Below are 251,375 nucleotides of genomic sequence, written 5' to 3'. Positions count from 1 at the left end.
TTGTGCAAGTCACTTTAACCCCATTGTCCCACCAAAAAAAAAGAAAAAAAGCAAATACTTGGAAAGCTAAATACTTAGGGCAAGCTGATCTGGAAATACTCAAGGACAGGTAAAAGAAGAAGGGAATTGAGAATTGACTAGCTTTCTAAGGAAATAGAAGAAGAAATTTATACAGAGCTAGGAACTGTTGCCACATCTTAAGAAATAGAAATATTTAAATATAAGGATAATAATCTTTTTTTCTTTTGGAGTATTAAGAGTAATGGGACTTGGAATTTGAAATGTTACCATTAGCTATTATAAATCTAGATTTGATTTTAAATTTATTATCTGTGAGACCTTATGTCTCTTTATCTCAATTTTTTATTCTGTAAGAGGACAATAATGGCATTTACCTCTCAGGGTTTTTGTGAGGATCATATGATTATAAAATTCTTGACACAAGGCAGATGTTATATAAATTTTAATTGTTTTTGCTATTATTTCTTTATTAGATGAAATTGCTTTATAACTTTACCTGCTTTTTATTAACAAATACAATGTTCTTGAGACAATTTTCTGAATAAAGTAATCCATAAGTGAATTTCCCTGAATTGAGGTCACCTAATTGGGTAATTAATGAGTTTTGTTTAAACAACAAATATACTTTGGTAAAAGTCTTTAGTATGATTTGTAGGAGACCTCTAAATTTTCTTCTGTAAGATCATTTATTGCAATAATAATCTGATAAAGAAACCCTACTGACCAACTGTAATTAAGGAAACTCAATATTTCTTTTTGAATTATATTCTTAGATTTGCTATGCTCTTGAACCACCCTTAAATGGGTGATTTTGTTTTTGTTTTTTTTTTGCAAGGCAAATGGGGTTAAATGACTTGCCCAAGGGCACACAGCTAGGTAATTATTAAGTGTCTGAGTCTGGATTTGAACTCAGGTACTCCTGACTCCAGGGATGGTGCTCTGTCCTCTGTGCCACCTAGCTGCCTCATAAGGCAACTTTTAAAAAAAAAATTGAAAGTGATAGTCTTTGTTCTTGTTTAAACTCCACAATTCTTTCTTTGGATACATGTGGTATTCTCTGTTGCAGATACCCTAAAATTATCCCTGATTATTGTGCTGATGAAATGAGCAAGTCCATTAAAGTTGATCATCACCCCTATTTTGCTGTTAGGGTGTCCATTGTTCTTCTAGTTCTGCTCATCTGCTCAGCATCAGTTCATGCAAGTCTTTTCAGACTAGAAATGTTGTATTTATATATCCCAAGTTTTTGTTGTTTGTTTTTAAACATATGAAAGAAAAGTCATTTGTGCAATATTAACAAAAGAAATTGTGATATTTCTGTGGATCTCTTGCTGATATTAATATGATATTATAGTCACCATCTGGGATATTTTGATCCTTGTGAACTGAATTCACTTGAATGAGAACTTGTCATTGACAGACCTTATGGGACTGTTAACTGATAGTATTCTGAGTCTAACTCCAGATATGATCATCAAAGAGTACTGTTGGGTCAATGATCAGTGATGTCAGCAACTCTATAGGGTTTTACTTGACTAAACTGCAGGTGGAGTTCTCATGGGAAACACTTAGGAGAATAACCATTATGATATTGCTGAGGTAGGTTTCTCTTGAATTAATTTTTCCAATATAACATATACAATGCCCCACTTGACTGACTTTAAGCCTGGCTCAATGCAATTGACCATCAACATGACTTTTGCCTGTAATTGTCTTCTGAATAAATGAAGGAACATTTTCCCTTATGTCCTTGTTCTTTATAGCACATTTTTATTATTATGTCAGATAATCAGTATAAACACAATAGTAAATCCTTATCCTATAGGCTTATACTGAAGCAACCTGAATTACTATAGTAAGGTACAGGTATAAAATTTAAGCCATTGGTCTATAATACTCTAAATTTTAACAGCTAGCTAAGAAAGTGCTTAGTTTTGGCAATTGTTAAAAGCTACATATTCCCATGATAATCAAAATCCTTTAATGCCCCATAGTGATATAGGAATATTTAGGTAAAAGATCAAGATTTGGGATATCATGATTTGATTCTTTATCATGACAGTCTTGGTTTCTGTTCTATAGAAAGGAATATCAACCTAAGTTAGTTATATTAGAAGGATAGCCTGTGGTCTATCTTGAAAATATCTTAGAGATCCATTTTTTGGCTAGAAGTTTTATTCATTTAAACATGGCTAAAGGTTGAAAGTGTTTTATTGTGAACAACTTACTTGATATGCTGTACTTAAAATTTATTTATTATTATTGTTATTATTTATATACCAATTCTGAACCTTTTGTTTCAACTGAAGTTAATCTGGCAACTTTTAATGAATTTACTTCTGTATCAGAGTTCATATTCTTATAAAAATGTCTGTTATTAATTTTTTTTGTAGAATCTTGCTCTCCATATGGGTTTTGAATAATACCAGTTATAAAAAAAGGTTTTTATCTAAGTTTTCTGTTTATCAGTATGACAATTGACCTATCACAATTATAAATCCCCTAATCTAAAAGGTTCCAAATTTCATTTTCTAATAAAGTTTGACCTGGTTATTCACAAGGAAAAAAATGATGCTAAAATGTTCTTTTAGCAGAGAAAAATCTCTCCAAGTGATGAGGAGACCTTCTTTAAGAAGTATACCTGAACAATATTGCATATGATGTTTTCAGAGGAACAGATTCGAATTTGCTTCACTGTCACATCTATTCCCTTGTGTGCTTTTTATTTCTAAATTCCATTAACCAAAGAGCACTGCCCGTCTATTCTATCAAAGTATCATCCATCATTTCCTTTTACGTCTTTTGATATTTGGCCTGAATCTGATCACTAGGATTGTATCCTCTCGGCTGGAGTCCATTAAACTCCAGATGATCTCAAAAGATGGCTCCACCCCAATAGCTGGTGTAGCATTCCTCACACATTCTTTCTAAACCATCTTGCTCTTAGAGGAAGGAACCCACGGAGGCAGGGGCATCTCTAAGACCCTTGTCAGTCTGAAGCAGTTACATAAGATGAGACTATCTGTGTTTCTCAAATAAATTTGGGTTTCTGCGCCTTGAGGGGAGAAATGATGAGATCATTGAATCTCAGTAAAGGACCTAAACCCTCTTGGCAAGGAATCAAAAATCCCTGCTCCCAGGCACAAGACAGACCCCCTTGGGTTTTACACTAACCTGATAAATCATGTCCCCAGTTACCTCATCTTCCTACATCTTTGCATTTGCCCTAATAAATAGCTCATTATCTCCTCAGTTGAGTTGTTATTTCTCTATGGAAGACCAGCCCACTCCTGGGGAGCATGATCCTTCAAATAAATGACTTCACTTAAATTGGAAAAAGACTGAGTCTGAATTTTTTTTTCAAAAGTCAACCAGTGTCCTGAATCTCAACATTTTTGAACCTCAACAAGAGGCTGACTGGTATCTCTCCTTCTCAGGTTTCTAGGGGTACCCTTGAGAGGTAGTGAGGTAATAGTACTAGCTAGACCCCCTAATCTCTAATATCAACCACCCAGTGCCTGTTATATCTCTTCAGTATTAATACCAGTGGTTGATACCCCTTATCAATTTAACTAGTTTTTCTCCTTAATATCAATTAACCTTAATACAAATTAGACTTTATAAATGGATATTTACTGAAAAGATATAGCAAGTCTCACAGTATCAAAATGTCCCTTCTTACTGGGACATACTTTGCTTTTTATACTTAAGTTTCTGGGAATAAAGGACTCAAAGTGGCAACTACAAACATGTTCACTATTGTGTCTGGTATACCTGATAGAAGAATTGTTCCTTTACTTGTAACATACCAAATTGAGCTGCCAGCTGATTCATTTTTTTTTTTTTTTGCAAGGCAATGGGGTTAAGTGGCTTGCCAAGGCCACACAGCTAGGTAATTATTAAGTGTCTGAGGCTGGATTTGAACTCAGGTCCTCCTGACTCCAGGGTCGGTGCTCTATCCACTGCGCCACCTAGCTGCCCCCTGCCAGCTGATTCTTACCTGTACTGGGTCAAGAAGGTTAATCCTTAGGATTGCCTTCTTTCTGATATTAGCTGCTAAACTTCTGAACTTTCAAATTTCATATCACAGCCTCATCTATTCCTTCCCTTAAAAGCTAGAAAAAACAAAATTAAAGGAGCAAAGAGACATGAGTCTACAGCCATGCGTGAGCTTGGAAGACCCAAGGCTGCTCCCACCACTTGGAGGCTTACAACATTTCTTTCCCTTATTGCCATCAGGAAATAACAGGATTTGATTGTTTGCATCTTTTGTTTGGACACTCAATTCCAGTTTAATAGCCAAATAAAAGGCTTTTCTTCACCATGTAGGATGCAGGAAACGTGAATAGAGTAGGGTTGCGTAGTTTGAATCTTATGTGTCATCATACACCTCCAGAAGCAGGTTCTCCAAGCCCTTGTGTGGGTTGTAAGCAGAGAATATTCCACATGATCTGAGGATTTGGTTCCCATTGGGCAGTCTCTCATTACAATTATTATCCTTATTTGGTAGATGAGGAAATTAAGGCTTGGAGAGATCAAATGATTTGCCCGAGTTTTCCTCTCTGTCTAAAAACATTAGGAAATTTCTTGATCTGAAGTCTGAGTCAAATGAGTTTGATTTTTTAAAAAATAACTTTTATTGGTTTTTAAATATTAGAAGTAGATGTGCTACATATAATAGAAAAAATGAAATTTAATTCAACATTTGATCAATTGGGAAGCAAATTACTTATGAAAAACTTCCTATTTGACATAATTACTGGGAAAATAGTAAAGTAGTATAGCAGAAATTAGGCTTAAAGGTCTAATTCTACAATAAACAATATTTAAGATCATGCAATAGGGAGTGGCTAGGTGGCACAGTGGATAAAGCACCGACCCTGGAGTCAGGAGGACCTGAGTTCAAATCCAGCCTCAGACACTTAGTAATTACCTAGCTGTGTGGCCTTGGGCAAGCCACTTAACCCCATTTGCCTTGCAAAAAACTTAAAAAAAAATCAAACCATGACTGGCTGCTGTCTTTAGTTTACAGACAAATTCTGTTTTATTCTTTTCTAATAAAAAAATTACTTTAATCTTTGTTCCCAGGAGAATACCTAAAATTTCCAAGGTGACTCAATCATTTCTCCCTATTTTAACAAAGACTTAATAAACTCTTCATTAAATTCCTAAAACTTTTTCCAGAAAAAAAATTTGGAAGTCACATGTACTGTTATTTAGAAATAAGGCTTAATTCTCTCTCTTTATGACATATGATAGCATAAAATTCCAAAATACTTTGTGTAGACCTTATGTTTTATAGGAGTTCAGAGTAAGAGAGATCATTATGAACTGGAAAGACAAATGAAGGCTTCTTCTTATTTCCTACTGCCACCCTAATTCAGGCCCTCATAATCTTTTATCTGGACTATTTTCAAAGTTATCTAGAAAAGACCACCTACAGGAAAGATAGACAGATGTATTGAGAAGACACAATATTTGGATATTGATCTATAGCTGTTAATAAGCCCTTGAATTCTTTTTTATTGATATTTTATTTTATTTTCCCAGTTACATGTTATGAAAGTTTTTCAACATTCGTCCACATGCATATGCATATTTTTAAGTTATATAATTTCCTTTCATCTTCCCTTCCCACCTATATCCCCTCAGCAGTGAATGGTCAAGTGAATATTGTGCATACACATTTGTGTTAAACATGTTTACAGATTGGTCATTTTTGGTATGAGGAACTAGAATTAAGGGAAAAGAAAATCATGAGATAGGAAAGACTTACATAAGAGAAAAATTTTTTAAAAGTGAATATAGTGTTCATTCAGATTCTGAAGGAGTTTTTGTTTGTTTTTGTTTTCCTTTGATTTTCTTCTAGATGAGATAGCATTATCAATAGCTGGTCTAATACAGTCGTCCAAGCTCTCTGAACTGCTGAGAGGAGCTGCTTCCATCAAGGATGATCAACTCACAATATTGTTATTAATATGTAGAATGTTCTCTTGGTTCTGTTCCCTTTGCTCAGCATCAGATCCTGTAATTCATTCTATGCTTCTCTAGAATCCAACCATTTATGGTATTCCATAACATTCATGTACCATAACTTGTTCAGCCATTCTCCAATTGATGGGATCCCCTCAATATCCAATTTTTTACTACTTCAAAAAAGAGCTGCTATGAATATTTTGGAACACGTAGGACTTTTCCCATTTTTAATGAGTTTTTCTGGGTATAGACCTAATATTGGAATTGCTGGGTCAAAGAGTATGATTATGATCAGCTTTATTGCTCTTTGGGCATAGGTCCAATTGCTCACAAGAATGGTGGGATCAGTTCACAGCTCCACCATCAATGCATCAATGCCCCAATCCTCTCACAACCTCTCCAACACTGACCATTTTCACTTTTTTCTCATCTTAGTCACTCTGATAGGTGTTCAGTAATGATTTAAACCTTTGGATTATTTTTTTAATTACAGATTTTATTTATTTTTGAGTTTTACAATTTTCCCCCCAATCTTACTTCCCTCACCCAACCCCCCACAGAAGGCAATTTGGAAGTCTTTACATTGATACAAATTGAACATGATGAGAGAGAAATCATATCCTTAAAGAAGAAACAAAGTATAAGAGATAGCAAGATCAGACAATAAGACAGCAGTTTTTTTCTAAATTAAAGGGAATAGTCCTTGAACTTTGTTCAAACTCCATGGTTTTTTATCTGGTATTCTCCATTGCAGACAGCCCCAAATTGTCCCTGATTGTTGCACTGATGAAATAAACATGTCCATCAAGGTTGAACATCACTCCCATGTTGCTGTAAGGGTGTACAGTGTTTTTCTGGTTTTGCTCATCTCACTCAGCATCAGTTTATGCAAATCCCTCCAGGCTTCCCTGAATTCCCGTCCCTCCTGGTTTCTAATAGAACAATAGTATTCCACGACATATATATATATATATATATATATATATATATATATATATATATATAGAACATATATATATACCACAGTTTTCTAAGCCCCCAATTGAAGGGAATTTATTTGATTTCCAATTCTTTGCCACCACAAACAGGGCTGCTATGAATATTTTTGTACAATTGATGTTTTTACCCCTTTTCACCATCTCTTCATGGTGATGTAATTGAAATCATCTAGTTTGTTTTTAGTGATGTTCTCCATCTCTTCCTTAGTCATAAACTGCTCCCCTTTCCAAAGATCTGACAGATAAACTAGTCCTTGATCTTCTAATTTGCTTATAATATTGTTTTTTATGTCTAAATCCTGTATCCATTTGGATCTTATCTTGGAATAGGGTGTGAGGTGTTGGTCTAATCTAAATTTCTTCCATACTAACTTCCAATTTTCCCAGCAGTTTTTTTATTAGAGAGTTTTTATACCAATAACTGGACTCCTTGTGTTTATCAAACAGCAGATTACTATAACCATTTCCTGCTATTGCACCTAGTCTATTCCACTGGTTCACCACTCTATTTCTTAGCCAAAACCAGACAGTTTTGATGACTGATGCTTTGTAATATAATTTTTAGATTGGGTAGGGCTAAGCCCCCTTCTTTTGCACTTTTTTTCATTAAATCTATGGAAATTCTTGACTTTTTATTTCTCCATATGAATTTACTTACAACTTTTTCTAACTCACTAAAGTTATTTTTTGGAATTTTGATTGGTAGGGCACTAAACAGGTAGTTTAGTTTTGGTAAAATTGTCATTTTTATATTAGCTCTACCTATCCATGAGCAGTTGATATTTGCCCAGTTATTTAAATTTGATTTAATTTGTGCGAGAAATGTTTTATAATTGTATTCAAAACATTTCTGAATCTGCCTTGGCAAATAGACTCCCAATTATTTTATACTGTCTGCGGTTACTTTGAATGGGATTTTTCCTTCTAGCTCTTCCTGTTGTATCTTGCTAGTCATATATAGAAAAGTTGAGGATTTATGAGGGTTTATTTTATATCCTGCAACTTTGCTAAAATTGCTAATTGTTTCCAGTAGGTTTTTGGATGATTTCTTGGAATTCTCTAGGTATACCATTGTGTCATCTGCAAAGTGTGAGAATTTCGTGTCTTCCTTCCCAATTCTAATTCCTTCAATTTCCTTTTCTTCTCTAATTGCTGAAGCTAACATTTCTAATATGATATTGAATCATAGTGGTGATAATGGGCATCCTTGTTTCACCCCTGATCTTATTGGGAATGCCCCTTAGCTCTGCCCGTTGAACATAATGCTTGTTGATGGTTTCAGATAGATACTGTTTATTATTCTAAGGAACAATCCATTTATTCTTATGCTCTCTAGTGTTTTTAGTAGGGATGGGTACTGTATTTTGTCAAAATCTTTTTCAGCATCTATTGATATGATCATACAATTTCTGATAGTATAATCAATTATATCAATAACAAACCTATCAGAAATTGTAACAGTTTTCCTAATATTGAACGAACCCTGCATTCCTGGGATAAATCCCACTTGATCATAATGTATTATCCCAGTGATAACCTCTTGTAATCATTTTGCTATGATTTTATTTAAGATTTTTGCAACTATATTCATTAGGGAGATAGGTCTATAATTTTCTTTCTCTGTTTTTACTCTTCCTGGTTTAGGTATCAGCACCATATTGGTTTCATAGACAGAGTTAGGCAGAGTTGCATCTTCTCCTATTTTCCCCAAGAGTTTATAGAGAATTGGAACCAATTGTTCTTTAATGTTTGGTAGAATTCACTTGTGAATCCATCAGGCCCTGGAGATATTTTCTTAGGGTGCTCAATGATGGCTTGTTGAATTTCTTTTTCTGAGAAATGGTTATTTAGGTAATTAATCTCCTCTTCATTTAACCTGGGCAACTTATATTTTTGTAAATATTCATCCATTTCACTTAGATTGTCAAATTTATTGACATAGAGTTGTGCAAAATAATTTTGAATTATTACTTTAATTTCCTCCTCATTGGTGGTGAGTTCACATTTTTCAGTTACAGTACTAGCAATTTGGTTTTCTTCTTTCTTTTTTTAAATCAAATTAACCAGAGGTTTATCAATTTTATTGTCTTTTTAATTCATTTTTTATTAAAGATATAATTTGAGTTTTACAATTTTGCCCCAATCTTGCTTCCCCCCCAGAAAGCACTCTGTCAGTCTTTACTTTGTTTCCATGTTGTACTTTGATCCAAATTGGGTGTGATGAGAGAGAAATCATATCCTTAAAGAGAAGAGAAGTCTAAGAGGTAACAGGATCAGACAATAAGCTATCTGTTTTTTTCCTAAATTAAAGGGAATAGTCCTTGCACTTTGTTCAAACTCCACAGCTCCTTATCTGGATACAGATGGTACTCTCCTTTGCAGACAGCCCAAAATTGTTCCCAATTGTTGCCCTGATGGAATGAGCAAGTCCTTCAAGGTTGAACATCACTCTCATGTTGCTGTTAGGGTGTACAGTGTTTTTCTGGTTCTGCTCATCTCACTCAGCATCAGTTCATGCAAATCCCTCCAGGTTTCCCTGAAATCCCGTCCCTCCTGGTTTCTAATAGAACAATAGTATTCCATCACATACATATACCACAGTTTGCTAAGCCATTCCCCAATTGAAGGACATTTACTGCATTTCCAATTCTTTGCCACCACAAACAGGGCTGCTATAAATATTTTCGTACAAGTAATGTTTTTACCCTTTTTCATCATCTCTTCAGGGTATAGACCCAGTAGTGGTATTGCTGGGTCAAAGGGTATGCACATTTTTGTTGCCCTTTGGGCATAGCTCCAAATAGCTCTCCAGAAAGGTTGGATGAGTTCACAGCTCCACCAACAGTATAATAGTGTCCCAGATTTCCCACATCTCTTCCAACAGTGATCATTATCTTTCCTGGTAATTTTATTGTTTTTTTACTAAAAGGAACTATTGGTTTTATTTATTCAATAGTTTTTTTTTGCTTTTGCAATTAATAATTTCTCCTTTAATTTTTAGAATTCTAATTTGGTATTTAATTGGGGATTTTTAATTTGTTCTTTCTCCAATTTTTTTAGTTGCATATTTGGTTCATTTATTTCCTCTTTCTCTAATTTATTCATGTAAGTATTTAAAGATATAATATATCCCCTGACAGCCACTTTCAGTGAATCCCATAGGTTTTGGTATGTTGTTTCATTATTGTCATTATCTAGGATAAAATAAGTAATTTTTTCTATTTGTTTTTTGATCCACTCATTCTTTAAAATTAGGTTATTCAATTTCCAGTTTGTTCTGGGTTTATATCTCCCTGACCCAATATTGCATATGACTTTTATATCGTGATCTGAGAAAGATGTATTCACTATTGCTGCCTTTCTGCAGTTGATCATTAGGTTTTTATGTCCTAGTACATGGTCAATTTTTGTATAAGTGCCATGTACTACAGAGAAAAAGGTATATTCCTTTCTATCCCCATTCAGTTTCCTCCATAAGTCTACCATATCTAGTTTGTCTAACAATCTATTTACCTCCTTAACTTATTTCTTGTTTATGTTTATGATTCGATTTATCTAGATCTGAGAGTGGGAGGTTGAGGTCTCCCACTAGTAGAGTTTTGCTGTCTATGTCTTCATGTAGTTCTTTCAGTTTCTCCTCTAAGAATTTGGATGCTATCCAACTGGGTGCATATCTATTCAGTACTGAAATAACTTTATTGTCTATGGTACCTTTTAGGAGATTATAGTTTCCTTCCTTATCTCTTTTAATGCTATCTATTTTTGCAGCTGCTTTGTCTGAGATAAGGATTGCTGCCCCTGATTTTTTCACTTCAGCTGAAGCAAAATATATTTTGCCAACCTTTTACCTTTACTCTATATGTATCTCTCTGCTTCAAATGATAAACCCTTGGATTATTAAAGATAATCTTGAATCAATTGATTTGGTAAGAGTTAGGCAGAGGCATACTAAAGCCAGAGTACAAGAATACACCTCAGAAATTGAAAAAAATCTACAGCTCACTGCTTGGGATATTATTTTTATTGGTTATATATACTTGAAAAAAGTGATGAAGAAAATGTTAATGACCTGGATTAAACTTTTAAATATTATACATTCATTTTTTTTCCTCTGGAAAGCTAGTTTCAAAAAATTTACCAATATTTACCCAGGAATAGACCACTGGGTGATTTGTGTTTTGGGAATGGAAATACAGGAATTATAGAATGAGTAAAGAAAAAAATTAAAATTAAACTGTATTAAACAATTATTGAGTGTGTGCAGAGCATAAAATATTGGGGAATGAATGTGAGGGAGGAGAGACATCTGAGTAAAAATTCTTCAGAAACTAGCTTTCAACTGTAAACAGTAGAGCTAATGAGGGAAGGAGGGAGTATTACGTAGAGGGAGAGAATTCTAGAAGGTCTCAATCAGGGTAATTGACCAGGAGGGATTGTGCAGTGAGTTCTAAGTTTCTTGGACTGATTTGTGCATAGAATGATAACAGTGCATTAGATGATAGAAATATGCCTATTTAAAATATGCCTGATTGCTATATTCTGAACCCTCTTTAAAATGTCTAACCAGGAAGAAAATCTTGATCATTAGGTTTTTATGTCCTAGTACATGGTCAATTTTTGCATAAGTGCTATGTACTGCAGAGAAAAAGGTATATTCCTTTCTATCCCCATTCAGTTTCCTCCATAAGTCTACCATATCTAGTTTATCTAACAATCTATTTACTTCCTTAACTTCTTTCTTGTTTATTTTATGATTCGATTTATTTAGATCCAAAAGCAGGAGGTTGAGGTCTCCCACTAGTAGAGTTTTGCTGTCTATGATAGTTCATGATAGTATAATCAGCTATAACTGATAAAGTGGTTGTGAGAGGGGCTCTTGGAAATAACTTCCCTATTATTTTCTCTGTAGCCATTCTTTCCCCTTCCCAGTCCTTCTTTCGCTTAGCTAACAAAAGAATCTTTCTTATACACAGAATGAATAAGAGAGAAAGACAGATTGTGGGTTGACCCTAGGAGTAGGAGACCTGGTTGAGATCCCAGGACTACAATTTGTCTATCCTTGGGTATATTGACTGCCATGACACATTGTGGATTTTATAGTGAACCTTTAATGAACTAAAATTTTAAGATTTTTCTGATTAACTATTGTCTAGGCATGATTTTTCCCCTTTTATACTTATGCAGATTTCTCTTTTAAAACCAGGTATAGAATTTCTTACTTGGTTTTAGATGTCATCTAGTTAGAGCTTATATTGATGTTGAAGCCAGGAAAAACTGGGCAGAGAGAGAAATATTGTCATATTTTTCTTTTTCTGTATTAGAGACAAATATTGTAATTCTGACAAAAATTATAATCCTTTTCTTTATTGTTATAATACTTTCTTTTCTGTATAGGCCTTGTTTTGACAAGGCAAACCCTGTATTAGTAAGGAGTTTAACTAACAAAGCCCCCTCCTCAATAAACAAATCCTATGCACTTTGATTTAAACAGTTAATCTTTAAAACTGTTAATCCTTCCCCATACTACATAATGCTAACAAAGACTGACTCCCAGCTAAACTGGAGCCTCTGAGTTAGGGTACCATATATTCCTTAAAGCCAAAATACAGTTCTGAACTAAAACTACGCCCCCTCCCCACCAGCTGGAACACCACCTTCCATTATGTGTTGTCACTCCTCAGTACCACCATGGTACTACTCTGACCCTTTCTTTTTTTTTTTTTTAGTTTTTTTTTGCAAGGCAAATGGGGTTAAGTGGCTTGCCCAAGGCCACCCAACTAGGCAATTATTAAGTATCTGAGACCGGATTTGAACCCAGGTACTCTTGACTCCAAGGCCGGTGCTTTATCCACTACACCACCTAGCCACCCCATATTCTAACCCTTTCTTAACTCCACCCTAACCTTACTCGGCCAAGGTATATGCCTGACCTCACGGTCCTTCCCTTGATTCCTCCCCTTATGGATGGTGGACCAGACTCTCTTAAAAACTCTGATCACTCTACTGTCCTCCCTAACCCAACAGTGAATGTACAATTGTCCTGTCTTTCCTTAACTTCATGATGTTCTTTTAAAAACTCACTTCTTGGGGGGTGGCTAGGTGGCGCAGTGGATATAGCAACGGCCCTGGAGTCAGGAGTACCCTGAGTTCAAATCCAGCCTCAGACACTTAAGTACCTAGCGTGTGGCTTTGAGAAAGCCACTTAATCCCATTGCCTTGCAAAAACCTAAAAAAAAAAACCAAAAGAAACAAAAAAAATTCACCTCTGGGACAGCTAAGTGGTGCAGTGGATAGAGCACTTGTCCTGCAGTCAGTATGACCTGAGTTGAAATCTAGCCTCAGATATTTAATAATTACCTAGCTGTGTGACCTTGGGTAAGTCATTTAATCCCATTGCTTTGCCAAAAAGAAAAATCAAACTCACTTTCTCTGTCTTGCTGCCCCCTTAAAGAACCTTGTAAATTAACTTGTACCTTTTTTGCAGTAACCTATGAATTAAAATTTATGACCTTTCTTATATTTGTGGATCAGAGAAACTTGTGATTTCTTCACTATACTTGAATCCCCCACAGTCTTTGCAAGTCCCCTCCCCTGGTAGTGCCCACCTTCTAGGCACCCATCAACCATATTAGACTACCAGTATCCCTTTGGATGCTGCTTCTTTAAGCCAACATGTTCCTATGCTCATTAGCTTTGTATCACCTGTAAATTAGACTAGTATGTCATTTATCTTTAATGCAAATAATTGACAAAAGCATTAAATAGCATGGTGCTAATCATAGATTATTAGATCCTTGGGACATTCCATTAGACACCTTCAAAGTTTAGCTAGAATCTAGTCTAGCTCCAAATTACCCTATTTGTACTATTCTACATCTGTCAGTCTTATTTACAAGAATTATAGGTGAGATTTTACTTAGCTTTTTGCAAAGCATTTGATAAGGGCAAGAGAACAATTTCCCTCAAATATTTTCTCAAGTATTACCAACAGCATAGAATAGCAAAAAGCATTGAGTCTGGAATCTGGGAATCTGGTTTTAAATTGTTGTTCTGATATTAGCTGCATGATTTTGACCAATTCTCTTAAACTCTTTTGTTTAGGTTTGGTTTTTTTTTTTTTTTGCAAGGCAATGGGTTTAAGTGACTTGCCCAAGGCCACACAGCTAGGTAATTATTAAGTGTCTGAGGCCAAATTTGAACCTCTTGACTCCAGGGCTGGTGCTCTATCTACTGCGCCACCTAGCCTCCCCTCTTAAACTTTTTTTGGTCTCAGCTTCCTCATTTGTAAAAAGAGAGAAATGCATTCTATGACTACTTTAAAATATTATTTAATATTTTATTTTTTCTTCAATTGTATGTAAAATAATTTTAACGTTCTTTTTAAAAAAATTTTTAAATTCCAAGTCCTCACCCTCCTTCCCCTCCCCTCCTCATTGAGAAGGCAATTTGACATAGGTAATACATGTGGAAGACTACTTTACAGTTTATACATGTGGATGACTATTTTTATATTTTAAAAATGTAATGTTTTTATTCAGAACTTTATTAACACCAAAAAATTTGAACTTTCCCGTGTAAAAATGTTAACAGGGGAATGACTATGAAGTCCTAGTTCTGGATAAATAAATTTGGTGAACTTAGAGTTCTGAAAGTTAACTAATGACAGCTCCCTGGCTATTCTAAGAATAAGACATTCCCTTTCTCCAATCCCAAAATTTTCTCTTGCTGATCCTCATGCTTGGAACACACTTCCTCTTTCACTGCACTTAGACTACTGACCTTACTGGGTCCCTTTAACTCTTTCCATGTAGGAGCATGTTATGTTGAAAAAATACAAATTTTCTGCAAGTTTTATTTGTTATTTAGTTATTTTAGGTCCATCTATAGGGTAGTTAGGAAGAAACTAAAAACAACTGCAACAATTATTGATTCCTTAGGAAATTTGTATTTTTGGTCCAAATTTGGCACAAAATATTCAGCACTGGGACTAAAGGAAAAAAAAATTCCAGTACCAAGAGAGAGTTAAATCCCAATTAAAAACCCATTTTCTACAGAACTGGTGGGGAACCTCCAGTCCTTGGGCTGAATTGGTTTAGCAACTGCTAAGGCATCAGCAGGCAGGACTTAAAATTCAATAAATCTAGGACCTTTTCAGGATGAATTAATTAAATGCTTGACCAAATATAACCTTAGAATTATAAGTATTGAAATGACCCTTGGGAGAAAAAAGTTCCCATCCCTGTTCTACAGGAAGCCATGGTCAATCCTTCCAGTGTTAATCCTCGGTTAATTATCTCCAATATATCCTCTATACAGTTTACTTTGTAAACATTTGTTTGCATGTTGTCCCTCCATTAACTGTAAGCTCCTTGAGGACAAGGATTGGTTTTTTTTTTTTGTCACTTTTTATAATCCCAGGGTTTAGCAAAGTGCTTGTCACATTGTAGGCTCTCATAGGAGTGCTGTATATAAATGATCAGTTTGATCCAACCAAGCAACTAGGGAGCTTATCTAGTGGCTTGGGTTTGGTGAGATAAATGCTTTGTAATAATGGCTTTAAGTTTGAATGCCTTCTCTGGGACCAAGGTAGGAGAGGAAATAGTGTGTTCCATTTTCGTTGGTGGGGCGAGATGTTTTTGTGCTCCTTTTCTTGCTATATCTTTTCAGTAAATAAGTCTCTGTTAAGGCTAATTGATACTAACTAGTTAAATAGATTCTAAAGTGCTAATCAGTGGGCTAATCGAATATATGGGAGAAATACCAGCTATAACTAGCGATTGATGTAGGTGGGGGAAAGCACATCAAATGGAGCTTCAAGCTGATAGTATTGGAAGACACCTTACAGCTCCTCATAGTTGCTCCTAGAAGCCCAGAGGGAGGTGTAGCCAGACACTTTCTGTGGATCTGTTTGTTCAGTACAAGAATGAGTTGGGATAAGAGTCCCTTAAGGCTATAGGGTTGTATGAAGAACAGAGGAAAAAAACTTATATGTGAAACTACCTGTCTTAAGTATGTATAGCTTATTTCTTTTTTTTGTTTTTCCAAGGCAATGGAATTAAATGATTTGCCCAAGGTCACACAGCTAGGTAATTATTAAGTTTTTGAGTTCACATTTGAACTCAGGTCCTCCTGACTCCAGGGCCAGTGCTTTATCCACTGCACCACCTAGCTGCACCTGTTATAGCTTATTTCTTGTTAAAATAATATAAATATTTTATTTTTTTCCAATTATATACAATAGTAGTTTCTACCTATCATTTTTTGTATTGTTTTGAATTTTACAATTTTTTCTCCACCCTCTCTTCCCTTCCCCCATCCACTCACAGAAGGCAGTCTGATAATCTTTACATTGTTTCCATGCTATATGTTGATCAAAACTGAATGTGTTGAAAGAAAAATCATATCCTTGAGGAAAAAATAAAATACAAGAGATAGCAAAATTATGTAGTACATGAGGCAACTTTTTTTTTTAAATTGAAGGTAATAGTCTTTGGTCTTTGTTTAAACTCCACAGATCTTTCTTTGGATACAGGTGGTATTCCCCATCGCAGTGTATAGCTTATTTCTTAAAAATATATGTAATAAATTGAAATTATTAGTTTAAAAGTTATCCTGCTTTTTTGTGTGTGTGCCTCCCTTTGAATTCCATCTGTTGTCTTCTATGCCTTGAAAATGTTTCAGGTACCCTCTTCTTTTTTTTCTTCCTTTTTTTTTTTTTCAAGGTAATGGAGTTGTGATTTGCTCATGGTCACATAGCTAAGTAAATATTAAGTGTCTGATTTGAAGTCATGTCCTCCTGATTCTGGGACCGGTGCTCTATTCACTGCTTCACCTAGCTGCCTCTTTCCCTTTTCTTTAGTGGTATCACTTTCATTAGCCTCCTTGAAAATATCAATGGACCAAAGAATATCTACCATCTTGTGACTTTTTAGAGTAGTTCCAAATGATTTCCATGACGGCTGAACCATTTCACAGGTCTAACCAAAAGTATGCCTGTCTTCCCAGAGTGTTTCCAATAATTGTCTTTTTTGTTAAGTACTTAATAAATATTATGCTAATTGAATAGTGGGTCTTAAAACTGTATAGGTAGGACAAAGACAAATAGTGGAGATATAAGACTGAGGAATATAGACTGTGTACTGTAAACAGTGAGACAATTTTGAAAATTTTTTGAGCAAGGGACTAATGAAAAAACTGGTGTTTTAAGAAAATTTGAAAATATGTAGCATAGTTTGGAGAAGTAAGAAACTGGAGGCAAGAAATTCAGTTGGATAATTAAAAAATCAAGGTATGAGATAATGAGGGTTTGATTAAGACAAATGATTAATTAATAAATTAAGACAAAAGATTAATAACAATAGCAATGAACCAGAAAGGTTGAATGCAAGAGACATTTTGGGTAATAGAACCAATAGGATTTGGGATGAAGGAAATCGAAGCAGTAGATGTTGGTTTTGAACTTGGCATGATGTTACTATAAAAAAATAGGAAAATCAGGAAGGGAAATTCCTTCAAAAGACATTATTTTTCTTATGGGTATTTTGGATTAAATAAGGTGAGAACCTAGACCAAGCCTCACTCATTTTTGTATCTACCTTCTCCCCTAGGACAGGATCTTGTGGTAAGGGGTGTAACAGATTGATGCCTGTTGAACTGCTATTATCTTCCAAGTGCTGAAATCCTTAAGGCCTTATCTAGATTGAAAATGACAGCTCTACCATAGTGAGTGGAATATTCTCAATAAAACCATTTTAGGGTTAATATTCCTAGTGAAGTCCTCTCAGGGTTAAGAAATATTAAAGAAAGAACAAACTATTATTCTTAAACCATTTCTAGAAGAAAGCCCCTTGTATTCCAAACAGGTGGCTCACTCTCCTAACTTTTGATATGACTACTTTTACTGACTTCTAGAAGGATAATAGACTTTTTCCTGTGAGAAAAACCGTGCATTCCAAAGAAGCTCATAATTCTCTTCTTGTTTGATGATATGTAAACTGTTCCTAGACAAGTTACATTATTTCAGTAAGATAAGTCATAATTCTGAAAGTTATTTTCACCAGCTGGATGGTGAAGTAATATTTTATGAAAACCTTTCAACCTTTGTTGTTAGGGTTGATTTTCACAAGTAGAATGTAACTCTGAAGACTCACCAATGAGTCAACAGAGAGGGAGGATAGGGAGGAGGAGGGGATAGCTGTTAGGCCATATAATCTTGCTTGACTGTCAATTCGGGACAGCTCTTTGATCTTCACTACCTTCGTGAGTCTTGGAGTGTGTGTGCTTTTCTTGAAAAAAAAAGCCAAAATAAACTTTTTCTTTTTGCTCAGAGGAGTCTCTATATTTTTAAGTGAATTTTTATCCCACAAGATGGTCATAAAAGTAACTCTGTATCATCATGCATCATTCTGTATCATTCTGTATCATTAATGCAACTCCTCCTCCCCACTTGTCAATAATTTCTGAATGAAACTTTACTCAAGCTTATTTGCACAGGTAAATAAATATTCTGATAATTGTGCTTCTGCCTATGTTTGTGTTCTTCTTGCCTTCACTGTTCTCCAAGGAACTTGCTTATTTTGCCCTGTTCATAATAACTGTATAAGAATAAGATGATGATGTCCTTCATTCTCCAAGAGGATCATGACATTGGGGAGGTGATGCCATCATATGCACATGAATTGGATTTGAGTGAGGGGTTGCTGTGCTAAGCCTCCAGACTCACTTTCTCCTTGTCATCTGAGTCCAGGGGCTGGGTATAAGTCAGTACGACTGGATTCAACCCTGGATGTGAGGTGATTGGGGTTAAGTGACTTACCCAAGGTCACACAGCTAGTAAGAATCAAGTGTCTGAGGTCATATTTGAACACAGGTCCTCCTGACTCCACAGTGCCTTTATTAAGAGTGTATCAGATATACAATATTTTGTATACTTTATATATTAACGAATATATAAATGAATTATTTGACTTAGAAGACATATGGTATCTGTATGATTACATTTGTAGCTACAATTCTCTGCAGTTCAGTTTTCTCATTTACAAAAGGATGAGGATATCCCCCTGAGTCCCTTTCTCCTCTTGATCTAATTTTCATAAGTGCCAATTGACTGGGGCAGCTAGGTGGCGCAGTGGGTAGAGCACCGACCCTGGAGTCAGGAGTACCTGAGTTCAAATCCAGCCCTAGACACTTAATAATTATCCAGCTGTGTGGCCTTGGGCAAGCCACTTAATCCCAATTGCCTTGCAAAAACCTTAAAAAAAAAAAAAGAGCCAATGGGCTGAATGAGGAGACACGTGATTGGCCAACCTGGATAATGACATTCATGCACCAGAGTGGTGATCAAGTAATCAAAGCTATCCAACAGTTACTTCCATATTTTTCCAGCGTTGCCATTGCTGATCGCAACTCCCTCCATTCATACTTCCCCACTACCACGTACTATATTTTCTCTCTCCTTTCACTCTGACTCTGCTGTAGGGTCGCTGAGTGGCGCAGCAGACAGATGGCCCTGGGGCCAAGAAGCCCTGAGCCCCCCTACCAGTGCCCAAGCCAGTGCCATCTGCGGGAGCCTGGGATCCTAGAAGCCCAGGAACGCCTTGGGGCAGCAGGCGCTTAGCAACGGAAGGCGTGAAGCCCAAGGCGGGTCTCGGAGTGGGTGGGGCCACGGTGAGGTCGGGCCTGGACGGCTTAGCCGGTGGGAAACCGCGAGGAAGGGCTCGGGGGCGGGGAAGCTTGTGTGCGCGTGCGCGGCTGCCCTTCCACCCTCGCGCGGGTCTAGGGACGCTGGGGGCCTCGATGGTTGCCAGGGTGACAGCGATACAACATGGCGGCCGGACCCTGAGGCTCGCTACCAAGTGGGCTTAAGGGGAGAACCCGCATCTGGGGACTCCGCCTCAGGGAACTCCGGGAGTGGAAAAGTCATCCTCCCCTCCCCGCCTCCCCTTCTCTTCCTCCGCCTCCGCCGCATAGCGGCTGGTGGTCTCTGGGCCAGCCCGGTCCTGCCCGGCCCAGCCCGGTCCTGCCCGGCCCAGCCCGGCCCAGCCCAGCCCGGCCCGGCCTGATTCGGAGCTGAGGATGAAGAGTGAGTCAACGGAGCCTGGCGAGTCGGGGAGTGGGGCTGGCCGGGCCGCAGAAGGGGGCCGACCGGGAGCATGGGGTGGGGGCGCGGACAGTCTCCACCCGCGCGCGGCCCCGGCCGAGAGGGGAGACCCGCGGCGGCGGGGGGAGGCGCCGGGGCGAAAAGGGGGTGAGGAGCGGTGAGGAGGGGCAGGGGCGGGAGGGCGCCCCCCGGAGAAGCGGCCTCCATGCAACCTTGAACCCGCACCGGAAATTTATCTCTGCGGGGCTGCTGAGGTCACCTTGATCCCTGCGTGGGATCGTGAGGTAATAGATGAGGACACTGAGGCCGGGGCAGACGGGGGGTGACCCGCCGGAGGGCGCCAGAGCCCGGGCCGGCCCGAGCCCCCGAGCCGGCCCACCCGGGAAGCCACTCGCCTTCCCCCCGCAGCTCGCCTTTTTTAAGGCCTGCCATAGGCAGGTAGAGAAAGAAATCCCATAGAGCCTCCGTCTCCCGGAAGTTGCCAAGCTACCAGTGCTTCTTAAAGATTCCTTTAAGAGAATCTTCTCCTAAAACAATTAGGACTTTTTTTTTCCTTCTTCTGTTGGTGATGGGCACAGGAAAGGTTCAGTTGTGGGAGGGGGCGCTTAAGGGTGACTTTGGATAGGAGCTCCTGTTTTGACCAAGTTGAGGGGATAAGATGGAGAAGTTTAGGATGGTTTTTGACTTGGTTTTTGTTTGGCTTTTAGAACGGAAAGCTAACTTACAAAACATCTTTCCACTAGGCCACAAAGCTTCATTTCTTCCCACTGTGAGGGGCATACACAATGACCCCTTCTGCTATTCACAAGTGAGAACAAACTCCGTGTACTTGAAAGAGCACCGGACCAAATTATACATCTTAAACAGAACTGTCAGTAGCTTTAAAATGATACCAATTTATACAGAATGCTCTTGGAACATACACAAGTGTTAGTCATGAACATTTAATAAAGTAAAATCTCACATTGAATTTTAATATATGTGAGTGGTTTACTTCTGCTTACCCGGAAACCAAACAGTCCAGAAAGCTTGACTAGGCAAAATATGAAGATCCTTTTGTATCATCAAAATAAGGCTAAATTGTTGTGTGATTATAGCATCTACATTTTGAGAAAAAAAAACCCGATTCTTTGAAAATTTGTCATTGTATATGATATAAGCTGAGTATTAAGTCAGACCATTCCATTTAATCACAAAGGGGAAATGACTGTAGTTTTTTTCTTTTGTTGTATATTGTTTACATCTTTTCTTTTTAATGCAGTGAAATATTATAATTTATGAATCGAGTATTGAAACAGTATTGCAATAGTAAATCTAAAAATAATACTAATAATAACTGACATTTATATAATGTTTTGTCATTTACAAATTGTTTTATATATATATTAAAAGTCATCCTATGGGTAGCATAATAAACATGGTACTTTAAGGTTTATAAACTTCTTTATGTACTTTACCTAATTTTAGCTTTACAACAACATTGTGAGGTAGGCCTTGTTGTCCTCTTTTTACAGATGAGGAAACTGACTCCCACAGACAATCACAGAATCACAGAATTTTAGAGTTGGAAAGGCCCTCAGTGGCTATCATATTCCAAGAGTCCCTACTATATATGGCATAAGGGATAAGTGTTCCTCCAGTCTCTGCTTAAAGACCTCTGCTGAAGGTGTACCTATTAACTCTCAAAGCAGCTATTCCACTTTGAGATAATTGTAAACTTTAGGACTTTTTTCTTATTTTTTTATTGTTTATTTTTTTATTTAATATTCTCATTTTGTACAATTAATGTTATTTTTACATTAGTAAAATATTCTTGTTTAAGAGTAAACGAAATACCCCCTCCCCCCCCATAAATATAGACTTGCTTCAGCGATAAAATAAAGGGGAGAGAAAAAAAATTAAAATTAAAAAAATAATAGTAATAATTGTAGGTATGGCCAGGTGGCACAATGGACGGAGCACCAGCCCTGGACCCATGAGCACCTGAGCCCACATCTGGCCCTATACACCCAACAATCACCCAACTGTGTGATATGCAAGCCACCTGAATCCCACTGCCCTGCAAAAACCAAAAAAAAGGAAAAAAAGACCCAAAATAAAATAAAATAGTAATAATAGTAGGTATGGCTGGGTGGTGGACAGAGCATTGGACCTTGAGCCAGGAACACCCAGGTCCAAATCCAGCCTCAGACACCCAAGGATCCCCCTGCTATGCGGCCCCAGGCAGGCCACCCAGTCCCATTTGTCCTGCCCCCCCCAAAATAATAATAATAAAAAATATGCTTGAGTCTTTGTTCCAAAACCAACAACTCTGTCATGGGTGGATCACATTCTTTAGGATAAGTCCATGGCAAAAGTTACTTCCATATTTTTCCATTGTTGCCATTGCTGATCACAACTCCCTCCTTTGGTATTTCTTCACTACCATGTACTATATTTTCTCTCTCCTTTCACTCTGACTCTGCTGTAGGGTAGCTGAGTGGGGCAGCAGACAGATCCTGGCCCTGGGGCCAAGAGGCCCCGAGCCCACATACTACCCCTTAGGCCCAGCATCCACCTGGCCCTGTGGTCCCAGACAGGCCATCCAATCCCAGCCCCTTGCAATAAGTAAAAAAGAAAATGTGTTATATCTGACCACTCTCCCCCCCATGGTCCATGCTCTCCTCCATCATTCACATCCCCACCCCTTCCCCCTGTCCTCCCCCTCCTTCTTACTCCAGATGCCTATACCCCATTGAGTATATATGCTGTTTCCTCTCCTAGCCACCTCTGATGAGAGGGAAGTTTCCCTCACTCCCCCTTGCCTTCCCCCCTTCCATATCATTGCAATAGCTCATTATAGTAAAGAAAAATATTATTATATGAAATATCTTGGCCTATTCCCCCTCTCCTTTTTCTTTCTCCCATTACATTTCCCTATTTTTTCTATTGACTCCATTTTTTTACACCATAGTTTATCTTCGAATTCAGCTTTCTCCTGTGCTTCAACTATAAAAGTTCCCTCTACCTGCTCTATTAACTGAGAAGGTTCATATGAGTATTATCAGTGTCATTTTTCTATACAGGAATACATGCAGTTCATCATCATTAAGTCCCTCATATTTTCCCCTTCTCCTCCAATCTCTATGCTTCACCGAGTCCTGTATCTGAAGATCAAACCTTCTGTTCAGCTCTGGCCATTCCAAAAGGAACCTTTGAAATTCCCCTGGTTCATTGAAAGTCCATCTTTTTCCCTGGAAGAGGACATTCAGCCTTGCTGGGTAGTTGATTCTCGGTTGCACTCTAAGCTCTTTTGCCTTCCGGTATATTATATTCCAAGCCCTATGAGCTTCCAATGTAGTTGCTGCTAAGTCCTGTGTGATCCTGACTGTAGCTCCGCAGTATTTGAACTGTGTCCTTCTGGCTGCTTGTAATATTTTCTCTTTGACTTGGGAGTTCTGGAACTTGGCTATGATATTCCTAGGGGTTGGTTTTTTGGCTTCTCTTTCTGGGGGGGGGGTGGAATTGGTGGATTCTCTCCATTTCTATTTTGCCCTCTTCTTCCAGAATATCAGGGCAATTTTCCTGTAGTAATTCTTTGAAAATGATGTCAAGGCTCTTTTCCAGATCATGACTTTCAGGTATTCCAATAATTTTAAAATTATCTTTCCTAAGTCTGTTTTCCATATCAGTTGTTTTTTCAATGAGATATTTCACATTTTCTAATTTTTCATTTTTTTGGTCTTGAAGTATTGATCCCTGATTTCTGGTAAATTCCTCAATCTCCCCTGAATTCTATTCTTTGTCTGAAGGATTTGTTCTCCTCAGAGAGTTTTCTTATCTCTTTTTCCATCTGGCTCATTCTGCTTTTTAAAGCATTCTTCTCCTCCATAACTTTTTGAACTGTTTTATCCATTTGACCTAAGCCAATTTTTAGCATGCTATTTTCTTCTTCGTTTTTTTGGATTTCCTTGACTAAGCTGCTGACTTCATTTTCATGTTTTTCCTGCATATCTCTCATTTCTTTTCCCAGTTTTTCTTCTAACTCCCTCATTTGATTTTCAAAGTCTTTTTTGAGCTCTGTCATAGCCTGAGCCCAATTTCTGTTTTTCTTGGAGTCTTTAGATGTAAGAGCTTGTACTTCCTCATCTTCAGACTGAGTATTTTGATCCCTCTTGGGCTCATTTGCAAAATATTTCTCAATTGTTTTCCTCTTTTTTCCTCTGCTTGCTCATTTTTCCCAGCCTGCGCCTGTTTTGGTGGTGCTTCTTGAGTTTTTGGGACACTCCTACAAGGGTCTCAGTGTGTGAGGCTCTGTCCTCCCTCCTGGTCTGTGAATGACCATAAATACCCCCCTCTGCCATGGGGCTGAGGTGGGGGGGGGGCTGCTGCTCTTCGGGGGGGGGGCTAGACTGGGATCAGGATCTGAATGTGGTCAGAGCCCCAGATTCCTGTTCCAGGGGCAGAGGACAGAGCTCTGCAGTCTCTCTCTCTTCACTCCCCTCCCTAGGTTCAATGGGCTCATGCCCTGGGGGCTCCTGCTTACCGGCTCCACCTGCTTCTGTTCCTGGATCTGGGCTGTGGAAAGACCAGGTTGCTGGCTGTGTGCCCTGAGAGCTGGGCCCCTCGTGCTTGCTCTGGCAGAGGTCCCCCCACTGTTCCCCCACTTTGTGCCCGGTGCTCCCCAGGGTGCAGCTCAGGAGACTCCCCCGCTGCTGTGAGCTGAGGCTCCCAGCGCCCTGGGGCTGCCTCCGGGAGGCTGAAGTTCTTTCGCTCTAGCAGGCCACCCCTCCAGTGGGCCGCCCCTCTGACCCCAGGGAGCAGAGCCTTTCTGCTCTTTCCCAGGTTACCTTGAGTAGGAGAACTGCCTCACTGGGTCCCTTTGTGGGTTCTGTCTCTGGAAAGTTTAGTTAGAGTCCTTAGCTTATGAGTTTTATCAGAGAGCGCCTAAGACTCAATCCTTTCTTGTCACCATCTTGGCTCCGCCCCCCCCCCCCGGACTTTTTTCTTATAAGAAACTTGAATTTGTTTCTTTGTAGCTTCTCCCCATTATTCCTCAGTCTGCCCTTTGGGACCAGATAGAACATGTCTAATCCCCTTTACAGATGCTAGCCCTTCAAAAACTTGATCACAGCTATCTTGTGCTCTATGAGTCTCTTTCTCTAGGCTATATATCTATAACCCTTTCAAGCAAAGCTCTTTTATAGCATAAACTTCGTCCTTCATCATCCTGATAGGCCAGTTTAGCAAGATCTTTATAAAATTGTACTGCCTCAAGCTGATCATAATACTTCAGATAAGGTTAGAGCAAGGCAGAGTACAGAGGGACTTATTCCTGGAAGTAGTAGTGGGGAATTTTCTTAATTGAGAAGAAGAATCTTTTGGAATGGTGGTATAATGGTTGTTAATAAAAGGAAGTCATAGTGAAAGCAAAGAAATTTATTAGTATGCTAAGGAAGACTAATCTCACTGAATGGCAGCTTCAACTTCCTACAGATTTAATTTTTTTAAAGTAAAATTTTTTTGAATTTCAAGATGTTTCCCTCCCTCCCCTCTCAATCCTGAACTAGAAAAGACCAACATTTGATACAGATATACATGTAAAACTATACAGTACATAGTCCCATTTAGCAATTCTTCCTTCACAGGTCTTTTATAGTAAATTTGAAGATTCATAAAATTTAGAATAGTTATTCATTCACATTTACTCTTCAAAAAATATTGCGGTTATTATATGAAATGTTCTCTTGGTTCTGCTCATTTCATGCTTCTTTTTTTCTTGCAAAGTCTTTCCATTTTCCCCTAAAATCCACCTGTTGATCATTTCTTATGGCTCATTAGTATTCTATCCCAATTATATAACACAACTTATTCAGCCATGCCCTCACTTTCTAATTCTTTGCCCCCATAAAGAGAGCTACTATAAATATTATAGAAAACAGAACTTTCCCCTTTTTTTTCTCTGATCACCCTGGGAAACTGATCTTTTAGTTGTATTGCTAAATCCAAGTTTTATAATCCTTTGGGCATGATTCCAGATTGTTTTCCAAAATGATTGGATCATTTTACATTTCTACTAACAGTATAATAATGTCCCAATTTTTCCATATCTCCTCTAACATGTGTAGTATTTCTGAGTGGAATATTCCCTCTTAAGAGTTAATATTCTTAAAAAATCAAATAAATAACTTATTATCTGATCTTGTTACCTCTTAGACTTCTCTTTAAGGATATGATTTCTCTCTCATCACACCCAATTTGGATCAAGGTACAACATGGAAACAAAATAAAGACTGACAGAGTGCTTTCTGTGGGCGGGAGGGGGAGGGAAGCAAGATTGGGGGAAAATTGTAAAACTCAAATAATATCTTTAATAAAAATAAATTAAAAAAAGAGTTAATATTCTTAGTGAAGTCCTCTCAGGGTTAAAAATCATTTAAACAAAGACAGACTATTACTCTTAGACTATTCTTAGAAGAGGGAGAGAGGCCTTGCATTTCCCAGTCACACACCCTCCCAATTCTACTAGGGAGTGAAACAGTGGACTATTTCCAGAAAGACCTTGCATTGATTCTGTTAGGGAGGGAAATAGTGGAATACTTCCAGAAAAGAGACCTTGCAGTCTTAGTTAGCCTCCTGTTTGATAATGGACTATGAGAACAGTGGCCTGTCTTTTCTTATTTGATAAGTGCTAGTAGAGTCCCTTAGAAGACCTTGCATACTCAGACATTAACAGAAGGTCATTAGAAATCTTCTGATACCCCTGCCATCTGGATGGTGAGATAATATTTTATGAAAACCTTTCTGTTGCTGGGTAGATTTTTCATGTAAAGATTGTAACTCTGAAATTCTTAACCAATCAGGTTGGAAGAGAGGGGGCTAGGGAGGGGGGAATCATGCTAGGCCATTTAATCTTGCCTAATTGTCACCTTGGGCAGCTCCTTGATCTTCACTACCTTTGTGAAACTTGGGGGTGCCCTTCTTAGGTTTTTTTTTTTTTGCAAGGCAAACGGGGTTAAGTGGCTTGCCCAAGGCCACACAGCTAGGTAATTATTAAGGGTCTGAGTCCGGATTTGAACCCAGGTACTCCTGACTCCAGAGCCCGTGCTTTATCCACTATGCCACCTAGCTGCCCCTCCACTACGCCACCCAGCTGCCCCAGGGGTGCCCTTTTCTTGAGAAAAGCCAAAATAAACTTTCCTTTTTTGCTCAGAGGAGTCTCTATATTTTTTTAAGTGAATTTTTATCCCACACATTTCCCTTCTATCATTTTAAACATTCTGATAGGTAGGAGATGGTATCTCAAAGTTGTCTTAATTTGCATTTCTGTAATCAATAATGATTTAGAGCATTTTTTTCATTTTTTCAAAGCTAGATAGAAATAGCTTTGATTTCTTCATCCAGAAACTGCCTGTTCATATCCTTGATCCTTAATCAATGGGGGTAATGACTTATATTCTAATAAATTTGAGATATGAGACTTTTATTTGAGAAACTATAAATTTTTCCCTCAATTTTCTGCTTTCCTTCTAATCTTGGCTACATTGTTTTATTTGTCTAAAACCTTTTTAATTTAATGTAATTAAAATTATACATTTTATATCTCAGTGTTTTGATTTATTCATAAATTTTCTCCTTTCCCTAAACCTGATAGTTAATAAGTTTCACATTTTTCCAATTTACTTATATCATCTCTCTTTATGTCTAGGTTGTATATATATATATATATATATATATATATATATATATATATATATACATATATATATATTTTACTTTATATTGTAAACAGTGTAAAATATTGTTCTGTATTTAGTTTCTGTGATATTGCTTTCCAGTTTTCTCAATAATTTTTACAAAACAGTGAATAATTATATAGATTTAAACTTTAGGTATAAGAATTCATTGTTTGTGTCTCCTTTTCCATTTGCTAAATTCTGCTTTCTTCAAGGCATTCTTCTCTTTGTTAGATTTTTTTGTACCTCTATTACCATTTGGCCTATTCCATTTTTTAAGGTGTTTCTTAATTTGGTACTTTTTGTGCCTCCTTTACCAAGTTGTTGACTCTTTTTTTTTTTTTTTCATGACTTTCTTGCATTACTCTCATTTCTCTTTCCAATTTTTCCTTTACCTCTCTTACTTGATTTAAAGAATCCTTTTTAAGCTCCTCCATGGCCTGGTGCCAATTCATATTTTTCTTTATGGCTTTAGATGTAGGAGTTTTGACTTTGTTGTCTTCTTCTGAGTTTGTGTTTTCAGCTTCCATTTCACTATAGAAACTTTCTTTAGGCAGGATCTTTTTCTTTTGTTTACTGATTTTTCAGCCAATTTTTTGACTTTTAACTCTATGCTAAAGTAGGGTTCTGCTTCCAGAGTAGAGTGGGCATCTGCCATATTTTTTGGTGCAACTCAGAGGTAATCCTGGGAACTGTAAGTTTTTGGTTTTTCAAGTCAGTATGATATAGGGAGAGTAGTATACTGCGGTATGTGAATTACCACAAACACTATTTTTCCACCCTGGAACTGACCATGTCCCCATCCTTTTGTGGCCGAAAGCTCTAGTGATCCTCCTTGCTTTGAGACTGAAACTCAGGACTGTAATTTAGATCCAAGGAAGTGCAATGCAGCAGCCCTATCCCTGGTACCAGCAAAGAGACTCCTGTAATCTCCTTCTGACAAGTTGTTCGATCCCCTTTGTGGACAAACAGTTCTTGAAACAGACACTGCCAGAACTGATTCAGTCTTCCTCTATGTCTGTTCCTGGTTTGCTTGGGGCCCCATTCTGTGCTTGTGCAGCCAGTCCTAGATTGTTCCACTTACTCTATGTAATTCCTATATGCCTTCTAAGTTGGATTGAAAAATTGTTTCATTTTGTCCTTTTGAGGGTTCTGCTGTTCTAGATTTTATTTGAGGCATTGTTTAAAGGTATTTGGAGGAGAGAGCTCAGGCAAATCCCTACCTTTTCTCTGCTATCTTGATTGTGCCTCTAGTTCCTTTGATTTTTTTTGACCATTTGTTCTTCCAAATGAATTTCGCTGTTATTTTTCTAGCTTAATAAAATATTTTTTTGGTAATTTAACTGGAATGATACTGAATAAGTAGATTAATTTAGATACAATTGTCATTTTTTTTGTTATAATGGCTTTGCCTGCTCATGAATGATTAAAATTTCCTCCAGTTATTTAAGTATAACTATTTGTATAAAAAAGTATTTTATAATTAATCAAGTAGCTCCTGGGTTGTTTTGGGAGGTATAGTCCCAGGTATTTTATATATTGCTAATGGTTATTTTATAATTTCATTATTTATTTTTCTGATTTGTTTTTAATATTTTATTTTTTCCTCATTACACGTCAAGACAATTTTTAACATTCCTTTTTTTACAAGATTTTGAATTCCAAATTTTTCTCCCTCTTTCCCTTCCCCTTCTGCCTAAAATGGTAAGCAATTTGATAGAGGTTACATTTGTGTTATGTGAAACATTTCTGTCCCAAGAAAAGGTACTTAAAAGGTAAAAAAAAAAAACAAAACCGTGAAAAACAGTAAAGAAAATGGGAAAAAGTATGTTTCAATCTATATTCAGAATCCATCAGTTTTTTCTCTGGATGTGGATAGCATTTTCCTTCCTAAGTTCTTTGTGCTTGTCTTGGATCATTGTATTGCTGAGAAGAGTTAAGTCACAGTTGATATCACACATTGTTGCTGTGCGATGTTTTCCTGATTCTGTTCATTTTACTTTGTATTAGTTTGTACAAGTCTTTGAAGATTTTTCTGAAATCTGCCTGTTCATCATTTCTTTTTGCACAATAATATTCTATTATATTCATATACCACAGCTTATTCAGCCATTTCCCAATTAATGGGCATTTACTCCATTTCCAATATTTTGCCACCACAAAAAAAAGCTGCTATAAATATTTTTATACATGGAGATCCTTTTCCTTTTATTTATGATCTCCTTGGGATATAGACATAGTAGTGGTATTACTGAGTCAAGTGATAGGCACAGTTTGCTTACCCTTTGAGCAGAGTTCCAAATAGCTCTCTAGAATACTTGAAACAGTTCATAACTTCATCAACAGTGCATTAGTGTCCCTATTTTTCTACATCCTCTTCAACATTTATCATTTTTCTTTTTTTATCATAATTAGCCAATCGTATAGGTGAGAGGTGTTAGCTCAGAGTTGTTTAAATTTGAATTTCTGTAATAAAAAATGATTTAGAGGGGGTGGCTAGGTGGCATAGTAGATAAAGCACCCTCCCTGGAGTCAGGAGTACCTGGGTTCAAATCTGGTCTCAGACACTTCATAATTACCTAACTGTGTGGCCTTGGGCAAGCCACTTAACCCCGTTTACCTTGCAAAAACATAAAAAAAAATGATTTAGAGTATTTTTTTTCATATGACTATAGATAGACTTGATTTCTCTATCTGAAGCTGCCTTTTCAAATCCTTTGACCATTTATCAATTAGGGAATGACTTATATTCATTTTTCTCTATAGACTTGAGAAATGAGAACTTTATCAGAGATACTTGCTATAAAGATTGTTTCCCAACTCTCTACTTTCCTTCTAATCTTGATTGCATTGGTTTTGTTTGCAGAAAGACTTTTTCATTTAATATAATCAAAATTATTTATTTTACATTTCATAATGCTCTCTTTTCCGTTGCTTGATCTTAGGAGGTAGACTATTCCTCGATCTTCTAATTTTGCTTGTGATGTCATTCTTTATGTCTAAATCTTGGATCCATTTTGACCTTATTTTGGTATATGGTGTGAGACCTTGATCTTTATCTAGTTTTGCCCTATTGTTTTCTAGTTTTCCCAGCAGTTTTTGTTAAATAGTGAGTTCTTATCATAGGCTTGGGTTTGGGGGTTTATCTAACATTAAAGTTACTGTGGTCATTTATTACCATATCTTGTATACCTAATATATTCCACTTATCCACCATTTTATTTCTGTGCCAGTACCAGTTAGTTTTGATGGTTCTTTATATTATAATTTGAGAGCTCTTATTGCTAGGCCCACCTTCATTTGTATTTTTTTATTAATTTCCTTGAAATTCTTATCATTTTTGTTCTTTCAGGTGCATTTCATTAATTACTTTTTCTAGCACTATAAAATAAAATTTTTGGTAGTTTGATTAGCATGGCATTGAATTGAATAATTAAATTAATTTAGGTTGAATTGTCATTTTTATTATATTGGATCAGCCTACCCACAATCAATTATTTTATTCATTTTTAATTTATTTATTTTTACTTTTTTTCATCTATATGCATATGTATATTTTTAAGTTATAAAATTTCTTTCCACTCTCCCTTCCCACCCCCTCCCTACCCCCCTTCCCCAGCAGCAATCAGGTTAACATTGTACTTACATATTTTTGATAAACATGTTTATAGATTAGTCATTTTTGGCATGAGGAATTAAGATTAAAGGAAAGAGATACATAAGGAATAATTTTTTATAAAGTGTTCATCAGATTCTGAAGGGTTGGTTTTTTGTTTTTGTTTTTGTTTTGTTTTTCTTCCTCTGGATGGGGATAACATTGTCCAAAGCTGGTCTAATACAGTTTGTCCTACCAATCTGAACTGCTAAGAGGAGCTGCTTCCATGGAGGTTTGATCATCTGTTGTTGTTAATGTGTACTTTGTTTTCTTGGTCCTGCTCCCTTCTCTCAGCATCAGATCCTGTAAGTCATTCCAAGCATCTCTAGAGTCCAACCATTTATGTTTTCTTATAGTATTCCATAGTATTCATATGCCATAGTCATTCCCCAATTTTCCAGTTGTTTAGATTTGTGTTTCTTATGGTTTCTGGGTTTGTCTTGGCAGGTAGATTCCCAAGTATTTTATATTGTTTACTGTTATTTTAAATGGAATTTCTCTTTCTAGCTCTTGCTGATGGATTTTGCTGGTCATATAAAAAAGTATTGATGATTTATTCAGGAACTTTGCTGAAGTTGTTAATTCTTTCAATTAGGTTTTTAGCTGATTCTCTAGGGTTCTCTAAATATATAATCATAATATTAGTGATAACTTTGTTTCCTCTTTTGCCTAATCCAATTCCTTCAGATTCTTTTTCTTTTATTGCTATAGCTAACCTTTCTAGTGCTGTGCTGACTAATATATACTTTCTTCATTCCTGATCTCAGTGGGAAGGCTTCTAACTTATCTCTATTACAAAATATTGCTTGCTCTTAGGTTTAGATAGATTACTGCTTATCATTTTAAGGAATGCTCCCTTTATTCTTGTATCCTCTAGTGTTTTTTTAAATAGGAATGGGTACTATATTTGGTCAAGATTTTTCAACATCTGTTGAGATAATCAAATGATTTCTTTTGATTTTGCAATCGATTTAGTCAGTTATGTTATCTGATAGTTTTCCTAACATTGAACCAATCCTGCATTCCCGATTATATACTATGGCCTCATCTGGTCATGGAGTATAGTGCTTGTGATTTATTGCTGTTATTGCCTTGCTCGTATTTTGTTTAAAATTTTAGCATCAGTATTCAATAGGAAAATTAATCCTCAATCTTTATTTTAGCTCTTCTTAGATTAGGTATCAGCACCATATTTGTGTTAGAAAAGGAATTTATTAGGACTGACTATTTTTCCAAATAGTATGTAGTATGGGAATGAATTATTCATTAAATGGTTGGTAGAATTCACTTGTGAACCCTACTGATCCTGGGGATTTTTTCCTAGGGAGTTCTTTAATGACTTATTCAATTTCTTTTCCCTAAGGTGGGGTTATTTAGGCATTCTATTTTCTGATCTGATAATCTCTCAGATTGTCAGATTTATTGGCATATAATTAGTCAAAAAATTTTTCTGATTGCTTTAATTTCTTGTTTATTGGTGGGGATTCCACCTTTTCATTTTTAAAATAGGATATTTGTTTTTCTTTTTTTCTTTGTTTAAATCAAAGTAACCAAAGAATTATTTTATCTTATCTTACTGTTTTTTTTAAACAAAACCAACTCCTTGATTTAGTGGGTTTTTTTAGCTCTCAGTTTTATTAATCTCATCTTTTGATTTTAAGGTTTTCTAATTTGGTGCTCAATTGGAGAATTTTAATTTATTCTTTTTTCTATTTTTTTCAATTGCATGCTCAATTCATTGACTTGCTCTTTCTCTTTTTGTTGATGTAAGAATTTAGAGAAATAAAATTTTCCCTATGCTTTGTTCTTTTTTTTTAAGTCTTTTTTTTTTTTTTGGCAAGGCAATGGGATTAAGTGGTTTGCCCAAGACTACACAGCTAGGTAATTATTAAGTTTCTGAGGTTGAATTTGAACTCAAGTCCTCCTGACTCCAGGGATGGTGCTCCATCCATTGCACTATCTAGCTGCTCTCCAGTAATTGAATTTTTAACCAATTAAATAACTCTTAGAAAACCAGCATATATAGGTTTTAATACAAGTATTGATGTGCCTCCCTTTAAGAATAATCAATGCAGGGCAGCTAGGTGGCGTAGTGGATAAAGCATCGGCCTTGGAGTCAGGAGTACCTGGGTTCAAATTCCGTCTCAGACACTTAATAATTACCTAGCCGTGTGGCCTTGGGCAAGCCACTTAACCCCATTTGCCTTGTGAAAAACCTAAAAAAAAAAAAAAGAATAATCAATGCAATGAAGTCAACCTTTTAAAAGACAACATAAATGAGAAAGAAGTTACTTATATTTAGAAGGGATTCGGTAAAAAATTTTATGATTATTTTACCCAAGAGCTTGGGGGTTTTATCTGGAACATCATACAGCAATGGAAAAAAGCATTGGTTCTAGAATTTGAAGATATGAGTCCAGATCTTGCCATGGATACTTATAAATTGTGTGTCTTTTGATAAATTTTTCCTTTAATTTCAATTTCTTTAATTTGTAAAATGAGAAGTTTGGACTTGATGGCCTCTTTAGATAAGAGATAGAAGATTTTGAAGAGCAGGAATTGACAAAACTTGTTGAGTGATTGCATGTGGGGGGGCCAATGAGCAAGAATGAAGAATTGCTATCCCTTGGGGAATGGCTGAACAAGTTGCTACTCAACTATAAAAAATGATGAGCAAGATATTCTCAGTAAAACCTGAAAAAACTTAAATGAGAAGATTCAATGCGAAATTTATTGTATACAAAGCAACAGCAGTATTGTAGAATGATCAGCTGTGCTTAGCATTCTCTGAATCAAGACTTTTCTGAAGGACTGAAAAATGCTTTCCAACCCCAGAGAAAGAAGTGATGGTATCTGAATACCCAGCGATTATAATGGATTTAGCTCCTCCCAACAGTTCAGTGATTAAGGACAATTCTAAAAGACTAGAGATTGAAAATGCCATTCACATCCAGATTAAAAACTATGGAGTCAAAGCATGCTATTTCTCATATTTTTCCCCATTAATTCTGATTCTTCTTTCACAACTTGAGTAATATGAAAATATGTTAAAAATGATTATGCATTTATAACCTTTATCAGATTATTTGCTGTTATGTGGAGTGGAGAGGGAAGGCATGGAGGTAGAAAAATGTGAAACTCAAAAGTTTGCATAAAGATGAATGTTGAAAGCTATCTTTACATGTAATTAAAAAATAAAATAACATTAAAAAAATGAAGAGTTGAGAAATGATTCTGGGATTGCAAACCTGACTTGAAGAATAGTGGTACCCTTAAGAGAAAGAGGGAAGATGAGAGGAGAGGTAGGTTTAAAGATAATGAACTCCTTTTTGTATATGTTGAATTTGAGAATCCAATGGCATGTTCACATTGAGATGTTCAATTTGGATTTGGAAATTTGGAATTGGAGCTAGGAAAAAAAATGAGGTCTGAATGTGTAGTAAAAGCATTACTTTCATTTCTCCACTACTCAGGATCCATGGAGGCAAGTGCTGCTAATGCTGTGGAAAATGAAGTGCTACTACTGCTTCCATAGCCTTGGTTTCTTAATGGGATTGTGTTGAAAAGGGACAACTCAGTGAAGTGGCTACATGCCGCTTGGAACAAAAGATTACTTCATTCTATAATTTTCTTGTCCACCATGACTTTTGTTTTTCCCAGCATCTTTCTAAGATTGTGATGAAGAGTGATGGATGAGGGGAAACTTAGCATGCTCTTGCCCAGTATTTTTACCACTTGGATCCTACTCTTCTGAACAACTAGAAAAATAATGAACTGATGTTTTATTTCCTATGATTAACAAATCTTTACTCCCTTAATATTTATGAGTAATGATTCAGTTTTGCCATCTGCTGAAGTGAAAATCCTTTTTCCCTTCTCCCTCTCTTCAACCTTTTATCTTTGTCCCTCCCTTATTCCTATCCTCCTCATTCCTCACTTTTCTTTGTGTCCTCTGAAATACCTGCTCTGTTGTTAACAAATTCCCCTGCCTCCTTGATCTCATTTCAAGTTCTTCCCATTAATAGAAATATGACTTTCTTTGGATGATACCTCATCTCCTCTAGTATCTGGTCATTTATTCCCTTATGCCCCATGACATTTCTGTCTAGGCCGAGGAATTAGCATTCTATTGCTTTTTTCCACTGTCACCTTTCTTATCACTCAGAAATCTTTGCTCCTTTGAGATTCACTCTTTCTGTGTAGTAGAATAAGTCCCAAATAAGTGCTAGATTTGACTTGAACATAAATCTGATCTCCAACATTTACTAGTTAAATGATGGGAAACTAACTTCTCTGCATTTTCCTTTGTGAGATAGGGATAATAGTTGTGTCTTCATCATAGTAGATGAGAATCAAAAGAGATAATGAATATTTATTAGGTAATTACTGTGTCAAATTAACAGGGACTACAAAAACAAAAAATGAAAAATACCTCCCTTCAAAGAACTTATTTATGCATAAGAAATTTTTTGTAAACCTTAAATGGTTATATATTATCTTTAGATCATGCTTTCTAGATCTTTGTTGTTTTCCTCCACTAATTCTTTCTTATTGCTCTAAGACTTAAGTGTTTCTGTCTTTCTCCCCCAGCCCTTATCCTCATACTTAGAATCTTCATTATTCTTATAGATATAACCTTTGAATCCTTGGCTTCCCAGATTATAATTCTCCCTAATTCCCAAGACAAGTTTCTCTTACCCTCAACCAATTACAGGGGTGGTCACATCTCAGACTGTTTTGTCAAATTGTACCACTTTTATGATCTTGAATTCTGATCTCTTGATCATAAGATTTTGTACTTTCATCCCTCTCTTTTCACAAACCTATTCTTTCTTTCTTTTTCTTTTTTTTTTTTTTTGGTTTGACCAAATGCAGGTTACTTCTGTCTCTGCATTTTGTTGTCTTAGAAAGTTTTTTGGGTCCCAGTCAGTGGTAGCCAACAACACCTGTAGTCTACTTTGGATATTCCCCCTTATCTCTGCTCCCTTCCCTCCTCCCTTACTCTAATTTCTCTAAGTAGAACAGTGCACAGCCTCAGATTAAAAAAAAGGGAAGGAAAATTTACTGTTTTGTCATTGACAATCGCTCTGGCATCTGTAAAGTTGGATTTGTTGGGATGATGCTTCTTGGAATGTGTTCCCCTCCATTGTTGGATGCCCAGGACACCAGGGAGTCATGGTAGAACATGTTACTTTGGTGGTGATACCCAGATCAAGAGGGGTATCCTGACTCTGCAATATCTAGTATACCAATAGGAATAATATAGAAAAAAAAATCTAGCATTTTACCTTCTACTGTGAATTTCATATAACCCATTAGGAACAACCTGTTCTGCTTACAGAAGTTCCCCTAAATCCCAAGACCAACAGAGAGAAGATAACACATCATGTTTGACAACTCTAATACTTCAGCCATATATGTTGCTATTCAGACTGAGTATGCCTCAAATTGTACTCTGTAGTGATGGTATCACCCATATTATGCCTATCTGTGTGGATTATGCCCTTCCCCATCTGTATTAATCCCTCATCTAGACTTGGTTGACCATAATCTGACATTACCTTATGAAGATACTAAAAGAAGATACTGGCTGTGCTACTACAGTTTAAAGGGAAATTCTTCATGATATCAAAGAGAAGCTATACTATGTGGCCTTGGACTTTGAGTGGAAGATGATTGTCTTCTTTTGTGAAATGCTATCAGTTTCCTTATCATTGGCAATAAGAAGTTCAGATGTCCAGTCATCTTTCCTGGATATGAAATCCTGTGCTACTAATGAAACAATTTTCAATTCTATTATGATACATGATGTTGATATTAAAAAAAGAAAGATTAGTATGCCAACACAGTATTGTCTGGAGGTACTGGAGGTACTGTCATCTCCCCTGGGATTGCTAACATAAATACAAAGAAAATCACAGCCCTAGTTCTTGGCACATGAAAATTAAGATCATTGCTTCCCTTAGAGCAATTCTATCAGGATTAGTAGTTTTATTCTGTCTCCTCTCTCCATCTTACAATAGATATGTGACAGCAAGCCAGGAATATGATGAATTTGGTTTATTCATTGCCCATTGCAAAATGCTTCTAAATGGACTGCTAGCAAATGTGTAGCCTTTACTCCATGAGTATTCACAAAGTATAAGTATAACCTCTAATTTGCCCCATGAACCTGGAATAAATTGTCTTTGAAAAGAAAGCATTGTCCTTGGGGAAGTTTATATATGATACTAGAAAATTTCAATATGTTTTAGAGTGTTGAACTGTTTTAATCTTGTATTCAAGTTAACAGTTGTACCCTTGGTATTCATTTTACCCTATTTTGTTGGTATCTTGAATCCAAATCCTTATATAGTTCACTTTGTGTGATAGTAAGACTAAAAGTTAATTTCTAAGAGAATTGACCTGATAATATGGCAATATAGTATCTATATAGCTGGTTGACACTCATAAACTGTTTAGTTTTATAAAGCATCACATGTCTGTGGATCATCTAAAGGTCACATTTCTCCTAAGGCTGACAAGAAAGAGCTAATTAAAGAATAACATCTTGCCAGCATCCTAGTAACATATATTAAAACCAGTTTGTTTTTTTCCCTTATGGTTTTCCTTCAGTGTCATGGGGCTAAGCTTCTCATTTTTTGTAAAACGTTTGCATTTGTAATCTGAAAATTATTACATTCAGTTAATTTATGTAAGAGTTTTGTTTGTTCCCTTAATGTTCTCATTCTCATCTAATAGTAGAAAGCCAAAATTTGTAGGTTATATTAAGCATTGAGAATTGTAATGCCCAACATGACATTGAGTAAGGAAAAAAAAAAAACTAGGTAGTGTAGATAAACTTTAAGGAAAAAAAGGTTGTTTGGAGCACTGAGAGGTTAAGTGACTTGTACAGGGTCACACAGACAGGATGCATCAGAAGCAGGTCTTGAGGTGTTCCTGACTCTTAAGTTAACACTCTGTCCACTACTGTCCACTTCCTCCTTATATGATCCTCTTACTCTCTTCCATTTTTACTTATTTTCTCAGACCAGTACTTCCCTGGATGCATTACCCACCTTTCAATCTTGATTTTATAATTAATAAAATCTACTTTGCCAGCCTGCCTTGATTCCCTAATCTCAATGTGATTCTATCATTCATACACATTTCTATCCTCAGTCTCAGGGCATTCTGATCTTTCATTGTGTTAGCTCCTACTCCTGAGCTATTAATTGGTCCTCAAGGATGTTCTATAACCATGGTTTCTAACTTCACCACAGATTCTTAGTATATTATCTAAGTTGGATCATAAGGCAATCCTTTTTAGTCCCTGTTTCAAACTCACTTTCTTCTCAATCCTTTTTTGTTATGCTCTGACTTCTTTCTTTCACTCAGGAGATGATCTTTCCTCCTCATTTGAGAAAATCAAGGCCTTCAATAATGACCTACTTCAACAACTCTATTTCAAATTTAAACTATTTTTTTTCTCTTCCTCTTTTTAATTCATGAAGAAGCAGCCTTTCTCTTTGCTAAGGTTAAGTAGCCTAAATTTTTGTAACTTTGATCCCATACCATCTGGTCTCCTTTGGGAATTTGCCCTATCAGTCATTTTCTTCAATCTCTATCTATTCTTTCTTTCCTCTCTACTTATAACAAGCTCAGGTGTCCCTCTTAAAAATAAACAATTTTACTTAACCCTGCTCATCTCTTCAAACTGTTGTCTTGTGTCTCTCTTACCTTTTACTACTAAATTTCTAAAAAGTTGTCTTTATTTACTGCTTATTTCTTTTTATCATCCAATTTTTTTCACCCATTTACTTTTTTTCTCTCTTTTATTTAAAGTTTTTTTTGCAAGGCAAATGGGGTTAAGTGACTTGCCCAAGGCCACACAGCTGGGTAATTAAGTGTCTGAGGTTGGATTTGAACTCAGGTACTCCCTGACTCCAGGGCCGGTGCTCTATCCTCTGTGCCACCTAGCCACCCCATAAGGCAACTTTTTAATTTGTTGCAATCTGACTATTGATCCAACCATTCGATTGAAACTGCATCGGCTCTCTAATGGCTTTTTCTTAGTTGTTAATCCTCTATGATCTGCTGTTTCTTGTGTGACTGACCATCTCTTCCTGGATAGTTTTTTTTTTTAATTGCCTTCTGTGACACTGTTTTTTTTCCTGCTTTTACTGATCGTGGTCTTTTCAGCCTCTTGCTCCTAAGTCAATGCCTTTAAACTTTCTTTTATCTTGTTGAAGATATTGCCCTTAGTTACTCAGATGCTTATCTTCAGAGTCACAGGATCATAGATTTAGAGCTGGAAGGGGACCTTATGAGTTATCTTGACTAACTCTTTGATTTTATAGATGAACAAACTGTGGCCCAAAGAGGTTGACTAATTTGTTCAAGGTCATATAGGGTTTAAATGGAAGTATGAGGGGCTGATCTCAGGTCCTCTGAATCTACCTATTATTGTCTTTTTTCATTGTACTGCATTTCACTTTGTATTTGTTTTTCCTTTTCCCAAATCCATTTGGTTATCAAACCTCCATATCTTCTCTTTAATTTCTCCTCTTCTCTTTAGATACATATCATTACCCTAGTTCCTTTCTACTTACATCTTTCTCCCTATCATGTACTCTTCAGTCTAGTGACACTAGCTTCCCAGATGCCCTTTATACAAGATGCCCCATCTCTTGGCTCCCCTCTCCCCATACTTGGAATGCTTCCCTCTCCTCCTCTCTCAACAACCTAAGAGGTTATTTTGAGTGCCAATTAAAACCCATCTTCTAGAGGAAGTTTTTCCCAACCCCTCTTCATTCTAAGACCCTCCCTCTTTTAATTATTCTTTATTTTTCCTGTATAAAGCTTTTTTTTTTTTTGCTACATATTTGTTTTCTTGTCACCATTAGATGTTAAGCTCCTTGAAGGCAAGGACTGACTTTGCCCTGTTTTTGCGTCTCTAGCTCTTAACTTAGTGCTTGGTATATGATTGGTGCTTAATAAATGCTTATTGTCTGACCCTAGTCAAGGCCTCAACAATTCTTGTCTGAACTATTGTAAAAACCTTTTAATTGATTTCCTTTCTTCCATCTGCTCCTGATCCAGCCCATCTTCCACATGACTTTCCAAGGCAGAGACCTGACAAGCAGATTCACCTATTCATAGTGGCTTCCTCTTGACTACCAGGATAAAGTATAATTATTTAGCTTACTTTAGCATTTAAGGTGCTATACAAGCTGATTGTTACCTGCCTGTCCATTTTTTTAGGCATTACTCTGCTTAACATTTTACATTCCAGATAAATTGAACAATTAGCTATTCTTCAAACTCAGCATTTCATCCCCTACCACTGTTTTTGGTTCCTTTAATGAGCTGGCTTCAACATTATTTCTGCCATTTTCCTTCATGATTCAGCTCAGGTGTAATCTCATCTGTGAAACCTTCTCTGATTCCACTCCTTACTTCCCAATTTGTTACGTCTTTCTTTCTCTAAATGATCTTGTGCACTTTCCTGTGTACATATTTTCCACAGCAGAAATGAAACACTATTGGGGCTAGGACTTTCTCATTTTTGGTTTTATATTCTTAGCACTTGGAAGAATTATAGGCCCTCAGTGAATGCTGTTGAATTCAATTTGAAGAAAAAAAACCTAATTGTCCTCTTTCCTTCATACCACTCATCACACTGAATTTTCAATAGTTATTTGTATGTGTATTTTACTAGATTGAGCTTGTAGAAGCAAGGGACTATCTGATTTATCTTTGTATACCCCCACTGTGACTAATACAAATACTTGCACATAGTAGCTTCTTAGTAAAGTTTATTAAATAAATTTCTTAAGTTTTTCTTCTAGGGGATTTTCTATATGCCTACTACTTTATTCCTTAAGAATTGGTTTTTAGGAAAAAAGTATATGGTGGCTATCAATCATAGGTTCCAATTTTCTCCTTTTAAAAAATTATTTTTCCAGTTATACATTATGAAAGTTTTTCAACATTCATCCACTTGCATATTTATGAATTACACATTTTTCTACCACCCTCCCTAACCAATCTCCTCCTCTCAGCAGTGAACAGTTGTAAAACAATTTTCTCCTTCTAAATATAACAATTTGGTCCTATATGTCACTGTGAGATGTCAGTTTGGGAAAGAAGCAGTATGATGTAGAGCAAAAAATCATTGGACTTAGAGGCCAGGCTTTGAGACTTTGTGACTGTGGACAGGTTATATAACCTCTCAGAACTTCATTTTCTTCATCTGTAAAATATGGGGAGTGATATTAAAACAAGATTTTTTTTTGGCAAAGCAGTGGGGGTGTCAGTATTTAGTCTGAGGTTGACTTTGAACTCAGATCCTCCTGACTTGAGGGTTAGTGCTCTATCCACTACACTACCTAGCTGCCCCATATTAAGGTCCGAGAAATGTCCCCAATTACAGAACAGAGGCACTCGACACGATGGAGATGCAATAGCAAGGGTTTATTAAATTAGTTTGAGCTAGGGTTCCATCCTAGGTCAGGGCTAGGATCCTGGAACCCAGAGTAAAGTGAGGAGAGACCTTATATATGGTTTGGTAGGGGAGTTTCAAGCATCTGCCTGCAGATTGTCTTGAGATGGTGTGGCATGGTCTTATTGGATGCAGGTCCTCGGCGAAGCCCCCTTGCTGCATGGTCCGAGGGCTGACCAGGCAGAATCCTCAGGAGCTGATCTGGCAGAAATCCAGCTAGTTGACCAAGCAGAGACTTTCGTCACATTTGTGACTCCAGGGTCTGATCGCTTAAGAGCCTCATATGCAGTAATCATCATTTCCCAAAGGGGATCAGCGGCGGTGGTCATTGTGGGGAGGGTGTCTACAAGTGGGGGCATAGGTCGGGTGCCTCTGATAGTTGGAGAGGTAGTCCTGGGTGGTGCTCTTGGGGTGATGGCACTGACAGGTCTGGTCATTTCCTTAATCACTGAATTGGGACCCACAGCTTGCACAATTGGAGTTGCTCTAAGTTTAAGCTGTATAAGGTTCTCAAACAAGGGTTTCTGGTAGATATTTAGTCCCCAGGTGAGTCCTGAGACCCATCGCTTATCCTCTTTTCCTTTTTCTGTGAATTTGATTTTGATAAGATTGCAATCCTGCCAATGCCAAGTCCGGGTACATGGTCTTATATATGTCATTTCATTGAAAAGGGGCTGGGTAGTCCATTTCCGTTCCCCATCATTAGTAGTTATGCAACTCCAGGTTGCACAGTACAGAGACTCCACACCCCCACAGGTCTTCCTATCTTGTCCTGTCCTAAACCCTGGACATGCATAGAACCCATTTCTACTCATAGACACCCTCCGTGCTCGCCTTCTCCATTCTCCTCCCTCTATGTCATCCAAGGGGTTTACTTGCTCTAGGTTAAAGTACAAATCAGGCCACCAGGTAAACAGCGGGGCTTCTCTGGTTGTTTGGTTATAGGTTTCATGAGTCTCTGGGTTAGATATTTCCCAGACTAGTCTGAAGGGAGTATGAGGGTTACTCTCTCTGTTTGCCAGCTGCCAGAGTTTCATCATCCCGCTGCTAGAGTATCATCATCCTGGTTAGATAGAGGAACAGGTTCCCTCTTTTGGTTGTCATATACGTTAGTTTTTTTCCTTAAGGGGTTGACTGGATCCGCTGTAGCTTGCCACTGGGCTTCCTGTTCTTGACCTTCCTTGGGGCTGGCTGTCTGGATGTGCGAGTGATATATCCACATGGGGATTCCGTCAACCTTAACAGCAGTAGGAGTGGTGAGAATTATTTGGTAAGGGCCCTTCCACCTGGGTTCTAAAGTTTTACAGTTATTACCTTTTAACCCAGACCCACATCCCTGGGGAATATTCAATTGGGGGGGGGGGGTCCTCTTGCCCTAGAAGATTGTATAGAGCCCTAAGGCCAGGCCAAATCTCTCTCTGGGTTTGCTATAAGGCTTTTTTTTCACTATTAAAGCTTTATTTTAATGTACATACATGTTTCAAAAAATAAACATACGTAATTTAGAATACATTAATTCAGAATTGTTTAGTGTGTACATTGGCTACAAAATACATATATAAGGGTTTGTTATACACCTGGAGGTTTCTGAAAGTTGTGTTCATTTTTAAAATTCTGATACTATTATAATCATGAAGTTAAACCTAATTTAAGAATTAAACTTTTCCTTCAATAAATCTCTCTAAGCCAACCTGAGGGCCATGTGTCCTTTCCCATTTTCTCCAAAGTAGTTCTGTTTAATTCTTCTACAGAAATTAAGGAGGTTGCTGTAATTTTTCACCTTTTCACGGAGTTCATCATTGGTCAACTGAGTGGTAAGGATTGTGAAAAGATGGCCAAAGACCAGGGCATCAAGTTCAGTTGACTGCTTATTGAAGAAATAAGGTTGTGTTCCTAGTCTTTGAGAAAGAGCTTGACAGCACTGGTCTACATCTTCTAAAACCTGATCCAGAGTCTTGTTCCCCATCCAATGGCTTTCATCTTGCGTTTGATTTCCCATTGTTTTTGATAAGCCAAGATGTGGTTCAGAGGCCAAGGATAAGGAAATCCATATCGAGAGTGAGTGATCTCCCCTACTGTAGCACCACTGAAGATACAACTCTGCTGTCAACAACATATTATTGACTAACTCATGTAGGCTTTCATTTCTGCTTTTTGGACTTCATGCAACCCATCACTAAGAGAACGGCCCTTGGCTTTTACAAATTGGACTATTGGACCAAGTTCTGATACCACTTGATTTCCCACATGAATAAAAGGTACTTTACCAGATGGAGACATGTATTCGGCATTTGCTCTACAAACCACTTTGATGGGGAGCTCACACATTTGCAAAAAGGCCTGAACGGCAAGAGAAGAAGCATTATCAGAAAGCAAAATTTGTTCCCCTTACAGCTGCTGATAAAGTGTAGCATCCTTAGGCCAGGGTTCTGTAGCTGTGACCTGGGAGACCAGGGCTTCGGCCACCAGGGACATGGTGGCGGTGCGGCCCGTGCAAGCCTGGCCTCACCCGGCGCCCTGCTCCTGGGCCGCAGGCCGCGCACTCCCGGGACGTGCTCTCTCCCTTCCTCCGCCCCGGCCCACCCCTGCTGTAAGGCTTTTAACGCAGTCCGAAAGCTGGGAAGGGTATTTTCAAGGGAGTGGGTTGGGAAGGAAGGAATGACAGGAGGAGGAGTCCGGTACATTATTTCAAAGGGGGTTAAGCCTAGGTGATAAGGGGGTGTTCTGGGAGCGGAACAGGGCAAAGGGAAGGAGGGTCACCCAGTCTCCGCCAGTCTCTAGAGCCAATTTGGTTAGAGTTTTAAAAACTCTGTTCATTCTTTCTACTTGACCTGAACTCTGGGGATTATAAGCACAATGTAGTTTCCAATCTATCCCCATTACCCTAGTGATTCCTTGGCTAATGTTACTAATAAAAGCAGGCCCGTTGTCAGAACCCATGGCTTTTGGCACCCCATACCTCGGAACTATTTCTTCCAAAATCTTTTTAGCTACTACTTCTGCTGTTTCCCTTTTAGTAGGAAAAGCCTCAACCCATCCTGAGAAGGTGTCCACCAAGACTAGTAGATATCTGTACCTATATTTCCCCGGTTTAACTTCTGTGAAGTCTATTTCCCAATTCCTCCCTGGCAGTTGTCCCCTAGTTCTATGCCCCAAGTGGTGTCCTGTCATTTTTCCTGGCTTCATAACCTGGCAGGCTTGGCAAGTCCTAGTAAGCGCCTCAGCGTGTGCAGCTTGAGATTGAAACTTGAAGCGTGCTGTGCCTAGGAGTTGTATCATCTTTTTTTTGCTTAGATGAGTTGAACGATGAAGCTGATTCAGGAAGTGTTTCCCTAGAGATTCTGGGAGCAAGGGTTGGCGGTCGGCTGTATAATACCAGCCGTGGGTGTCTGTTTCAGTGTCTTTCATAGATTGGATCCAAGTTAAGGCAGAATCTGAATGGGATGGTTGAGGTGGTAGGTCCCCCATACCAGGAGGAGGTATGGACAACTGGAGGATACTAATTTCCTGACTGTTGGAGCCCTTTTCTGCCACTTCCTTGGCTGCCCTGTCTGCAAGACAATTTCCTCAGGCTGTCAATGTGTCCCCCTTCTGGTGTTCTGGGACATGGATCACAGCTACTTTGGCGGGGAGGAGGACAGCCTGAAGTAAATCTAAAATTTCCTGTTTATGTTTAATCTCTTTGCCTTCTGAGGTGATAAATCCCTGTTCCCAGTATAGAGCCCCATGCACATGGAGCATACTGAAAGAATATCTGCTGTCAGTGTAGATGGTAACCTTTTTTCCTTCTGCCAGTTGCAAGGCTTTGGTGAGGGCAATCAGTTCAGCTTTCTAGGCAGACGTATCTCTGGGCAGGCTCTTGGTCCAGACAATCTCACTGGTGTCAGTCACAACTGTTGCTCCTGCCAGCTGTTGTCCATTCTTCATGAAGCTACTCCCATCCGTGAACCATACCAGATCGGGGTGGGGCAAGGGAATATCTTTCAGATCTGGAGGAACTGCCTGGGTTTTGGCTAGGATGTCTGGGCAATAGTGTCGTAGAGGTTCTAGTTCAGGGTCTGGCATGAGTGGCCAAATTCAAAGAGGCTGGAACCCTGAACTGTATATGGGGTGCATCAAGGAGGAGTCCTTGATAATGTGTAAGCCGGGCATTGGAGATCCATCTTCCAGGAGGTTGTTTCAGAACTCCCTCAACAGCATGGGGGGTGGTGACTAACAGCTTCTGTCCAAAAATCAGCTTGTCAGCATCTCTGACCAGTAGAGCTGTGGCTGCGATGATATGCAGACACGATGGCCATCCTGAGGCCACCGGGTCTAATTTCTTAGAGAGGTAAGCTACTGGTCATTTGGACTAGGACCCCTTTGGCTATCCCCTTTCGCTCATCTACATAGAGCTGAAAGCTCTTAGAGGGGTCAGGAAGAGCTAGGGCTGGGGGAGATAGCAGGTCCTTCCTTAACTGCTGAAATGCCTCATCCATAGCTTTTGTTCATTCCCATGGTTTCCCGCTGCCACTAGACTCGCAGAGAGGTCTGGCCTTTTCTGCAAACCCCGGTATCCAGAGACGACAGTAGCCCACTGACCCCAGGAATTCATGCAATTCTCGGCTCGTTGTTGGGGTAGGGAGGCTAAGTACTGTTTGCTTCATGGCATTTGTCAGCCATCTTTGCCTCCCGTTTATTTTATATCCTAAATAGGTGACCTCTTTTTGGCACAGTTGGGCCTTCTTTGCACTGGCTCAGTATCCCTATTTCCCCAGGGACTCTAGCAAGGCCTCTGTGGCCCTTTGCCAGTCTTGAAGTGTCCAGGCTGCCAGGAGGAGGTCATCTACATATTGGAGGAGTGTGACCCCCAGATGTTCAGTCCTATAATTCCCCAGGTCTTTATGAAGGGCCTCATTGAAAATGGTAGGAGAATTCTTGAACCCTTGGGGAAGTCTGGTCCATGTAAGCTGTCCCATGATCCCCTTTTCCTCATCTTGCCATTCAAATGCAAAGATTTCTTGGCTTTTAGGAACAACTCCCAGACTAAAGAATGCATCTTTTAAGTCCAATACGGTATACCAAATTTGGTCTGGTGGTAGGGCACTAAGGAGGGTGTATGGGTTAGAGATGGTAGGGTGTATATCCATGACATGGGCATTGACCTCCTGTAGGTCGTGGACAGATCTGTAATCCTCCCCTCCTGGTTTTTTTCACTGGAAGGAGGGGAGTATTCCATGACAAGTGGCATTGCCTCAGGATCCCTGCCTCCAACCATCTCCTGCCGTTTCCCCCCAAGCCTGAGGGTATTGTTTCAGCCAGGGCTCAATGTCCTCTTTATTTGCTGGGGTTTCAAATTGGAACAGACGATACTCATCTTCCTGCCGCAGTGTGAGGGTCTGGATTGCTATCCTGCCAGGTTCCCTAGCCACTTTCATTGCCCCTAATGGTTGCCCGTTTCTGTCTAATACATAGATTCCCTCATTTTCAAAATATACATGAGCCCCAACCTTAGTGAGGATATCCCTCCCGAGTAGCGGGGTGGGACATTCTGGGATCACCATGAAGGAATGACTGACTTGCCCCGTGCTTAGGTCCAATTTTCTCATGGTGGTTCACTGGTCTGGCTTAGTTCCCGTGGCCCCCTGGACCCAGCTGACCTTGTCAGACAGTCTACCCCTGGTGGAAGTGAGTACAGAATGCTCTGCTCCAGTATCCACCAGGAATCCTACATCAGTCCCTTCCACCTTCAAAGTTACCCTGGGCTTAGGGAAGGGGGCCGAGCCCTGACATACTCAGTCACTGTCCTCTACGATGGTTGTCAAAATCTGTTTAGATCTGGTTTCCCTATTTTTTCCTTCCTTTTTCTTTTTCCTAGGGCATTCTCTCGCCCAGTGCCCCCTCTCCTAGCAGAATGCATATCGATCTCTTCCTCGTCTTCCTTTGTGTGAGTGTTTATCAGTCCCAGAGCTCCCCCCCCAGTCGCTGCTAGCAGAATTTTAGCCATTTCCCTATTGTTTCTTCTAGTTCCCCCTCCTGATATCTGTGGTCCTCTGCTCTTATCCTTTCCACCCTTTCTTCTGGGGTTTCTCTATTATTGAAAACTCTTTCTGCTACTTCTATCAAATCTTGTAGTGACTTCCCCTAATCTTTCCACCCTTTGCAATTTCCTTTGTATGTCTGGGGCTTCTTGGTTTACAAAAGCCATGACCACAGCAGCCCTCCCACCCTCGGCAGAGGGGTCAACTGGGGTATATTGCTTAAAAGCTTCCATCAGCCTCTCTAGGAAGGCTGCCAGGCTCTCATCTGACCCCTGCCTCATGTCCCCTACCTTGGCCAAATTGGTTGGCTTCCCAGCCGCAGCACGGAGACCAGCCATCAGAGTCTGGCGGTACATGGGAAGACGCTCCCTACCTTCAGCCTCATTGTAGTCCCATGCAGGGCGGTCAAGCAGAAAGAAGCGGTCAATATGCCAGGATTTGTGGTGGGTCTGCCATCATCCCCTGGTATGAGTTTCCAGGCTTCTCCTTGTATTCTTTCCTTCTCTTCCATAGTGAAGAGAACCCGGAGGAGCTGCTGACAGTCATCCCAGGTTGGCTGATGGGTGAATAAAACTGAATCTAACAAATTTATAAGGTCTTTCGGTTTCTCAGAAAACTGGGCATTCTGGGACTTCCAATTGTACAGGTCACTAGTAGAGAAGGGCCAATATTGTAACGCTTGTTCCCCATCTGGTCTAGGGGGGCCTATGGGCCACAATGGCAGGGTTTGCACTACCTCTGGCTCTGGGGTCTTTGTAACTCTCTGTCTAGTCCTGTACGCTGGTCCCTCATGTTGAGCCGATGGGGTTGGGACCCTCGGGAAAGAGGGTGCTGGATCTGGGTTGTATGGTGGGGGAAGAGGTGGAGGCGGGGGAGGGGGATTTGGGTTAGGGTTAGGGGGAGTGGGGGAAGTAGGTTCCCAGTCCGAGTCTAGCTAGATTAAGACTGGGTCTGATTCAGGTAGCACGGGTGGAGCATTTGACTCCACCTTTCTTTTTGCTATTAATACCTTTTTCTTAGGTTCTGGCAGGGTAGGAACAATATTTTTTAGCCATAGAGGTGGGTTTCGGACTAAATCCTGCCAAACAAGGATGTAGGGTATTTGGTCGGGGTGTCCTTGTGGTTTTTCTGCAAAGACCAACCTTTTTACTTCTAGGATAATATCCATCCTGAAAGTTCCACCCCGGGGCCACCCCACCCCGAGTGTTGGCCATTCCTGATTGCAGAAGGTGATAAAATTTCCTTTCTTAACATCAACGGACAGATCATGGGCCCTTTCCTTGACCTCCTTAAAGTGGTCCAGGAGAAGGCTTAGAGGAGTCGTCTGGGTCTGTCCCATCTCAGCTGGAATTTTTATTAAATGATTAAGAGCGATAAGCAAAGCAGAAGCAAAGCAAAAGAAGCAAAAGTGATAGCCAGTCAGCATTCGTCCCTTCCAGCGGGACCAAGTATTGCTTGCCAGGTCCTAAAAGAAAAATCATGTTAACCTTATCTCATTCCCATACATCAGTCATTCCTGACCTGCAGAAGGGTTCCCTTATCTCATTTCCAAACATCAGTCCTTCCAGGACAACCTCCCAGGGGTTGGGGAACGTCTTCCTTCACAACCCTGCTGGTGACCGTAGCAGTGCGTCTGCCTAGGCCCCTTGCCAGCTTAGTCCAAATACAGAGCCGCGGGCTTCGTTACTTTAAATACTCCTCCACGTACGTCTTGTGGCCTCTGCTGGGGATCCCGAAAGAGCCCCCAAATGTTAAGGTCCGAGAAATGTCCCCAATCACAGAACAGAGGCACTCGACATGATGGAGATGCAATAGCAAGGGTTTATTAAACTAGCTTGAGCTAGGTTTCCTTCCTAGGTCAGGGCTAGGATCCTGGAACCCCGAGTAAAGTGAGGAGAGACCTTATATATGGTTTGGTAGGGGAGTTTCAAGCATCTGCCTGCAGATTGTCTTGAGATGGTGTGGCATGGTCTTATTGGATGCAGGTCCTCGGCGAAGCCCCCTTGCTGCATGGTCCGAGGGCTGACCAGGCAGAATCCTCAGGAGCTGATCAGGCAGAAATCCAGCTAGCTGACCAAGCAGGGACTTGGGCAATAGTTCATAGGTTTCGACATTTAGGGTCTTACAGGCATTCAGGCTATTGTTCACAGGTTTCGACACTCAGGCTAAAGTTCACAGATTTCAAGACTCAGGGTCTTAGACCCAAAACAATATTGTTTTAAAGAAAGTACATTAGCATAAAATCTATAGAAATGTGAGTTATTACTCTTTTGTAAATAAAGATTTTGATTTATTTTGAGTTTTATAATTTTTCTCCTGATCTTACTTCCCTCCCCCCACCCCCCACAGAAGGCAATTTGTCAGTCTTTACATTGTTTCCATGGTATACATCGATCCAAGTTGAATGTGATGAGAGAGAAATCATATCCTTAAGGAAGAAACATAAAGTATAAGAGATAAACAAGATCAGACAATAAGATAGTTTTTCCCTCCTAAATTAAAGGTAGTAGTCCTTGGTCTTTGTTCAAACTCTACAGTTGTTTCTTTGGATACAGATGGTATTCTCCATTGCAGAGAGCCCCAAATTGCCCCAAATTGTTCCTGATTGTTGCACTGATGGAATGAGTGAGTCCATCAGGGTTGATCATCACCCCCATGTTGCTGTTAGGGTATACAATGTTTTTCTGGTTCTGCTCATCTCACTCAGCATCAGTTCATGCAAATCCCTCCAGGTTTCCCAGAATTCCCATCCTTCCTGGTTTCTAATAGAACAATGACATACACATACCACAGTTTGCTAAGCCATTCCCCAATAGGACATTTACTTGATTTCCAATTCTTTGCCACCACAAACAGGGCTGCTATGAATATTTTTGTATGTGTGATGTTTTTACCTTTTTTCATCATTTCTTCAGGGTATATAGACCCAGTAGTGGTATTGCTGGATCAAAGGGTATGCACATTTTTGTTGCCCTGTGGGCATAGTTCCAAATTTCTCTCTAGAAAGGTTGGATGAGTTCACAGTTAGCTATTACTCTTAGGAAACAGGACTTTATTTAAAATAGACCTGTGGAAAATCCTTTGGTAAATGGCCATCTGCTTCTTTCCTCCAATTTATAATTAATATTGCTTTCAAAATAATATTTCTAATGCATAATCTGGCTATGTATGTTACTTTGTTCAAAAAGTTTAAATAGATCTCTACTGCTTATGGAGTCAAGTGCAAACTTGTCTGCCTCCCAAAGCTCTCCATAATTTCTACAGTTATCTTATTACTTTATTATTTACTCTATTTTAAACCTGTTTTGACTATTCTCTGTCCCTTTGCCTCCCTCACATTTTTTGTTGTAATTTTACATTGTCCTATCTCTGTTAGAATCTGATACAATTTGGGATTCAGATGATGAGCTAGGATTTGAATAGTGACAGTTATAAGGGACAGATAAGCTTTATTATACGAGTGCAAGGTTATTGCATGTGGGCTCTATTCTTAGAGAATAAGCAGCAGGGGGGGAAATGCCAGGGCTTATATGGGGAGCAGGACATGGTGTATGTGCTGGGAAAGGGATTGGGATTGGAGCAGGCAGAGTGAAAAGGATTATGTCAGGAGGTTCAAGGACAACAAAGATTTATTTTGGGGAACAAAAAGACAACAGTTTGCTGTCTCAATATACTTTGTTGGCTCTAGCTTCTATCTCCTTGCCGTTGAAGAATTTTCCCAGTGGTATGACTGGGGTGGTCATATCTAGATGGCAGGACACAGGATACCCAAAATGACTGTTATCTCCCTGGTACAGGAGGGAGGACTATTCACAGGAAGATTGTGAGGGACATTACAAAAACATTATTTCTCAGCATATACAAAGTCAGCTTAGCAAGGCACAAGATTTAGCTATTTGTATTTCCATGGCATCAGAATCCTTATATAACTTCAGCCTGTTTATTATGGGATTTATCCACATGACATGCTTATTTGATATATGTGTGTGTGGTTCATAACTAGATGTATCCTTTGTTAGAAGAAAATGTGTTTTAATACCCAGTTGTTGAAGCATTCTGATCTTAGGTCAGTTCAGTGTTCCACTTTACTTACAAATTAAAAGAATATACAAAAACAAGAGAAATGATTCTGTATGAAATGATTTGTGCAAAGTAGAAAAGGAACTGGGATTATATCATACACACTACCTGTAGCCATGGAAACAGTATGCTTCAAGGACATGCAATTTCAACTCCCATTGATCACCTAGATTTAGACAGTGTAGTACAATGCAAAGAGCAATGGATTTGTAAATGACCTGAGTTCAAATAATCTATATCGTGACTTTAGACAAATCTCTCTGGTTTTCAATTTTTCTCATCTGTAAAAAGGAGTGAGTTGTCCCCTATAAGCTATGAATTTTTAGATTAGACTGTTTTTTGTGTATGTGAAGCAATTGGGGTTAAATGCCTTACCCAGGGTTGCACAGCTAATAAGTGTCAAGTGTCTGAGTTTGGATTTGAACTCAGATCCTGACTCCAGGCCTGATGCTTTATCCATTGTGCCATCTAGATGCCCCTAATAGGACTACTTTGAAAAAAAAACAGAGTATTCCACCCTCATTGGAGTCTTTAATCAAAAGCTTTTAAGATCACTAGTCCAGATACATTGCTAAGATTCTTTTAAAATATGGATTCAACTAGATGCCCTTGTAAATCCCTTTTAACTCTGAGATTATATGGTTCTGAGATTATATTAGAAGTCTTTCTAGATTGGGAAACCCTGCCAGAGTTTGGATTCCTCTCTTAGAGCTTTTGAGAACTCAGGGTCACTTCTGTAAGCACAATGAGACAACCACTGGTGTAGGACTTTAGTGGAAGATGGATAGATCTGTATAGATGTGAATGGTAAAATGTGTGTGTGTGTTGTTAAATATATACACACATGAGTAAATATATACACATACACTTGTACATGCATACACATTTGTGTTTATGAATATATATTATTTGTATGCAATCACAAACACACATAGATAGATGATCAGAAAAGGTTATTTTTGTGTTATTTTGCTACTGACATCCACATGCTTAAGTTGATTAAACTGCTTCAAGGAGATGTGACTTCATCTCCTTGGGCTTTCCTTCCATCAACACAGATTACAGTCTTACTCCACAACTTAATAGAAGGCTGTATGAATGTTGAACTTGAAGTCAAGAGCACCTGAACTCAAATCTCTTCTCTTATACTTACTAGCTGTGAAATTTGGCAAATCATTTAACTTCTTTAAGTCTTAGTTTCCTTACCTATAAAATGGGAATAGTAATACAGATTTCAAAAGACTGTTATTAATACGGTTCAAATCAGATTGTTTGCAAAGAACTTTGAAACTTTATATAAATATAATATAAATGTCAGTATTGTTATTAGGTTAAGAAGTAGGCATGTGATTTCATTGGTACAGAACTCCCTGGTAAAGAGACTCCTTCACCCAAGCTAGGTTGGCCCCTTCTGCAGAGTCTGATAGTTGCCCAGAGTCTCACAGTCAGGATGTGCCAGAGGCTGGAGATTTTCTTGTCTTCAAGGCTGGTTTTCTATCTGCTGGGTGATGCTGCCTTGCTGTGGTCAAAACTTAATCCCATTTGCCTCAGTTTCCTCATCTGCAAAATGAGCTAGAGTATCTGGCAAACAATGCCAGTATCTTTGCTAAGAAAACCCCAAATAGGGAAGAGTAGGACTTGACTTAACAATAGTGGACACATACACGATTCCCATGCTAGCATGCAAGACCTTCCAGTTTGGAATGATTGTGCCTGAACTTTTACTTTAATGACACAGTCTCAGGAATCTAGGGTTACTCCCATTCCATGATGATGCTCCTGTATTAGACTGTGACTCTGAGCAAGTCACTTAATCTCCCAGGGCTATGGGCAACTTTAATTATAGAGATGTCTCCTTGCATTGGTAGATGGAACTTTCTTTTGGAGAAGTGGGGAGTTCATTAATACCATAAAATTATAGGTCCAGTCCCTATAGTATGCTTCATGAGGGCAGGAACAGATTTAATTGTTTCTGTCTTCACAGCCTCTCTCTCTTTTGTTCATTTTATTCTACCAACAGACCTTTTCCACCTCTTACTTAAACTATTGTGATAGTCTTCTAATCATTCTTCCACCACATCTCTCTCCACTCCAATCCATCTCAACTTGGCTGTTACTTAGGTCTAAACCAGGGTGGGAGTAGGGTGGTGGTGTAATCTTTTTTTCTACTAAGGGCCTTTATTTAACATCATTTGAGGGTCAGTCATTCAAAATTATCACCTTAAAAATCAGCATGCTAGGGGTGGCTAGGTGGCGTAGCTAGGTAATTATTAAATGTCTGAGACCGGATACCCAGGTACTCCTGACTCCAGGGCTGGTGCTTTATCCACTACACCACCTAGCCACCCCTCTTTTCTAGTCTTTTAACAACGAACTCTTCTCCAGTTGCTCCAAGATCTATCTGCATTGGCCTTCTTGCTTTTCCTTGCTTACAACATCCATCTAAAGTCTCCTTGAGTTCAGTGACTGTTCATTTATATCCTATGGCATTATCTATTAAAGTATTCTTTAGATTAAAAATCAAGCCTATTTGAATCCATTTTCATGTTTATGTTGGTAAGTATGAGTATAAAATTAGTCTTTCAATAACAGTTTACATATCAACTTTTGTTTATAGAATATAAAGCGATTGGTAAAATAGGAGAAGGAACATTTTCTGAAGTTATAAAGATGCAGAACCTAAAAGATGGAAATTATTACGCATGTAAGCAGATGAAACAGCATTTTGAAAGGTAAGCAAAAAAAATCAGAAAATTCAAATAAATAACTATAAAACAATGTGCTATAGCATTTTCTTTTAACAAAGCAAATATTTATATTTGGCAATCTATAAACTTGATTCTTCAGGCAATGTAGATGGAATAATTTTTTAAATAATATATTAGATTTGTTATCTAGTTGGAATATAATAACTATAATTAAAGATGATAAATTCTTTAGAACACAAGGTATTCCTTAGTTCCTTAATAGATATCTTCCTGAAAAGTTTTGTGTAAATTGTATATTTGCAAATCAAATTCTGTCTGAAATACTTTAGTGATGTTTCCATTTGAAAAGAATCCTTTTGTGATATAAGGCTTTGAAGAATCACAATAGGAATGGGGAACTGCTTGTTTGTGGACCTGTTCTAGGATGTCTTACTGTTATTTAGTTTTTAGCTAAGTGGGAGACATAAGCTGTATCCAGGGAATAAAATTATTATTATAAGTATTACCATTATACCTCAATTAGATTAAAACACTGATTTTGATTGGGAAGGGGAAAAAATGACTGTTAGAGAAAAAAAAACGTTTTCCATGGAAACTTTTAAACATTTGTGAGATGAGAAAATAATAATTTCATAACAAAGATAAGGAAACTTTGATGCCTTTTTAATATTAGAAGAACTTTTAGGTCTAGGTAATAAATTGAATGTCCCTCTAATTTCTAAAACCTAAGTCATGTCTTTATATTCTGTGTAAAGAAAACTTCAAAAACTGGTGTAATTTTTAAACCATGAAGCTTAAATATAAAAGGAGAAAAGCAATTTCTCAGTTCATAAGGAAGATACTGAATGGACAAATGGACATTTCAAAGCATAGTGATAACTAACTGTTCATATTCCAAATAAAGCACCAGAAGTTTACCTAATACTAATAAATGTAAATACTTGAATTTCTCTGTAATTCTCCTCATCTCCCCATTATATCTTTTCTTCTTTGAATGTCTGTCTTTTCAGTTCCTTTAACTGATCTGTACCTGAATTACAGTAATGTTTTGTAGTCCACAAGAGATTGGCTCTTTGAAATGTCAGCTATCAAGGATTCAGCTCCAAGGAAGAAAAAATAAAAAGAAAAGAAAAAGAAAAAGAAACTGTTGCAAAAAATCTTAAGTTTTTTTGCACTTTGGAGAAGTCCAGGGTCAGCAGTCCTGAGACCCTTACTCTATTATTGATTTAGAATTATATATAAGAGTGCAGAATGAAAGCAGGGCGATACAGACTGTAGTAAGTAGTGACATCAGAAGACAATTATAAAAACAGACAAAAGAACTAAAAAAGCACTCTGAGACCATTTCATAGACTCTAAATAGCCTTATATATATCTCAATTTTACCTTTAGGATATTACAGCATAGTTCAATGTTTGATATTCACGATAATAAAGCATCAAGAAGAGTATTTTATAATAATTCAGGCAAGCATACAGCACATTTAGAAAGACTTATACCAAAGTACCCAGATAGTTATTTGAACTCATTGATTTCCATATTACCTCTAATGGTTCAGATCTCAATCAACCCTTTCATGCTTTCTGTCCAACCTGTGTGATTTGTCTATGTGCTCCCATAAATTCATCTCAGCTATTCCTCATTTTCAACCCCATGAATTTTTTGCCAAAAATGTTTAATAATTAAAAAAAAATTCTAATGCTTAAACAGGTAAGCCTCATTTATTTAGAAAATTTTCTTTTGAAGAAAACCTTCATTCCTGATGATGCTATGTGAATGAAGTTTTTATATAAATATATTTTAAAAAGTTATTAACTAGTCTTTCATTTTTTTCTTAATTTAAAATGCTAATAAATTTAACATTTTATCTTAATTCTCTGATAAAGTGACAAAAGCAAAGATCTGTTTGTGGTTTTTAAACATTTTTTTCTCTTCTGGCTTACTGAACTTTATAGAAACACGATTCATTAGTTTCTCTTATTTTTTTGTAAATCAGAAATTTAATGTTTCTTAAAGTGTGCTCCACTTGAATTTCTTCTCCCTGCACACTTAGTGGTAGATCCTATATTACATTTTGACAAAGATCTTTAATATGTCTTCATAAAAAATTAGTGATTAGCTTGCCGGCAATCTTTTAACACAAGAAAAAAATAGCTCTTGGGGCTCAAGGTTTATTAATTTAATTTAAAAATATAAAACTTAATTCTGATATCCTGGTCAAAACAATGAAAGGAGAGGGCAGCTAGGTGGCACAGTGGATAAAGTACCAGCCCTGGAATTAGGAGGACCTGAGTTCAAATACAGCCTCGTGACCTTGGGCAAGTCAACCCCATTGCCTTAAATAAATAAAATTTAAAAACAAAACAATGAAAGGAATGGAATTATACATTTTGCTTTTCAACTGTTTCCATTGATTTAATCATTGGCACATTGTTATTTTGTGTATAAGAATAAATTGTTTTCACTTGCTTGGGAAAGAAATGCTTTTAAAGGACTCAAGGAAGGCAATCTTGAAGAATCTGTTAGATATTTTCTTGAGTCCTAATGGCACTAGATTTATTGTGCTTCAATTTTGTTTTAAAGAGTGCAAGTCATTTTTTTCCAAATTTTATTTTGAATCCTGATAAACAAACTCATCATTTTTATTATATATATGTGTATCTATATAATATATGTAATTATATATTTATAATGGGCTATTTTACCCTCAAGAATCTTTCTTTTATCAATGTACATTCAACCCTCTTTATATTTGCCTCTATTTTATTTTATTTTTCAATTACATGTAAAGATAATTTTCAGCATCCATTTGTAAGTTTATGACTTCCACATTTTTATACTGCCCTCTCTTCCTCCCCCCCACCCTGTTGTACAATTGTGACTTCATATATTATATGTCTCTGGACAATTTTTCTGAGTTGCTGTGGTCAAAATAATTCATCATCTGGTGATGATCCTGCAGTGATGAGCCTCTTAGCAACTTAGCTGGGCTTCTTCTTGAACAAAAGAAACAAACAGGTCCTTGTTGTATTTGCTTAGAGCCTTTCTGGATTTTGAAGACCTAAGGGTACCTCCATATCTGGATGAAAGTTATGAATAGTATTTTAGTTAATACATTAAAAAATATTCCTATGAGGTAGTATTAAATGCCTTTGTTTCCTTTTACAAATATTTTGTTACATTTAAAGTTTTATGAATTATTCCTTGTGTTCTAAAAAAGAGCACTGAACAGGAAATTAAAGGATTTATGTTCTTATTCTATTCTGTTACTTATTCCCTATGTGATCTTGGGGAATCTTTTCTTGGCCTTAGTTTCCTCATCAGGGAATTGTACCAGATAATTTCTAAGATCGATCCCAAAGAGTTCCAAATCCTGTTTTTTCACTGTAACATACTGTGTATTAGGTCATTATTGTCACACTTGATTTACAAATGAAGAAATTGAAACTTTGGAAAGAATGGTCCTTTGGAGCCTGGGCCACAGCTGAGATTGGAAATACAGTTCCCAGTTTCGGATTGTGCTGCTACTACTGTCATACTTTTCCTTTTTTGTTATTGATATTATTAGTTGGTTTTAAATGGATTTTTTGATCATTGTCAATTAAAATCCACGCAATTCAGTCTATGTATTTAGATACAGTAGATTATAGGATTATGCTGTTTGGGAAATTATGAATTAGTCTTTTGGAAGCTCATCTCACTGTAGAATTTTATTCAGAGGGTTGGTTTGGGATAGCACAATTAGTCACACTTACCTCAGATCCTATAACATTGCCTCCATTTGGTGTTTTGTCTATTTGGTGTTTTTTTTTTTAGGCTTTTTTTTTAATGGGATTTCTCTTTCTAGCTCTTCCTGTAGTATCTTGCTAGACATATATAGAAAAGTTGAGGATTTATGAGGGTTTATTTTATAACCTGCAACTTTGCTAAAATTGCTAATTGTTTCCAGTAGGTTTTTGGATGACGTCTTGGGATTCTCTAGGTAGACCATCATATCATCTGCAAAGAGTGAGAGTTTTTGTCTCTTCCTTCCCAATTCTAATTCCTTCAATTTCTTTTTCTTCTCTAATTGCTGAAGCTAACATTTCTAATACAATATTGAATAGTAGTGGTGATAATGGGCACCCTTGTTTCACCCCTGATCTTATTGGGAATGCCTTTAGCCTCTCCCCATTGAATATAATGCTTGTTGATGGTTTCAGATAGATACTACTAATTATTCTAAGGAACAGTCCATTTATTCCTACACTCTCTAGTGTTTTTAATAGGAATGGATGCTGTATTTTGTGAAAAGCTTTTTCAGTATCTATTGATATGATTATATGATTTCTGATAGGTTTGTTGTTGATATAATTGAGTGTACTAACAGTTTTCCTAATATTGAACTGCATTCCTGGAATAAATCCTACTTGATCATAATGCATTATCCTAGTGATAACTTGTTGTGATCATTTTGCTAAGATTTTATTTAAGATTTTTGCATCTATATTCATCAGGGAAATAGTCTATAATTTTCTTTCTCTGTTTTAACTCTTCCTGGTTTAGGTAACAGCACCATATTGATTTCATAGAAAGAGTTAGGCAGAGTTCCATCTTTCCCTATTTTTCCAAAGAGTTTATATAGAATTGGAACCAATTGTTCCTTAAATGTTTGGTAGAATTCACTTGTGAATCCATCAGGCCCTGGAGATTTTTTTTTAGGGAGTTTAATGATGGCTTGTTGAATTTCTTTTTCTGAGATAGGGTTGTTTAGGTATTTAATCTCTTCTTCATTTAACCTGGGCAACTTATATTTTTATAAATATTCATCCATTTCACTTAGATTATCAAATTTATTGGCATAGAGTTGGGCAAAATAATTTCAAATTATTACTTTAATTTCCTCCTCATTGGTGGTGAGTTCACCTATTTCATTTATGATACTAGCAATTTGGTTTTCTTCTTTTTTTTTAATCAATTTGACCAGAGGTTGATCAATTTTATTGTTTTTTTCATAATACCAACTTTTGGTTTTATTTATTAATTCAGTAGTTTTTTGCTTTCAATTTTATTAATTTCTCCTTTAATTTTTAGAATTTCTAATTTGGTATTTAATGGAGGACTTTTGATTTGTTCTTTCTCTAATTTTTTTAGTTGCATGTTTAGTTCATTGATTTCCTCTTTCTACAATTTATTCATGTAAGCATTTAGAGCTATAATATATCCCCTGAGAGTCGTTTTGAATGAATCCCATAGGTTTTGGTATGTTGTTTCATTATTATCATTATCTAGAATAAAATGGTTAATTCTTTCTGTAATTTGTTTTTTGGTTCACTCATTTTTTTAAAATAAGGTTATTTAGTTTCCAATTTGTTCTGGGTCTATATCTCCTTGGCCCAGTATTGCATATGACTTTTATTGCATTGTGATCTGAGAAAAATGTATTCACTATTTCTGCCTTTCTGCAGTTGATCATCAGGTTTTTATGTCCTAGTACATGGTCAATTTTTGTATAAATTTCATGTACTGCAGAGAAAAAAGTATATTCCTTTATATCCCCGAGGTTTTTTGTTTTTTGTTTTTGCAAGGCAAACGGGGTTGTGGCTTGCCCAGAGCCACACAGCTAGGTAATTATTGTGTCTCAGACTGAATTTGAACCCAGGTAATCCTGACTCCAGTGCCGGTGCTTTATCCACTATGCCACCTAGCCGCCCCTTATTTGGTGTTTTGTCATTTCTTTGCTTTTCTCCAGAGTGAGATGCCTTTAGAAGATCATATTTGATGGGAAGACTTTTTTTTTAACCAAGAAAGCACTAAAAAGTCTACATTATTATAATAATAATGTTGCCCCCAAAATGACAATCTTTTGTCCTGTGTCCTGAAATTTGAAATATGGCTCCCATAGGTTTCCAAACAAGAAGACTATTGAAAATTGTCTATATTGACCTCTGCTTTGGCTAGCTAATTTGCCTTATAAATGATAGTAAGGAGGAGTAGGTAAAGCATTGTGTAGAAAGGTTTTGGTGCACCATTGACCTTTTCTTAAGTCACATTGACATTTTGTGGCCCCCAAATAGCCTTTACAGAAATAAAAAGTGGAGTTTATCAGGTTATAAATAAGAACAAAGGCAAAATAAATGAGTCATCCTGGAAATTCTCTGACTTTTAGTTTCTCATATACTTACCTTGGAGAAGAATTATTTATGTGACAGAGAGAGGAAGGATGAAGGAGGATATTCAGATAACTTTCTGAAAAGTAACTGCTTAAGAATGGCATCCTAATGACTTGAAAAAGTGCTCTTTGCTTAGAATGATTCTTGAATTTTAATTTCATGTGTAATCCAATGTAAATAATGTCTATGCCCTAAAAATCTGTATCAGAATAGATTCAGATTTTGGTAAATGCTAGTTCACTTATTTAAAGACATCATATGATGAACTATGTTTAAAGGAAATAATTCTTTTGTAAAGCAGATAATGTTTTATTTGACATTTGGATTTCTATATGTTAGGTTAATGTATAGAGAGATTTAAATGAAAATTTAGCTAAGGACTTTTCTTTGACATTTACTGAATTGGGCAAGTAAATTTACTTTCCTCAAGATCTTGTATGAATTTTGAAATTTACTCTTGATCTACCAGATAACTTTTAAAAGTAGTTGCTGATTTCTTTTTGAATTTTCAAACATACTATTTTTCCCTCTCCTGAAAAATGTAGTATTCATTACATATTTAAGATATAAGTAAAATACTATATGTTGGGGGAGATGATAATATTCAACTTAGTATGGCCCTTGGAACTCACAGCATCTAGAACTGGAATGAATTGTAGAATTCTTATGGAATTTATAAATAGGGAAGACAACATAACCAAATAAATAAATAGAAAATGATACATAATAAGTATCTAAGAGAAATGTGTGAACTAAGGAGAAATAACAGTAAGGTTAGTTATATTTGAGTTTTCTTTTATCTTCTTTTCTTTTTAGATTTTCATATTCAAATATCTTTTGTTTTTACATTACCTTTTTTTCCTGAATCTACTTCTTCCCCCTACCCAGTGAGCCATTCCTTGTAACACAGAATAAAAAAAAAAACAAATCAAAACACAGTATACCTTAGATTTTACTATCTCCTATAATTGTGCTACCCCTGTGATTTTGAATTTTTAAATCCCCATGATGAACATAATCTTCCATCCTTCAATCTCTTCCTTTGCTTTCTTCTAAACTTGGTCATTCTCAATAAAACAACTATTCTCTTTCTTCTTCCCTATTATCCCAATGCTATGGCCTCACTTTCTTCTTTTCTTAGTTTTTCTTTTCACTTTTATAGCTATCCAATTCAGCGACATACTATATTTGATTCTTGTTCCTTGATCATGTTGTAGTTATGTTCCTTGCCAAACCCTAATGATAGATTAAAACCCCACCATTTGCTTTCTTTATTCCTATTGACCAGCTGTTGAATCTTAAATGAAAGAATGAAAAATGAATTAAATAAAGTATTTTCAAATACTTAAAAAGTGTTGTACTAAGTGTTGGAGATACAAATAGAATAAAGTAATTATAGTGCTTTTAAGTAGTTCTTAATTTAAAGGGAGAGAAAAATGCATATAGGATATGCATTTGACTATATCTCAGATGGAGTGGCTCTTTAGGCCTTAGGGTATAGTGGCAAAGCATTTGGTAATGTATCTTTTTTTTTAGAAAGGTTTTATTTATTTTGAGTTTTACAATTTTTCCCCCTAATCTTGCTTCCCTCCCCCCACCCAGAAGGCAGTTTTTTAGTCTTTACATCATTTCCATAGTATGCATTGATCTAAGTTGGATGTGATGAGAGAGAAATCATATCATTAAGGAAGAAACATAGTATGTGACACAGCAGAATTATATAATAAGATAACATTTTTTAAAAATTAAAGGTACTAGTCTTTGGTCTTTGTTCAGACTCCACAATTCTTTCTCTGGATACAGATGGTATTCTGCATTGCAGATATCCCAGAATTGTGCCTGATTGTTGCCCTGTTAACGAGTAAGTCCATTAAGGTTGATCACCCTCCCCTGTTGCTGTTAGGATATACATTATTTTTCTGGTTCTGCTCATCTTGCTCAGCATCTGTTCATGCAAATCCCTCCAGGCTTCCCTGAATTCCCATCCCTCCTGGTTTCTAATAGAACAATAGTGTTCCATGACATACATATACCATAGTTTGTTAAGCCATACCCCAATTGATGGATATTCCCTCAGTTTCTATTTCTTTGCCACCACAAACAGGTCTGCTATGAACATTTTTATACAAGTGATGTTTTTACCCTTTTTTTCATCATCTCTTCAGGGTACAGACCCAGTAGTGGTATTGCTGGATCAATGGGTATGCACATTTTTATTGCCCTTTGGGCATAAATTCCAAATCGCTCTCCAGAAAGATTGGATGAGTTCACAGCTCCACCAACAATGTATTAGTGTTGCGGATTTCCCAAATCCCTTCCAACGTTGATCATTGTCTTTTCTGATCATATTGGCCAGTCTGAGAGGTATGAGGTGGTATCTCAGAGGTGCTTTAATTTGCATTTCTCTAATTAGTGATTTAGAGCAGTTTTTCATATGACCATGGATTGCTTTGATTTCCTCATCTGTAAATTGCCTTTGCATATCCTTTGACCATTTTGTTCATTGGGGAATGGCTTAATGTATCTTGTTTAATATCATTTCTTGGGCATTTCTTGGGCAATATCATTGGGGGCAGCTGGGTGGTGCAGTGAATTAGAGCACTGATCCTGGAGTCAGGAGGACCTGAGTTCAAATCCTACCTCAGACACTTAATAATTACCTACCTGTGAGACCTTGGGTAAGTCACTTAACCCCGTTGCCTTACCAAAAAAATATCATTTTTGTTTATAAAACTATATCAGAGATGGGGAGAATTGTTACAAACTAGAAGGATGAGGTTAGGTTTTATAGAGGAGATAGAACCTGAGCTTGGATTTAAAAGGATTGCTAGAGTTTGAGCAAGTAGATATGATTGTGGGGGTAGAAAGGAGGGGCATTCCAGGTGAAGAAGGAAGTTTTATGCAAAAGTTGACTGTTAGCATTTGCTTTTGTCACCACTGTGACTGCTGGCTTTGAATAGACCTCATTCTCTTAAATCCAATTTATTTGCAAGGCAAAGTATCACTTTCTTCAAGTGATACTCTTTAGGGGCGACTGGGTGGCACAGTGGATAGAGCACCGGTCCTGGAGTCAGGAGGGAACTGAGTTCAAATCTGGCCTCAGACACTTAATAATTACCTAGCTGTGTGGCCTTGGGCAAGCCACTTAACCCCACTGCCTTGCAAAAACTAAAAAAAAAAAAAAATTGCCTAGCTGTGTGACCTTGGGTGAGTCACTTAACCCCATTGCCTTACAAGAAAAAAAACCCAAATAAAAGAAAAGATATGGTCCTCTTTGTAAATGAAGAACACGCAATATCAACCATGTGCCATTGTACCTACAGTATAGCCAGCAGAAGCAAGGATCAATGTATGCCCTTTCCAAGAGTCTTGTTTGTAAACCTAGGAGAGCCCAAATGACTGGGCTGAGGACTTGTTCCTTGCTAAAAACTTCTAGTGAGCCTAATTTCTAATAATTGAGAGATGAGACCCTTGTCCTTCATTCTCTCCAAGAAGACCATGACATCAGGGTGGTGATAATATAAATTGGATTTGAGTGAGGGGGGTGTTGTGCTGAGTGCTGACTCATTTTTTTCCTCCATAGTCATCTGGGTCCAGTGGTCAAATATGAATCAAGGTGACTGGAGATGGGGACAGCTAGGTGGTGTGGTAGATAGAGCATTGGCCCTGGAGTTAGGAGGACCTGAGTTTAAATTTTGCCTCAGACACTTAATTATTGTCTAGCTGTGTGACCCTGGGCAAAAATCACTTAACCCTGTGTCCTTAAATAAAAATTAAAAAAAAAAAAGATTGACTGGAGATGGTTTGGGATTTGAGGCAATTGGGATTAAGTGATTTGTCCATGGTCACACAACTTGTATCATGTGTCTGAGACCAAATTTGAACTTCCATCCTCTTGATTCCAAGGCCATTGCTCTATCCACTATGCCACTTGATATAGTGGAAGAAGAAGGACTGGTTCTGGAGTTGAGACCTGGGTTCAAACTCTTCCTCTGATACTACATGTGTAACCTTAAACAAGTCACTTAAAAACTTGCTGCTCATTATCAGGGACAATTTTAGGGTATACATGATAGAGAATACCATCTGTATCCAGAGAAAGAATTGTGGAGTTAAAACAAAGGCTTTTTAACTTAAAAAAAGTTGTCTTATGATTACATAATTTTGCTATCTCCCGTATTTTATTTTTTCTCAAGGATATGTTTTTTTCTCTTAACATTCATTTTGATCAGTGTATAGCATGGAAACAAGTAAAGATTATCAAACTGCTTTCTGTAGTGGGGGGAAGGAAGGGTGTGGGGGGGGAATTGTAAAATTCAAAACCTTACAAAAAATGATAGGTGTAAACTACTATTAGAGGCTTTTTTTTTTAGGTTTTTGCAAGGCAAATGGGGTTAAGTGGCTTGCCCAAGGCCACACAGCTATGTAATTATTAAGTGTCTGAGGCCAGATTTGAACTCAGGAACTCCTGACTCCAGAGCCGGTGCTCTATCCACTGTACAACATAGCCACCCCGGTGGAAACTACTATTATATATAATTGGAAAACAAATACAATATTAAAAAAAAAACTTCCTGCTCCTCAGGTTCCTTGGGTATAAAATACAGGGGGTTAGACTAGGTGACCTCTCAGATTCTTTTGTTCTTCAGATTGATGAGCATAGAAAACTGGAGGAGAGATAGATTAAGGGAGGGATTAGTTTTCTGCAAATTAAACTATAATTTGAATAACTAAGGAAATAAAAATATTTTTAACTCCTTTTAAGTTAATAAAGAATAGGAATCTGGGGGGTGGCTAGATGGTACAGTGGATAGAGCACCGGCTCTGGAGTCAGGAGTACCTGAGTTCAAATCAGGCCTCAGACACTTAATAATTAACTTGCTGTGTGGCCTTGGGCAAGCCACTTAACCCCAATGCCTTGCAAAAAACCTAAAAAAAATAGGAATATGAAAGGGTGTTGGTCTATTACGATATGACTGAACAAGTTATGACAAAAAATATGATGGAATACCATTGTGCTCTAGGAAATTATAAAGGGAATGGCTTCTAAGAAGCCAGGGAAGATTTAAATGAATTAATGCTGAATAAAGTAAACAGAACCAAACTAATTTCTAAAATTATAGAAATATTATAAAGACAAACTTTCTTTTTTCCAATATTTTTAAATTATATAAATATTTTATTTGTTTTCCAATTACATATATTAGTAGTTTCTACGAATCTTTTTTTTGCAAGGTTTTGAATCTTACAATTTTTTTCTCCCTCCCTCCTTTCCCTCCCCCTAACAGAATGCTCTCTGATATAATCTTTACATTTACTTCCGTGATATGCACAGATACAATTGAATGTGTTGAGAGAAGAAACAGATCTAAAAGGAAGAAAGAAAACATTAGAGAGAGCAAAATTATGGTAACTTAAAAATTGAAGACAATAATCTTTGGCCTTCTTTTAAACTCCATGGTTCCTTCTCTGGATACAGATGGTAACATTGTCCCTGATTATTGCACTGATGGAGTACAGAGATGGAGAGAAGAGTCCATTGAGGTTACTCATCATCCCTTGAAGACACAATTTTCATAGACTTAGGAACTCTGATCAGCATAATGACCAATTTCAATTCCAGAAAATAGTATAAAATAAGATATAATCTACATGTAAAGATAGATAAGGCTAATGTTCTAGTGGGCATTGCAATTCCTGGGACTCTTGAGATTTATCTGTAGGGAATAATATGTTTCTACTAAACAATTATGTTATTTTAGTGAAAGTCTGGACTTACTCTACATGTTTCCAGCTGGCAAAGAGCTTGGCTGTCAGCTTGTCTCCATTAGGACTATAGGATTACCTCTGAATGGCATTGAGGTTCTCTAATGCTTTTTAACTCAGACCCCCAATTCAATTCAATGTTCTACCTATAGCAGTGATCAGTAGTTAGTTTGGTTCATCTAATTATATCTAATTAGTTAATATCATCTAATTAGTTAATATAACTTACTTTTACAAATGAATATTTACTGAAAAGAGATAGTAAGAACAATAAAATCTCAAATCCTCCAAGGCATCTCCCCTCTACCACCTCAGATGTAAAGTAAATGCTACAAACATTTCATCCCATCTGGGTCACTTTCAGTTGTGTCAGAGCCATTGGGCCAACTCTTTTCTTGCTGCAGGACATAAAGGGGTGGCTCCTGGGCTGGATCCTGGCATTTTGCTCCTTGGTGTAAGAGGAGCTTATACTCATTGGATTGCTATCAATGACAATAGGAGCTCCATAACTTTCAAACTTTTAAGGTCATCAGTTGTTGGAGGAAGGTAGTAGGGGAGAAAAAACTTAGTCATCTTTTTTACCCCACTCCTGCCAAGGGCAGTTCCCTTCCAGTAGTCCTTCATTCTTGACTAACCACAACTTGACTGAACTACTACTGGAATCTATGATTATGAACTGACCTGACATTCTGGGTTCCATAGCTTTGTCATCTATATGGCATCATCTACTTCCATCCAGTGACCTTTTCAAATTGAAAAAAAATTGAAAATGGAAAATTTGAGATTGAAATATAAATTTAAAAAAATTTATCTACACCTAATTTATTTTTTATTGATTCAGTCAAGATATCTGGACCTTCTGGTGATTGAATAGAAACTTAACCTTATACTTTCTAATCCAAAGGTTATTATGCTTGAAAAAACAATTAAAACTGGAGTTGAACATTTCAACTTATTTACCATCATTTTTCATCATATATTAGCATCAAATCTTTGGAGATTGTTTTTCTCTGATAAATAGTAGGCTATGGGATCATATTCATTCTTTTCCTGAAATCTTCTTTCTTTTAAAATCCAGAGTATATATCAGATAGTTCCTGGTGTTCCTCTCCTTCCATTCTCTTTTCATAAATTCCATGATCATGTGGTTATTTGTACTTCAAATTACCATCATTTCTTCTCCAACAAGCACTTCCTACCAGACAGATTTAGAAGTTGGAATGATCTTAAAGGTCATTTACAGATAAAAGGAACTTGAGACCCAGAGAGGTTGATTGGCTTGTTCAAAGTATTACGCATGACAAAATCAATTTGAACCCAGATGTCCAGATTCCAAATCACATCATTCTTTCTACTATTGGAATGTTTAGAGAACTATCTTTTTTTTTTCCTTTTCCTATTAGGGATTGAATTAGATTAGTTTTGAAATCCTATTCAGTTCTAAGCTTCTATGATTACAACATCAAAACAGGTTGCAACCCCTGGGGGAGTTACTGTAACCAAAAAATTCATCAGTCTGGTGTACCTGGTGATGAATCAAACAACTAGTTTGGTCCTCAGACAGCAGATTTATTGCCCATCACTGAGGCCACACTCAATCCTGGTTTTCCATTTTGTTTTGTTTGCTGACATTTATACAAGGCTGGCAGAGGCTTTGAGAAGCCATGGCCATATTTTCACTAGGATTTTAGTTGAAGCAGAATATTTTTTTAGGTTTTTTTGCAAGGCAATGGGATTAAGTGGCTTGCCCAAAGCCACACAGCTAGGTAATTATTAAGTGTCTGAGGCTGGCTTTGAACTCAGGTACTCCTGACTCCAGGGCCAGTGTTCTATCCATGAAGCAGAATATTATTGTAAAAAAAAGATGGACTTTTGTGCCAAGGAGTAAATTTCCTTGTGTTTATTTTTGCATACACTTACGTATATTACATGATGTTTCTTTCAAAAATAATGTATAATGTAAGCTCCTTGAGGACAGGGATTATTTCATATTTTTAATGTGTACTCTCAGTGACACAGAGTAGGCATTTAATACTTGTTTGTTTTAAGCTTCTTCATTAATTTATTTTATAGTTTCTTTTACCCCTTTTCTATTCCTATTCAGTTAAACAAGGGTTCAGAAATTTTCTCTCCCCACTTCCTCTTAGCCTCTTAGTTTTTTTGGCTGTTTTCTTTTCCAAGGAGCTTTTCTTTGCATTATTCTTATTATTTCTCTTCATGTCTACTTTATTTTGAATTGTTTTCTGATTCATGGCCTTTACCATTATTTGTTTCTTTTTTATTTTCTGTTTTTGTTATGAAATTAAAATCTCTAAAGCAGAGGTAAGGAATGAACTTAATTAAAAAAAAGAATTCTTGCAGAATTAAAAAAACCCACAAATAGAAGCATATAAAAATTAGATGTATGACACAGAACCTTTTCAAAGAATCAGAAGATAGAAGAGAGAAGATTGCAGATATGAAAGTACTAAAATGGAGGAAAATTTGACAGAAGCGAAGAAAAAGGCAGCATTATTAATAAGATTATGTGAATTCCATGCAAGTCAAAACAACTTATCTTAAAAACATGTTCAGGGTTAACTTAAGGATCATAAGTCTCTCAGAACATGACATATTAAAAAATTTGATTAGAAAACAATCTAAGAAAACTGTTTAGAACTGCAGAATACTGACAGTAGAACCTTAACTGATCAAAACAATACATCATCAACTGAAACAGAAATTTCAACTCATGCTTCATTTTTCTTGACTTGTAGTGATTAAATTTTACAGTTTAAATGACAAATTTGACAAACATGAAAAAAGATAAATTTGAATAGCAGTGAATTATTCTGCATTTGTGAGAAATTGCAGGAAAGAACAGAATAATACAGTCCAAAAAAGAAAGCAAAAGATGTAACTCAAAATGATGCTTTTTGAAAACATGGAACAAATTATTAAAGAAAAAGACGGATTGTCAATAAAAGAGAGACTTTTATGCATTTCTCTAAAAATTGTTGAATAACTTATTTAACTTTTAGACATCTAAACAACAGAAATATGAGAAAGTAAATACAGTTACCTTGAAATCAAACCAGTTCTCTTCCAATTATAGGTTGTTGTTTGTTTTAAAGGAAATTGAGGAGCAACTAGGTAGCATAGTAGGTACAGCACTATCCTTGGAGTCAGGAGTACCTGAGTTCAAAGCCTCAGACTCTTAATAATTACCTAGCTATGTGACCTTGAGCAAGTCACTTAAATCTGATGCCTTGCAAAAAAAAAAAGGTGGAGCTGTCGGATAAGAGGAACTACAAAGGGAGATCATGAAGGGGAAAAAAGGACCTATGGGTTTAAAGATTTAAGGAGAATTTTAAAAATCAAGAGAAGGAATGGTGGAAGAATTGAATTACTTATCTTTGGACTAAGTCCTCTGATTCCTCCTTCATCTGAGAATTGTGATCTTTTTTGGAGGAGGAAATATTAGAATAGAAAAATGCATGAATGGGAGGAGGTACAGTAATATATCTCTACCAAGTCCTTAGGAAAACAGACATTGAATGGTCTCAATAAGTGGGAGAGGGGAATTCTGGTGGAGAATAAGATAAAGTATGGGAGAGACTGAGATATGGAAGGGCAAAGGTAAAGGGAAAAAGTGCCACTATAGGACATTCCTATGGTATATTTCTGCAATAATGAGAGGGACCTTACAAAGATTTTGTTTGGAAGATCAGCTTGCATATTAACAGCCATGTTACCCTAGGAGAGAGATTGTATAAATTTTCAAGGGTAGCCAGCAATCAAAGTAGTGGTGGTAGAAGGACATTCAAGTGTGGTAACATGGCTTTATTTAGCAAAAGCTTAATCATGGCAAAGGTAGAGGGCAGGGATTAGGTGTGCTCCTCAAAATGTGGAACTCCCACTTTATCAAACACAGTTTACTTAGTATTTCTAAGAGTGAGGTATATTAGAGTTTGGGATGATTAGGTAAGATCTACAATGGCAATAACAGAATTGAAGGGATAGGTCACAGTTCATACTTCTGAGACTTTTTTCTCATGAGGGACATAAAGAGAATAAACAAGTAACCCATGGATCAGAACACAAAATTCAGAATTGATTGAAAGAGAAGAGAATTATCAAGTAGTTCAAAATAAAGAGAACCTTCTTAGAAACTGGAACAACAAAATAAAGGTGCTTAAAGATTTGGAGGGAAGGCAAAGAGGAAGGATTTTGAATTTTTAACTGGTCAGAGGAGAAGAATAGCCAAAAGAGAGAGAGAAATTGATTTTATTTATCCTTCAGTAAACATTTTTTTTAGGTTTTTGCAAGGCAAATGGGGTTAAGTGACTTGCCCAAGGCCACACAGCTAGGTAATTATTAAGTGTCTGAGACCAGATTTGAACCCAGGTACTCCTGACTCCAGGGCTGGTGCTTTATCCACTACACCACCTAGCCACCCCTCAGTAAACATTTTTTAAAGCATCTCCTATGTGCCCATCACTCTGTTAGCTTCTGGTGCAGTAAAAAGATGGAAATGAAATAGTCCTCTTAAGGATTTTGTAATCTGGGGGAGACAACATATATTACAGGATAGTTTTTGTGGGGAAGGTACTTGTAATTGGCTCACTAAAGAAAGGATTCATGTAGATTTTGTTTCATTTGACTCTGGAAGAGATATGAGGGATTCTAAGGGGCAAAGGTCAGGAAGGTTCTAGTCAGTGAAAAGGCATGAAGATGAGAGATGGAGATGTGAAGAACAAGAAGACCAATTTGGGTGGATTGTAACATGCATGAAGGAGAGTAATATGTCGAAACACCTGACTGTATATTGGGCTAGTTTGTGAGGAGTTTTTAATATCCAACTGAGATTGATTCTCAGGAGTCATTTGAGCTGTTTGAGGACTTTAGGAATATTAATTTTGCAACTGAGTAGAAGATGGTTTGGAAAGTAGAGAAATTTGAGGCACCATACTAATTAAGAGGTGCTGAAATAGTATAAGTGAAAGGTCAGTTTATCTGCCAGTATACATTTATTAAGCACCTATTGTTTTCTAGGTACTATGCAGATATTTCCAGCTTTCCAGGAATTCACAGTCTAAAGGGGGAGATAAGATGCAAACAGCTATGTACAAATAAGCTACATGCAGAATAAATTGAAAATAATCAACAGATTATAATCAACAGGCTTTCTTTAGAATGTGAGCTTTTACTTGGACTTGAAGAAATTCAAGGAGTTGGGAATCTGAGAGGAGAAGGGAGAGAATTCCAGGTATTCAAACTGAGTAAAAACACCCAGGTGAGATATGGAGTGTTTTGTTCAAGAAACAGGAAGTGTTAACTTGATTGAAGATTCTTTTGTGGGGAATATGGCATAAAATGATTGGAAAGGGGTTGGAGGAAGTAATGAAGGACTTTGAGCACCAAATAGAGGATTTTATATTTGATTCTGGAGGTGATAGGGAGCCATTGGAATTTATTGAAAAGGGGTGGAGGAGTGACATGGTCAAGACCTACACTTTAGGAAGATCACTTTTGGTAGAGAGGCCAACAGGCAGGTGACTGCAATAGTCCAAGTATGAAGTGGTGAGGGTTGAATTAGGGTGAAAGTTATGTTCTATTGTTATTAATGTTGTAGAGGTCCAATTAATAAGATTGTAAAAGATCAGTTATATAAGTTGAAGGAGACTGAGGAATTGAGAGTGAAAGAAAGAGAAATGGGATAAGGTTGGGTGTTGGAGGGAGTCTTAGGAAGAACATCTGTATACTAACATCAAAATATAGTATAGCAGAAGAAATGGAGCCTAACAAAAGCATTACCTTCCCCCCCTTTATTTTTTCCAATTATATGCAAATATGTTTTCAACATTCATCTTTTTGCAAGCTTTTGAGTTCCATATTTTTTCTGCCACCCTCTCCTCCCTTCCCCTCCTCATTGTAGTAAACAACCTGATAAAGGTTGTTCACCTACAATTGTGTTTAACATATTTCCATATTAGTCATTGTGTGAAAGAATTAGAACTGAAGGGGAAAAAATCAAGAAAGAAAATACATAAAAGTTTTAAAAAGTGAACATAGTAGGCTTTGCTCTACATTCAGAAGTCATAGTTTTTTCCTCTGGATGAAGATGGCATTTTCCTTAACAGGTTATCAGGATTGTCCTTGAACACTGAACTACTGAGATGAGCTGCATCCATCACAGTGAATCATTCTTAACAGTGTTTCTCTTAATAGATCATTCTCATAGTGTTTTCTCTTAAGCTGTACAATGTTATCCTGGTTTTGTTCAGTTAATTCAGCATCAGTTCATGCAAGGCTTTCCACGCTTCCTTAGAGTTCTCAGTATACTTTGTTCTTGATCACTGAACTTCTGAGCGTTGTGTCAATCATAGTTGATCATCTCACATTGTTGCTGTTAGTGTATACAGTGTTCTCCTGGTTCTGCTTACTTCATGCAAGTCTTTACATGCTTTCCATGCTTTTCTGAGACCCCTCAGATTTCTTTCAGAACAAAATTCATATACCTTAGGTTGTTCAGCCATTCTCCAATTGATGGGAATCTCTTCAATTTTCAATCTTTGCCACTACAAAAACAGCTGCTATAAATATTTTTGTACATGTGGATCTTCCCCTCCCCCTTTTTTATGATTTCTTTGGAATACATACCTAATTGTAGTATTACTGGATCAAATGGTATGCACAGTTTTTTGTTTGTTTGTTTTGACCTTTAGGCATAGTTCTAAATTGCCCTCCAGCATGGTTGGATCAGTTCACAACTCCACCAAAAGTGCATTAGTGTGCCAGTTTTCCATATGCTCTCTAACATTGATCATTTTCTTTTTTTGTCATTATAGCCAATCTAATAGATATGAGGTGGTACCTCAGAATTGTTTTAATTTATGTTTCTCTCATCAATGAGTTGGAATATTTTTTCATATGACTATAGAAAGATTTAATTTCTTTATCTGAAAACTGCCTGTTCATATATTTTGACCATTTATTGGAGAATAAATTGGAATGGAGAATTGGAATTGGAGAATGACTTCTATGCTTATAAATTTGACTCAGTTCTCTATATATTTTAGAAATGAGTCCTTTATCAGAAACACTAGCTATGAAAATTCTGATTAGTTTTATTTGTACAAACCTTTTTTAATTTAATATTGTCAAAATTACCATTTTGCAATTTATTTTGTTTTTTATATCTTCTTTGATCACAAACTTCTCCCTATTCCACTGATCTGACAGACTATTCCTTGTTCTCCTAGTTGGTTTATGGTTTCACCTTTTTGTGTCTAAATCCTATACCCATTTTGACCTTATCTTGGTATAGAGTGTTAGTTGTTGGTCTATGCCTAGTTTTTGCCCTACTATTTTCCAGTTTTCCCAGCAGTTTTTGTCAAATAGTGAATTCTTATCCCAGAAGCTCGAATATTTGGGTTTATCAAATAGTAGATCACTATGGTCATTTACTATTATTTCTTTTGTCCATAATCTATTCTTCTGATCCACCACTCTATTTCATAGCCAGTATCAGATAGTTGTTTTTTGTGGGTTTTTGTCTTTATTTAGTTTTTATTTATTTACACATTACTAAAATATTCTTCTTGTAAGAGTAGACATAATATCCTCTTCCCTCCACAAAAATATAAAACTTCATGAGAAATAAAGTGAAAGAAAGAAGAAAAAAATGTGCTTCAGTCTGTTTTGTGATACCATCAGCTCTGTCCCTGGGGTGGATCTTATTCTTTATTATAAGTCCATCAGAGAAGTTACTTCCATATTTTTCCACAGCTGCTGCTGCTGATTGTAATTTCCTCTATTCATTCCTCCCCAATACCATTTATTATATTTTCTCTCTCCTTTCACTCTGTCCCTCTTCAAAAATATGCTGTGGGGCATCCAAGTGGCTCAGCATACAGAGCACCAGCCCTGTGGTCAGGAGGCCTCAAGCCTATATCCCACCCCAGAGATCCAGCAACCACCTGGCCTCTTGGTCCAGACAGGCCACCCAATCCCACTACCTAACAAAATGCAAAAAAGAAAATGTGTTATATCTGACTATCCTCTTTCATGAGCTACCCTCTTCTCTATCACCTGCAGCCCCCCTCCCCTCCCCCTGTCCCCTTTCTCTCCTTTTTGTTCTAGATTTCTATACCCTATTGAGTATGTATGCTGTTTCTTCTCTGAGCCATTTTTTACAAGGCATTGGGGTTAAGTGACTTGCCCAAGGTCACACATCTAGGTAATTATTATGTGTCTGAGACCAGATTTAAACTCAGGTCCTCCTGAATCCAGGGCCTGTGCTCTTTCCCACTGCTCCACCTAGCTTCTCTGAATGACTTGAGGGTTCCTTCATTCCCCCTCACCTTCCCCCCTTTCCATACCATTGCAAAAGCTATTTCTTGACTCTTTTACATGAAATATATTAGCCTATTATACCTCTCCTTTCTTTTTCTCCCAGTACATTTCCCTTTCACCCATTGACTCCATTTTTACACTATATTATGCCATCATATTCAGCTCTTTCCTATGCCTTGTCTACATATGCTTTTTCTAAACTGCTCTAATAAATGAGAAGGTTCATATGAGCATTATCAGTATCATCTTCCCATTCAGGAATATACATAGTTGAGCATCACTAAGTCCCTCATAATTTACCCTTCTCATCCACTCTATGCTTCACTTGAGTCCTGTACTTGAAGATCAAACTTTCTGTTCAGCTCTGGTTGTTTCAGCAGGAACATTTGAAATTCCCGTTTCATTGAAAGTCCATCTTTTCCCCCGGAAGAAGATGTTCAGTTTTGCTGGGTAGTTGCTTCTCAGTTGCATTCCAAGCTCTTTTGCCTTCTGGCATATTATTATTCCAAGTCCTATGAGCCCTTAATGTAGATGCTGCTAAGTCCTGTGTGATCCTGACTGTAATGCTGTGATATTTGAATTGTGACCTTCTGGCTGATTTTAATATTTTCTCTTTGACTTGTGAGTTCTGGAACTTAGCTATAATATTCCTGGGGGTTATTTTTTTTGGATCTCTTTAAGGAGGAGGTTGGTAGATTCTCTCAATTTCTATTTTGCCCTCTGCTACTAGGATCTCAGGGCAGTTTTCCTGTAGGATTTCTTTAAAAATGAAGTCAAGGCTCTTTTCCTGGTCATGACTTTCAGGTAGTCCAATAATTTTTAAATAAATATAAATTTAAATCTCTTGTATCTGTTTTCCAGATCAGTTGTTTTTTATTCTTTTGGTGTTGAATTATTGTGTTTTTATTGCTTGCAAAGTCATCAGCTTCCTTTAGCTCTGATCCTACATATGAAGAAATTGTTTTCCTGAGAGAGCTTTCTTATCTCTTTTTCCATCTGGCCAATTCTGTTATTTAAGGAATTCTTTCTCCTCATTAACTTTTTTGGATTGGTTTATCCATTTGACCTAAACTGGTTTTTAACATGTTGTTTTCTTCAGCATTTTTTTGGATCTCCTTGACTAAACTGCTGACTTGGTTTTCATGTTTTTCCTGCATCTCCTTCATTTCTTTTCTCAATTTTTCCTTTATCTCCCTTACTTCATTTTCAAAATTTTTTTATTTTTATTTTTTTCAATATTTAGAGATTTTATTTGAATTTTGAGTTTTACAGTTTTTCTCCCAATCATACTCCCCCCCACAGGAAGCAATCTGTCAGTCTTTATTTTGTTTCCATGTTGTACATTGATCTAAATTGAGTGTGATGAGAGAGAAATCACATCCTTAAGGAAGAAACAAAAAATATAAGAGATAAGATCAGACAATAAGATATCTGTTTTTTTTCTAAATTAAAGGAAATAGTCCTTGAAATTTCTTCAAACTCCATGGCTCTTTATCTGGATACAGATGGTATTCTCCATTGCAGATAGCTTAAAATTGTCCCTGGTTGTTGCACTGATAGAATGAGCGAGTCCATCAAAGTTGATCATCACCTCCATGTTGCTATTAGGGTGTACGGTGTTTTTCTATTTCTGCTCATCTCACTCAGCATCAGTTTATGCAAATCCCTCCAGGCTTCCCTGAAATCCCATCCCTCCTGGTTTCTAATAGAACAATAGTGTTCCATGACATATACATATACCACAGTTTGCTAAGCCATTCCCCAATTGAAGCACATTTACTTGATTTCCAATTCTTTGCCACCACAAACAGGGCTGCTATGAATATTTTTGTACAAGTGATGTTTTTACCTTTTTTCATCATTGGGTATAGATCCAGTAGTGGTATTGCTGGATCACAGGGTATGCTCATTTTTGTTGCCTTTTGGATGTAGTTCCACATTTCTCTCCAGAAAGGTTGAATGAGCTCACAGCTAACAGTGTAATAGTGTCCCAGATTTTCCACAACCCTTCTAATGATCATTATCCTTTCTGGTCATATTGGCCAGTCTGAGAGGTGTGAGGTGGTACCTCAGAGAAGCTTTGATTTCCATTTCTCTAATAAGTAATGATTTAGAGCAATTTTTCATATGACTATGGATTGCTTTGATCTCCTCATCTATAAATTGCCTTTGCATATCCTTTGACCTTTTGTCATTTGGGGAAATAGCTTTTTTTTAAAATATGACTCAGTTCTCTGTATATTTTAGAATTGAGTCCTTTATCAGAATCATTAGTTGTAAAGATTGTTTGCCAATTTACTACATTTCTTTTGATCTTGGTTACAGTGGTTTTATCTGTGCCAAAGCTTTTTAATTTAATGTAATCAAAATCATCTAGATTGTTTCCATCTCTTCCTTAGTCATAAACTGCTCCCCTTTCCATAAATCTGACAGGCAAACTAGTCTTTCATCTTCTAATTTGCTTATAGTATTGTTTTTTTATGTCTAAATCCTGTAGCCATTTGGATCTTATCTTGGTAAAGGGTGTTAGGTGTTGGTCTAATCTAAGTTTCTTCCATACTAACTTCCAATTTTCCCAGCAATTCTTATCAAAGAAAGAGTTTTTTAACTAATAGCTGGACTCTTTGGGTTTATCAAACAGCAGATTACTATAATCCTCTCCTGCTTTTGTGTTGTGTCATATGTGTTCCAGGCTAAGAGCTATGAAGGGTTAACACAGAAATAGTTATGTGCTTTAACGAGCAAGATGTACTTCAGAGCTTAGATAAGGGAGTAGCTGCATGTCTGAGCTAACAAGGTGTATTCCCAGGCTCAAATAGATAGCGCATTCTGAGATAATTACCTTCTTCACTCTGTTTGTCAAAACACTGTTTGGTTCTCAATCACCTAAGACATACACAAGGTATGCAGTGAAAAAAAATGCTTGCTAAAACGCTTATGTAATTGGTTACATAAATGTAGAGTATAAAAGTATGTATCCTGTGATCAATAAACTAACCAGCTTATGCATCATATTGGTGTTGGCCTGAGTTCCCTCCGCCGGACTCAACACTTTTGCACCTAGTCTATTCCACTGGTCCACCACTCTATTTCTTAGCCAGTACCAAACAGTTTTCATAACTGATGCTTTATAATATAATTTCAGATCAGGTAGGGCTAAGCCCCCTCCTTTTGCACTTTTTTTCATTAAATTATTGGAAATTCTTGACTTTTTATTTCTCCATGTGAATTTACTTAGAATTTTTTCTAATTCATTAAAGTAATTTTTTTGGAATTTTGCTTGGTAGGGCACTAAACAGGTAGTTTAGTTTTGGTAGAATTGTCATTTTTATTATATTAGCTCTACCTATCCATGAGCAGTTGATATTTGCCCAGTTATTTAAATCTGATTTAATTTGTGTGACAAGTGTTTTATAATTGTTTTAAAAAGTTTCTGAGTCTGCCTTGGGAAATAGACTCCCAGGTATTTTATATTGTCTGAGGTTACTTTGAATGGGATTTCTCTTTCTAGTTCTTCCTGCTGTATCTTTCTAGACATATATAGAAAAGTTGAGGATTTATGAGGGTTTATTTTATATCCTGCAACTTTGCTAAAATTGCTAATTGTTTCCAGTAGTTTTTTGGATGATTTCTTGGGATGCTCTAGGTAGACCATCATGTCATCTACAAAGAGTGAGAGTTTTATCTTTTCCTTCCCAATTCTAATTACTTCAATTTCTTTTTTCTTCTCTAATTGCTGAAGCTAACATTTCTAATATGATATTAAATAGTAGTGGTGATAGTGAGCATCCTTGTTTCACCCCTGATCTTATTGGGAATGCCTCTAGCTTCTCCCCATTGAATATAATGCTTTTTGATGGTTTCAGATAGATACTGCTAATTATTCTAAGGAACAGTCCATTTATTCCTACACTCTCTATGTTTTTAGTAGGAATGGATGCTATATGTTGTCAAAAGCTTTTTCAGCATCTTTTGATATGATCATATAATTTCTGACAGGTTTGTTGTTGATATAATTGAGTGTACTAACAGTTTTCCTAATATTGAAGCAACCCTGCATTCCTGGGATAAATCCTACTTGATCATAATGTATTATCCCAGTGATAACTTGTAATCGTTTTGCTAAGATTTTTATTTAAGATTTTTGCATCTATATTCATCAGGGAGCTAGGTCTATAATTTTCTTTCTCTGTTTTAACACTCCCTGGTTTAGGTATCAGCACCATATTGGTTTCATAGACAGAGTAGGCAGAGTTCCATCTTCCCCTATTTTCCCCAAGAGTTTATATAGAATTGGAACCAATTGTTCCTTAAATGTTTGGTAGAATTCACTTGTGAATACATCAGGTCCTGGAGATTTTTTCTTAGGGAGTTCAATGATGGCTTGTTGAATTTCTTTTTTTGAGATAGGGTTGTTTAGGTATTTAATCTCTTCATTTAACCTGAGCAATTTATATTTTTGTAAATATTCATCCATTTCACTTAGATCATCAAATTTATTGGTATAGAGTTGTGCAAAATAATTTCAAATTATTACTTTACTTTCCTCCTCATTGGTGGTGAGTTCACCTTTTTCCTTTATGATACTATCAATTTGGTTTTCTTCTTTTTTTTATATCAAATTGACCAGGGGTTTATCAATTTTATTTGTTTTATTTATTAATTAAATTAATTAAAACCAACCAAAAGTTGTTTTTATTTATTAATTCAATAGTTTTTTTGCTTTTCATTTTATTAATTTCTCCTTTAATTTTCAGAATTTCTAATTTGGTATTTAATTGGGGATTTTTAATTTGTTCTTTCTCTAATTTTTTTAGTTGCATGCTTAGTTCATTGATTTCCTCTTTCTCTTAATTTATTCATGTAAGCATTTAAAGATATAATATATCCTGTGATAGCTACTTTGAGTGAATTCCATAGATTTTGGTATGTTGTTTCATTATTGTCATTATCTAGGGTAAAATGGTTAATTCTTTCCATAATTTCTTTTTTGGTCCACTCATTCTTTAAAATGAGGTTATTCAGTTTCCAATTGGTTCTGGGTCTATATCTCCTTGGCCCAATATTGAATATTACTTTTATTGCATTGTGATCTGAGAAAGATGCATTCACTATTTATGCCTTTCTGCAGTTGATCATTAGGTTTTTATGTCCTAGTACATGGTTAGTTTTTGTATAAGTGCCATGTACTGCAAAGAAAAAGGTATATTCCTTTCTATCCCCACTCAAGTTCCTCCATAAGTCTACCATATCTAGTTTTTCCAACAATCTAATTTACCTCCTTAACTTCTTTCTTGTTTATTTTATGATTCGATTTATCTAGATTTGAGAGTGGGAGGTTGAGGTCTCCCACTAGTAAGAGTTTTGCTGTCTATGTCTTCTCAGCTTCTCCTCTAAGAATTTGGATGCTATCCCACTGGGTGCATATATATTCAGTATTGAAATAACTTTATTGTCTATGATATCTTTTAGGAGGATAAACTTTCCTTCCTTATGTCTCTTAATGCTATCTATTTTTTGCTGTTGCTTTGTCTGAGATAAGGATTGCTACCCCTGCTTTTTTTACTTCAGCTGAAGCAAAATATATTTTGCTCCAACCTTTTACCTTTACTCTATATGTATCTCTCTGCTTCAAATGAGTTTCTTGTAAGCAGCATATTGTAGGATTCTGCTATGTGCTTACGTTTTAAGAGAGTTCATCCCATTCACATTCAAAATTATGATTACTAATTCTTTTTTGCCCTCCATGCTTTCTTCCCTCTGTTTGTATTTTCCCCTTTCCCCCGCTTTATCCGTAGTCCCCAGTATTTTGTTTCTGAATATCACCCCTTCAGTGTGTTTGCCCTCCTATATCACCCCTCCCTTTTCTTTCCCCTTTCCCTTTTCCCTTCCCTTCCTTTTGTTAGTTCTCCTTCCCCCCCACTTTCTCCATCCCTACTCCCCTTTTCCCATTTTAATACTTGAAAGGTTAGATGTTTTTTAAGTTAACTCAGTATGTGTAAATTGACTTTAAGACAAGTCTGATGAGAAGATGATTCAGGTGTTTCTCATCTCCTCCCTTCTTCCCCTCTATTACCATAGGTATTTTGTACCTCTTAGTGTAATGAGATTTATCCCATTCAATCCCCTCCCTCTTCCCATCTCCTTCCTGTCCCCTATTTAAGGGGGTAGTGTTTTTTAGATCATTCTATCTGAGTCATAGAAAATTCTGAGTATCCGTCATTTCTAGCTAAGTTCATTTTATCTAATAGAATTAAAAATCTTGAGAGTTATTAGAGTCTTTTTCCCAAGTGGAGTCAAAGCCAGTTACATCCCATTGGATAGTAGTCTCATGGATAGGTCATGAATGTCCATCACTTCTGCCTAGGTATATTCTCTCTGTTAGAGTTACAATTCTCAAGATTTTTGCGTATCTTTTTTCCCATGTTGGGATCAGTTTCAACTTATTGGATAGCAGTTTTTTTTCTTTTACCGCCCCCCCCCTTTTTACCTTTTCATGTGTCTCTTGAACCTCCTGTTTTATGTCCAAATTTTCTATTTCGCTCTGGTCTTTTCATCAGGAATTTCCGGATTTCTTCCATTTTGTTAAATGTCCATCTTTTTCCTTGGAAGAGAAGGCTCAGCTATGTGGGATAGTGGATTGTTGGCTGCATTCCAAGCTCCCTTGCTCTTCAAAATATCTCATTCCAGGCCCTTGGATCCCTTAATGCTGATGCAGCCTGGTCCTACATAATCCTTACTGTGGCTCCTTGATATTTAAATTGTTTCTTTCTGGCTGCTTGCAGGATTTTGTCTTTTATCTGATAGTTCTGGAATTCGGTGACAACATTCCTTGGTGTTTTCATTTTAGGATCTTTTCTAGAGGGGATCAATGTATTCTTTCAATAACTACTTTGTCCTCTGGTTCCATGATATCAGGGCAGTTTTCCATTGCTAGATCCTGTAATATTAAGTCCAGGCTTTTTTTTTCTCTTCAATGTTTACAGGAAGTCTCTTGGGTTTCTTTTTCCAAATTTTTCAGTTGATTTTTAAACTTCCTTATTTCTTCAAGGAAGTTTTTCTGTGCTGAAGACCAGATCATATTCTCCTCAGAGGTTCTAGGTCTCTCTGAGTTAGGGTCTTTTCCTTCCAAGAATTTTTCTATGAATCCGCCTTTCCATTGACCTTTCTTCATTTTGCTAAGACCTTGCATTGGGGATGGACTGGTTCACAGGGGTTTGGGATCTCTAGAGGCTTTACTCAGAGTGCAATTTCTTGGGCTGGTCAGTAGGAGGTGCCGGTTGCTTTCTCTGGAGTGTCTGTGAACTTGATTGAGGCTTTCTCCCTTAGCTTGAAGGGCGTGGTTGAAGCTATTCAATCTTTTTGCCTTCAGTCAATGGTGGGCTTTACCCTGGGGTGAGGTAATTCCTCTCCCTTTTGTCAGCTGGGCTGGTTCTTCTACTCACACAGCTGTGCCTGAGGCAGAAGTAGTCTGCTATTGTTTGTTCTGGGAAGAGGCCTCAGCAGCAGTGGAGGTGTAGACTCAAGAGTTCCCCAGACCAGAGGAGCCCAGGGATGGTGTCTTCAGCTCTCCTGCACCGGAACTCTTCCCCCCAGCCCTTTTGGCAAGCTCCAGAGGGTCATCACTGACACCAGTGCCTCTGCTCCCTAGTTGACTCAAGCCCCCATGGTCTAGCCCCACCTTTGATCCAGCAGGTCAGTCTTTCAGGCCCTCAGACTCCCTAGCTCCAATTCAGCTAATCTGAGGCTGATCCGCCCTCTGAGGCCAGACTCACCCACCCAGATTCGCCAAAGGCTGCTGAGGTAGACAAATTCTGAGGTAGATGTTCTTTCTTCTGGCTTTTCTTTCTGGGTTTTGTGGGTCGGATTTCTGTTAAGAGGTTTGTTTCATTTGATAGATGGGGAAAGATCAGGAGACTTTAGAACTGTGCCTGTCTTCTCTCCGCCATATTGGCTGGAAGTCTGATCTTTTTTTTTTTTTAACAATGCAATGGGGTTAAGTGACTTGCCCAAGGCCACACAGCTAGGTAATTATAAGTATCTGAGGCCAGATTTGAACTCAGGTACTCTTGACTCCAGGGCTGGTACTCTATCCACTGCACCACCTAGCTGCCCCCTCACAATCTTTTTTGAGCTCTATCATAGCCTGAGCCCAACTTCTATCTTGGGGATTTTAGTTGCAGAAACTTGGACTTTCTCATCTTCTTAGTGTGTGTTTTCATTCTCTGTGGGACCAAAGTAATTGTCTGTGGTCAGGTTCCTTTATTTTTTTTCTGTTTACTCATTTTCCTAGTCTGTGTCCTGGTTTTGGGGTGCTTCCTGAGCTGTGCTCTGGTCTGTGGATGACCAGAAGCACACTCTTCTGCCCTGGAGCTGTGAGGAGGGTCCCTGCTCTGCTAGGGCAGTAGGGGGTCCAAGACTGTGACCAGGGTCTGATTATGAACAAAGCGCCAGAGTCCTGTCCCAGGGACAGAGGAGAGATCTCGACTGTCTCCCCCCCCCCTTACCTTCTATGGGCTGAGTGTGCTAAAAGCAGCTGCCAGCAGCTCCCTGCTGAGCCACTCTGTGGGCCTGCTTCTGTTTCCTGGGGTCTGGGCTTCTCTGAGGGCCATGGCCATGCTGAGTAGGGCCACACTGGCCTGGTCTTTGCGCTCACTCTGGCAGAGGTTTCCTGGCTAATCTTCCAAGTTGTGCTTGCTGCTCCCTGTGGCAAGTCAGGAAACTGCTTTTGCTGCCAGGAGATGGAGCTCTCAGGGACCCAGGGAACCCTGTAGGAGTGGCTCCTGGAAGGCTAGAGCTCCTTTGCTCCATCTGCTGCCCCCTCCAACAATGTGGAACAGAGCCTTCCCATGATTTTCCAGGTTACTTTGAGCTGGAGAATTGCCTCCCTGGTTATTTCTGTGTTTCTGTGTCTCCAAAATTTAGTTAGAGTCATAATTTTAAGGTTTTTGAAATATTTTGGAGAAAGCTCCTAGGAAAGGCTATTCTGCTGCCATCTTGGCTCTGCCCCTCTCCCCCCACTCCCAGTACCAAATAGTTTTGATGATTGTTGCTTTATAATATGGTTCTTAAATCTGGTCCAGGTAGGCTACTTCCCCTGTATTTTTTCATTAATTCTTTTGATATTCTTAACTTTTTGTTTCTCCAGATGAATTTCATTACTTTTTTTTCCTAGCTCTATAAAATAGTTTTTTGGTAATTTGATTGGTATGGCATTGAAAAAGTAATTTATTTTAGTCATTTATATTATTTGGCTCAGTATACCCATTATTATTGACATTTTTCCAATTGGATAGGTCTGACTTAATTTCTGTTAAAAGTGTTTTGCAATTGTGTTAGTATAGTTTCTGGATTCATTTTGGGAAGTAAGATTCTCAAGTATTTTATGTTTTTTACAGTTACTTTATTTTCTTTTTTGCAAGGCAATGGCACTAAATGACTTGTCCAAGGTCACACAGCTAGGTAATTATTAAGTGTCTGAATTCGGATTTGAACTCAGGTACTCCTGACTTAAGGGCTCTATCCACTACGCTACCTTAGCTGCCCCTACAGTTACTTAAAATGGAATTTCTCTTTCTATTTCTTGCTGTTGGACTTTTTATTTAAAATTAGAAAAAAGTGTAACCCTTACAACTCAAAATGGAATTAATGAATACTAGGGTGAAATGAAAAAAATGTGCAGAATGGATAAGAAAAATAAACCACAGTGGTAATTCCCAGTCTATAGTGGATAAAGTGTAACAGAATAGATAGTTTTCAAAGGAGGAAACACATTTTTAATAATCAATTGAAAAAATACTCAACATTACTAATAGTAGGAGATACAAATTAAAACAATTGGCAAAAATAAAAAAAGGAATAAAATAAAATATTTATATTGTTGTAGAGAAACAGATTCATTCACTGCTGGTGAAATAGGATATTTGTGGTATTGTACACTTAGAGAATGTTTCTGAATGACAGCCTTGTATGCAATAAACATTACAAGCATAAACATACATTCCAATAATTTCATTGTTGAGAAATGCAAATAAAAACAGAGAAGTTCCTTGAATATTTTTCAAATAAGTGTGCCATGCAAATGCAAAAAAAAGACAAACAACCTAAATGGAGGAATAGTTATATAAACTATGTTAGAAATTTTTAATATAATTGAAATAAACTAGTTTGAGAATTATGAGGAAATCTGGACCAGCCTTTCTGTAATCATTAAAAATGAACAGAACCAGAAGAATATAGTAAATACTAATAGTAAATGAGAAAGGACAAAGAATTCTGAATAGGATTTAGAGATTGATATTTTAAATAGTGTTATGATATTTTATGCATTGAATTTAATTTTAATATAAATAAAAAGTTAAGTTTAATTTATTCTGATGTTCAGTATTTTATTCTAAAGTAAACCAAAGAGTTGATGGATCCTCAGATATTGTTTCTTTCTCTGTCTCTGTCTCATTTGTACAAAAAAATTCAAAAAAATTTTCTGGGAATGTAACCAAGGACAAGCTTAGTGTTTATCCAAATTTATATAAGCCCTTATTTTCACAGATTAATGGTGAAAAGAGGTACATTTAACCATTTTTTAACTAAAGCTTTTATAGCAGAATTTAGAATATAGTTTTTGAGCCATAAGTAACTATTTCTAATAAATTATCCTGTATGTTACATTTAGACCTTAAAAATTCTCATTTAAAAAATCTGTTTTAAATTATAATTTTAGTATTTTAATCTATAAAATAGCATTGAGCAAGTGAACAATCTACGAGAAATACAAGCACTGAGGCGCCTGAATCCACATCCAAATATTCTTACATTACATGAAGTTGTCTTGTAAGTATAATTGATTTTATTTTTTTTCAGTGTTCCATATTTTGATGTTTGCGATTTTATCTTTCTTTAACAGAAAAAATCAATGTTGGTTTTTTTTTAATTTTTTGCAAGGCAATGGGGTTAAATGATTTGCCTAAGATCACACTAAGACCAGATTTGAACTCAGGACCTCCTGACTCCAGGGCCAGTGATCTTATCCAGTCTTCCACCTAGTTGTCCCCTATTGGATTCCTTTCAAGGATTTTTTTAAAATTTATTTTTTTAAGCTCAAATGCCCCTAAAATGGGTTTGAGATAATGAAGAAAAAATTTTTGAGCATCATCATCCATTGTAGAATTGGAATTAAGATGAAGCCATGCATGTTCTGAATAGTTGTTGTCTTCATCATAATTTTATTGATTCCATTCTTTCCTCACTTCTCTAAGTAGTTTTATTAGACAAGTTTTCAAAGATAAGCCATAATAAATAAGAATGAATACAGTAATGATAACAGCTTATATTAACTTAGTGCCTTAGAGTTCATGAAGTGTCTTCCTCTCCCTGTGGGGGCAGTCAGGCAAGCAAACTGGGTAATTGAATAGTAATATTGTCAATGAGATTCAGAGAGAGGTACTGACAGGTTAGTCAGTGGCAGCGTTGTGGCATTTCAACCCAGGATTTTTCTTTTACAAGTCGAGTGCTCTATTCACTTAATGCTGTTCAGTGACTAGTGTTTTGAATTGGAATTTTTAAAATCTTTTGTTTTCCTCACTTAGCAGACCTCTCCTATTGGAGCTTTCTTTTTATTCTACATCTTGTTAATTTTATTTTTGCAAAGCATAGCCTAGCTATCTGTCTCTTAGTTGTCCTTGAGATAATGTTATTTTTATGATAGTAGACTTTTAGAATTCTGCTGTGAACTAAACTCCTATAATTTCAACTTAATTTTGTCTATTTATAAATATCTATTTAAAACAAAAACTTTCCCTTTTAATCACTAAGCTGTTGTCTTTGTACAATGTGTAGGAGTACCTTATGTTTACAAACTATGTTTAGAAATGAAATGAAGATTTGATTATTCTTCCTGATGAGGAGAAAACAGAATAAAAAATGCTTTTTTCTTCAGTGACAGAAAAACTGGTTCTCTTGCACTAATATGTGAACTTATGGACATGAATATTTATGAGCTTATACGAGGTATGTTGAATAACTTGAAAGCCAATCTAAAGTCCTATTTTAAAATATAGAGTTTTAAGACCTATTTACATATGTTGAAATGCTTTAATTTCTGATAATTTTTATTTTGGTATAGTAGTGATAACTAATGCATAGTGCAGTGACATTGCCCTCACTCACCAGAGATTTCTTATTCAGCAAGTTGAGATGCTGTGACTTGGATTGATTTCAAAATAAAAGAAAGTAGATAAAGTATCAGAGGATACAAAACAGATATTAATAAGACCATGACATTCTAGGCATTCAGATCAGACCCTTCTTCAGTGTATATTTACTCTAATTTTAGCAAGTCTGGTTTTCTGAGTTTTTTGGGGAAGATTAGAATCAGGGAGGGGAGAGTATGCCTAGAGCCAGGCATAGGCTCAGGAAGTGACAACTGTCTAATAATAAGACTGTAAATATTAAATTTAAAAAGCACATCAGTCCAGAACTATATAACAAGGAACAAATGACCTTATATGAGCTCAATTGCCTTTGAGAGTACCACTGTATTACTATAAAATATAATAATAATTATTATTATTATTATTATCATAAAAATTATATTCTGCATACACTAAGAAGGTGAGGAAAACAAGGTAAAGATTTAAGAAGATTTTCATTTATAATGATTAAAATTCTAAAATGTTTTATGCTTAAAGATGTAATCTTCTTTTATCTTTTATCCACTTAATTGGGACTTCTTATTCCTTAGAAGTATCAGAAAAATGAGAGATTATAGTAAATTGTATTTGAATTTGTCACATATGCTATATAAGTAATCTAGAATATTTTTGTGTAATTGTGTCCAATATAAAATTTGAAAAAACATAGTTTAAAAATACGTTCATTCACTTATTTTGCAATATCTTTTTATTGTTAACCTACTTATTGATAGTCTGCATTTCTAAAGCATTCACTTTTATAGTTAATTCTCAAAACTCAGGTGCAAGGAAGGATTTTTGAGATAATATATATGCACAGAAATTCAAAGCAATTTAATTTAAGGAATTAAAATTCTTTAACTCCCAAAGGTAAGGGAATGTATGTAATTGGAGAAATCTATTCTGAGACATATTTTCATCTAGACATTGTAGAAAATGAATAATTTTGTAGTTTGACACAGGCATCTTCCTCTCTGCTTGCCTAAGTCCAACCCCTCCTTCAAGTTCGAATTCCAGTCTTCTCTTCCATGAAGCCTTTCTAGACCTCTCTAGCCCTTGGTGATTATTCCTTTCTTTGAACTCCCATAGCACTTACTGACTCAGTCACTCGTTGATCGCATACATGACTCTGCATTATTATTTATCTTTTTAAATATATATATATGTATATATACATATATATATATATATATATCCTATCTCCCTAACTAGATTACTAGTACTTTTAGGGCATTGCACTATTCCTAATACCTCTTTTTTTTGTAACTGACACATAACAAGCATTCATATTTATTTATCATGATGACATCAAATTGTAACTAAAGTCAGTTCTTGCTGTTTTACTAAGAATAGTTACTCTCTTGTGTTTACTGGATTGTTAGATTATTAGATATATTGGAAATTAAAGGATGAATTAGTACTGAAATAGGGGAACAGTCACTTAATATGTAAAGAACCTAGCAATGTGTTTAGTAGTGTGCAGGATTTTAAAGAAAGTTTTAAGGATTCTTATCCTTAACACTTTTTGAATCTACTACAAATCTAAAGGTTGTCAAATAGTGAACAGTTGGATTTGTGATGTAGAGGAAAGAGCACTTGATTCAATCAGGAGTCCTGAATTACAAAACCAGTTCTGCCCCTGATTTGCTATACTTGGAAAAGATCACTACTTCTTTCTGGGCCTCAATTTCTCCAGTTACAAAATGAAAGAATTCTGTTAGATGATTTATAGGACCCTTCCAGCCCTAACATGATTCTAATTGCTAAGCCTTATGATTGTAGCTATTTATATAATGGAAATTCAGAGAAGTAAGAGATCATTGTGAGACATAATAGTTGGAGAAATCTTCCTAGAGGAGCAGGGAACTTGAGCTTGGATCTTGAAAGGTTTAATTTGGTAAGGAAAAAGGAAGGATGATATTCTAAAAGGTAGGAGAAAAGCAATTACTTTGGTAAGAAGTCTGAGCTTTCCAAATTTTTCTAGAAAATTGAGAATGTAAAATATATTTTCTTAAAATGTTAAATATAGCTTTCTGTGTTTTGGTTTCTAATATCTTTGTTGTATTTGTAATGCCATTTCATTGTCAGTTTTCAGTTAATTGTTCTCTTCTTTTATGTAATATTTCTTCCACACTTAGGTCCCTATAGAATTATATTAACTACATATTTGTGTTTGCCTGGTTTCTTGCCTTTTGCACTGATTCCTACATTTGAAATCCCTCTTTCGGGGGAATAGTCCAAGATATTTCACATAAGATTTTTTTTTATTACAATGAGCTATTGCAATGATATGGAAGGGGGGAGGCAAGGGGGAATGAGGGAAACTTTGCTCTCATCAGAGATGGCTAGGAGAGGAAACAGCAAATATACTCAATGGGGTATAGACATCTGGAGTAAGAAGGAGGGGGAGCAGGGGGAAGGGGTGGGGATGTGAATAAAGGAGGAGAGGATGGACCATGGGGGGAGAGTGGTCAGATATAACACATTTTCTTTCTTCTTGCAAGGGGCTGGGAATGGAAGGCCTGCCCAGGACCACAGGGCCAGGTGGATTCTGGGCCTAAGGGGTGATATGGGGGCTCAGGGCTTCTTGGCCCCAGGACCAGGGATCTGTCTGCTGTGCCACTCAGCGACCCTACAGCAGAGTCATAGTGAAAGGAGAGAGAAAATAGAGTACATGGTAGTGGAAAAAATAAGAAAGGAGGGAGTTGCGATCAGCAATGGCAACGGTGGAAAAATATGGAAATAACTTTTGTGATGGACTTATCATAAAGAATGAGATCCACCCATGACAGAGTTGTTGGTGTTGGAACAAAGACTCAAGCACATTTTTTTGTTATTATTATTTGGGGGAGGGTGCAGGGCAAGTAGGGCTGGATGGCCTGCCTGGGGCCACATAGTAGGGTGATCTTTGGGTGTCTGGGGCTGGATTTGGACCCAGGTGCTCCTGGCTCAAGGGCCAATGCTCTATCTGCCACCCACCCACCCCTACTATTATTACTATTTTATTTTATTTTGGGTCTTTTTTTTCCTTTCTTTTTTTTTGGTTTTTGCAGGGCAGTGGGGATCAGGTGGCTTGCATGTCACACGGCTGGGTGATTGTTGGGTTTATGAGGCTGGATATGGACTCGGGTGCTTGTGGCTCTAGGGCTGGTGCTTCGTCCATTGCACCACCTGGCCATACCTACAATTATTACTATTATTATTTTTTATTTTAATTTTTTTCTTTCCCCTTTACTTTTTTCGCCCAAACAAGTCTATCTATATTCATGGGGGAGGAGGGGTATTTTGTTTACTTGTAAACAAGAATATTTTATTAATGTAAAAAAAATTTGTATAAAATGAGAATAAAAAAAGAAATTAAAAAAAAAGAAATCCCTCTTTCCTTTTTCCCCTCTCCAACATCTCTATAATCAGATATCTCTAAAAATGAATAGGTTGGCTTGTCGAGCTGAGCCTTCCATCACTGGAGGTATTTCAAGTAGAGGTTTGTTTGATGGGGATGTTATAGAGAATACCTTGGGTAGAGGTCAGTCTGGGTCACCTCTGAATTTCTTTATATCTGTCTGTGACTTTAGGCTTTCTAGCTTAACCTGACTCACAAACCCAAAGAATTGATTGTTGGTGATCTACAATCTGACATTATTCAAGACTATAAAGATCAACATCAGATATCTTGTCCTAGCTCATTTAGAACTGACTCCTGTCAGGAATTCTCAGTTCTACTTTACTGATTAATATTTACTCTTTGAAGAATTTAGGAAGTAACAAATTTGTCCACAAAATTAGTATAAGTAAATCAGGGAGGCTGGTGATCATAGATTCTGTCATTAATGTAATGAATAACTCAGAACTTTTTAGTACTTTATGTTTACAAAACACTTTTTCCACAACATCCCTATGGGATAGGTAATGAACGAGTTGCTTTTTGGCTCTTAGAAGTCAAAGATTTTGTGTATTATCTCCAGTTTAAGGAAATTAAGCCTCATCCACGTGTGTGACATGTTCAATATCACAGTTTCTACATCTTTTGCTTCTTACTATAACTGCTTTCTCCATTTATCGGTTATTTTCTAAATGGACTTTGATTGCAGTTGAGCAGCCTTTTCTCCTTGATATTCTCTTTAGATTTTCATGACACTTCTCCCTCCTGGTTCTCATCTATGAACATAACTTCTCCTTCGTATCTTTTGCTCAGGCTTCAAGTCATGCCTACTCACTGTGGGGATCCATTAAGTCTCTTTCCTGGTCTTTGCTTTCTTCTCTCTCTCTAATGCTATTTCACTTGAAGATCTCATCAGCTCCCATGGAATCCATTATTTTTATGTAGATGATTCTCAGATCTTACATTGTTCAGTCTTTTTAGTTGTGACTCCCTTTGAGGTTTTCTTGGCAAAGGTAATAAAGTGGTTTGCTATTTGCTTTTTTTTTTTTTTTATGTTTTTGCTAGGCAATGGGGTTAAGTGGCTTGCCCAAGGCTACACAGCTAGGTAATTATTAAGTGTCTGAGGCTGGATTTGAACTCAGGTACTCCTGACTCCAGGGCTGGTTCTCTGTCCACTGTGCCACCTAGCTGCCCCTGCGATTTCCTTTTGTAGTTCTTTTTAAAGATGAGGAAAATGAGGCAAACAGGATTAGGTGACTATCTCACACAGATAGTAAAAGTGTCAGATTTGAATTCAGGTCCTTCTGAGCTCTATCCACTGTGCCATCTAGCTTCCCCAAGAGCTATATATCCAACTCTGATGTCTTTCCCAAACTCAGAAGTATCCAACTGTCTGGATTTTGTACAGACATTTATACAAAATTAGGCTGTGAAATTGCTTCCCAGAAATTTTTGTCTAATGGTGAATCTTTACCTCAGTAGGTGATATCTTTGGATTTATCAATCACTAATCTACTAGATACTTGTATTTTGATGTGTTTTTTATTTCACTCATGCTACTAATCAGTGCTTTGATTTTTAGTCACTACCAGAGTTGATGATTAATAATAATTAGCTACCATTTACATAGAACTTTAAGGTTTGCAAAGTGCTTTAAAAATATCATCTCATTTGCTCCTTGCAACAATACTGGGAGATAGGTGCTATTTTTACTAATATTTTACAGATAAGGAAACTGAAGCAGGCAGAGATTAAATGTTTCACCCAGTGTCATTATCTGAGGCTGGATTGGAACTCAGATCTTCCTGACTCCCAAGCCTAACACTGTGCTCTGTGCCATTTAGCTTCTTTGTAGTTTAGTTTGCAATCTAGCACTTCTCAGTTCCATTTCTACTCACTTTTTAAAAATCCATTTCCTTTGAGATTCTTGATATTTTTGTTCCTCTAGATGAATTTTGGGATTATTTTTTTCTAGATCTATGAAGTTATTCTTTGGTAGTTTGGTATAGCATTGAATAAGAACATTAATCTAGGCAATATCATTATTTAGGCAGTTTTTATTATATTTATGACATTATCTATATTATGTTGGCTTGATCTTCCCATGAACAATTAATATTTAATTTTTCAAAAGCATATTTTATATTTTATTCATGTAATTTCTAGGTATTTCTTGGTAATGTCTAGAGAAGCCAAGATCTTTACAGAATAGATGAAAATAAGCTTGGTGAGCAAGACTCCTCACAACTGGGGAAAACCAGTAAGGCCTCTTACCAAGGGTGATATTGGAGCTGAGTCTTGAAGAAAGTCAAGGAAATAAAGAGGCTGAGGTGAGGGGGACAGATCTTTTTTTGTCCTGAGGGACAGCTGGGGCAGAAGCATGAAGTATGAAATTGGAGTGTCATGTTTGAGGGCCTACAAGAAGCTCAATATAGCAGTCGTTAAGTTCAGTTGTACAAGAGTAGTGTGTGTATAAGAAAGCTGCAAAGAGCAGCACCGCACAAGAGAGTTTTCAGTACCAACCAGAGACCTTTCCCTTTGATCCAGGAGGTGATAAGGAGTCCTGGAGCCCCTCGGCTAAGAAAATGACACAGTCAGACTGATACTTTAGATGAGTGTAGGCAGAATGGAGCCAAGGAGACAAAGTAGAAGGCTGTTGGCTGTATGTGATTGATGACAAGGGCTTGAGCTAGGGTTGCAGTTATATGAGAGAAGGAAAGGGGAAAATGTACTGGAGTTATTTCGAAGGTGGAAATGGTAAGATATGGCAGTGGGTTGGATGTGGAGGATGAAGTGTAGCTGGGAGGATGGTGGTATCCTTTAGTGATGAGGAGGGATAGATGGATCTGGGAAGGACCTACATAGAGGTCAGTCAGTCTTGTAATAATCACTTATTAAGTACCTACTCTATGCTTTCTGCACTATGTTAAGTACACAGATTGGTAAAATATAGTCCCTGATCTCAGGGAGCTCAGTCTGATGGAGGAGATGATTTGGAGACAACCATGTACAAATTTAAATGTAGGATGAATAGGAGGTAATCAAAAGAGATTAGAAGCTCTAGAATCAGGGTGGATATAGAAGGTGGGATTTTAAGTGGGAAGTGGAGGAAACCAGGAAGCTGAGATGAGGGGAGAGCATTTCAAGCAATCAAGGTGCCAGTGAAAATGCCTGCAGCTGGGAGGTCATGGTTTCATTTGAGGAACAGCAAGGAGACTGTTGTCACTGAAGTGAAGATTACATGGAAGTACAAGGTACAATAAAACTGGAAAGATGATGAGAGGGGCAGGAGATGAAGGACTTTGAATACTAAGATGTGATCCCGGAAGTAGCAGGGAACAGAAGAGATGGGTGTGTGTGACATAAACAACACTTTAGGAATATCACTTATGTTGACAGAATGGGGGTTGAATTGGAGAAGAGAGACACTCATGGCAGGCAGACTTAACAGCAGGTTATTGCAACAATCCAGACATATGGGAATGAGTGCCTGTACTACAGTGGTATTAGTATGAAAAGATATGTATATTTGTGATGTATTTGTATTTCACAAAGGTGAAATCAATAGGACTCATCAACAGATTGGATATATATATATATATATATATATGTATATATATGGGTAAGAGACAGGATATATATATATATATATATATATATATATATATATATATATATATATATATATATATGGGTAAGAGACAGTAAAGAGTTGAAGATGGCACTTAGTTTTCAATCCTGGGAAGACTGGATGGAAGGATGGTGGTACCCCCAAAAGTAATAGGGAAGTTTGGAAGCAGGAAGGGTTTGAGGAGAAAGAGATTAAGTTTAGTTTTGAACTTGCTGATTTTGAAATTTCTATAGGACCTCCAGTTTGAGACATCTAATAGCAATTGGAGATGTGAGACTGGAGATCAGAAGAGAACTAATGGCTTAGTAGATTTTGCGAATCATCAGTATAACAATGTTGATTGAATCTGTAGGATCTGATGAGATTACCAAGTGTAAATGTATAGAGGAAGAAGAGAAGGTGGCCCAGGATAGAGCCTCATGGAACTCTTAGGAATAGTAGGTGTGTGACCTAAGTGATAAGAGATGAGGAAGAGGGAAGAAGAGGAAACTCTTGGAAAATTCATGATTTTTTTTTCAGTAAAATATGTGGTAAGGATCCTGCTGAAAGGGTAAGTGGCAGGAACCATGGGAGGTTTGAGAAAGAATGAAAAGCCATAGAAGAACTGCTAATGTGGATGGCATAGTAGTGAGTCATTTAGTAAGAGTTAAAATAGTGAAAGGAGAATAGTATAACTAGTACAAGGTAATACTGGGAGAGTATTGAAGAGTAAAAGAACTGGAGGTCACAGTTTGGAAAGTCAATAGATTTTGTCCAGGTAAGGGAGCTGGTGAGATGAATAAATAAATTAGTATAGATTCTTAATTTGGGGCACTTGAATTTGTTTTTAAAAATATTTTGAGGACTGTATTTCAATATAATTGGTTTTCTTTGTAATCCTTGTGTTTTATTTTTATGCATTTAAAAGCAATCTATAAGTTACAGGTGGTTCAACAGAATGATTAAAGGGGTTCCATGACATACAAAAAAGGGTTAAGATCCATGGATAAAGGGGCAGCTAGGTAGTGCAGTGAATAGAGATGGGACCTGGAGTCAGGAAGACTTGAATTCAAGCCTCATACACTTAATAATTAACTAGCTTGTGACCTTGGGCAAGTCACTTAACAATATTGCCTTGCAAAACCAAACTAAACCAAAATAAAAAGCCATGGATAAAGTGAAAAGAGAAAGTGGTCATAGAAAGAGCCTTGGGGAATATCAAAAGTTAGTAGGAGTGACCTGGATGAAGAGTCAGTAAAGGAGACCACGGAATCAGACAGAACTAGTGTCCCCAAGGAGATAACTGAATGCTAAAGACTGGGGGATAAAAGGCATTAGATTTAATACCTAAGAGATTTATGGTAATTTTGCAGAGAAGTATTTCTGTTGTTGTGAGTTATAAAAGCCGTACTGTAGAGGGTTTATAAGAGAGTGAGAGGAGAGGGAGTGGTGACATGTATAATATGATTTTTCTCAAGGGATGATAGTGGGGTTTGCTGGATCAGGTGAGGGTTTTTTAAGAATGGGGGAGATTTCAGCATGTTTGCAGATAGTTGTGAGAGAGAAAAGAGTGGGGGAGAGAGGGAGAGGGAGGAGAGGGAGATACACACACACACACACAGAGAGAGAGAGAGAGAGAGAGAGAGAGAGACAGAGAGAGACAGAGAGAGACAGAGAGAGACAGAGAGAGACAGAGAGAGAGACAGAGAAACAATTTGAACAATTTCCTGGAGAAGCTGGGAGAGGGATGAGCTGAAAGGAAGCTGTAGAAGGGTTTGCTTTGTCAAGGAAAAGGCCCAGAGTGAAGATTATATTGATGGAGTAAGCAAAGAGATCATGGATACTGAACTTTTAAAATATTTGAAGAATGAGTAGATTTAATAGTGGAGGACTAAGTAACCAGAATTAAAGACTTAGATCATGAGCTTTATGTTGTTTAGATCATTAAATCAGTACAGGCGGCATATCCCACACATGGCAACCCTGATTAACATTTCTCCCCCCTCCAAGTAATACCACTATGCCACATAGTAAAATATTTGAAACTATGGTATATAAACAATACTGAATTTTGGAAGACCAGAATGACCTCTGTTTATATTTCAACTTTGATATTCATTGTGTGGTGAATAAGGGCAGTCACTTAACCTCTGAAACTCATTTTCTTCATCTGGAAAATGAGGATAATTATATTTACATTTCTTACCTTACAAAAGTTATTAATAAGGAAAGTGCTATAGAAATATAAACTAATTATATTCTGTTGATTATAATTTGTGTCTATAGAGCCAATTATGCTATAAAACCATTTTATCTATTATGTTTTTTATTTTTTTATTTTTTAGGTTTTTTTTTTTTTTTGTAAGGCAGATGGGGTTAAGTGGCTTGCCCAAGGCCACACAGCCAGGTAACGATTAAGTGTTTGAGACCGGATTTGAACCCAGGTACTGCTGACTCCAGGGCCACTGTGCCACCTAGCTGCCCCTATCTATTATGTTTTTAAGCAACCAGGGAACTACTTTAGAAAGCGTGTCCCTGTGTAAGGGGAGATTTTCTCTACAGGGATGGAAAATCCTGGGTTTTAAACAGGGACTTGGAGTATACCTTCATGTAGTCTGTAAAGCATAATAGATGTCAGTATAAAAATACTGACTGAAGAAAGCCCCTGCTTCAAAGTGCAAGGCATATTTGCTAAAATAATTCTATTTGCTCCTGTGAAATTCAAGCTGGTTTATCTCTTACTAAAATGTAATATAATAATAATAATAATAATAACAACAACAACAACAATAATAATAATAATAAAGGACCCCAGCAGTTTTTAAAAATTTAGTTTAATTTATTTTTGTTACATTTTAAGTTCTGAACTGTCTCTTCCTTCTTCCCCAACCCACACTAGAGAAGGCTACCATTTGACACATATATAAATAGATGTAAAAGCAGACTACTCATACTTCTATATATCAGTCCTTTCTCTGACAGCAGATAGCAGCTTCTTTCATAGGTTCTTTATAGTTGATTTGAATATTTATGGTACTCTGAATAACTTGGGTGTTTATAATTACTATTTGAATAATATTGCTATTATATATTCAATGATCTCTTGATTCTGCTCATTTCCTTTTTCATTATTTCATGCAAATCTTTCCATGTTTTTCTAAAATCAACCACTTCATCATTTCTTATAACATATTAATATTCCATCACTATCATATACCACAACTTGTTTAAACATTCCCCAAATGATGGACATCCTCTCAATGACTGGATCAGAGGGCATACAGTTTTATAATTATATTACTGTCACAATTTTTCTATTCTCTTCACCCCAACATTTGTCATTTTCCCCTTCTAGCAATTTAGCCAATCTAATAGATCTGAGATGGTATCTCAAAGTAGTTTTAATTTGTATTTCTTTAATCAATTATGATTTAGAGCATTTTTCATATGACTATATATGGTTTTGATTTCTTCAACAAAAATTATTTTCATAAGTTTTCTACTTTCCTTCTAATTGTGGTTACATATGGTACCTTTTTTCTTAATTAGTTTATCTCTTTTAATTAAATGTTTTAGCTTTAACTTTATCTGAGATCATGAGTGCTAACTCTGCTTTTTTTGCATCAACTAAAACTTAATAAATTCTCATCTCACCTTTTACTCTGCATCGCTCTCATTTTAAAATGTGTTGTTTTAAGCAATGTATTTTCAAATTCTGGTTTTTAATCCATTCTGCTGTTTCTGTTTTATGGAGGAGTTCATTCCATTTACATTCAAAGTTATAATTACTAATTGTGCATTTCCCTCCATCTTATTTTTCCATCATTTTATCCTTCTCTCTTCCTCTCTTTACTCTATTCCTCCTCAAATATCTAATTAAGTTCTAATCACTGCCTCTCTAAGTTGCATCCTTTCTAAGAATCCCTTCCTTATCCTCTCTCCCCTTACTTGCCTTTTCCATAATCACCCTTTTTAAGGTCCTTCCTTAGCTTCTCCTCTTATTTTATTTTTTGATATGTATGCCTTTTTAAAAGTCTCCATCCTTTATCTTATACCTCACCCTCCTATTTCTCTGTAAGATGGAAAGACTTTTATACCTTTCTATATGTGTATGTCATTGCCTCTTTTATATCTTATTATGATGAGAATAATTTAGTACCAACAGCCCTCCATCCCCTCCTGCCTTCATTATAACATTTCTTATATTTTGCTTCTGATCACCACCTCCTCTAATCTGGTCTCCCTTCTATCAGCCCTACTCCTCTATAGTATAAGATAGATTTCCATACAAAGTTGAGTGGGTGTATTATTCTATCTTTGAGCCATTTCTCATCAGAGTAGCGTCAAGTGATGTCTATCTCCCTATCTTTCCCTTGACTTTAATAGGTCATTCATGCTTCTTCATGTGAGATAATTTACCCCATCTTATCCCTTCCTTAACTTTTCTCACAGAGCAATCTTTGACACACCTTATTTTCATTATTTTAAATCTTGTTCCATCAAAGTGAAATTATATCCATGCCCTCACTGCATACTCATCTTCTAACTGCCCTACATGTGATAAAGTTCTTAAGAGTTACAAACATCATCTTCTGATGAAGGAATGTAAACAGTTAATCTTAATGAATCTCTTAAGTTTTCTCTTTCCTGTTTACTTTTTTCTTTTCTTGAGTTTTTATTTGAAAATAACATTTTTTCTATTCAGCTCTCATCTTTTCATCAGTAATACTTGAAATTTCTCCAATTCATTGAAATTTTTCTTCCAGAAGTTCAAGATTGTGCTTAGTTTTACAGAATTGGTGAGTCCTTCTTGTTTTCCCAGTTCCTTTGCCTTTCAAAATCCCATATTCCAAGCTTTCTAATCCTCTTATATAGAAGCTTCTAAGGTTGACTCCATATTTGAATTGTTTCTTTCTGGCTGCTTGCTCCTACAGGAAGTAATTGGCAGATTCAATTTTGGTTTTATCCTCTGATTCTAGGATATTAGAGACATTTTCTTTAATAATTTCTTGAAATATCATTTCAGGGTGCTTTTTTATCATAGTTTCCAGGTATTCCAATAATTCTTTTTTTCTCCTTCCTCTGTATCTTTATTCTGACCATTAAAAATAAAAGTTTTAAAATTTTGTTTTTCCTATTGTATGCAACTGTAGTTTTTACCAGTCATTTTTTTTACTATTTTAAAATTCTTTTTGTTCATTTTATTATTACATTAATCTTGTTGTGAGAGTGAATATAACCCCACCCCCCACCCCCCTGCCAAAAATGGAGAAAACCTCAAAAATAGTGAGAGAGAAAGAAAAGTGTACTTCAGTCTGTGTGCAGATTCCAACAGCTCTGTCTCTGGGATGAGTTGCCTTCTTCCCCATCATAGCCACCAGAGAAGTTGCTTCTGTATTTTTACCACAGTTGCTATTACTAACTGTATATCCCTCCACTCTATTCCTCCCCCTTCTCATTTATTCTGTTCTCTCTCTCCTTTCACCCTGTCCCTGCACAGAAATGTGTTGTGTCTTAATACCCTCTTCCACAATCTTCCCTCTCTTCTATTACCTACTCCTCCCCCTTCCCTCACTCCATTCCCCCTTATCCCATCCCTTTCCACTCATTTTTCTCTAGGGTAAGATAGAGTTCTATACCCTATTAAGTGTGTATGTTGTTTCCTCTCTGAGCCATTTCTCATGAGAATGAAGGCTCACTCATCCCCCCCCCTTGCCTTCTCCCATTCTACTCCATTGCAAAAGCATTATCTTGACTCTTGTGTGAAATATCTTATCCCCTTCTTCCTCTTCTTTCCCTTCCTCCCAGTACTTTCCTTTTATCACCCATTGACTCCATCTTTTTACTATGTTATACCATTATGTTCAGCTCCTTCCTGTGCCTTGTCGTTATGCTCCTTCTAACTGCTCTTATAAATGAGAAAGTTCATATGAGCTTTCAGTATCTTCTTCCCAAGCAGTTCAACATCATTAAGTTCCTGATAATTAATCCTTCTTGTCCACCCTCTCTATGATTCCCCTGAGTCCTGTACTTGAAGATCAAACTTTCTGTTCAGCTCTGGTTGTTTCAATAGGAAAGTTTGAAAGTCCATCTTTTCCCCTGAAAGAGGATGTTCAGTTTCACTGGGTAGTTGATTTTAAGTTGTAAACTAAGATCTTTTGCCTTCCAGAATATCATATTCCAAGCTCTACAAGCCCTTAATGTAGATGCTGGCAAATCCTGTATAATCCTGACAACAGAGCCACGGTAGTTGAATTGTTTGTTTCTGGCAGGTTTTAGTATTTTCACTTTAACTTAGGAGTTCTGGAATTTGGCTATAATATTCCTGGGAGTTTTCTTTTGGGATCTCTTTCAGGAAGTGATTGGTAAATTTGCTCAATTTCTTTCTTTCTTTTTTTCTTTTCTTTTTTTTTGGGGGGGTGGCTTCCCCAATTTCAGCTGCAAATTCTCACTGCAAGTTCTCACTGCAGGGCTGTTTTGGGGCCAGTGCTCTGCTCCTCACCCACTCTGGTGCAGCAGAGTTCTTTCACCACCCTTCAGGCTGTCTCTGGTGAGGTCTGGAAACTGCCTCCCCTTGCTAGACCCAGTCACCCCTAGGTACCCAGGCACTGCACAGGGATGTTCATGTAAGGCTATTTGCTCTGGCTCAGCTGTGCTGTGCTGTGGCTGCACCGTGGCTGTGCTGTCACTCCTTCCAACTCCCGGTCCCAGTAAAATGGACTTTTCCTGCTGATCTTCTAAGTTGTCTTGGACTGCAAAGTGTATCACTCAGTCTTTCTGTGGGTTCTAGAGCCCCTCTAAGTTTTGACTAGAATCATAATTTAATGGCTTTTGGAGTTTTTTGGGGAAGGAGTTTCTGGGAATTCCTGCCTTCATGCCACCATCTTGGCTCTGCCCAGTCAGTTTTTTAACAAGGTTTTATATACATTTTCCTCTTTCTCTCCATTCCTTACCCACTTCCCCTAATAGAAAGTTACTTAATATAGTCTCTACATTTATAACTATGCTAAACATAGATCCATATTGACCATGTTGCAAGAGAAAAATCAAATCCAAACAGAAGAAAGAAAGCATTAAAGAGAAAATAATGACATAATGCATAAGAACTTTTAAAAATATTCCAATAATTCTTAAATTATCTCTCCTGGATCTATTTTTCCAGGTCAATCACTTTTTTATCTTTTTTCTGTTTTTTCATTCATTTTATTTTGTTTGACTGATTCTTTAACAATTTATTTGTTTTCCAATTATATAAAATTATAATATGTACCCATCATTTTTTGCAAGGCTCTGAATTCTACAATCTCCCTCTCCCCTCCAAAAGACTGTCTGACAGCCTCTACATTGTTTCCATGCCATATATTGATGTAAACTGAATGTTATAAAAGTAAATGTAAGAATAAACATAACCCCTCTCCCAAGAAGATGGGAAACCTCAAGAATAGAGAGAGAGAAAGAAAAATGTACTTTAGTCTGTGTTCAGATTTCAATGGCTCTGTCTCTGGGGTGAGTTGCTTTCTTTGTCATAAGTCCACCAGAGAAGTTGCTTCTGTTTTTCCTTCAGTTACTATTACTAGCTGTACCTCCACTTTATTTCTCCCTACTCTTATTTATTCTATTCTCTCTCTCTCTCCTTTCATCTTGGCCCTGTACAAAAGTGTGTTGCATCTGAGTACCTTCTCCCTCGATCTTCCCTTTCTTCTATCACCTATTCCCCCTTCCCTCCCCCCCATTCCCTCTCATCCTGTCCCTTTCCTCCCATCCTTTTTCAGGGCAGGATAGATTTCCTCACCCTATTAAGTATATATGTCATTTCCTCCCTGAGCCATTTCTGATGAGAATGAAGGTTCACTCATTTCCTCTTCCGTCCCCCCTCCCCTCCATTGAAAAAGCTTTTTTTTTTTTGACTCTTATGTGAAATCTCTCAGCTTCTTCTTATCTCTTTTTCCTTCCTCCCAGTACTTTCCCCCATTACCCATTGACTTCATCCCTTTATGACATCATACCATTATATTCCACTCCTTCCTATGCCCTATCTATATATGCTCCTTCTAACAGCTCTTATAAATGAGAAAGTTCACATGAGTTATCCATATCTTCTTCCTGTGCAGGAATACAAACAGTTCAACATCATCAAGTTTCTCATAGTTAGTCCCTCTCCTCCACTCCCTCTACTTGGAGATCAAACTTTCTGTTCAGTTGTGGTTGTCTTGATAGGAAAGTTTGAAAGTCCTCTGTTTCATTGAAAGTTCATCTTTTCCCCTGAAAGAGGATGTTCAGTTTTGCTGGGTAGTTGATTCTCGGTTGTAAACCAAGATCTTTTGCCTTCCAGAATATCATATTCCAATCTCTATGAGCCCTTAATGTAGATGCTGCCAGATCCTGTGTAATCCTGACTGTGGAGCCTTGGTAGTTGAATTGTCTGTTTCTGGCAGCTTTTAGAATTTTCACTTTGATTTGGGAGTTTGGGAATTTGGCCATAATATTCCTAGAAGTTTTTCTTTTGGGATCCCTTTCAGGGGGTAACCAGTGAATTCTCTTGATTTCTATTTTACCCTCTGCTTCTAGGATCTCAGGGCAATTTTACTGTATTATTTCTTGCAAAATGAAGTCTAGGCTCTTCTCCTGGTCATGGCTTTCAGATAGTCCAATAATTTTCAAATTATTTCTTCTGGATCTGTTTTCAAGGTCAGTTGTTTTTCCAGTGAGATATTTCACATTTTCTTCTAATTTTTGACTTTTTTGGAAGAGTTTTATTTCTTCCTGATTTCTTGCAAAGTCATCAGCTTCCTTTAGTTCCATTTTGCATTTGAAGGAGTTAGTTTCTTCAGAGAGCTTTTTTATCTCCTTTTCCAGTTGGCCATTCTGCTTTTTAAGGCTTTCTTCTCCTCATTTGCCTTTTGTTTTGCTTTTTCCATTAGGCCTAAACTGGTTAACATATTATTTTCTTCAGTATATTTTTGTATATCTTTCACCAAGCTGTGGATTTGATTTTCATGATTTTTCTGCATCTCTCTCATTTCTCCTCCCAGTTTTTCTCCATCTCCCTTAATTGCTTTTTACAGTCTTTTTTAAAGCTTATCCATAGTCTGAGCCTGTTTTCTATTTCTCTTCCAGGTTTTGGATATGGAAGCATCGATTTTTTTTCATCATCTGAGTATATGTTTTGATCTTCCATGGGACTGAAGTAATTCTCTATTGTCAGATTCTTTTTTTTTTCTGTTGTTTACTCATTTCCTCAGCCCAAGACAGCACTTCCAAGGGTTTGGGTTTTTTCTTTTTTTGAGGGTGGGGGACAGCCCACTGGGACCTTTATTTTTCCAAGGTCTTATGCTCTCTTGCCTGTGCTTTGATACCCCCTGTACTTCGCTCTGCTCTGGTGCTATAAGGAGGGATCCAACTTGGATACTTAGTATGGAAGCCCAAACTGCAACCTGATTCTGAGTGTAGGCTAGCAGCAGAGTCCTACCCTGAGGGAGAGCATAGGAATCTCTGTAGACTTCCCTTAATGTCTCTGGGGGTACAGCTTACATTCTCCCGATTCTTGTTACAGCCAGTGCTTCCCTACTCCACACTCATTCTGGTGTAGAATAGTTCTCTCCCCACCCCTTCAAGCTGTTGCTGGTGATCTCTGGGTTGGGCTGGTCTGGGCTGCAGCTGGGGCTTTTTTTCCAATCCCTGGTTCTGGTGAAATACACCTTTCCCATGGAACTTCTAAGTTACTTTGGACTGGGAAAATGTATCACTAAGTCTTTCTGTGGGTTCTGCCCCTCTAAATTTTGGCTAGACTCACAATTTGTTGGTTTTTTGGAGATTTGGGGGGGGGGAGTTCCTGGGAAATGCTGCATTCACGCTGCCTTCTTGGTTCCACCTCTCTAGTCTTTGGTCTTTTTTGTTCAAACTACAGAATTCCTTCTCTGGATACAGATGGTATTCTCCATCGCAGATAGCCCAAAATTGTCCCTGATTGTTGCACTGATGGAATGAGTAAGTCCATCAAGGTTGATCATCATCCCCATGTTGCTGTTAGGGTATGCAGTGTTTTTTTGGCTCTGTATAGCTAGCATTTCTATCATTATATAAAATAATAATGGTGATAATAGATATATTTGCTTTACTCTTGATTTTATTGCACAAGCCTCTAGGATTTACCTCTTTTGAATAATGTTTATGTTCTTGGTTTTAAATAAATTATGTTTATTATATTAAGAAGAGTCTTTATTTATGTGCTTTTTAGTTTTCAATAAAAAGTGATCTATTTTGTCTAAAAAACTTTTTACATCTAATGATAATCAGATTTTTATTGCTTTGTTATTATTATAGTCTATTATGTTGATAATTTTCCTACTGAAACCATCCCTGAATTTATGGCATAAATTCAGCCTAGTTAGAGTATGTTGCTGTTGCCTCTTTGCTGATATTTTTGTTTAATGTGTGTGTGTGTTCATGTGTGCTTGCATGCACACATGCAGATACATATGCTTAATTTCTTCCAGTTACTCAATTTTTTTTCTATGGCAGTGGGGTTAAGTGACTTGCTCAAAGTCACATAGGTAGGTAATAAGTGTCTGAGGTTGGATTTGAACTTACCACCTCCTGATTCCAGGGCCAGTGCTGTATCCACTGTGCCACCTAGTTACCCCAAAGGTATTCTTTCAGTCTTTATAACCTTTGTAAGGTTTTTTTTATTTTTTTCTCTTTTCTCTGAAGCTCTGAATATAGGAATTGTGGGGTTTTCTGTTTTGTATATTGGGCAGCTGTAACTTTATAAGAGTTCTTTAGGTGTTTTTTGTTCAGTAGTACCACTAGGCTTAGTTCATGATTTTGGACTTTGTGCCAGGACCAGGCTCCATTCATTCTTAATTCTTGTGGTAGTCAGATCCTTTTTTGTGTGGATCTCTCTTTCCTAGGTACATGCCCATTTGCCTGTTTGTCCTGATTTCTCTTTCACAAGTTCCTGTTCTTAGCTTCTAATTCCTATACCATCCTTGCTTAGGATTCTATGATTGACTTAGTGAGCACTGCCAAGGTCTTTTCATTTTTTTCTGGAACTTCCAGTCTGCTCTGGGTTTTTCTCCATTTGGAGTGTTAGTTTGGTCTTTAGACTTAGTTATCTCTACTCATGTTCACTTCTATTCTATAGGTTCTGTAGCTTTTGGCAGTATTTTATGCTGTTATGTGTTGATTGGAGTAACTTACTTATATTTCTCTTTTAATTTTTTGGATAATATCAAACTGGTACTTGTTTTAGATAATCAAGACAGTAAAAGTAGGAAAACTGGGCTCCCTGTATCCTTTGACTTTGCCAAAGTAAAAAGTGCTGAAGATGTGTGTGGTTTAATGCTTAATTTTTCATATAAATTCTGGAAACATTTAAGTTTTTTGAAATAGTTATAGTATCAAATTAAAATTAATTATGAACTAAAATGTTTCTATTATTTGTTAGTGGATTTTTTAAATATATTGCTACTGTTTTATTTATGTTGAAAAATAGAATCATTATTTAATGTTAAAGTAAAGTACAAAAATTCATATCAACAAACATTTGTTTGTGTAAGATCCTTTGTGCTGGAAATTGAAAAATTAATACAAAACAGACCCAATTTAAAGGCATCTATTACTTAAAGGGGGAAAATATGTAGACTAATAACTATAAAAATGACCATAAAGCTTAAATGGAAGCATTTACTTAGAACATGGTATTTGGAATTCTCTAAATTAAAAAAATTTATAGATATGGTGCATTAATGACATTATGTAACAAAACATTTAAAAAGGTAAATATATTAAAGGTATGCCATGCTCCAAAGAACTTTATACCAAAACAGCTCTTGTTTTAACTTTTGGACAAAATACTTGAGACACTGCAGTTCTAAGGTGCCGTTGTCCTGTGATGAGGGAAAAAAACCCCAAACATACCATACTTCAGGATTGTCTGTTAGAACTATTTTTATTTAAAATTTAAAAGCCCATAATAGATATCAAGCTTGAGTGAAAATACATTAAGAAAAAAAACCCAAATTACATCTTAAACTTTCCATTATTTGGGGAATTAAGAAAGAAGACCAGAGTTATGCTCTGATTTAAGACAAGCAAAACTGTTAGTGTTATAAATATCATTATTAATGAGAAATCACGATTGAAAGATTAAAATAAATAAATTTGATTTTTAAATGATAATGTTACTATTTATCTGTAATTTAATTTAATTGCAAAATTTATATAGCCTATGTACTACATATAAATAGAAAAAATAATCCTTGTTATTTTGTAAGGAGGAGGGAAGATGGACTTTTATTTAATGCCCCTTCAAATTATATGTTCTCATTCTGAATTCAGCAAAGTTGTAACTGTCACTGTTATGTTTCTTCTGCATAGGGAGAAGGCGCCCACTCTCAGAAAAGAAAATAATGAACTATATGTACCAGCTATGTAAGTCTCTTGATCACATGCATAGGTAAGTGACTCAGTTTATTAATATAAATTCAAAAGAAGATTCAGAACTTATTAAAATATTATCTTAAGATATTTGGATTGTTCTATTCTTTCTTTTGTATTGTACAGAAATGGAATATTTCACAGAGATGTAAAACCAGAAAATATATTAATAAAGGTAAGATGTTTTACACAAGAAAATGGTATTGGGCTTGAAATGGAATTCAAAATTCTGAGTTTTATATTGAGTTGTTGCTGGTATACCCCATTTTCAGTAAATTTTGAATCTGAGAGAATCTAGGTTTTAGATCCAATTCAGTTCAGCTCAGCATATTTTTATTAAGTATTTATTATGTATGTCAAGTTTAGCTATGGTCCTTCACCTCATAAAGCTTAACAGTCTAACAGGGTGATAAGACGCAAAATTATTTACTTATGTATTTTAGATTTCATTGGTGGTATTATTCCTTCCATGCTTTCTCAGTTTTGCAATTTCATGGGTCACTTTGGTGTAAAAATTCTGTTGATGCACCATTCATAGGCATAAACTGTGCTAGAGCAGCATTCTTGAACACTGGGGCTTTGACATAGGAAGAGTGCTGAGAGAGGATAAAACAAGGTGCTATGTTCCCTTAGAGGGAAAAAAGTGATATCTCATCATCTACAGGAAAACTTTCCCAACTCTCTTAATTCTAGTGTCTTTCCTTTTAAAATTATTTCCTATATTTCTGGTATATAGTTTGGACATATGTGTTGGGCTTGTCTTCCCCATTAAATTGTGAACTCGTTGAGGGCAGGGATTATCTTTTGCCCTTTTTTTCCTATTTCATCTTCAATGCTTACCACAATGCCTAGCAGATAGTAGTAAATGTTTATTTACTGACTGACTAATCAGAAATCTACATTGAGAAATGCCTTAGCCTTAGTATTCTTGGTCAAATCACTTAACCTTTCTGAAAGCCAGTTCTCTTATCCACAAAATGTGGTATTCATTGCAGTACCTACCTCATAGCAATTGTTTTGAGGATCAAAGAAGAAAATAATTTAGAAAACACTTTTTAATCATAATGTGCATTTATGGCTGATACACTGTTGTTAGAAACTATTTTAATATGAATGAATGAAATTATTTTTTTGCAAATTTTTATTATTTATTTTAGTTTGAATTTTTTACACTTTTTCCCCTAATCTTGCTTCCCTTCCCCCTACCCCCCACAGAAGGCAGTCTGTTAGTCTTTACATTGTTTCCATGGTATGCACTGATCTAAGTTGAATGTGATTAGAGAGAAATCATATCCTTAAGGAAGAAAAATAAAGTATTGTGCCTGATTGTTGCACTAATGGAATGAGCAAGTCCATCAAGGTTGGTCATCACCCCATGTTCCTGCTAGGATGCACAATGTTCCTCTGATTCCGCTCATGTTGCTCAGCATCAGTCCATGCAAATCTTTCTGGGCTTCCCTGTATTCCCATCCCTCCTGGCTTCTAATAGTACAATAGAGTTCCATCACATACTTATTCCACATTTTATTAAGCCATTCCCCAGCTGAAGGGCATTTACTTAATTTCCATTTCTTTGCCACCATGAACAGAATTCTATGAATATTTTTGTACAAGTGATGTTTTTTCTTTATTTTCTTTTATTTTTTTATTCTCATTTTGTACAATTTTTTTACATTAATAAAATATTTTTGTTTAAGAGTAAATGAAATACCCTCTCCCCTCCATGAATATAGACTTGCTTGAGCTATAAAGTAAAGGGGAGAGAAAAAAATTAAAATTAAAAAAATAGTAATAATTGTAGGTACGGCCAGGTGACGCAATGGACGAAGCACCAGCCCTGGAGCCATGAGCACCCAAGCCCACATCCAACCCCGTAGACCCAACAATCACCCAGCCGTGTGACATGCAAGCCACCCGATCCCCACTGCCCTGCAAAAACCAAAAAGAAGAAAAAAAAAGACCCAAAATAAAATAAAATAGTAATAATAGTAGGGGTGGCTGGGTGGCAGACAGAGCATTGGCCCTTGAGCCAGGAGCACCCGGGTCCAAATCCGGCCTCAGACACCCAAAGATCACCCTGCTATGTGGCGCCAGGCAGGCCACCCAGCCCCATTTGCCCTGCACCCTCCCCCAAATAATAATAATAATAAATGTGCTTCAGTCTTTGTTCTAACACCAACAACTCTGTCATGGGTGGATCCCATTCTTTATGGTAAGTCCATCGCAAAAGTTACTTCCATATTTTTCCAACGTTGCCATTGCTGATCGCAACTCCCTCCTTTCTTATTTCTCCACTACCATGTACTATATTTTCTCTCTCCTTTCACTCTGACTCTGCTGTAGGGTAGCTGAGTGGCGCAGCAGACAGATCCCTATTCCTGGGGCCAAGAGGCCCTGAGCCCCCCTACCACCCCTTAGGCCCAGAATCTGGCCCTATGGTCCTGGACAGGCCCTCCAATCCCAGCCCCTTGCAAGAAATACAAAAGAAAATGTGTTATATCTGACCACTCTCCCCCCATGGTCCATCCTCTCCTCCATCACTCACATCCCCCCCTTCCCCCTGTCCCCCCTTTTCTTTTTACTCCAGATGCCTATACTCCATTGAGTATACATGCTGTTTCCTCTCCTAGCCACCTCTGATGAGAGCAAAGGTTCCCTCATTCCCCCTTGCCTCTCCCCTTCCATATCATTGCAATAGCTCATTGTAATAAAGAAAAATCTTATTATATGAAATATCTTGGCCTATTCCCCCTCTCCTTTTTTTTTCTCCCATCACATTTCCCCTTTTTTCCTATTGACCCCATTTTTACACCATAGTTTATATTCAAATTTAGCTTTTCTCCTGTGCTTCAACTATAAAAGCTCCCTCTACCTGCTCTATTAACTGAGAGGGTGCATATGAGTATTATCAGTGTCATTTTTCTATGCAGGAATACATGCAGTTCATCATCATTAAGTCCCTCATATTTTCCACCTCTCCTCCAATTTCCATGCTTCACCTGAGTCCTGTATCTGAAGATCAAACCTTCTGTTCAGCTCTGGCCATTCCAAAGGGAACATTTGAAATTCCCCTGGTTCATTGAAAGTCCATCTTTTTTCCTGGAAGGGGACATTCAGTCTTGCTGGGTAGTTCATTCTTAGCTGCATTCTAAGCTCTTTTGCCTTCCGGTATATTATATTCCAAGCCCTACAAGCTTCCAATGTAGTTGCTGCTAAGTCCTGTGCGATCCTGACTGCAGCTCCATGATATTTGAACTGTGTCCTTCTGGCTGCTTGTAATATTTTCTCTTTGACTTGGGAGTTCTGGAACTTGGCTATAATATTCCTAGGGGTTGGTTTTTTGGGATCTCTTTCTCAGGGGGATCGGTGGATTCTCTCCATTTCTATTTTGCCCTCTGCTTCTAGAATACCAGGGCAATTTTCCTATAATAATTCTTTGAAAATGATGTCAAGGCTCTTTTCCTGATCATGACTTTCAGGTATTCCAATAATTTTTAATTATCTTTCCTAAATCTGTTTTCCATATCAGTTTTTTCATTGAGATGTTTCACATTTTCTTCTAATTTTTCATTATTTTGGTTTTGAAGTATTGTGTCCTGATTTCTTGTAAAATCAGAAACCTCCCTCAGTTCCATTCTTTATCTGAAGGATTTGTTTTCCTTATCTCTTTTTCCATCTGGCCAATTCTGCTTTTTAAAGCATTCTTCTCCTCCATAACTTTTTGAACTGTTTTATCCATTTGACCTATGCTGGTTTTGAACATATTATTTTCTTCTGCATATTTTTTGGATCTCCTTGAGTAAGCTGCTGACCTCTTTTTTCATGTTTTTCCTGCATCTCTCTCATTTCTTTTCCCAGTTTTTCTTCTATCTCCCTCACTTGATTTTCAAAGTCTTTTTTGAGCTCTGTCATAGCCTTTGCCTAATTTCTGTTTTTTCTTGGAGTCTTTAGATGCTGGAGCTTGTACTTCCTCATCTTAACATTGAGTGTTTTGATCCTTCTTGGGATCACAGGCAAAGTATTTCTCAATGGTGTTACTTTTTTTTCTCTGCCTACTCATTTCTCCAACCTGTGCCTGGTTTTGAGGTGATTCCTGAGCTTTTGTGTATTCGTGGGACACCCACAGAAGGATTTCAGTGTGTGAAGCTCTTTCTTCCCTCCTGGTCTGTGAATGACCACAAGCACACCCCTCTGCCACGGAGCTGAGGTTGGGCAGCCCCTGCTGTTCTATGGGGGACTAGACTGCAGTCAGGATCTGAATGTGGTCAGAGCCCCAGAGTCCTGTTCCAGGGACAGAGGACAGAGCTCAGCAGTCTCTCTTCACTCCCCCTCTAGGCTCAGCACTCATGTCCTTGAGGCTCCTGCTTACTGGCTTCTGCTTCCGGTTCTTGGATCTGGGCTGCCCAGCCACTGCTTGCTGTGTGCCCTGAGGGCTGGGCTTCACATGCTCACTCTGGCAGAGGTCCCCCCCTGCTGATCCCCCCAAGTTGTGTCTGGTGCTCCCCAGGGTATAGGTCAGGAAACTGCCCCACTGCTGCAAGCCACAGCTCCCAGCACTCTGGGGCTGCCTCCAGGAGGCCAAAGTTCCTTTGCTCTGGCGGGCCACCCCTCAGACCCCATGGAGCTGAACTTTTCTGATCTTTTCCAGGTTACCTTGGGCTGGAGAACTGCCTCACTGGGTCCCTCTGTGGATTCTGTGTCTCAAAAATGTAGTTAGAGTTCTTAGTTTGTAAGTTTTGATCGAGAGCACCTAAGAGAGGATCCTCCCCTGTTGCCATCTTGACTCCGCACCCCCTTACTTGATTTTCAAAATCTTTTTTGATCTCTGTCATAGCATGAGCCCATTTTCCATTTTTCTTGCAGTCTTTAGATGCAGGAGCTTGTACTTCCTCATCTTCAGATTGAGTATTTTGATCCTTCTTGGGATCATATAGACAAAGAATTTCTCAATGGTCTGGTTCCTCTTTTTTTTTTTCTGTTTACTCATTTCTCTAGCCTGTGCCTGGTTTTGGGTGCTTCCTGAGCTTTTGAGTATTATTGGGACACCCTCTTTGAGTTTTTTGGGGGGGACACTCCATCAATGAATGATGTTCTTCAAAAACATAGGAGCCACCACTGAAATTTCTGGTGAGCTTTCAAGAAGCACAGAAAACAGCTAGCCAGGACTAGCAATGGAGAGTGCTGGAGGACTTTTTAATGCTGCTGCTACTTAAAGGGATAGAACAATAGCAAAAACAATACTGTGCCTTCCTAGTAGAAAACTGTTAGACATAGAGAAAATTCTCTTGGAGCTAATAGGCTGGAAGTAATCAATTCTTTACTGAGGTTAGAAAATATAGGCAATTTTGCCTAAGGCACAGAAACCAACAAAAAACTTTTAGTTTTAATTTGTATCACTGTATTCTTCTTTTTTTAAATGAGAGGCACTGTGATATAGTAGATGGACTGGCCTTGGGGTCAGAAGAAACTGTAAATTGCAGCCAGCCTGCACTGAAAGAGGGAATGTCTTCAATCTGGAAATTACCTACACTGATGAAATCTCAGATCCAGTCAATATCTGCATTTGAATGCCAGAAAACTCCTACTGTTCATGACACGTTAAAGATTTTTTTTTTTAGTCAACTTATATGTGTTACAGTGAAGGCTACAAGCTTTTGGGAGTCAGTAACACCAAGTTTTGAGGGAAGTGGTGTGGTTGTGGACCACTGACCAGGGATTGTTCATTTCAAACCTGACCCAGTGTGCACAAAGAGATATCTTGTATTAGTTTTGAGGAAATCTAGGATGATTAAATATTTTAAAGCTTGTAGTCATTTGGAAATAGATGTCACATATTGATTTCCCCGGCAGTTGTAATTATCTGTTTTATAATTCCAACAAGTATAAACCCCATCTTATCAGTTATAGAGAGTAATTACAAGTGCCAAAAATAGTCTGTGATTTGTTTTGCAGAAGAAGTTTACAAAAGTTACAAAGTAACTTTCTCATTTATGCACATTTGATGCTATTTTCATTAAAGAAACTACAGAATAAGATATATTTTATTTGGACTTTAAAATTTTGCTTTTTTCTTGCAGCAGGAGCTTCTGAAATTAGGAGATTTTGGGTCATGTAGAAGTGTTTATTCTAAGCAGCCATATACAGAATATATCTCTACTCGTTGGTACCGGGCCCCTGAATGTCTCCTTACAGATGGATATTATAGTTACAAGATGGATATGTGGAGTGCTGGCTGTGTGTTTTATGAAATCATGAGGTAAAATAATCAGATATAATATTTAAAAGATTTTTTAAAATTGCTGAACTAAAAATACTAACATCTCATCCTTATATATAGTAGAATTAAATATAATCAAGGGGTTGGACTAGATGATCTGTAGGATTTTATCAAGCTCTTAAAATCTGTGAGTTTAAAATAAACTAAATTACCAGTGTCTGAATTTGTTTTGGTTGTTTTGATGCCACTTTATCTTTAAAAGGGTATTTAAGAGCAATTCTGTAGTTTATTTTGGTTTTATGCTAAACTGAAATTTTCCCTATCTTTTTTTTTTATCATTTTGATTCTCAAATACTGATAACTGATTTGCATCCAAAAGGAAACATTCTAGTTTGGGAGTTTGTCTTTCTACTGTTGATCACAGATCTACCAAAGTGGCTCTGATTAATTTATGCTTTGATGGGAATAATAAGAAGAAAATGGTTCATAACCTTGATTATTTATTCTCTGGTAGGGAACCAGGTAAGGTAGTTTTGTGTTCCATTATCAAACCTTAGTCCATGAGCTACTACATCTACTATGGTTTGTGTAGGGAGCAGATAAAAGGTAAGTGTATATTAACACATAAATATGCCCAGATCTCCCTTCTCCCCCCTCCACTCCAATTACACAAGAATGAACAGGGATAAAGCAGTTTTCAACCTTTCTGTCCATTCCAGACTGTACAAAAAGATGGTCATAATTCTTTGGTTGCTCTGAGCAGAGACATAAGAGGGAAGATGGCAAGACAAAGTGCCTCAGACCCAAAGCAAAAGATAGAGCCAGTCCAATCAACAAACAATTAATAAATCAATCAACATTGATTAAGTGCCCACTCTAAGGGACTGGGCTGGCAGAAGGAGAAAAATGCCTTGTGCTGCCCCAGATAGAAGTGGTTACTTTGTGGTAGATAGATAGAGGATGCCTGATCTGACCCCAATAGATGCATTGTTTCTGGAAGACTGCTTCTCTGAGGTGGTTGATGTGAGACAGCAGAAGGAACTGCCTGGTTTGGCCTGGCAGTATTTCTTTCTGCTGGCTGCTTCTTCTGAGGAGATAGAATTAGGCTAGTGCTCAGACTATGAAGCAGGAGAAAGACCAGAGCAAAGTGCCTGCTGTCAGTATACTCAGCAGTTCTGGCTGAAGCTTTTCAGCTTCATAGCAAGGGACAGAACTTTCTTCCTGTTCAGAACTCTGCAAATAGGAGGAAACCAAAGTCAAAACCTAAATGGAATCACCAGAAGACTGAGCCCAAACCAGGATTACTGCAGAAGGTAGGAGTAAGCAGTGACTGTACATCGCATCCTAGTATGCTCCAGCAAAAAGCCATAGAAATAGGAAAAACCAGAAGAAAAGGCCAGACACATTAAAAGAATTATGATGGCCCTGGAGAAACCCAAAGAGCATTAGAGAAAAGAATGTCCTTGTCCATAAGGAATCTTTTTAAGAGTACCTGGAAGTAGGGATGGTTAGGTGGCATAGTGGATAAAGCACCGGCCTTGGAGTCAGGAGTACCTGGGTTCAAATCTGGTCTCAGACACTTAATAATTACCTAGCTGTGTGGCCTTGGGCAAGCCACTTAACCCCATTTGTCTTGAAAAAAAAACAAAACCCTAAAAAAAAGTACCTGGAAGAAATGAAGTAAAAAATAAAAAGGTTATGTTATATAATATGAGTACTAGGGAGGAATGAATGTCAGAGACTTAATGGCTTAGAATAGATGGGAGTAAAGGACTGAAGAACTGAACTGTCAGAAAATTGAATGAGTCAAACAGAAAGTAACGTATCCATAAGACAACAAGAAACATTAAAACAAAATTGAAAAATTGAAAAAAAATAACCAGAAGCAAACGTAAGGTTAAAAAAAAAGCTGTTCTGGAAAATAGGTTAAGAAGAGATGATCTGAGAGTCCCCAGAGTATCTGAAAATTGTGACCATGGTAGAGAGTGAGAGAAAAGGGAGAGGGGCATGGTGGAGAGTTAGTCAGAGAAGAATAGGGAAAGTACTTATTCTAGGTGGGTTTGTACCCAAAAAAGAATTAAATGGGTGAGGCTAAGAGTCAAAATTTGTTAGTAGATTGATTTTAAGATAGTATTTTTATATTAATAATTCAGTTTAAAATGAGTATGCCTAAATCAAGAAATAACCCCCCCCCCGAAAGTTTTGAAAAACATAAATGTTTGGTTCTAAATTACCACTTATTTGAGAATTGATTTCTACTTGATTTGAAGGCTCTTCTTCAGTGTCTTTTATTGAGCTGACTACTTCCACTCCCGGATTCCAACTTCTCCATGGCATAGGATTTTTTTTGACTTTTAAAATTCTTAATTTTTTTCTGAACTTCTCAAACACAAAAAATTGAACATTTCCATAATCAAAGCAGAACAGAAGAGAATTACATATAAAACAATGAATTTCTATTATATATGACTTTCTTTTTTAAAAAAAATTACCAGAAATCAAACAGGTTACTTTCAAAGCTGTCCTAATTATCTGTGTACTTTTCTCAAATTTCTTATTTTCTGTACATTTTGAAAATGCTTCAATGGCCTTTCTTTCCTCCTCTTTTTTTGTTGGCATATTGTTATCTTTCCTCTTTGTAATCCCAATTTAAAAAGAAAAATGAGGGTGGAACCAAGATGGCAGCGTGATGGCAGCATTTCCCAAGAACTCTAACCCCCCCAGACCCCCCAAAACAAACAAAGGATGGCTCTAGTCAAAATTAGGAGGGGCAGAACCCACAGAAAGACTGAGCGAAGGGGCAGCTAGGTGGCACAGTGGCTAGAGCACCAGCCCTGGAGTCAGAAGTACCTGAGTTCAAATCCAGCCTCAGACACTTAATAATTACCTAGCTGTGTGGCCTTGGGCAAACCACTTAACCCCATTGCCTTGCAAAAACTAAAAAAGAAAAAAGGGTAAAAAAAGACTGAGCGATACATTTTTCCCAGTCCTAGATAAATTACAAGTTCCATGGGAAAGGTGTGTTTCGCCAGGACCAGGGGTTGGGAAAAAAGCCTTGGCGCAGTGCAACCCAACCCAGGCCAACCCAGCCCAGGTCAGAGATCACCAGCAACAGCTTGAAGGGGCAGTAAGAGAACTCTGCTGCACTTGGTGAGCATTGTTGAAGAATCTGCAGTGAGAATCTGGAGGAAGCAGCCTGCATCCCCAGACATGGTAAGGGAAGTTTGCAGAGATTTTTCTACTCTCCCTGGGGTAGGACCCTGCTGTTTGCCTACACTCAGATATTGCAGTTTGGGCTTCCATGCTAAGATAGCTGGATCCCTCCTTAAAGCCCCAGGGCGGAGGGCAGTGCTGTGGTCATCCACATATCAAAGCACAGGCTAGAGAGTATAAGACCTTGGAGGAATAAAGGTCTCAGTGGGGTGTCCTCCCCCCCAAAAAACAACCTCAAAGTCTTGGAAATGCTGTAAATTAGTCTTGGGTTGAGGAAATGAAACAGAAAAAGAAGAATCTGACCATAGAGAATTACTTTAGTTCCATGGAAGATCAAAACACATACTCAGATGATGACAAAATCAAAACTTCTGCATCTAAAACCTCCAAGAGAAATAGAAAATGGGCTCAGACTATGGATGAGCTCAAAAAAGACTTTGAAAAGCACTTAAGGGAGGTGGAAGAAAAATTGGGAGGAGAAATGTGAGCGATGCAGAAAAATCATGAAAACCAAACCAACAGCTTGGTGAAAGATATACAAAAAAATACTGAAGAAAATAATCTGTTAAAAACCAGTTTAGGCCTAATGGAAAAAACAAAACAAAAGGCAAATGAGAATGATACCTTAAAAAGCAGAATTGACCAGCTGGAAAAGGAGATAAAACAGCTCTCTGAAGAAACTAACTCCTTCAAATGCAAAATGGAACTAAAGGAAGCTGATGACTTTGCAAGAAATCAGGAAGAAATAAAACTCTTCCAGAAAAGCCAAAAGTTAGAAGAAAATGTGAAATATCTCATTGGAAAAACAACTGACCTTGAAAACAGATCCAGAATAAATAATTTAAAAATTATTGGGCTATCTGAAAGCTACAACCAGGAGAAGAGCCTAGACTTCATTTTGCAAGAAATAATACAGTAAAATTTCCCTGAGAGTCTAGAAGCTGAGAGTAAAATAGAAATCAAAGAGAATTCACTGGTCACCCCCTGAAAGGGATCCCCAAAAAAACCTTCTGGGAATATTATAGCCAAATTCCCAAACTCCCAAATCAAAGAGAAAATTCTAAAAGCTGCCAGAAACAAATAATTCAGCTACTGAGGCTCCACAGTCAGGATTACACAGGATCTGGCAGCATCTACATTAAGGGCTCATAGGGATTGGAATATGATATCCTGAAAGGCAAAAGATCTTGGTTTACAACCGAGAATCAACTACCCAGCAAAACTGAACATCCTCTTTCAGGGAAAAAGATGGACTTTCAATGAAACCGGGGGATTTTCAAATTTTCCTATCGAGACGACCAGAGCTGAACAGAAAGTTTGATCTCCAAGTACAGGACTCTGGTGAACCATAGAGGGGGTGGAAGAGAGGGACTAATGAGGAACTTGATGATGGTGAACTGCTTGTATTCCTGCACGGGAAGAAGATATTGATAACTCATATGAACTTTCTCATTTATAAGATCTGTTAGAAGGAGCATATAAGGACAGGACATAGGAAGGAGCGGAATATAATGGTATGATGTGGTAAAGGGATGGAGTTAATGGGTGATGGGGGAAAGTACTGGGAGGAAGGAAATGGAGATGAAAAAGCTGAGAGATTTCATATGAGTCAAGAAAAAGCTTTTTTTTCAGTGGAGTGGGGAGGGCAAGGGGGAATGATTGAGCCTTCATTCTCATTGGAAATGGCTCAGGGAGGAAATGGCATACATACTTAATAGGGTGAGGAAATCTGTCTTGCACTGGAGAAGGATGGGAGGAAAGGGACGGGATGAGGGGGAATGGGGGGAGGGAAGGGGGGAAGAGGTGATAGAAGAGAGGGAAGATTGAGGGAGAGGGTACTCAGATGCAACACACTTTTGGACAGGGCCAGGATGAAAGGAGAGAGAGAATAGAATAAATAAAAGTGGGGAGAAATAGAGTGGAGGTACATCTAGTAATAGCAACTGAGGGAAAAACATTGAAGCAACTTCTCTGGTGGACTTATGATAAAGAAAACAACTCACCCCAGAGACAGAGTCATTGAAATCTGAACACAGACTGATATACAATTTTTTTTTCCTCTCTCTATTCTTGAGGTTTCTCATCTTCTGGGGAGGAGGGGGTTTATGGTTATTCTTATGTTTACTCTTATAACATTTAACTTACATCAATGTATGGCTTGGAAACTACATTGTCAGCCTTCTGTGGGTGGGGGAGGAGGGAAGGGAGGAGGGGGGAAAATTGTAGAATTCAGAGCCTTGCAAGAAATGATGGGTACATATTACTATTGTATGTAATTGGAAAACAAATAAAATGTTAAAATGTTAAAAAAATAAAAAAATAAAAGCCACAATCTTTATAACAAATAAGCATAGTCAAGCAAAATCTTATGAGACTAGCTTATAGTAAATTCTTAATGCCTTTTCTTTCATTCATTCATCTGTCACAGAAAGAACAGCAAAATGCAGAGAAGAAAGATTCTGTGTTCCTCCCAGCAACCCTGTTACAAGGAACATAGTAATTATCATAGGGACACAGGAACTGTTCAGACTCAGGACCAAACCCACCTTTCAATCATCCTACTTAGCTTAACAGGCAATAGATTTGATCTGAGCATAGTGGTGTACATTTGTAATTACAACTACTGGGGAGGCTGAGGCTGATGGATCTCCTGAGCTCTGGAATTCTGAACTATAGTGGGCTATGGTGATTGGGTTTTCCAGCTAAGTTCATTATCATTATTGAGCTCCCAGGGTTGGGAAATTTTGGCTGCCTGAAGAAAGAAATGAGTTGACCTTGGTCAAAATGGCACAAGCAAAAGTTCCTAGACCCATTTGTGACAGTACCAGACCCCCCCCCCCTCCCCGCATTTCCAGCCTGAGAGAAATGGGGAAACTTGGATCTTGGGAAAAAAACCTTTTTTAAGAGGGCGTAGATTTGAAGTTACAGGATCTTTAGTCAGTCTGGCCTCTTTTATTCTTATTATCTATATGAATTTAGGAAAACTGAGTCACAATTTTTCTTCATCACCAGCAGATTTCCCCACAATCATTCCCTCTTCCTTCATTCTCACCCTATTTACTGGCTGCTTTCCTTCTGCCTACAGACACTCATATACAGACATCTTTAAAAATCTCTCAGTAGTAAAGCTACCATCATAGCTCTTCTCCTTTTCTCAGCAAAAGACTGAGAAGGATTGTCTACACTTGTTCCATTTCCTTTTTGCACTCACTTCCATCTCTTTGCAATCTAGCTTTTCAGCCTCATTATTCTACATTTTCAGACATGATCATTTTTTGGATCTGTTTGAATTGACTATACTTACTTAGATGTATTACAAGGGAGGGCTTTCATTTTGGTGGGGAAAGGGGAGAGTTGTGGGGAGAAGAAAAATGATAGGTATGTCAAAAAAGAAAAGAGCATTAACAAATTCACATGTGTGAGCTAAACAAATGCAGTCAAGTAGGACAGTTTGGGAACTACTGTGTTAAGTTTGTATATGGTCTTCTATTTTTCTCTTTTTCTTTATGTGTGCAAACGATCATGTTTGTTGATGTTTGTCAAATTCATAATAATAGGAAAGAATTTTTATAAAGGAATTCTTTCCCTCAACCCCTTCCCCTCCCTTCCCCTCCCTTCCCCTCATCCTTCTAGTGATCACAAACCTGGCATCTCTGGGAAACTAATTATCTAGACAGCTGCTGGAGCTCTCTTCCAAAAATAAGTGATTTCTTTTCCTTTTTTTAAAAAAACTTATGTTCAAATTTAGTGGGATATATATCAATAATATTCATAAAAGATTTTTTCTGGTGTCTTATTCTCAAGACAGCATAAGGATAGTTTTGTATAGATTTTATTCCCTGAAGATAACATTTGAATGCTTTATAGGAAGAATAAAAATGTTTCTGATTGAGTACTGACAAGGGAGGAAAAAGGTTGTTTGGAAATTAAAGGCAAATGAATAATTCAATATTAATGTCTAGAAAAGGAAAGTTGATATGAGGAATATATGATGAAGAGTCTTCTTGGGTATAGGTTTAAGCTGAGGCAAGAACTTAAAGAAGAAGGATGAGAAATTTTCTCACAGCAGAGACTGAATTTTACAATGAGTAGGTGGCTAACCTGTTCAATGTTGCAAAAGCTTCTCTAACTTATGCAGCATAATTTTACATATCGAAGAGTGATCCAAGGAGTAGAGCAAAACCATTAGAGGTATAGGCAATCTATAATATTATTTATGCTCAACTAGGCCTTTTGATTTCCATTTTTACAATGGAGCCCAAGAACTTTATTCTGGATATGACTTCTTTATTTTTTATTTATTTATTTATTTATTTTCACTTTATTTTTTTAAAATCTTTTTTTAAGAAAGGTTTTATTTATTTTCAGTTTAAATTTTTTTTTTTTACTTTTTGCAAGGCAGTGGGATTAAGTGGCTTGCCCAAGGCCACACAGCTAGGTAATTATTAAGTATCTGAGGCTGGATTTGAACTCAGGTACTCCTGACTCCAGGGCCAGTGCTCTATCCACTGTGTCACCCAGCCGCCCCAAGTTTTACAATTTTTGCCCCAATCTTGCTTCCTTCCCCCCCACCCACACAGAAGGCAGTTTGTTAGTCTTTAGATCATTTTCATAGTATGCATTGATCTAAGTTGAATGTGATGAGAGAGAAATCATATCCTTAAAGAAGAAACATATAGTATGAGATATAGCAGAATTACATAAGACAATCTTTTAAAAAATTAAATTAAAGGTACATAGAATGTCTTTGATCTTTGTTCAAACTCCACAATGCTTTCTCAGGATACATATGGCATTCTCCATCGCAGATATCCCAAAATTGTGCTTGATTGATGCCCTGTTGATATGAACAAGTCCATGATATGACTTCTTAACTAACAGGGAAGAACTAGTTATTGAGATAAAAGTAATGAATTATGATTCCTATTTAATAGTTTTTGATAGAGAAGAGAAAGGCCACAAAAAGAAACTCTGTAGACAGAAAGGAATAATTCCATTGAGGAAGACTAATGGGATTTAGTTGAAGGGATTGATGTAGATCCATAGAGAATTCACCAATCCCTCTAGATTTTAATGTTAGCAGGGGCTTGCTGTGACACTCTGAGAAAATAGCATCAGAAGTGATAAAACTTGTAGTGAGAGGTGTTTAGGGGCTCTGTATCTGATCAAATTATTTCACCTCTGAACTTTATAGAATCATAAAATTTAAAATTGGAAGGGAACTCAGCAGCTGTTTAGTCTAACCCATGCTCAAAGAATTGCCCTGTAGCATACTTGATAAGTGATCCATCATCCATATTCAACTTGAAGGGTCCTGGAGGTTGCCCATTCTAACTTTGAGACAGTTCCCGTCATTTGGATGATTTTCCTTTAATCATACTTAAATTTATCTTTGTAACTTCTCCAGTTTTTCCTTGTTGCCCCCTCTGGGATCAAACAGAGAGAGCAAGCCTTTCTACATAGCAGTCCTCCAGATATTTGAAAATGACTTCTTTCCCCAAATATTCTTTTCTAGTTTAAATACCTTCAGTTCCTTTAACTGATCTTCTTTCCTTATTTATTTGTTTTCCAATTACATGCAAAGATAATTTTCAACATTCATTCTTTAGTTTTTGAGTTTCACATTTTCCCACCACCCTTTCTTCCCATTCCCTCCCCATGATAGCAGACAATCTGATAGAGGTTGTACATGTAAAATCACATTTAACATATTTCCTTATTAGTCAAGCTGTGAAAGAAGAACTAAAACCAAGGAGAGAAAAGAAAAAACATGAGAAAGAAAGAAAAAAACAAAAGTTTAAAAAAGTGAACCATAGTATGCTTTGCTCTACATTTAAAATCCATAGTTTTTTCTTTGGATGTGGATGGCATTTTCCTTAACTGGTCTCTCAGCATAGTCCTTGATCACTGAACTGCTATGTCGATCATGGTTGATCATCTCACAGTGTTGCTGTTGGTATGTATATAATGTTCTCCTGGTTCTGCTCATTTAATCAGCATCAATTCATTTAAGTCTTTCCATGCTTTTCTCAAGTAGACTGCTCATGATTCTTATAGAACAATAGTACTTAATAGCATTCAACTGGTGGTCTTGTCCCTGGAAGATATGATTCTCTTAATGTGGCCTAAAATCCAAATTAGCTTCATCATACTGCTGTCTCACTTTGAGCCATAAGGTCACAAAAATTCCAGATTTTTTCCCTTATTCTCTGCTTTCTAACCATACTTCCTTCATCCAGTACTTTCTTATTTTTTTTTTATTTTTTTAGGTTTTTGCAAGGCAAATGGGGTTAAGTGGCTTGCCCAAGGCCACACAGCTAGGTAATTATTAAGTCTCTGAGGCCAGATTTGAACTCAGGTGCTCCTGACTCCATGGCTGGTGTTCTATCCACTGCACCACCTAGCTGTTTTTTGTTTTTTCTTAAACTTAAGTATTGTATGTTTATTGTTATTGAATTTTATCTTGTTAGATTTAACTCAGTGTTCTGGCTTGTCAAGCAAGAGCTTTCTAGATCCTGACATTGTCATTCACTGTTTTAGATGTTTGTCACACAAGTTATCACCATATTCAGTAAAATTCAATATATGCTTTTTTAAAGCATCAAACAGAAACTCTTCTGTTTAGCATTTGGAGCTCATCACAACACAGTCCATTTTATTTTTAGAGACTTTTCACATTCTGTGATCTGGCCAAAGATGTGATGATAAATGTTTGCAACTAGCTTTCTGGGGGGGGGGGGCGGATATATATGCACAGAACATTTTTAAGTTTACTCTGCATTATAAACACTTTCTCTGTCATTTATCTTGAGTCTAGACTAGGGGTGGGGAACAGGGGCCAAAACTTAAAAATTAGCCTATTATATTGGGTCAAATATTTAATTAATTAATTCTTCCCTAAAACTTCCTAGATTTATTGAATTTTGAATCCTATCTACAGCTGCTTTGACAGCATCAGACCAAATGATTTTGCTGGTCAGACATTCCCTGTAATTGGTCTAGACAGTCAACAAAATAATAAATCAAGTCCAGATTTGTAGTTTTGCTGATTTCTGAGTGTAAATACTCATACTGAAAATCTAGCAATTGTTTTTTTTCAAAGCTGATATGAGCAGGTTCTGGCACCCACCTAGATCCATCCAGCTCTCCTTCCTCTTCTTCATTAATACTACACACCTTACATCTCCCATCTCTGAACTTTTTGCTTTGGCTACCATCTCTCTCTAATGCACTTCCCATCTTACCTCTGGCTCTTGGAATTTCTAACGTCCCTCAAGACTCATTTCAAAGCCATCTTCTATGTGAAGCTATTCCTGATTCTCCTCAGCTGTGAGTGCCTTCTCCTTCAGGCAGTGTATGGTTTCGCTTTTGTCTTTGTGTTATTACCACCTCACATAAGATATAGATTACATCAGGAGTTTAGTAACTCCTTATTTATTGATCTACCCTTTGACTTGAAATTTCCTCTTTTCTTACCTCAGCCCCTCAATCAGCAAGTAGCCCTGATGGTCAGACTGTGCTTTTAGAATTTCAAGCTGCTGCTTCTTTCAAAGCAACTGTGATGAGGTCTTTTCATCTCTCCAAATATCAGGGCCCGCCTTCCACACGTCAAATGACTATTTATTTATTCTGTATGCATTTATTTTGTTTTTTGCAAGGCAATGGGGTTAAGTGACTTACCCAAGGTCACTAGGTAATTATTAAATTTCTGAGGCTGCATTTGAACTCAGGTCCTCCTGAATCCAGGGCCGGTGCTCTATCTACTGCTCCAGCTAGCTGCCCCTAGAGTTGTAAATTTAATGAAGTAATCATGACTTTATTTAATTCATTAATAAATGTTAAATAATAAAAGGCCAAGCAGATACCTTGGATGCTTCATTGGAGATCTGCCAATTTGACACAGCCATTAATGATGACTTTTTGAATGCTTTTCATAGAGTAAATATTTACATTGTCTACTTTATTATTATTGTGAGGAAAACGTTATGTAAATTTTAAAGACCACTATAGAAATGATAATTATTGTTACTATCAGCAACAATAATAACACATTTTATTCTGTACTACCCCTACCACTTGCAAATTGGTTTTCTGATGAAGTCTCTACATTAGATCCAAGCTGAATCTGCTACTCAAGGAAAAGAAGTTGGGTGAAGTGGCAGGGGGAGTGATGAAGATCACCATAGTGGTCTTCAGGCTGGTGGGGGATACTATGGAAAGTTAGGCCCAGGAACACTCAATAAAATATCCCTCTTGATAACAGTTGAACATTGGTGCCATGACTTGGTATGGTGGGGTGTTAAGACTGGAGTTGGGTTCCTTTTTTTTCTTTTAAAGAAAAATTTTATTTATTTTGAGTTTTACAATTTCCCCCCCATTCTTGCTTCCCTCCCCCCACCCCCAAAGAAGGCATTCTGTTAGTCTTTACATTGGTTCCATGGTATATGTTGATCTCAGTTGAATGTGATGACAGAGAAATCATATCCTTAAGGAAGAAAAATAGAGTATGAGATAGTAAAACTATATAATAAATATAACACTTTCCCTCCCCTAATTTGATGGTAATAGTCTTTGGTCTTTGTTCCAAGTCCACAATTCTTTCTCTGGATACAGATGGTATTCTCCATTGCAGATAGCTCAAAATTGTCCCTGGTTGTTGCACTGAAGGGATGAGCAAGTTCATCAGGGTTGATCATCACCCCCATGTTGTTGTTAGGGTGTACAATGTTCTGGTTCTGCTCATCTCGCTCAGCATCAGTTCATGCAAATCCCTCCAGGCTTCCCTGAATTCCCATCCCTCCTGGTTTCTAACAGAACAATAGTGTTCCATGACATACATATACCACAGTTTGTTAAGCCATTCCCCAATTGAAGGACATTGACTTGATTTCCGATTTTTTCCACCACAAACAGGGTTGCTATAAATATTTTTGTACAAGTGATGTTTTTACCCCTTTTTTATCATCTCTTCAGGGTATAGACCCAGTAGTGGTATTGCCTGGGTCAAAGGATATGCACATTTTTGTTGCCTTTGGGCATAATCCCAAATTGCTCTCCAGAAAGGTTGGATGAGTTTACAGCTCCACCAATAATGCATTAGTGACACAGATTTCCCTTATCCCTTCCAACATTGATCATTGTCCTTTCTGGTCATATTGGCCAGTCTGAGAGGTTTGAGGTGATATCTCAGAGATGCCTTAATTTGCATTTCTCTAATAAGTAATGATTTGGAGCAATTTTTCATATGACTATGAATTGCTTTGATTTCCTCAGCTGTAAATTGCCTTTGCATATCGTTTGACCATTTGTCATTTGGAGAATGGTTTGGTTTTTTTTTTTTTTTGAAAATTTGACTCACTTCTCTGTATATTTTAGAAATGAGTCCTTTTTCAGAAATACTAGTTGGCAAAAATTGTTTCCTAATTTACTACATTTCTTTTGATCTTGGTTACAGTGGTTTTGTCTGTGCAAAAGCTTTTTAATTTAATGTAGTCAAAATTATCCAGTTTGTTTTTAATGATCTCTGTCTCATCCTTGGTCATAAACTGTTGGCCTTTCCATAGATCTGACAGGTAAACTACTCCTTGATCTTCTAGGTTGCTTATAATATTGGTTTTATGTCTAAATCCTGTATCCATTTTGATCTTATCTTGGTAAAGGATGTCAGGTGTTGGTCTAATCTAAATTTCTTCCATACTAACTTCCAGTTTTCCCTGGAGTTGGGTTTCTTGATGAGGATTAGGTGGTCATTTTTAGCTTTGTTAAATAGACTAGATGAATTTGGGTGAAAGGTGAGGGGAAGAGAACAGTGGATAAAATAGCGAAGGTGGTAATTGAGAAAAATAAGAGTGACTGGAGAAAACAGTATTAGAAAGAAGAAATGGATATTAAGGAATATTAATCAGGGCAGTTTCTTTTTTCTTTTTTTAAAAAATTTATTTATTTATTTTTTTCTAGGCAGTGGGGTTAAGTGACTTGCCCAGCATCACACAGCTAGATAATTAAGTGTCTGAGTCTGGATTTGAACTCTGGTCCTCCTAACTTCAGGGCTGGTGCTTTATTCACTGTGCTACCTAGTTGTCCCACTAGGGCAATTTCTTAATAAATTTAGAAGTAACAATAATTATAGTTTCTCTTGTTTGAAAATTTGCCAAGTACTTTTCATATGCATTTATATCATCAGTTGATCTGAACCCTAATTAGGTATGTGACTGAGTGGATAATTTCAGCCAAGAATATCTGGGTTCAGGTAGATACCTACAGTGTATGATACCTACAGTGTATATGATACTTACAGTTTATGAGACTCTGGCCAAGTCACATAACCTCTCTAAGATTACAAGTTGCAGAGATTAGATTGGTTGAGGAAGTTTCCTTATATTAGAATCTTTTACACTAATGAAATCCCAAGTCCAGAGCCTATTTAAGAGTGCCATGAGACAGTTAATAACAACAGCTATTGTTTATAGAGTATATAATGTTTTTACATACTTTTGTATTGTCCTTCACAACCTTCCAGTTAGGCAATGCAATTAAATATTTATTTTTCCCCTTTCTTTTTTTTAAATGTTTATTTTTAGATGAGGAAACTGAGACTTAGATTAAGTGTTTATCCTTGAGGTAGCATAGTGTAAAGGAAAGGGCATGAAACTTGGCATCAGGAGACTGAGTTCAAATCCTGACTCTTCTATCTGCAATCCTGTGCAAGTTCACTTCTTTTTTCTGAGCCTTAGTTTTCTCATCTTTAAAATGAAAGGGTTGGATTAGATATGGGATTCTTATTTAATCTGAAGTCCATGGACTCATAGAAAGGGTTAGATGAGTCCAGGAGATGCTAGTAATAGACATACCTGTAAGTGGGACTAGAACTCCAAATGTTTCTCCCATTTTACCAGTGATACCATTTTGTCACATTTTTTCAGTTTACAGCCTCTGTTTCCTGGAGCTAATGAACTGGATCAAATCTCCAAAATCCATGATATTATTGGCACACCTCCTCGGAAAACTCTTACCAAATTCAAACAGTAAGCACATGGTACTTTTTGCTTATGAACCTGTACTTAAAATTTTGTAATTATTAGTCTAACATTATTGGTATATTATATTCCTAGACCATTTTTAGCTTGCCCTATGAAAAACATGTAGAGACAAAGACCTTATTTGTTAATTTACTTTTGTTTTTTTGATACATTCTCTTTGTTGATCTTACTATTCCTAATGTTTTATAAGAATAGCAATTCCTATCTGTATAGGCAAAGTTACTACATAGAATGTGTAGTTTTTAAGGAATACACTAAAGGTGAATTTGACCAGCATATTCTTGAGGATTTTGGTTTATCAGGGGACCCTTTGAAAATCAGAGACAAGTTTAAATGGTCAGTAGTAAATATTATTCTTTGAGACCCTTTGATAGAAATTGTTATATACATCCAGAAATTTTTAGACAATAGGAAAACTTTATAGCTATAAAAGTCTCAGATAACATCTAGTTCAACCTCCTCATTTTACAAAGGAAGAAACCTGGAAGGTAAAGGGACTTGGGATACATTTACTCATTCCTCATACTGAGGAATCAAAATAATTATGGTTTAAGCATCAACAGCTATTTATAATGTACAGTTATATTTCTATATTTTTATATTTATATTTCATAGTATCCCCTACTAGCTTGTGAGGAAGTATTTATTTACTTTTTTGTGGGCTTTCTTTACAACTACTAGCCAAATTCATATTTATTTTAAAATTGATTCATTAAGGTATGTTACCATTGCATTTAGTGGAAGACTGGGCTAGCATTTTGATTAAAAATTATTTTATCATTCCATGACATTTTTGGTAGAACAAAAGGTTTTTGATGGCAGGAACAATTCCAGTGTTTAGGACAGTGTCTATTCCATAGTACTTAATAAATGCTTGTTGATTATACATTTTTAATATTACATCTTCCTTCAAACAACTTGAAATTCATTCTTGAACTGGGCTTTCAGCTCTGAGATGGGAGTTGGGAGACCTGTGTTTGAGTTCCAATTTTGTCATAGATATGCTATGTGAACTAGATCTGAATTTTCCTATTTGTAAACCAAGAGGGTTGGACTCAGTGATCTCTAAGGTCCCTTCTGGTCTTATGACCTATAATTCTAATCTTTTCTGCCATGTTAAACCAATGCAATTGTGAAGCTACAACCATCTCTTGGGAGATGTGATAGCTTACCAGTTGAATCCTCTCAATGATGACACTGTTGTTTATTATCATTGGGCTTTTAACACAGGTCAAGAGCTATGAGTTTTGATTTTCCTTTTAAAAAGGGATCAGGAATCTCTCTGATGACATCGACTTTGTCCCCTCAGTGCCTTTCTCTGATCTATGCAATGGTAGAATATGACCCAGATGAGAGAATCAGTGCCCATCAGGCACTGCAGCATTCTTACTTCCGAGAACAAAGGTAGGCTTCTGACAACTTTGTGGGTACTGAGTCTGTCTCCTTCTGGAGGACCACCACCACCACTGTATAAGCAGTGCCTACTGCAGCCTTCAGGGGCAAGATGTCTCCTGGGGTTACCAGTTAGGGATGACAGACCAGAGGCTTCTGAGGTTTCTACAGCCTCCATGGTTCTATCATCTGATTTCTGAGTCATGTTCAAAACAGTGCATGTTTAAAGTACCTTTTGGTAGCAGCTTTTCACACAGCTCATTTTTAAGGGGCAGATGACTGCTATTTGGATTTATTTGAGTATGTTGTTTCCTGAAAGCAGTGATTACAACCTGGCATTTGATATGCTGAGTTGAGGCTTTTAAAAATTCTTACTTTGGTCCTCTTCCAGTGAATTGGCTCCCAAAGTGGTGGTATTAATGTAAAATGAGAGTTGTAGCATATTTTCCATGAGACAAAAAGTTCCCATTTCAGGTGATACTAAGACTTAGTAATAGCGTTCTTACTGAATTAAGTCACTTGATGTATCTCTATGGGAGTGGAAAAATATAATGGAAACTCCTATTCCTAAAACTTTAGAAATGCATTTGTTTTAGACAGTGGAAGAATCCTTAACATAATATTTTAATTTTTACTTTAGATTATAAAACATTATAATTTCTAATAACCTATAGCTTACCAATTTGCAGGTTAAAGTCAGTCTAGTATTAGCAACTTGTAGAAAATTCATATGTAGATAATTAAAACTGGATGTACTCTAGATAGAGCACTGGCCCTAGAGTTCAAATTTGACCTCAGATACTTAATACTGACTTAGCTATGTGACCTTGGGCAAGTCACTTAAACCTTGCAAAAACCAAAAAATTAAAATTAAAAAAATTGAATGTATTAGTTTAGTAAAGATTAATTATGTATGTGTAGTATGACTCTAAGGTAATGAAATTTATTCTACACATAAATATGAAAATCAGCTTCATCTCTTTATCATTAAAGTATAAACAGATGCTTGTCAAAGACCATCATGTAATTATGTAGTTGCCTAGCTTAATGTGTTAACTTTTCCAGGGATACCTGAGCATATAGATATATTATTATCTCTAGTTCTATGGTTCAGACAATTAAAATAAAATAAGTGAATTAGGGAAAGATAATAGTTCCTTAGTAGATGGTGACAACAAGTAAATAGGCATATCTTAAGAGAGGAAAAAACACAAAGCTATGGTTACATTTTTATTCATCATAGGATATCAGAGAAGCAAGCTCTTGTAGCCCGCAGGAAAGCAGGATCGACAGAACATCTGGGAGAAACAGAACCATTCAAAAATGTGTGGCGAATTTCAAAGGAAGGCAAAAAGCAGGTAAAAAATTTTGTTATGATCTTGACTTCACACCTGACTTCCCCTAGGAAGTATTTGTTTATAATAATACATGTCTCTTTCCTGGAACCTAAGAATCTAGAACTGATGACAATTTTAGGGACTTTTTGGTAGGAGAGTATATATGTAAATGGAGTGTTGGCTGAGGCAGTTACTTTCTGATTAAGCTTCAGAGAAGTTTAGCACTTTTGCCTGAAAGTTAGAGAACCACTGGTACATTTCATCCAAATTTTCCTAAATCCTCCTTCATAGAGAAAATGTTCCTAAGTTGCAAAGGAGAGGATGTTAAATGTGAACATTAGAGTTAGTGAAAATCCATCTGTTTTCTGGTTTTAATTCTCTAGAAGCTTATGCAAGCATTAATCTCCAACTTTCCCATTACAAAGTATTCCAGAGATATTACTTCATTTATAGAAGTAAACACTAAAGTCAGTCTTTGGTTTAGAAACATTGAAAGAGATTGAATTTGCAATATGTGAGTTTTAATTTTCATTAATGCTTGATTATTAAAATATGCTGCTCATTTCTACAGACTTGCAAAATATTTTTCTTATAACAACATAGTGAATCAAGTACCACAAGTATTTTTGTCCCTATTTCATAGCTGAGGAAACGAGACTTATGTAAAGAATTGTTGATAATGTTGGAGCTGAAATTCAAACATGGGATTCCTGATTCCAAGGGTGGTACTCTTTATACCACCTTGTTTTCCTCAACATTTTTTTGCCATTTGTTTGTCCAGTTTAAATAGCTAAGTACTCTGCTATTTTTTGTGACCAAATATACACCTTTGGTTAGTGGCTATGTCCTTCCTCAATTAACTTTTCAGAGATCCAGGAATCTGTGTATATGATAGAAATCTAGAGGATTACTAGACTAAAAATTTGATGAGTTAACAGTATGAAGAGAAAAGCAGCTAAAAATAATCCCCCAAAACTATGGTGATCTTTTTTTTGGGGGGGGGCATTGAATCCGGTTAGGTTATGGAGAGCTCTTGAGGAAATTCCCTTTGCCAATGCAGGTCAGCCCTTGTTTTGCCCCTTTGAGTCAGAGTGAACTTCCTGGAGCCATGAGAGGTTAAGGATCACCTGCCCAGTCCAGATCAAAAGCAGTGCTCCTGTCATTCTGAGGCCAGTGCTATCCTCTGATCATGTATTCATTAGTAGCAGCATGGTGGTGTGTGGAAAGGTTAGAGGGCATTTCAAATAGAATAGTCAAGTCTTAAGTGTCAAATTTAAAGGAGATCATTGACAAAGTGGTGGTGCAGTAGCGAGACCATGCACCTTCCCTCATGCAGTGCCTCTTGGTTTGTTCTCCAGCCCAGCCCTCTCCCACTTCTGCTTATAAACTTTTGAGAGAGAAGGCCAAGTTGACCTGATCACAGAATGAAGAAAGTTGAGGGAAAAGAACAAGGACTGATGAAGTGCCTATGATGTGCCAGGCCCATAGCTTTAAAAAGGCCACTTCATCCTCACAACTGATTTCTAATCCCACTTAATCTGCTTATTTAGACATTTCAAACTGAATTGCCTACTTTCTATCCAGGCTAACCCTTCATCCACACAGCTGCCAAAAGGCAGACCCAACCAAATCCCTGCCTTATTGAATAAACTTCGTTGTCTCCCTCTTACCATTAGTATCAAATATAAACTCTTCTGTAAAGCTTTTCAAACTCTTTACAACCTGGTCCAATCTATCTAACATTATTATACATTTCCCTTCCTATGTACTAAGTGGCTTAGTGTGGAGAGAGTTGGGAAGGTCTGAGATTAAATCCAAACTCAAACACTTATTAGCTGAATGATCCTAGGCAAATCTCTTATCTTCTGTCTGCCTTAGTGTCTTTAATTGTAAAATAATATAATAATAGCTGAACAAAGATAAAATGAAATTGCTCAAGGTCATAAAGCTAGTTTAAAGAGTAGTACTGGACCTTCACTACAGATCTTTTTCTTCCTAGACCAGTGCTTTTGCTTTTCTTTAAATTTTTATTATTCTGAACTTGACAGACATAACTTAAGTGAAAATTTCTTATACAAAGAACATAAAAAAGGATAGTTATGAAAACCCAAATTTCTACTATGTATACCTTTAAAAAGTATATAATAAATTCAATTTTGTTTCAAAGCTATTCTGTTTATCTACTCCTGAATTTTCTTCTGTGTATTTAAAAAATACTTCAGTGACCTTTTTCTTTCTTCTTTTTCTTGGCATTACTGTCACTAATTCCCATTTCTTCCTAAATTAAAAAACAAACAAAAAAACACAACACCCTCTAGTCAAGGAAAACAAATCCACACATTGTCCATGTCCAAAAATGTATTTATCTAATTATGTACCTCTAGCCCTCCATCTCTCTGTCAGGTACCATTATTCATTCTTGGTCCTCTGGAATCAAAGCTGATTCATTGCACTGATTACAATTCTTTTAGTCATTGTAAAAAATACTCTTATTCTTCTCACTGTATTCTGCATCAGTTCATATATTCCAAGTCTTTCAGAATTCTCTGAATCCATTAATTTCATTTTTCCTATGCATAATAATACTCCATTACATTTATTTACAGACTCTCACTTTACATAAATAGACTATTCTGCAAACCTCTGTGTAAAGTGATTTTATGTAATGTGAATTTACCCATGGATGTGGGGAAGGGAGAGAAGGAAGCAGGAAAGGGACTGTGTACATGTAGAAGCAAGGGCCAATACACAGTTTAAAGACATGAAGAGGTTGTGATAGAGAAACCAGAACAAGAGGAACATGTGGAGGCTGAGGACAGTCATGTAGGGGCCTGAGTGGAACTGAGGAAAAACAGTTAGAGGGAAGACACTTGAGGACTGGACATAGACACAGACACAGACAGGAATACAATATGAAGGGTCTGGGGATAAACATGGTACCCATGTGCCAACAGACGGAAGAAAAGTCATGGCCAGACACAATGATGGACAGAGTGGAGCTGCCTGGAGGTCTCAAGCTAAACCTAGCAGTAGCTACAATAGTCTCTTCTGTTTTCATTTGGAAGGTTTTTTTATTTGTTTGGTTCTGAAGGAGGGAGTAGAGGTTTGAAGCACTGAGTCAGGGCCAGGAGTGGAGAGAAAAAGGAGAAAATTATTCAGCAAAAGTTAACATAGGTATTTTTTTTGGAACGTGGCTTTCAGAATTCTTTATATAGAATTGAATTTTTGTAATGTATATATATTTATATAAACCAAGAACTACTTGCACTATATTTTGTTCAGCTGTTTAAAAGTTTTTTTTTATTTATTTAAGGCAATAGGGTTAAGTGATTTGACCGAGGTCACACAGCTAGGTAATTTTTAAGTGCCTCAGGTACTCCTGACTCCAGAGCTGGTGCTCTGTCCACTGCCCCGCCTACCTGCCCATCAGTCGTTTTTCATTTGGTGATCATCCCTTAATTCTCTGCTACAACTAAAGTCTGTTTTTGTACATCTGTATCATTTATTCCTGACTTCAGTCTCAGTGCTCTATCCATCTATTGATTAAAATCAATGCAGTTTAAATGAAAAGTTAAAATATCTATCTGTATTTATGTATCTATCTTTCTATCTAATCTTTCTCATTCACTCATTGTCAGAGATCCAGCATATCTATATTTTCTAAAATTTCAAGGGCCTGTCCTTAGCTTCTTTCTTGTCTATTTTTATTGTTAGATTTGTCTAGGTCTAAAAGGAGATGGTTGAGTTACCTATTTTTTCTGTTGATTCCTATAATTCAAGTTTTCTTGTACACATGCCATTTGGTGTATATAGTTTAATGATATTATTTTACTTTCTATGGTGCCTTTTAGGATATCATAGTTTCCATTCATTTCTTTCATGATAGCTATTCCTGCTTTTTTGAGTTTACATGGAATATAATAAATCCTTTTCCAGCCTCTCATTTTAATGCTATGTGTATCTTTGTTTCTTACAAACAGTATATTTTTGGATTCTGATCTCTTTTATTTCATGGGTGAGTTTCTCACAATCAGGTTCAAAGTTATAACTGGATTTGCCCTACATCATGCCTTCTTATATTTTTTTCCTCTTTAACATTAGCCACCCTCTATATAAAAAAGCAGATAAAAATAGTGTGATCAACATTAGTGATCTACAATTGAAGCAATCCACTTATGTTCCATTGCTCTTCCTCTCTATCTTTTCTATCTTGATATCCTTACTTTTAAACTGTTTCTTTTCTTCTAATTCTTCTTTCAGTCAAACCGCTGAAGTTGAAAATTGCTTAGCTTCTATTTTCTCTCTGACTCTGCCTCCCTTCTATCCTTATATTTTTCTATTTAACTTTTCTGTGTATCTGTATTGTGTTTCTATTTGTTATTCAGTCATTTCAGTCTTGTACAACTCTTTGTGACTCTTATTGGGGTTTTCCTGAGAAAGATACTGGAATAATTTACTATTTCCTTCTCCAGTTCATTTTATGGATGACGAATCTGATACAAAAAGGGTTAGGAGACTTGCCCAGGGTCATACAGTAGTAAGTGTCTGAGGCCAGATTTTAACTCAGGAAAATGATATTCCTGACTCCATAATTGGTCCTCTATCCATTGAGCCAACTAGCTATTTCTGTTTCTATTAACTCTTCTCTATCAGATTTGAATGAGGCTCCCCTCACTCCTTCCTTGTGTAGACTGTGAGCTCCTGAGGGTAGGAGCTATCTTGTATCTCTTTTTGTATATTCAACACTTAACATAGTACCTGGCAAAGAGTACTTAATAAATAGATAACTCAAATATTAGAAGTGGTATGTTCTACCTCATTTTTTCTTTCTAGGTGTATTTCTTTTTCCTTCTCTTTTCTCTGAAGACCACCACATAGGACTTTAAAAAATATAATAATAATAATATTAAAAACAAATAGAAGAAAATAAAAGGCAGCCACTGCAGGGCCCTCTGGTCTGCAGAGTTCTCTGCAGTGAGTTCCTCAATTAGTTAAGCACTTACTTAAATACCAGGCAAGGTGCTAAGACAATCCCGGCCCTCAAGGAGCTTACCTTATAATTTTAGGGAGACAATATAAAAGGAAGGTAGTTGGAGAATGGAGAAGTCCAGATGGCAGCCTGCTGAAAATGAAGAGAGGTCTGGCCTAGCCTCCATCGTTGCATGGTGACTCTGGGAGGAACCATCTAAGCAGAGAGAGGAGCTGTGGGAATCTTTCAGGATTTTTTTTTAGTTTAGTTTTTGCAAGGCAGTGGGTTTAAGTGACTTTCCCAAGGTCACACAGCTAGGTAATTATTAAGTGTCTGAAGTTAGATTTGAACTCAGATCCTTCTGACTCCAGGGCCAGTGCTCTGTCTACTGCTTGCCCTAGGGATCTTTCAGGATTAGTTTTTTCCTAAGCATGACAGAGAAGTCTGGAAGGGCAAGGTAGCAGGGAATGATCTTGCTCCGAGAACTTTCAACCTGTGACATGTAGTCAGAACTTCAGTCGGGGAGTGCTCGTGGCTCACTATACCAGGACAGACAGCCATGGAAATGGGTGCTGGCAGGCTCCTGACTTATTTACCTGTGCCTCCCCTTGACTTTTCTGTACCTGCAAGGCTTCTTGATTATCTTTTTTCAAATCTGGGCTGGGTGAAGAAGATGCCTGGTAATCATTGATTAAAGACATATTGATCTTTCTTTGGTCTTATATATACGGGAGATCTAGCTATCTTTCTGATCATCCCCACAGTCATCCATAAGTCCAAGGGCTTTTCTGATTATATTGTACCATCTCATTTCATCTGGATAGATAGACAATACAGGTTTGGTTTACTGATCAGTCATAGTCCAATTATAGTCATATCCTGCCTATAAAATCATTTGGGTATAACATAACACAAAGGACTGCAATATTGCTTCTTGGAAAAAAAAAGAATCACTTATTTGAAGAAACCATAAAACGAGACAGCTTAAAAGGAAGGACCTGAGCAATATTTTCTAAATCAGTCCTTTCACTCTATAGACAAGGAATCAGTTGCTTAGAGAGTAGAAAGGACTTGTCCAAGGTAACAAAGCTATAAAATACTCTGGATTGAAATCCAAATTGCCTCATCTTCTGTCTAAATCACACTAAAATGACTTTTATGTGTGTTTTAAACAAACAGTATTTAAAGCAAGTTGAAGAACACTCAGAAAGGCAGGGAGCTTCCTGTCCAGTAGAACTACCTAAACTGAAGGTCTCTGGAGTGACCAAACTCTCAGCCTACACCAGTCCTAATCTGCATGCTGTTCTTAGTGGCTCTGGGACAAGTGGAAAAGTACCCATCTTAAAACCTCTGAAATATATTGGAACAAACAAGAAGGTACTGGTTCTGACTTATTCTTTATCAAACTATTTTCCGAGCATGTGAGTCTTTACTTGAACATTTCTATAATTTTTTTAACAGACAGATACACAGAAGGATATTAAGTCTAACATGAAACAATATCATTTGCCCACGATAGAAAGAAAAACTGGAGGATACTGAACAGCTTGTCTCATTTCCAGATAACTTGGATTATAAAACCAGGCATGAATGGAAGCACAGAAACACAATCAATCAATCACCTAAGCTTCTGGGATGTAATGGAGGGGCTTTGGAGAGCAGACAAGTGACCTGCCTTACCTGGAGGCTCCCCGAAGTGCTCTGGGACCTTCATGATATGGGCCCGAGATGGTTAAAGGCTATGTTTAGTTACCACTTGAAACTTTCCTGAAAAGACGTCATATGTTTAGCAGATCAGAAATGCGCTTTGTATTGGCACCTGAATGCACGTACTGTATTTTCCATGTGAATGGATTTGTGAAAAGCATCAAATTCTAGGGTTTTTATTTCATTTTAGTGGGGTTAAGACTTTTTTTTTGAAGGGAGGAGGGTATTTTGTAATTTTTTTATACAAAAGTCAAAATAGTAAAGAAGGTTTTTATATTATGTATTATTTATATCTTGGTCTTCTTGTGCTATGTGCATTTTATAACTTCATTTTGTTTGAAAATGTTAAGCTATTAGAACATTACCAACAGTAATATTTGAATAACTGCAAAACTCTTTTGTTAACGTTTTATGTATTATGTTATTGGAAACAACTGATTATATTAAAGAATAATAAGCTATGACTTTTTTAATTCTAAAGATAAAATCTGTGTCCTTGTGAATCCCTTCAGTCTTATAGTTTATGGTAGCATACAAAGTAATGAAACATGACAGTCACAAGGACTTGAGCAATGTTTATTTTTGTTTTATTTGACATCTTTAAAGTACTAAATCAAAAAAAACTTTCTCATGGATAAATGCATTGTTTCCTGCTGAGGACACAATTCTGCAAATTTGGGTAAGTACAATCATATAACCATTAAATATGGCATAGCCCTCCAGTTTTGTGTTTATATGACAAGAGTAGGCTTTTTCACATTGATCCCAAAATGACATTTCCCACATTGAAGATAAAATGCTTTCTTTCTTTTATAGTTAATCTTTCTTTAAAAACAAACCATAATTCAGGCAGATCCAGCCTGCCATCATTATGGATGTCATGAAAACATGCTGCAATGATGAGGAGCAAGGGGCTCATGCTCAGGGGGGTAATGCTGGGTTGGTATATCAGGTGAGTAGCTGAATAATGTCACTTTTTAGTTGTAATGTATTAGTGACACTGTTGTGAAATTATATTGATAGGGGCAACACTAAACAGGCTGTGATTCTTCCTTGTTTCACAACTATCCCAGTGGAAGCCAGAATTCAATTTCAGTTCTTTACATTTTGGCAGTGTTAGACACCATATGAAGCCTGGCATATAATTCATTCTTCCTCCTCATATCAAAAGTTCCATTGTAAAGAATACTGAACCCTTGTTATGATAACAGTAACTTTTAAAACAGGTTGATGTTTACAAAGCACTTTTCTCACAACTGAGCAGTAAAGTGTTTAACACGTGTTTTATCTCCTTTAAGTAAACTGAGACTGTGATCATCAGTGCAATGGCTTGGCAGAATTGGGACTCAGACCCAGGTCTCCTGACCCCAACAGCCAGTGCTTTTCTCCCCCCCAGTGACAGTTTTGGCCAAATCCATGGATAAGAAATGTGATAGCTGAGCCAATTCTATCTTAATGTTTATCTAAATAGAAATACCTACTTGGATGCTATTGGAATGTGTGCATTTCTTTTTGGCCATAAATATTTTTTAAAATTTGAAACCTCTATTTTTTACCTATGGTAATCCAAATCAAATGAATATTTTTTCACAGTACTTTGAAATCTAGTCCATGAGGAAATAACACTTACATGAAGAGTCTCAGTAGGTTAAAACACTGAAAAGAAAGTTTGATAATTATATCAAGAGAAGAGAATTCAGTTCAGATACTATATGAAAAAGAAGTCATTTTGAACCTTGATTTTAGATGAACATTTATTTCTGCATATTATATAAGTTTTGTTAGTTATCTGGTTAACTGAAGGCAGAGGAACAATGAAATAGGATAAATTTATTGTGTTTTGTTTCCCATGTTCTGCAGGGTTGTGGCTTGTGTTAAGGATAAGGCTGCTTTTGGTTTTCCTAAAACTTCAAACTAATAAGTAGGAAAACTTTTAGAACCAGATTATATGCAAAGAAACCAGATATAAAATCAGCAGGAATTAAAAAAAACTATTACAGACACCAGATCCAAGAGCAGTATAAATTATCCATGTCATAAATTAAGAGGAGCCTATTGAAACCATGCAGCTGAATTTCTTTTACTCTTTTAATTTATATTGAAATATCAACTCATATTTTCTATAATATTTAATTGAAGTTTGGTGAAGCCTGAAAATTTCTTAAACTGTAGTTGAAGTGACCATAATATCCTACTCTGAAAACTTAAGGATGCTCAAGAATAATTTGGTAGATGAAATGTTGGGTTTAATCAGAATTTGAATTTAATAGTTTTGTGACCTTGGAGAAATCACCTAACTTCTCTGAGAATCTTTGTTTCCTGATCTATAAAATGGAAATACCTCTGATGGTTGTGAGGTACAAAGGGGGTTGTACAAAGTGTTTTGCAAATTTTAAAGCACTTGAGCAATGTCTTGGCAACCAGTGATATAGGTGACAGTAGCACTTGGCAGCCTGAAGTGCAGTTGGTTGCTGTATATGAATTGATATGAATTATAGTGAAGCTTTGTACATATCTGGACATTCAGGATCCCCTTTTCTAGAGCAAGAGATAGCATTTTCACTTTAAAGGGTTATGAGCAACTGGTTTTTATTTGTTTATTTTTTGGTGAAACATGAGGACAAAGAGAAGAGGGAAAGAAACTTCTTTTTCTTAGGTCTTCAATAGTCTAGTCCATGTATAATTTAAGGTAAAATCTCAAAAAATATCTCTTGTTGGCTGATTAATACTAATAGCTAACACTTTAAAAGGTTTACAAATTTTACAAATAACATTTCATTTGATCCTCACAACCACCTTGGGAAGTAAATGCTTTTATAATTCTTATTTTACAGTTGAGGAAACTGAGGCAATGAGAGGTTAAGTAACTTGCCCATGAAGTGTCTGAGATCAGATTTTAACTCGGTTCTTCTCAACTCTAGCTTCAATTCTCTATCTATAGCACTACCTGATCCCATTTGTAAAGTCCCTAGTTGTATTTTTATTTTAGAGATTAGGTATAGGGGGTAAGGGTCACATAACTAATTTATGTCAGAGAAGGGATTAAAAATAATTTAATCTTTACTCTTATTACACTATATTGCTCATCCTTCATTATCTGGTCAGAGCTAATTACTTTAAATAAAGTTTATAAGTCTTAGATTGTGAGGTCTGTATGCATGTGTAATTTGGAAGAGTTAATTATGGATTCTGACCAGTAGCAATAGAGAAGGGTCTTAGAGATCTTAGCAGGCTGGAAGGGACTTCAGAGGTCATCTAGTCCAGCCTCCTCATTTTATAGATGTAATTGGGGCCCAGAAAGTGATTTAAGTGATCATTGTCATAGTTACTAGGTTTTAAAGCTAGGATTAGGTCCTCTCTAAATCCCCACATCCCTACTGCTTTGAAGCGAAAGACAGCTGAATTCTTTAGGACTTGGTTTATGTTAATCTGTCCTAAGGCTGGTTACCATCTAGGAAAATCATTTTTATTAAACCAGAGCCTAGCACAGTGTCTGACATATGGGAGGTGCTTAACAAACATAATTAAGAAAATTCTCATCCTTTATATAAACAAAGGGTTCTTAATCTGGGATTCACTGGGGATTTATGAACTTGGTTGGGGAAAATGCTTTTTTTATTTTCACTAACCTCTAACTGAAGTTAACATTTTTTTCAATTATTTAAAAACATTATTCTGAGAAGACATCCATTAGCTTTAGTGGTTAAGAACCACTTACTATGAATGATGGTGAACATCTAAGTATCTGTAGCACTGTCAAAAAAAATCAATCAAGATGTTGTTTGCAGATGCTGGTGTCCCAAGAAACAGGCATGACTAATCTACCTTTTAGCTTCAAAAGACAAAACTATCCACTAGCTTTATTTGTTTTTTGGAGGAAGGGGGTGGGGTTGCAAGGCAAGAGTAAAGTGACTTGTCCAAGATCACACAGTTAGGTACTTATTAAATGCCTGAGACTAGATTTGAACTCAGGTCCTCCTGACTCCAGGGCCAGTGCTCTATATCCTGCACCACCTAACTGCCCCTACCCACTAGTTTTTGGGAAAAACTGTCAAGAAGGAAGTACAAGAACCATTTTCCTGCAGGAGGTAAACAGTAGTTTGCTTTTCAAAGGATTTAACTGATTCATTATGGTACATTATATACCAAACACTAAGTTAGGGCTATCTTGTTTGACAAAATGCTTCTCCAGATGAAAAGGTGCTGGCATGAAGCAACGAAAATACCAGCACCTATTTAGTTCTCCTCAGCTCACGTATGGTTAAGTGGATATTTCCTTGTTTTTGATTTGACAACTGACCTGGACACTTACTAATGATATGTCCATTCTCCAATCCAATTTGCAGTGACAAGAAAGTATCTACAGCATCACTATAGTAAAACTCTATTGTGACTAACTCATCAAAACAATGTTCCTATTCTGTACAATGAACTTTATGGATGCCTTTAGAGTAGCTAATGGAATCCTTCATTGGATTTAGGATTTCAGGATTTACAAATAGAAGCAAAATCTACAGGAAGAAAATGAAGTCGAGAGAAGAAAGATAAATTAGTCAAAGTAAATAGCTGAGCTGGGTTCTCAGATCCAAATCCTAATGCTCATTCAGCTAATGCTACCTCATATTCAGTTACTGAATAAGGAGATCCCCAAATTTATGACATGTTTTTTAGTTCAGAAGTAATCTTAGAAATTATTTTGCTTTATCCCCTCACTTGAGAGGTGAAATGAATGAGGTAAAAAGGGAAATTCTTCAGGATTGCAAAGGTTGAGTAAATAACCTACCTAGGAACAGAATCCAAAGCTATTCCTGCTGCACTGCTTTTGTATTCAATTTTACATTCTCCTACCTTCACTAGATATATACATTCACCTAATCTATTTTCAGAAATGGGACCGATTTCAGGGTTCTACAGTGAGATCAAAGGGTCTTAGCCAACCTAAAAGACTGATCAAATGAATAGTCTTAAATTTTAGAATAATTACACTCAATTTTTATCCCTCAAAAAATACATCTATTTTCCTCAACCCTTTTTTTCTATATCCCTTCCTCATTCTAATTTTTAGTGTGAGCAGTACATTTTTAAGAATGTTTATGGGGGCGGCTAGGTTGCGGAGTGGATAGAGCACTGGCCCTGGAGTCAGGAGTACCTGAGTTCAAATCCGGCCTCAGACACTTAATAATTACCTAGCTGTGTGGCTTTGGGCAAGCCACTTAACCCCATTGCCTTACAAAAAAAAAAAATGTTTATGCCTTTAATGATCAAGAGTAATTATTTTTACCTCTGTGCCTAAAATGAGTCAGATTTAATATTGCAGGCATTTATCCTGCTGTTGTATATACAGTGGTGCAGGAGAACACTGAGTCTGCAGTCAGGAAGCCACAACTTCTGTACAGCCTCAGACCTTTACTAGCTTTGAAACTGGACAAGTCATTTATCTGCTGCCTACCTCTGGGCACATATCTCCCAGGCAAGTTGTGAGAATCAAAATGAGATAATTGTAACATGCTTAGCATAGTACCTGGCAATAGCAGGCTCTTTAGACAAATGTTTATTCCCTTCCCCTTTTAAGATGTAAATACTAGGATAATAAACTGGGAATTTAAATGGTTGTATACAAGTGGGGTAAGGATTAGATTCAATTTGTTTTACACTAGAGGACAATATTAGTTAGGCCTGTACCCTGATGCAGTGGAGTTATGAGTGGAAGTTATAAGGATATAAATTTTAGCTCAATACTTTCTAGCTATCAGAACTAGAACTATCCATAGGCTGAGCCTTCTGATGGTCTATAATAATGTATTGAGAGATACAAAATTCTCTAAGACTGCTTTAAAAATTTCTTTTAATACGTATTGCAGTTTTGACTAGGGATCAGTTTTATGAAAGAACTAGAAAAATGAGGCTTGAACTAGGGATATTGTTTACAAAGAAAACTGGCATATTAATTAACACTTGGAAGTTGAATATAATCATTGGCAAGTAACATTCCCAGATCAACATCCTTCATCTCACAAAAGATACCAATTGTCTTAATGCTGTAAAGTAGAGGTATCAAAACACATGATCAGTTGACCACAACACATCCAAAATGTTGAACAGATTAAAATGTAATTGGGAAATATTCAACAAAATACCCCAAAATAACAATTTAAAAACAGTCAGCATGCAGCCCATTAGAATCCTTATTGTGTGAATGAGTAGTCCCCATTCCTGAGTTTGTAGAACACAAACAACTACCTGTAACTTTCCATGGTTCTCTTAAGTAGACAGTCTACCTTAAGAAATTAAAGTTCACAAAACCACAGGGTCAATTAGCCAACATTTTTAGCATTTAATAGGGATAATTATTGTTCCTGAACATCATTTGATTTTCCACCTGTGATTTCCTCAAATGCATAGGGAATACAGTTAAGACAAAGAAACAATATCCCCAAGACACCAAGTTAGGTTTCTAAGAAGAGTCAAGTATTTTTGCACACTTAATATTTTGTTTAATTTGTTGGTTAATTTTTGCTTCTTAAAATGTTGGTGGTGCATGGTTCATCATTCGGTAGAAGCTAGGAAATATCAAATAATCATTCCATTCTTCTTATGTCTTTCACAGTAGCTCTTTTTGACAAAGTGTGTAGTAAGTATTGTAATGCTCAGATGTAATTGTAATCAATCCACCTGTACAACATATATTAAATATTTATGTAACCTTCATTCTGGTCTTTGCTTAAAGAAAATGCTCAAGTTTTGAATATCTAGATTCTTGATTTTCAGACATGGAACTTCAGTAAGATGACTATAGTCTATGTTTTGCAGACATCCTAGGACTGAGAGTGAGCAGTTTACCCATTCTGCAATGGAAGTTATCCACACAGGTGAGAAGAGGAAGTAGGGTGAGGTTCCTCAGCTACTATCTGGTCTATACATTTTTTCTTGAGGAAAATGAGAGATTTACTCAAATCTTTGGCCTTGTGATCCATCAAGGGCATTAGGGTATTTAGCCCTTAGGACCTAGTGTGATAATACTCCAACGAAACAATCACATAAAACTATGCCCTATTCCATATTTTAAAGATTACTGTGCAGCACACATCCTGTACTTTTAATTAATCTTATCTTTTCTAGGTATTTTTAACTTTCATTTCAGGTGATAAATGATCCTAGTAACATCAAATGAAAATACTCAATTTCATATGGTTTAGGTTTTCACCAAATAAACACCCAAAAAGGTATATTGTATGAGACTTTTTTTAATGAGGAATATTTTTCTGCTTGGCAAATTGTTGGAGTGACAGTTTTTCTAGAGGATATTATACAAATAAGTTTGGAGAAAACCTGAGATAAAGGGGCGATTTGTATGCAAATTAATTGGTTTAAAAGAAAAAAAAATTAGACCTGAGAAATATAATCAGACATCTTGGATCATCTTACATTTGATTGATTACTATGAAAAAGCACCTTTGGTTAATCCTTTATCATGCTTAGATTTCTGTAAGGTTTTCAAATGCAAGCTGACCTTTTCTAGAAGACATATGTAGTTGCCTATGATTATAGATCTTTGCACAAAAGGATTAATGTTGTCAGACAAAGAAAATGAATAGTAAACTTATCTGTAAAGATTTCATGTCAAAACATACAAAGGTCTTTAAAAGTTCTGAGTTTAGAATTTAGTTTTCATGAATAGCTGCAGACCTAAAGAGGACAGGGTGTTCATGTAATAAAATTATTACCAATCAAACATTTAATTCAACAAAATTGAGCCAATTTAACAGAAACTAAACAAGCTTCATATTTAAAATAGTTTAATAATTAATGTTTTTCTCAAATGATGAAAATTATTAGGTGAAAACCATTTTCCCCAATCACTGAATTACATTTATACATATAATACAAAACTGATTGCAATTAGAAACATTATTATTAAAATAAAGGTTTAATAGATACAAAGGATTTATCTCCACAACTTAGCATTGCTGGGAAGTCCATTTACCCATAATTAAAGTACTCTACTAGTATTAAACTATATTAAGTGCAAATTTTAAAACAAATCTATAATTGCAGCATCCATCTTCCTGAATTATATAATGAAGTCAGAAAAATGACTCTCTGAGTGCATTCCTAGGTTGTCTTACCACCTCAAGTATAAAAAAAACAGTGCAAAAAAAAACAATGGTTAAGTACTATTTTATAACAACTGAACTTTGAGGGTATTTTTGTTCAAGAAACATTATTTTACACTATGTATGTGTGTGTGTGTGTGTGCGCGCGCGCGCGTGTATATATATATATATATATGTATATATATATATATATATATATGTTTTAACTTACATTGAATTTTAAAGTAAAAAACCAAGAAAATCTTGTTTCTCATTTTTAACTGCAACACCAAAAGAATTACTTTAAAACAGAAAATTCTTTGGGTAAGCAGCTATGGAAACAATACTGGAAAAAAGGACCTATGATAATTACTTTTCTGTACCACACTATGATTCTCAGAATTCCAAGTTTACATTCGGCCGTTTTAGAAATGTCGATGCTCTGTGGCTGAAGAGAGCAGCTCTTGGTGCCCTTGTCATTATTCCTTGTCCTGGGCTGGTTTTTGTTCGCAGTAGGATGACTATACTACAGTTCCACTTGGAGAATTGGCCTGGTTTTGGGATGACAATAAACCCTGCAAACAAAGCAGTTTACATTAATCCAGCAACAGAACCAGATATCTAAGAACACATTTACAATAGCAGTTATTTCCATTATCTTAATCAACAGGTCAGTTTTATTTGTTAACCACTGTTTTATCACAATTCAACTTTTTTCATCAAGTTATATGCCCCTAAACAGAAGTTAAATTCATAATTACTAAGTAAACACAAAATTCATCGAGCCCCCAAATCCATGCATATCTAATACTTAGATGTAATACTTGTGGGGAAAAGGAAAGAAAGTGCTCATCTTTTTTAGAAAAAGTTAGAATGCCCATGAAAGAGATGGAAGGTAGGACTGTTTACTATGTTTTTGTCCTCCAAAACAAGCCATTTATTTCCTCTTCACCTGTAGTGAACTGACCATAAGTGAAGTGGATCATGTTTGGGTGTTGTAGTTCACAGCTGGGCTGTTCTAAATGGAGTAGAGGCAATCCCAGAGATGTTTTAAATGTAACTGCTTTGTCTCATGAGGAGAATGCCTTTCAAGCATGGTTCAGTGTATAGTAAATAACTAGGTGGATTTTGAGGGTGAGGGGAATAAGTGGGAAGACGGCAGAGAGGGTTTGTTGAATTAAAGGTGAATGCTTGTTCTTGGGTAAAGTAAATAGTTTGTCCTTCATTCTCAAAAAAAGACCATGACAAGCACATGAATTGGATTTGATTGAGAGGGATGCTATGCTTAAGTCACCAGCCTCTCTCTCTTCTCCATAGCCATCTTGATCCAGTGGCCAGATATGAGTCAGGGCAACTAGAAATGCCCTGGATGCAGGGCAATCAGGGTTAAGTGACTTGCCCAAGGTCACACAGCTAGTGTCAAGTATTTGAGGCTGGATTCGAACTCCCATCCTCCTGATTCCAAGGTCAGTGCTCTATCCACTGAACCACCTAGCTGCCCTAGGGTAAAATAAACGAGGCTTTAGGGAATGAAAAAATCGGACAATGAATTCAAAAGCCAATTAACCAATGAGGCATTAAAGGTGGAATTTTTGGAACAAAACTTAACAGAATGCCTGAAACTCCTGCATACCAGTGGGAGTGTGTCACTCTAACTGTTCAATATAAATCATGTTACTTTTTTGGCAGGGAGAAAATGAGACCTATATTAAATTTTTCTAACTTTAGATAGATGCCATTTTATGTAAACTTAAGCATGTTTATTTCTTTCCAAGATAAATAGCTACTATAGTATTCTGGGATATGTAGTTAGATCTTAATTCTACATTCACTGATAATACTTTGGTGTTAAACTCTTGTAAAAGAGTTGTAAATTTTCCATTTTAGGCACATAAACTCAATTATTCTTAAAAGCAGTCTGAAAATTACTAAAGTATTATTTACAAGCTAAGACTAAATAAATATTTGTGCCAAATACAGTACTGGTTTTTCATATTTGGGATTTGTACCAGATATGGCTATCTATATCTAACAGCATTCATTGACAAAGTTACATGCACCTTGTTCTAGTTGGGACTAAAAGTATGCTACCACTTAAGTAATTTTATGTACAGATCATTTCTTACCTTAAAGTTAGGTTCCTGTAACTTAGATCCTTTAATCTAGACAAGACCAGGAAGCAAATACCAATTGGAATGTAGAATTTGACACCTCTTCAGAATCTATAGGAGCTCTTTTCCTCTCAGATCCAAGAACCCAGGAACAACTACTGAGAAAAGGAAAGAACCCTGTTCTGACTTCTAAACCAAAACACATTTCTGAATTGGTGGTAATGAGTCTCAAAACCTAGCCCAACTAAACTTTTTCCTGCTAACTCAGATCCACCAAGTCAGATGTGATGACGAAGTCTACTGGGATAGGTGGATAAAGAAAACTGTTTTCTAGCTCTCCAGTAAGCCTAAAGAATCCTAGTTGGCTTCTAGGGGTGATGCAGTGAATTTAACTTTCAATTCTCACTATAGGAGTTGTGTGTGTACATTGTATATCTGTATATATGTGTGTGTGTGTGTGTGTGTATGTGTGTATGTATATATACACACATACAATGTACACACATAACATACACATAAACATTTTATATATACAAAATTTCCCATATTAAATCTCAGAATTGAAAGGAATTTTATAGTTCATCTTAGTCAAATTAGAAGCCTGAAGAAAAAAAGCATTTTAAGTGGTCAGTGTAACCAAATCAGGGAATTGCGTATTTTGCACAAATAAAAAATCCTTAAGCAAACTCCAAAAGAAAGTATCTGGCTAAGAATTTTTATAATGAAATAACAAATGATGTGTTCTTGAAAGAATCTCTTGAGAATTTAAATTTATTTATTCAGAATATAAGGGAGTTTGTTGGATAAGTTGCTTGCTTCAAAGGAATAGTATCTATCAATCAAAAAATTATCAAAACTTCCCTGTGATAAAAGACAGGTGTAGGCCTTCACTTGACCCTATCCTTCATCATTCCATCTCCAAGCAAGCAAAGTCTGTAGAGTGCTTCAGGGAAAAAACTCCTTTGAGAAAGGATCCATCTACCTGCCTACCCAAGATTAGAAGAGTACTATTTCAGTGTTTACTTTCTCCACTAAGGAGAAAGTTATAGGACAGACATGGCCACAGGCAGAATCTTCCATTCTAGGTGCCCTGTTCTGTCTCTGCCTTCAATGCATATAGCACCTTCTTCCTAAGAAATTAGTATTTTGCAAGCCAAGTCATTCATATTACTCTCTGAGAGAAAAATTGTTTTTTTCCAGTGGCTGCATTTATTTATCCCAGAAATTTAGGAATGAGAAGACCTGGGTTGAAATTCTACTTCCCTTATTTGTATAACAACGGGCAAATTACTTTAACCCTTAACCTTTCTAGCTTCATTTCCTACCACTGTAAAATAGGGATCATACAGTTTCACTCTGACTTAGAGTTGTTGTACGGAAAAGTAGTGCAGAAATGAATTTTTGAAAAGGATGATGATGATGATGATGAGTGTTTATACAACTTTGCAAAGCACTTTATGCATAGTCTGTTATTTGATCCTCACAACTATTTGGTGAGGTTGGTGATATTTTAACTCATTTTACAGATGAAGATGATAATGGCCAAGGTTCATGTAGCTAATGTCTAAAGCAGCATTTGAACTCCACCTCCCTGACTTTAAATCTAGCACTCTGTTTGTCACCTTGGACAGAACATTATCTTCTGGGGTTTAGTTCTGGAAAGGACTTGAGATTCACTCTAAATTGACTTTACAAAAGTCCAAAGGTTAAACAATTTGTTTAAAGGGAGCATAACCCAGAACAAAAGGAGGGAATCTATTCTAATTCCAAATCTAGTGTTCTTTCTACCACATCTATAATCTTCACTACATGGATATTATTAGCAAGAATACATGTTTATAATACTTGATCAAGTTTACTGGGTGCTTTTCTTTCTTTCAACATTTGTGAAGGAAGGGAAGATGAGCAGTGGAGCTATTCAGAAATTGAGGCAAAAAGAGCCTCTGAACCATTCATACTGTTGTTCTTAAAGTGCCCTTAGCTAATTCAATTACTTAACTATCCATTAACAGAAGAGGACTTTCTAATCAATCATTTTCTGCATACTTGAGGAATATTAACCTGTTAATGGCAATGTATTGCATTTTTAGAATGCAGTTATATATCTATCTGCATATAATCTTGCAGTGCAATATTTTTACTGTAAAATGCACAAGTGAGTGAGTTTATTAATATGTGTAGATTCCAGGTCATAACTTGTAAAATTTCAAAATCCTCAACTGAGAGGAAGTGAAGAGAAACAAACAGAAATAAATTTAAAGTAATACTATTGTGCCTATCCTGTTTTAGCATGAAGAATTTGATAGTATTTTGATTAAATATTTTATTTAGTTTTGGTCCAGACCTAGGATTTCATTTGTGCATAGGAACTGTGTAAAAAGAAACAACTTTCATCCAGATAAGCAGCCTGTCTTTAAAGAGTTGCAAGTCACAATGTTACGAAGTTAAAATTGAGAAGGGCTTTAGAGGGCATTGATTCCTATGTGTCCGAGATAAGAATTTAAAAGGTAGTCTTCCTGGCTCTTATACCAATCCTTTATCAATCATACATGTATATTTCAAGTTTTTATGGGCATTAAAGACTAATGATATTTCCATATTTTATTACACAGACATAATTTCATTTATCATGAGATAGGTGGTAAAAATTTTATTATTTTCTCAGAAAAGGGTTCAGAAAGGTTTAGATGCCCACAGTCACATATCTAGTAGGTGATATTGCTAAGACACAAAGACAGACTTGATGCTGTTTTTCACTCCATTATGCTTTTTAATGGCATAAAATGGCAATATCTTTGGTGTTTCAAAGAGAATCCTTTCACAGAAAGTTTTCAAAATAGAAGCTGAAATTAATTAGTTCAAGTTGAACAATATGACCTTTGAGGTTCTCCCCGACTTTGAGATTCTATAAGTTTAAATAAATATTTAACAAGTGTATGTATATGTCTGTCTATATACACACACACATTCACAGCAATTTCCAAAAGGCATACATACATTCTTCTAAACAGAAAATGTGATAACCATCAGCACTCTTCATTGTTATACTGAGTCTAATGAATAATTCTAATGAATAAAAACAATAGATATTCAAAATGACAAAATCACATCTGATGCTCAAGTAATATCTAAAAGATAAAGGTCATAAAATAAGATGTTGAAACTGAATCTCCAACATGATTTCAAGATGGGTAGGGAACCTATTAGCAAGCATGCATTTCTTTCAATTGATGGTGAGCATGCTTAACGTAGGTATGAACATTACAGAAGTGTTATAGGCTTATATATGGAGAGTTGTAGATAAGGCAGAAAAAATGCCATCATCGATCCACAGCATGCATTGGAGGGAAGCTCTGTGTGTCCTTTGAGTCAGAAATCCAGGCTTCTATTTTCAGTGTCTCTCTCTTGTGATCATGGTAAAGTCACTTCTCTCTCTTAGCTTCAGAATACAAGTTCCTTTGGGTCAGGAACTATCTCACTTTTGTATTTGTGTCTCCAGCATTTAGGGCAATGTGTGGAACACAGAAGGACCCTTAATAAAATGTTAAATTTTAAACAAAAGGTACATCACTTTAAATGTGTACATTTATTTGACAACTTTTCCATGTCGTCTACACATAAAACACCTATTATATATACAAGGAATACCTTGCTTTGACCTTCAGAGATCCTGGAAATGATTTTTCCCTACCTCATTATAGCCTTGCTACACAGTAACAATACACATACACAGGGGCTGTTTAATTCTTTTTTTCACACCTCAGGTCTAGCTAAAAAGCCTAGTACTCAGTAGGCAGGCATCTAATTGAATGTTAATACTGGATTTGGAATCAGAATTAGATTGCAGTCTTTCTTACTACTTACTATTGATTCTCACAATGGGATGTGGAGATCAAAGAAAAATTCATTTTATAGTTAGATAAGGCATGCACAAGCACTGAAGTATCCAATGAAGACAGTTGTTAGAGGACCTTTAAAACTCTACATGTAACCCATACAATAAATATGCTGAATTTTTTTTTTTGAAGTCGGGAGAGAAGGGGTAGGAAGAGATGCTAGAAACTTTCATTTTAGATCACAATTTTAGTTAAGTATGCCAGTGTGAAAATATAGGCTTGATTTTGAGGCATGCTTAGCCATATGGGGCCACTATTAGCAATCAAATCCTACATTTTTTTTAGTAGACAATTTGGCCTACCATCAATAAGCTTTATGTGACAAATGTAACAAATGTAGAATAGGTCCAAAATTATTATATAAGCTAGACATATTTCTGTTTCATTCTCTCCCTTCTCCCAAACCCCATTCCTTTGGACTGCAAACCAAGATTTGTGTTCTTGTATTGACTCTACTGCCAAGTTAGTGCTCTAGGTTTCAGTTTCCTCATCTGTAAAAAATGACTAGATGCTTTAAGTATCTCCCTTTCTATTCAGTATGATTTTCGTCCCCTGCAGGATGAACACAGCTTAACAATGAATGAACTATGAATGTATCTCGCAGGGAGCTTTTGAGTTACTCCAAAAACCATTAATTACTAAATCTATGTAATTTAAGATATTAAGCTATAGGAATGAGTTATTCTAGATATTGAAAGACTTTCAACAAAGAGAAAATACTTAGGCCACAGAACACTGAAGCTCAAGTCCTATATGGTCATTCCATTATATTATGTATCCTTGTGGAACTCTAGTACCCTACACAAAAAAATCATTTGAGTTTTAAGCTCACAGCAAATATAACATTCTTTGCCATGAGGCACTGTGGCCCATTATATGTTTAAGTTGACAACAAAAGGTGCCAGTCAAGTTGCGTATCACTACCTGAGCCATTTTCACCTTTCTTAAACCCTCAACCTTTTTTTTTTTTTAAAGGTTTTTTGCAAGGCAATGGGGTTAAGTGGCTTGCCCAAGGCAGTAATAAGTGTCTGAAGCTGGATTTGAACTTGGGTATTCCTGACTCCAGAGTCAGTACTCTATCCACTGTGCCACCTAGCCACCCCCCTCAATCTTTTCTTAACTTCTGCCCCATGTCTCCCCACCCAAGCTGGGAAGAATAGGCAGTAAATTGAAGCTAGGTGGGGCTAAGGATTATAGAAGTTGCACTATGGGGTAGGAGGAATTGTCTAGCTAGCAGAACAAGTGGTCCTCAAATAGCATACCACTTCTCACTGTATACTGTGTAGTTAAGGACTTAGCATGGATATAAACTCACTGTACCTTCTTATGCTTTAACAAATATGTGCTCATTCTGCTACCTCTAAAAGTAACCTCTCTGCTTGGGAGACGTAGATAATTGAATTTGTTTCATGTTGGCAAATGGTGCTTCTATTCTAAAACTGGGGGGGGGGGGATGAGAGGGTAGAGTTGAGGGTCCTTGCCTGAACTCTCTGGAAGACTTACCTAGCTCTACAATCTTACTTTATGGAGGGGGACACTGGGATCTAGAGGGGGCAAGAAATTTGCTTAAATTAGAATCCAGGTTTCTCAACTTGGGTAAATGCTGTTATTCTCTATTTGTTAAGGAATTATCACAGGAAAGACCCCTTTGGTTATTGGTTTAGGGGTGCAATTTCTTGAGCTAAGATGTAATGGAGGAGGGAAGTATTTATACAAGTGTATACCCATTCACATGACTGGAGAAGAGCTCTTGTAAGGAAAAATGCTCAAGGTAAATCTACTTCCAGACTAGGCTGAAATGCCTTCCTGAAGAAGGTTAGTATCAAAGCTACCACAAGTCTCAACATTTTCTCCCTAGCCTATCATCCATAGTCCCTGCCATGCCCCCAGCCTCTTTCCCCAACTCATATTATAATTGAGCTTTTTAGATTTTAAGTTCCTAAAGGTAGGGGAAATATTTTGCTCCATGTCACCCAGTAAACTAAACTGAATACAGAAGGCTGAATTCTCCAAAACAGCAAGTAAATGAGAAATTTTAGATTTACTAAATTATATAGTTCATCATAGTTTTTCAATCAAAGTTTGCAGACTGGAAAAGCTTGGCAAAGGGGGAAACATAGATAATTTTTACTCACTGATCAGTAAAACTCTAGGATCCTTCCTTTACAAGTGTATCTAAAGTTTAACTAAGGCTACATAACCCCCTTTTCACAGAAGAAAGGAGTTCAATAAAGTGACTTGCTTGCACTGACATAGCCACTGTTTCAAAACCAGATGATCTGATTCCATGACTAGTGATATTCCCATTTTCCCACCTAATCTTGACCTGTTCAGACATCTACCTTCTCAAATGATATAAACTCGGGTAATAACTTAAATGTTTGCTTAATATTTAGTTTTGTAACATAATTTCAATACCACCCAAATCTTAATCTCTGAACAAAAAAAGTAAAGTTTCCAACCCCTTTTTACAAAATAATGATCTGTATAGGTGCTCTCTTCAATAATATAGACCATATAAAGCTCCTTTCCAGCTAAAAAAATTCTTTACCCCATGGTCATCTTTTTGATTAGCCTTTTCACACTTAGGTCTTTAGACAATCAGTGCTGGTTTGTTAAGCAGGAAAGTAGGTACAAAGAACATAGTCTCTCTTTCCATAAAATCTTTTCAAACAATTTCTAGATAACTTAGGTATTTCCAAAGCAATTTTGTTCAAAGACTACAGCAATGGAATTCAGGTCCTAAGTTGGAAAACCATGAAAATAGGCATTTTCTATCAGTTTCTAAATGGAAATGTTTTCTAGATTTTCTGAGGTGGCTAGTAGTAAACTATATCTGCCGAGGAACAGCTAAGTCTCCTCATGAGGTCTCTTGGTCTCAGCAGCATTTAATATCTGGGGGATGGGGGTGTCAATGGGGAGACCCAAAACAATGAAATCATAGATCCTTAAACCACTAAATTTTTCTCATGGCAGTTAAGTGCTACTGGGAAGGGGGGGTTGGATATTCAAAAACATTTTAAAGCTATTTAAAAAAAATCATTTCAGCTAACTAAAAGCATTATGTGAACTAGAATATGAGAGATTGAAATCTATCAGGGAACCAGACTTAAAGGATTATAGACTGTAACTATGGATTGGGTAAGGAGAGAGTAAGACATGGGCCACAATTAAATCTTAATCTTGATTGGCTGAATTCACATCTAAGAGTATGGTGTACAGAAAATGTGAGTTTATCAAATATAGTTTCTGGTAAATGCTATGGCTTAGACCACAAGGAAAAAACATTTCACCCCTGAAAATGGGACATATTTGGATTTTGCCACTTTTCCAAAGAAACTTTGGCTTTGAGACAGAAATAAAAGAGATTACAACTGTCAAGTTTGGACCCAGTGTATGAGAAATTTTATGAAACTGAATAATTCAAGTGGGCATTTCATTTTCATGACAGGTTATTCTTCTCTTCATGCTAGCCTTCCCTTACCTCAGTGGTACCTCTGATGGTGACTTGTGTGAGTGTAGGCCTGGAACTCCTGCATTGAAGCATTCAGGGATGGAGGTCCCAGGGCGCTGCCCAGTTCAATTATGTCTGTTGAGAGTGAGTGGATAACATTTCATAGCAAGATAAGAGAAATAACTGTCTACAGCTTATTAAAACCATGAAAATGGGCATTTTCTATCAGTTTCTAAATGGAAATGTTTTCTAGATTTTCTGAGGTGGCTTCTTCTAAGACAGTATGTATCTTGAAAAAGGTGTCAAGAAAATTTAGTTCAAGACTATGAGAAAGAAAAATAGAAGGAAATCCTCATGGGAAAAGAGCTCCTGTAGAGTTAAAAAATCATAAATGTCTCCATTTCACCTTTTACTTGGCTGAAGAGAACCCATCTATCCATGTCTGGATTCATGAAATCAAATTTCAACAAAATCGAGTATTCAACTTTGAATGCAAGTTTAGTTCAGTCTATAATCATAAAAATTAAACTGTATGTATATATAAACATAAATGAAGTTTTAAATCAACAAAAATTTGTATTTGACTTTGCACTCATAAAGTTCACAAAATTATTTTTGATTCACTTTAGCAAGATTTAAAAAATCTATTAAAATTCTGAATCAGAAATTAGGTGGCATTAACAATGCTTATGACTTTTTTTCCCTTATTGAACTGATAAGGCCCTTGATTTTACCAAGTGGAAGAGAAGTTTTTTGCTTTACTCAGATTTTCAAGCTCAGGTAGGAAAATGACTTGAAAATTTTCTACATTTATAAATCATTCACACATTTTATTTAATGTCATAATACAGTGGACAACCCCAAAGTATTTTGCAATTGTCAAGTATTTAGTAAGGTTCTTAGCTGTAATAAAGACAGATGAACAGCTAAAAAACAAAGCCGTGTGAAACAGAAACATGATTTTTTTAAAAACTAAAAAACCCAACAATACTGATATTAAAGCTTCATTAGTTATTGCAACAGTTAAGAACTTAATTTACCAATATCTTATGTTAGAAAGGCTCATTATGAAATTTATTCAAGTTTTCAAGAAATTAGATGAAAATGTAAAAAAAGGAAATACATCTGATTTTACTTTTGATTTTCACTAAAGGTAAATATTAATACAGATTTTATACAGTATATCACCAATAGCAGTCTTGAACAAACCCAAGAATACAGAAATTTTTAAAAAAGGCAAGAAAAATCTTGTATATTAGGTTCACATTCAGGTTGTGAGATAGCAATTTAGTGATGACCTGGATTTCATGTAACATATGCATTAATGAGTAAAATATTCATAATACCAATTTAATAGATTTCTCCTATGGCAGGGGCATATCATAGTTTTAAAACAGACATCCAAGTTTCAAAAGGTCTTAGTTGAATATAGGGGGAAATTCTATAATTGCTGAGAGCCAATGAGGTTATTAACTAACCCTCAATCATCCTTTATTATATAACCACAAGGTCATGCTGTATTTTTGGCTTTGTTAAATGAAGCAATAAGCATTTTGCTGTCACAAATTATCATTATTAGTCCCGATTTAGTTTGATATGAAGGGTATGAGGAAGGCATTGGCTTTCTTTCCCCCTCCCAATTATGTACACAAGACTGCAAAAGTTTCAACTTTTACCTTTGTCACCCAGATCATATAATGAATCATTTTAATTGCATTTTGCCTGAGGCTTACACATAGAAAATCTAATGTTGGGAAATAAAAATGACAACTGGGAATCTGAAATACAAACACTGGAAATATCACCTCTCAGAAATGTGTATAATAGGAACATAGGCAAACTGCTCTTTCCCATTCACCAACACTTCTAGCATGAGATACTTGATATGTTTTGTTTAAGCACTCAGGGCAGAAACTGTATTACACCAAAACACAATACTGTACCACAGGCAATTTGAATCTGAAAACCTCATAGTTAAAAGATTGTTTAGTTTGTCCCTGTATGATTAACTATTAAGTTTTATTTATGCAGGTTGATGGCCTGCCTTAATTATTAGCCCTTTGGCATTTTTCTAAATGATACTTGAAATAAATCTACTTTTCTTCAAAGTCAAGAGATTACAGGAAGTTGTGAGGAGAAAACAACTTCAAATAAATAAATACAAATAAATATAATCAATCTGAGAACAAATTCATGCTTCAAGGATCCAAGTGAGTAAACCAGTTATTTTCTTCTGGGGCAATTACTGCTAGACAAAAGAAAATGAATTTCAAACATTTTCCAAGAATGAGTTGTAGGTACATATTTGTGTCAGTATACCCACAGAAATATGGGACATATAAAGTTGTGGGTTTTTTCCCTAATTTTTCAAAGGTATTTGCATTTTATTTTAAGGTGAAAAGTATGGGAAATCTTCGCTATAGCTCTCCTGTTTTTTTAGCTACCTCCTGCCCATCTTTTTTCAGCATCCTCTTATTCCCAGTCAAAAATTTCAAGGAGCAATATTAACATTCCTCTCCTTCAAAAAGTATCATAAGTTATAAAAAATAATGAAAATGAAAATCCCCACAATTGTAAAATTGTAATCAAAAGTCATTTTTCAATTTTTTTTTTGCTATTATGGGAGATGACAGAGACTTGTCACTTCTCCATTCTACAAGATGAAAATCAAAGATCCCAAACCCCAAGAATCTCAAGTCTTGGCCTATGTGCGTGGTAAAAATCAGTATCAAATTGAACTAAGGAAGCAGGCAATGAAGAGATATGGGAAATGTCAAATTAATTCAAAATGACCATTACTACTGGCTACAGATTGCTCAAAGCTCTAATTAGCATTTGTGGTTTCTAAAACTGCACATAATATTAACATTCTTGGTCAGGTTGGAAATAAGCCACACCCTATCCTTAATTAAATTTAGTATTCAATAAGCTGTTTTTAGAGTAATTTCTATCAAAAGAGATGTTCTAACCCACAGATAGGACATGAACAAAAAGCTTTTAGAAAAATATAAGGAAGCTCAAAGATCTGATTGCTGTACAATATCCTGACTCCTAAATTTTTAGGAAAAAATACTAATGCTTTTGCAAACACTTTGAGAATGGTGGGAGACAGACCCACCTATCCCACTCTCTTCTCAGCAATTTGTAAAGCCACATTAATTCTGGTCCAGGAGACTACTTTGCATTCTGTTTTGATGGCTGTCAAAAAAAAGGGGTAATAAATCAGAGGGAAAGGCTGTAATGTTATCTACTATGTCTGCTTCTTTGTAACCTCGGTGCTTAGCACAGTGACTGGTAGTGTTTTAATAAATACTTGCTGAATGGACCCATTAAGAGCCAATACTTGTCAGTTGGATCTAAGCACAGTAGCACCCACTTTATCCCTATTCCACTCACCTTATCCAGTTCACTACTTAAAATAAAATGAGGGAGAGGGATGGAGAATTATAATGGGAAAGTACACACAGGATATTGAGACTTTACTGGCAAAAAAGGGTAGAAATCTGATCAGTCTGAAATCCAAACACTATGTTTTTGATGCATTTGAAAATTCTTATTAAATTCTCAGCCTGTTCCTTTTGCTATGCTCTCACAATTCATTCCCAAGCAGCAAAAATCTTGTTTATTTGTTACTGAAACTCTTAGTTCCATTTCAGGGAAATGGGGGAAAGAAAGTTTAAATGTCCATCTACTTGAAGTATAATCTAGCCAAATTATGCTAAAAGTATACTATATAATAATGTGCAATAATATATTAGAATCTGGAAGACTGGGATAACTTCAGCATGAACCTTAACTTACCTGTGATTAACCATTTTTCATAGTGGACAAATACCCAATCGTGAATTTTGAAACTGCATACTCAATGTCTCAGAAGCATTTGAAACTGGATTTCTAAAAATGTATGTGCACAAAACTGCACACAGTTAATTATTAATTTGCTTTCCTAACAACCAAATTTAGACTGAACTAAAGAGGCAAAGATCTGCTAAAGTGTCTGTATTTAGCTGAGGATGAATTAACATTTAGGAACAAAGTACCAGATATTATAAAGATCCCAGGGCACTAACATTCCTCCCTTTTCAGGAACAAATATTCTGGGATGTGTAATAAAATGAGATACAATTGAAAAGTGCTTTGTGGCTTTAATACAAAAAGAATGATTTTTACTATTTTTATTTTTATTACATATTTTTATTTCTATTACAAGGTAATAGAAACAGATTTTTTTCATTAAGGAATTTCATAAATATAAAGTTAATGGATCCAGCCATTATATGTGCAGAAAACTAGGCCTGGATTAAAACATGATTCCAGCAAATTCTTTTAGAGTTGCAGGCAGCACCAGTGTAATAATAGCTACAACACATCATTCAGTTACCCTTTAACTAAATTGTTCATCAAGAAATACATATCATTAGATTTTCACTTATTGTAATTTCATTCACTATTTTAACTTTGGACTAATACATGTTCTGATAACCTGGAGATTTAATGAAGCAGACTATAAAAACTTTAATGCCAAGAATAAAAATTATCAAGCAGGAAGCTGTCATTTTGACAAAATATGACAGTCAAAAGAATCAATTTTATCATTCTGAATTTTGGAAGAGAAGTGCTTTAAATAAGCGATAAGGTATGTTATGAATTACAACCAAATACTGTAGATTGAAGCAACACTTGGGTCTACTGACTTGAGCATCAGAATTTTATGAGAAAACTCCAATCTAACAACTCTCCCCTCAATCATATGAGCTCCAAAGCAATACTATTTAGAAACAATATCAAAATGAGAGTCCTGAGAGCAAAACTATTCACCAGTGTATAACAATCATCTGGGAATCATAAAATATAGTAATTTAGAACAAAAACCAAAAAACCCAAGCCACCAATGACCTCAAATTCTGCCTGTTTCCTTTGGGTGTAAAAGCAAAATCCAAAAAGATTCAAGATTCAAAGCCAGTACTTTAAAGCCTTTGGGAGTATATCACTTTTTATAAAAACAAAGCTAAGAAGCTTGCCTGAGGCCTCTAAGTCAAAGCTGGAGATTCACCAAAAATACTTGCTTCTCCCTTTTTCCTCAATCCACCTCCCCCATCCCCCCACCCCCCAAAAAAGAGCAGAGTATTGGGTACAAATTATCTTGGCTTATAAATGACAAGAGGCACTTTTGATGACTGCCAGACTTCCTTGAGTCTATGATTCCTTTCACCTTACAGGCTCTTAAGTAGTACAGGATACATACTTAGACCATTACTCTATTCAGATCTCAAGCAAAGTGCTACAAACCGCTTCTTTGAAAAGATGTTTATTAAACAACTTTAATTCTGTCATAAAATGACTAAGATGGGTTTTAAAAATTAAGGCTCTTATCTTTGGATGGATTGCCATAACAATGTAAAAAGAATATCAACACTGCTCAACGTTTTGTTCCTAAAGTTAAATTTTAGATAGATTCATAAACCACATTCAAGATCAAGTTGAAAAAAATTTGACTAAAAATGACAATTAGTGACTTTGAAATGAACACACATTCTCTCATTAAGTGCATAATAGCCTAGTCAGTGAGTTTAAGCAAAACTACTTCAGTCAAAGCAGGAACTTTCAATTTAGCATTTTTAAAATCACTGTTTTTCCACATTGCCGTAATTTTCCTAAAATCTAATATAGGAACACTAACTGATCCTTAGGGCTCTATGTACTCCCAACAGGATAACTGTCTTGGCTGGTAATTTGTATATATTTTCCTTTTTTAATGTACTATGGTGAGATGTCAAATGATTCGGAATTACATGGCATGCAGTATCCAAAATTATGGCTCTGATGCATTTAGCTTTACATTAAGCATAAAGAAGTGTCATTCAACATTCATTTTATACCCCATCCCTCCCACAAGGGGGAAAAAAAATCACTACCTATTCAAGTTCTAGATCTTGATGCAGCATTAAGGATTAAAACTTACCACTTTACCAGGCCTTGCCCATGTGCAAATAAATCCCTCCTGACAAGCAGTGACTATACAGTCTTCAAGAAAAATTAACACAGTCAGTCTTTCATGTGCTATCTTTTTACAGATAAGAGGCTCTAATAAGGGAACATCTTCCATTCTGGGGCACAGAGAAGTTCCCAAAGTTTTAGCTGGGTCCGTTTTGGTTTTAGTAACTAGGTTCAGTTTGTCACTACTCTTGCTAGATATATGTCCCATACTATGATTTCGCTTGTGATCTTTGTCATGGTGTCTTTCTTTCCGGTCGTGTAGTGAGAGAGTTGCAAATTTGCTGACACCAGAGGCAATGGCACCGTCCAGCACGCTGCTTTTACTGCCAGCATTTGAAACGGCAGAGTGTGGAAGGCTGTTGGATCGTGGAAGAGGCGGGGGCACAGAATTTCCAGGCATTGTGATGCTGTTTCCATTGCTTCCTGGGTTGGTTCCACCACTTCCTGCAGGTGGACTTGTGGCATTCATGACATTTGTATGTGTCCTTGCTCTGGAGAGGGGTTGGTGGGGAAAAAGAATGTCTTCTGTAAGGTCCCATAAACAGAGTTGTGTATCTTGGCCTACTGAGCCAAACCTATATGTAACGCTTACGGGGCGACTATCTGTAGAGTTCCTTTTTGATAACCTAGATTGTGTACTATTTGCTCGATCTCTGCCAAAATGAAGGAGGTCTTGGAAGTCCTCATCACTGCCACTAAATTCCATTGGGTCACTTTCTTCTACACTAGTGGTATATGGGTCAAATGCTACAACGCTGACCCATGATTTATGTCCATGGCCTCTAGCTATTACTCGACAGTCCACAAAAGACCAAACTGTCACCAAGTCATCCTCTCCACCTGTTACAATATATTTTCCATCTGGGCTCCAACAAACACATAGTAGTCCTCCAAAGTAGCTTTTCATTGTACCGTGCAACTCCACTGAGTCAAAGTTAAATACTCGGAGAAAGCCATCTTGGCTCACACATGCTAAGAACTTTCCATCTGGGGAAAAAGCAAACTCATTCAGGGCACCTTCTCCCACTGTCCACTTAAGGAGAGGATTTCTTGTGGATTTGCTCTTGCAAGTGTGGACTGCAAAGCTTTCTCCTTGCTTAAGTAGCTGGTAGTGTGGAGCTGTGGTACCACAAGTGTGTTCCACATTATATAAGTACATATTACCACTGGAATGAGCTACTAGGAAAAGGCTTTCCGAACCTGGTACCCATTTTACACAGGTTACTCTGGATTTGTCTATTAGTCTCTGTGAAAATAAAGCAGAAAACAAATGGCTGTCAAAATGAGGAAATTTTACATTTCAAAATTGTTTATTAAGAAAATATACTTAAGATGTTCTAGTATGAATGCTTTAAATTATTTGAGTCTGGGGTTTTCCTCTTTAAGTTATAGAAACATTTTCCTTAGGTACATATAAAATGGAACAATTTAAAGACATCTGTACTCACTTGCCCCATATGACAGGGAGCCACTGTTAAATCTGTCATCAAAAATATGAGGAATGAAGATTCATTTTACAGGATTTATCTTTTTCTTTGACACTGTGTAACCACTAAAAAGTTACTTTCTATTTTGTGCCACTAATTCTTAAAATTATCAAATCTTAAGATATCATCTAGAATTATCAATGTTCTCAAACTTTTCCTAGGATATTACCCAGTCCTCAAACACATAGCTTTGTCATAATGGTCAACTGTTTTGATAAGGTCTCCAGAAACTTACAAGTCATACATTCTCATGATTGCTTGGAATTTCACAAATGCCATCTCAAGAATCTTGTATTCTTGGGGGTAAAGTTAGCACTTTGTTCCCTGAGCTACAGTTTCTTTGATCATTTCAAATAAATGTATGTCTACATTTTTACTGAATTGAAGAAATAACTTATTGTTTAATAGTTCTTTTTAGAAATTAAAATCAATTAGTAGGCTATGATGCAAGCTATTAATAATGATATTCTGGTAAGATAGATTTTTAAACTTATCACTCATTACACAACTGCAGGAAATCTTGGAAGAACCAAAATCTATATAGCAGGGTGTCTATCAGCAGGTTTGGAATTATGAAACAAATTCAAAACTGAGTCTGAATTACTATGTTTAAACATTCATTTTAAAATATGGAAACTAGAATACATATCAACTTAAGCACTAATCAAAATGACTCATAGAAAGTTATAAGCTGGAAAAACCTTTAAATGTACTACTCCAACCTTTTCATTTTACAAAGAAGAAAACTGAGGCAATTAAGCATGGTCTTGAAATGCATGGCCAGAAACACTGTTAGCTCAATACCTATGATACTCTGAGGATAGAAATTTAAAATTTTATCTGAAAATAACATCTGATTCACATTATTCATTTTTGAAGGAATCAAGAAAAAAATTACTAAATTAATAAGAAAAATACTGTGACTTAATTTAGACCTCTGTTGGAATTTTTAGACAAAGCCCAATTGAATTTTGTCCTATATAATATTATGAAATATTTTAGAAGACATCTTTTTTGCAAAGCAATGGTTTAAGTGACTTGCCCAAAGTCACACAGCTAGGTAATTATTTAGCATCTGAGGTCATATTTGAACTCAGGCCCTCCTGATTCCAGGGCTGGTGCTCTATCCACTGTACCACCTAGCTGCCCTTAAAGGACGTTTTTAAAAGACTTTAAAAAAGTCAAGGGCCTTCTGCTTCCTTATTTATTCTTGACTTTCAGGCTATAGTCCCTCAACACAAATTCATATTGTAAATTTGACAGTGATTTGCTTAACTTAAGAAAATGTGAATTTTTCAATGATAAGGATCACTGACACTGAGTAGGGACTTCCTTTTTGGCAATGTCAAGAAATAAAAATCCCAAAATAAACATAAAACATATAAACAGGCAGGTTCCGTAGTAATCTATTGGGGAAAAAAAGTCAAGGTAGACAAAAATGGCTAAAGGATTTTTGCAATAGTTATTTCTAAGTTTTGAATGATTCAAAATGAAACAAACATGCAGTACCTGTCATTTTAACCAGTATTAAAAATTATTTCAAGTTATTATTATGGACATTTTTGCTTTTACAGGAATAACAATAAAAGCAGCATCAAAAAATCATGATGAATTTGCTATCAGTAACTCATTCATTTCTTAATCAAAGTCTTCCCATAGAACTTTGTAAAGCATAGCAAGTCAGAGCTTGCCCAAAGTGCCAGATGCTGTGGGTCCTCAGATATGCACTGCTGAGAGGAAGGAGATGTCTCTATCAGAAATCTTGAGATTCTTCAGAGACTTGAACTTCATATACACCTATGATTAGAACTCATTTCATCCTAACTCTCCATATTCCTTGCTATTATGACTTCTTTTATCTATTCTAATTCTTCAGTTCATCTCACCAATTCTGGCTCTACCTTGTCCTCCTTTATAACTAGACTTCAATGACCCATTATGAAGCAGCTAGACCACCAGTCCTTGGTGTGATTTTTGAAGTCATTTAACCCCATTGCCCCACAAAGATTAAGAAAAAGACCTATTACTCTTAAGAACTTTTCTCTTTTCCAGCAAAACCTACTCCCAAAGCTTCACCATTCACAATCTCCAAATCCTCTTCCCTAGAGAACCCTGACTATCTACCCTCTCCCTTTTCATTCTCGGGCCTCTGATTATCAATGGGGGGGGGGGGGGGGGTGAAATCACAAAATCTGACTTTATTCACCACAAAAATATCATATAATTTTAATTTAGTCCTTACCATTGTCTAACAATTCTCATTCCAACAAACCTATACTTATTGATTTCTTCTCTGTTTCCTACATCTGTTCCAAATTTCTCTCCTCAACCTTTCCTTCATTTGTGGCATGTCATTTAGTCTCCATATTCAACTGAGCTGAGTGAGGCCATATGACAGCACTTCTTTCATTCTTTAGAAATTTCCAAAAATTAACCCCTCCTGTTCCTTGAACCCTCTTTTTTTTTTTCAAACATCATTGTAACAGTAATTAATCCTCCTTCCCACTCCCAACACTCCCACTCTATTATCAGTTTCCATTTTTTACTGGTTCTTTTCTTACCTACCCATGAACAGTTCTTCTGAATTTTGTTTTTTCACAAAAGCAATTCTATGACTTAACTTATTCTTACTACTATGCTGTCTTTTCCTTCACAGCTGAACTTCTTGAAGTAACTGTCCACAGTTCATGACTACAATTCTTTATTATAGTCTGCCTCTTCCGTCCCTTAAAAGTCTGGCTACCTGGCCATCATTCCACTGAGACCAATCTCTCATAGGTCAGCAAGAGTCTTCTGATAAACAAATCTGACAGATCATTCTTCATTTCTTATTTGCTATGAGCTCCAGACACAGAAGATATTCTTACCTACTAGATATTTTTCATTCCTTGGTATTTGAATTACCTTACTCTCTTGGATCAAATGAGATAATATTCGTAAAGTTCTTTGTAAATATTAAAGCCCTCTATATAAATGCTAGTTATTATAATGATGATGAACATTCTTCTCAAAAATACTCTGATATTCCCAATTGCCTGACAGCCAAGGCCCTCTAAAATTTCATCACATTTTTCATCTTTATATTTTTAATCTCTCTGTATATTACAGCACACTTGGGCCAAACCATGGCCTTCTTATTTTCACCTTCAGGGTCTTGTTCACATTGTCCTCTGTGTCTGAAATTTCCTCCCTCTCCCTTATATGCACTGAATTCCAACATAGCCTTTACATCTCAAATCACCCAGAAATCCTTCCTACATACTATGTTTGTATCTCTCCTACTTACCATCTCTTAGGTTCTCAAACTTAAATATTTGAAACTTATCTTTCTTCTAGCTGTGGTGCATGTTGCTAGGCAACATTTTCTTCCTGTTGAACCTCACATGGGACCCTTTCCCTCTACTTTTCCTAATGACTACTCTAAACTAAACTCTCCTTGAGGGTTGAGAAATATAATACAAGATGTCTGATAAATGTTTTTTTTAACTGACTAGTTCTAGAGTAGGTTATATGGAGAAGAACCAAAAAGTCAGTAACTCAATAAAAGCATAAAATTCAACTTAACATCATGAAAGGGGGAGGGGGGAAGGAAGAAAAAGTAAAGGCAAGGAAATAATCATTTATATAACACCTCCTATGTTCCAGGCATCATGTTAGATGCTTTTTTACAATTTCATTTGATTCTCACAACAACTGTACATGATTATTGTCTATTTCCATTTCATGGTTGAAGAAACTCAGGCATAAAGAGATTAAGAGACTTGCCCAGGGTCACACAATTACCAAGACCTCCAGTCTTCCTGATGCCACCTCTATCCACTGGACCCCAGCTGCTTCATTTCTATATGCCAGGCATAATGTTAGATGCTGGGAATAGAGGAATCCAGGCTTCAAGGAGTCTCTATTCTTAGGGGGTAGATGAGGACAACAGCTCATGTAAAGAAAAGTGTATATAAAACAAGTTAACTTAGAAAGGAAGAGTACCTTGGCAATGAAGAAGGAAGAAGGACAAATCAAGCAAGTGTCAAAGAGGGTTAGTATCTGAGGTGGGCTATAAAAGAAAGAATAATCCTGAAAGGCAGAGGTCAAAGGTAATGCGTGCCAGGCATGGGAAAAAAAAGCTAGTGTGAATATATTCAACTGTAAGAAGGAATCCAGAGAGGTTAGAACATTAGAGTTCCATAAAGGGTAAGAATATGAAAAGGCTGGGAAGAGAGCTAGATATTAGATTATTAAGGAAATCTATACCTGATATTCTAGTCAACCAGAAGCCTCTCAAAATTTTTGAGCAAGTAGGTGAAATTATCAGAACAGAGCCTTAGAGAGACTATTTTGGCACCTTATGTGGAAGATGGATTGGTGAGGAAAAGAGACTGAAGATAGGGAGATCAATCAGGAAGCTACAATAATGTTCTGGAGAAAAGCTTAAGTTAGGATCATTTCTGTTTGAGTAGAGAGAAGGGGTAATATTAAAATCTATTTCCCCATTAGATCATAAAATTATTCTATGATCCTGTATTTATTAATTTACATGCTAATGGGGGCAGTTTGTTCTTATGCTAATTTTTATATTATTAATTAATAGCATTAATTCATTATTAAGCTTAGAAATAAGGTTTTGTGGTTGTTAAAAGGGGAGGACTTTCATGAGTTGAGATTCATGGGTGTATTAGAAAAATGATTACTATCAAACACAAAACCTTCAGTACAAAAAATTTTAATATGCTCCATAAAATATGAGATGCAATAGTTATTATATATTGATAATTAAAAATATGTTACCAAAAATATAATTGTTACCAAGCTAGATACTTGATATTTTAGCAAATGTATAGAATTTTTTCTAACAACTTATACTTCAGAATAAACAATATTCAATTATAAAAGGTTAAATATTTATAATCCATAAAAAATTATAAAAGTATAAACACTTATCACAGATGCCCTTTAAAGGGTGATCTTTTTAAGGAATTACATTCCATAGTGTACCCAGAAATGCTTACAAACTCTATACCAAAACATTCTTTATATAAAGTTCATTTAGTCACTTTTTTTAGTTTTTTTTTTGCAAGGCAATGGGGTTTAGTGGCTTGCCCAAGGCCACACAGCTAGGTAATTATTAAGTGTCTGAGGCCGCATTCGAACTCAGGTACTCCTGATTCCAAGGCCGGTGCTCTATCCACTGTGCCACCTAGCCACCCCATTTAGTCACTTTCAAGGATATAATACATAGTAATACTTGGGGCAGAGTGTCACTTCTGAGTGTCACTTCCTTTTTTCAGAGATAGGAACCTAAATTCCATTAAAGAAAGAATAAAGTGTGCTATTACAATAAATTGAATAGATATTTTTCCAGAGGTTGAGAAAAATAATATAGATAGAAACTGGGTATCTTTCTGGATTGTACCTGTGATTTCACTGGTATAGGAAAACCATAGTGAAGAGACTCTCTACTAATTCCGATTAGCTTGAAATATGTGGTTTATAATCACCAAGAGAAATTAAGTGACTTAACCAGGATCAGAGAACTAGTACATAAAGACTTCATATTCTTAAGACAGTTCTTTTATTTATTACACTACATAATTTTTCATGCATTTCACAAAAGATCCAAAACTGAAAAAGATCCAAAATTGAATCATTTCTATGGTTAGAAAGGATCAAATACTCAGTTTCCTTTGGTTTGGCATCAGTTAAACTGAAAAATTTATAATTTCATTATAACTGATAGGTGATGGTGAATGACAACAATTTAGTTCTTTTTTTTGGAAATGATATTCATCTGAATCCTGATTCTGGAAGAAAAATCTTTCTTGAAAAGATAAACCTTATTCTAACATACAAGTCCCTATATGGATTTGTGAAATTTACATGACTTTCCCTGATCAAGGATTATATGTCCTGTGATGGTGATTATTTTTGAAACTAAGTTTAAAATTATGCTTGGGTTGTTGGCTTTACTATTCAAATTGTGGGCAAGTTTCAAAACTTGTTGCCAACCCCACTAATTAAAAGAATGAGTATGGTTTAATTTTTCAACCCAAGGCTGACATCTACTGGCTATAGATGGGGGAGCATGGGTCAATAAAACAATTGGTTTCATGCTCATCACTCTGGATAAAATAAATTGTTCATTTCTGATCAAAATTCTTATGCAGATGGTAGAAATATGCTTGCTCAAAATTATTAGTGAAAGTTAGGGTATTCAAAAGATTTTCCTCTAAGTAAAATAAAGAACTCTGTTGGTGTTGTAGGTTAGGATGAGATGGCTTGCCAGTTAGGATCTACTAGACAACATAGGCAAATAAGAGGTTTAAGGAGTGATGTCTATCAGGGAAGAGGAAAAACAGGCAAGTGCAATAGGTTTAAATTAGTCAAGGTATAGAGTGAATGAAGAAAAATCATCAACAAGAGTAGAATTAATAAATGGGTAACACTCAAACTAAACTGCTCTTTTGGCAAAGACATTTTCTGTTCTACTTTTTAATTTTCTTCTGCATTTCGAGCTCTAGACTAAAGATTAAAATTACCTCACCCCCACATCAAGTTTTTTTAACCAACTTTTTTTTAGGTTTTTGCAAGGCAGTGAGTGGAGTTAAGTGGTTTGCCCAAGGCCACACAGCTAGGTACTTATTAAATGTCTGAGGCCGAATTTGAACTCAGGTACTCCTGACTCCAGGGCTGGTGTTCTATCCATTGCACCACCTAGCCCCCCCCCTTTTACCAACTTTTGAAGATTCTTTGAAGATCAAATAAAGTATACTTGAAAGTACTTTGAAAAATATAAAGCCTTGGATTCAGAGTCACAGAAACAGGGTTTGAATCCTTGTTCTACCACTTACTACCTGGATACTGATCTTGGGTAAATATATTTTTTCCCTCTCTGAGAAGGCTGGATCAAATAACTTCTAAGGTCCCTTCTATTTTTGAAATCTATGATATAAATTGCAAAGGAGTTTTCTTAGCACTCATAGTCAAAAAAGGCTAAATAAAACATATATTCCTTAAATAAAATATCCCTCAACATCCAAGGAATTTTTTTATTTTCTGGGGGTACCTTAAGTTATATCAGTCAAACTGGCAAAATGGCATTAAATTATAGGGAGAGACCTAGAGTTTTGAAGAAGATACATCTTAAGAAGAGGCAGCAAGTGACAAATACTAGTCATGGAGGAAGACTAGGAAAATAACCTGGGGCAGCTAGGTGGCGCAGTGGTTAGAGCACCAGTCCTAGAGTCAGGAGGACCTGAGTTCAAGTCTGACATCAAACACTTAACTTCCTAGCTGTGTGACTTTGGGCAAGTCACTTGATGCTACTGCCTTAAATAGATTTTATTTAAAAAAGAAAATAACCTAATCCTCTCAGTGTTATAAGCAGTTCTTGAAAACTATAAATTGCAGAGAAGGGCCAGAACTACAATGGTAGTTGAAATTTCCTGACCCAGATTTCAATTCATCATTTGAAATCCTCATCCAGGACCTTTCCTATATCCAAGAAATCACAGGTCTAGTTTTTATAGTCTCTTTGTGAAATAAAATACAAATAATCAATTTTTAAAATCACATGTGTAAAAATTAAAAGACAATCTTCAATAACACCTTCAGATTAGGGAAGAGCATGCTTGATAAGTACCTATTGATGAATCTTAAAGAATATGTCACTGTACCAAGACTCATCTAATATCTTTGCCCTTCAAACCTTCCTATGTCCCATCACCAATTACACCAATCTTTTATTTTCTGCCTTAGTACAAGTTTAATCCACTGAGGAAGGAACCATCAGAAAAGATCTTTCAAGAAAGGTTTACAGGTTCTTCTTATTCAGTACAGCCCTTATCAACTTTACCGTTATGAACCAACTAAATTATTCAAAATACAAAACAATGTTACAATTCAGAGTTACTTTCATAATAAAAAGATACCTATATGTCTCCACAGAATATCTAGAAAGATTAAGAGTTTCTATAATAATTCAATGTTTTCTTCCCATGCAATGAAACTTTCTTATTTGTGGACCAAGTCATTTTAGGGAAAAAAAATCACTATATGTAAAAATCATCCTTTATTGCTAATTAATAGAGTGCGATATTGTTGATATCAAACACCACAAAACTGTAGGAAAAAAATTTCAGAATAGGGTTATTTTTTGTTGAAATTTTTTTCTTAACAAGAAATCCATCTTCCCTAAAATCCATGCACAGGCAACCATGTATTTTGCTTTTTTTGGAACTGGATTATATATCCTGGGTAATCAAATTTATATGTTTATCAGTATATTTTGCATATATTTAAAAAAGTTTAATTGAGAAAATGTGCTTTCTTTCAAGGAGTCTAAATTACAAATCTACAATGCAAGTATATTACCACTGTCTCTGCTTTTATTCCCCCCAGAGAAGTGAAGTGAAATATGGTGAAATTAAGTGACTTCCCCAGTGTATACCTCGTAAGTGTCAGAAATAGAAAACAGAAAACATGAGACTCCTGGTTTTTCCATCACTCAAGGTTACCCTTATTTTTTCATTTGACAGTGAAATGAAGTGCAAAGGGCAGAGAGGAAAAAAGGAAAATAGTTTTTATATGTATGTGTGTGAATATATATATATATATATATATATATAAACATATGCAATTACTTTATAGAGCCTCAGAATTGAGCAGAAGTTTGAGATCACCTAGTTTAGTTGCTATCTGAATGGGGTAAGGAAAACATAGTTCAAATAATTCCTCCATAAAATCTGTAGACTATTAATAAATCTGTTGTGAATTTCAACCTACTATATTCATGAACCTTAAGACTTGTTTCTGGATTGACTGCACAAGTATAGCACTGTCATGTGATCCAGTTAAAATTACCAGAATTTCTAACCTTGTCAAAATCAGTATGTGAACAGTGTTTCCAGGACAAGGTTTACACCACCTTTGGGTCAATAACACACAAAAAGATAAACCATTTAAATGACTTAAGGCAAAAGTCATCAAGTTCTTTTTAAAAATTTCCAATAATATGAATAATTCCAACTTTCAATATTTTAAGCACTTATTTTCTGAAATAAAAATTCTGTTTATTTAATGAATATTCATTTTTTTCTTCTTGAAGCAAGAGACTGGAAACGGTATTCCATAAAAGCAAATAAAATACAATTCATCAAGAAATAGGCAAGATTCAAAAAACAGAAAACGTAAATTTTGGTATTTCTATGATAAAAATAAGTTTACAAAGAAACGTAAAGAGGGGTCCCTTGAAAAGGGGAATGAGTTCTTTAAAGGTATTCTTAAAAGCCAAAGCACAGAATACTACTTACTTCCTCATTAAAAAGTTTGCTAGTTTCTTTTTTGATTGGGTCTATGAGTTGGACTTGGCCTGCAGAAAAGCCCACCAGTAGAGAGACACTTTCTGCTGTGGCAGTTAGGTGGTTGAAGTCATGACATGTAGGCTGTGTTCCTTTGTATATCCTTTTATCTATTGGTTTACTCAAGTCAGCAGCCTGGGAAAGACAAAGAAAAATATACAAGGTAAACACAAAAATTGAAGTGCAACATTAAAGTTTTACAATAATTAATATTTATTAAATTCTTACAATGTGCAAAGCACTGAGTAGGCTTATGGGTGAAAGTTAATTATAGGAATGGTTCTACCTTTAAAAATTTTGCCAAATTAAAATTTGCCAAATTAAAGCATTTTAGTCAGTAATCTTTAAAATCTTTAATCTTAAAAAAAAACCCATCTAATGCTTTCCTTTTTTAACTACATTTTTAAACTAAAGGTATCACCTGCAAAAAATTTCAACTTTAAAAATGTGATCAACCTTCAATTACCCAAATGTGGATTACTTGCTGCAAATTTTAAATTTATGCTTTGGGCAAGCCACTTAACCCCATTTGCCTTGCAAAAACCTAAAAAAAAAAACCCATAACAAAATAAGCAAAAAGAATTACCATTAAAAAACTAAAAGTGGGGAGCAGCTAAATGGCACAGTGAATAGAACACCAGCCCTGGGGTCGAGGACCTGAGTTGAAATCCAGTCTCAGACACTTAATAGTTATTTAGCTGTGTGACCTTGGGCAAGACACTTCACCCCATTGCCTTGCAAAAACAAAAACAAAAAATTAAAAGTGAATGTGGCAAAATAACAAAGAATAAGCATAATTCCAAAGAAAAAAATTGGAGAGAGGTGGGAAATTTATAAATATGGCTTATAACAAGTATTTTCAGACTTTTTAAATATACTGTTTAATTATGAGGATTTTTCCTTTTTTACATTTAAAAATGTTATTTGTGATTTGGGATGGCCTTGAGGGATAAAGTTATGATAAAGTAAAAATGATATTTGTGAAAAACATTTCAATAAAATTTTTCTACATTGAGAATAGCACCATTATTGACCATGTTTATAGTATAGAAGAAAAGATTAATTTTCTGTTAAGAATTATGGCTAAGGCACTCTAGTGTTAGCCGCTTGTCCTCTAAGAAATATGTTTCCAGAACAGCAAGAGAACATTTCTAATCCTATGGTAGTTCCAACCACACAATCCCTTCTCATTCAATTTTCTCAGCTGAAGTTAACTGCATCTAAAATTTGCTTAATTGATATTAGATATATTTAAAACAAGTTAACACTTATTAAAAAATAGGATCTGTAAAAATTCAAGGTGTGATACACTTGCTAAGCAAAGGGAATCATAAGAAAACCATTTCACATTGTAAAAAGTAAAGCAACAGCAACAAAAAAAGCCCTAGAACAAATTATATTTGACAAAATTATAACAAAGACTTTTCTGATGGATCCAGGATGTTGTAGATAATGCTTAGGGATACTATAAAAATCAGGCTGAATTAGATGATTTATAATCTCTTCCAAGTTATAAGAGAGGGTTCCCCCCTTTAGGGGTGGAAGAAAGAGGGAGAGAGGTAGTTGGTGGGGGGGGGGGGTGAAATAGTGATAGTTATGCCAAAAAAACAAAAAGGAGCAAGTAGCATGAAACATTTTAGAAATCAAGTTCAGGGGCGGCTAGGTAGTACAGTGGATAGAGCACCGGCCCTGAAGTCACAAGTACCTGAGTTCAAATCTGACCTCAGACACTTAAGCCCGTTTGCCTTGCAAAAACCTTTAAAAAAAAAAAAAGGTTCATAATTTAATAAATATTAAATTATAAAATAAATAAAATAAAATTTAAAAAAGGTTCAAAGAGAGAGACAAGGATGGTGGTATTGGGACCATCATATGTGTACTTTTTTTTAAATGGGCTTTACTGTAGATTCAATCTCAGAAAAATGTTGCAGCAGATTGTGGCTTAAGGTATTTTTTAAAAAATTATGCTAAAGGTTTATTCTATTTAAAAAAAAAAGATCCCTTTAAACTATAAGAACCCATGACACCATCTATGATACCTTGATCATACTGATAGGTACTCAGTGTTCTAATCTGGACCAATATAGTACACAAATAAATTTGAATTTTCCCTCTATTGTACATCTTAGTCTCCTGGAAAAGCATTCAAATTACAAAGTCAAAAGACTTGAGTTCAAGTCCTGATCCTGTCATTGTTAAGTAATAAAATCCTGAACAATTCATTTAATATCCCTAAGATTCAGTTTTATTATCTGTACAGTAATTTAATAGCTGGCATGTGTGTGTCAATTTACTGTTTACAAAATACTTTCCTTAAAACTATTGTTTGAGGTTGGTAGATATTATATTGTCATATTTGTGGTTAAGGCAACTGGAACTCAATGTCATGTTAACTCAGTCATGCAGCAAGGACTGCAACAGGAAAGCAACTCTCCTGAATCAATATGCTATACTCTTTCCACTGCCTCACTTGTAAAAGTAGAAACAATCCCCACTTCACAGAGTTATTTTATCATTAGTCAACAAATACTTAATTATCTACTTGCCAAGGTACAGTGTTAGGCACTGGAAATACAAAGGGAAAAAATGGAATTGTTCTTGTCTATACAGAGACACTACATGAACATTCAAGGATTTATGCAGAATAAAAACAGAGTAAGTGTAAGGTAGTTTTAAAGTACAAAACAGATCACAATGAGTTAGGTATGACAAAAATGAGGAAAAGCCTTGAGCTTGAACTGAGTGTTGAAGGAAACTAAAAATCTCCAGTGGCATGTGAATTATTTAGGACAAATAATAATTTTGATATACTTTCAGTTTGTGACATCATTCATTGTGTACATACTGCTATGGACACCAGGCTGACTTAATATCTGACCTAAAATAGATGAAAATGGCATGTGTTGATATCCTCACAATTATGAGCTGTCAACTGAGTGCTGGATTTTGTGCTATAATTGATTTATTGTTTTCTTATTATTGTGTTTTTTAAAAGTCAATGACCACAAGAGATACTGCAGAAGCTCTGGATTTCAGTAAGTCAAATAGGATCAAAAGAAACTGTGGTCAAAAAAGAAAAATAGCACTGAAACCTAACAATTTATTACTAAAAAACAAAACAAGTAAAGCAATCAGAGGAATCTAGCAATTGGAAAAGTTGCTTCTGATTCCTCTACATGAAGGCTTAATTAAATTGAAAGACATGAAAGAAGACAAGTTTTTAAAAATTGCTGCTAACTACTGATATGAAGAAAAATATCTGCCTTTCTAGTCTAAAGATTAGAGTTACTGGCAATCAGAAAAAAAGCAAATTTTACTGATGCTCAATTTTTCATTTAAGGATATACTACAATTGTTCTCAGTAATGGTTCAGGTAAACTATAAATCTTTACCTAAAAAAGATTGCAAAATAGAAATGCCCCCAATTTTGTTATTATTTTTTTTATTTTTTGTGGGTCTAGAAGTCAATCTCTATTGAGGGAATGTTGAACTCTTGGTAAATATGCTGATATACTGAGAAGTAGAATTATTTCATAATTATAGAAATTCCCTAAAGGAGATGTAACATAGCAACACAATCTTGACATGTCACAAAAGGATAAAATTGTATACAAGGGACTGAGACTCATTAATCCCCCCCCCCCCCCCCCCCCGCAAAACCCTCCCTCAGGCTTGCAATCCAAGCGTCATCTCAGACTCACTGTATCTCTTCTCTCCACCTCAACCTCACCCCTTCCCCATATCCAATCTGTTGTCATAGCCTGTCAATTTTACCTTTGCAACATTTTTCAAACATATCCCTTTCCCTCCTCTGACACTGCCACTTCTCTGGCGCAGGCCCTCATTACCTCATGCCTAGACTACTCAAATAGCCTGTTTAGGGTCTTCTCCCCACTCCAATCCATCCTCCATTTAGTCACCAAAGTGATTTTCCTAAAGTTCAGGTTCAATCAAGTCACCACCACCACCATACTCCCTTAATAAAAATTTCATTTTGTCATTTTTTTTCAGTCAAATTAAACTCTTCATGACCTCATCTCCTGGAGTGATTTTCCATTTCCTTCTCCAGATCATTTTACAGATGAGGAAACTAAGGCAAACAAGATTAAATGACTTGGGGCAGCTACAGGGCACAGTGGATAGAGCACTGGCCCTGGAGTCAGGGGTACCCGAGTTCAAATCCAGCCCCAGGCACTTAATAATTACCTAGCTGTATGGCCTTGGGCAAACTACTCAATCCCATTGCCTTGCAAAAAATTAAAAAAAAAAGATTAAATGACTTGCTCAGAGTCACATATCTACTAAATGTTTGAGGTCATTTTTGAACTCGAGGGGAAGTCTTCTAGACTCCCAAGTCCAGCAGTCTATCCACTGTGTCATCTTAGCTTCTCTTCACTAAGTTTTAGTTGCTCAGTAAATAAAAAACGAGTGTTCAAAAATCTTCCCTCCCTTCTCATTTCCCTATCTTTCCAATCTTTTCCCACCTTATTCCTTCCCTCCACATACTCTTTGGTTCAGCAACACTGTCCTTCTACTGTTCCACAAACAAGATATTCCACTTCTACATTCCAGGCATTTGTGACTGTCCCAGAGACTCAGAATGATCTTCCTCCTCATCTCTGCCTCCTGGCTTTCTTCAAGTCTAAAATTCCATCTTCTAGAGGAATTGCTTCTTAATCCCTCTTAATTCTACTGCCCCACCCCGTTCATTTTTTAAATCCTCTATATAGTTCAAATATATTTGCTGGTTCTCTCTGCTTTAGACTGTGAGTTTCCTAAGGGGTGGAACTTATCTTTGGCCTCTCTTTGTATCCCCATTGCTTATTAAAGTGACCAGCTCATGCTTAATGGTTGGGTCTTGTCCTTCATTTCTGAGGAATATCAAAATGACATCACTATGTTTGAGACAAATAACAGTGAGTCCAACTGTAACTGAACAAACCAATAGAAAATCAAAATACTCTACCTGTGTAGGGCACAAATAGTGCATGTAACACCTGAGGTGTTTATTACAGATGTCACATTCCTCTGAGCTGCTTCAATTCTTCCCTCCTCATAGAGTGCAGCACCAACACTCACGAGGGCATGCTATGCTGGGCAGTCCTGTGCCAGTGTCTCCCATGCTGTACAACTAATTCTACAATTCTTCAATGAGACCTTCAGGGTGTCCTGGTATCGCTTCTACTGACCCCCTTGTGAATTCTTGCCCTGTGTGAGTTTTCTATAAAATAGTTCTTTTAGTAAGCACACCTCTGGTATTCTAACAACGTGCCCAGCCCATCGCAGTTGCACTGTAGTAATGTTGGAATGCTAGGTAATTTAGTTTGTGAAAGGACCTCAAGTGCTTAATGTTTGCTGACTACCCTACACTTGAAGAAAACAACTTTAGCAATTATGAGGAAAGTGGAGGAACTGGAGGAAAACTTGAAGCAGAAAATCAAATTATGTGACTATTTTAATAGTCTAGGTTATGAGGATGGTATGGTGATAAAAAGCAAGTCTTGAAAACAAAATAAGAATTATGAAGAAGTGGAAAAAATGGAGAATGACACTAAAACTGTAAGTCTGTTACCTAAACAAAAAAAAATTCAGGTAAGTCAGAAGAAGATTGAATTTAGCAGTGAAAGATGAGTATTATTTTTGGAAGTCTTGAATCTGAGATGTCCCTGGTTAATGTGAAATTTCCAAAAGGTGGTAGATGTTATAGAAGTGAGCTGAGGAGAGAAACTTAATGCTGGATATAGAGATCTGGGAATCATTTACACAGAAATGACAGATCCATGAGATGATACAAGCTATATAAATTATAATAAATCACATAAAAGATAATATGATCTTCAAAAGTAATGTTAAATAATTTCCAGAACCCATTTAGGAAAAACTGCATAGTACTTTACCGTAGTCTAACTTCAAACAGACTTAACAAAAGCCACAACAGAAATTTTGCCTCCAAGAAATCTTTTCCTACCCAAATTCTATTACCCAAGAGTGCAGATCTTAATTTTTTTTTTCCTGGAAGCAGTCAGAAGAATAGGATGTCAGAGTTAGTAGGTATCTTAAGGACCTGTTAATTCAAACCTATCATCTGACAGAAAAGGAAACATGAAGATCAGAGAAAAGATTTATCTAATTTTGCATAAAGTGGAAAAGCTAGTAATAAAACCAAATTTCATCATACTCACATTTCTACATTGGTTTATATAGTTACCACATCACCTGAGTTTTATTCCAGCATGTTCCATTGTAACATACTGTCTCTCTGAATAAGCTTTGAATGAGTAGGTTACAATACTAAACTCCTTAAAGGAAATTTCCAAAGACAGCATTTTCATTTCTGTAATGTTTATAAGAGGTTTAATAAAAAGAGTTTCCAGCTTTAGTCTAACATGCAATACACAGTACAGACTTGTACTAGACATACCAGACCTGCCTCTAACTTTGCTTCCTTATCATGCTTCTTGACAAGATTTGCAAGTGGACTCAATTCCTGTCACATCTCTCATTTGTAAGGTAGGAACAAAGTTAAAGAAAACACACCAGAAGAAAGAAATTTTCTATTTGGGAATAATCAGGAAAGTGTTTTTATCATAATATGTAAAATTAATTACATACTGGAAGATATAATTCAAGACTGCTTTTAATTAGAAAAGGAATCAAAAAGAAAATACAATTCCTCAAAATTCCAATTCTGGTCCTCAAAAAGATTTTTTGATAAGTCTCAAGTTATTTTTAAAATTTAAGGCTGTTTTTAGTATTTTTTTTTTTTGGAAAAGGGAAAGAGAGGAAAGAATATAAGTTTGAGCCTCCTACAAAAGAGAAAACAATCCAAGACTGGCTAGGGGAATAAGAAATCCTACTGAAAACTCCATGGCAGAAGAAGGCCATGAGAGGCAAGTCAGCAAAATGGCCTGATTTAGAGAGGGAACTGAAGAGATGGATTAAAAAGCAAAGTGTCATTGGAATTCCTATGCTCACAAAAGATGGTTCAGCATGAGTCAGGAACTGATGATGAAAAAGAAGTGACCAATTTCAAAAGAGGATATAATTGGTGCTTCAGGTTCATGAAACAGAATGGACTAAGCATGCATTCATGTACAGACTTGACCAAAAGATGCCTAAAGCTATGAGCAGAAAGTCCTTGAATTTGATGGTGAATAAAACTTGAGTTCAATAACTTTATGTAATATAATTTTTTTCAGATTTTGGGCCCCCAAATTAAGGTGAGTCTTATATATGGGAGCATCTTATACAGTACAGATATTTAATCCTCACAGCAATCTCCTGAAGTACGTGTTGTTATTATTCCCAATTTACAGTTTAGGAAATCAAAACAGGTAAATGCCCAATATTACCTGAGGTCAAATTTGAACATAGGTCTTTCTGATTCTAGGTCCAGCAGTCTATCCTCTGTGCCACTTAGCTGTCAGAAAAACACTCTATATTATGAAATTATTTAATCAACAAGTATTTAATCAATATTTAACCAGCAAGTTTTTTTAATTAAGCACCTACTGTGTGTGTGTGTGTGTGTGTGTGTGTGTGTGTGTGCGTGTGTATGTATGTGTGTGTGTCAAGCACTGGGGACATTAAGTATAGAGAATGAAATAATCCCCCCCCCTTCAAGGAAATTACACACAAAAAATACATATAAAGAAAAAAATACAAATTAGTTAATACAAGGGAGAGGGAGAACACTAGCAACTGTTGAGAAAGATTTCAATTATGAATAGAGCACCAGCCTTGAAGTCAGGAGAATCTGAGTTCAAATCTGGCTTTAGACACTTAATAATTACCTAGATGTGTGACCTTGGGCAAGTCATTTAACCCCACTGCCTAACAAGAACAAAAAGAAATATAAAAAAAGTCAGGCACTGTGAAGAAAGATTTCAATTAAAAGATGGTGCTAGAATTGTAACTTGAAGGAAAAGAGCAATCAGAGGCAGAGGTTGAGAATAAAATCCATTCCCAAGCAGGGAGATAGAATGTTAGAAACTAAGAGAACAATTAATTGGCTAGAGCAATGAGTAGAGAAGACAAAAGATTGTGAAGGGGCATACAAGCTAGAAAGAGAAGTTTATATTTGATGCTAAAAGGCAAGAGGAAGCCATTGAAGTTGAGGGTGTTAAATGAGAAAAAACAAGAGCCCCTTGGGGTTAAATAATTCTATACTATTAGCCCTATACATAGGGGCAAAAGGTAGGATATATAACACCAAAGAAAAAAGGAGGAAATATATAGGAAAAAGAATATAAAACATGAAAGACAGAATGGTAGAGAATAAAAAATGAAACTCGTTTGAAACAAAGTTTTATGTGCAAAATATTGTAAAGAATTTGAAGTACAAACACATGAAACTCAACAGGGAAACAAGCAGAGTTGGGAGGGGCAAGGTTAAGAAGGAAGATTGTAATGGGGGAGGAAAAGCCACCAGCAAAATAAAATTCATGATGCTGAAAAAAGGATTAAAAACAAAAAAGAATCTAAGGGAGTAAATATCAGTAGGGAAATGGCTGAAAAAATATGATATATAAATGTAATAGAATATTATTGTCAGGAGGGAATTGGGACTAGGTAACAGTGTTGGAGGTCATCTAGTACATAATCTCATCACTAAGAATCCTTCTTGCTCTAAAGCCTGTAATTTTAAAATTCTAAGTCACATGCATTATAACAAAGATTTAAAGCTTCCAATGAGCAAAAACACATAGAATAGGAAGTATAATGTGGGAATAGGAGAATACAATTTCAAAATTTGCCTGGTGTTAATAAATGCCTTGTTCCAAGTCTGGTACAGAAGGAAATGGTTAGAAATGAACACCTGAATCAATCTTCTGACTTAGGTGATACTTGATAAATATAATTTGGTACTATTAAGTAAAAATAGAAACCAGAAGTATTTATATAATGGTTATTATATCTCAGACACTGAAAGGGCTTTTTACAAATAATATCCATTTGACCTTTACAACTCTGTGAGGCAGGTGCTATTATCATCCACATCCACCATCCAGTGAGGAAGAAACTGAGGCTGGGAGTGGTTATGTGATTTGTCCACAGTCCCACAGCTAATTAACTGACAATTAATAGCATTCTAACTCCACAGCCTATTCATTGTGCCACCTATTTGCATCAACAATTCATAGAATATCTACACCAATTATAAACATGATCCTATAATATGATGATGAACTAAAAAAAAAAAACAGTCCTAGAAGGGGAGAAAATTTTGAATTATGAAAATATTTTATCAAAAGAATTATTTTCCCCACCAATTTCTAATATAATTTTGGAAATGTGCTCTTTCTGAAAACATTTTGGACAATGAAAGATATTAAAATTATAAGAGTCCTAAAGTTTCACCCTAAGTGTTTACTATTTTTTCTTTGTACATTTATTTACTATTTACATACTGTGCCTGAAAAAATTAGTGAACTGGACATTAAAAATATATAAAAAGAATAAATATGTATAAATCAGTGTCTAGTTTAACCCTAAGTCTGCAGCTTCACTAGGAAGGAAGTTAAGCTGGAAATTCTTTTAAAGTCCTTTGAGGCTCAGACTAAACCCATGAGCTTACTTTTTAAAACTTTTCAAATTAACATTTTTTAAACATATTTATTTTAAATTCCAAATCCTCTCCCTCCATCTTCTCCCCAACCCATTGAGAAGAAAAGTAACATGATATCCACTGTGCATGTGAAGTCATGCAAAGCATATTTTCATATTAGCCATATTGTGTGTTCACATCACTATCCCTTCCTTGGCAGAAAGCTAAAGAGAGAAAAATATGCTTCAAACTGCACTCAGAATGTTCTCTCTCTCTATTGGTAGCTAAGTATTTTTCAAAATGAGTCCTTTGAAACTGTCATGGATCACTGATCAGAGAATCATGGATATTGATCACAATAACTAAGTTTTTCCCAGTTGATTACTGTTATAATACAGCTCCTACTATGTACAATGTTCTCCTGGTTCTCATGAACTTGTTTTTTAAATATTCTGATAAGTGTTTCAGCCTTATGAACTTAAGTTTTATGCATTTTAAAACACTATTCTTTATCAAACAAAAAAAGACTGAGGGTCCTTGTTTGACATGGACCCCAAATTCCAGGGAGACCCCAGCACAATTTCTACCAAGTGAAGAGACTCCAGCACAATTTCTACCAAGTGAATTCAGATGGTCAGGATTCCTTCCAAAATCCTTTTCAAAGCACTAGGAATTTAGTCATATGATCCTACTTATAGATTCCTTTCTATAATCTTAAAAGGTGACTAAGGAACAAACTGGTTTATTCTAACTTCATTTAATAAAGAAATGCAATGTAAGAGATTTCCCATGGAATGGAATTTATTTTATAAACTCTACCACACTAGGTTACTCCTTCTCTGCAATTATTTTATTTAATATTGTATACTGAAGTAGAATTTTTGAAGTGGAGTTTTTCACATAAAGAGATAACTCCTCTCTATCATGTTTTTAAAAGACATATTAAAATAAAAAAAGAACAGACATAAAATATGCAGTCAATTTACTAAAATTTTCATTAATGAGGCATTGACATTTCCTGACCTTCCCTTAAATAGAATTCTCAAAGGAGACAGGGGAAGGTTCATTGTAGAATATATTAAGAATACTCTGTTCCTGAGATGTGATGACTCACTTGAGATTATTAAAGAGTGTGTGTGTGTGTGTGTGTGTGTGTACTTTCCCCCCCAGTTATAAGTTTTCAGGCAATCAAGTCACAGATTAGAAGCCCTAAAATAATTATAGATGCCAATTACTTATGTTTTTAAGATTTCTCTCTCAGAAACAACTTTTAAATGTTAACAAGGTAAAGCATTTCCTCCAATTCTCACTATATCAGAAAAGAAATCCAAATTATCTTAAAAGACAATTTCTTCTGTTGAAGAATTACTGTGTTATATTGTCTTATAATAAAATGACCTAACATCAATATACATAATAATGTACTATACACATCACTAAATTGTGCTTTCCACTTTGATAAAATACAAATTCAGTCTAATAAGTAGACTTAGAAAAATAAGTTAGATAAATTGGATTCTTATATGTTCTAACTGAAAATTGCAACACGCTAAAATGATGATATTCAAATGACCTATTTTTATTGAATTCTTCTGTTAAGTATGAGAAGTTAAGTCTGCAAGGATTTATTAAGCACTACTATGTGTCAGGAACTGTTAAATTCTGGTTATATAAAGAAAGACAAAATAGCTCCAGCCCTCAAAGAGCTCACAGTCGAATAAAGATATATATATATATATATATATATATATATATATATATATATATATATATATATATAAAAATATATAAATATATAAATATATAAATATATATATATATATATATATACATACATATACACACACACACACACACACACACACACACACATATATTTAAAAAAAAGTTTTAAAGAAAGGAAAAGGATCTCTGTAAAAGATACTAAGCACTTCAACTTCTCTGAGAATAAACTTTTAATAAAACTTTCCCATAAACATTTCCAAAATGTTAGCACAAGATCCGGCATGTAGAAGGTGCTCAATATTGACTGACAGTTAAATGAACTGCAATAAACACTTATAAAATGAAGTCCATTACCAAGCAATGAGTTGTAACCTAATGCTTGAACCATTATATTTCCTGACATTTAAATAATCCTCTATAATAAGTTAAACACATTCAACACAGTTCTTCATATGTAAATATTATTTTTCAAAATTTAAACTGCTGTTAAATATATAAAAGGATTTGCAACATGTGACAAGCTCCAGAACTTTCCTTATATCAATCAGATAGTGTCGACTAGCTGGATTTTCAGGGAAATCTAGTGCAATTCTGTTAGTATTTATTAAATGCTTATTTTAATAATAGTTCACATTTATATTGTGCTTTAAGGTTTACATAGGGTTTCAAATCTTGTTTCATTTTACTGATGAAGGTGCTATTCAAGGATGAAGAAACTTAGCTAAATGATTTGTTCAGGATTACCTAAAATGTCTGAAGAATTTGAACTTATGTCCCTATGATTCCGAATTCAGCATTCCGTTGACTAGATCATATAACTGTCTCTTATTAAGCAAGGCTCTGCCTAAACATGACTGCTCTTATCTTCCCCATAATATCATAGGATATTGTTCTAGCAAATTATTCTCAATTGAGAATAATGAAAAGAGCTATTTAGTAGTATATCTTCTCAAACATCTAAGTGTGATCTTTTATTAGGATGTAGATGTTACCCTTTGTTCTTTTCTTTTTTTTCTTTAGGTTTTGCAAGGCAATGGGGTTAAATGACTTGCCCAAGGTCACACAGTTAGGTAATTATTAAAATAGTGTCTGAGGCTGGTTTTGAGCTCAGGTCCTCCTGACTCTAGGGCTGGTGCTCTATCCACTGTGCCAAGCTAGCTGCCCCGACCCTTTTGTTTCTGAATGAATGAAGAAAATGTATTTTTTAAGCCCTTTCTATGTACTAAGTGCTAGGAATACAAACAGAAAAAGCAAGATACTTCTTATTTTCTAGAAGCTTTCATTCATAGAGGAGAACTACTAGTAAAACACAAGTTCTGGAAATTTTATACCAAGCTGTTAAAGTACAACCCTGGTGACAGATTGTATCCAGTGGCCAAATACTATCCCTAAATAAGAAGATCATCTATGAGCAAGTTGGTAACTAAATGATGAATTCTTTGCAACTGGATCTTCCGATGTCTCAGACTCTCTTCAACCTTTGTGATCAAAGTGGCAATATAACAGAAAATGGGTATGTTTAAAGACTGTCTATGAACATTAATTTAATTGTTGATTCTATAAAGCACTTGACATACCATTAAAAGAAATGAATCATTAGCAGAAATACTGATCCATAAATTAAACTTAAAAGTACAATGAAGTTGCAGTAGGAGGGTTCAAATTATGGAACTGTAGTTGGTTTCATAATGCACCAAAGGTAGCAAGAAACATTTCATTAGACATACAATTATTTTATCTTGCAGTGCTTATGATGAAAAAAAGAAGAAATTATAAATAAAATCTTTCTTAAAAAAAAAAGAATTCCTGCTATATAATTAGAAGAAGAGATTCTTCAGATATTACTCTTGGTGGATGATATTGTGCTAATTGCACTGATCTCTTAAGTGAAACTCATTGTCAACTGAGAAATCAGCCTAACAAGTCACATAATTGAAAAATCAAACAGAAAAAGGATGCTTATTGTCAGGACTACTACATCTAGAAAGGCAATCTATTAAAATCAATATAATTTTTCAATCCGTGGGGCTACCTCACACCCTATGTGGATTCAAAAATATTCTCAAAAGGAGGACCAGAGAAAGAAAGGTAGGTGGCACAGTGGATAGAGCACCAGCCCTGAATTCAGGAGGTCCTGAGTTCAAATCCAACCTCAGACATTCACAAATTATCTAGCTGTGTGACCTTGGGCAAGTCACTTAACCCCATGGCCTTGCAAAGACCTAAAAAATAAAAGGATCAGGGAGAATGTAATAGCTAAAATCATTTGATAGTTAAAAGTACAAATCCTATACTTTTACAATGAAAAGCAAAAATAACCATGAATAAGCAAAAATAAGATGAACAGTACTAAAAAAATTATTTACAGGTTCTTTTGTGTTAAGTATGTTGGCTAGATGACAATCTTTTTGATTTATTTAAAAAGCACACACAAGAAATATGTCAACATATTTCTTTTAATTCTCTTTTCAGAAATAACAGATAACAAACTGGACAAATATTAGCCAGTTATAGTTAGACTGTGGCAATAAATACAAATGGAAATACAACTTAAATTTTTTTTAATTTAATGCCAAACTTCCAAAAGATGATTTTACAGAACTAAATAATATAAATCATTTGAATTAAGGAAAATTCAAAAATCTCAAGGGAAATAATAAGTAGAAAGGAAGGGGGTCTAGTAAGCCAAGATCTCAAACTATATTATAAAGTATTAAAGTATTAAAAAACCAAGAGAGTTGATTAAGGCACAGATTCACTACTTAAGACTCAGAATCTATTCAACAGAATAGCACAATGTGTTTTGTTAAATCTAAAAATTCTGACTACTAAGGCAAAGACTTAGGAAAAACTGCTGAGAAAATTAGAAAGCAGTTTGAGGGGGGGAAAAAAGGGTTGGACTTAGATCTTATACCATATACCACAAAATACTCCAAATGAAATTTATGACTTAGAAATAAATTATCATGTCATATAAACAAATGAGATTAGCAAGGGGCAGCTAGGTGGTACAGTGGATAGAGCACCAGCCCTAGAGTCAGGAGTACCTGAGTTCAAATCTAGCCTCAGACACATAATAACTACAAATGCTGTGTGGCTGTTAGGCAAGCCACTTAACCCCATTAGCCTTGCAAAAACCTTTTATAGGGAGCTTAACTTCAAGTTTACACATTTCACTACAACACAACTAGCCTGTGTCATGAGTCTATGTTGACTTACAGTGGTAATGATTCAAACTTGACCTTATTTGCATTATATTTAAACAGTTTTGCTTTAGACAACTTCAATCTGAACTTTGCTTTTTTACTGGGAAATAGAGTTTATATACTTATTAAGGAGTTTTACTATAAAAATGTTTAATTGTTTTAGTGACTGCTGAGTCTAAGAGGGTCTCATGATCCAAAGTTTGTAAAACGTTCCCAAAGAGTAGTAGGAGATCAAGAAGGAACTGTGTGGGTTGAAAGAAGAGAGGAGAGAAAATAAAGGTAATCAGTTATGTTAACTATGAAAAGTTACTTAGAAATGAATTTTGAACTAGATAAGAGGATATCTAAGGTGGAAGGAAGGTCCATAAAAAAGAATGGTGATTTTTTTACCTGTCAGATCTATAACTAAAGAAGAGATAAGAGAGCATTATGGGATATAAAAGACAGTTTGGATTGCATTGAATTAAAAAACTGCACAAATAAAATCAATTCAGCCAAGATTGGAAGGAAAGTAGGAAAATGGTAAAATTTCTGACAGTAAGTTTTTTATGGAAAAGGCCTCATTTCTCAAATATATAGAGAACTGAGTCAAATCTATAAGACTGAATCATTACTCAACTGGTGAATAGTCAAAAGATTTGAACAGGCAGTTTTCAGATATAGTCATGAGATAAAAAATGTTTTAAATCATTATTAATAAGAGAAATTCAAATTAAAACTTTAGCTCTGAAGCACTATTTGACACCAACAGATCAGCTAATATGACAGAAAAGGAAAATGACAAACATTGAGGGAATTATGGGGAAATTAGGATACTAATGCAATATTGGGATGTTGCAAACTGATCCAAACCTTCTAGAAAGCAATTTTGAACTTTGCCCCCAAATCTATAAAACTGTGTATATTGGTATACAAGGAAAATGACAAATGTGCATAAATATATAAAAAATTATGGCAGTTCTTTTTGTGATGGCAAAGAATTGGAAATTGAGGGGATGCTCACCAATTAAGGTGGCTAAACAAGTTGCAGCATGTGATTTTGATGGAAAACTATTAAAAAATGATAGTATAATGCTTTCAGAAAAACATGGGAAGACATATATAACCTCATGCAAAGTGAAGTGAGCAGAACTAGACCACTATACATAGTAACAGGAATACTACTGTGAATGATTTACTGACTCTCAGGAATTTGAAAACCTAAGACAATTCTGAAAAACTTATAACAAATGCTATCCATCTCCAGTGAAAGAACTGATGGAGTCTAAATGTAGACTGAAGCATACTGTTTTATTTTCTTTCTTTTTCATCTTCATTTTCTTTTGTTACATGGCTAATAAGGAAATGTTTTGCATGACTGCACGTGCATAACCTAAATCAAAGTGATTTCCTTCTCAAGGAGGGAGGAGAAAAAGGGAAAGAGAGGCCTTGGAAATAGTTAACAAAAAAAAAAAGGAAAGGGGCTGCTAGGTGGCGTAATGGATAAAGCATTGGCCCTGGAGTCAGAAGTACCTGGGTTCAAATCCAGTCTCAGACACTTAACAGTTACCTAGCTGTGTGGCCTTGGGCAAGCCACTTAACCCAGTTGCCTTGCAAAAACCTAAAAATAAAAAAATAAAAAAAGGAAAATTGGAAAAGAAATGGCAACTGCAAGGAGAAAGAATACTAATCACATGACTTTAGCTAGTAAATTAGGGTAGCAAAATGGGGAGAGGAGCTTGAGATCAAATTTGGACTTCATACAAAAGGCAATTTTTATAGACAGTTTATCAGAAAAGTCTCATATCTAAAATATAAAGCACTTTGTCATACCTAAAAATACAAGTCATTCCCTAATTGATAAACTGATGAATCAAAAGAGAAGGGAGTTTTCCAATGAAGAAATCAAAACAATGTACATTCATACTTAAATAATGCTCTAAATCACTGATTAGAGAATGAAGATTAAAATAACCTTGAGGTATCATTTTACACCTAGTGGATTGGCTAGAATGATAGAAGGTAAAGTGACAAATGTTGAAGAGAATGTGGAAAAATTATTGTTGATAGAATTGTAAAATGATCCAATCATTTTGAAGAGCAATCTGGAATTATGCCCTAAGAGTTATTAAATTACTGATATGCTTTGACCTACCAATACCACTACTTGGTATTTTTCCAAAGATGATTAGGGAAAAAGAACCTCTAATGTTCTAAAATGTTTAGAGTAGCTCTCTTTGTGGTGATAAAGTACTGGAAATTGTAGGGGTGGTGACCCTTAACGGAGCAATCACTGAACAAGTTGTGGTACATAATTATGATATAATACTACTGTGCTATGAGAAATGATAAGCTCAATGACTTTACAGAAACATGGAAAGACTTGCACAAAATAAAGAAGAGTGAAATGAACAGAACAGAGAAGACACTGTATAATGTAATATCAATATTATTTTACGAACTGAGTGAATAAGTTATTTTTTATAATATAAATATCCAAATTAACATAAAAGACAATATGAAGAAAGAACCTATCTGTATCCAGAGAAAGAAGTATGTATAGAGTAATTAATATATATATATATATATATATATAATACACACACACATATATAAATATATACATATATACACATACATTTGTGTCCAATGATAGTCAACTCTAGAGTAGGGAGGAAGAGAGGGAATAGGAAAAAAAGTAAAGTACATGATAATTTTATTGTATATTTGAAGGACTATCAAATTGTACATAGTGGATTTGCAATTTCCATGTACAACTTTTTATTATACTGTACTTATGGTAATGCTTGTTTTATTCCATGAATTAAAAATGATTTTTTTTAAAAAAGGCAACCTAGAAATAATCAATATAATGAGGGAAAAATGTTAATAGTAAAAACTTGTCTTTCATGGCCACTCACATGGCCATCATTCACCTGTAGAAGTATAAAAGCCGCATAACTTATCCTTCACTACTATCTTCCCCAATCTACTTTCATATGGCAGCTAAAACAATCTACATAAGGCACAGGTTTGACTATTTCATTCCTCTGTTCAAAAATTTTCAGTGGTTTCCTTTAGCAAAAAACCCCAAATACCTTAGCCTGGCACTGAAGGGTCTGCACAATGTCCCATTCCAATGTTATCTGACATTACTCCCTTTTACATACTTGATGTTCCAGGCAAACTAGACTACTAGTTTTGTTCCAATTTACTAAGTCACATTCTACAGTCATGTATTTTTTGCAGACTGTCCCTCACACCCTACTCACTTTTACCTTTCAAAAAATTCCTATCTTCAATACTAAGCTCAGATGCTACTTGCATCTTCTCTGATTTGGCCAAGTTAGTGTTGTTTTCCCTCCTAAAAATAATTCATGATTTAGCTGGTCTCGTTGGCCTGGCTTAGCCTCCTTTAGCCCCCATTATTATATACTTTGTTATATTAATTTATCTATTATATTCCCTCCCAGTAAACTGCAAGTTACTTTGTTTCCTTTTTGACTTTGAAAAGTAACTCCAGAAGCAGCTAGGTAGATAGAGCACCAGCCCTGGAGTCTGGAGGGCCTGAATTTAAATCGAGTCTCAGACCCTTAAGACTCACCTAGCTGTGTGACCTTGGGCAAGTTATTTAACCCCATAGCCTTGCAAAAACAACACAAGAAGTCTTTGTTTGAAGACTGAAATATCAAGGAAATGATTCCTAAGGCTGCCCTGGTCCATTTCTGGAGCCTCCCCTTAACTAGCTTCCATTGGCTAGTCCTAGCTCTGCTCTTTTAAAGTAGAATAAATCTAGCCCCCCCTCTTGCCTATCAACTCTTTAAATATTTGAAAGGAGCATAATTCATATTTGCTTAGCCTTTTTTCCAAATCAAAACATCTCCATGGAGAATAGTTGAACAAATTGTGGTATATATATATATGTGATGGAACACTATTATTCTTTTTTTTTTAAGGTTTTTGCAAGGCAAGTGGGTTAAGTGGCTTGCCCAAGGCCACACAGCTAGGTAATTATTAAGTGCCTGAGGCTGGATTTGAACTCAGGTACCCTTGACTCCAGGGCTGGTGCTCTATCCACTGCACTATCCACACTATTATTCTATAAGAAGTCTAAGGGGTAGGATTTAGAAAAGCAGCAAGACTTGCATGAAATGATGCTAAATGAAATGAGCAGAATCAGAAGAACATGGTACACACTAAAAACATCGAGTGATAATAGTGATGATAGACTTGTTCATCTCAGCAATACAATAATTAAAGACAATTTTAAGGGACCTGTCCAAAGAAGGAAATGTGGTGCTTAAATGAAGATCAAACTGTATTAACTTCAATTTTTAAAAGTTGTCATGTAATTTTTGTAATTTCTAATGTTTTCTTTCTTCCATTTGGATCTGAGTCTTCTCTCGCAATATGTTCAATTTCAATGTATGTTTAGCATGGTTATAAAAGTAAAGCCTATATCAGTTTGCTTTTGGTCGGAGGAGGAGGGAAGGGAGGAAGGAAGAAAAATTGTAAAACTCAAAGCCTTGCAAAAAAAACCCCATGTACCTCTAAGCCTCTTCTACAAGTTAAATGATTTCAGGTCCTTCAATTAATATAGCATAAATTGGTGGTACTAGATTACCACCCCAATCATGAATGGATTCCTAAAATGTAGTACTCAAAAGCAAATACAGTACTCATGATAAGATCAAGGAAAAGTATGGTACATCAATTTCTTATTTCTGAATGCTATACCTTCCCCTTAATGCAACTTAATATCACATTAGATTTTTTTTGGCTGCCAATTTCATGTCTTACAATGCACTAAAACCCTAAAGTCTTTGTCAAAAACTTTTGCAAAAACAAAATGTTTTTCATGCAAAAATATATAGAGGGAGATGGAGCCAAGATGGCAGAGAAGAAGCAGTATAGTGAGCTTTCCCTTCAAAAAAAGACATCTAGAAAAATGCACTAGACCAAGTCCTGATGGAGAAATACAAGACAAGTCACAATAAATCATTTTTCTAGTCTAGGAAGGCATACAAAGACAAAGAAAGAGATGAGTATCTAGTCAGGAATGCCTGTGTGGAACATTCCAATGCCAAGGGAAACCAAAGGACCAGAGAAGGTCCTAGATCCATATTAGAACATTTGATAGAGATAGGGACTAAGTAGAAGTTAATTACCCACTATATAATTCAGGGTTCCATATCCCAGAATTCTTTGACATGGGGATCTGCAGGCATTCTTGGGATGAGCAATATACAGAAAAAGGTGCAGATTCAGAAACAAAAGAAGTATTCCTCTGCAGAGGAATAATAACCAGGCCAACAATCCCAGACCCATGGAAAGCCTGCAGCTGCCACTCTAAACCAGCAGAGGTACCCATAGGCTGAGACCAACAACAGTCTACTATTGCTCAGACCCAAACCCAGGTTAGGAATTGTAGAGCTCAAACCAAGGGAAACTCTACCCTGGATAAGATTACTTTTGAGAAGGCTTCTGAAGGCTGGCAGGTCCTCAGACTGAGCTATCTCCAAGATGAAATGAAGCAGCATTCAACATCCCAAGAAAGCAGCAAAAGGACCCTCCTTCCCTTCAGAAGTACATAGAGTTTGACTCTAACATTAAGTCTGAAAAATGGACAAACAAAAAAACAATCCCAGCATAAAAGATTATTATAATAGGGTTTCTCAAGAAACAAACCTGGACTTATCCTAAAGAATGTGATCCACCCACAAAGAGCTGGTGGTGTTGGAACATAGACCGAAGTACATTTATTATTATTGTTGTTGTTGTTATTGGAGGGGGGGTAATTTGTAGGGTGGATGGGGTTGGGTGGCTTGCCCAGGGTCTCACAGCTGGGTGATTGTTGGGTGTCTGAGGCCGGATTTGGACCTGGGTGCTCCTGACTCCGGAGCTGGTGCTCTGTCCACTGTGCCACCTGGCTGCCCTTACTATTATTATTGTCATTATCATTTTATTTTGGTTTTTTTTCGGGGCGGGGTTGCAGGGCAGTGGGGTTGGGGTGGCTTGCCCAGGGTCACACAGCTAGGTGATTGTTGGGTGTCTGGGGCAGATTTGGACTCAGGTGCTCCTGACTCCAGGGCCCAGTGCTCCATCCATTGTGCCACTTAGCTGCCCCTATTATTATTATTATTATTATTATTATCATCATTATTTTAAATTTTAATTTTTTCCCCTTTCTTTTCCTTTATTGCTCATGAGGGTCTATATTTTTTTGGGGGAAGGGGGTATTATGCTTATTCTTAAACAAGAATATTTTAATAATGTATAAAAAACATCATTTGTACAAAAATAAAATAAAGATAAATTAAAAAAAAAAAGAAACAAACCTGGAAGAATAAAATGACCCCAAAGCATCCATAAGGAAACCTCAGAGAGAAACAACTAGAATTCCTGGAAGAATTATAGAAAGTATAGAAAGAGTTTTAAATGTTTTTGTCAATGAAATGCATGTGGTAGAGGAAAAAACTGGATAAGAACCAGAAAGGGAATTAACAGTTTGACACAAAAGGTAAAAAAATCTTGCCCAAGCAATAACTCCCTGAAAATCTGAAGGAACCAAATAAAAGTCAAAGACTCCATGAAACAAGAAATAATAAAACAAAGTTGAAAGACTTTTTTTTAAAAAGTAGAAAATATAAGGAAAAGAGAGAGAATAAGCATTTACTAAACTATGCACCAGGTACTGTTCTAAGTGCTATACAACCATTTTTTTTTTGAAGCTTAAAACAACCCTGTTGAGTTCCGTGTTATTAGGAGCCCTCCTCACCTTGCCACTTTACAATTGAGGAAACTGAAACAGAGAGTGAATTGCATAGTCACACAGTCTGTATCTGAGGCTGGATTTGAACTGAAGTTTTCCTAACTTCAGGCTCAAAGTTCTATCTATTGTGCTACCTAGATATCCATATGTAAAGTATCTCATAATAAAAACAATTAGTCTTGAGAAAATACCAAAGAGAAAAAAAAATAACAATTATGGACTACCTAAATATCACTACCAAAACAAGAGTCTTAGATATCATACTTCAAAAATCTTAAAACTGCCCAGAACTTTTAGAACCAGAGGGTAAAGAGGAAATGAAAAGATAATCCATCAGTCACCTTCTGAAAGACACCTCTTTTGAAATTTCTAGGAATATTACAGTCAAAATTCAAAGTTTTCAAGTCACAGGATTAAAAAATATAAAGCAGGCAGCCAAATTGAAAGAATTCAAGAACTAAGGAGTCACATAAGATCATATGTGATTTAGTAGTCTCTCTAAAAAAAAAGAATACAGAATACAACAAAGTCTTTCAGTCAAGAATAACTTATTTAGTAAAATGGAATATAATCCTAAAAGGCAAAAAAAAAAAAAAAATGAAGCTTTAATGAAATAGCTGATTTCCAAACAGTCAGGAAAAAAAGATCAGAACTATGTAGAAACAAAGGAGTTAAGAAAAACATAGCACTGGCCATGGAATTAGGAGGACCTAAGTTCAAATCTGGACTCACACTTACTTAGCTGTGTGACTGTGGCAAGTCACTTACCCATATTGCCTTGCAAAAAAGAAATAAAAAAGAAAAACATAAAAAGGTAAATATGAATGAAGAATGATAAAAGAGTAAACAAAGATAAACTACTTGCATTCTAATATGAGTAGATGAACCCACTAAGGATCATAGATGGAATCTAAGTAGAAAGCCTGGGAGTGACTGTTCTATCTTGATGATTTTAAAAGATTGGAAAGAGATGAGAAAATGAGGAGGCAGGAAAGAGGGAGAAGGAAGGAAAAGAAAGATTAAGAAAAATTCTTCAACATAATCAAGGTACACCATTGGAAACTTATACAGCAAAGGAGGGGAAAAAGAGAAGAGTGGCTCAAACTTCAGCCTTATTCTTATCTGAACAGGTCAAAGGAGGGAAAAATTCAATTAGGTAACATTTTGTTAAATAATATTTACATTATTTATAATTTAGATATAAATATATAATAGCACATATATAGTTTATATAATATATGTTACAAATATACATTATACAATAACTATATAACATGTACAGTAATTACTATCAACATTGAACTAGGTAAAAAAATCTAAACAGAAAAATGGCAACAAAAGGTTTAGTTTAAAGGTAGGATTAATCTTAAACAAAATAGATTTTAAGGATGTACAAAAATATTTATAGCTCTTTTTGCAGTAGCAAAGAAAATACGGATGCCAATAAAATGGGGAATAGCTGATCAAGTTATGGTTAAGAAACTATGAAGGAGAATGTTACAGAGAAACCTAGTAAGACTTGTATGAATTGATACAGAATGAACAGTGAACCAATAGAACAATTTATACAATAACAATAGTATGGTAAAGATAAACTACTATGAAAGAATTGAAACTCTGATCATCAGTGTAACTAGAGATTTATATGCTAACCACCTCCAGATGGAGAGGTGAAGGACTAAGTTCCCAATGAAACTTTTTTGGGGGTTTGTTTTGGACAGGGTTTAATGTGAAAATTTGTTTTGCTTGTCTATACATATTGATGACAGTTTTTTTTTTTATTTTTCTATCATTCTCAATTTGGGGAGGGGAAGAAAAGGTGAATATTTACTGATTCAAAATACATATTTTTAAATATAATTTTAAAAACAGAAGAAAATCTGCACAAATACAAAATTAATAATTAATGTGTACATGTAAAGGAAAAAACCTAACAAACTCAAAAGCAATACAACCCATTTATCTCTATTCAATTTCATCTTAGATTTAACCTGCCTTGGATACAATCTAATTCCTGGCCAAAAGCTCTACTAATATACTGTCATATTCCAGAAAGTCAAATTCTATCCTTTGACATCATCTTAATCAGCTATTCAAATATGCTCCTCCACTTTCAGTTAGAAATAGTAAGGATAACTTAAGTATCCTCATATATATTCAGTTTCCCATTCAGGATTTCACTAATCCCTAGAGATTCTTTCCAGGTTTGGGAGGGGGGAGGGGAAGATTACTCTTTCCCACTTGAAATACCAGAAATGATAGTTTTTAGAACTATTAAGTCTCAGAATGTCTTCTCTATATCTACTGATATACTGCAGAGACAGTTGAAGCTATGAAATAGACATCTGAAACATCTTTTAAATCATTTACAAATGTTCTTCATCTTTTCCTTCAAATACATTCAACTCTTGCAGCCTTAACAGTTTTTCCATTCTAAGCAAAAAGGAACAGCTGAAGGAGGGAAAAATTCTAGGGGGTCTAAGATAATGAAAATTACTAAAAGCAGCAGCAGCTCAAGATGCAGATGCTCATGACCAGATAATTAATTACATGCTACATGCACCTGCCCATTCTCAAGGTAGTGTCTAAATGCTTTTCACCATCATTGAAATATAAGATGTAGTAGGCTTACCTTAAATTATAATATTAGAAACAATGTAAAGACTAACAGACTGCCTTCTGTGGGGAGGTGGGAAACGAGATTGGGGGAAAATTGTAAAATTCAAAAGAAATAAATTTTTAAAAAGTTAAAAATAAATTATAACATGAGAATTTGATTTACTGAAGATTTTCACAGTTATTAAATATGCTTAGGTATTCCTTTTACTAAATTAAAATAATTAAATAAAGTAAAATGTAAATTTAAACATATCTGTTGATAATTTTTTTAATAATAAATTTTAAAAATCTAACAGTTTCAAAGAAATAACTTGGTTTTGGTTGTTCACCTCGCCTTTTTTGACCTTTCACTTGATAAGATCAAGTATGCAAAAATTCATTTACACATGAGGAAAGAAAAAGGTTAATTTGGTCTATAAAATTTATTCACAAATTTACCATCTTTGATCTAATACTTCTGTGACCACAGAGTTCTCTAAGACTTTTGGTTACTCAGCTGTAAAATGGAAATAACAATCCCTGCCTTGCTTAATTCTATGGGGTTATTGTTAAAAAAAAAATACTTTCATCACAGAAAATGTTATGTTTACCTATTATGATGTGAAAGGCATTTTTTATGTGCTAGATAATTTGAAAGAGTATATTAATTTGTCACATCCCAAATCAATGATTAAATCTGGACTAAAATATAAAACTTTTCCAAACATGGGAAATACTGCTATCTCAAAACAGCAAATAACTATGTCTTTGTTACAAAGCTTAAAATAGGCTGGATTCTAAATTACATCCACTAAATGTCTACAAGCAAAACGACAGGTCAAGAACAAATCAGGGGAATTCCCTAGAAATATTTTAACTTCTAAAATTCAAAAATTTTTCTAAATTACTTTCTTAGGGGCAGCTAGGTGGTGCAGTGGATAGAGCACCAGTCCAGGAATCAGGAGGAGTTCAAATCTGGCCTCAGACACTTCATGATTACCTCTAGCTGTGTGAACTTGGGGAAGTCACATAATCCCACTGCCTTAAATAAATAAAAAAAAAATTGTTTAAAGAAATTACTTTCTTAAAGTAAAAAAAGAAGTTATTCAGCACACTCTACTAAGTACAATACTAAAATTGTTGTAAACTTGAGCCAAAATAGCTAACACTTCTCATAAGGAAAGACAAAATTCTTCCATGAAGTATAGCTAATAAAAATTAAAAAATCACTCCTACTATCTAGAGTTGACAGAAAAGAAGTAGAACTGCGTTACTTTGAGTTTGCTGCTTGACCATTGGCAGCAAGAAGATTCAAGTGGGTAGGCAGATACTGTAAAGTGCTAACATATTCAAAGGTCGCAGTAATCAAGTCCTGGAGAATTAATTCTTTACTAAAAGCAGAATCATTCATTAAGCAGACTATTAATAAGACATTTTAAATTCTAGGCTAGCTTCCTCTTATCACACTTTGAATGCATGAATGAATGAAAAAAATATTGAGTACTTACTACAGGGTCAAGCAAAGGATTAGCCAAATATAAAAATAAAGATAATTCTTGCCTTCAAAGAACTTACAATTTAAAATGCTTAGGGAATGGAAAGTAAAACTGTCAGATTAAACCTTTACTTAGAAGAGAAATGCCTAAAAACATTATTTCAACAGATTAAGTTATATCAAAACTAATTTATGATTAACTAGTTTTTGAATTTCCATATCACTGTTTCTTTCCATAATAAAAAACCTATTCAACTTTTGAGATGTCTACCTTCCTATAGTTCTGCTTTTCTTTGGCTATAATAGCCCACCAGGCTCCCTGTTGTAGCTTTGCCCTAATATTTTTTCTTCACTGGGAGCTGTTGATTAAATTGGGGAATGGCTAAACAAAGTAAGGGTAGGGTTCTAGCATTTAAAATACTCACAATTTAGACTAGTGATTATAAAACATCTAAAAGCTTTGGTGTTTTTTCCCATTTGTTTTTCTTCACTGGGAGCTGTTGATTAAATCGGGGAATGGCTAAACAAAGTAAGGGTAGGGTTCTAGCATTTAAAAATACTCACGATTTAGACTAGTGATTATAGAGCATCTAAAAACTTTGGTGTTTTGTCCCATTTGTTCCTAAGGCCCTTGTACCACTTTGATTATAGTTATGGAAGAAAGCTTCACAGGCCTTAAGTGCTGTATTCCTTTCCTCATGTCTGCTTTCTTCACCTACTTTGTTAGTAAGGCAAATGGAGTGGTCTTGTTTGAGGATGGAAAGTGGCAAAAAAACCCATCAAAAGGAAAACAAAATCTACATTGTTTCCACTGTCCAACACTTTATAAATATTTTTATGATGTCCTCTCCCATTACCATGTGAGCTTCTCCATGGAAAGACTTGCATGAAGTGATGCTAAGAGATGTGAGCAAAATCAAGTGAACTCTATATATTAACAGCAACATTGTGAGATAATCAACTATGATGGACAAAGCACTTCTCAGCAGTTCAGTAATCAAGAACAATCCTTAAAGACTTGTGATGGAAAATGCCATCCACATCCAGAGATAAACTATGAAGTCTAAATATAGAGCAAATCATACTATGTTCACTTTTTAACATTTCCTTTATGTATTTTCCCTTTCTTTCTCATGGTTTTTCCCCCCCTTGGTTCTAATTTGTCTTTCACCACATAATATGAAAATGTTTAACACAACTGTACATTTACAATTTTACCAGAATGTTCACAGCCATGGGGAGAGAGGAGGGAAGGAGGGTGGTAGAAAAATGTGAAATTTGTAAGCTTGTAAATGGATGAATGTTGGAAACTACCTCTGCACCTAACTGGAAAAAGAAAACAATAAAAAGAGGGGGATAAAAGAATGTGAGTTTCTCTTGTCTATTTTGTTTTGAGAAATGATTATTTCTCTCATATCAATAACCAATTATTTAATTAGTATTAAGGTTTCCTCCTTTTCTACCTCATTCAGAAATCAAACTATTCAGGCAATCTCTGAAGTTATAGGACTGATAATGAAATGAAATCTTGAGAAGAAAAACTTTCCAAGATCTGATCAAAAGGTAAAGAAATTCTAGTAGAGGTGGATTCCAGTCCATTGTAATTTTGTCAAACAGAATTCCTTCCCTTAATTGTCTGGATTACCTTAGATTATCTATGAGCATAAATAAATCTCTGAAAAAGATTGATTGTCAATGACCTCCTTGGGGTATATGGTAGCAGTCAAATATCTAGATCAAAAGGTACAGACACTGAGGGCGGCTAGGTGGTGCAGTGGATAAAGCACTGGCCCTGGAGTCAGGAGTACCTGGGTTCAAATCTGGTCTCAGACACTTAATAATTACCTGTGTGGCCTTGGGCAAGCCACTTAACCCCAATTGCCTTGCAAAAAACCTAAAAAAAAAAGGTACAGACATTTTAATTATTTTGTTTATCCAATGCCAAATTGTTTTACCCTGTCCTTGCCTTCAATATGAAAACCTGACCAAGGCTACAACATGTTCCTAGAGGAACTGAATTTTATAACTGCGTGTGTGTGTGTGTGTGTGTGTGTGTGTGTGTGTGTGTGTGTCTGTCTGTCTGTCTATCTTGACATTCTCAGAATAAATGAAATCAAAATATTAAAGTAAGTTGTAGTTAGATGGTAAGACTACTTCCAGGTTCTCCTTGGAATGAAATATAAAGAAAATGGCACAGCAGACTTTATAGTGAAGTGAATTCATGGAACACTAGATCATCTTAAATTGCAGTTCTCAGAATGAGGACAAGTAGTTAAGACTGCAATGAAGGCTTTTTAAGTGCCAAAATCAGTTATAAAGCCTGGGGGTGGGGTGGGGAGAGTGGGCATAGAAAATTTCTTTGAGAAACTTGTTAAAAATCTCCAATTATTCAGTAACTTGAAAGCAAAAGCAAGGCTGGGGGGATAAGAACAAAATACAGCTCAGCAGAAATGGAGGAGTTAAAAAATTTAAAGGTTACACAGAAGTTTCACACCTTCTTTAAGACACATACAGGTGTTAGATATGGCAAGCAAAATTACATTAAAAAAAAAACACCTCACTATCCCATAACAAAAAATGTTACTGATGAGGAGGGTCATTTCTAATATTTATGTACAATCAGACCACTGACTGTAAAGGTCACTATCAATCCTAAATTTGCAACAACTCCAACATAATCCATTTAAACAAGCTGTTGATACTGGAAAACAAAATACAAATACTGACTTGGACTATTCTCTCCTAAGGAAGTTTAACTAATATAAAATCAGTCAACACAATAAGAAATCTTTCCACTTAGAAAGAACAAAGAAAAGGCAGCCAAAAGCAACACTAGTATGAAATATAAACTCATTTGAAAATGATGGGAGGTTATGAGAAGTATCACTTCATAAAATGACAAGCAGTAGGAGGAAAAAACCAAACAGAAAATGATGAGAACTAAATTAAGTTAAATTATCCCCAAAGTATTTAAAGATGAAATTGGTGAAAATATGAAAGAAAGAATAAAATGGGTAAGATCAGTCAAGACTTTTGTACAAAATATCTCTATCAATAATAGTGAACTTTAAAATCAGAATCTTTGTTATGCTGCATGAGAATAAAAAAGGCATTAAAAGAAAACAAAGGAAGAACAGCTGCACATATCCAAATATATACAATGAGAAGGCCTAAGCTCTGAGTAATGAATTTTGGGGAGTTATGAGAGACCAAGTCTCGAGATTATCTAACAAAGTGAAGAATAACAAATGCTTAAGGGGAAAAAAATTACATAATTACTAATTTAAAAAAAATATCAAGAACTGTGACTCTGTATACCTATTTTGCTCTAAATATCTGGAGCAATCTACACATGTACTGAAAACTTTTTAAAATTAATTTTTATTAAAGTGAAAACATTTTTGATAACAGCATGAGAAAGAAACACCATTCATAAACATTTCACATCAAGCTACTACAGTCTTACAGTAATAAACTGAGTAAAAGGCAAGGAAATACAGAGACTTCCTATTGACCTCTTCACCATTTAAGTACCAAAAAAATTATTTGGTAGAGCAAAATGCTACTTTAAAAGTTCTCCTTCAATGCAATATTTTATAAGCATGTTAAAATCACGTAAAATTTTACAAAGATACCAAGATAACTATACAACTAGAATCAAGTGAGGTATAAAAAATGGAAATCTATATTCACCAGTATTTGCCATTGTTGTGGAGAGCATCCAGTAAAAAATCCAAATGAAAGGATCCCTGTAGATGATTTCCTCCAGATAGTTCTATTTGCAGATGACATTACACACCTCCCACATTGTGATCCAGATAAATTGGCCTTCTTTTTGATCCTGATTAAGGCATTCCATCTCCCATCCTTATCCTTTTGTTCTGGTCAATTTCCACCCTTGGAGTGTATCCCCTCTTCTCTTATACCTTACAGAATTCCTCTCCTTTAAGAAGGAACTCAAACAATAACCTTGAACATAAAGCCTCTTTTCTCCCTAATTGATAATGTTCACCCATCCCTATATTATACTTATTTATTACATATATACTCATAAATGTACTTGTCTCCACAGATGTAAAGTGAACTGGACCCAGAATATGAGAAATGCACCACATTTTAAGTGACAATAAGCTTTCCCTTGAAATAAAAGTCTGTCATTTTATGGACATAAAATAGAGCTATCATGGGTAAGTAGGCTGCAAAACATTATCAATGAAGAACTGTGAAGTACAAGCACTATAAATATATTCAACCAGAAATGGAGGTTAGAGTGTGTTTCAGTCACAGAGGATAGCCAGTGCAAAGGTATGGATTATACCAAGCATTTATTAAATACTGCCAGTCATTAGTAATTAAATATAGCAAATACTCTCCCCTTCGGGACCTTACATTTTAATGAGGAAAGACAGCACATAAAGAAAACCTGGAGGGAGAGAAGGGAAAAGAAGGGTACATAAACATAAACAAAGCAGTTGGCAAGAAGGAGGAAAAGTGCAGATAGTGGAGTCAAGAATGGTGTGAAATGTGGCTGGGACTCCTCTGAAAATGTTCCAGGCAGATAAGTCAGTAAAGCAAGAGAAGAGATTTCTAAGTTGTTGATTTGTCCAGAGTGGCAAGGTAATTGGCAAGCAAAGTCCAGAAAATGATTTTCATTGTGGAGGTGGGAGGAAGGCTCTCCCGAAATAAGGAAATGTAAGTTAGGGCTAAGTTGTAAAAAAAAAAAAAAAAAAAAAAAAAAAAAAGGCTTTAAATACCAGCGGCATTTTCAATTGTTCCCAGAATTAATAGGGAGTGACATAGTCATATGCTGTAGGAAAAGTCATTTCAGCCACTGTATGGAAGACATGGTGAAGTACTAGACACTGAGATCCACTCTTCAGCTGAAGTGCCAGGCATTTAAACTCTACTACTGGCAGTGCAACTTCGATGCACTGGCCACATAGCCTGAATGCCAAATGTACTTTTACCTAAAAAACTTGTTTTATATAGAGCTAGTACAGGGTAGTTAAGACTTGAGGCAGGGTTATCAAGATACTGCAAGATTTCAGGGAAAAGATGCTGAGGTTCTGAACTAGGGTTTTGGAGAAAAATGGACAGATGCCAGAGGTGTGAAGGTATTAACAAAATTTAACAACAGATTGGTTATGTGGGATAAAAAGGAAGGAGATGAAGATCAGAAACCTGGATAACTGAAAGAATAGATAGTGCCCTTGAAAAATTTAGGATGTTCAGATAAGGTGTTGGCTTGGGAGCAAAGAGATTATAGTCAAGATATTTGGAGACACCATTTCCCACAGCTAAGGCACAGCAAGCAGGCTGTACCCTAAGATTGGTATAACAACAATCCTTCGCACTCTGCACCATCTCAGAATGGCAACGTATATTGCCTTTGTGGCAAATATATTGCCTGTGGCGACATATGTAAGCATGTTAAAAGCATGTTATAAGCATGTTATGATGTGGCAAAGTATATTGCTTTGATTATCATCAAGTGTTCACTGAGGGACTTGTGATTTTCATATTAATCAACAAGTCAGAACACAAGAAATCAGGAGCTCCTCCCTCAGACTTCTGACCAGTGTCTACTTGGTCCATAAAAAGTCAATTAAGTTGCATTTCTCTGAAACCTTGCTGAGCATCCTTTCCGAGCTATGTCTAAACATCTTTTACTACCTGTTTGATGGTTTATAAACATCTCATTTTGGTTTTAAATCCGATTCACTGGACTGGCTTGCTGAATCATGCTTAGTCAACAATGAAGGAATACTCTTATCCTATCTAAAAAGGAATTAGCAAGTCTCCATGAAATTAGCCAACTAAAGGTTGACCATCACTGTATTTATTGAAGGAATCAGGAAAACTTCTGTAAAAAGTCAGGGTATGATATTCTCAGCAAATACTAGTTGGTGTACCCAAAGAAATGTGTAATAAGACGTGTAATTTTATGTGCAAAATGTGTAATTTTAGCAGCAAATGACAAACAGTGAAATGGGTCACTGAGGTAAAATTTATACTGTTCTTTCCTGAAGGTCTTTAGTAGATTATTGAGCATAATCCTGGTTACACACTATACTCTGGTCTTGGAGAGAAATTTGCTTTTTAAAGATTGTTTGAATACAATCAACTCTTCAATTCTGGTCATACTGATAGCTCTTCTTTATATATTAAACAGCTCTTTTAGTCTAATTCAAGCATTCTGATACTACGGTTAATTATTTCTCTATCTTGTTTCAGTGTTACAACACCAATACAACTGAAAACAATTTAGACCTACATTTCATACAAAACATACTTCAGTAAAATGAAGCTGGATAATAAGCTTCAAAATAAATATGCATAGATACATCTTACTATATAAATGTTCTCAATCATCCTTTGTCCTCAATGAGGACCAATGACATCCTTATTTGAGAACAAGATATAATGTTTTCAATTGTGGTTGACCAGTCCAATATGAGCTTAAAAGGGCACAAATATTCTGAATATCTGGAAAGAAGACTTTTTAGATTTTCACAACTCACATTTCCTTTGTGCTACCTCAAAGGGTCTTCTTTGATGCTAGGCAGTCCAGTGCTGGAGACTCCCATGGCTTGAAATTGATACTCAAGTTCTTCAAAGTAACCTTGAGAGTGTCCTTGTACTCATTCTTCTGACCTTCATGTGAGTGCTTGCCTTGTGCTAGCTCTACATAAAATAAGTTTTTTAGGTAAAAGAACATTTGGCATTCAGGCTACATGGCCAGTGTATTGAAGTTGTACTGTCAGTAGTAGAGTTTAAAAGCCTGGCACTTCAGCTGAAGAGTGGATCTCAGTGTCTAGTACCTTATCTTTTAAGGTAATCTTCAGAATCTTCCTAAGACAATTCAAATGGATGTGGTTCAATTTTCTAGCATGGCACTGGTAACCAGTATAGATTTAATAGGCATATAGCAATGAAGATAGCACAATAGCCCTTATAGATCTTCAGTTTGGTATGGTCTCCCAAACACTGAGCTAGCTCTGGCAAAGCAGAATTCCAAGACATATAAATGTGTATTAGATATAAATATTACCTATAATATAAAATTTCATATTAATTTTTATGGAGTAATACTCTGATATATATATAATAAATATTAATAGTTTTATATCATGTTCATTTACCTTTCTTCTTCCCTATCCAGTAAATCTTCCCTTGTAAAAGAATTAAAACAAAATAAATCCAACTCTTCCACAAATATCAATTAACATATCAACTGTGTATTTAAGCCTGCTTTTCAAGTTCACATCCAAAATCTCCTATCTCTCCAAGGAAGGGAGGTGTATAGTCTCATCTCTTCTCCATGCCAATCAAAATCATAATTATATAATATTGAATTTTGTATCATTTTTTCTGCTTTAATTGCTATAGTTACTATATCTTTTTTCCCCCCCAATTTTTGCTTACTGTTCTCTGCAGCAATTCATCAGTCTTCTTACATTCATGGAAATTTTCATATTCTTCATTTCTTATGGTACAATACTCTGCCATCTTAAACATATATAACATGTATTTATGCATAATATTTACACATACCTCACATATAAGCTAAGCAGTATTTGTATCATGAGAAATGAATATGAAGAATTCAATGGACATGGTAAGACATATGAAATGATGCAGAAACAGGAAAACAGACACAGTAACTACAACAATATAAGCAGAAAAATCAATAAAACTAAACTAGATTTAATGATTAAGTCTGCCTGGGGAAGAAATGAGATATATCACTGCCCACTACCGTTCCTTGGAGATTTGGATATAGCTTGTGCTGACAAAAACAAATGATGTTTTAATTGATTTTGTGGGAATTTCTTTTTTTAACAATTCTGTTACAAAGAAAAAAAGGCTCACTGGGTACAAGAGGAGAGGTGTATTTGTAGATGAATGTGATATAAAACAAAAAATTATAAATTTTAAAAAGCTTATTATCTAAAATATAGGAGAAATGGAATGTGTTTATGTCAAGAATAAAAAGGAATATTAACAATAAAATATTCTTAACTACATTAAAATAAAATTCTACACAACATAAAAATAAAATAAAGATTGCAGAAAATAATTATCATTAACTATGACAGATAAAATGTTGACGTCTGATATATATATAAGAAGATCTTAAAATTTTATAAAAATAACTCCCAGTCTTTAATGGATAGTTAAAAGATGTAAACAATTTTCAAAAAAATACAAACTGGTGAAAATTATTTGAAAAGATATTTAATCTCAATAATAACTACAGAGCTAATTTAAAACAACAACTTGACAATAACAATTTAAAGCAAAGAAATTAAATGTCAGGACTATCATCTAGTGGGCTTTATTCCTCAATGGTAAAATTGCAAAACTAGTAAAAATCTTTTCAAAAAAAATAGTAATAGGGGCAGCTAGGTGACGCAGTTAATAGAGCACTGGCCCTGGAGTCAGGAGTACCTGAGTTCAAATCTGGCCTCAGACACGTAATAATTACCTAGTTGTGTGGCCTTGGGCAAGCCACTTAACCCCATTACCTTGCAAAAACTAAAGATAGTAATAGCTTTAAAAAAAAATCTTTAGATCTGGTAATTCCACTGTTGAGAATATCCCTGAAAAGGTTACTTAAAAAAAAAAGACCTTATCAATAAGACATCTTTAAAACATAAAAGGAAAGATTTTATAAGCATTACTTGTAAATGCATAAAACTGCAAGTTGTCTAAATGTCCAGCAATTAGGGAAAGGGTTAAATTAACTTTTATATTAAAGCAATAAAAAGTTATAATGCAATTAAGACTGACAATAAGAACATTTATAAAGTGTAAAAATTTTTCTATAAAAAGTAAAAATGACAAGTATTTGATATGAGAAGCAGAATCAGAAAAACAGAATCATATGAGAGAAAAGTAAAGAGGTATGAATGGACAAAACAAATTTTCATGCAGATTTAAAGTACCTGAAAATATGTAACATTTTGTGTTGAAATTCATTTACTTAAATGTAAATAGTTACAGTGCAATTTGATGTTTAACATTAAATTTATAAGAATAATTTAAATTTTAAAAAAACCTTGTAGTACTACTACTAACTGTAGAGAAGGATAACCACATACTTCTCTATTACTTACAAAAAAAGGAAAAGAACTTCCAATGTTTATTAAAATATCATTCTGACATAGTGGAAGAATGAAGTGTAGGTTAAAAAAGTATTTTTAATACTGCCTTCAAAGTGTTATTTAAAGTCATGTAAGAAAATGTTTAATAATTAGAAGGGCATTGAATAGATCAAAAGATTTTAGATATCAACTGAATGACCACAAGCATGTAATTTCTTCTCCCTTGGCCTTAGTTTCTTCCTTTGTAAAATGAAAGATCAAGTGATCTTTAAGGTCCTTTCGAGATCTGGCATTCTATGAATCTATAAAATAAGTTATCTTATTATGAAATAAGTTACCAACTATTCCAAGATAAATTAGCTGAAGACATGTTTTTTAAAAATTAAAAATGGTATTTGATTACCAAAATGAATAATAACCACTGAGGATTTTCAAACAATTATGACAAATTTTGAAAGATAAATGAGTTCCTAAAAAGGTTGTGAATTATGGAAACAATGCTGGGATAACTAGTTTCCCAAAATATGGTCTATGAAGGAGATGCTCTTTTGAATATACGAGTTTGGACATGATTGTTTAAAAAAAAAAAAGGCAAATAAACCAGTCACATTAATTCTTCCACTTCTTGTGTGATGAGGCAAATTAAGTAATTCTTCTGTATCTCAGTCTCCACACCTGTAAAATAAGGTAGTTGAGGGGTGGCTAAGTGGTGCAGTGGATAGAGCACCATCCCTGGAGTCAGGAGGACCTGAGTTCAAATCTAGGCTCAGACATTTAATAATTACCTAGCTGTGTGGCTTTGGGCAAACCACTTAACCCCACTGCCTTGCAAAACAAAACAAAACAAAACAAACCTAAAAAAATAAATAAAATAAGGTAGTTGTACAGAAAAAATATCAAGAACCAATTAGCAACACTTTTTTTTTCTTTTCTAGAGATTAACATTGTTCTGTCTCGATAGCTGTCGTTTTTATTTCCACACCTTGCTTTTAACTCCAGGAAAAGTAATGTATCCTACTTGAGTATACTACAGCTGGGTACAATAAACTTAAGCATCATTAATTCCTATAAACAGAAATTCCTATATAATTCCTATAAACAATGAAAAGTTGTACTTAATTAGTGCTATACAAAGCACCTGTGTGTTATACTATTTAAAAAAAATTTTAAGTAAGCCAGTCACAAGTCATGACTAAATAACTAACAAGAAAGCCTTGCTAAGTTGTTAAATTCTACTACTTAACACATTCATTAGTAAATATGTCAGAGCATATTACCTTTTGTACAGGAATACCACACTTTTAAAAATAAACTTTAAACAATGGAGGAAAGGTTTGCAAATGAAGGGATCAGCATTATGCCAAGGGTTCTTGAGTAAACATTAGATCCTTTCCAGATCTAAAGTTCTGTAGTTCTAATTATCCAATTAGTTTACTTACTAGCAATAAGTAATCAACCAAATAAAATTACTAGTAAATATTTGATATATCACTACTGTATTGTTTATATGCAATAGATGATCATTTTCAAATGTATTACACAAAGATTTAACAACTGAGTCAAAAGGAATGTTTAAAATTACAATATAATTATAATATCATAGATTCTCAAGAGGTTAAAGGTGCCCCCAAATTTCACTGGTAAAAGATAAGAAATCAATTCTACATTTCCAATAATTGCAATTCATTCTGTGTCACTACAGGTATAGCCTTTTGCATGTCTCTTTAAGCTCTTTGGGTCTCAGTTTCCTCATTCGTAGATCAAATGACCTCTAGGATCCCAGCTATCTCAAAATCTATGATCCTCTAGAATCTAGAGTCCAAATACTTCCAATGCTAAGTTTAGTAAGGTGTAAGCCCATACAACTTGTTGCATAATTCAAATCAATTTTTTTAATAGAATGAACAGTGTTCAAATGAGTTAATATGGTACAGTTAATACTCTAAGTTTATGATTTAAGAGGTAGAATGAATTACAAAAATTCAAAACCTATGATAAAAAAGTGAGCATGATGAAAGTGCAAAGGAAGGTTCTAAAATGATCCAAGCAAATAGGAGTTCACTTTGAGCTGGTATGGAGATCTGGGAGAAGATTTTGAGAAGATAGCACCTGAGTTGGGTCTTAAAGGGAAGGAGCAGAGAAGTAGGAATGGAGGGCCTGAAAAGTCATTCTATTACTTGCTCTACATATGAGGATCTACATGAGCACAGAACTGAAATATGGAACTGAAACTATGTATGGCCTAGAATGCTAGAAAAATATGAACTCCCCAAAAGAATTATCAAAACAACAGCTATCAATAAAAATATTTTTTTAAAATTCTGTCCTAAAATAGTTTTATGAAACTATAATTAATATTTAACTTTAACCTGTATTGCACAATATACAGTTTTATCACTGTACCTACAAAATACAATACTTGAGTGTATACAAGGCAATATGGGATAGTAAATGGAGAGGTGAAGTCTGTCCCTGACACACAGTGACTATGCCATTTAAACCTCTCAAGTTCTGAGCAACTATAAGACTATAAATTATAGAGGAGGTGTTTTCTTGTACTGGTAGAGAGAATTTTTTGACTAGCTCAATTAAATCACAGGTCTAATTTCTATTCTTGTCTAAAGAATATACAAATAAGGCATTATGTATTTTTATATAAATCTATTATTATTAGGGCTAGGTTAGGTGGCGCAGTGGATAGAGCACTGGCCCTGGAGTCAGGAGGACCTGAGTTCAAATCTAGCCTCAGACACTTAATAATTACCTAGCTGTGTGGCCTTAGGCAAGTCACTTAACCCCATTGCCTTGTGAAAAACCTAAAAATAATAAATTAAATGAATGAATGAATGAATGAATCTATTATTATCAAGCAACACCCAAAATTTACTGGATTTCAAATGAGAAATTTTAACTGTAAAATGTACTAATTCTTCTAAAGCCTCTTGGATTGTGTCAGGCTATTTACTAATCTACCTGGATAAAAAAAAAATTTATTCACATTGGTTAGTCATTGGCTTTTGAAAAAGAGCCAGTATTTAAAACAGATTTTACTCAGTCCACAAATCTAATAAAATGAATGTTTCTTCTAAATTTAATCCAATTTATGTTTACTTTAGATTATACATTAGAATGTTACCTACAAATAATCCCCAAACTTCATTTTAGCAAAGAATTCTTAAAATACATCTCTAAGTCTTAACAGCTAATTTATTTAATTTGGGGGCTATTAGCAAGTAGAAAAAATTATTTGACTTTTCTACCCACTCTGGCTTTAAAAAAAAAACAAAACTATATTTATTGTCCTTTAATTCTCAAAGAAGATCATGACATCAGGGAGGTGAGGGCATGACAAACACATGAATTGGACCAGCCTCACTTTCTCCTCCAAGTCATCTGGATCCAGTGGTCATATATGAATCAAGATAACTGGAGATGGCCCTGGATACCACGCAATCATGGTTATTAAGGTCACACAGCCAGTAAGCATCAAGTGTCTGAGGCTGGATTCAAACGCCTGTCCTCCTAACTCTAAGGCCACCTAGTTGCCCTATCATATTTAAATAAGATTTAAGGTCAATTCTACAAATCTTTCCTTCAGAACTGACAATTTTAATAATGTGTTATACACTATTGTAAATATCAAATATAAAAAGAATATAAAATTAAAATTATGATGCATCTATAACTGAGAATGGGAGGTTAGAAGCAGTTGCGAGATGGAAGAGACAGACTAAGATTAAGAAATTTTCTGATAGGAAAAGCAAAGACTGATAATGAACTTAACCAAAATTCATAAAACTTCACAAACCTTAAATAAAATGAACCAAATCTGAAAGTATTCTCATTGTGGAACATACTTTTCAACTTGCACAAACTAAATTTAAGAGAAGTAAGAATAATTTCACAGCTCATTGCCACCAGAGGTGGTCAAGGCTGTTCAGTGGTTTAGTCATGTCTGATAGTTACCCTTTATGGAAGAAGATAGCAGAGTGGATTAGAAATCAGAATCTGACAAGTTGAACACATTTGAAACAGAAAGAGACTGGAGCAAAATCTATTTTTACTTCAGCTTAAGTAAAAGCAATAATAAACCTAAATAAAAGAGATAAACAAGGAAATTACATTTTGTTAATAAATACCACAGATAATGAATTAATGAACACACCTATACACCAAATAGCATAGCACCCAAATTTTTAAAAGTTAAATGAGTTACAGGAGAAAATAGACAGTAAAATTCTAATACTGAGGGACCTCAATTTACCCTCTCAGACTATATTGCTCTAACCATAAGAAAGAAGTTAAAGGAGATGATTTTTTTTTTTTTTAGTTTTTGCAAGGCAATGGGGTTAAGTGGCTTGCCCAAGGCCACATAGCTAGGTAATGATGAAGTGTCTGAAGCAGGATTTGAACTCAGGTATTCCTGACTCCAGTGCAGGTACTCTATCCATTGCATCACCTAGCCACCCTGAGATGAACAAAATTTGAGAAAAATGAAACATGATAGATCTTTGGAGAATCCTGAATGGGACAAAAGGAGTGCAGTTATTTTCATCTTTGCATGGCACCTTTACAAAAACTGACCACATGATATGACACAAAAACCTTACAAATAAATGAATAGGGTAGTGAGCTAGGTGGTTCAGTAGATAAGAGCACTGGGCCTGGAGAAAGGAAGATCTGAGTTCAAATTTGACTTCAAACACTTGGTAACTGTGTGACCCTGGGCAAGTCACTTTACTGCTATTTGCCATAATCAACCAGAAAAGGAAATGGCAAACCTGTCCAATATCTTAGGCAAGAAAACCCCATGGGCAGAACTGGTTTGCTAAAATCCATGAGGTAATGAAAAGTTAAATATGACTGAACATCAGAAATAGTAAATGCATCTTTTGAGTGACCGTAATGTGATTAAAAATTACATCCTATACAGAGTCTTTGAAGCAAAGAATTATAATTCATTAAGAACTAACAATTCTAACAAATGAATCAAAGGATAAATTATAGAAACAATAATTTTATTAAAGATAATGATAATGAAAAAACATACTAAATTTTATTGGATGCAGTCAAAGCAGTATTAAGTAAGGAAAAATTTCTATCTGTAAATGCCTATATTAAAAAAATATAGAGTAGATCAATAGCTTGAGCATACAACTTAAAAAAACCTTGAAAATTAACAAATTGAAAACTTCCAATTACATATCAAAAAAAACCCTGAAAATCAAAGGAGAGATTAACAAAACTGGAAGTAAACAAACATTAAACTAATAAATAAAAGTAGGACTGAGAGTTTTTGGAAAAAACAAACCATACGCCACTGGCTAATTTGATTTTTAAAAAGCAAGAAAATGAACACCAATATCAAAAATTTCACTATCAGTGAAAAAGAAATAGAAACAATTATTAGGAGCTATTTGTCCAACTATTTATCAATAAAAATGACAATCAAAATAAATGAATATTTACAAAAATATAAATTGCCCAGAACTTGAATAATTGTCTTAGAAAAAGAAATTAAACAAATTATAGTTGAACTTCTTAAAAAAAAACTAGTATCAAATGTAGCAAATTCTAGTAGCAAATTCTACCAATCATTACTATAAAGAAGCTTAGAATAAGATATCTTGAACTTTTTTTTTAAATCTCTACCAAACAAGAATAATTTGCCCAGCAAAACTGAATATAATTCTAACAGGAAAAAATCGACCTTTTAAATGAAAGACTTTCAGTCATTCCTGATGAGAAGACCAGAGCTAAATAGAAACTTTGGAAATACAAATCTAGGAGAAACATGAGAATACAAAAGTGAACAAGTAATCATAAGGGACTTAAAATGATAAAATGTGTACAATCTAAAACTGAGAGAAGATACATTATATCCCTTCAGAACTCTTATTATCATAAAGAATGAAGGAGCATAAGACAGAGGGCCAAAAATAGTTTTATTATATTTTGATGACTTTTAAAGAAGAATGGAAAGGAAAGGGAAGTAGAGCAGGACATAGGGAGAGGAAGAAGAAAGTTGGGGGGAAATTATCTCACAAAATAGGGGTATAAAAGTAAAAGACCAGAACAAAGAAGAAGGAAAGAAGAGGGTGAAGGAGACAGCAGAACCTCAAATTCCTGTCTAGACCAAAGGTGGAAAAAATACGCAATAGGCTGAGAAAATACATTTCACTGAACAGAAAAATAGAAAAGAAAAGGAAGGAATGGGAGAAATGATAGATTAAAGGAAGGAAAACAAACTTAAGAAAAACAAATTCTTGCAGGGGAGTGGAAAATAAAGAGAAGGAAAATTATCAGAGAACACAATAAATGGAAATACATAATCAAAAATCATAGTTGTGGATGTGAATGGTATGAATTCACCCATAACAGAAAAAGAAAGCAGACTACAACAATATGTTGTTTATGGGGGGGGGGGGGGCAGAAAGCTCCACAGAGAATTAAAATAAGGTATAAGAGATAAATCGAGTGTGCTTCAGCTAAAGTAAAAATGAAAGACTAAGAGAGAGCTTAGTTACCAAGCACCTTGTGGGGAGGGGAGACGAACCTGATTCAGCAAAGCAAACTAAAATAATCCAGGCAGATTGATGTAAGTGTCCAAGAAGAAGTCTTCAACAACAAACTGCAGAAACATTAAGGAGTTTGAATATTGAAAAAAGGCCAATAGATTTGACAGTTAAGAGTTCACTGGAAACCTCAGAGACAAAATAGTTTTAGCATAGGTTTGAGCAGGAAGCTAGACTGAAAGGGTTTGAGATGTGATTAAGTATTACAGGAAATGAAGTTATTATGAAGAGTAAAAAACAATAACTTGAGGCTATAGCAGGGGCACTGAAGATTCTTTAAGAAAGAGGTAACCCTGAGCATATTTGTAAGTATGGAGACAGAACTAGTAGATAAGTGAGATCAGACAAGCTCCTCGAGGAAAATAGAGAGGCCAAGATCAAGGACAGATGATAGAGGCTGAACTTGGCAAGATTCTCAGAGAAAATAATAAAGGAGAAAGGAGAGGGAATTCAAACAGATGGCATATATTTCTTAGAAAAGAGGAAATCCATGATGCAATGGAAAGAGCACAGGATTTGGTTCTCAGAGAACTTGGGTTCAAATTCCATGCCATTTTCTACCTGTATGAGGGAAGATGTCATTTAACATTTTTGGGTTTTAGTTTCTTCATTGGCAAAATAATAATTGGCAAATATATATATATATATATATATATATGGACAAGATGAACTCTCAGTTTTCTTTCAGCTCTAAATTCTGGGGTTTTCCTAAAAAGGAAGGTAGTTAAGGCATTGGGAGTCACTAAAGAGATAGCATAAAATAGCTGCTGGAGGCACTGGGAAAGAAACAAGAAAGAATAAGTTTTCTTCTACAGCAATGAGGAGGCTGGGAGAGGGGGAAGGGGAAGGAATGAGCATTTATTATGTGCTTACACTGTGTCAGGTCCTTTTACAAATATTATCTCAATGAGGCAGAAATTAAGGGTTCAGGGTCACACAACTACCTGAAAGAAGGGCTACTTGAGATTAGAAAACATGAGTCTATAATGGAACTGGACACATAGTGATAGACATTTGCTCCTTCTAGCTGTGTTTAGGAACAGGAATAAGAAAGGTGGATAATGGGGATGATCCAGGCTTGTGGATTACTTACCAGAGATGAAGGTAGAAAAAAAAAGGTCTTTTATAGCTCTTTATAACCCAACTCCTTCCAATCTTTCCAGGTTCTTTATTCTCTTCCCTATGGTCTATAATCCAATAAACACTAGCCCATTTGCTGATCTTCTGACTTGTTTATTTTCAAAAGGCAGTCCCCCATGCCTGGAATGTTTTTTCTCCTCACCTCTAATTCCTGGCTTCCTTCAAGTTTCAGTTTGGAACCTTTCCTGATTCCCTGCAAAATATTAGTGCCTTTCTTCTGAGATCACCTCTAATTTGCCCATTTTGTTACCTTGCATGAACATAGATGTTCACCTTGTCTCCCTTATGTCTCTCCAGCACAATGCCTGGAGAGCTTAATAAATGTTTACTGACTATTGACTGAAAAGGGAGTCATAGGTGGATGATAGTGCATAGTTAAACTAGTTGGTCAACAACAAGGTCATGATTGAACAAAGGAAAGAGAGGCAGAGAAGGGGTGAAGAGGAGAGAAATAAAAGTGGAGGTTATAAGGATGAAGAAATTTAGGAACGAGACAAAAGGAGATATAAAACAGGAAACAAGAAATTATAATTAGATATGACAATACCCTTAGTACTAACAAAAAGTAAGAGAAAGGATTTTCCAAAAAATGTCAAGTACCCATCATTAAATTTATTAAAAGAAACTGCAGAAAATAATGTAATACTTTCATCACTCATTTTCCATTGCAAGCCATCTGAATTTTACATTTCCATGAAAATGATTAAAGTAGGAAGCAATCACCTGTCTCCCAAAAATCTTCTAATAAGTCTGACCCTTGCCTAAGCTTTTGACCAAAACAAGATTAATATCAATGTCTTAAATTAATTTCATAAAAATAAAATTGAAGATGGAATTATAATCTTTGAATTTCTATGCTCAACAATACAATCAGGTACTCACATTTGCCTCCTAGCTAGTAAGAATTCTAGAAGATTCTCTCTCTCTCTCTCTCTCTCTCTCTCACACACACACACACACACACACAAACACCCTCTGCTACCATCCCCCAAAAGCCCCTCCCTGCCTTCCCAAGATTAAAGAATCCAAGATAGCTTTAAAAATTTTCTTCTGGACAGCTAGGTGGTGCAGTTCTGGAGTCAAGAGGACCTGAGTTCAAATATGACCTCAGACACTTAATTACCTAGCTGTATGACCTCGGGCAAGTCACTTAACCCCATTGCCTTGCAAAAACCAAAAATAAAATAAAATAAAATAAATGATTCAGTGATCCTGTCTCAGACACCTGCTAACACTGAAACAAAAAGTCTTTGAAACAAGTTATGGGGCACTTATGTCCCATATGGGGGAAAAAATGAAAACAGGGTAGAGATATTCCCCTCAGTATTTTGCAACCTAATATAAAGAATTTCACAATTTCTTAAGGGATAAATCATGCATATCATAATAAAAGTAAGCCAAAGAGAGAAAAGGCAATCCTATTACTTAAAGTTCTCAACAGGATCCCTTACTGTCTGAAAAAGACAGAATCCTAGAGGGACCCTGGAGGTTGCCTCATCTCACCCAAAGAAGGAATTCCTCAACAATATCCCTAAGAGGTAAGGTAACCTTATACCATCTCTTCTTGAACACTTCCAAAGAAAGGAAGCTTATTTAACTAAACAAGGTAGTCAGGTCTATTCTGAAGACATATGCTCTATATGAGGACAAAACAATAAAGTGTTATAGCTGCAATCTATTCATGATTCTTCCGATCTCAAATTTGCTGTTGGGGGCAAATGTGAAGTTGCTTTCATTGTAAATACCTAAAATCACACTTCCTCACATAAAGCATACTCTCATCATACCTAAAGAGGAAGACAACAGGCTCAGATCTTATAAAAAGAGCAATAGGAGAAAGTTTAAGAGACAAATAGGCATGTATATCATAAACTTGTTTTATAGTAGATTAGTATAATAAATTAGAACTTCTGAAAGTTTGCAAAGGACTTTCTACATTATCTTATCAATTCTGTTAAGTATGCTATGATCCCTATTTTATAGATGAGGAAACTGAGGCTGAGAATGCTTAAGTGACTTACCCAGACAGTTAGTGTATCTCTAAGGCAGAATTCAAATTCAAGACTTTTTGACTTCTAAGTCACTATCCCATTTAGGTTCCTCAAACACAGTTGCTTCTGGGGGGGAAAGGGGAAGACATAAATGACTTGCCCAAGGTCGCACAACTAGTAAGTGACAATTGTCTGAGTCTGGATTTGAACTCAGATCCTTCTGAATCCAGGACCATTCCACAGCGCCACCCCAAATCATAATCTTAAAAGTTGAAAAACTGCAGTTAAACTTCCCAACCAAAGTAAGAATCCCTTTAAAAAAAAAAATGAACATCTATTATTTAGACTCATTCAAAATCACTCATTCATGTTCCTAAGCATATTTTATACAACATTATGGATAGGACCTCGACCTGATTTCAATATTATAGGGAAACTCTATATTAATTCCCTCTACCAGTCAGAACATTCTCTGCATTTTATAGTTTTTAGAAACTAGTCAACTTATGTCAGAGACAAACCTTGAACCCAGATTTTCCCTCCACTGAGGCAGTTCTCTATCTCCTCTGTTACGCTGCCTCTTTTTTATAGTATTGTGAATATTTATAAGTTGAGTCAAAACATAACAGAGTAAGTCCCATTTTGGCACTGTGCTGATTTATATATGTGTTAGTTTTATATCTTATGATATATAAATATATATCATATATTTAATGTGCAAAATGGTCAAAGTTTAATTGTTCTGTTCCAAGAGTGTGACCATCACTGTTTGATTTACAAAAGATGGCAAAGTTTATTACTACTTTTTAAAAAGCTTAAATCTTTTTTAAGTAAATAGGAATATTTAATTTTTTTCCTTTAATCATTTTTGAATTTGACAAACATCAACAATCATGAACATTTCCCCATATGAAGAATAGGAAAAAAAGACCACCATGAATCCTCTTTACAGATAGTTTGGCAGGTTTTTTATATATTTTGAATTTAAATTTGTAGTTTCAATGCTATACTGCTTATCTGTGTCCCCTCATTATGTTTCCTTTGCTCTCATATTTTTAAAGTTAATGGCTTAATTAAGTAAAGTGAAATGGTACAAAAAAATCTTGTCTATTTTACAAACCTATTTTTATTCACAAATCTCACACCAACAGACAAAAATTAAGCCAGAGGAATTTCCCCAAATGTAACAATTTCAAAAGTATGCTGTTAGCTATTCATTTCAACATTAATCTGATAGGAAATACTGTATGACAGGAAATAGTATATAAAATTAGTCTGAGATATATTACTTGATTTACTTTTCATGAAATTCTATAATTTCATTTTCTCTTACTACAACTTTTAAGTTCCAAGTCAATTTTTCTATCTATCAATACTATAAAATCTAAGTCAATGAGATAAGTTATTATATATATATAAAACTGTTAAATTGGTTTGGGCATTGAGCCAGAATCATGTTCAATCTTAGTAGAAACTTTTTTTTTGAAGTGGCATAACGCAAATGAACATCACAAAGCAGAAAGATTTTTTTAACATCACTCTAAAAGAAATTATTTAATAAAAGTGGCTAATGTAACATTTATTCTGAAATATGAAGCTACTTTAGAGTTCAATTCAATGCAATGAGAAAAGACACGAGACCCTATCATTTGCCACAGTTTCTAGTTCTAGGAACCTATTTCTAATAAATATGCTTTGCTTGTGGCCTAAAAAAACAATTTGGGGAATTCTTGATTTCTTTTTCAGTTATACCTAGCATTAAATTTGTTTCTATACCACCACTTCTGAGTTTGAAGTAACATAATAATTGTCAGTTTTTAATGTAAATTACTTACAAAGAAAAAAATCCATATAAAAGTCACATTATCTAAAATCAGTGACTGATTTATATTACCAATCAACAATCATTACTTAAGTGTATGCTATGTAACAGGTACTCTAAGACAGAAGTGACAGATTCCCTGATAAACAGGAAGTCATGTACATATATAAAAACAAATACAGAATAAATATAAAATAAATACAAGACAACTGTGGGAATGCAGATATAAGTAGCTAGGGATGGATGAGTGGTTGAAGAAAGGCTTTATGTAGAAATTGATGCTTAAATTGAAATGAAAGACTCCAATGTAAGGAAGGCATGAATTCTAGGCATGGGGGACTCTTTAATGCAGTGTCAAAAAGATGAAAATATATGAAAACAGTATAGGAAAGGAAGTAAAATGTAAGAAGACTGGAGAAGTAGGAAGGACTCGTGTTCTGCAGAGATTTAACTACCAAACAGTGAAGTTTATAGATCTAATAGGTAAATAGGAGTCCCTGAAGTTTATTTAAATAGGAGAGTAACATAGTTAGTTAGACACGCCCATTAGGAAAAGCACTCTGGAGCTTATGTGTGAAGGATGAATTGGAAGAGGGAGAAGAAGCTTCAGGAAAGGAAACTAAGTAAGATGCTATTGAAGTAATTGAGGCTAAAGTTGATAAAAATATGGATTAGGGTAATGGTGTGTCAATGCAGAACAGATGTAGTGATAAAAATGACAAGCTTTGGCAAGTGTTTGGATACAAAAGTATCAAAATATGAGTGGAATCAAAGCTGACTACAAGGGTGGCAAATCTGGGTGTTAGAAACATAGGGGTATTCTCAACAGTATTAGGGAAGTTTAGAAAGGGGACAGATTTGGGGGTAAAGTTGGTGAATCCTGTTTTGAACATCTTCAGTTTGAGATATCTACAACATAAACACCTGGAGATACACAACTTGACTTCAGGAGACAAATGAGGGCTGCAAGGACAGCTTTAGAAGTTATCTGCATTGAGATAAAAGAGGTTCCAGGAAAGAACCTTTGAAAAACATTCAGCATGTAAAAAATGGACAATGAACTAAAGAAGAATGGTGAGAAGGAAGGGTCGGAGAACTAGGAAAGAGTAGTGCCATGAAAATTCAGCATCTAGAACACTGAGTGGTTAATAAATATGTGCTGATTTTGAAAGGAGAGGAAAATCGACAAGATCAAATGATGTGGAGAGGTGGAGAAGAATGAAAGGAAACCATTCAATTTAGTTATTAAGGAATCTTTGGTAACTTCAAAACCAGTTTTAGTTGGGTAATCATGTCAGAAACTAGACTGAAAATGTTGGAAGAGAGAAAGGACAGTAAATGGAGGTCCCAAATGACTTTTTTTAAAGAATCTGGCTAAGAAGGAGAGAGAGAGAGAGAGAGAGAGAGAGAGAGAGAGAGAGAGAGAGAGAGAGAGAGAGAGAGAGAGAGAGAGAGAGAGAGGGAGAGGGAGAGGTAGGACAAAAGCTAGTAGAAGTGTGGGAGTTTTCTAAGGATGGGCAAAACCTGGGCAGCAGAGAATCAGTCAATAAGAAGTGACTGAAGAACTGTCATTCTAAACTTCTATCATGAAAATGGTTCATTTGAGTTCAGCTATATTTTAATATTTCATTTATTACTGATGTAAGATTAGACTTGGTTTAAACACAGGGTTTTGTTTGGCCACTTAATCATAAAAATGGGCCAAAATAATTCCTTACAATAGATCACATCCTACTTCTTACACACAAGAATGGCAATATATCACTACCAAGATCTTCATAAACTGTTATTCATCAGTCAATGTAGAAGTGTTCTAAAAAAATTTTAAGTTCTACAATTCTGTCTCAACTTGTTGAATTAATCTATCAAAATAGAAAATTCTAGATCTGAATAAATATTGTTCATTTTAAATTTTATTTCCAAGGGACAACTGTCCAAATAATTCACACTATTAAAATTAGATTTTCAAACCATCATTATCACTTAATGGTAAAATAATGAATTTTCAATTTTCTATCTTCATGATAGAAAATAAATGATATATATTTATATATCATAAGATATATAAATATATCTTCAAGGTTATCTCTAATTTAAAAAAACTGATTAAAGAATAAATACCTCTAGAATGAGAAGACTGACAGAGATTGAAGAAAACAGTGCAAAGGCAAGTTTGCTAGATTTAGAATCTGGAGTCTGAAATTCAAATCTTGCCTCAGATATTTATCAGTTATCTATTGCCAGAGGCAAGTCACTAATGTAGATCAGAACTTATGTCCTCATCTGGAAAATAGGAATATTATTCATACTTCATAAGTCCCAGAGTTGTTCAGAGGGAAGCACTTTGAAAACTTTTAAGTACTACATAAATGTGAATAATAAATTTCTTTTTTTGTCTGAATTTACAGTTTCTTTCATACTATAACTAATTACCATTCACATTTATATAATATTTTACAATGAACAGAAGAGTTATAAAGTGTCCCACATAACAGATATCCAAAGAGAGATAAATATTAAAAGAAAATATTGTAAACCAGCATCAAAGTATAAATATGAACATGTTAACATTTCCAGAGTTTACCAGGTGCCAATCAAGAAGTTAAATGCTTTAAAAAAATTTTTTTAAACAATTAATTCATTAGATCCTTACAACAATCCTGAAAGTTAGTGCAATTATCATCTCCATTATTAGGATTCAAGAAACTGAGGCAAACTTAACTGAGTTTAAGTGACTCGGCTAGTGTCACCCAGCTGTTATGTCCTATTTGAACTTTGATCTTCCTAACTCTTAATACCTGTGCTCTGTTCACTGTACCACCACCTGGTTCTATTTTTTGGTTACGCAACTCCAATTTTTTAAAAAAGTCATTTGAAGAACTTTTCAAGGAAGTTTTGCAAACCTCTCTTTACTTTATTATCACTTTATAAAAAAGGTTATTATCCACCTTAATAAAAACTATCATTGTAAAGATAATTCTTTGGCATAGGCCCTGTTTTATGATGTAAACTAGGACTGACCAAATAAAATTTCCTATTAGAAAGCTTCAGAAAAGAAAACTTTCAAAGTAAAACAGTTAACAGTTAGCATAACAAGCTGGTTCAATTGGTATCAGTTTAGGTTAAAGATTTTTGCAGGGCTCTGTATCTAAAATTACATTTTTAGCAATTAAAACTTCTAAATTCTGGAAACCTGATCCTTAAAGTAGTAGTCTCAAAATCAAGATGGCAGTTTCCTGTTTGACTATTATTCTTTATGTATGTAACTTTTCTACTTATCGTCTGACTACTTCACAGTATTTTACACTTAATTCGTTATTTACAACATATTCACAGCACTAATCTTTTTTTTTTTAAAGATAGAGGACTTACAAGTAAACCAACTTGACAAAGGTCACCCAAAAAGTCAGTGACAAAGGTACAAAAAAGATAGGGGTTGTATTTTCTTACTTCCCAACTTTAAAAAGGATTAAAAAAAATTAAGAGGCTTCTTATCAATATTTTTCCTCATATTCTGACCACAATCAGAAATACTAGCAAAAACACTTCAGATCACTGCTTTGGAGACATGCTTTTAGCAAAACCACCACAAGACCCTGAAATACTGAAATTAAAATAATGTACATATTACATTATTTAATGTGTTTATCTGCAAGAAAGTTGTGTTTTGTTTTTTTAGTTTTTTTTGCAAGGCAAATGGAGTTAAATGGCTTGCCCAAGGCCACACAGCTAGGTAATTAATTACTAAGTGTCTGAGGCTGGATTTGAACCTAGGTACTGCTGACTCCAGGGCCGGTGCTTTATCCACTGCGCCACCAAGCCGCCCCTAAAGTTGTATTTTCTTATTCATTATTTCCATGTTTTAAGATACTAATGAAATTAGCATTCATCAAATCTGCCTGTTCACAATCTTGCGTAGATTATATGTAGAGAATTCACTATTTTTTCTTTGCTAATAGTAAATTTTATCCTCTTTTTTTTAGGTTTTTGCAAGGCAAATGGAGTTAAGTGACTTGCCCAAGGCCACACAGCTAGGTCATTATTGAGTGTCTGAGCCGAATTTGAACTCAGGCGCTCCTGACTCCAGGGCCGGTGCTCTATCCACTGAGCAACCTAGCCGCCCCTGCTGATGGTAAATTCAAAGTTCTATTTGAAAAGATCAACAATTCTATAGTACCACAAGCACCAACAAGGAGTTTTTTAAAAGGGACAACTTGTTGGAGAATGACTGCATAGTCGAAAGAACTGCTCCTCTGCCAGGAAAGGGAGAGGACCAAGTCGAGCAGCTTTTTAGACCCTCAGAACTTCTCTGACAAGAGGAGTTCGAATTCTCTCATGTCGGACCCGTAGGTCACCAGTGAGAATACTAGCAAAGTGAGATGACTCGGTCCCTGGAGCTTCCGTGGCGGCGGGGGGGACCCACTGCCGTGCCTTCCTTGTAGCGCCGGACACGGCGGCCGCTGCCCGGCCGCCCGCCCTCGAATGCCTGGAGGGGCAGCAGCGGCCGACTCCTAGCGAGTGCGGCAGCAGGTGGATCGGCCGGCCGGCCCCGCTGCCCCGGGCGAGGGGGGCGCCCCGGGCGGCAGTCGGGCCGGGGCAGGCGCAGCCTCCGCCCCCTCGCCCCGGCCGCGGGACGCCAGGCCCGGCTCCACGCTTGTCAGGCAGCCCGGCGGGGCCGGGGCGGAGGCGGCTGGGGTGCGCACGGGCAGGGAGGGGTCACCTCCCGGGACGGGCCCCCCGAGGCGCGCCCTCCACGCCCCCCGACCCGGACGCCGAGGGGACAACTCTCAAGTGGAGTTACCGGCCCGCTCCGAAGTGGAGCGCTGGCCGCCGCCGCCGCCCCCCGGTCCCGTCCGCTTCCCCGCCGCCGCCCCTCCCCTCGTCCCCGGCGGGCCCCGCCGCCGCCCGGGCCGGTACCTTGCGGACCCCCTTGTAGATGTAGAAGTACAGCTCCCGGCCCACATTGAAGCAGAGGCGGTCGCCGTTGCCAGACTGGTCGTTCAGGTTGACGAAGGAGACACGCACGGGGTTGGACCCCTGCGAGTTGAAGGGCACCCGGTTGGGCCGACTGTACTCCGAATGCGGCAGCAGCTTGTAGAGACCTTCCCGGGTGGTGAACTGGGTCTTAATCTCGTTCATCTCCTTCCCTCCTCCCTCCGTCGCCATCTTGGAAAGCAGCGTTCATCCTGCCCCAAATGCCCGGATCACCCCCACCGCGCAGGCGCCGTCCCTCGCTCTCCCAGAGGCCGCCCCTCCCCCTCCTCCCTCACTCCGCCTTCCGTCTCACCCTCCCACTTCGGGAGCTCCCAACCGAGCGCCGCGGCGACGGGGAGGAGGGAGGGCTTGTTTATGGTCCGTCTGCGCAGGCGCGGCCGCCTCCCGGCCGCCGCCAGACATCCGCCGGCAGTCGGGCCCAGGCTCGGTGGCCGACCCCGGCCCCCGCTTCCGGGTCCCCGAGGGCCGCTGCCGCCGCCGCCGGCTAGGTGAGGGGGCCGGGAGGGGGGGCCCGAGGCCTCCGGCGCAGGCCGTCCCGGGGCGTGGGAACCGCCGCCGAGGCCTCAGCGTGAGTCCGGCCGGGAGGACGTTGGGGGGGCGGGGTCCTGGGGCGGCGAGTACGGAAGCCGCGAGGGGGACTTCCGGCGCCGGCCCGCCGCCCCGCCCCGGGGCCTTGGAGGCGCCTCGGCCTCCCCCCCCCCCAGCGGCGCGAAGGGCGGCCGTCCCGGCTTCGGAGTCGAGAGCCCCGGGGCGCAGCTCCCGGGCGCCGTGGGGCTTGGGCACCCTGAGGACCGGCCTCTTCCACCCCGTTGAGATGGATGCCCTGAGGACCTGGGCTTCATTCCAAGCCCCTTGGGACCTTTCCCCCCTTTGGACCGGACCTGCTGGGATCTTATTGCTGTAAAGAGTTCCCGGTGAGGACGCTGCCCCTCCCTATAGGAACCTGCCCCTGGGAGGGGGCTTATTAAAGAGTTGCCCCGGCACTGCCAGCTTAAGTGACTGGGCCAGGGTCACACGGCTCAGATGGGCGGAGAGGGCCTCGCGTTTCATTTCCTGCTTGTGGCTTGCTAATCGCCTTTCAGCCTGTAAATGTCATCAATAGAAATATCTGGCATTCATAACGATCTTTAAGACTTCATATATAGATATATATATATATATATATTTAAAATATATGTATATATAATTTTTTTTCTCTTTGTATCTTCACAATCCTGGCAGATAGGTATCCCCATTTTGCAGGTGGGAAAACTGAAGCAGAGATTATGACGGATTTAAAATCAACAGCTAGTAAGTGATTGAGGCAGGATTGGGACTGAGATTTTCCTAACTCCAGATTCAGGGCTCTAACTAATGCACCATCTGGTTTTGGGTTTTGTTTTTTGTTTTTTTTTAGGTTTTTGCAAGGCAACGGGGTTAAGTGGCTTGCCCAAGGCACACAGCTCTGTAATTATTAAGTGTCTGAGGTTGGATTTGAATTCAGGTACTCTTGACTCCAGGGCCGGTGCCCTATCCACTTGTCCACCTAGCTGACCCTCACCATCTGGTTTCTTCAAATCTTCCTTTACAGTGTGTGTGTGTGTGTGTGTGTGTGTGTGGAGAGTGAGAGAGAGAGAGAGATAACCCCCTTTGATAGTCTCATGATGCCTGTGGAAGCTTTCTCAGAATGTTTTTTAGTGTATAATATAAAATACAGAAGATATAAAAAAAAGTGCAGAAGATAATGAATCCAACTATATTGAAATACAATTATCAAAACAATTTTTTTTAAGGATAAAATGAGTTTGGGCCCCAAGTTGAGAATCTCTGGGAAAAAGGGAAATGACAGTCCTGTCATCCCTTGGTCAAATACCTGGAATATGGTGTTAGGAAACATCATAAGTGTTTGGACACTTAATTAATTGATGTTTGTCCTTCATTCTGGAAGACCGTGACATCAGGGAGGTGATGACATGACATGCAGGTGAATTGGATCTGAGTGAGAGGGTGATGGGGCAAAGTCACCAGCTTCCTTTGTCCTCTTAGAGCCATCTGGGTCCAGTGGCCATTTATGGATCAGGAAGACTAGAGATGGCTCCGCAGTGGGAAATCTTAACCTTTTAAAAGCTAGATCTTTCCAAGGTTTGACTGAAGTATTTAATCATTAAAATCTGGTAAGAAAGAGTTGAGAATAGGCCAAGAATGACCACTTCCAAATGAAAAAAAAAATAAGCTGCCAATGGAAGACCCTCAAGTTCTCTGTGTTCTAGAAGAGCATCTTTTGGATAGTCAAAAATAAATAAATAAATCTTTCACTCTTTCACTCTGAGCCATTCTGGGCCTAATGACCAAGCTTAGTTTGAGATCCATTGTTGGCCAATCAAGGAGAGCCAGAGTGATTCCATGCCTGTAAACCACCAAAAAATCTCACCAGGCCTTTGAGCAGAAGATCACAGGTACCAGGAGAAAGAAGGAAAGGGAAAGAAAGAAAAGAAGAAAAAAAGAAATAGAAAAGCTGTGCAACCCAACTTGCCAGTAGTTATACTGCTTCTATTACTGAAGTTAATATTTGTCCTTTATTCTCAAAGAAGACTGACATCAGGATGATGAAAGGACTTTGACAAACCAGTTCTTGTCTTGAAATGGCCAAGTAAAATGGAAAGGGAACTATAAATTATGTCAGAGGAGGGATGATTGGACCAATTAAGGATGTGTAGACTGGAGACAATTTATGGACTATGATAGATGGCTGTCCTCAGTTTTTTAAAGGGGAAAAGCTGACATTTGGGAAATTATTCAGTGTTTTCTTTAAATCACCCCAAGATGCTCCTCAAGCCAAAGTTCTGTATGTTATAAACATTACTTTGACTGTGAGGCATGAAAGATCATTCTGAAGAATTAAATTTTAAGGTCACCCAAAGAGAAATGGTGAAACTCTTAGTGGTTTTGAGTTAGATACATCTTACTAAGAATTGGCATAAATTTTTATCAGACATGTATTACCATAAACAGGTGTAAATATGTCACCTAACAAGAGCAAAGGATGTAAGGGAAAGCATATTCTGCCTGCCTCCTAGCATCAATGGTTGGGCTTCCTATGGAGGATTTGGTTGAGAATCACTTGTTGGCGGTTTTGTCTTCCACCTGAAAGTTGATTTAACTTGTTAACACATTAGAGACTTATTAATACATTAGAGAAAAGCAAAATAATGACCTGAATGCTCAGTTCCTGAAGACTTTATTACCCTAGGTGAATAAGATTCCCTTGAATTAAGTAAACCTCTTAAGAGTCCAAATAAATCTGTAAATTCTCTTAATAGTTGTTGAGCATTAGTACTGTATATCCCCCAAAATAAGACCAGGTCTTATATTAATTTTTACCCCAAAAGACATTAGAGCTTATTTTCAGGGGATATCTTATTTTTCATATACAACAATATAAATTTATTCTTGTTCAAAAATCTATGTTTCTAAATACATTCTTATCATCTTCTAGAACATTGTCAACTCTCCAAAACCCAAATTCTGGCCTGAATTTCTTGCAATTCCATTTTCTGTAGAACCATTGGCTCCAATCTCTCCTGTCCAGTAATAGAGCTCTCTGTAAATGAGCACTTACTTTCTTTGAATCCTGCTCATAATGCATTGACAACATAGCTGTCAGTGTTTTTATCATGAATTCTTCACCCAAGTCATGGCTTCTTTGCAGACTAGGCTTCACAAAATTTCCACCCTGATTTCTCTCCATTCTATTTTCGGTGTAGTCATTTGATTTCCATGTGCAAATAGTTCTTGAATGCTTGTTTATTGCAATGTCAAGAATAAGGAGACAGGCAGTCATTCCTGAGGGAATCATTATTTGATCTCTTCTCCTTGCATATCCATTGTATGGTGAGTGCTAGCTGAATCCCAGACCAGCAGATCTCTTTGACCACCTTGAAAAACAAGTAGTATGCATGAACTGATGCTGAGTGAGATGAGCAGAACCAGAAGAACATTATACACCCTAACAGAAACATGGGAGTGATGATCAACCTTAATGGACTTGCTCATACCAGCAGAGCAACAATGAGGCACAATTTTGAGGTACATGTGATGGAGAATACCATTTGTATCCAGAGAAAGAATCGTGGAGTTGGAACAAAGACCAAAGACTATTACTTTTTTTTTAAGTTTTTTTTTTTTGGCAAGGCAAATGGGGTTAAGCTGCTCTCCCAAGGCCACACAGCTAGGTAACTATTAAGTGTCTGAGGCCGGATTTGAACTCAGGTACTCCTGACTCCAGGGCCAGTGCCCTATCCACTGCACCACCTAGCTGCCCCTATTACTTTTAATTTTAAAAAAATTGTTATGTTATTATGTAATTCTGCTATATCTCATACTATATTTTTCTTCCTTAAGGATATGATTCTCTCATCACTTTCAACTTAGATCAGTGCATACTATGGGAACAATGTAAAGACTAACAAACTGCCTTCTGTGAAGGGTGGGGAGAGGGAAGCAAGATTGGGAGGAAAAATTGTAAAACTCAAATAAAACTTTATAAAATTAAAAAAAGAAGAAAAAAGAAAAACATTAAATCAACCCAGGCTTTTTTTGATCTCAAAACATAAATGTTTGAAACACATTCAATTTTTCTTGGCCTTAGAGATGTTTAGAGGTGGGGCTTTCTTTCCATCCAGATGTTATCAAATGAGCACATTATTCATGTGTCTGTACATGAGTCCTGTACACTGATTGGTCATTCACATTTTGAATTATCTGTTTACATAAGTGTTTACCTTTTGTCCAAAGGTGCCCGCTTGGGTATTTACAAATATTTAATTGTAATTTAAGTTATTGTTTATTTTGAGTATTGATGTCAATAATATTTATATTTAATTATATATTAATATTCTTTTATAAGTCAATGCATCCACTGTATGTTGCAATGAACATATTAAATGCATCTCTTTGGCTGATGATCTTAAATTGGGGCTGATTTTGGGGATGGGGCTTATATTACAAGCTTCCTGAAGAAATTTGTGTTAGGTCTTATTTTGGGGGAAATACCATAAGGAGAGATACTTTTATTTTTAGAGGAATGTATATAACTTTTACCATGATTGTTTTCAGTAAAATATAGAAAAGTGATTTCCATTATAGAGACACTTGACACAGTGAATAGAAAGCAAGCCTTGAAGTCCAAAAGATCTGGGTTCAGCTTTGATATATATTGACTTTGTGACCCTAGATAAATTACTACATGTTTCCATGCTGTCTCCTCCCATTAGAGTGTGAGCTCCTTGAGAACAGGGACAGTCTTTTTGCCTTTCTTCAAATCCTCATCTCTTAGCGCAGTGCTTGGCACATAGTAGATTTTTTTTTTTTTTGCAAGGCAATGGGTTTAAGTGGCTCACCCAAGGCCACACAGCTAGGTAATTATTAAGTGTCTGAGGCCGGATTTGAACTCAGGTACTCCTGACTCCAGGGCAGGTGCTCTATCTACTGCTCCACCTAACCGCCCCCACATAGTAGATTTTTAATAAATACTTGGTCATTTGTGCTTCGGTACCCCAGGCAACTAAGCCTGTAAACTGCCAACCAGTTACCCACCTATAGTCACTCAATAAGCAATCTGAGTACTTGTCATCTCCCACTGGTTCAACTGTTAGGTCTGCACATGATTCCCAGATATATAAATATATGCCCAAAATTGAGACCAGGTCTTAAATTAATTTTTGCCCCAAAAGACACATTAGAGCTTATTTTCAGGGGATAATCTCTAAGAAGAAGAGGTGAACAGATAGTGCGTTCCAGGAATGCAGGTAGGGAACAGCCTATGCCAAAGTACAGACTCAGAAGATGGAATGTTGAATTTGGGCAAAAGAACTCAAAACAAGGTCAATTTGGCTGGACTAGAGAATACATAGAGCTTCCTTTCACTGGAGGCAGTTTGGGAATGGTTTTTAATACCAAACAACAATTTGCTTTTTATTCTAGAGACACTAGAGTTTATTGGGCAAGAAATCGTGCCTTCATGACTAATATAGGATTATGTTTTGCATGACTTCACGTGTATAATCAATATGATATTGTTTGCCTATAAAAAGTGTTTCTTCACAGACAGTTCCATACCATGATGAAATCATAGGCCAAGAATTTTTTTAATCCATTAATGTGTAAATTTGTATCTCTTATTCTTGGTAGTTATTCTCTGGAATGAAGACAATTGGAAATTAATTTCAGATAGTATTTCCATGAAAAAAAAAATCAGTCTTACATGATTAGACTGAGTGGACCTTGAAGGGCTTACCTGCATATAAAGCACAGTCATAGTTACAGGGAAAATATAAAAATAAAAAATAAATGGTCTTTGTCCTCTTGGGGCTTATAGTTTAATAAAATAAATATGCTGATAAATAATGAAAAAACGGAACTTTGGTTGATAATTTTGATACAAAGATGTAATAAATGCCTTCTTTCTATGATTTTATGAGTAAATATAAGGTGAGTGATGTAATTTCTAAAAGGCCCAAAGCATAAACATATTGAATAACCTAAAATAAATAGTGCCAATGAAAATTGTGGTAATGGTATAATGTGGATATTACAAGAAAAACACAAGTAAAATCCTTTTTGCAGAATCAAAGGATTGAAATAAATAATCCCCAAGTTCATTTCTGCACCAAAATCCCATGATCCTCTGAATCAGATCTCTCAAGTAACTGGAGTTTATTATGTTTTAAGTTTTAGACAGGGCAACAAAGAAGTAAATTCTTGGCACTTAATATTTTAGAGTATGTTCTTGAATCACCATATCCAGTCACCTTCAACTACAGGCATAATTTAAATGTTTTAAAATGTTTTAATGTGCTAAACTTGACACGCAAAGAAGAACAGAAAAAGAATTGCATGTAACATTGCCAGTGTCTATCACTTACAGCTGATACTTTTCTCTTTAATGTTAGTTCCAAGCTGTTCCTTTAAATTGTCTTCAGTTTGCATGTGTTTATTTGTAAATTCTCCATTGACTTTCTTAATTTCTTTTTCTTCTTTGCATCATTATCAGTATTCTACCAGACCCCTTCTTTCTTCTGTAGTAAAATAAAAAGTCTCTCCCTTATAATAATAGTATTGTTAAGCAATACCAATCTTCACATTGGCCATGTCTTAAAAAGTATGTATTATTCTATACCTGTAGTACATCCTCTTCTCTGGAGATGGGAAATATATTCCATCTTTTATCCCTACAGTTGTGATTGGTCTTTGCATTGGTCAGAATTCTTGATTTTCAAAGTTATTTTTCTTTACAATGTGTAGTCATTATGTAAATTGTTCTCCTGATTTCTGTTCAGTTCACTCTGTATCAGTTCATACCAGTTGTTCCACATTTCTATGAATCTGTCCCTTTTATTATTTCTTTTGACAATAATATTCTATCATATTACTATACTATAGTTTGTTCCATCTCCAATCAATGGGCACCTTGTTGGTTCCATTTCTTAGCTACAGTGAATAGTGCTGCTATTAATATTTTTGCACATATGGATTCTTTTTCTTATATTGTTGCAGAGGATTGGTGTCACCATTTAAGATTGAGAATTGATGAAAGTGAATGAATTCACATTTTAGCCCCGGAGTTTTAAAACAGGATTATTTATTATATAAGCCTGCCAAGTATACATATTAACTTTTCTCACTGGAGAGAAAGGTAAACTGCTTGAAGACAGGTTGAATAACAAAGGTTTAGTCCAGGTGCCTGAGGAAATGAGTGTTAAGGGAAGCAGCCAGGAGATCTAGCTGAGCTGAGCGTGAGAGACAAAAGAGAAGGAACCATAAGGGCCGGCTCAGACTCAAGTGAGTCCCACCACATGACCGAGAGACCCTGGGTTTTCCAGCGGGCCTAGGCTGGGAGCACTAGTTAGTGCCATTAACTTAGAAAGAGAACTCACCATCCTTGCAAGGGAAAAGTAGGGAGGAGAGAGTTTCTCTTCCAGATCAACTTAAATACACTTCTGTAGTGAGTTGGACAAAGGTGGCACTTGAGTGGTCCCACACCTAGCTCCAGGTATTCTACAGTGCTGGTCTTTCCTGTTCCAAAGTATGTGACCTTTAAGTCCAACACATCATTTCCTGTGGAGGATGATTGTCATGCTGGCATAAGCTTGACCCATCAATGATAGCATGACCAAGGTCAGATTCAAGACTGGAAGCTGGACACTGGAAGAGGGGAAACAAGCTGAAGCTTCTCCCATTTTGACGAATCTACATCTAACTATGGAACCACTTTGAACAATAGGAGTCAATTCACATCTGACCAGGGTCCAGGGCAGAGCCCTCAGGTACAGAAGATTTGAAACCAGAACAGATACTTCTCCTAAATATGGATATTTTTTCCTACCACATATTCCCCTCTCAGACAGAATTTAACAGTGTAAAAGATTACAAAATTTGTTTCCAATCACATCTATGTCCATATCTCTCTGCATCAATATCTCTGAAGTATAATCTAGTAGCTATACAGTTGGGTCAAAGGATATATAGTTGAGTGACTAAGAGGGGTTCTGAATTCCTTTTCAGAATTACTGAACCAATTCCCAATTCTGAGAGCAAAAATTTGCATGCCTCCATTTGTGTACATTCCTTTAAACAATTGTCATTTTTCTTTTTTGTCATTTTTGTAATTTAATGGATTTATAATGGATAGTCTGTAGACTTCTACAGTGATAATTGATATTTAGAATGATGATTATGAGACTGGCTTTTTGAATCATCCAAAAAAGATTCAACTATATTCATAATATTCTTATTAGTTCAGGAAACTAGTAAGAAAATAATTTTTTAAATTTTATTTAAGGTGATGGGATTAAGAGTCACTTGCCCAAGTTCACACAGCTAGGCAATTCCACCTAGCTTCCCCCATAAAATAATTTTTCAATAACAAAAGTTGACAATTCTTCAGTTAATCTTTAGTTAACTAGAAATTCAATTGTTCAGAACCCTTAAAATCGATTTATAATGTGAGACCCTGCATCCTGCCCCTATACAATTTTCTTTTACTGGAAACATTAATGGTTAAACAGCTTGCCCCGGCTAACACAGCTAGTAAGTATCAAAGTGTCTGAATGCAGATTTGAACTCAGGTCCTCCTGATTCCAGGACTGGTGTGTTCGATACACTGCCTAGCTCCCTATAAAAGTTTCTTTAAAAAATTTTTTTTTAGAATTTTTAATTAAGGGCCAATGGGGTTAAGTGATTTGCCCAAGGTCACACAGCTAGGCAATTATTTAGTGTCTGAGGTCGAATTTGAATTCAGGTCTTCCTGATGCCAGGGCTGCTGCTCTATCCACTGCGCCACCTAGCTGCCCCTAAGAGTTTCTTAAAGCTCCATTCTCTAACTTCTCATATACTTGATTCAATTCAATAAACATTTATTAAGTGCCTACTATTTGTTAGATAACTGGGCTAAGCTTAATAATAAAAGTCTTGCCCTCAAGGAGATTACAATCTAATGGGGAAGACACACAAAAGGAAGCTGGAGGAGGGGAGGGGATGCATAGGGGCATAATAATTCTCTTGAGTCCAAATCAGGTAGAGCTGTTAATGAAAGCTAATTGGAAAGTTCAGATCCCAGTCTCCTATAAAGGAATACTTTGGAATGACTTTAATGTTCTACCCTCTATTCTCCAATCCTAGGTTGAGAGGAGATTGAGGGAATTGAGGAGTTGAATCATTCATCATGATGAACTTTCACAGCTTATCCTACGTGGGCTTGATAGTAAGGGAGTTTGAAAGAGTGAATTGGGGTGGGATGTGGGGGGGGGGGATGGTGGAGAAACTAATGTAATTAAGATCTGTGTATGTGCTGCAGCTGATCCATGCCCTTTTTATCTCATGAGACTATCCTACTCAAAATAAATTTCCTTGGAGTCCAAACCAAGCAGAGCTGCTCTCTTAATTTTGATAATCACTTCTATATAAATAACTGAAATATGCATCATCATCATCAACTTCTCATTTGAACTTCACTTGCTCAGCACCTCAAATTCAACTTGTGAGAAAAAAAAGCATTCACTAAAAACCAGTTTTTCTGACAGTGACCACTAATTTTGCCAACCATTCAATATGTAGCTAGAATAAGGTCAAAGAAGCTAGTTCTTTTTTTGTGTCTTTTTTTAAAGGTATAGATTGTGTCATCTTTCCATCCATTTACATTTGTACTTTACATTGGTAGTCTACAAAGTGTGTGCTGATGACTGAGCTCAGTAGATTTGAGATCATTTGATGAATGAAAAAAATGGATCATATTGTACTCTCCCCATGATAGTCAGTGCTGGAGTTGACTTCAACACAACACTGGCTCTTATTATTCAATATTACCCCATACCAACCCCGTCCTTCTTTGTACAAGTTATCACCCTTATCCCTCAGCAGTTATAATCATAATTGTTACCCAGGCAACCTCAGCAGCTGCTATGCAGGTAGTTAGGTCTGGGAAAATTACACATACACACACACACACACACACACACACACACACACACACACACACACCATGCAAACACCCCATTACTTCATGACTATAGCCCCTTGGGGACTCAAGCTTGAGGGTATTCTACTGAGGAAGTGACTAGTAAGAATTCTCCCTTTATTTTCTACTTTGTGTTTCATAATACACAGTAGAGTAGTACATGTCAAGATTTGGAGATCATATTCACAGTCTCATTCATACTGGCACTCTTCTCCCTTTTGTGACTATCACCTTATATATGGATTATTATTGTAGTTTACCTATCTTCAATATCTTTATTTTTAACTCAATTTACTAATAATAGGAAAATTAATACCACTTTGTATTGTACACATAACAACTCTTAAAGTTTTAAGTTTATGAAATAAAATAAGCATTTCTGTAACAGAATTTTTAAAAAGTTGCACATGAAACTAAATCTCTTATTTACAATTTGTTAGTCATTTTAAATATATAATAAAATTATCATGAAACTTCCTTTTTTTTCTCCTTTCTTTCCTTTCCTGCCCTAGAGATGGCTTATCACAAGACACAAATGTGTGTGTATGTAAAATCATTCTATACACATTTTCAGTTATGAGTTCTTTCTCTGGATGCAAATAGTGTCTACTTTTACTTCTTCAGTATTACTACTTCCATATACAAATCCCTGAAGTGAAATAGCAACTACTCTTATTTCATTGTATTCTATATTTTTTTAGAGCACATTGCTCACAACTGTGTGATATAAAGTGCAAGTGTTATCCTCATTTTACAGAAGAAAAACATGATAAAGGTCAAGAAATAAAGTAATTTGACCAAGGTGAACCTAAATATCAATCCATTATTCTTTCTATCACATTATAGACTTTTTCTGCTTTTGACTCTTAATTTTCTCTGTCTGCAGTCACACATTTATCCTTTACTAAATTTATTTATATTTACTAAATATTACATTTCAAGACACTGGACCTGTCCCACCTTCTTCATAAAAATCCTTACCCTTCTATTCTACAAGATCATATACTTCTCTAGACTATGTAGCCCTTATTGTAGGTACCACTCATTTGGCACTTAGCCTAAAAGGCAAAATTCTTTTATAATATTTTCTATTATCTTTTCATGTACCTAACATATCCTCAGCTGATATATCCTTATATATGTGAGCAAAAAGATGCACTCTTTTTGAGGATAAAGCATTTCTTATGTGTTTTAAGTACTTAGAATGTTTGTTGAAGATTTTCTTAAAAGCATAATCATATCTCTGGCATATTACATTAATAAAGAAAATTGGTATCTAGGACAAATTCCTCATTCCAATTTTAAAGACTGATGTTATTTTAAAAAAATTATCATTTATGGTAATGTAAAGGGGAAAAACTGAAATAACTTCTAAAGTGCCTCATTGTGGCATAGAGGTGACCAAAGTGCTCACACTCTAGCAGGTTACAGTTTCAAGCTTAGACCCATATCTAACTGTGTCTACCATCACAGCCCAAATTTAGAAAGATTTATCACTATAAGTGAGTCATCTCCTCCTTCCAGATTGAGGTGAGTTTTGTAGCTCAACTACAGTAGTAGATATTCTTGAGCTGTGATTAAACAATATTGTTGTTATTAACCATTAAGCATTCAGAAGAAATTGTGATAAACCTACATAAGATCCACCATAGAGACACAATTACTCACCTCAAGTGACCCATTGTAGAATCCTTATTCTTGGTTCACTTGGCTACAGGTCAATGACTTGTTAGTCATCCTTGGTAAATGGGTCCTTATTGCCCTCTGCCTTATAATTCTGTTTAGACTTTGTATTCATTCTTGTGTTAAAGCCTGTGCCAAACCTGTACCAAAAAGGCTTATGCCAGTGTGCACTGCTGACAATGTCTATTTTATAAATTTTATAGAATTAGCTTTAGAGATGTGATCTGTGGTAGATATGTTTCCCATTGACCAAAGGTGTGGGGGGGGGGGGGGGCGGAACGGAGAAAATCAAAACTGATTCTATTTTTAAATTGATTCTATTCTATAATGCTGCTGACATTTTATTTAACTTGCCAGAGTCAAATTTCTGTCTTTGAATTAAGTTCAGAAGTTCATGGGTTCAGAAGTTCATTTTTCCTCACTGAGTTAAGTTTAATAGTTCAGTTTCCCTATAAATCACTTTAATTAAAAGAAACCTTATCTCTATACCAGCTGTACTTGTACAATTAGAGGAAATCTGTTATCCACAGACCATTAGTTTTTCTTGCAGGTAGACTGTATCAATCACAATTTCCCAGTGACAAGATGGAAGGAGGGGTTATTGCCAGACCCTGCATTCCTGATTTCCAACCAATCATATTGTTTTCCATGCCTGTAATACTTCTGACTTTATAACTAATCATTTGTGATGCTTTCTATTTTTTTTTGGATGCTTCTCTTTTTATCTATAAAAATAATCTAGCAGCTCTCCTGCTCATGCATCCATTTCAATCATGACACCTCCCTGGCTTCTCTCAAGATCCAACTAAAATTCTACCTTCTACAAGAAACCTTTCCCAATTCCCCTTAATGCAAGTACCTTCACTACTGATTATCACAAATTTATCTGGCATATATTTTTATTGATATGTATTTTTGTATGTATTTGTATATATTTTTGTTTCATGTCTCTCTCCTTGGACTATGAGCTCCCTAAGATCAAGGAACTTTTTCTGTTTGTTTTTGCCTTTCTTTATAGCCCTAATTTTCAGTAAGGTGTCTGCTCCAAAACAGGTTCTTATTGTCAGACTGATACATTCTTTTTTGGTAACTTCTCAGATTGAAGTGAAATATTCAAACTCCTTGGAACACTTACTATGGACTAATTTGAGAGAGGAGATTTGTTTTTTTACCAATTTAAGAAAACTCTACATATATAAACACTATAAAACAAAAACCTAGAGAAATACAATTATAATAATTGATATTAACCAACATTGTAAGCTGTATTCTAATAATTCACTGCCAATATCCATCAATGCATTTCATCTCAATTCCTAGAGGTCTCATGTAGTCATCTGGTCCCTGGTAACATCTTCTCTTGGACATTCTAGAATAGGTCTTGTTCTCAGGATAACTCTGAAGGGGGACTCCTCCTTGAAGATCTAATCCTCTGGTTCCAAGTTACTTGCAAAGATTAATTATTCAATATAATGTAATATAACTTTCTAAATTTGATATTACAACAGCTAGTTCATGTGGTAAAAATAAGCTCAAATATTAACAGCTGTAAGAAAAGCAGCAAATTAGGAACTTGTAATATAAACCTAAAACTTCAAAGAATTTCAGTTGTTACAAACTACTTGCTATTTCTATCTTTGCCTAAACCCTGTACCCGATAGAGATACTGTCAACAATAGACAAAATGAAAAATCTCAAAATGAATCTATGAAAACTTGACTTATAAGAAAAAGATTATTTGAAATTTATCTACAATTATTAATGCAATTTATATGTAAAATTCTTGATATAATTTTAAATTTTAATATTCCATTAGAAACATTTAGAAACCAATTATTTACATTTATATATTTTCATTCTTAGGGAAAATCATCTGATCCTATTCTCTCAAAGTTTGCTACCTTATTTAACTATAAAACTTTTACATGTAGTCACCCTGCGATCTATAACTTTCTCTTTATTTCCTTTTAATTCACACAGCCCCCCCCCCCCAACCAAATCAATTCCTTATGTGTTCACAATCTAGCACCCACTTTCTCGGAGAGAGATTGGGGAGGCTCTACATGGCAGCCTCTCATTCCCATCCCCCAGCTTTAGAATCCAGGGATTTAATGCTGCAATTTTATTACTATAATTCTATCATCAAAAATAATCACCCAATGTTGCCCATGTCCTTATCTAAACAAGATCAAAATCTTCCTCAAACTTGTCTTTCCAAAGCTCTTTTAAAGCCTTCATTCACGGTTAATGCAAACACACTTTAGCTTTCTTTAACTTTCTATCCAGGTCATCTTATACCTTCCTATTTAAACTTTATCTTTTCATTTCTTTTTATATTCTTTCAAAATGGCATCTGTTTTATTTCTTTCATATTCTAACTCAACATTTCTCTCATTTCCTTTTTTTTTGCTCAATTGCTTTAATCTTTATTTCCCAATTATATCCTAGTGTATCTATGAATTAATCTTAATTCCACTGAATTTCTTCTTTGTATTTTGGTACAAAAAATTTCTTACATAACCCTGGTTAACTAAAATACTGTTGTCTTTGGGGTTCTTAAGGACTAACAAATATATGGTATTTTTCAATTTCTTTTTTGACCTTGCATCTAATTTAACTAAACAATTAGTTCTATGATCTCATTTACAGAAGAAAAAAATGTAGTAACTCCAAAACTTTTTTCAAAATTAAATTTTACTCACTCTTTAGTTGCTCTCTGATTTAAACAAACTTTAGAAAGAGTTAATAATAGGCAGTTCTTAAAAATCAGAAAAATTTAAACATAAACTGCAACCCCATCTCTTTTTCTTTCATTTTGAAACCTCATTGGTGATACTTTCAAACAAGCTTCAGTTCCTTTCTTCTTTTTTTTTCTCTCTAATCAGGGAAATAATCTTCTTCCCTTGCACTAACACAGTAACTGTCACTTTCCAAGGAAAGAGTAATTAAAAAGTCCAGGTGCTGTTTCCATGTAAATTTTGTTTTATTCCTCTTTGTTAACCAAAATTTACTAAAACCTTTCAGCATTTATAAACACATTCAAACCATATTTTGGAAATTTCCAGTAGAAAAATTACATTTTAGTCATAAATTTAGTCTCTAATTAGTTTAAATTTCTGCAGACTTGGAACAAGATTTCTTATTACTCTATTGTTTCTCTTTTTTTCTGAAGAAAGAAAAATTCTTTCTTTTTCAGCTGACCTGGCCTCACTTACAAAACACAGACAATAAGACAAAACAGACACAAAAAATACAAAATTCCGTATGCATAGGAAGAAATCCATTTTCAGGCCAAATTTGGTATTCCTTTTTTATTATTATTAATCCCCTTTTTTAAACTGGGAGAATCCCTATTTCCAGGCTTCTCCATCTCCTTCTTGAGGAAGTGTCCCTGTTTCAAGGCTCAATATGCCTTCTACCTTGAACCAGGAGCCCCCTTGAGGGGAAAAAAATTATCCAAGGTTTTAATAATGTCTTCCCTAAAGGGGCCTTGGCAATTACATGCCTTATGATCCCTTCTGGCTTGAACTAGGAGTTCTCCTTAAAGAAAAAATTCTCCAAGAGTGTAATCCTTAAAGTAGTTTTCTCAGTTTATTGCCAATCATTACCAAAAGGACCCACTAGATACAGACTCTAGACCAAGACCAACAATTAAAGTTGCAACTTTCTGAAGGCTTTACTTTGGCTTGGTAGAGTTGGGACTGAAGGGAGAGTCTAGCCTCTGGTGCAGTCTTCTATGGAGAAATTATTCTTGGTGAAAATCTCCAGTCGAGGACTTTAGGAATACTCCTGAAAAGCTGTCTTAAGAACTGGCCTCCCTCCCTCAATCCTATAATGGTTAACTATAATGATTAAAATTAAGGTTAACTGTAATGATTAAAATTAAGGTAAACTGAGGCACAAGTTACAGGCACAGTCAGTTTATTAGCAAAATACAATGCCAATAAATAGAATCTCAGCCTTATCAGCAAGCTAAGACCCCCAAAATAAGGACTGATAGATTATTTTTTAAATATATTTTTATTTTTCCCCAATTACATGTTAAAATAATTTTAAGCTTTTTTTAAAGTTTTGAATTCTAAATTCTATCCCTTCCTGAGAAGTAAGCAATAAGAACTATATTATGCATGTACAATCATGTAAAACATTTCCATTAGTCATTATGTACAAGAAGACTCAAGTAAAAGAAAAAGAATGAAAATAAAAAATAGCATGTTTCAGTCTAAATTCAAACAATATTAATATAGAGCACTGATCCTGGAATAAGAAGGACCTGAGTTCAAACCTAGCCTCAGACACTTCATATTTCCTAGCCATGTGACTCTGGATAAGCCACTTAACCCAAATTGTTTTGGCAAAAAAACAAACAGCATCAATTCTTTCTCTGGGGGCAGATAATTCGTTATCATTAATGTCTTTTGGTTTTTATCTTGGATCACTGTACTGCTGAGAATAGCTAAGTCATTCCTAGTTCTTTATTGTACAACATCGTTGTTGCTGTGTACAATGATCTTCTGATTCTGTTCACTTCACTTTGCATCAATTCATGTAAGACTTTTCAAGTATTTCTGAAATCATCTTGAAGATCATTTTTAATGAGAAAAGGAGACTCATTCAAAAAAATAGAAGGCAAAATTATAGGTGAGATAGACAATATGGCTGGTTACAAAGTCAGAAGTACCATAGATGTGGAGAACAATATGATTGACTAGAAATTGGGAATGCAGAGCTAGCACCAGTGCCTCCTTCCAACTTGCCACTAGAAAATTCTGTTTGATTTAGTGCACTTACAAATATAACTAATGATATAGAGATAACTGATTTCTTCTAATTGTACAAGGACAGGTATTGGTTTAGAGATAGTGGGTTTCTTTTCATTAAAGTAAACATTTTTAGTGTTTTATTTTTCAATTACATGTAAGAATAATTGTTAACATTCATTTTATAATTTTTAAAATCCCATTTGTTTCAAATCCCATTTGTTCTTTCCCTCCCCTCCCTCTTCCATGAAAAGGTAAGCTCTTTGATATACATTATACATGTGTAGTCATGCAAAATTTATTTCCACATTAGTCATGTTGCAAAGGAGAAGACAAAGCCACCCCCCAAAAAATAAAGTGAAAAAATTATGTTGCATTATGCATTCAGACTCCATCAGTTCTTTCTCTGAAAGTGGACAGCATTTTTCATCATAAATCCTTTGGAATTATGTTGTGTCATTGTATTGCTGAGAATAGCTAAGCAATTCACAGTTGATCGGTATACAGCAGTGCTGTTACTGTGTACAATGATCTTCTGGTTCTGCTCACTTCATTTTGCACCAGTTCATATAGATATCCCCAAGTTTTTCTGCAACCAACCATCCTTCTTGTCATTTCTTATGGCACAATAAATAACATTCTATCATAATCTTATTATATAGCTTGTTCAGCCATTCATCATTTGGTGGGCATTCCAATATCCAATAAATATTTTTGTACATATAAGTCCTTTTCATTTTTCTTTGATCTCTGATATTAGTATGGCTGAGTCAAAGGGTATGCAAAATTTTATATCCCTTTGGGCATAGTTCCAAATTACTCTCTAAAATGGTTGGATCAAGAAAAATGACCTTTTAAACTTAATTCAGAGAGGAACCTGAACTTCTGAACTTAATTCAAAGACAAAGAAAAATGACTCAGGCAGTTATACAAAATGTCAGTGATACATAATAGAATCAATTTTTATTTTTTCAGAGAATAAGAGAGATATCAATCAAACATTATTAAGCACCTACTATGTGCTAAGTGCTGTGGATACAAAAAGAGACAAAAGACATCTCCTGACCTCCAGGAACTCATATCAAATGGAGGAAATGATATTCAATATGTGTGTGTGTGTGTGTGTGTGTGTGTGTGTATAAACATTATATACAAAAAAATAGGAAATAACATCGGGAAAGCAGTATAATTAAGAAGTTTTAGGAAAGGCTTCCTGTAAAAATGGAATTTCATTTTGATCTTACAGGAAGTCAAGACAGAATTGAGGAGAAAGAGTGTTTGAAACATGGCAAACAACCAGAAGCCTAGAAGCAAGAGATGGAGTATCTTATATAGCACAACAAAAAGACCAGTGTTACTGTATCAAAAAATATATGGAGGGCAATAAGATGTAAGAAGCTTGAAAGGGTAGAAAAAGGCTAGGTTATGAAGGTCTTTGAATACCAAACAGCAGAGCATTTTGTATTTGATTCTGGTAGCAATTGGGAGTCACTGGAGTTTATTGCATAGAGAAATAACATAAGTGGACCTACATTTTAGAAAAATTATTTTAGTGACTAAATGGAAAATGGAAAGACTTAAGGCAAAGAGAACCACAAAAAGGCTATTGCAGTAATTCAAGTGTGAATTGTTGAGAACTTGCACTAGAGTAGATAAGGAGATAAGGGGAACATATTTGAGATATGTTGTAGAGGTGGCCTAAGCAACAGATTGGACATGGGATGGTGAAGGAATCCAGGATTATACTTGGGTTATGAGCCTGAGGGACTGAGAAGATTATTATTTCCCTCTATGGTAATAGGGAAGCTAATAGGGGGAGAGTTTAGGGGAAAAATAATGAGTTTTGGACATGTTGAGTATAAGATGTCTCCTGGATATACAATTTGAGATGTTTGAAAGGAAATTAAAGATGTGAAATTAAAGGTCATCAGAGGGATTGGGCAGCAAAGGTAGATTTGAAGAATCAGTATCATAGATGGTCATTAAAACCATAGGAACTGATAAAAATCACCAAGTAAAGTATGTATAGAGGGAGAAGAGAAGAGGACTCAAGGCAAAAGCCTGGAAGCCATCTATAATTAGAGGAGTATCTAGCAAAGGAATATCTGGAGGTATATCTAGCAAAGGAGATTGAGAACCAGGAGAGAGTGGTATCCCAAAACCCTAGAGAAAAGAGAATATCAGGAAGTTGATTAACAGTATCAAAGGCTGCAGAAAGGTCAGTGAGAATAAGGATTAACAAATGACTAATGGATTTGGCAACAGATATAATTGGTAACTTTGGAGAGAACAATTTTCATTAAATGAAGAGGTTAGAAGCTAAATTGTAAGAGATTAAGAGGACTAAGAAGAGAGCAAATGTGGGCACCTATTGAAGAGGAGTTTCGTTACAAAGGGCAGAAGAGATTTAGGATGATAACAGAGATAGAAGGATTAAGTGAGAAATGGGCCAGTTGACAGGAAAAGATTGAAAATAAGTGATAGTGAGGATGACAGAAGAGGAAAATCTGTTAAAGGAGGCAAGATCCAAGGGATCACTTGAGCAGGTAGAGGTGTTAACCTGGATAAGAAGCAAAGCTATCTCTTCATATAAGGCAGAGGTTGAAGGAGAAGATGGTGAAGAAGGCATCAGAGTGGATGAGGAACAGGAGAGAAGAGGAAGCTCACAGCAAATGTCTCATTATTTTCTGTAAAATAGTAATGTTCTCAGCTGAGAGAATAGGAGAAGGGGAATTTAAGGGAGGTTGAGGAGCAACGAAAAGGTATAGAAAAGCTATTGTAGAGAGTGGGAAAGTAAACTGATAAAATTGGTATTAAAGGATTGCCTAGCAGCAGTGAAAAACTGGTTGAGATTGTGGAACAAATTGAAAGGGAGTCAGAGAAGTCACTAGGCAAATGTGAGGAGGAAGAGATTTCTAGCCATGGGGGGACAACTAATGTCTGGAGATGAACTGTCTTGATAAACCCTAAGGAAACCAATGTTCTTGCAGATGAATAAAGTATAAGAAGACTAGAAAAGTAGAAGGGGTCAAGTTATGAAAGACTTGGAATGACAAGCAGAGAATTTTATAATTGATCCTGGAGGATTTAGGGAGTTCGGGGAGTTTATAGACTAGAGAGGTGATATGATCTAAACTTGCACTTTAGGAAAATACATTTGAAAGCTGAGTGGAGGATGGACTGGAATGGGGAAAGGGGTGGCAAGTAGACCAAGCAGAAGGTCATTGCAATAGACTAGACAGAAGATGTTGTTAGCTTATAACAGGTAATTTCTGTCAGAGAAGAGAGAGAATGTGAGGTGTTTCAAAAGTAGAAAAGACAGGATTTGACAATTTAGGGAGAAAGGGAGGAGTTGAAAATGAGGACATAATTTAGATTGTGGAAAGTTGAGAAGACAGTGAAAGGAGAGGAAAGTGGATTCCTCTTATATAGATTACTTTCCTAAGAAATTTAACATAAAAGGGAGAAAAGATATGAGATGAAGGGGGATGGAATGATCAAGTGAAGGGTTTTTTGATAATAAGGGAAATGTGCACATTTGTAGGTATTAGGAAAGCAAACAGTAGTCAGAAAAAATTGCAAATTAATAAGAGAGTGGGGTGATAGAAGAAAAACAGGATGGAATGAGATCCCTTGTGTATAGAGTAGCAACCTGTCAAAGAGAAAGGTCCCATCTTCATGTGAGATAAGGTTGAAGTAAAAGACTGCAGAGTCTGAGGGATATAGAGAAGAATTTAAGAAGAGAAGGGGATAAGAGAAAGACCTCAGAGAATGACTTAAATTGTTTTCAGTCAAATATGAAGTTTTTCAGGTATGAAGTAGGGTATATGGGAGCCATGAAGAATGAGTTCAGGTAGATTATCAATATCCCTAGGAGTTCAGTCTCAGAGAAAAATACAAAGGGAATAGAACCAAGGGGATCACCCTGAGAGGTCACAATATAAATGATGAACCAGTAAAGGAAACTGAGAAGAGACTCAGAGATAGGTAGGAGAAAAAACAGGAGAAGATAGCATAACAAAAATCCAGAAAGGAGAGAATATATAGGAAATGAAGATCAACAGAATCAAATGGAGTGGAAAAATATCAAGGCTTAAGAAAAGAGCATCAGATTTGGTGACTGAGACATCACTGATAACTTTGGAAGGGCAGTTTCAGATGAGTGATGAACTCTGAAGTCTAATTGTCCAGGGTAGAGAAGTGAATGATAAGAAATAAGAGATGATAGTGAGTGTCGGTATGTGTGTGTGTGTGTGTGTGTGTGTGTGTGTACAAATATATATATATGTGTGTGTGTGTGTGTATATACACTTTTTTGAAAGAATTTCACTGAAAAATATGAGAAAAATAGAATGATAGCTTGAGAGCATCATAGGGTAAAATAAGGGTTCTTAAGGATGGGGAAAGAGAAGCTAGGATATGTTTGAAGACATTTAGGAAGAACCTGTAGATTAGGGAGAGGTTGAAACCTCAAGATTTTTTAAAATTTTTATTTATCTAATTTGAATTTTAGAATTTCTCCCCTAATCTTGCTTCCCGTCCCCCACCCCTGACAGAAGGCAGTCTGTTAGCCTTTACATTGTTTCCAGGGTATAGATTGATCTAAGTTGAATGTGATGAGAAAGAAATCATATCCTTAAGGAGAAAAAATAAAGTATAAGAGAGATAGCAAAATTGCATAAGAAGATAATGGTTTTTTAAAAATTAAACGTAATAGTACTTGGTCTTTGTTCAAACTCCACAATTCTTTCTCTGGATACAGATGGTATCAAAATTGTCCCTGATTGTTGCACTGATGGAATGAGCAAGTCCATTAAGATTGATCATCACCCCCATGTTGCTGTTAGGGTGTACAGTGGTCTTCTGGTTCTGCTCACTTCACTCAGCATCAGTTCATGCAAATTCTTCCAAGCTTCCCTGAACTCTCATCCCTCCTAGTTTCTAATAGAACAATAGTGTTCCATCCCATACATATACCACAGTTTATTAAGCCATTTCCCAATTGATAGACATTCACTCAGTTTTCAATTCTTTGCCACCACAAACAGGGCTGCTTTGAATATTTTTGTACAAGTGATGTTTTTACCCTTTTTCATAAGCTCTTCAGGGTATAGACCCAGTAGTGGTATTGCTGGATCAAAGGGTATGTATATTTTTGTTGTCCTTTGGGCATAATTAATTCCAAATTGCTTTCCAGAAAGGTTGGGTGAGTTCACAACTCCACCAACTATGTATTAGTGTCCCAGATTTCCCATATCCCTTCCAACATTGCTCATTGTCCTTTCTGGTCATAGTGGCCAATCTGAGAGGTGTGAGGTGATGCTTTAATTTGCATTTCTCTAATAAGTAGTGATTTAGAGCAATTTTTCATATGACTATGGATCACTTTTATTTCCTCATCTGGAGATTGCCTTTTGCATATCCTTTGACCATTTGTCAATTGGAGAATGGCTTGTTTTTTTTTGAAAATTTGACTCAGTTCTCTGTATATTTTAGAAATACTAGTTGTAAAAATTGTTTCCCAATTTACCACAATTCTTTTAATCTTGGTTACAGTGCTTTTGTCTGTGCAAAAGCTTTTTAATTTAATGAAATCAAAATTATCTATGAAACTTCAATATTAAATCTTGCTATAAAAGCAATCTACTGGGGCTGCTAGGTGGCGCAGTAGATAAAGCACCGGCCCTGGAGTCAGGAGTACCTGGGTTCAAATCCAGTCTCAGACACTTAATATTTACCTAGCTGTGTGGCCTTGGGCAAGCCACTTAACCCTGTTTGCCTTGCAAAAAAAATAAAATAATAATAATAATAATAATAATAATAATAATAATAATAAAAAGCAATCTACCTGAGACAAAATGAGGAAATGGAATTAGGAAAGAGAAGGGTCATTTCTTTGTCAAAGGCAGGAAGAAAGGAAGAGAGGGAGGGAGATGAAGTCAAGGGATTGCAAAATGAAGAGAGGAGAGAGCTCATTTTGAATTTCCTCAATTCTCTCAGGAAAGTAAGAGGCAAGATCCAGAGCTGAACAAGGGAGGGAAAGGTTTGAGAGGCTTTAATAAGAAGGTTTGGAATAGCTTCTGTGGAGTGTTAGATAGGAAATCAATTAATGAAGAATAAAGGAATTACCATGTTGTAGTGAGAGCATAACTGAGCTTTGATTATATGGATTTGTATTGTTTTCAGTAAACATCATTGTAAGACTTTTTTGTTTAATGGTCCATGAGTAAGAAGGCAGGAAGGAGAATTCCACTTCTAAGGTTTGCTAAGAGGAGAGAGAGAGATAGTAGAACCAAGGGCTCAGGGATTAGAGAGCAGAGGACATCGTAGAGTTGAAAAATAGTTTGAAATGGGTTGAAAATTGAAGGGAAAGAGAAAAGTAAAATTAGAGCAGATGAATAAAGTATAATCTGAGAAAGTACTGAAGGATCTAGGGATTGAATGTCTTGATGACAGCAAAGAATAGAATTAGAAAGGGTGAAGGGTGAAATAATAACAGATATAACAGGGGAATGTTGTTAAATCATGCCTGACTCTTCATGACCCCATATGAGGTTTTATAGGCAAATATACTGAAGGGATTTGTCACTTCCTTCTCTAGTGGATTAAGGTAGAGGTTTAATGACTTGTCCAGGGTCACAGAAATAGTGAGTGTCTGACCTCAGATCTTCCTGACTCCAGGGCCAGCTAACTACCTCTAGGGCAGAACAAGGAAAAGGAGAGTGGAAAGCAAGAATTAGTTATCATAAAACTGACATTCTTTCATTCACACAACTAGCTCAATTATTTGTCTCTTAGAAGCAACCCCGCAATTAGGTCATCACTTCTTGTACAATGTGTCAGTGTATGTTCAGATGCATTTTATAGGAATTGTGTTCAATGGTTTTTTTTTGTTTTTTCTTAACATGTCGGCATCCCTACAATCTCAATCCTTTTGTATGAAGTGCCAACAGCATTTAAAAATAGTATCATTAACAATAACTGTGTTTTTCTTAGATAAGAGTAGAAATTGTGAAGTTTAATGATCTCAGAAGCAATTTCTGATTTATTTTTTAGATCCAGAAATCATAAACAAGGACAAGGACCAAAGAAGGAAAGAAAGGAGGATATAAAAAATGAAGTGTTGTGTTGAAAGAGTATGGTTTGGGTCGAGCTAATATAATAATAAAAATGACAGTCCTACCTGTTTAGTGCCCTACCAGTCAAAATTCCAAAAAAGTACTTTAATGGGTTAGAAAAAGTTCTAAGTAAATTCATATGGAGAAATAAAAAGTCAAGAATTTCTAGGGGTTCAATGAAAAAGTGCAAAAGAAGATGGCTTAGGCTTACCAGATCTAAAATTATATTATAAAGCATCAGGCATCAAAACTGGTACTGGCTAAGAAATAAGAGTGGTGGACTAGTGGAATAGACTAGGTGCAATAGCAGGAAATGATTATAGTAATCTGCTGTCTGATAAACCCAAAGAGTCCAGCTATTGGGATAAAAACTCTCTCTTCAATAAAAACTGTTGGAAAAATTGGAAGTTAGTATGGAAGAAACTTAGATTAGACCAACACCTCACACCCTATACCAAGATAAGATCAAAATGGATACAGGATTTAGATTTAAAAAACAATATTATAAACAAACTAGAAGATAAAGGAGTAGTTTACCTGTCAGATCTATGGAAAAGGAAGCAGTTTATGACCAAGGAAGCGATGGAGAACATCATTAAAAACAAACTAGATAATTTTGATTACATTAAATTAAAAAGCTTTTGCACAGACAAAACCACTGTAACCAAGATCAAAAGAAATGTAGTAAATTGGGATACAATTTTTACACTAGTATTTCTGACAAAGGACTCATTTCAGGGCGGCTAGGTGGCGTAGTGGATAAAGTACCGGCCCTGGAGTCAGGAGTACCTGGGTTCAAATCCGGTCTCAGACACTTAATAATTACCTAGCTGTGTGGCCTTGGGCAAGCCACTTAACCCCATTTGCCTTGAAAAAAAAACTAAAAAAAGGACTCATTTCTAAAATATACAAAGAACTGAGTCAAATTTTCAAAAAAAAAAAAAAAAACAAGCCATTCCCCAATTGACAAATGGTCAAAGGATATGCAAACGCAATTTCCAGATGAGGAAATCAAAGTGATACACAGTCTTATGAAAAATTACTCTAAATCATTACATATTAGAGAAATGTAAATTAAAGCATCTCTGAGGTACCACCTCACACCTTTCAGACTGGCCACTATGACCAGAAAGGACAATGATCAATATTGGAAGGGATATGGGAAATCTGGGACACTAATACATTGTTGGTGGAGTTGTGAACTCATCCAACCTTTCTGGAGAGCAATTTGGAATTAATTATGCCCAAAGGGCAACAAAAATGTACATACCCTTTGATCCAACAATACCACTACTGGGTCTATACCCTGAAGAGATGATGAAAAAAAGTAAAAACGTCACTTGTACAAAAATATTCATAGCAGCCCAGTTTGTGGTGGCAAAGAATTGGAAATCAAGTAAATGTCCTTCAACTGGGAAATGACTTAACAAACTGTGGTATATGTATGTGATGGGACACTATTGTTCTATTAGAAACCAGGAGGGATGGGAATTCAGGGAAGCTTAGAAGGATTTGCATGAACTGATGCTTAAGGAGATGAGTAGAACCAGAAAAACACTGTACACCCTAACAGCAACATGGGGCTGATCATCAATCTTGATGGACTTGATCATTCTATCAGTGCAACAATCAGGAACAATTCTGGGCTGTCTGTGATGGAGAATACTATCTGTAACTAGAGAAAGAATTGTAGAGTTTGAACAAACACCAAAGACTATTACCTTTAATTTAGAAAAAAACACGTTATCTTCTTATGTAATTTTGCTATCTCTTATACTTTATTTCTCTTCCTTAAGGGTATGATTTCTCTCTCATCACATTCAACTTAGATCAGTGTATACTATGTATACCCTGGAAACAATGTAAAGACTAACAGACTGCCTTTTGTGGGGGGTGGGAAGGAGGGAAGCAGGATTAGGGGAAAATTGTAAAACTCAAAATAAATAAAATCTTTCTAAAAGAAAAAAAGAAAGTGTATGGTTTGCTGTTTCCTGTTTGCTAGGAATAACTCTGGTTAACCCAGTGAACTACATGTTCAGCATTACAGAGCTATTTAAGAAATCAATTTTTAAAAACATTTAAAAACTTTTATCATGTGGTATATTTAAGAAATCATGCTAGGTGTTAGGGATACAGACAAAAATGAACAGAACCTGTTTTCAAGGTGGTTAGGTTTTCTTGAATGTATGTAACCTGTACACAAGTAAATAAATATAGGGTTTATATAAAGAAATTTCAGTAGGGAGCTAGAGCTAATGACTAGGGAGGTCAAGAAGGGGCAGTTAGGTGGTGACACAGTGCCCAGAGTATTGGGCCTGAGTTCACATCTGGCCTCAGACACTTAGTAGCTGTGTGACCCTAGCTAAGTCATTTAATCCTGTTTGCTTCAATTTTCTCATCTGTAAAATGTGCTGGAGAAAGAAATGTCAAACCACTCCTGTTTCATTGCAGGAAAATTCCAAATAGAGGGTCACAAAGAATCAAACCCAACTGAAAAACAACTGAACAACAAAAGAATTTCTATAAGAAAGAAGTAAATTGAAGATGTAGAAGATCATTTGTACAAAGAAACAGAGATGGAATATTCTGAATAAGGAACAGGTAGCATGCTAATCAGATTAAAATTTAGTGTGAGAAGAGAAGAAATATCAAGTTCAATTCAATAAGCATTTATTTTGTTCTCTATTATTAGTGTTCAGTCATTTCAGTCATGACTAAGTCTTCATGACCCCATTAGTAGTTTTCTTGGCAAAAATACTAGCATGGGAAGCTAGGTGGCGAAATGGATAGGGTTCCAGCCCTAGAGTCATTTGGACCTGAGTTCAAATGCAGCCTCAGACTTAATAATTATCTAGCTGTGTGACTTTGGGCAAGTCTCTTAACCCCATTGTCTTTTGTCCTCACTGGCTTTCAAGAAGAAAGAAGCTGAAGACTGCATGACTTTGCCTCCAATTCATTAGCAAGTTAAGACATTACCTGTGAAGTCCTTAGCTGCTCTTCAAAAACAAAAGATAAATAGCAACTTTCCCAGAGCAAGACTTGAAAAAGGGGATAGGGGAGGAACACATTATGATGTAGCTTGAAGATGTATAGATTGTCCTTCAAATTAAGAGAAATTGTATATATAGAGAAAAAAGGGACTGAAAGGGCCCACATTTAGTGTCAGAATGATTATTTAACAAAGGAGAATGAGAAGGAGTACTTTGATAGGTAAGTGGAGAACTAAGGGAAAGCCAAAGAAAGACTGTCCAGGAAAAGGGTATGATTTGACTATGTCAAAATCTGCTGAGATGTTATAGTAGAAAGAAGATTGAGAAATGACAATTGAGAGATGAGTGTTAATATTAGAGCAGTTTTAGTTCAGTGGTGGGGCCTGGATCCATATTCTAAATTTTTTTAAATTTTTAAAATTTTTCTTTATTGTTAGGCTTATTTTTGCAAGGCAATGGGGTTAAATGGCTTGCCCAAGACCACACAGCTAGGTGTCTGAGGTCAAATTTGAACTCAGGTACTCCTAACACTACCACTGTGCCACCTAGGTGCCCCCAGATTATAAAGTTTTAATAAGTTTTAATAAGTGAATAGAAGGTGAGGAAATGGAGATAACCCTTTGCAGGATTTTGTGAAAAGGAGACAATGATCCCATATGATTCCATATGATATTGGAAGGGAATCAGAGAAAACAGAAAGTTTTTTGAAGATGGGAGAGATGTGAGCACATTCATAAGCACTTGGAAGGACCAGGAGAAATTAGAGATGAGAGAAAAAGTAGCAAGAAAAAGGGTGGAAAGGGAAGTGAGATTCAAGAGAAAGAGGGGATAGAACAAGAATACAAGCAGAAATATTTATCTTGAAAAGCTTGTCTCTTTATTAAATACTAAAACAGAGGAAGAAAGAATAAGAGATTATGAGAAGGAATTTTGAGATTTGGAGTGGGAGAGAATGGTCTTTATTTTCCTAGTTAATGCAAGGCCGTATGCACAGAGGAAGTATAAAAGTTATAGCATCCGAGATTTGAGAAGAGAGATGGTTTTAGTAGTTATGGAAACTGTGGTAAAGTCAATCAGAGAAGAATGGGATTGAGAAACAGTCAATGAATTGAGATTTTTTTGTTTTTTTTGTTTTGGTTTGGCCAAAGCTGTGATTATATATCCAAACTCTTCTTCAATTTATATTTATTAGATCCCTGAGATACCATGAACTTAAGTGGCTTGTCACCTAGCCAATATGTGATGAAGACAGGATTTGAACCCAGTACTTCTTAAATCCGATACCTTTTCTCTATCTATAATACCACACTGCCTCCATAATTGAAATTGGATAACATAGATTCGTTGAAGCAACTTGGCAAAATATATAGAAGACTAGTCTCAGAATCAAATCAATCTGGGCTAGAATTTCCACTTCAGACATATATACTAGCTTTGTGATACTGAGCAAAAACTTAACTTATCTGTACTCCAAAGTAGTTCTCTAAAACTATAGGTTGATATAGTCTCCCCCCCCCCCCCAAAAAAAAAACCAAAGAAATGAAAAATTGCCAAAGAGTTGCCATTTTGTATTGGTAGAGAAGCTCTCTCAAAAGGAGTTCTCTAGACCCAAATCAAAGATCCAGAAAAAAAATTATAGAGAACATGGCTGACACAATTGTATGACTTTGTCCCGGAGTATTCAACAGCAGAAGAGTTGTAATGAAGAAGGCAGATACTAATCCACAGATAAGGATTGGCAAGGCATTTCCTGAGGAAAGAGCAAAGGCGTCTTCAGGGAGCTGATAGTGTATGACTGAACTGGTCAGCCATGGATGGGGCAAAGCTGTGACAGCAGGAAAAGGAGGTCAGAACAGGGGTATTATTAGGCTGGATGTGGAGAGACTGAAGAGTAAGTGTAGGCAGAGTGAGACAGAAGAGTTTAAAGGGTATGAGAGAAGAATTTTAGAGTTATGAATCATGAAGATGGAATATATATATATATACATATATATGTATATGTATATATATATATAATGGATAGAGCAAGAGTGTGGCTGTTCTAATGTGTACCCAAGATGGAGTAAAGATGGAGATTTTGAACATTTGGGAGAAGCAACCCAGTGAAGAGAATTTCTTAGTGATTTCTGGCTATGAGCTGCTACGAATTGGAAAACAATAGAAGTTGGAGATATGTGGCAGGAAGTAGGATGCAGGGATGACTCATTAAATTAGAAATTCATTTTAATAGCTACCATTTGGGAGGACAAAAATAGCCCCTTGGATATTAAAAGGTCAGGATGAGGTAGAAAGTACACTTTAAAAGATTTCCTTGAAATCATTTTGTTTTTCCTTTGAATCAACATTATTGTAAACTCTTTATAGCCAGGGACATGTCTCAAACTTCTTTGATATTTCTACATTGAGGACAAACTTGTCAAATTGAATTATATGTTTCCCCTCCTTTTTTCCTTGCTTTCCTCTTCTCCTTTTTTCCTGTTCTCCTGCTAT

General features: G+C 36.1%; 2 protein-coding genes and 1 pseudogene across 12 annotated transcripts; 1 reads left to right on the top strand and 2 right to left on the bottom strand.

Moving 5' to 3' along the window:
- The first annotated feature begins 19,539 nt into the window (after window positions 1–19,539).
- Window positions 19,540–144,696, top strand: MOK (MOK protein kinase). 4 transcript variants are annotated; one of them, XM_074213136.1, is made up of 12 exons: window positions 19,540–20,076; window positions 54,665–54,779; window positions 85,751–85,840; window positions 86,946–87,016; window positions 106,569–106,647; window positions 106,755–106,803; window positions 112,706–112,884; window positions 126,981–127,082; window positions 128,328–128,501; window positions 129,733–129,847; window positions 135,975–136,172; window positions 136,315–144,696. In XM_074213136.1, the coding sequence occupies exons 1-12, from the start codon at window positions 20,070–20,072 to the stop codon at window positions 136,564–136,566; spliced, it is 1,431 nt and encodes a 476-aa protein (XP_074069237.1). In that variant the 5' UTR covers window positions 19,540–20,069; the 3' UTR covers window positions 136,567–144,696. The 4 variants fall into 4 exon arrangements, with proteins under 4 accessions (XP_074069237.1, XP_074069238.1, XP_074069240.1 ...); XM_074213137.1 differs by having other exon boundaries at window positions 19,543–20,076; window positions 136,257–136,417; XM_074213139.1 differs by lacking the exons at window positions 19,540–20,076; window positions 85,751–85,840; window positions 86,946–87,016 and having other exon boundaries at window positions 54,690–54,779.
- Window positions 43,487–44,422, bottom strand: LOC141506381 (metaxin-2 pseudogene; annotated as a pseudogene).
- Window positions 124,471–222,444, bottom strand: WDR20 (WD repeat domain 20). Of its 8 annotated transcripts, none has more exons than XR_012473833.1 (5): window positions 221,765–222,444; window positions 170,843–171,025; window positions 154,087–161,299; window positions 146,722–146,864; window positions 124,471–145,170 (listed from the first exon to the last, which is right to left on the bottom strand). XR_012473833.1 is itself a non-coding variant. In XM_074213132.1 (4 exons), exons 1-4 carry the CDS (start codon window positions 222,011–222,013, stop codon window positions 145,117–145,119), a joined length of 1,767 nt encoding a protein of 588 aa, XP_074069233.1. In that variant the 5' UTR covers window positions 222,014–222,444; the 3' UTR covers window positions 124,471–145,116. The 8 variants fall into 8 exon arrangements, 4 of the variants coding, with proteins under 4 accessions (XP_074069233.1, XP_074069236.1, XP_074069234.1 ...); XR_012473835.1 differs by having other exon boundaries at window positions 160,019–161,299; XR_012473832.1 differs by having other exon boundaries at window positions 146,722–146,861; window positions 160,019–161,299.
- Window positions 222,445–251,375: the final 28,931 nt, after the last annotated feature.

Source organism: Macrotis lagotis, chromosome 1, assembly GCF_037893015.1.
Source record: "Macrotis lagotis isolate mMagLag1 chromosome 1, bilby.v1.9.chrom.fasta, whole genome shotgun sequence".
Classification (NCBI taxonomy): domain Eukaryota; kingdom Metazoa; phylum Chordata; class Mammalia; order Peramelemorphia; family Peramelidae; genus Macrotis; species Macrotis lagotis.
Note: the sequence above shows the minus strand (reverse complement) of the source record. Positions and strands in the feature narration are given on the sequence as shown.

Excerpts from the sequence above, each read along its gene's own strand:
- WDR20 (XM_074213132.1), bottom strand. The coding sequence starts at position 222,013 with ATGGCGACGGAGGGAGGAGGGAAGGAGATGAACGAGATTAAGACCCAG. Across the intron at positions 171,026-221,764 it reads TCTACAAGGGGGTCCGCAAG|GCTGCTGACTTGAGTAAACC; the intron begins GTACCGGCCCGG and ends TGTCTTTCCCAG. Across the intron at positions 161,300-170,842 it reads GCAAACTTTTTAATGAGGAA|AGACTAATAGACAAATCCAG; the intron begins GTAAGTAGTATT and ends TTATTTTCACAG.
- MOK (XM_074213136.1), top strand. Across the intron at positions 106,648-106,754 it reads TCTCTTGATCACATGCATAG|AAATGGAATATTTCACAGAG; the intron begins GTAAGTGACTCA and ends TGTATTGTACAG. Across the intron at positions 136,173-136,314 it reads ATATTGGAACAAACAAGAAG|AAAGAAAAACTGGAGGATAC; the intron begins GTACTGGTTCTG and ends TGCCCACGATAG.